The sequence below is a fragment of the Sinohyriopsis cumingii genome, unplaced genomic scaffold, assembly GCF_028554795.1.
Source record: "Sinohyriopsis cumingii isolate HCF-2022 unplaced genomic scaffold, ASM2855479v2 utg000229l, whole genome shotgun sequence".
Lineage (NCBI taxonomy): Eukaryota > Metazoa > Mollusca > Bivalvia > Unionida > Unionidae > Sinohyriopsis > Sinohyriopsis cumingii.
The window spans coordinates 3,079,559-3,310,566 of NW_028315879.1; the positions used below are offsets into that span (position 1 = coordinate 3,079,559).

General features: G+C 37.7%; 2 protein-coding genes across 4 annotated transcripts; one reads left to right on the forward strand and one right to left on the reverse strand.

Annotated features, from left to right (window-relative positions):
- Positions 1-20,251: 20,251 nt before the first annotated feature.
- On the reverse strand, positions 20,252-137,905 carry LOC149774447 (uncharacterized). Its single transcript, XM_089945289.1, is given in 5 exon segments — positions 20,252-20,362; positions 54,389-54,472; positions 55,476-55,672; positions 55,675-55,714; positions 137,831-137,905. Coding segments are annotated over 5 exon segments (507 nt in total).
- LOC149774448 (uncharacterized) lies at positions 73,783-202,414 on the forward strand. 3 transcript variants are annotated; one of them, XM_089945231.1, is made up of 9 exons: positions 73,783-73,994; positions 180,105-180,264; positions 180,809-180,948; positions 181,516-181,701; positions 187,123-187,239; positions 189,001-189,087; positions 193,391-193,547; positions 195,227-195,303; positions 202,003-202,414. In XM_089945231.1, exons 2-8 carry the CDS (start codon positions 180,147-180,149, stop codon positions 195,268-195,270), a joined length of 849 nt encoding a protein of 282 aa, XP_089801357.1. In that variant the 5' UTR covers positions 73,783-73,994; positions 180,105-180,146; the 3' UTR covers positions 195,271-195,303; positions 202,003-202,414. The 3 variants fall into 3 exon arrangements, with proteins under 3 accessions (XP_089801357.1, XP_089801355.1, XP_089801356.1); XM_089945229.1 differs by lacking the exon at positions 73,783-73,994 and adding an exon at positions 169,603-169,712; XM_089945230.1 differs by lacking the exons at positions 73,783-73,994; positions 189,001-189,087 and adding an exon at positions 169,603-169,712.
- The last annotated feature ends 28,594 nt before the right edge of the window (positions 202,415-231,008 follow it).

The window sequence follows — 231,008 nt, forward strand, 5'->3', positions numbered from 1 at the left end:
ATGTTTCTCTCTAGCAAAATGAGCCGCAAACTGAAGGAACGGTAAAAACAATTACTGAGTATTTTTTCAGTATCATCAGTATATTTTAATGCAAAATTTTTCATTTTTGTGTGAAAAGAATCTGTTCGATAAATCTCACCATTAGGTCGTACAAACTGATCAAATTTTCTTTTTTCTTCGATGCAGACCATCTGGTAGAATCAGTTCATCGTCGTTTTCAAAACTCTACCATACTGATACAGGATCGTTTTTACTTATTTCATTAATAAAATCAAATATATCTCCTTGGTAAAATTTAACGGTTCGATTTTGTGGGAATATTGTTACCGTATTAGTCCACGCATGCGAATTATGATCAATAATTTCGATCGAAGCTCCTTTTGATTTATATTTTGATTCGTACATAATCTCTTCGGTTCTCGTTTTTATTATTATTGGAAATTTTAGCTTCTTTATAGCTCAGCGATGTCTTTGATAGACGCTCCGGTGTCTTTAACTATTTCTCCCCACTCGTTTATTATTTTACGTCTTTTATCTGTTAGACCTTTTCCGCGAATCGAAACTGTAAAATGTTCCGTTACTCGTTCGGTTACACAATTCATCGGTTTTACATTATCAACACTGAGTTTTTCATTTATCGGATAAATTCCATAAATAACCGCGGTTACAGGATACGCTCTTTCATAATACAGTTTGTTAGTATCAGTCAACATTCCTGGTTTGGAATTTTTACTCAGTATGGCAAATTTTTCATTATGAGGGACAGGATCATATTAGTCACGGATAATCCAATTGTCTGTTTCTGCTAGTACAATAAATTTTACTTTAAAAAGATATTTTCGATTGTCGAGATAATTAATGATAGTTGCCGCTCGTTTGTCGTTCATCGTAGCATCGACACCATCGGTGATTTTGAATGTTGACCATACGTGAGTTGCGCCATCTTTGCTAAATTCCTTCTTGGCCTCGTGAATTGTAATAATCAATGCTTGAATGCTTACTTAATGTTACGTTATTTTCGGACATAATCCTGCACGGGTGTCCATGTTTTAAGCTGTTTGTTTTAAATTTGATTTTGTACAATGCTTCAAATATTCCAAACGAGCAGGTTGAATAAAATTACCAGATATGTGTTACTAAATAGATAGAATATAACAACGTTTAGATTGATCATTTGGCATACTCAACTAGACTGCAGCGTGACATCCAAGGACATACGTCGACCGAGAGTTTAGTCAGGGTTTGTACAATTGAAGGTTACCAAAGGAATGGCTCATTTCTATTTTTTCTTTCTTTCTTTTTCTTTTCTTCTGTTCGAACTATAAAATGATCTATATTGTAAAGTCCATCGGCAATATTTGTGCATAGGTGACAAATGTAAGCATATTTATTGCGTAAGTAGCAGCAGAGGATGCGAACAGACCACTTGCTGGAAGGTCCATTTTTGAAAACTAAGGCTTCCTACGAAAAATGAGGGAAAAAAAGAGGGGGTGAAGATATCACTGCTGGAAGGTTTATTTTTGAGAACTAAGGCTTCCTACGAAAACGAAAGTCAATAACGTCAAACTATCGTTTTGCCGCCAAGACACTTATTTGAGGTGGCGCCTCCTCTGCTGCTATAATTATCAACCAAAAATTTTATCAAGGCCTATACGATATCGCGATCGAGGATCATGTAAATTTATTGTTATAAATCCGTGAGGGGTAGTTTGTGCTTTTGAAAAGAAGTTTTTAAATCTAATTATGTCCATATCTAAGTTGCACCAAGTCTGATGAATATTTCTTAAGGTATGTGTATCAGCTCCATTAAACACAACTAAAATGTTACAGTCCTCTCTGATCACCTTTGGTATTTGTGTATATCATTGAGTGACATAGATTATATCTGTATTTTTATGTCTGCCTCGAGAAAATATTCTAACTGGATTTCATTACTTGTCCAGCATTACGTCGTCGTATGCAACTAAATTATTAATAAATCCATCTAGTTCATTAACACTCAGCGCTTCATCAATATCGGTTATAAAATTAATAATGTCATCGCCATCTTCATTTAACAATTTTGCATTTTCATTAACATCTTTAAGTACATCATAACATCTCTGATCATCGACTGATGGTGCATCCAAATACAACGTGTCCCACTTAAACCATCTCATTATCAAATTAAGCAGTAATTGTGTCTTTCCACTTCCAGACGGGCCTATTATTATCATTCTGATGGAATTCGGTAATGCTGAAATGTGTTTTACTGGCTCTTGCTTTCGTGTCGCTGAGAAATCAGTTACATCCATATGATAAATTATAAATATACACGAATCTATATTGTTTACGTTGTAGAGTTAAAACTCCAACCACTGATTTAGTCACTGTTAAAAAAAATAGAAAAATAGCATATGGTGGAAGATGTGCAGTATGTAACAGAATTGTTTTTCGTTATTAACCAGAAATCAACTTACGGATGGCGGTGATATACCAGGATATAATTATTGTGGTCCTGGTTACCCGACAAAATCAACCAAAACCTGGTGAATATCCATTAAAATGATATTGATAAAGCATGTCACGCTCATGATGTAGTTTATAAAAGTAAAAACCTCCAAGACAGACATATTGCAGATGTGAAGTTGATTCATTCGTTAAATTCCATAAAAATTAAAAATATCAGAGAATCGGCTAATTGGTTGGTAAGATATGCGATGAAAGGTAAACCAGCATTAGGAACCGGTAATTAATTAACCAATTGTTAAAATAATGGAATAAATGTATTATTACCCAAGGGAATATTGGAGGGTTAGAGCAGCAATTAGTAAACTCGCTGATGCAGCAGGTGTCGAACGTTCTGCCGCCGCAAATTGGTTAGCACGACAGGCAATATGGCAAATTTATTTACCACCACCTAAACGAATTTAGCATGCATGTTTTGATGTCAGTACTCCTAAAGAAGTCCATCAAACAGATATTTTGTTTTAACCACACGATACTAATAAAATTAAATTGGTAGACGTCAAATAACATACAAATACGTGTTGACTGTCATTGATTTTGCAAGTAGGTATAAAGAAGCAGAGTCACTATCATGTTAAACAGCTGCTGAAGTTATATCTGCTTTTGAGCGAATTTATCAACAAGGACAATTGCGATGGCCGCAACTATTTCAAGTTGATCCTGGCAAAGAATTTCTTGGTGCAGTATCACCTCTGATGAAAAAATATAATGTCGAAATTAGACGAGGGCACATTGCAATACATCGTGATCAGGCAATTGTTGAATGATCTAATCGAACACTTGCTGAGTGGGTATTTGGATATCAGTATGCGAAGGAAATAATTCAAGAAACGAGATCTCGCGAATGGGTTGCAAGATTAACAAGTGTGATAGCTGCATTAAATAATGAAATTACTCGAACAACTGCCATGAAACCTATTAATACAATTGCAAAAAAAATATACCAATAAAACGAAATGATTTTTCAAAACAACCAGTATTAGGTAATGCTACTGTGAGGTATTTATATGAACCTGGTGAACTTGAAGGTGGTAAAATAAGAGCGACTGATCCTATTTGGAGCGTAACGACATATAAAATATCAAGCGTGGTAAGATCTACTGGTAGACTTGCCATCTACAGATTAGATTCAACTGCTCCTCAACGTGGATTTGTACGTGAACAATTACAAGTAATTCCTGAAGACACACAAATACCACCGCATTCACTTAACTAGCACCTCGACGTTATTTATATTCAAGACAGGTCAGCATTAAATTTTCGCGTGTATGACCAAATTTACTATTAATTCTATCTACGGTAAATTGTCTTGGATCATTACTCGAGTATCGCCACAACATTACTGTATTACAGCTCGCACAATGATTATTTTGCTGTTGTTTCAGCGTTATTATAAATTCAGCATCAAGATCTGTTCTTATTATATCCTTGTCAATAACATCGCCAGTGGTTTCTATAACGTCTATAATAACCCTCAGCAATCTAGTTATTTTTCTAACTCTAGACACTGCGAGATAAACTAAATTTGACCATCGATACGATCATCGACGATCCAAACTCGCGTATCAGAAATAGTTAACCCCTAAGATGAATGAATCATCATTGCGTATCCAAGCGTCCACGAGATTTGTCAATAGATAACGCGTTCTCAACAACATTGACACCAACTAAAACAATATTATTTAACACAAGATTTTGTTTCTTTGACGATCCTGGTAGATCAACGTCGATATTCTGCCGTCGCATATCAACCGGTCGATAACACAATGGTACAGGTAGATTTGATTTTTTTTTATTTAACACACATAACTGTTGTTGAAGTGTCCACGAAATTCTTTTACCATTCGTGTGGAGACAATCCAACAAAAGGTGGTGGTTGACCATGATCGCCTCACATTATTACAGCGGTATTTTTTTGTTAATAACCAATCAAGAAATGTTTTTAATGTATCTTTAGATACTGTACATATTTCATCCCAAACGATAATCTTTGGAATGTATTTCTCTCCCATTCGATCAGGAGTCCATGCTTCTCCTTTCCATCGAAAAAAGCCGTGATAAGTGCACGATTTAATATTTCTTTCTCTCATTTCTCTTGTGTATAGGGGTTAAAACGATCATATCAAAATTCCGAAATAGTTCAATCACGTGACTTCTTTTACCTGAAACTCCTGGTACATTAAGATAAACTGTTTCATGTCTAGCTACGGGATCATGCACTGACGGTGCAGACGACAACTTTAATGTCTGATATTTTCTGCAATAAATATATCTGATTTTAACATCAGCGGATTCAGAATAATCGAGTATATTTTCCTGTTTTATTCTCCATTAGCCCCATGGTGCACAAGTGCTGTTATTTAATTTTCCAACAATCCTGAATATTTTTTATTGGTATAAAACGAATCTGTAGCGACTCTGACAGCAAACGTAGAAACTCTGTTTATCATCGATAATATATTTATCGAAACGTACGCGAGCATTGAAGATCTTAAATGACTAAATTGTGGTGACTCACCGTCCATATAACACATAATTTAGTTCCATTTGGCAAGAAAACTATTTCTCGACTTATAAACGTATTTTTCTTCGTCTATAATCATTCTTGTACAATGTCGTTTCTGATCGTATGTCTCTCCTTGTGTGAATTTACCGATTATTTTTCTGCCGAGATCATTTGAGATTTTATTTCCATAATCGGTTGTATCAGGATTTTTATCATCAGAATATTTCTTTTGTTGTGGTAACCAAACTTCTTTCTGCGAACGATATGATATAATTGCTTAACTTACTGTCAAAAAATATCAGTATTTTTACGTCGAGCATATATCGTAATAATACTGTTGGTGCCCACATTTTTTCCGAAAAAATGTTTGAAAAAACCAAACATAACAAATAGGATGAAGACCTTTAGCAAACTCGAATGATTCAACACAAGCGAATCCAGTCAGGTCAAAATCTGGTAATGGTCCGTTTATCGATGCTCTGGTCATTTCGTGTGTCGGATGACCGAATCATTTAAAAGATACAGAAAACTCTCCCATTCCAAGAAAAAGTCCCGGATAACATGCAACCATATCAACTGAGATAACATCTCAGTGATCGTATTTGCTATTCCACAATCCACCGTGTCCGTATTCGACACAACTCGATATTATATCATTGATAAAATCAAACCGAATAGGTTTTCACGAATGTTTCTCTCTAGCAAAATGAGCCGCAAACTGAAGGAACGGTAAAAACAATTACTGAGTATTTTTTCAGTATCATCGGTATATTTTAATGCAAAATTTTTCATTTTTGTGTGAAAAGAATCTGTTCGATAAATCTCACCATTAGGTCGTACAAACTGATCAAATTTTCTTTTTTCTTCGATGCAGACCATCTGGTAGAATCAGTTCATCGTCGTTTTCAAAACTCTACCATACTGATACAGGATCGTTTTTACTTATTTCATTAATAAAATCAAATATATCTCCTTGGTAAAATTTAACGGTTCGATTTTGTGGGAATATTGTTACCGTATTAGTCCACGCATGCGAATTATGATCAATAATTTCGATCGAAGCTCCTTTTGATTTATATTTTGATTCGTACATAATCTCTTCGGTTCTCGTTTTTATTATTATTGGAAATTTTAGCTTCTTTATAGCTCAGCGATGTCTTTGATAGACGCTCCGGTGTCTTTAACTATTTCTCCCCACTCGTTTATTATTTTACGTCTTTTATCTGTTAGACCTTTTCCGCGAATCGAAACTGTAAAATGTTCCGTTACTCGTTCGGTTACACAATTCATCGGTTTTACATTATCAACACTGAGTTTTTCATTTATCGGATAAATTCCATAAATAACCGCGGTTACAGGATACGCTCTTTCATAATACAGTTTGTTAGTATCAGTCAACATTCCTGGTTTGGAATTTTTACTCAGTATGGCAAATTTTTCATTATGAGGGACAGGATCATATTAGTCACGGATAATCCAATTGTCTGTTTCTGCTAGTACAATAAATTTTACTTTAAAAAGATATTTTCGATTGTCGAGATAATTAATGATAGTTGCCGCTCGTTTGTCGTTCATCGTAGCATCGACACCATCGGTGATTTTGAATGTTGACCATACGTGAGTTGCGCCATCTTTGCTAAATTCCTTCTTGGCCTCGTGAATTGTAATAATCAATGCTTGAATGCTTACTTAATGTTACGTTATTTTCGGACATAATCCTGCACGGGTGTCCATGTTTTAAGCTGTTTGTTTTAAATTTGATTTTGTACAATGCTTCAAATATTCCAAACGAGCAGGTTGAATAAAATTACCAGATATGTGTTACTAAATAGATAGAATATAACAACGTTTAGATTGATCATTTGGCATACTCAACTAGACTGCAGCGTGACATCCAAGGACATACGTCGACCGAGAGTTTAGTCAGGGTTTGTACAATTGAAGGTTACCAAAGGAATGGCTCATTTCTATTTTTTCTTTCTTTCTTTTTCTTTTCTTCTGTTCGAACTATAAAATGATCTATATTGTAAAGTCCATCGGCAATATTTGTGCATAGGTGACAAATGTAAGCATATTTATTGCGTAAGTAGCAGCAGAGGATGCGAACAGACCACTTGCTGGAAGGTCCATTTTTGAAAACTAAGGCTTCCTACGAAAAATGAGGGAAAAAAAGAGGGGGTGAAGATATCACTGCTGGAAGGTTTATTTTTGAGAACTAAGGCTTCCTACGAAAACGAAAGTCAATAACGTCAAACTATCGTTTTGCCGCCAAGACACTTATTTGAGGTGGCGCCTCCTCTGCTGCTATAATTATCAACCAAAAATTTTATCAAGGCCTATACGATATCGCGATCGAGGATCATGTAAATTTATTGTTATAAATCCGTGAGGGGTAGTTTGTGCTTTTGAAAAGAAGTTTTTAAATCTAATTATGTCCATATCTAAGTTGCACCAAGTCTGATGAATATTTCTTAAGGTATGTGTATCAGCTCCATTAAACACAACTAAAATGTTACAGTCCTCTCTGATCACCTTTGGTATTTGTGTATATCATTGAGTGACATAGATTATATCTGTATTTTTATGTCTGCCTCGAGAAAATATTCTAACTGGATTTCATTACTTGTCCAGCATTACGTCGTCGTATGCAACTAAATTATTAATAAATCCATCTAGTTCATTAACACTCAGCGCTTCATCAATATCGGTTATAAAATTAATAATGTCATCGCCATCTTCATTTAACAATTTTGCATTTTCATTAACATCTTTAAGTACATCATAACATCTCTGATCATCGACTGATGGTGCAACCAAATACAACGTGTCCCACTTAAACCATCTCATTATCAAATTAAGCAGTAATTGTGTCTTTCCACTTCCAGACGGGCCTATTATTATCATTCTGATGGAATTCGGTAATGCTGAAATGTGTTTTACTGGCTCTTGCTTTCGTGTCGCTGAGAAATCAGTTACATCCATATGATAAATTATAAATATACACGAATCTATATTGTTTACGTTGTAGAGTTAAAACTCCAACCACTGATTTAGTCACTGTTAGAAAAAATAGAAAAATAGCATTTGGTGGAAGATGTGCAGTATGTAACAGAATTGTTTTTCGTTATTAACCAGAAATCAACTTACTGATGGCGGTGATATACCAGGATATAATTATTGTGGTCCTGGTTACCCGACAAAATCAAATAAAACCTGGTGAATATCCATTAAAATGATATTGATATTGCATGTCACGCTCATGATGTAGTTTATAAAAGTAAAAACCTCCAAGACAGACATATTGCAGATGTGAAGTTGATTCATTCGTTAAATTCCATAAAAATTAAAAATATCAGAGAATCAGCTAATTGGTTGGTAAGATATGCAATGAAAGGTAAACCAGCATTAGGAACCGGTAATTAATTAACCAATTGTTAAAATAATGGAATAAATTTATTATTACCCAAGGGAATATTGGAGGGTTAGAGCAGCAATTAGTAAACTCGCTGATGCAGCAGGTGTCGAACGTTCTGCCGCCGCAAATTGGTTAGCACGACAGGCAATATGGCAAATTTATTTACCACCACCTAAACGAATTTAGCATGCATGTTTTGATGTCAGTACTCCTAAAGAAGTCCATCAAACAGATATTTTGTTCTAACCACACGATACTAATAAAATTAAATTGGTAGACGTCAAATAACATACAAATACGTGTTGACTGTCATTGATTTTGCAAGTAGGTATAAAGAAGCAGAGCCACTATCATCTTAAACAGCTGCTGAAGTTATATCTGCTTTTGAGCGAATTTATCAACGAGGACAATTGCGATGGCCGCAACTATTTCAAGTTGATCCTGGCAAAGAATTTCTTGGTGCAGTATCACCTCTGATGAAAAAATATAATGTCGAAATTAGACGAGGGCACATTGCAATACATCGTGATCAGGCAATTGTTGAATGATTTAATCGAACACTTGCTGAGTGGGTATTTGGATATCAGTATGCGAAGGAAATAATTCAAGAAACGAGATCTCGCGAATGGGTTGCAAGATTAACAAGTGTGATAGCTGCATTAAACAATGAAATTACTCGAACAACTGCCATGAAACCTATTAATGCAATTGCAAAAAAATATACCAATAAAACGAAATGATTTTTCAAAACAACCAGTATTAGGTAATGCTACTGTGAGGTATTTATATGAACCTGGTGAACTTGAAGGTGGTAAAATAAGAGCGACTGATCCTATTTGGAGCGTAACGACAAATAAAATATCAAGCGTGGTAAGATCTACTGGTAGACTTGCCATCTACAGATTAGATTCAACTGCTCCTCAATGTGGATTTGTACGTGAACAATTACAAGTAATTCCTGAAGACACACAAATACCACCGCATTCACTTAACTAGCACCTCGACGTCGATTACATTCAAGACAGGTCAGCATTACATTTTCGCGTGTATGACCAAATTTACTATCAATTCTATCTACGGTAAATTGTCTTGGATCATTACTCGAGTATCGCCACAACATTACTGTATTACAGCTCGCACAATGATTATTTTGCTGTTGTTTCAGCGTTATTATAAATTCAGCATCAAGATCTGTTCTTATTATATCCTTGTCAATAACATCGCCAGTGGTTTCTATAACGTCTATAATAACCCTCAGCAATCTAGTTATTTTTCTAACTCTAGACACTGCGAGATAAACTAAATTTGACCATCGATACGATCATCGACGATCCAAACTCGCGTATCAGAAATAGTTAACCATTAAGATGAATGAATCATCATTGCGTATCCAAGCGTCCACGAGATTTGTCAATAGATAACGCGTTCTCAACAACATTGACACCAACTAAAACAATATTATTTAACACAAGATTTTGTTTCTTTGACGATCCTGGTAGATCAACGTCGATATTCTGCCGTCGCATATCAACCGGTCGATAACACAATGGTACAGGTAGATTTGATTTTTTTTTTATTTAACACACATAACTGTTGTTGAAGTGTCCACGAAATTCTTTTACCATTCGTGTGGAGACAATCCAGCAAAAGGTGGTGGTTGACCATGATCACCTCACATTATTACAGCGGTATATTTTTGTTAATAACCAATCAAGAAATGTTTTTAATGTATCTTTAGATACTGTACATATTTCATCCCAAACGATAATCTTTGGAATGTATTTCTCTCCCATTCGATCAGGAGACCATGCTTCTCCTTTCCATCGATAAAAGCCGTGATAAGTGCACGATTTAATATTTCTTTTTCTCATTTCTCTTGTGTATAGGGGTTAAAACGATCATATCAAAATTCCGAAATAGTTCAATCACGTGACTTCTTTTACCTGAAACTCCTGGTACATTAAGATAAACTGTTTTATGTCTAGCTACGGGATCATGCACTGACGGTGCAGATGACAGCTTTAATGTCTGATATTTTCTGCAATAAATATATCTGATTTTAACATCAGCGGATTCAGAATAATCGAGTATATTTTCCTGTTTTATTCTCCATTAGCCCCATGGTGCACAAGTGCTGTTATTTAATTTTCCAACAATCCTGAATATTTTGTATTGGTATAAAACGAATCTGTAGCGACTCTGACAGCAAACGTAGAAACTCTGTTTATCATCGATAATATATTTATCGAAACGTACGCGAGCATTGAAGATCTTAAATGACTAAATTGTGGTGACTCACCGTCCATATAACACATAATTTAGTTCCATTTGGCAAGAAAGCTATTTCTCGACTTATAAACGTATTTTTCTTCGTTGTATCAGCGATTATAAAATCTAACTCAGCATCGTCTATAATCATTCTTGTACAATGTCGTTTCTGATCGTATGTCTCTCCTTGTGTGAATTTACCGATTATTTTTCTGCCGAGATCATTTGCGATTTTATTTCCATAATCGGTTGTATCAGGATTTTTATCATCAGAATATTTCTTTTGTTGTGGTAACCAAACTTCTTTCTGCGAACGATATGATATAATTGCTTAACTTACTGTCAAAAATATCAGTATTTTTACGTCGAGCATATATCGTAATAATACTGTTGGTGCCCACATTTTTTCCGAAAAAATGTTTGCCAAACCAAACATAACAAATAGGATGAAGACCTTTAGCAAACTCGAATGATTCAACACAAGCGAATCCAGTCAGGTCAAAATCTGGTAATGGTCCGTTTATCGATACTCTGGTCATTTCGTGTGTCGGATGACCGAATCATTTAAAAGATACAGAAAACTCTCCCATTCCAAGAAAAAGTCCCGGATAACATGCAACCATATCAACTGAGATAACATCTCTGTGATCGTATTTGCTATTCCACAATCCACCGTGTCCGTATTCGACACAACTCAATATTATATCATTGAGAAAATCAAACCGAATTGGTTTTCACGAATGTTTCTCTCTAGCAAAATGAGCCGCAAACTGAAGGAACGGTAAAACAATTACTGAGTATTTTTTCAGTATCATCGGTATATTTTAATGCAAAATTTTTCATTTTTGTGTGAAAAGAATCTGTTCGATAAATCTCACCATTAGGTCGTACAAACTGATCAAATTTTCTTTTTTCTTCGATGCAGACCATCTGGTAGAATCAGTTCATCGTCGTTTTCAAACTCTACCATACTGATACAGGATCGTTTTTACTTATTTCATTAATAAAATCAAATATATCTCCTTGGTAAAATTTAACGGTTCGATTTTGTGGGAATATTGTTACCGTATTAGTCCACGCATGCGCATTATGATCAATAATTTCGATCGAAGCTCCTTTTGATTTATATTTTGATTCGTACATAATCTCTTCGGTTCTCGTTTTTATTATTATTGGAAATTTTAGCTTCTTTATAGCTCAGCGATGTCTTTGATAGACGCTCCGGTGTCTTTAACTATTTCTCCCCACTCGTTTATTATTTTACGTCTTTTATCTGTTAGACCTTTTCCGCGAATCGAAACTGTAAAATGTTCCGTTACTCGTTCGGTTACACAATTCATCGGTTTTACATTATCAACACTGCGTTTTTCATTTATCGGATAAATTCCATAAATAACCGCGGTTACAGGATACGCTCTTTCATAATACAGTTTGTTAGTATCAGTCAACATTCCTGGTTTGGAATTTTTACTCAGTATGGCAATTTTTTCATTATGAGGGACAGGATCATATTAGTCACGGATAATCCAATTGTCTGTTTCTGCTAGTACAATAAATTTTACTTTAGAAAGATATTTTCGATTGTCGAGATAATTAATGATAGTTGCCGCTCGTTTGTCGTTCATCGTAGCATCGACACCATCGGTGATTTTGAATGTTGACCATACGTGAGTTGCGCCATCTTTGCTAAATTCCTTCTTGGCCTCGTGAATTGTAATAATCAAGGTTTTATTCTTCGGATGAACCAGAGCTTTAATCGGCAAGTCAGGGGATATTCTGTCATTATTAAACTTATTTTTTGAAGGCTTGATCTTGGATAATCTCTCGAATTCGTTCGTATTATAATTAAGATAATCATTTCAATTGAAATATTATATATATATATATATATATATATATATATATATATATATATATATATATATATATATATATATATATATATATATATATTATGGCTAATGATAGGTTCCGTGACTCCTTGTAACAAAGCCTGCGTAAACGAATTATGCGGGCATCATTTGCAAACAGTTCGTAACGGAAGGTTAGGACCAAAACCGTGTTTGAAAAACGGTGTTGGAGTTAGAGAAAAAACGCAGTTGTGTATGCAATGTGATGGTAAAAAATACAGTGAACTAAAAAGATACTATGATTAAAAAAATAATGACAGTGACAAGGTTATAAAATGTGCAGAAGATTATCTAATAAGATTAGCAAAGTAATAATTTAGACAAATAATCAATTAAATAAATAATATTATATATAAATAGAACAAAAACAATTTGCTAAACACTCAAGCCAAGACTTTGTAAGACATCCTATCATAACAAATTATGAAGCAAATCGTGATGATGTAATCAGACACTATCGACTAAAAAAAATAGTCGGTTTTGTTAATAATTTGGTTATCGCATGTTTGGTGGGAAGAAAAAGTATCACTGTCATAGGTTAGTATTTGAATGTTTCAACGGAGTACTGGAAGACGGTTTTCTGATCGATCATATTGACTCAAATCCCCACATAATAAAGCCAAAACTATAAATCAGATAATATTGACAAATATTCAAAAATTGCAAGATCAGTTAAATCTACAAATACAGAGACTGGCGAATAAATGATATTTCACTCAATGAACGCAGCTGGCAAGTATTTTGGTATTTGCATGTCTTACGTATATTTTGTCGCAGAAACTATAACCAAATCTGCCTTCTCTAACAAATATAAACAAAAAATCTTTTTCCATTATTGTTAGAGATAACTCTTAAGCTAAGATATCTCCCGGTAGAGTAATTAAGTAGTTACCTCGATATATTTACTAAACTATTTATTTAATTTCTTTTTTGTCATTGTTCAGTAATTAATTAATTATGATACACCTGTCAATTTATAATTTCAAACTGATTTATGTCGATGAAACTAACAAATCATCGTGAGGTTTTGAAGATGGAAAGGTATGGAAATGCGCTCATAGCACTCTTATATCCCACTACTCACAAGAAAGATAACTCCCCCTCCTTGACAGAGAGTAATTTAGCGATTACCTCCCTTTGTTAAGGGCAATGGCATGAAAGGAAGAGAGATAATTTTGTAGTGCATATTTGTCCGTAAAATTAGTAATATAAATATTGACGATCAGGATGTAATGGAGATTCTTCTTTTCAATATTCCGGACATTTTAGAAATATTCTCTTGTCTGTATTAAAATCAGCTCGCGCTGGTTCTGGTAGTCCATGATACTCTGGCGGGATTTCAGGCCATCCTAAAACAAATCGATTGACGATTAATATATATCTACAACGTAATCTGGAGAATTTATCTCTCTCGCAGATGATAATGTTGGTTCATGGACTGTTATAGCTATTTTCGCTTCTCTTCCGGTTAATGATTTGATTCTGCGTTGAAATTCATCATCGATTTGTTCGATCTGATAACTTCCTGTAGGAATAGAAACAACTAGCCAGTCGGGGGTTCCATCATCTTTATTTCTATTTGCAAATGCAAGCGAATTATTCGCCTGTAATCCACCAAATGATTTTGATCTGATATTTGGCCAACTATAATATAAACATAATTGCGCTAGTGCGATTTCGTTCACTGGAATCGCAGTTGGAAAGTTATCACTGAATTCTGGATTAATTGAATTTACTGATATCATCGTTGTTTTTGGTGGAGTTGTATTCGTTACGATTTGTTGTAGTAGCTCGCTTGGGGATGTCATTGTTATTTAAATCTTGATTTTCTAAATCAATCATTATCATTGCTTCTTTGTAGATTTTGATCATCTCCGTGAACCCAAAATCTGATATTGTTCCATCACTAAGGCTCGTTGATAATAACGAGGATAATTTGGAGTATGCTAGCGTTGCTGTATGTAATTTTATTATATAATCATGCAATTTTGCATTTGTGCAAGTACATATTTTTTTGCAATGGTATTGAGAATACCGGCAATCGTTGTTGTAGTTGAAACACAAATTGTTACAACTATTGGTGCCATAATTGTTATTGTTGATAATAACAAGCCGGTTCCAGCAATAACAGCAGAAGCTGAATAAACAATTATATCAACAATAACTATACGTCTGCGATATTTCTTTATTTTTATTGCATGCTGTTCGACGGTATCTTTCAATTTTGTTTGCCATTCACGTGTTTGATTATAGCTAAATTTTTGAACGTCGATTGAAGTGCTCATTATATTTTACTTAGTAATCAACTGAGTTGCTTCAGCCACAAATTCCAGACACCACCAGTAAGACGTTGTAGTTAATTTCTTATCAGCTGCTTTCAAAATAAATATTTCTTCGTTTCCTTTATTTAATATGATCGACACAACTCCAGAAAACTTATCGGTTGAATGCCGCCAGGGATACGAAGTAAATATCTCAAATTTTACAGCGCAGAACACAGACAGCTTGTACACACCAGTGACTTCTGCAGTATGTTTGAGAGTTTTATTTTTCTGTGACCATGTTGAGAATCATGATGATGCTGTGTATACTATGTTAGTAATCTGCCCGTGTGAGATTTCAGATTAATTTTTTTAACGATCTCAGGGATCCCATTTATGACATCTTCTAGTTTTTTCTAATCGTTTAAATTTCTGATATAGCTGTTTTAATATCGCCGAGTTTCACGTCAACAATCCACGTGGTGCCAAAGAAATCATCTGCGATTTTATTGAGTTTTTGAAAATTTCTACGAGTATTTAAAAACATATCTACGTGAACATCATACTCAGCTCATAGCGTGGATAATTTAGTATCTACTGTGTCTACATATTTTTGTCGCGGCATCTTAATCAGATGTTGGATCTCTTAAAACAACTATTTTGTTTTTGTTCATGCTGAGTTCGCCTGTCATTGTATCACCGATGTTCCGCAATCGATTATCAACGCTTCTTGCAATTTCATTTCTAATAGTTGCGAATGATATATTTGAGTCTCTGATTTTTTCGTCATTGGCAAATACTGGAATGTTATCCGTTGTAGCACCGAGAACTCTACGAACTATATCATTCCAATTGATGTTGCTTGCCTTTAAAACACTGTATTCATCCTGAAAAATAACAACTTCATCTCTGTTAAGTCCAGAGAGGTCCATAATATTATTGAGTTCATCTTTAGTCGCGTAATTTGACAAATCAATATCATTTTTTTTTCTTGCCCTTGATAGAAGAAGATCTTCCGTAAATATCAACCATTATACTTTAAGATCTGTTTAAAACGACGCGGTTACATTAATTACTTCACGACCACATATCGGTGGATCAGTTCGTGTTTGTATTGGTAATGTTGAATACCAGACTGGAGTTTTTATTGTGTTTATATATTTTAAATAATCAACTGGTGGAGGAAGCCCATATGAATCGAAATAAACGATTCCACGTGGATAAATTGCGTATGCCACCCAGTGAGTACCAGGCCCTGAAATATCATCAAGATTAATAAAGCCTGTTTCAAAATTGTTTGGCTGTTTTGGTAATTGGTCACGCATAAAAACACTTCTGAAATTTTTTATATTTACTTTTTTAGCAGCATCAAATTAAACAAAATTTGACATTGGACGGATTAACGAAGTGTTCCTGGAAGTCTCAGACCTTTCCCGTATCGATAAGGGGTTCCCGGTAATCTCAGACTCCTTCCCTTTTTTATATCCTTGTCCTGTTGCTTTCTTTAATGCCATTCCAGCGACTGTTCCAACAACACCTAACGCGGCTGATTTCGCTACAGCCTGGGCTTCAGCTGCTATTAATGCTGGTATAGCTGCAAGAAGTGGAAATATACCACCAACTTTAACAATATCTTCAATAGCGTTCGGAGAAAGATGAAGTTAACTCCCGATTTTGATTCTAAGGCCTTATTAAAATGTTTAAGTTGGGTCTTGGTTAATGATAATTTGTTTGGACTGCCATTAGCAATTTCATCCTTTTTAGTGATATTTTTGTTCTGCATTTACTCGCAAGTTTTGATTGTAATTTTTTCACCTGGCCGGAAGTCAGAGTGACTCTAACGTGACTGTACGGCATTTTTATAATAGGATAAATGATTTAAGTACATGTTTTCTACAGCAGCGTCAATAACTCGCATTCTACCACCAGCACCTTCAAGTGACATTGATTTATCTGAAAGAATAACTGCAATTGCTTTATACTCTAGAATAGCTCCTCTATTTACGGGAGCTCGGAAGTATATATCAACGACAGTTTATTGTGCTAAATAAGGATGCTCCAGCGAAAAGTAATAGATTGGATATAATTTTGTAAAATCTAATTGTGATATTTGTAAACCAGTATCTATATTTTCATCACGTTCCATAAATGCCATTAAACGACGATATGCACGTGCAACATGATTTAATTCAAAATTCAATAATATATCTTCGGATGGTTCTTGATGTCCATTTATTCTCAGTGAAACTTCACTAACTCCAAGTTTGTCAAATACCATGTGACTACGTGCTTGTGAATTTACTCGCCTAAAACCTTGAAAAGCAATAAATATATATCGTGGTGCAGAAACACCTTGATGTGATGCTATATGCCATGTAAATAAACCATTAATGTTACTTTGAACACTATATGTGGTCATCGTCAACCACGACAACAACGATTTATCACCTTGGTCCATAAAATAAATTAATTTCGCAGGCATAACTTCAGTGCTAGGTAATTTTACTTACTATGGTTTTCTTCGTACTAATCAAGCTAGTCTATCCTTGACTGTCAAGAACGCTTTACCGGCATTTTTATTTTTACCAATAGCGCCGATGCCTTTATCACGACTAACCTCAATAGCCTTTATCCCTAATTGTTTTGCAGTCAATAGTGCTTTTGGAGCCATCCTTTTGAGAAGAAAAAAAAAACCATAACAGTATGACCAAGTCCATCTCCGTAAATCTCTTTGTACGTTGGCAATTGTGAGTTTACTACCCTACCATTACAGGTCCGCGTTGTGCATTGTGTACAATCATTTTTTTTTTAAATTACATTCTGATTAATTAATTGTTAATCGCTGTGATAATCATCAGCAGTTTTATCGATGAGAGAACGATAAACATTGATATCCACAATACCGCCAGTAAATAATCTTCGACAAATATCAAATATTTCATTAATGATTTCGGGCGAATTATTTCCTGCACTTTTTCCTCCGATCAAAACTTCTAATCTATCTACGTCAGAAAGAACACTGTCAGGATAGATTCCTTGAATAACAAAACCACTTCCAGTTATTTCATATTTCTTACTTGTTGTTTCTTCTGTTTCTCTCTCCCATTTTCCTGAGACTGATTTCCATTTTGCTTCTTTCTTATCTGGCGAAGAACGTAATTCCTTCCTTCGTCTAGTTTCTTCAAATTCCTGATCTTCTTCTCTTTCTTTCCTTTCTCGTTCAACCTCCTTAAATTTCGACCTCATTTCCCTCTCTCTTTCTTTCCTTTCTGGTTTTACTTTCTCAAGTTGCAACTTCATTTCTTCTTCTCTTTGTCTCCTTTCCAGTATTAATTGTCTAATACGCTCATCTATTGTTAACATCTCCCACAGATCTGATCTGTGGAGTATCAGTAGCAATGCGAAATAAATCCCTAACCCAATCGGCAGATCTCATGGTTCTCACATATTCGGGTTTTACATAATTATCTCTATCATGATATCGAAACGCGGCAATATCAGTTATTTGGTTTGTGTCTTTGATATCGCAATACTCTCGGGCGTAAATTTATCTGCAATATTAATTGTACCTCCTGGCAGAGGTGGTGGTTGAGGAGGATGGCGGGTGGTGGTTGTGCTGCTTGAAGATGGCCAGCAATAGCAGCAGGCAATGTTTCAAGAGTTTTATGTGTTGCCTCAGTTGATGTTACAATTTTTTGGGTTGGTTCGACGATTGGTTTCAGTAATTTTGATGTACCTTCTACATATTCAACTTGTGATTCTTGACGTTCTTAAAGTTTTCGTCTAACAGAATCACGAACAGGCAAAAACTTTTTGATTGCTTTTAGTCTTTCTCGAGCTAATCTAGCTGTAAACGATTCAGCAACAGGTGCCATTATTGAAATAAATAATGATCTAAGTATAGCAGCAGAGGAGGCGTGACCTCAAATAAGTGTCCAGACGGGTAAATGACAGTTTGACGTTATTGACTTTCGTTTTCGTAGGAAGCCTTAGTTTTCAAAAAAAAAAACTTCCAGCAGTGACATCTTCACCCCCCCCCCCTTTTCTCTTCTTTATTTTTCATTGGGAGCCTTAGTTTTCAAACATGGACCTTCCAGCAAGTGGTCTGTTTAACTCCTCTGCTGCTTATGTGTGTGCGTGTGTGTGTCTGAGTATTTGTGTGTGTTGGATTTTTGACGTAGCTTTAAGAATGTTTCAATCATATTGCTACAATGTCTGCAGTGTGACTGTTTATAGTTATGTCTATCACTGTGCCATCACGCCGCAGATATGTCGCATGATGAACCACCCAACGATGCAGCTGTTAGTGCTATTTTTACAACTCTTTGGTACGATTCGGCTGGGGATCGAACCCGCGACCTCCTGCATCCTAGGCGGGCGCTCTAACCACTAAGCCACCGGAGCGGTAAGGCAGTAGAATATATTGGTGCCAAATTGGGCAACACAGTTCCCATTGCATTAGTGTCTTAGTGTGATGATTTGCAAGATTTTCGAACTTGTCGGGTTTAACGACACGTCAGTGCAGTATTGTGTATACATGGTGACGATTAGAAGTAAAGTGCCGCAAATGCAAATATAACAAATTTGTAAACGATCTTCAGAAAGATAAAGTAATCCTACTAACCCACCCCTAAACATGAAGCACTGAACGATACAAGTTAAAAGGTAAATATTTTAAAATTCTGTAAAATGTATATAAAATAAAAGGTAAAGATAAAACTACCTGTATTATTCGCACATCTTGTATGTGTTCGGTCAGAAACAAAAACATAAAAATTGTCAATCTGCCGTATTTAGACCAGGGACTAACCTACCAACCCATCAGTGTTATGAATCTTACAATCGTTTGTAAAGACCTTTACCCAACCTATGTATGGAGAAAGCCTCACGGAGCCACGTGAGGGATGTGGTTGAACAAGACGAGTCCTGACCTTTCCATCAATACATCCACCTGGAGCACATGGTTTCCGTTATTAGAATTGGGTATGCAACTATGAAGGTCTGTTCAAAGTGCATTGTGATGTGCATGAGATAATTCATTCAGATAAGGCAAGATGTTTTATGTGCACACCCCAATTTTGTGAGTGGATGAGGCCCTCATCAATATTATATTAAAAATAAAACAGCCGGGACATTCTGGTCTACCTATTTGTTAAAATCATTTAAAATGTATCATTCATTTTTGATGGTTAATAACACAGGTTTAAAAATTAGTCTGGTAGCATTTTTTTTTTTCTTTTTATTCTTTGTTTCTGATGGGGGCGGGGTATAGGTGGGGGTTGGGAGTTGTAGAGAGCGTAGTATTTCAGAACTTTGAAAATCACCCATTTAAACGAACTCGAGAGAGAAGTTATCGCAAAAAGCCGCTAATTTTGTATCTCACCTAAATTTGAAAACTATTTTTGTTATCTCGCTCCCCGCCTCTCTCCCCTCCACCTCGACACCCAGCTCCTTCGCAGTCGGGATCCGAAATAGCTGTTGCAATATACTCCTCCTGGTGAAACATAGTAAATATGACTGACATCTGTAAAATTTGTATAACAGAGCTTAGGCTACCGGGAAAACAGACTGACTTACGACGGACGGATATGATGAACTACTAAAATGTATCCTGTTAAAACATACATAAGTGAGATAACGGCATAAACCACCTCACCCCACCCCACCCAACCCCCGCATTATCGTGAAGTATTTTTGCCAACTTTTTGGACTAAACCTTGACTGAACCTTTTATTTCTAAACACTGCTCTATTACTGAAGTCGAAATGGCACACGCAATCAATGCATGACGCAGAGATAAAATCAAATCGCATGCAGACAATTTACATCATTCACCACTCTTTCCAAGCAAGCACCTGGTGAATGGATGTCCGTTGCCTGCTGTTCAATATTTTGACCACGTTAGGCATTGAGTGCTCGCTCCATTTTGACTCAACCTGTACTAGCTTAAGACTGCGGTATGATATATATTTTAGGGAAGAAATTGATGCTAACTTTACGTCATATAACTGAGATGTTTGTTATTCAAACAATATCCAGTACGATTTGTATATCTAAATATTGTAACCATATAACACATCATCTTTTTAAAATTCTTAATCATAGAGGTCGCTAGTATTGACATTGACTGATATGGTAATCCCTGCAGAGGTTTTACTTGGTTCTGTATAAGGTAATTATAGGGACTTTAGAGTCCCACCATCATCGAATATGCTTTAAAATTAAAAAGAAATATCAAATGAAAGTAGAGTTTTTGCATATTTGGGGGAGGGGGTTGAAATTTTGATCTAAATATAATATATTTTGCTAGTAGTAATTTTAGTACAAAAGTTATTTACCAAATGGAATCATGTGAAAACATTTAATAGTGAAATAGAGTAATGGCTATGAAAGTGGAATAATGTGATTACTGAATGAAGTGTTGACTGAGAAAATAACACTTTTTCTTTCACTCTCTTTCTCATATGTGTATGTGGACAGGTTTTGCACATCTATGCATAGGTATGTGTGTATAGATAAATGTGTATTCATGCGCATATGAATGTTTTTTCTACATGAGTATGCCTGAATAGATCCTCTCCTCTCATATTTATTTTTGTAGAAATAATATTTTCATATATAAAATAATAATTAAATACAGTCAGGAACTTATATATCTAACAAAGCCTCAGGTATATTAAATCCAGATCAGGCAATGCCCGAGTTATTTCTTTTTTCCGACGGACAGGCTGTACACTACATATAAAACATTGTAAGCAGTATTTAAGACAGTAGGACATTTTATTGAGTAATAAAGCTTTGAGGAAGGAGAAAATACGGGTAAAACGGAGAATATTTGAGACAGGATACGCCTCCTACATTTATAGATGGATGACGGTCGCTTTTAAATATCGTTGCTAATACCACACTGATAACAATACATTTATTTGCTACATGAAAATTGTGATTCAACTGATTTTGTAAAATAGTGATTGTGACTTAATGATGAAAGAAGCAATTGTGATCAGTTTTAATTGTAATTTAGTCTTGCAAATTTCATTTTGATAAAAAGTATATTTATTATTTATGCATGCAAAAAAAATGTCAATTCTTATCACATATGTACTGTTCTATGCTTCATTTTTATGCTGTTTTTCATCACAGTCCTAGTTTCTTTTCACCTCTGATATAATATAAACATCCAGGCAACGTTTTCTAATCTCTTCATTTTAATCCTTTACAATATGAATAATCGATAATCTGCTTTTTTCTTCCATAGGACTTCCATCCATGCTAAGCTCAAAATAATGTTATTGCTTTTAGCAACTGTCCCTCACAATTGAAAACGTGATATCGTTCTTTTAAGAGTGGCCACTGTCTGCTGTCTGTTGACAACTATCAACACTATAGTCAGCATATGAGATACTTCAAAGTAGGAATTACCCTGTTTATGGTATACAGTATGTATATTGCCTGTTAACGATTGCATGAATTTTCCTTTCTCGTAAAATGAAATTTGAAACGTGCGTTTTTGCATACGTTTGACTTGTCTATGAGCTAACCCAATCTAAACTTAAATTTGTTATGCTATATTTAATTCATGGTATCGATTTCTTCACTGTTTTTAGTTTAGAAGTAGAACGTATCAGTCCAACAAATGAAGCGTGCACTTATGTATAAAGTTTTGAAGAACCTATCTCGGACTTTTGTGTTCTCTTTTTCACTGACAAGTAATTTGGAATAAACGGCTAAAAATCTCAAGTGGCCCGGAATTGAGTGGAATGTTTGAATTTCGATGCTCACTGCAAATCAACGATGGATGTAGAAAATAACTAAACTTGTCGCCGTATTGCTAATATTCTTTCTTGATTTGGACCAGCGTATGAAACAGAACAACTAAATCGAGATTACAAAGTCTCTGTTGGTGTCTTCTCATTAAGAAAAAAACTTCCTGTGTGTTTAGTAAGCAGCCGGCCATCTTTGAAAACTGGTCTTCCCCGAACAACCGTCATATGTACAACGCCCTTAAGCTCTTTTCCGAGGTAGGGAGTAATCTGATACCATAAATGAAAATGATTTTGCAAAATACTGGTAACCCATGCTTTTCGAGTTTAAGACGTCCAAGTACGCTGGTACTAATTTTCATTTAAAAGCAGTAATTTTCATCGGATTAAAGATTTTTTGCATGTTTGCCTCATTATCGAAGTTATTTCACAAAAGACATATTTAAAGAAAACTAATTATACCATCTGAATTCAAAATTGCATTCATCAGACATAATAAATAAATATCATTGCATGTCATGATTTTGTGACTCTTCCAATAAAAATAATACAAACTAATTTGCATACAGAGTACACTATATTCAAGAAGAAAGAGAAACTCAGACGGAGGTTGGGGGCTAACTTTGTAGACAGTATAACGTGTAAAAACGTTATTTATCGTGTATCGCTATGCAGGGCGACGGGGGGTGGGGGTGCGCAAGGAGACCCGGGCCGAACAACACTTTTAAATTTTATAAAAGAAAAAAATTATTTGAACAAGAACTATGAGAGGCCCGGGTGTTTCTTACCCCAGGGTCAGTGATCGCTCTCTACGACCCTCTCGCTACGTAAACATACAGTTCATATATACAGTTCATATATACCTGGCCGACGATGGACGGTAAAGCAATGTGCAGAGCATGTGCTCTCACCGTCCCAGTATCGCTGCCAGACGACCAGACAATAAAAACCAGAACAATCATCTAAACTCAGTGAATATCTACAATCAGGGGAAAATAAGTCACCTTTTCAAAATCACTTCGCAAGTGTAATGACTAATATTTTAGTACCCGGATGGTCTATCTATCGTATAAGCCGAACCAGACGTTTCGGGCGGATTCTGGGCCGTAGTACTTGAGTTTTCGACATTAGCATACAAGCCAGGCTAGATTATAGGAGCGGATTTTGGACGGTGGCACTTGCGTTTCGTACAAATCATACAAACCGGGTTGGACAATTTGAGTGCATTGTGTTTGGATGGTAGTACCTGCGTGTCGTATAAATCGTGCAAGGTGAGCTAGTCACCGAGCCATATCAGTGAATTTAAATGTCAATATATTCAATTAATAGTGTGTGTGTGTGTGTGTGTGTGTGTGTGAAAGAGGGTGATAAACATCTATTTATTCTTTTAACCATATCTATGGCATTTTTATATTAATATGTCTTAACATTACTAAAGGACCAATAATTTACATAAATGCACGAACAATGTCGAACATTTTCCTTTGAATCTTACAATGTTCGAAAATTTTCAACATAAACATCGAAGTCATATTTAAATAAAGCTGTACATTGATGAAGATTACCTGGTTAGCTTTTTGTCTGATTGGTGGGCAGCATTTAAATTGTGTGGCTTTGTTAGGAATGGATTCTGCTTCCACGCTGAGATAGTGATGGCGCGTCTCCACAGTAAGTGGCGCCCCCATATTCTTGTCATTAATTATGTAAGTGAGAGCACTAGCCGCAAAAAGATGTACACTATGGCAACTCTGTCGAGATAGAGTTAACACATTTTTGGCTATATAAATTAGAGATGGTTTCTAAGGTCGCTTGATTTTTCCTTTGATAAATGAAATTGACTTTAATGCATGCACGTAACTTTAATGTATGTACGAATGATTGCAAAATTTACGACAGAAAACATTTTTTTTTATATAAAAAAAACGCCGAAATTAATATTAAAAAAGACGAGAACTTATGAAATGGTATCTGTAAAATAAATGACCAAGATAAAGTGAAATATGATAACGTTTTATTCACCAATACATGTAGTTTTTACGCAGCACAGCGTAACGCGAGTTACTTCCATTTGTTACTTAAACTTATGATAAGAATTTGAAATTAATATTTTGGAAGACAGCAGTAAGGTGTTATTGTTTGATATTTGACTAAGGAATGTGGAGTGGAGGTTAGAGGTAGGTAAACTTCGATCATCAAAGAGTTAGAACGTCAAAAAATATCAACCTAAAGATGGTATGAAGCAGTTCAATAGGACAGTGCTCTCGAGTTACTTGTGACCACCAGTACAGAGTATTGTCTTCCTCAGACGAGATAACCGAGGAATGATCAAGGCTTCTGATGTTTAGTAAAGCGTGGAAGACGTTCTCTGTTTTGTGCTAGCTATGACGTTAGTTCGTTTTAATGCAAAATTCGACACATCTGAATGCAAGAGGTTGAATCAAGTCAAATTATCATGGGTTTTGCTGTAAACTTTGGAAAACCTCCTGGTGTTCCGAGCGAACGGTATTTGTGTGTGTGTTTGTATGTGTTTTAGATTTTTGACGTAGCTTTAAGAATTTTATATCATATCACTACGATATATGCAGTGAGACAGTTTATAGTGATGTCCAGCACTGTGCATCATGAGGCAGACATGCGGCCAACACTAACTATTAATGCTGAGCGCCGAGCGAGGCAGCTAAGAGTACCATTTTTATACGTCTTTTATATGACTTGGCCGTGGTTCGAACCCGCAACATACCGCATCCGAGGCGGACGACCTACCTAACCACTCGGCCACCGGAGCGGTACAGCCAACATCATCTGAAGACAGACCGACCGGGACTGTCAGCCAACTCCGAAAGCAACATAATATTGGTGCAGACGAAACAAATGTGTTTGAATATATTTGAACAAACCTGTACATCAGGCACAAGTCGAAAACCATTTTGATAGCTTTCATCTCCATTTCTTCTGAGTGTGTTTCCAAAAATGTAGCGTACTTTTCGGGGTCATCTGCAAGTAACCATGGCTTAGTTTAACTTCTTTTATTAACAGGAATTGTTGCCACTAAAATAACCGATAAAGATAACTGCATGATAAAAGGGTTCAATTAACTAGTGAATTTTATGAAGTCGTTTCTATATTCTCTTAAAACGAAATGTTCTGGTCAACTAGTGTCTGATTAAAGCCAATTGACCATAATACGGCGTATTCAGGCATGTGAAAAAGTCATGTATTCAGTAATTATATATATATATATATATATATATATATATATATATATATATATATATATATATATATATATATATATAGTTTAAATGTGAAGAATCAAAGACGGTTCGAACTAGTTCACAGATGTTATAGTGTCTATATATATATATATATATATATATATATATATATATATATATATATATATATATATATATCGACAAACAATGAGATCTCTCACAACATCAACCATAAAGTTTAAAATAGCTATTATTATTATTATTATTATTTATTTATTTATTTATTTATTTATTTGGGTGTACAGGGAACATTCAGATTGGATACTCACGAAGCTTTAAGATCATTATGTTAACTCTATCAAAATATGGTCTATAACTAGAATTGTAACTTCTAGTTCAACTCCCTCAGCTCTATCACGGTCTGGCGTATAGTCAGATTGAAAACATTCACGCTCAGTTCTGACGACTCTGTCAACGAATGGTCTCTAGTCAGAATTAAATCCTCTCTTCAACTTTCAACTCTATCAATGTTGGCCTATAGCCAGATTTAAAACTTCAAGTTAAATTCTGTCAACTCGATCAAAATAGACCAGACTTTAAACTTCAAGTTTAACTCTGTCAATTCCATCAAAGTAGGACAGGCTAAGAACTTCGCATTCAACACTGTCGACTCGATTAATGTAGGCCTGATTTGGAACTTCAAATTTAACTATGTCGACTCTATCAAAATATGGCTAATAGTCAGACTTACTACATCAGTGTCAAATATTTAAGTATTTTACTTTGTCTTAAAAAAAAAAAAAAAATCCACTCTCAACTACATATCATGTAAAGGTCTATCCGTGGAGCAAACAGTGACAAATAAGATGGTGATAAAAAGTTAATAAACTTTACAGAGAGACAGATAAACAACGGCAGATACAGGAAACATTTATACAAACAAAGAAACCTTTGCTCATTCCTTCGGCACAGCCACACTCTACCTCCGCGTCAAACTGAAATAATAAATAAATAACTCATTTGAAAATATTTACAACCATGTTTTGAATTACAAAGATATAGATCAAATTAATTGGAAAATAGTTTCGAATTACATTGTTTTGTTGTTGTTATAGGGTTTAACGCCATTTTTCAGCACAAGATAGGCTGTACATGGCGGCCAGTATTAATGGTGGAGGAAGAACCCGGGAAAACCCCGGAAAGAACCACCGACCCACGAGAAGCTACCGGCAAACTTTCTCACATATCCACATTGGCCGAGCCCAAGACTCGAACCCACGCAGGTAGAGGTGAGATGGCAGTGATCCGTGACGGAGAGAAATTTAGGCCATTCGGCCACTCGCGGACCCCTCGAATTACATTGGAAATATTCAAATAAAGTACAACATTTCCTAAATGGAAAAGTCATGCAAGCACCTCTCTTCATATATACATGTGTGTGAGATGAAAAACCTGATAATAGAGACAGACAGACAGACAGACACAAATTTACAGTGTATTCCCGTATAAAGGGATGAAGTCGACCTTAAATAGTCATCACTCGTTACCAATCAGCTCGAAAGATTATTAAAATTCAACTAGTTAAATTTGACTCCAAAACTTGGAACAATCGATTTGTATCGAATTTTGTGATCATTTTTTAATTGCGCATCCTGCGCGAATGCTAGCTCACGTAAAGTTATGAAGCGCACTGAAGGAATTCCATCTCAAGAAATCCATAGCGAGCAAAAAATACGTAAATAATTCAACGAGTTTCATATATGTCATTTAAAATAGGCATAATGACTGTTCTTTTCATTACACGATGAAACACGGAAATTTAGGCCTATATTTTCAATGAGTCTTTTGAAAACGGTATTGATTTAGCCAGCAATTCATTGGATGCTAACGTTACATATTAACAATTGTGACGTCACATTCTGATACTTGCCCAGTATGATAACGGTCGCAATATTATGCACGTTCGAATATAAAAGAAATCCAACTTTATTGTCACATCGTTAGCACTTCTTACATACGGTGCGTGCAGTTTAATATTTTTATATGACAGCAGGTTAACATATCACTTAATGCGAATCTGATTGGTCCAAATCCAATGAAATTCTTGTACAGTATTTTAATTACTGATTGGCTGCGACCGAGGCAATTTTCCTTGCCCCGCGTTTTGGAAAATATTTCTTAGTATTACTATCAACATTTTTAAGGCCATCTTAACAATCAATTGCCCTCTGGATATAGGGAAAAAAAGTTGCGTTTGTCGAAATAAGGCCAATTTACCCAACAGGAGCTAGTTACAAATAAAATAAATGGTATCGGTCAATGAACAGAGGGCGGGTTAGGGTCCAAACCTCTATAGCTGGTACTAATACCTACGTCAAGCGTGGTTTAAATGGTATATATTTATTTATCGCGCGCAGTTCATGCCCAGCCATTTAATAGCGTCATCGTCAGCAAGGTGCAGAGCCTGCAGTCCACCGGGGAACTTTGTCAGTGGAAAGTTGTTCATAATGTGTGACATGATCGGTATAACTCCAAAGCTACAAGAAGAGTCAGTGGCCTGGCCCCCATCGGACAAGGCTGACAGCAAAACGACCATGTCCTGTCCGGAAACGGTTCAGCGTGGTCAACAAATGTCGTGGAAGGTTGAAGCCAGGATGTGAAACAGATGGCTCAGCTACGATGGAGTGGTTTGCAACATCTGTTAAAGACCACCCATGACTTCATGCCGAAATAGCTGTCATATCTTCCGACAACTGACCTAACCAGACTGGATATCTCGAAGCTAAGCGGACTTCTGAATATGAAGTGATGTCCATGTACAGTGAAAGTTTCTCACTGGCATAAACCTTTAAATGATTAACCTATAGGAGTAAACTAACTAGCCTCTCTTTTAAGACAAATGCCTATCTTCCAGCTAGCATGAAGTTATCAAATCACAGCATTCCTCAAAATCAAATACAGTAATGTAAATAACCGGATACATATACATTAAATCTGGATTACGGTACCCAGCAACATCTTTAGTCTAGATTTAGTACAATGTCTGCATCCTGTAATCTTTCCGTCACATGTATATCCAACAACTGGAACTATACCTTTTCTGCTGCACACAATACTTCGTCCATAGTATTAGCATTAACTCACTTTAGGTGAAAACATTGTAAACATTTTCATATAGATCGATGAACAAAGCAGGTCCACCCTAACCCGAGTCAACAAAGTAACATCACACGAGGGATTTCTATCAGAGATCGTGTGTTGAAAAATGATGTTGTCTGGATCAAATATTATATTGATTTGGATAACAGTTTCTCTTAGAGTTTTAGTTTGCAAATATGTACTTGTGAATGCTACTGGCTGTCGAAATACGCATTATTAATTCAACAAGCATCTGGGACTAACTCTTACCCGCAACAAATAAACAGAATCTAAGTCTTAGATAATATTCTTTGTTTTTGAATCACTGCAGTACCTGGATGCCGACTCCAAATCCTTTCTGCTAACGGCAGGAAAATCGTCCACGCCACTGTGGATCAGGAAACACTTAAAGCCCAAGACACCCGCGCATAGCATTGGTAACAGTTCGTGCTGGAAATTAAACACTGGAGATTAAAACGGTCTACTGAAACATTAATTTGGTTATTAATTAATTAATATCTCATTATTATTTAATCATGCTGTCAACTCCAAAAACTTTTATAGCAACAGCTTGTTGTTTCTTAATCATGTTGTATAGTACTGTTCAATCTTTTGTGAGCCAATCGATTCTGTAAACAAAACAAACATGTAAACGGAATTCGAAGAAAGAGATCAAAACAAATGCTGAGTCTGACCAAGACTCGGAATAATTCAGAGATTAGTAACTAGGTGCTACCCTTTGGATTGAGCTTAGCTGCGACTTCCTTTGCCCAACATGCAAATAAGAATTCCATGCGGTCCCTCGCCGTGCAACTATCGAATGCAGTTGTTTAAGAGAGATCACGATTAATAATGACCACGACTGTTCACAAAAGTGTCACATGTCTTTTGAAAGAAATAAAAGAAACAACAAAATAAACAGAAGGGTCTGCGGATCCACATGACGTTCCTGCTAAACCACCATTACATACAATATTATTCTCTGCTTCATAGAGCGATTTTGATTGAAAATGAGCAGGAAACAAAACTAGTCGACCCAGTGTAAGACACACACACACACACACACACACACACACGCAGACAACCACTCGTCTTGTCATCCTTACCAGCTAAAAATTGGCTGGGACGAGGACGTGGCAAACTTTACGACTTACTCGTCCTTGCAGTATCTATGTGTGTGTGTTTTGCGCTCTTAATAGGTGCCGAAGTTCAACATTGCTTGACATAAGGGAGCACACTTCGTGTTCTGCAAAATTACCCAACACGTGCTTCAAACTAAAATGGTCCAGATAATTAAACTTAAGTTCGGATTGAAGGCAGCATATTAAACAAAAACAAACCCAAAACAAAGAAACCTTCTTAAACACAGCTCCTTTTCTAAATATAAGAAGAGATATGGGCTGTAAATTCAATTGAATTCTTCAAGCAGCAAGGGTTGTCTTGATGGAATCGAATTCCTGTATGATAAAATAAGTTTCAAGAGCACAGTATGGTCATATACTACTACCATTGACAGTATAGTCTTATACTACTGAGAAATACAGTATTGTCTTGTACTACTGACAACGATTATAAAATCTGACAATGCTGACAATGTCAGTATAATCTTGTACTAATGAAAATGACAGTATAGTATTGTACTACTGAAAATGACTGTATAGTATTATACTACTGATAATGACACTATAGTCTTATACTACTGACAATGACAATATAATCTTGTACTACTGAAAATGACAGCATAGTATTGTACTACTGACAATGACAGTATAGTCTTATACTACAATGACAGCATAGACTTATGCTACAATGACAGTATAGTCTTATACTACAGACAATGACAGTATAGTCTTATACTACAGACAATGACAGTATAGTCTTATACTACTGACAATGACAGAATGGTTTTGTACTACTGACAATGACATTATAGTTTAATACTCCTGATAATGACAATATGGTCCTGTACTACTGACAATGACATTATAGCTTAATACTATTGATAATGACAATATAGTCTTGTACTACTGACAATGACAGTATAGTCTTATACTATTGACAACGACAGTATAGTCTGATACAACTAACGAATACAGTGTGCTGGAATGTTTTCTTCAAACATTGAAGAGTTAAAAATAAAATTTCTGAGTTCGGAAACACGAAGAGAGAAAATAGTGGTTTAAGCGATTGTAATTTACTGAATTCCATGTCCGTTGTTCGCTTCTGCCTGTTTACATTCAACAGAGAATATCCTAATACTCTTGTTATATAATACCTAAAATATCATTGTTTTATATTTTTGTTTATATTTGTACAACAACAAATTGAAATCGCGTTTTTTAAATTGACTAAGTGTATAAACAAGAACATCAGTTTTACAAAGTTGTGTTCGTGATTTGGATTTTTAACGAAGCTTAACTTTTTTCAGTCTTTTAGCTACGATATCTGCAGTGTGGCAGTTTATAGTGTTTTTCTAGCGTTGTGGAATAAAGGCCGCAGACATGTAGCATCATGTCCACCCACCAGTCACATTATACCGGTACCAGGTCGACCAGTCCTCACACTAACCTCTTAATGCGTAATTATATATATATATATATATATATATATATATATATATATATATATATATATATATATATATATATATATAAAGGATACAAATCATATGGCGCATAACAATCCTTTCAAATGCACTGGATCCAGCAAGGGATCACGTGTGTCAGGGAATGATTAAGATAAATGCAATAAGCTGACAACGTACGGTGAGAAACTAGTATCTAGCTAGCCTGAGAGCTTTCGACTCTTTTAAAGAGTCTTTTTCAATGGCAAACTAAAAACATAGACAAGACAAGCAAATAAAACAGAAAAACGGTTATGTTTGTGAAACTTTACATGGATATTTCTACAGGAATTCAACCTTTTATCTCTATTCTGATTCAACTAGTTTATTTCAGCTTGTTGCTGATACTGGAAAATATTTGTACTGACCTAGCAATTAATGCGCCATAACGACTTCTGTTATTTTATGTAAATGTATGTAAGCGCAGATTAAATCCCGGATATTTCATTGGTATAGTAGTCATCGGCTATTAAGCAAATTTAGAGAATTATTTAAAAGAAAATATATTGGCCGCAAAAGATAATGTTATTTGTGCATGGTTGTCTTTTTCTAATCTTCTTGGTTTAAACCGCTTAGTTTCAATGTTCTAAGCGACGTATCCAGTAAGATCCCTTTCTTTCCTGGTTTCGGAACTCCAGTTGGGGTTGTGAGCAATTGCAGTAAGTGTTATATAACTGAAAGTGTGGCTAGGGGAGGAGAAGTGTTCTGCGACCGGGCTTCTGTACAGCTTCTTTGTCATCCAGTCAGATTTATGAAGGTTGATCCTTTTGTGCAGCTTTTCAGTTTCTCCGACATACTGAAGGCTACAGATCTTACATGTGATGAGATAACTGACATTCTCTGTTTTGCACGTTTTGTTTGGACCATGTATGTTTAATTTTTCACTAGTCACTGTGTTAGAAAATGTCCTGGTCTCTATCATATGTTGACAGGTTTTGCACCTTTTATGGCCACAGGGGCCAGATTGACTAGGGTGGTCTTGATTAGTGATTGACGTTGACTAGGATGTCCTTGAGGTTTCTTGGTCTCCGGTAGGCGACTTCAGGTTTGTTAGGGAGGATTAACTTTAGTGCGTCCGACAATTGCACGATGGTCAGTGTTTCCCGATGACTTTACCTATTTTTGGGTTGTCTGGATGGTAGGTCAGGATAAATGGTATCCTATCAGCCTTTTCCTTCCTTCCATATTTTAGTAGGACATCGCGGTTTGTTTGTTTAGCCCTTTTGGTTGCCTTCGTTATCAGGTCTTTGTCGTAGCCTCGGTAAATTAAATGTTTAGATAGCTCTTCAGACCAATTTAGGAATGCTTGATCATCAGAGCAAATTCTGCGTGTCTTCAGTGTCTGTTTTTATGGGATGTTCCTAATGCAGTGTTTTGGATAACGGCTGGTTGGGAGTAGATAATGGTGTTTGTCGGTTGGTTTGGAGTAGATGTCTAAATGGAGTTTGTTTTCTAACAGTCTGGTTGTGGTGTCCAGGAAGACGTGGTTTGGAGATTTCTGCCGTGAATTTTATTGAGGGATGGACGTTGTTTGCCTTTAATATGAAATCATCCAGACTTTCTCTTCCATGTTGCCACTTCATTTCTATATCATCGATAAAGCGTACCCACTGGTATGGTGTAAGTTCAACCGATGCTAAAAGTTGACCCTCCAGTTTTCCCATTAAAAATATTAGCATACGAAGGGGCCATTTTTTGTACCCATTGCGGTTGCATGAATTTGGAGGTAGTTTTCTTCATTAAATTCAAAGTTATTAAGTTTTAGGACAAGCTGCAGGAGTTGGACTAGTAAGTGTTTGGGTGGATTGTCTACAGTTCTAGTTTCCCATGCTTCTCTACACGCCTGTATCTCTTCGTTGTACGGTATGTTAGTAAACAAAGATGTGACGTCTAAGGAAACAAGCAATGTATCTGGCAGTAATGGTTCGCTTGCTTTGCGTTTTATGAGGTAACATCTGTCGTGTCCTGAAGATATGATGGTAATTTGTGGACATGTGGTCTCATAAAATGATCCAAATATTCTGATATTCTTTCTGTGGGATGCCCGTTACCGGAGATTATAGGTCTGCCGGGTTTCCTTGTTTGTGGATTTTAGGTAGAAGATAACATCTATCTGCCCTTGCGTTTTCTGGGCTTAAGTAGTTTCTCGTTTGCTCATCTATGTGCCTGATTTGGTACGCCTCGTCAGTAATATTAGTGATGCTTTTTGCATATTCCAGTGTTGGATCATGGTCTAGTTTTTGGTAGAACCTACCGTCACTTAGTTGTGTACTTATTTCACTGATGTAGTCTTCCCTATTCACAACGACCACAGCGGAACCCTTATATGCAGGCTTAATTATGATATCTGTTCTGCTTTTCAGTGAGTGTAGGGTATCTGTTTCTTCCTTTTGTCAAATCAGAGTATCTGTTAATATGGTTGATGTGTCTGGAAGTGTCTTTTTCAACTGAGTTGATAAAGGCTCCTAGATTTGGAATTGAGCTTTTTGGTGGGGTTTAATTACTTTTCTTTCTGAATATGGGTTGGTCGTAGCTTATATTTTCCTCTGATTTATTTATTGGCTGCAAGGCAAAATTGGCATTGACTCTTAATCGGCGGTTAAACTCTTCGGTGTCCTTTTTCAGCTTCTCTCTGTCATATGTCTTTGGACGAGGACAGAAACTCAAGCCCATCGATAAAAGTTTTATTTCTGCCTCCGTAAGTTCGAACTTAGAGTTATTGACCTCTGAGTTTAACAGCTATAGAGTTCTTACTATTCTTCCTTTTACGGCGATTTTGTTTTTCTTATAATTTCTAGGTCAATACAAATATTTTCAAGTATCAGCAACAAGCTGAAATAAACTAGTTGACACATAACAGTTGAAAGGTTGAATTCCTGTAGAAATAGCCATGAAAAGTTTCGCAAACATAACCGTTTTTCTTTTATTTGTTTGTCTTGTCTATGTTTTGTATTTGCCCTTCAAAAAGACTCATTACAAGAGTCGAAAGCGCTCAGGCTAGCTAGATACTAGTTTCGTACTGTTCTTTGTCAGTTTATTGGATATATATATATATATATATATATATATATATATATATATATATATATATATATATATATATATATATATATACTCAAAAGACGTATATATCCTCTGTTCTATTTACAGTAGAAGTGCGCCTTATTTTTGTACAAGTTCACAAATGAGAAAAGAACAAAGCGGTCACTGGACAGTCCACTCCCACACCTCCAAAGACAATGCAGAGCGAGAAGCAGTTAACGGCAAAAATTCACGTGGGGTCATTTGTTTCTTTAAAATTTAAAACTGGTGCTCAGTCAATATTTACTTGCCGATGGAAGAGACATATAATCAGATTATAGAAGATTCTTACAGTGGCATATCAATGATCGTAGTTATTCCTCCAGCTGCTGCAGTCTTGGTAACCGTGACGCATCCTTCCCACTCGGATCTCCCTGGTTCATTCACGTGCACATGACTATCCACAACACGCAGCATTAACACGAGATTGCCAACGTCGATAACCTAGATAAATAATAAATTATTATGTATAGATTTTGTTGGAAAATTCATATTGAAGGGGAATATCGAAATGCACTAATGTTACCAACTGCACTATCAACAATAGCAACTGGGAAGTAATTAATCGAACTCCTGCATATTCTTTTAATTTCTCGAAACTTTTTGTATTGTGTTTGGTATAGTTGTATTATGCTAAGATTTCATTATGTACTTTGCAATAAAACAATATTATAATGAGCATGTTGGACTAAGCCATCAGAATTTGTATCAGTAGATAAAGAAAGATTTTTGTGTATGAGAGTTTAAAATCAATATTGATTGAAAAGCCTGACATTACATTTCAAACATTAAATACACTTTCTAATCAATAAATGTAATTATCACAGATTACTGTGTTATTTGCGTTAATATACCCATATCATAATTTTATTTATCACATAGTCGGCACACTTCTCATATATTGTGTGCAGTTTGATATTTCTGATATGACAGCATATTAACTTATCACTTTATATGATTCGGATTAGTCCAAATAAGCCCATCATATTATTGTGCAGTATTCTCTTTACTGGTTGGCAGCGATCGTGGAAATTTTCCCTATCCCGTCTTCTTGAACTTTTTAGCTATTACTATCAGCATTTTGGCGGCCAATTTTCGAATCGATTGCCCAAAGGTAATTGGGGGAAAAAAGGTCACGTCTGTCTGAATTTAGACAATTTACTCTACAGGGGCTCGTTGCGCTCGCATAGCCTATCATGCGCTGAAAATGGTGTCAAATCGAAGACAAGAACAACAACAACAAATAATACTAAGGGTATTGCACAAGTGAAAGCTATCGTCGGTGGAGAGGTGGGCGGTGTACCTGTTACATGGAATCCATCATATCTACAAACGTGGTTTTAATGTTAACTTATTGAAGAAAATAAACTCTTCACTGTTTACAGAAGAACGTGGACATTTGCCGGTCTCCCAGGAAATAGAAACAAATCCAACCACGTCGTTTTTACGCGGAAATATAGCTCAAATTTTCTAATATTCTTTATTATGTGATGTAATTCCAACTCTACATAAACTTTGCCTATGTTTACTGTAGTCTTCTGTTCCAAATCAAATAGTGCAAATATCCGGTCGCAAATACAGTACAGAAAATCTGGAATTACTGCATCCATTATCATCCCTTGACATAAATATCCAACAACAGGAATGCTTAGTAATTTTACTGACTTTCTTTAGGTGTAAACATTTATCGTGTAATCTAACCCGAATCGAACTATTTGATATCACACGGAATTTCCATTTAACATTATGTTTATGTTGTCTGTGTTAAATGTCCTATTTATTCTGAAGGACATTTGGTCTTTGAATTATGAACTGTAAAAATGTTACAGGTTATAGAAACTCGACTGTCTCCTAGGACTATCACATCAAAAAGGAGTAGAAAAGACGACAACTTGTGTGATCCCCTCGTTCACATCATTAAACCCTTTTCTTCCAAATGCGATGTTTCACAAACTTCAACTATCTAAATGGGAGTTGATAATAGCAGTCAATGACAGAAATCTTTAATGTTTTTTATTGAAAAGGAGCAAAGATCGTTTTGGAATGTAAGAGTGTTATTAAGTATATTACTAGTGGATTGTATATTTCTAATGCTCTGTATATTGCTAGCGTTTTATATATTAGTAGTAAAGTCTATACCATGTAAACTACAAGGACCGGAATGTAAAATCACATGTGCATCTTTAATGTCGCAACCCTTTCCATCGCCGCATGATATTGACGCTTGCTATTATGGTTTTGGGTAGCTACAGGGACGAAATCGATCAGAAAGTCATTGTGTTAGGTGCACGTTCTGGTTTGAGCCACCCCATAATTTCATAATCGACGTCACTCTTTACAAACCGAACAGAAGTCGATATTCGTTCATTTTAAAAGATGATTTTATCTTACGTTATCTTTCAGTCTGAGGGAATTCGAAAATTTCACAACTTAACTGCACTTCTTTTACATATCATCCCATTATAATTTAAAATAGATCGGATAATACCGAAGTTGATATTTTTACATAACTATGGTCAAATTCCCAGTAGAAGGAATGTTTTCACATAAGGAAACAGGGATTTAATATGTATTTGAAACTTCTGGGTATATAGTTGTTGGGTTTTCCTTTTTTTTTTATTTCGGACAATATCACATTGTAAATTGTCATTAGAAAAGAAGATGACCGCTGTGCGAAATTTAAAATAGTAACCTAGATTTTCACTTTTTCTGCATACATTAGGGAGAATTAAAACAAATGACCGATTAAACATATTAATACTGTAGGTAAGTGTGTGTGTGTGTGTGTGTGTGTGTGTGTGTGTGTGTGTCGTTTGGATTTTTTTAACGTAGCTCTAACAACTTTTTAGTCATGTCGCTACGATGTCTGCAGTTTGGCAGTTTATAGCGATGTCTAGCACTGGGGTATCATACCGCAAACATGTAGCATCCCAACCAGTCACATTATCCTGACACCAGGCTGACCAGTCCTAACACTAACCTCTTAATGCTTTGCGCCTAGCGAGGCAACTGTTAGTACCATTTTTATATTTGGTACGACTCGGCCAGGGTTCGAACCCGCGACCTCCCACATCGGAAGCGGAATCTCTAACCAGTAGGCCACCTGAGTGTTCCTGTAGATAAGTAGAAACAGTAATTATACTGTAGATAAGTAGAAACTGGACCAACAGTTTTGATCTTTGAGGAGTAAATAACTTCGAATACTGATTTAAACTCAAATTTATATGAAAATGTTTTATTTAAGCTAATACTGTTCCATCTTTGACTGTTGGATGGATATCGATAACATAAGTACTATAAAGACAACCAAAGCACCAAAGTGCATATCAAAACAGTACATTGGTGTGCATAAATTATCGAAAATGTATATATATGGTTGAGTATATGCGCGACATTTCCATCGAGTTCTTTTGTTATCTGAAAATTTTACCATTAAACACAGGAATTGTCTATATATGTTGGCCTGACCTGGATTTGATAAGGTCATTAAAGTTTTCTATACTAAATCAGGCTTTGGTTATCTTCGAATTTGGAGGACGAAGACAAACAAAAGTAAATAGCACGATGTGAATAAAACGTCCATTCCATCATATTTCTGTGCCTCATTGTCGTAATTCGATGTTACTTCTCTCCCCTCGGATTTACTTCAAGCAAAAGTTGCACCTATTCATGAATTAAAACTATGAACCGCATGATAGCATTGTTCCTATGTAATATTTCTTTACCTCAAAGCGACTTTTAAACGAAAGCGTAATGTGTGATATATAACTGAAGCATCATTTGACCATTGTTGTAAAAATATTTTCGTACTATTTGGTGTAAAGAAAATCATAGCCATAACAAAACAAATGTACGTCCTCTATCTACCAAAACTAAAAGGATTGTGATGAATAATGTGCACTTACATAGCAAGTAACAAAATTGAATATGGATCGTGGAATAATTTCCGAAAGTAAACTTTCTCTGTTGAAACGGCACATATTTAGTATTCCAAGCGAATCATAGTTTCTGATACCATGATCTACAGGTTGTAATATATTACATAATTTTTGAGACACATTAAAAAAAAGGTAGATCAAAGAACTTTATTTTAGAAATGTCAAGTCCACTTGCATGTTAATCTTTTAATCTCATAATGTGCAGTTATCTCGCTGGGATAATTCGGTCAACGTGGAAGGCTTCTCAGTGACACACAACATCACATGCTTTGTCATCAAAAAACGAAAGAAAACGCGCGAAAGTGGAGATATAAATGAAATTCATCAATAAAATGATCTAATGGAATTCAAACGTACATAAAAAAGGAATGTCACTCATAAGAAGATCTGAAGTGCAACCTAACACTATTTGTGTATACCAACTATCAGTTTCATACTTCGTGAAAAATCCAAATTTAGTAAACTTTAAAAGTTATTTATTAGACTTCGAAATTTTTTAACAGTAGTTTTAAGACAGGTGATGTTGGTGTGGTGAAATGTAAATGATTTTTGAATATTAAATCGATGGTTTCCGAATGCATTTGGTCGGTCTTTGCTGCATGTTGCAAAGTGTCCAACAAGTGTATAAATCGATCGCATATTCAACGCTTAATACCTTTAAGAATTATTTCATTATTGCGAATATAACTGATAGACTTTAACTTACTATAAAATATATGATGGTGAAAACAGTGGGTGAACAGACCTGAAATGTTAAAATATTATGAATAAACTCAACATTTTGCATATGAATTGTATTTTTCATTGAATATATATATTTTGAGCTGTGTTTTATGAATTACCTTGTCATTTTTTCGTGGCAAAGGTAAAAGTGTGGCCTCCAATAGTTTCAATTATATGGTCTTAAAATAAATAACAGAAAGAAGCAAAACCAACGGGTCTTGTAAAACTTAACAAATAATTTGATTATCTGTTATAAAATAAATTTTACGAGGAACTTACAATATTTTCAATTAAATTTAAAATAATCCTGACAATTTATTACAAGTCAAAAAGATAGTGTTCCGAATGAATCCCAGGTCTTGAATGTGGTGATGTACCAATAACCTTGACTGAGCTGAAGTGCCAAGTCTTGATGTATTACAATGGCATTGTCTAGAAGGTCATATAATGAATCCACAATAATTCCAAAATAGTGTTTAGAGCCCTTTGTAATTCAAATAAATGATTTCAAGAAATGACTCCTCTCAGAATAAATATTAATACAACAATAAATTACTTCTGTAAACTGAAAATGAAATAAGAACAGCAATAAAAAAAGGAATATGAATAATAGTTACTTCTCTCCTTATTTACGTTTCCACGACTCTATTACGATTCTATGTCGCAATTTATCCCCACATGACATTTCACAATACATTCCCACGTGACATATGTATCAGTACTCAATCTTATCAATGAAAAACTATCCCAAACTGTACACAGGCTCGTTATCAATCCTGCAAACAACGTATTTATAGCAACACTATACCAAAATAGAATTTACGATCATGGGAAAAAATAAGCTATGTAATATGTTGTTTATAGATGATCATTAGAATCTACCATCATTAATGGGTGGGACATGATGCTGCTTGTCTGCGGCATGATGCCCCAGTGCTAGACATCACTATAAACGGCTACAATGCAGACATCGTAGCGATATGACTGAAAGATTGTTAAAACTACGCTAAAAAACCAAAAACACACACACGCACGCACGCACGCACGCACGCATGCAAGCACGCACACGCACACACACACACACACACACTCTTCCCCACTGATTAGTACAAGGAAGTGTGACTGAGACATATTATTGTGTTCTCTCCATTGATTTAAGTAGTATAAAAAAGAGGATAATTGATTCAAATTAAATGTGGCACATCAGACACGTTAAGTTGTGACACCATTCATTTATTATGACTTCTGATCACGAGGAACCTTATTACGCCACCATACTTGTGTACCATCACTGAAAATACTGAATGATGGGAATAGTTCCTTTGGCATGTCATATACAATATTCATATTCTGTATGAAAGATGCATATAATCTAAATTAAGTTTCACAAAGTTATAAAAAAGGTGTGTATGATTTTCACTAGATGCCATTATAGCACCAAATTTACTGCAGAGTGGCAGCGGCAATATCATACTAAGGGGACATAACCCACTGTGAAGAGACAGTAGAGTGGCATACCTCAATGCGTTACTTCCCTTTAATAGGATAATATCATTATCACAGTGCAAAGAACTTGGAGTTAGAATGCTAGTTAGAAAAATCGTACTCCTTGGTAACTATACGACACTTAATTTAAATTGCATTTACCGTGACACTTGTTCTTATGTATCTTTCGCAGAGAACGTGATGATTTTGTAAAACACGTCAGAGGAAAACCTCATACCACTTTTTTCTTTCAGAACTGGAAAACAAAACTGACGTCGTGATAAGTTTTCATGTGGGCAAACGTCATATTATACCGACGACGTTACACTGAAATATGTTTGAGCTGTTACATTTAGTCCACTTCCTTAGCTCACGTTCTTGAGGAGATTACAACAAAATCATAAGGAAAATGTAGAAACCAGTCTAGAGTCTCTAGTACTCATTCTCGGAGTTGATGGACAAATACTCAGATGACCATGGGGTTGAATTGCTAAGGCAGCAATATAGTTTTAACAATTTTACTATATACGGAACTTAATGAAATGAAAATTCAATTTTAAGAAAACATGGCAATGACTGGTAATTGCTAATGAAGCACATTCCATGTTTTACAGGGTACAATATCTGGCGATGACACAAACGCAAGTTAAGTTTTCGTGAAGATATCTCAAGGGATGAAGAATTATTAACAGTGCTTCTCTAATAGGCAAAAACAACAGCTGACCACAATACCATATACTTGTTTCATGCTGAAAAATATAGTAGTACTGGTAACCGACCAGATATATGTCAAAATAACTGTATTTGTCATGGCAGTCTCTCGTGTTTCCACGGCAACAGGTTCACTGTAAATGGGATAATTAATTACATCATTTGAATGGAAAATATTACATTTGAAAATGCAATATAATGATTTTAATTTTTATCAGAATTTTACATTTGTTATTAGTTTTCGAAACATTTTTTAAAATATGTTTTGGGTATTGGAATATCATTTTGTTTGATAGAAAAGACAGTATTGTTTACTTCAAAATGAAGAAAAACATTTGCTTGAAATCCAAGTTTACAAATGACAGGAAGTAATTACGTTTACACCAATCACTGACTTGATTCATTGTGGAAAATTTCAAAATAAATTTCACAATCCAGAGAACATTTACCGTGAATTTGTAAAGGTTTGTGATTTTCCCTTGGTCTGTGTTTATCAAACGGCTTGAGGAAGTAAAATCTCTTGCAGCCCAATACCATTAGATACAGACAGAGGTTGAGCAAGTGCTTAAATCCATAATGTTTTAATCTAACCACAAGGCTATCGATCATCATTTGATTCTGCTAGTCTTCCTTTTTACTTGTTTTCAGCAAGGAGGTAGAATAGTACATACCGTATTACTCGCTTTTAAGTCGAGTCAATCTGCAAACAATAAAGATCCTGATCTCTCGTAGCATGATACGCCTGCAAATCAAGGTCTATGTTGCTTGGTCTACTGATTACTCATAACAAGCTGCACAGACTCAGATCTGCCGGCGCATTATGCGACGGTACATTTTGGTCTGTGCAGTTTGTAATTGGACTCGATTTTTACACATTTATACTTTATCAGTTATAGATTCGGAGTTTCTCAATAACAATTCTACCTGAAAATTTAGTGTTCTTTTAATAGCTGTCTCTAATTTATGAATCCAAACTTAAAATCATGTGTTTTAATACTCCCAGTCCTTAAGTCATCATCGAACGTAAACTAGAGCAACATCAGTGGTTCGCTATGGCAGATTCTTACGCTTTTGAGTACAGGTTTAACCCCCTACAAAATCTTTCATACCCCCTTCCAACCCCAAGGGCTTACCTTGTACGCTGTATAATTGATATACCATAACATGTAAAAAAAAAAAAGGTAATTTAAAGGAAACGAGGCTTGCCGAGTTTCATTGCAATGAAAAATTCATATGAGTGGTATATTAAAGATACAGCGTACTTTCTAGTTATCTATTCTATTTATATCCCATGCAAATACACATACTAGCATTTCCAGCCAAGTTAATATCGACCACAGGCAACAGAGTAATGAGTTAATGAACTCTTCACATCCCTGTTCAGTGCGTTCAAGACAAAGAGTGGTTCTGTACCTTTTCCGCGAATCACTATTCCCTTGCAAATTTCTTTTTTTGAGGCTCTATTTTCAATCTTATCAATTAAATAAATATATGACAAGCTTATGATTTCAACAAGAAAGAAAGTTTAAATGAAGAAAGTAGAACTCTGCAAACACTGCATACTTAACTTCTTAAACACTGAATTCACAGCCATTCACTTTCACGAGTGGTGAATATGACCTAAGAGAAATGACGAACCAACAAGAGGGAGGTAATTCAAACATTTCAATGGATTTACACTTGATCTAAGTGGCTATTTTGCTTTAATTAACACAATTATTGACCATAAGATTGTTTTAAAACCTATCTCTCTTGTTATCATTTCCGTTTACCTGTAAATTTCATCGTCATTCGTAGGTCTGGAGACATCTTTTAAGAGTTTAACGTTGTTTTTTTCTGAGTATATCGTTTTATAAACTGTCAGTTGCCGACTCACACAGCAGAAAAAAACAACAACGTTAAACTCATACAATTGAAATTTCAATTATATATTATGTTGTTTTGTTTGTATCATTAAAAAACAGAAATCTTAATTGAGCGTAATAATACATGTTTGGGGTTTTCTGTTCCGTAGCGATTTATAGTACTTGGGATTGTCCTGCTTGATCATAATAAGGTCATCATAATGCCAGTCATTTAACCAATGGAAGCCAAATGTATTCAATTATGCTTTTCTTTTAAATTGTTAGAATCTTCTTTTCCTTTAATTCTTACTTCGTGTCTGCCTTCACTGGCAGTGTTTATCTTATGCTGTACAGGTGACTCTATTTATAGAAGTGGGTATTCTTAGAAAAGTAGTTCTCCTTACAGTTCATACAGAAATAAACGCAGTTCATTTTGATCACGTGGTAACATTCTGATCAATGGAAATGTTACTTTCCCTTACGAGCTACTGGCATTGCAATTTTTGCATAAGAGAGAGAGATAAAGAGAGAGAGAGACAGACAGACAGAGACAGAGACAGAGAGAGAGGGGAGCGTTGTGGGGGAGGAGCGTGGTGGGGGGTTTGGGGAGAGAGAGAGAGAGAGAGAGACGGAGCGTGGTGGGGTTTGGGGAGACTTACCATAATGTTATTTTATTTACGATCCGTCCCTATGTTTCATTGTTAGCAGATTATACGGCTACTGCCTGGTCAACCAAGCAACATAGTGAGAGAAAGAGATATGGGATGGGGGTGGGCAACCTTCGGACATTTTAATATTTTAGAAGAAGAAAAAACCCCAACCAAACAAACAAACAAACAAGAGCATTAACTATATTACAGTATTTGTGTGCTTCTTAACCAAACAATTTACCATAGAGTTTCGACCCTGTATCATTGGTATTGTCAACAATACGAATAAGTCCTATGGAAAATGTATACATACCGTTATGAAGACGAAGGTTCTTGTAGGTTACTTGGTGCAAGTTCAGTTCCAAGGGTTTCATCAAGCCCACATTGTTGCTCTGTAACACTCCATTGATTTGCACGTATTTTGTCTCGTATGCAGAGAGAGAGAGAGAGAAAGAGAGAGAGAGAGAGAGAGAGAGAGAGAGAGACCAGAAATAATTTCTATGAAATTGTGTACAACGTATATCTCATTTAGAAAACGGAAATTATTAACCTTTTTTCTCATTAATTCCTTATGTCGTTAACAATTAACAATAGTACATTCATCATTGATCAAGAGTACAGAAGCGAGTGCCTACCTTTGAATTATATATATATATATATATATATATATATATATATATATATATATATATATATATATATATATATATATATACTTCGTGGGGCATGAAAGAGAGGTACCGTTTACAAAACTGACACATTTTCGGGCAGAAGGCAATCTCTTGAACATAACGAAAAGAAACGAAAAGAGCATACTGGCAGAGGAATTTTTTTAAGCAAAGAACACAATATTTAGGATGTTGTTTTAAAAACAAGGAGCGAAAAAGCATCCACTGATAGAAACATGATATACAAAATTAATAGAACAGAGCATTTTTAAGGTGGCTATTCAGTGATCTCGAAGATGTGGCGGGGAATGTTAGAAAGGGAGGATGAGGCATTAGAGGCAAAATATGGAAGGAACACACATCCCTTTATTTATATCTAGTTTGAGCACTGAAAGTCAAAGATGTCAAATAGTGAAGGGTTATTAAAAATTATGAAGAAATTTAATTTTACAAAATGCCTTCATAGCCCATGAAATATTTCCCAAAGATTCATGTCACAATCACATTACTGAGATGTAGTGGAAGGAACAAAGAAAGCGTGTGACACTCATCTTTGATTTCACAATGTCATTTTGTGGCTTAAGGAGATAACCGGGACATGTAGTTATGCGATTGATCTGACACCTTACTAATTGGGAGTCTTTAAGCATTTTATTATCAGAAAATTATCAGGATGAATATCGTCATTACCGAAACATGGAACAAACATTATTAAAAAAATCAAGTTGAACATTTAGAGGAAGAATATCTTAATTGGAGACAGTCCTGAAATCAGGATAGCAAAACAAATGTGTGGAACATAATTGTCTGATATAATAATCAAATGAAACGCATTCAGTTCCTAATTGTATCACTATGTTGGTTAATTAATCACATCATAGGAGAGAATGACATAGCCGTGTAATTTGATGCCTTTAAACAAGTATTTAATTAAATCTGAAATAATATACAGAATATACAATTTCTATGGTCAAGATGCTTGCATCAATCAAATGTATTGGAAATTCTATGAAGTGACGTTTGAGTTAATAAGATGTAATAATGATACATGTTTCCTGCATTAATAGCCGATAAGTACTTTATAAATGAAGCCCATTAATGTGTGGATACATTATTTAGCTTGCTGCAAGCTATTTAAATGGTTTCCTTGGTAACATGTGCCCATTAGGATCTGTGACAGATATAACATCGTTTTATTTCCTCTCACAGTAAAATTTAGATTTACTGACCAAATCATGTTTTGCCTGCTACAGAAATTTCTCTCAATGGCACAAAAAGTATAATGTCCTTTTAAACTCTCAAGCGTTCTTAATTAGTTTGCTTAATATCACTTGTATGTAATATATCCTGTGTTATAGATTTTATTATATCATATGTAAATCCAGACACATCTTCTGTTGAAAAATATTAGGAAATTGAAACTTTAATGATAATGTGTCATACCTCACTATATTTTTATATCTAAGTACTATTGTTATTTTTGTTGTTGAGAATCAATATGAAATCAATTTATCCCTTTTCCGTATTCCTTATTAATCAAGAAGATTAAATGCTAGCTTATTTGTAACTGTCTGTGAATTTTCTATGCCGAAAATGGTTGCCAAATTTTAAAAATTGTCAAATCCACCACTGTAACCTCCCATTGTCATTGGAGAAAAGTGTTTAAATTGCTACTGATTAGAAGCAAAGGTTGTGACAGATCTTTGTAAACCGGGGTGGGAGGTTGGATGGGTTGATAATTGAGTATGAAATGAGTATTGATGTGCAATATTTACGGTAAAAACTTAACGATTTTACAGGTTTTCGAAATGTGAAGTGCTCGATTTAGGTCCTAATTCAGATATTTGATATCGTGCATAAAAGTTCTTATCAAATTCAAGAAATTATGATCTATAATGATTAACTAATGAGATTTGACTTTAAATACAGATTAAAAAGTATAGAAAGGCATTTCTTTAAGGGTAAAATCTAAACTTTACTTCGATAAACATAAATTATCGATTATTGGAGTTTAGCAGAATTTGCCGTGGATCGTGACGAATAGTTTTTCCTTGTTTCCTAAAATGGCCTTAACATATGCTGATTTGTATTATATGTGACGAGTAAATGTTTTCTAAACATCAAAATTCAATATTTTTGGGATATTGGTGATTCTTGGTCATATCTTTCTGCTGAAATGACGAATATTAACTTAAAAAGTAAACACCAAGCAGTAAGTTACTTACAGCTTGTATCCTCGTACCAAAGTTTGAAATTTGCTCTATAATCCATCTTTGTAGGTGAAATCTTGATAGCAATAAAGCAGATTAGTTCAAAGAATGGTCTGTTTCTGTGTAGATTATCAAAAAATATGTAAACTGTACTTTCCAAACATTCAAATGACTTCACGTCACAAATGTTTACAATGGCGGATACACTGGGACACACAACGGATGAGTCTAGATTAACTGTGAATACTAAATGAGTTGCTTTATATTTAATTTCTAGATTCATTTGTTTTGGCCCTATAAGTGATATATACGCGTACAAAGACTTAGGTTTTGGTCGCGCAAGGCAGGCCCAATGGGGGTGGCGGTGAGCAGGAGCCACTTAGCGCAGTCGTGAATCTACAGGGGGCTCTGAAAATAATTTTATAAATAAACAATTCTGAAAATAATAAATATACTTCGTTGTGTACTTTTAAATTATATTGGCTTGTTTTGGCATTCAATTTATTTCTAAATATAGTTAGCTTATATCCAGTTTGTTTCAAGACATATAGTTGCCTTGAAGCTTTCCTACACAGATTATTTACATGTGAATCGAATTGTAGTTGATAGTCAATGTTACTTCCAAGCAGCTTAACAATATTTTTTGAATTTATGTCAGCACTGCTAATGTACAGTACAGGCTTCATATTGAATGCCTTTTTACCCACAGCTGGTGCTTGAAACATTTCAAGGTTGGCTTACATTTATTAACAGAGCCAGTTAATCAAAATGTTCGACTCTGCTTCAAATGTTGGTAATCAAAGTGTTAAATTCTTTATGGAAAAGGACAAAGTTTTATCGCATAGTTTTATAAAAGAACCATATCTAATAAAATAGAAACAATACTTGATAAAAACTTTAAATAGTAATCGTCCAATAATGGACCCCTGAGGAACCCCTTTTGGAATGTCAGCCCACCTACTCCAGATATGATGCAACTTAATTTTCTGCCTAAGATTCGACAGATAGCTCAGCAAGAGCCACACTGAGTCATCTGACATACCATAAGCTCTTAAGCTGCAAATAAGAATGTCATAAGTGACACAGTCAGAGGCTCTGGATAAGTCACTCAGGACTGCAGCTACGTATTTGTTTTCATCAAGAGCCTTCCACCAGTTTTCAAGTAAACGTAACAGAGTGGTCGGGCTGGCATCCATGACATTTGCGACAAGCACCCAAATGTTTGTTAAAAATGTTCTCAGAAATGATGCTGACTGGATCTCATCCGATTTCTCACACAGTTTGGATATGATGGGTACGATGCTGACAGGTCTATAATTTTGTACAAGATGGCCGCTATCGCTTAACCGGATTGAAGCAGCTGTTCTGGTTTTGTGCCGTTTTTCATGATACATGTGCTTGTTGCCTGTCTTTGTCTACGTGATTGTGTTCATCATGCATTGGCTGTTCAGTTTGTACGTGTTTCTTCATCTCCTTGTTTTGGAAACGAGAACAGTTAGACTTTTTCTCAGCTGTCTTGCTCCACTGCTACAACTTCATTTGTTGTTCAACAAACCGCCATCACGTGATACTCGCCAGTCAACCCGTTTATGCTATGATGGACCCTCATTAATTGCTTTAAATGACCACTCCTTGGCTCTCCACATTACATTGTGCTCTAGACTAAACGAACTGGGGCTACTTTCATCATTGCTTAATGTAAACAGAAGCGAGAAAAGAAACGTTGTTTCAAAGCTGGCCGGCGTAGAACAGGACGAAGAATTCCAGTTATCTCCCTTATGACCTTTCCGCTCAACAATTTAAAAAATCGACCGTTAATTTAGATAACCTAATTCAAATCCCTATTAAATCGTCAACCTTTGTGTCAACTATCCAAGAGATACCTCTGCGTATTGCATTATTCAATGCCCAATCAGTAGGATCACCGAAAAAACGCACAGAAATAGTTAATTTCATCAACAATCAGAATATCGAAGTCTCTTTCCTGACAGAAACATGGCTGAAACATCAGATGATAAGCCCAAGTGCGCGGATCTAACACCAACCGGTTATTTCATCAAGTCGTTTACCGCCACTCTCGCGCAGGTGTAATTGCTGTTATAACTAAAAAACTCCATGATCAAACGTCTTAACCACACCACTTCTTTCAATTTCTACCACACATCGTTTGAACTAGTCCAAACCACACTTACACTGGAACAAAGGTCAGTCCATTTTTTCTACCTCCTAGTAAAAAAAAAACCAAGCTGACTGAATCTCTCTTTTTGGAGCAGTTTCCGAATCTCCTGGAGTATGGAAATTCGATAGGTGGCAACCTGATTATTCTTTGAGATTTCAACTTTCACTTTGACAGTCCAGGAAACCCAAACACATTAAAACTCCTAGATTCCATTAATGTTTTCAACCTCAAAGCAAAATAGCCACTTAGATCAAGTGTAAATGCATTGAAATGTTTGAATTACCTCCCTCTTGTTGGTTCGTCATTTCTCTTAGGTCATATTCACCACTCGTGAAAGTGAATGGCTGTGAATTCAGTGTTTGATAAGTTAAGTATGCAGTGTTTGCAGAGTTCTACTTTCTTCATTTAAACTTTCTTTCGTGTCTAAATCATAAGCTTGTCATATATTTATTTAATTGATAAGAATGAAAATAGAGCCTCAAAAAAAGAAATTTGCAAGGGAATAGTGATTCGCAGAAAAGGTTCAGAACCACTCTTTGTCTTGAACGCACTGAACAGAGATGTGAAGAGTTCATTAACTCATTACTCTGTTGCCTGTAGTCGATATTAACTTGGCTGGAAATGCTAGTATGTGTATTTGCCTGGGATATAAATAAAATAGATAGCTAGAAAGTACGCTGTATCTTTAATATACCACTCATATGAATTTTTCATTGCAATGAAACTCGGCAAGCCTCGTTTCCTTTAAATTACCGTTTTTTTACATGTTATGGTATATCAATTATACAGCGTACGAGGTGAGCCCCTGGGGTTGGAAGGGGGGATGAAATATTTTGTAGGGGGTTAAACCCGTACTCAAAAGCGTAAGAATCTGCCATAGTGAACCACTGATGTTGCTCTAGTTTACGTTCGATGATAGCTTAAGCACTGGGAGAATTAAAACACATGATTTTAATTTTGGATTCATAAATTAGAGACAACTATTAAAAGAACACTAAATTTTCATGTAGAATTGTTATTGAGAAACTCCGAATCTATAACTGATAATGTATAAATGTGTAAAAATCGAGTCCAATTACAAACTGCACAGACCAAAATCTACCGTCGCATAATGCGCCGGCAGATCTGAGTCTGTGCAGCTTGTTATGAGTAATCAGTAGACCAAGCAACATAGACCTTGATCTGCAGGCGTATCATGCTACGAGAGATCAGGGTCTTTATTGCTTGCAAATTGACTCGACTTAAAAGCGAGTAATACGGTATGTACTATTCTACCTCCTTGCTGAAAACAAGTAAAAAGGGAGACTAGCACAATCAAATGATGATCGATAGCCTTGTGGTTAGATTAAAACATTATAGATTTAAGCACTTGCTCAAACTCTGTCTGTATCTAATGGTATTGGGCTGCAAGAGATTTTACTTCCTCAAGCCGTTTGATAAACACAGACCAAGGGAGAATCACAAACCATTATAAATTCACGGTAAATATTCTCTGGATTTTGAAATTTATTTTAAAATTTTCCACAATGAATCAAGTCAGTGATTGCTGTAAACGTAATTACTTCCTGTCATTTGTAAACTTGGATTTCAAGCAAATGTTTTTCTTCATTTTGAAGTAAACAATACTGTCTTTTCTATCAAACAAAATGATATTCCAATACCCAAAACATATTTTAAAAAATGTTTCGAAAACTAATAACAAATGTAAAATTCTGATAAAAATTAAAATCATTATATTGCATTTTCAAATGTAATATTTTCCATTCAAATGATGTAATTAATTATCCCATTTACAGTGAACCTGTTGCCGTGGAAACACGAGAGACTGCCATGACAAATACAGTTGTTTTGACACATATCTGGTCGGTTACCAGTACTACTGTATTTTTCAGCATGAAACAAGTATATGGTATTGTGGTCAGCTGTTGTTTTTGCCTATTAGAGAAGCACTGTTAATAATTCTTCATCCCTTGAAATATCTTCACGAAAACTTAACTTGCGTTTGTATCATCGCCAGATATTGTACCCTGTAAAACATGGAATGTGCTTCATTAGCAATTAACAGTCATTGCCATGTTTTCTTAAAATTGAATTTTCATTTCATTAAGTTCCGTATATAGTAAAATTGTTAAAACTATATTGCTGCCTTAGCAATTCAACCCCATGGTCATCTGAGTATTTGTCCATCAACTCTGAGAATGAGTACTAGAGACTCTAGACTGGTTTCTACATTTTCCTTATGATTTTGTTGTAATCTCCTCAAGAACGTGAGCTAAGGAAGTGGACTAAATGTAACAGCTCAAACATATTACAGTGTAACGTCGTCGGTATAATATGACGTTTGCCCACACGAAAACTTATCACGACGTCAGTTTTGTTTTCCAGCTCTGAAAGAAAAGAGTGGTATGAGGTTTTCCTCTGACGCGTTTTACAAAATCATCCCGTTCTCTGCGAAAGATACATAAGAACAAGCGTCACGGTAAATGCAATTTAAATTAAGTGTCGTATAGTTACCAAGGAGTACGATTTTTCTAACTGACATTCTAACTCCAAGTTCTTTGCACTGTGATAATGATATTGTCCTATTAAAGGGAAGTAACGCATTGAGGTATGCCACTCTACTGTCTCTTCACAGTGGGTTCTTTCCCCTTAGTATGATATTGCCGCTGCCACTCTGCAGTAAATTTGGTGCTATAATGGCATCTAGTGAAAATCATACACACCTTTTTTATAACTTTGTGAAACTTAATTTAGATTATATGCATCTTTCATACAGAATATGAATATTGTATATGACATGCCAAAGGAACTATTCCCATCATTCAGTATTTTCAGTGATGGTACACAAGTATGGTGGCGTAATAAGGTTCCTCGTGATCAGAAGTCATAATAAATGAATGGTGTCACAACTTAACGTGTCTGATGTGCCACATTTAATTTGAATCAATTATCCTCTTTTTTATACTACTTAAATTAATGGAGAGAACACAAGAATATGACTCAGTCACACTTCCTTGTACTAATCAGTGGGGAAGAGAGAGTGTGTGTGTGTACGTGCATGGGTGCGTGCGTGCGTGCGTGTGTGTGTGTTTGGGTTTTTTAGCGTGGTTTTAACAATTTTTCAGTCATATCGCTACGATGTCCGCATTGTAGCAGTTTATAGAGATGTCTAGCACTGGGGCATCATGCCGCAGACAAGCAGCATCATGTCCCACCCATCAATGACGGTAGATTCTAATGATCCCTTAAAAACAACATATTACATAGCTTATTTTTCTATTCTGAGATAGTGTTGCTATAAATACGTTGTTTGCAGGATTGATAACGAACCTGTGTACAGTTTGGGATAGTTTTTCATTGATAAGATTGATTACTGCTACATATGTCACGTGGGAAAGTACTGTGAAATGTCACGTAGGAATGTGTTGTGAAATGTCATGTGCGGATGAATTGCGACATAGAATCGTAATAGAGTCGTGGAAACGTAAATAAGAAGAGAAGTAACTATTATTCCCATTCCTTTTTTATTGTTGTTCTTTTTTTATTTTCAGTTTACAGAAGTAATTTATTGTTGTATTAATATTTATTCTGAGAGGAATCATTTCTTGAAATCATTTATTTGAATTGCAAAGGGCTCTAAACACTATTTTGAAATTATTGTAAATTCATTATATGACCTTCTAGACAATGCCATTGTAATACATCAAGACTTGATACTTCAGCTCAGTCAAGGTTATTGGTACATCACCACATTCAAGACCTGGGATTCATGTGGAACAATATTTTTTTGACTTGTAATAAAATTTTCAGGATTATTTTAGATTTAATTCAAAATATTTTAAGTTCCTCGTAAAGTTTATTTTATAACAGATAATCAAATTGTTTGTTAAGTTTCACAAAACCCGTTGGTTTTGCTTCTTTCTGTTATTTATTTTAAGACCATATAATTGAAATTATTGGAAGCCACACTTTTACCTTTGCCACGAAAAAATGACAAGGTAATTCATAGAACACAGCACAATATATATATATATATATATATATATATATATATATATATATATATATATATATAGATATAGATATATATATATATTCAATGAAAAATACAAATTCATATGCAAAATGTTGGGTTTATTCATAATATTTTAACATTTCAAGTCTATTCGCCACTGTTTTCACCATCATATATTTTATAGTAAGTTCAAGTCTATCAGTTATATTCGCAATAATGAAATAATTCTTAAAGGTATTACGCGTTGAATATGCGATCGATTTGGACACTTTGCAACATGCAGCAAAGACCGACCAAATGCATTCGGAAACCATCGATTTAATATTCAAAAATCATTTACATTTTCACCACACCAACATCACCTCTCTTAAAACTACTGTTAAAATATTTCGAAGTCTAATAAATAACTTTTAAAGTTTACTAAATTTGGATTTTTCACGAATACTTCGTAATGAAACTGATAGTTGGTATACACAAAATAGTGTTAGGTTGCACTTCAGTTCTTCTTATGAGTGTCATTCCTTTTTGTTATGTACGTTTGAGTTCCATTAGATCATTTTATTGATGAATTTTCATTTATATCCCCCTCTTTCGAGCGTTTTCTTCCGTTTTTTGATGACAAAGCATGTGATGTTGTGTGTCACTGAGAAGCCTTCCACGTTGACCGAATTATCCCAGCGAGATAACTGCACATTATGAGATTAAAAGATTAACATGCAAGTGGACTTGACATTTCTAAAATAAAGTTCTTTGATCTACCTTATTTTTAATGTGTCTCAAAAATTATGTAATATATTATAACCTGTAGATCATGGTATCAGAAACTATGATTCGCTTGGAATACTAAATATGTGCCGTTTCAACAGAGAAAGTTTTCTTTCGGAAATTATTTCACAATCCATATCCAATTTTGTTACTTGCTATGTAAGTGCACATTATTCATCACAATCCTTTTAGTTTTGGTAGATAGAGGACGTACATTTATTTTGCTATGGCTATGATTTTCTTTACACCAAATAGTACGAAAATATTTTTACAACAATGGTCAAATGATGCTTCAGTTATATATCACACATTACGCTTTCGTTTAAAAGTCGCTTTGAGGTAAAGAAATATTACATAGGAACAATGCTATCATGCGGTTCATAGTTTTAATTCATGAATAGGTGCAACTTTTGCTTAAAGTAAATCCGAGGGGAGAGAAGTAACATCGACTTACGAAAATGAGGCACAGAAATATGATGGAATGGACGTTTTATTCACATCGTGCTATTTACTTTTGTTTGTCTTCGTCCTCCAAATTCGAAGATAACCAAAGCCTGATTTAGTATAGAAAACTTTAATGACCTTATCAAATCCAGGTCAAGCCAACATATATAGACAATTCCTGTGTTTAATGGTACAATTTCAGATAACAAAAGAACTCGATGGAAATGTCGCGCATATACTCAACCATAGATATACATTTTCGATAATTTATGCACACGAATGTACTGTTTTGATATGCACTTTGGTGCTTTGGTTGTCTTTATAGTACTTACGACAATGAGGCACAGAATTTCACTCGCAAACTCCGAACCAAGCAGCTAGACTACAATCTACATGTATATAGCTTTCTAGCAGTGATCTTGCACAATAAATATAATATTTAAATTCTACAAAAGACTAGAGTTGATTCTAAAATGAAGGAATGAAACATTGAGCTCTTTTCTGCATGTATATATGTGATTTTGTTTCCTCATAAAACCATTAGTTTTCTTTTCGATTAATATAGTTCCTCACAACCTTCAAAGGAAATATTTATCCTTTAAAATAAGACCTATAAGCTATTGTTCCATATGCGGACTCCTCTAAGTCTAAGCGGTTGCTGATAAAGGTCACGGCCTCCTATCCCTCATGACTTTTGCTAATATTGGTAAAAGGCCAATTGAGTATTCGCACACCCACCGATTGTAATCAGAGACCCGTATGAAACCGTACAAGACGAAAATCATGGAGGATAGAAGGCCGTGACCTATATCCGTAACCACCAATCCTTATTCGGATTCCTGCGGTTCCCATGCCCGACTCTTTCACTGTCCTCCGTCCATCCATCCATCCTTACTCCTCCTTTCGCCTTCAATCTTGTCTGTGATGGCCGTCGTTTTGTAGCCTCTAGTCGATTGTCGTTCTTTGATCGTTTTAACTGAGAACGCAGATTGATCTTGTAGTATTTTATATTGTTCAAGATAAAATTTGTGGGAATGTTTTCTTTTTTCAATCAAGGGATTTCTTAAGGTTTTCTTTGATAAGATTGTGCAATGCCAAAATGAGCAGATTGCATTTACTAGAGTTTTGTGTGCTTTAAAAAGGCCGTTTTATTATGGATGGTAGAATCCGAAATCTTTTGGCGTATTCGGTGTATGTGACAGCATTTGACAATTTGAGAATACCTCTGGCTTCTTTATAGATGATTTAAAAAAATCTTTTCCCACCACCTCTGTGTTCAAGACGAGAGATAGCGGGTTTAGCCATGCCCTAGATGCTGTCACGAAACACATTTCTGTGACGCTTAGCGCCTTTCCAAGCCTTTTCCATCTTTTGTCACGTCCAGATATTGTCAGCTATTGGTATCCGCATTTAATGTTCGACTTTCAACTGCAAACTAAATACCAAGCCCATCCATCGAGCCAAAATTAAGGACATGTACGGCCATTCGGCTTTGTACGACCGTTTGATGTCGGCTTATACTGACTGCTTAATTATTCGTCGAATCGTAAACAGATGCCACCACTCGATGAATTTAAATACCTGATGCGTGCAAGCACTCACTTCGGGGATTATCAGCTGTGTACACTGTACATCTACTAATTGTCCACCCCTGCTGCATCCAAACACGTACTCCGGGGATTAAAGTTGTGTGCATACGAAGCCCACATTCAGTCGCATTATTTACTACTCAAGACGCGGACCTAAATTAAACACTCACAAGTACAATTTTCCCGCAATCAATGCAATGAGTCTAGAAAACATCTCGACATAACGTATCCACTATTGTGCGTTTCAATTGTATTGCTGTTGATACCTATGGGAGACCATATATCAAGAGACTACCGAAAATTCTGGACCCAAACAAGGAAAGAAAAGAAAACAAGACAAAAACAATACGGGATAAGGTGTGCATATGCATGAAGGAAATACAGTAAGATCGGCGCCTTGAGACTGTTACGTAGGAAACATGCTGTGATATCATGAATGAATTGACGATTTATACTTATTTCTTCTATCAAGGAAGTGATATCTCCTTGTTACAACGTGAATGGATGTAACTTTAAATCAAAGATTATCTTATTCCTTTGTTGTTTATAGCAAATGTGAGGGCAGTTATCAAAGTGTATAATTCATGTTTTCCTTATGATTGTAGGCCCATGTTATCTTTCCTGTCCTGATTACTTGTTGTTGTTAGTGATCTTGTTCGTACGCGTGTTGATCACAGCTTAGTAGTTAAGTGGGATACATTAGGGACAATGGGACTTAGCATTAAAAAGACCCCTGGGACACTTTAGGGACAATGGAAATTTAACATGGAGAAAAATCGTGGGTCACTTTAGGGACAATGGGAATTTAACATAGAGTTTGGGTCTGTCTAGGGACAAGGGAAATTAACATGGGAATAGAGTTTGGGTTTGTCTAGGGACAAGGGGAATTGAATATGGGATTTTTTTAAATTTTTTTTTTTAAAAAGTTTTTTTTTAAATTTAAATTTAAATTTAAATTTAGAAAAGGGGTAGGCAATGGAAAGGCTATCTCTTTTCGAGAAATATGGCTGGCCCTGAAAAGGGCCTTTGGGTTTTTTCTTCTTCTTCTTTTAACTTCTTAACTTTTTCCACCATCCTCTTATTTTGTCCATCATTCCTTTCTTCTTTTTCTTTTCTGTTTCTGGTATCCAGTCCGGGTGACCCATGGCTCGGAACTTGGCCTGTATTTTCATCCAGTTGTTATTCAGTTGGTTGAATTCTAATTTCTTCTTCTTATCCTGTTCTTCCTTTCTTTCTTTAGTCCACCTTTCCTTTATGTTTTCTACTTCTTGGGTCATCACTTGTTTCATTATTTCTTCTCCTTTTTACAACCTGTTCAGTCCCCTCTTCATATATGACAACTCCGTCCAATACACTATATGTTCTAGGAAGCACCGGACTTGGATGACATAATCCGGTGCTTCCTTCAAACTCCCCACTCTTACATAAGGTGGGTCAATAAATCCTCTTGATTTGTTGACATCATCTTCTATCATTCCTTCTATTATATGTCTGGCGGCCTTTATACGTTCGACTTGACTGGTTACCAAGTGTTCTTTATCTTCATACTCCCATTCCTTTTGTATCCTTTCTATAGCATATTCTGCATCTATTATCCAGAAATAGATATGCCTCAATTGATTAAATAAATCAGTCACTTGCGTCATCTTGTCTAGATTATTCTTTGTAGAATGGTTTGAACGACGAATACTGTGGATTCTTATACGAAAAGCGCGGACGTGAAGGAAAACATCCCCCTACTTTATCATTTCATATAATAAAACCCAAACTATACTCTCCACACACGCTAAGAAACAATAAACAAATCCATAATCTACTATCCACACAATCGTACGTGAGCGGGTACAAACACAAACACACAAACACAAACACACAAACACATACGCTAAGAAACAATAAACAAATCCATAATCTACTATCCACACAATCGTACGTGAGCGGGTACAAACACAAACACACAAACACACAAACACACAAACACATACGCTAAGAAACAATAAACAAATCCATAATCTACTATCCACACAATCGTACGTGAGCGGGTACAAACACAAACACACAAACACAAACACACAAACACATACCCTCACACTATCTTAAAAAAGAGTTAGTGTTTATATTAACACTACTCTACCTACACATTGGCAAATTGATGGTTATTTCTTTTCTAGAGTATTGGGTAGCCCTGAAAAGGGCTGTTTTTTTGGAACTTCATGGACACCTGGTTAATGGTGGCACCTTCCAGGCCTGGCGCCACATACACATCTTATCCCCCAGTTACTTTTTACTTTTTTGGGGGAGAGAGCAGAGGCAGGATATGTCGCTTCAGAATCCCAATTTTCGCTCTCTGGGATTCTGAAATTTATTCTTCTTCTCTTCTTTTCCTTCTCCTCCTCTTCTTTGTTTCTTCTCTCGTCCTCTTTGTATCTTCTTTCCTCTTCTTCTTCTTCTTTATATCTTCTCTCCTCCTCTTCTTTTTTTTCTTCTTTCCTCCTCCTCTCTTATCCTTCCTTCCTCCACAATGGCTTCCGCGGCCAGTTCATTTAATATGCGCCTGGCATATTCCAGATGCACATGAAGTTCCAACAGTTTAGACAGTCTCGTGTTCATTTTTGGTGTTGATCAATCAACAAGGGTAGCTAGACTGCCCAGCAAGTTTCAATTTATAGTGAAAGCGCGGACGTGAAGGAAAACATCCCCCTAAAAAAACATAAAATTGATGTTACCTACATCATGACCAAAAACAACAACGCGCGGACCTAAAAGAAACACTCACTCACTTTTTTATGCTACCCATCACTATTTTAAAATTTTTTATAAATCACTTCATTAGACTATCCACATACGCAAAGCAATCCAATCTAACTCCAAATATACACCTCAAACACCAAAAAAACATGATTTTAATCTACTATTCATACCAACTTACTTAAGCACTTACTAACACACAAACACATACCCTCACATTTTTTAAAAAAGAGTTAGTGTTTATTTTCACACTACTCTACCTACACACATTGGCAAATCGATCGTTATTTCTTTTCTAGAGTATTGGGGTAGCCCTGAAAAGGGCTGGGTTTTTTTTTGTTTGCTATGGCATTCTTTTTTTAGTTTCTAAGAATGCGATGTCCTCTGAGGATAGACTTTCTGGCGATAGGTCTGCTTCTTCGGAAAGAAAAGAAGAACTCTTTGGTGTCGATACGGCAATCGACAAAGCCTCTGTCAGGTTCAGGTTGCTGCTGCTGCTGCTGCTGTTGTTGTTGTTGTTGTTGCTGCTGTTGCTGCTGTCTCTGAAGTCTGTACTTCTCTGTCCATTCTTCTTTCTCCCTGTTCATTTCTTCTCTGAAGAGCTCTTCTATCAGGTCTTCAGTGACTTTTAACATTCTCACATTCTCTATTTCTTCTGGCTTCGGTATCAGACTGTGTCTGACCCTATGCAAATTCACGTAGGCTTCGTTGAGTTTAGCTAGTTTGGAGCACATCTTCTTAGGAGGATGAGTCGACAATGGATGGTTAAATTGGAAACAACCCGGTTCTTAAAGTCAAAGCGCGGACGTGAAGGAAAACATCCCCCACACGGTTTTTGAGTCGCAACGTTTAGTGAGTGTCATGAGAGGGATAGTAAGAAATGAAAGAGCATCAATCCAACATTCTTATAGCTAAACAAAAGACAAAGGCATTTTTTTCAAAACACAACATTTTTTATTCAAAAATCACTTAACACTAAACAACAACTCTAACATTTTTAACAATAATCCAACATCATAACATCAAACAATTTTTTTCAAAACACAACATTTTTTCCACAGTCTCATCACATTCCATCTTTAAAGTTTCTCCACTAGGTAAAGAGGGATAACAGTCTTCCATGGTTTCTAGTAATCTAGGATGACTTCTCTCAAACTGTTGATTTCTATGGTATTATCCAATTCTGCATACAGGATGACGTTCACCGTTTCATCAGGGTCTCGGTCTTTAAACTGAATTTCCACACGAATCTGGCCGGATTTTATAGGGTGGAAATGTCCCTCGTCGCTGCCTTGGTCTGGAGTGAAATCGAAAGCCCACAAAGCGTAGCCTCCTGCATAATCCTCGTACGTAATGCCGTGACTGGTATTGGTTCCTAACTGTCCGGTGGCTTCGTACAGGGACAAGTACGATCTCAAGTAATTCTTCTTGGTAAAGTCAGGTTCGAAAGGTCGAGTACACAAGGTCTTGCCATCGCGACTGACTTCGATTTTGGACACGCCAAAGTGTTGAAAGTAGAAAGGATTTTTTTCGGCAGCTCCGTTGAAGGCTGTATTCTCGACGATACCAACGATCAAACGTTTGGGTAACTGTCCTTGGAACAGATGATCTTCGATCATGGATCGCTGTCCCTTGGGAATGGTGAAGGTTTTCACTTCCACGCGTCGTATGGGATACTTGGCGGTCGTTCTGCTCAACGTCTGACTGATGTCGTTTCCCACTTTAGGTAACACTTCCACACGGCGTACGTAGAGTCTGGCTTCTAGGATTTTGGTTTTGTAACCGTCACTATCAGCCATCAAATGGAAAGCGGCACTGCTACGATTCAGTCTCAGGCGGACATCCACCCCGTTCAGCAAATACTTTTCTTGCAACCACATGTCCAAATGCAAACGATCCATCAGTTCTAAACTTGTGTCGGCTCCCGTGATTCTCTTTCTTCGTTCTAGAAATCCATCATTGTTGTCTTTCTTTTCATCAGTTTCCAATATTTCAAACTTGGTAGGTTCGTCAGCTTCCCATACCACACAGGCATTGAGATGAGTGTTCTTGGCATCTATTCCATACGTCAAGAGATTTTCCAGGTAGGCACGATAAGGGTAAGTATCCATGCTGCTACTGACCAATTTGTTATTCAAGTACAAGTCCACTCCACTGAACAAGGAATGCATAAAATTGTTGACGGGAGCTACTGCTTCATCGTCTATAGCACCTCCAGTCTTATCTAGAATTTTGACTTTCAGGTACAAGTAACTGCTATTCAGATCGATGTAATCTTCGGGCTGTCCTTTGATTTCAAACTCGATGGGAGCGGAATCGGTCAGTGAGGAGACGGGGTGAAATTCCACCCACTGCGATTCTTGCATGGTCATCATGGTGGGGGGCATGGCAAACAGATCCAGTTCCGTCTTGGAACAAGCGCAAGATTCTCGGTGCATCATTTTTTTGTCTCTTTTCTCAATAATCGAAAACGTCTAAGTCTCGAACGGTTCTTCTTTTCTTGACCTTTCTCGCTTGAAGTCTGGTGAAAGGGTGTTTTCTTCGTCGTCTCTTTCTGCCTTGTCCTTGCTGAATGCCTGACTCGGTAGAGTGCAGGGCATTTATAGGTGTTTCTCGTTGGCCTAAAATGTCTTTGCCCGTTTGCAGCAAGACATTTTTGCCTGCCCTCAGGAAGGCTTCTTTAGGGTTTTGTTTGTCGATGATGACATTTTGGAGAAATTCTTTGCCTTGCGTCAGTGCCGCATCTTTCAAGGCGTGCAATCCGCGTGTCACCATCGGTTTCAACACCGGGGCCACCGAACGAAAGGCCGATTTTAACATATCTCCTAAGCCGCGTCCTCGCTGTCGAGCAACCCCTCGGTACACTGGATACATGACTTAAGAGTCGTGAGAGAACCGTTTTCGAAAATGGAGTTTCACCGTGACTTTTCCTTTGGTGAATGGAATATTTTGTCCCAGATCTCCTTTTATAGCAATGTTGACCGTGTCCAAATACGACTTGCTGACAGGCAAATAGTGAGGATGGACAAATTCGCGGTGGACGTGGTAAGTGTTTCCACCTTCCTCGTCAGCATCTGTGGCAGAATCCACTTTGAAAGGAATGACACGCAGTAACGGTACGGAGGTGTGTCCCACCACGTTGTACTCCACCACATCGGAATACACGAACATCAAATTCAGTCCTTGGTTCAGTTCTACCGGGGCACGAAATAACTTGCTAAAAGACTCGTTGTCGTAAACGATGGGTAATTCGTTTTTCTTGATCATGGTCTTTCTCATGTCCATGTCTCCGCCCAACATGTCATACAATTCAGGACAAAATAAAATGGACAGGATTTTACTCCGTTCAAATTTCATCAAGAAGCGACGAGCTGCTTTGTGGTACTCCATGGTGACATTTTTGTTGACATGCTCCAAAGCTTTCAGAAACACGACATTAAACCTGGAGGTTATGGTGCTGACCAAATGTTGACCACTAAAATAATAGCCTGGGGGAATGAACAAGTGATAGGTGGTGTACTTTTGTGTACGGGTTTTCTTGTCATATTTGACATTGCTATCCATCCACTGTTGCATTTGCTCGTCATGAACTTCCACATCAAAAAAATTTTGATTGGGAAGGACATTGAGGACTTGGGTCGGGTGAATCATTTCTACTAAAGCCACTTCCCAATGGGCTTCGTGATCTAACTCGATGGCCTGAGGTAATTTGGCCGTGTAACAGCACAACGTGTTCTTGGGAAACACCTCCATGGAACTGTCACTGGGTAAAGTTAAGTAAAATTGGTTTTGGTGACTCATAATTCCAGAGTTCTGTGGCTGTCAGAGGGGTTACTGGACGTCAGAGGCGTGTCTCCGTCTAAAATGGGGTTCTGGTTGTGATTGAAGTGGTGACTGGCACTGGCACTGGACACAAGGTTCCCGGGGTTCCCGTTCGAGGTGAATTTCAGGGAGGGATTAGGAAGCAGGTAACCGATGCAACTGCTCAATAAAATGGTCCACAATTGTTTGTCTCCTTGTTGCAAACTCAAATTTGCAATGGCTGCCCCGATGACACAATACACCACGAAGATTTGGCAGAAAAAGACGATTTGCGTTTTAGGCACACGTTCTCCACACCACACCCACAAGGGTTGTTTTTGTAAATCTTGCACAGAAAAACTAGGTGAAGGAGGAGTGGTCGACGTAGCTGCGTCTGCTGTGTGAAAGGGCATGATGGTCACTTCTTTTTATAGTCGATGACTTGCGAAGCGTCGATCCAAGAATCGAAACTGGGGGGATATCCTTTCCAACGTACTTTGACTTCTTTGACACGTCGTTTGCCCACTTTACGGGTTCTGCGTTCGAGAATGCTTTCGATGTCGTACACGTCGTCTTCTTTTTTGGTGACACGTTGTAACTCGGGCAAATAAAACGTTCCTTTGAGCACTTCTCCGTTCATGTCTTCCAATTTATAGACGGTAGGATGACGGCCATGCACTCGTCCAGTGACGCGAAACAATTCGGTCGTCCAGTTAGGTAAGTAACCTTTGTCGAAAGTGCGTTTGGTTTTGCCAATGCGCACCCAATCTCCTACGGCCAACATTCCACTTTTCTCGGGGACAGCCCTCGTCGGGGACGTACCAAACAGGTGCTCAAACACCAACACTTCGTTCTCGGGAGTCACGTCTTGCGGGGCACGTCCGATGCTTCGATGTAAGATTGGTTGTACGCTTGCACCAGGTGCGGTAAGATGTCGATGTACTTCAGAGTGTGGTGATGCGTAAAATACTTCCACATGCGTTCTTTCAAAGTGCGTTGAAAACGTTCCACGATGCTGGCTTTGGTTTCGGGATTCTCGGTGGTAAAAAAATGAATGTCACGTTTCTTTAATTCTTTTTGGAAAGCTTGGTTCAGAAATTCGGTGCCTTTGTCCGTTTGCAATCGAAGAGGGTGACGACCGCTTTGTTTCAACACCCGTTGCAGGGCTCGCACTAACTCGCTGCTCGATTTGGAAGTCAAGGGCACGACCCAGGCAAATTTGGAAAAGACGTCGATGACACAAAACAAATATTTGTAGCCACGATTGTAGCTGGCCAAATGAGAGACATCGGCTAAATCGGCTTGCCATTGATGATCGATGCCTTCCACTCGGGTGCGACTTCTGGCAAACTTGCGTCGAATGGGTTTGTGTAAAGTGTAGGTAGCTTGTTCTTGTAACCATCGTTGCACTTGAGGTAAACGGAGACTTTTCAGTCGCGTTTTGGCAGCACGATACAATTTTTGAACTCCTGCGTAACCTGCAGGATGCGAGGGATCGTAGTAAATGCTGGCTAAGACTTTTTCCATTTTTTGTGTTGGTTGGTGTGTTAATAAGACACCCACTCTTGGAGGATGCTACTCTTTTTCTCTTGGGGTATTTTCTTGGATTGCAATGCTTTGCGTGTGCGGCCAGCAATAGGTGTCGAAGAGGAGAAGGATGTCTGAGCGGGGGATATCGGTTCTTGTTTCACTTCTGTCTTCACTTCTGTCTTCACTTTCTTTTTCTCTTGTGATGAAGAAGGGGTGGCCATCATCTTTTTAATCCATCCAATTCTGGAGGTAGGTGGTGTTGTTAACTTGCGTACTTTTTCTGGTGGAGTTTGAAACCCTTCCTCTTCTTCTCCTTTTTCTATCTTGGTCACGGGTACTGGTGGTACTGGTACTGGTACTGGTACTGGTGATGGTGCTGGACTTTTCATCAAGGTCTTAAAATCTTTCAGAGTGGGAAGAGCTGTTTCGTCTAAAGCTTTCTGGTGAAAGAGTTGCAGTCGTTGCAAGAGTTGACCGTACTTTTGCGATTTTTCTGTTTCGGACAAATCTTGGCGATCCATCAAGGACTGCAATTCGTGTTGTAACTGGGACATCTCGCTCAAATGGGGATTGGGAGGTAAATGCGGGGTGTGTTGTTCTTGCCACCGATGGTAATCCATCCATCGTTTGTAAGGCACTAAAGCTAGTTTTCGTCCTTCCATGGGGTTGTCAGGGGTCGATTCTGAGATCTTGGAACTTCCGAGGCCTTTTTATCTTGCTCCCACCAGTCCTCCCAACATGGTTCCCAAGACTCCTTTCAGTATGGGGCCTAACAAGAGAGGTAAAATACCTCCACGTTGTACTAACATCTTCTTTTTTTGACGAATGGGAATTTTCTTTTGAACCATTTGGCGAAGAACGTGACGATGTTTGCCTAAGCATTGTTTCTGGTGTTTGGACAAAGGGATCGTGCCTTTCAAAACGTTCAAACAACATTCGCACACGGTATCGATGACCTCTTTGGAGGCTGTTTGAATGAGTTTTTTTCGTAGGGGTGGAGAAGCTTTGGACAGGACAGATAACATGTCCCCATGTTTGGCTAAACGTGGTGGCAGTCCTTTCCTTTTCTTTCCTTGGGGTTTTCTGGAGGGTGACATCTTTGAGTCTTCAGGAGCACCAAAAAAACACTGATACCCGACTTGGTCACAGGCCTTTTTTATACTGGAACGCGTCGCCACTGATTGTCTTTACGTCGTATCAGTTTGAGGACAGGCATGACACGTCGTGCAGGGGTACGTAACGCACTAAATCGAGCCAGTTCTTGCTTGGACAAATCCAGTAAACTTTGTAACATGCCCGATCTTTCTTGAACTTTGATTTTGGGAGAAGGTACTTTGTGAGCAGCAGCCACTGCCACTAAATTGGAAGGTCCTGCCAATGGGGAAGTTCTTTTGGGGGTCATCAACGGAGAAGTTCTTGGTGTGATCAATGTCTCCAAGTACTCTTCAGTTCTGGGTGTCATTAACGGAGAAGTGGACAAACGTGAAGCTGCCGGAGACGCAGTCACCGCCGTGGCAGGTCGTGGTTTGCGAGTGTAAGGTTGCGTCCTGGCCGAAGTGCCTCTCTTGCGACTAGTTTTCTGTGGACTTTTCTTTTTCTGGGGGCTTCTTTTCTTTTTCCGGGGTGGTGGTGGTGTCTGGTCAGAGGAGGGTCCTGCCACTGGAGAAGTTCTCCTTGGGGACCTGGTCTTTTTCTTCTTGGGGCTTCGTTGGACTTTTGTCTTGGGGATAACTTTGGGGGCATTAGGATCCCATCTTAAGAGTGAGCGAATGATGACCCCTCCTAGAGTACCGCTCCCTCCAGGTTTCAAAATTATTTGTTTTTTGGTTTGAGTGTCGATGCGGGGATCGGCCAGTTGGACCAAAGCGACTTTGTTTCGATCGAAAAAGCGTTTGGTTTGATGAGGAATCTGAATGATTCCTTGGAGTAATTGACGTGCCGTCACCGTGAACAATCGTAAGACTTCTTTGAGACTAGCTTCTAAGACACGAGCTCGTGTTTGTGGATCTTTTTCTCGACTGATGCCATACAAGGCACGAATCAATTTGACGGGAAGATGCGACTGAAGGGACGTCATGTTCGCACTGAGAGTGAGACAGACGAAAAAGGGTCTGAGGTTTTTATAGATTTTTTTCATGGGAGGAGTGAAATGAAGTCGAGGACGGAGACGTGTACAGGACAGGCCCTCCGTCTTGGCACCAGTGGTGAAACAAGTGGGTACGAAATCGCAAATCCTCGGGGGTCGTAGGTTTCAAATCGACGAGTAAATAGGCGTGTGGCGTTTGAGTGGCATCGTCGTACGCCTGAGTCAGCCAAGGCGTTCCTAACTGTTTGGCTAAGACTTGCACTTGCGATTTATCTCGAGGGCTTTTAAACAAGACCACGTAATGCGCACTGAGACTGATGGTGCGATGGGCTTTACTTTGTTGAAACAAATTTTGGGTGATGTAAACGACACTGGCATTACGGTGATGCCCTTTGCGCGTGAACCACAGTTTAATTTCTTCTTCGTCTTCTCCTAACATGTCGTCGAAAATGACCAAATGGGTTAGACGGGAGTCAGAGACGATGCCATCGTCTTCTTTAGGAATGCCTTCCACAAACACTATGGAATCGCTTTGACTTTCTCGCAAGAGGCTGTACGCCGATTGCCACTCTTTGTAACACCACACGATTCGTTGAGGTTGTCGATCGATCAAATGATGTTTATGTTCGATCAAACGTTTGACGAATTCGGTTTTGCCTGAACCGCTAGGTCCAGCAATGAGCATGTTAAAGGGATGGCGAAGATACAAAGCCTCCCAACTGGCACGATCTAAGTGTTCGTCGATGACTTTGACAGTAGAGGAAGAGGGAGCAGAGACAGCAGAGGTAGCCATGGTGTGAGAAATGTCACTTGTGACACGAAAAACAAACAAGACAAGAGTTTATATACTTTTTCAGAACACGTTTATTGAATGTTTCAAACATGAATACGAAAGACAAAAATGCATAAAAGCCAAAGGCTTAAGTACAAGAATAAAAGGCACATGATAACCATGAACGAGGAATAAACACAAGTGTCTGTACAACATGTTTTGGGTAAAGTTCTAACCAGTTCTATAGTAGGGGTAAGGTCACACAAGTGTCCTCCCGAAAGGGTCTTTCAGGCCTGTCCACGACAGTCCTGTCCTGGGTGACGGGTTCTTCTGGCACCGTCACTAACACAGGTTGAAAAGTAACTTTTTTCCTTGAATAACTCTCGTGCATACTGGGCCACCTCTTGTGTCCAAGCCTCAAAACCCTGGTCTCGGTGATGTCCAACATTTGACTCCTAACCAATCTGGTTTCTTCTTCGTCAACGACATGGTAAGTTACTTCAATGAACAATGAACTATCGATCTTGCCTAGGGTTCCTTTTCATATACAGACCAATACCAACGTGACCGTACGGTAAGGTGAAGTGATTGGGAAGTCGCACTCGCTTCTGGTATACAATTTGATAGGCTTTTTCCAAGGGTCGACTGACGATGTGGTGAGTGGGTAAACGTACAATCTTGTTCGGTTGATAGGTGGTCACTTTAAAGTTTCCATCCTCTCCCGATTGCAAGGCTTCTTTCAATACCCCAAAGTTGACCACTCGACTGGTACGATGATTCAGAGTCAGTCCTTTCACTTTGCACGTCGTGTGCACTTCTCCTTGTTTGTCCCGGTATTCGTAGCCGTAATTTTTGGGACCACCACTGACGAAACTTAGAATCTTGTCGTCGGGATGCTCGTCTGTCCAGGCTCCTAAACGGTCTCCTTCGATGTCAGGGTGCTGTTGAATCGGGTGATGGATGTAAATGCAACTGTTCGTGTCAAAGTACAGGACGCGTTCTTCTAACAGTTCTAAAGCTTCGTACAATTTTAAGCGAGCATGAGCTGTCACGTAAGCCGCAATGATGACGTTTCCAAAAGGGTCGTCTTGTACAAAGTCCAGATCTTCTTCGTAATTGACCAAGATCAAATCCTCTCGAACGACGTCCACGTGTTTCATGTATTTGGTTTTGTCGTGAATCATCTGGAAGTAGCGGGAAGGTTCTGTCAAATATTCCGTCTTGGGTAAACACGGTCGTTGTGCCATTTTACCCCACAAGCAATTTAACATCACTTTGGCAAACGATCGCCTACCTTCGTTTTTTTCGATGTGGTCTAAAGAGATGCCTTCTTGTGCGTAGTATTTCTCTTTGAATTGTATTTGGTCTTCGGGAGTGTGACACCCGGAAGGATAGCCGCTGGCTTCTTGTTTCAGTTTCAAAAAGGCATCCACGTAGTCAGCGAAAATGCCTTTCTGAGTAGGGTCACCCTTGTGGTACTGTTGTGTCTTGGGAAAGTGGCAAATTTCGTACACTTCTAACAGTTGGTATCCCATGTCCAGAGCTTTGAACAATTCCACGCTGACCCAGGTTCCCGTCAAGGCACGTTCTTCCTGGCTGTGATGGCAAGGTTGGTCCTGGTTGCACGTTTCGGCACAAGTACGGCACAAGGGAAACATCAGTTTGCCTTGACAATGGTGAGGTAAGACGGGATGGTATAGGTTCGTGGGAGGCAAAACTTTACACTTGATCAAGCCTTCGTATTGTCGAATGTTTTTCAGGTCGATGTGTTCCGTGAACAATTGCGGGTGCCCTACAGGAAAGCGACAATATTTGCACACGTAGGGATACAGCGAACACACGTCCAAGTATTTGATTTCTTCTCCTTTCTCTTCGTCGGCTTGGTACAGCAAACAGGTGGCATTGGTCCTTCCTCCGTACAAACTATCCCTCGGGTTCAGCGGGTCCATGAACTGGTAACTTTCCACGAGGCGTTTAAACTCGGGATCGGTTTTCAAACGGTGATCGTACTCGTGTTCCCACATTTCCACCACTTGGTATCCTTGCTGTTCTAACTTTAGGCGTCGCTGACAAGTGTCCTGGTACAAGTCTTCCATGGTTCGTTGCAAAAACTGATTTTTAGTGCCACGGTCAGGGTAACAGACGGGACATCCGTGAAATAAGCAACCGTTAAACTCGTACACGATCTTGGGGTTTTCTAAGTCAGAGCCATCTACCGAATACGTTCCGATGGTCTTTTCGCCTCCTCCGTTGCGGGCATGCTGAATCCATTTGTCTTCCTTGTCGCACAAGTAATGTAACCAACGTAGGGCTTTGACCGAGTATTGACGCTTGACATAGTGGGTCGTTTGAGGACTGATGACAGCCACGGTGTTTTCAGGCATGAATCGTTGTCGGTACACTAAGGAACACGCTTTGGCAATGGTGCAAGCTTCTTTCAAAGGATCGACCCCTCCGTGTTCCATGAACAGTTCTCGAAATTTTCCACAGCAACGCCGTAAAATGTCCACGTCGGAACGACAATACTTTAACATTTCTTCCTGAAAGTCGAAAGGGTCCGAGGCGTGAATCTGGTACCAAGCGTAGAAAGCTTCTCGTTGTTCGGTACGCATGTTGTCGGGGTCGGAATAGTGAGCCTCAGGCAAATGGGGTAGAACAGCATGTTGATTGGCTTCCGTATTGAAAAAGTGTGGAAAGTACCCTTTAGCCATTTCTGTCATTCCAAACGTTTTAGGCATTCGGCTCAAAGGCATGGCCAAGTAACTCATCGAATCTTTAAACTGTACTTGTCTCACTTGCATGAAAATGATTTTGGCTCCGTTCAAAATCACTTTAGGACGTTCGGTGCCATGTTCCGTATAGTACCTCAAGAGAAACTGTCCATCGTATCCGGAGAAATTGTGAGCCATCACCGTGGAATGACGATGACAATCTCCGTAACGTTCGATGTCCTCTTGGCTCCACGTCTTGTCGATGGGGTCTGAGACCCATTGGGCAAAATCGGCTAAAGTGTTTGGTCCCCGAAAGATTTTTTCACGCCCTCCAGGAATCTTGCTGCAGTGAGGGCAATGACTGAAGATAGGTTCTTGAATGCACTTCTCGCACGCTCGATGAGCCACGCAGAAATTAGGGATGTGAATGCCAGTCTCTTGCATGCATTCGAAATCGAAAAAGATGAAATTGCCTTTCTTCTTGTGACCGTCCTCTTTCTCTGGTGGGGGTTGATATTTTTGCACGTAGCATTCGTGTTCCAAGTCCACGATGTGGTGACAAATGTGACATTTTTTCTTTCCTCGACATACGTGTGCCTTGGCATTGTTGGTAAGTATGCCTTGTCCACAGATAGGGCACAATCTCAAGAGTTGACAAGCACATTTCTGCTGTGAACCTTGCGTCTTCAGATGTTGCTGGTAACATGCAGGGCTGACAAACGTACGCAGACAAGTTGAACAAGGCACTGGTTCTTCGCTCAGACAGGGTGGAGAGGCCAAACATCCTGGGCATTTCAATCCACAATGCTTGTGTTGCTCTCGATTGTTATAACCATAATCACATTTCTCACAATAATAACCGTATCCCAGGAATCCAGTGATACTGGTAATGGTATCGAAATGGTCATCGTGATGATAGACATGAATGTATTTTCCGTCCTTAAAGTCTTGGCCTCGAAACAACAGAGTCCCGCGCATTTCTTGAGGGTGCACTTTCAAGGTGTAGCGTGGAGCTAGGGCATCTTGCAATTTTTGCATCTCAGGAATGCCACAGGGTGTGTCTTTGGACAGGCCAGCTTGTTGCAACAGGAGTTCTGCTTCGTTTCATTGTTTGGTCCGGTTCGATTTTCGAATGTTCTCCCAGGTTCTTTTCCATTCTACCGTGTCGTTCTTGTTGGCATAGGTTCGTCCCACCACGATGGCACGGGCTAAGCACATCTGGTCTTGAGGGTTGTTAATTCGGACGAGACTCTTTTTGGTGTTGCGTAGGTCGTCCACCAATAACATCTTTTTGCGTCCTGTCCCTTGAGGAAGAGAGACGTGAGCCATTTTCAGTGTGGCTTTACCATCGGTGATGTCAAACTGGTCATTAGATTGTTGTACGTGTTGAATCTTGTCCATGACTTTGGAAGGGGTTAGTTCTGCGGGTCTGCTAAACTCGATCCAAACAGGGGATTTCAAACCGTCGTGATCTATGGATAGTGTCAAGCGATCGTCTTCTTTGGGTTGACATTGTCGCTTGAGTGAGGTGAGCAAAGAATCCCACATCTCGGTGATAAACCCTTCTGCTTTCTCCAATGGTACGTCGGCCTTGAAATCTTTAAACTTCACCGTGTAGGTGTAAGCCGTGGTTCTAAATTTTCTAGAGGAGCGCTTTTCCGTCTCTCGAATGGAATAGTACTTTTCAGGGTTGACTAAGGGTGGTGAACTTGGTTTAGAGGGTTCGGATTCTGGTTCACTCATGTCCTCTTCAAAATCACTGGCATGAATTTGTGCCAAGATTTCAGCCCTGGTACGAGGCGATAGATCACGTTTCTGCCTCTTACTTTCTTCTTCTTCTTTCTTTCGAATGAATGGGATCGTTTCATCTTGAGTGCAAAACGTCAAATGACTCAAGTTTAAACACCACAGACTAATTTATAGTCTTGGCAAACCAGCGTATATAAAAAGGGTGTGTGTCTTGTCCTTTCACTATTCATTTCACTCTCAAGCCGAGCACAACGATGGAAGAGACTACCAAGATGGAACGTTTCGTCAGAGCTTTGCGAGGGGTCATTAGAAAATTCTCTTCAGACCAGCCGACGGACTACTCTCCTTCCTTTCGAGATAAAAGTCAAGATACTTGCTATATCTGTCAGAAGAAAGGGCATTGGTCTTCAGAGTGTCCAGACCGTCAAAAAAGAAAAAAAACAGGGACTAAAAGAGACAAAAGTCAAGATACCTGTTATTATTGTAAAGAAAAAGGACATTGGTCTCCAGATTGCCCAAAAAAGAAACAAGAGGAGTCAGAAGAAAAGAAGGATTCTTCAGAAGAAGAGAGGGATTCTTCGGAAGAAGAGAGGGATTCTTCAGAGGAAGAAGAGGAAGAAAGAAGACAATTCTATTTAAAAGAAGCAAAGAAACAGGAGAAGAAAAGACGAAGGGAAGAAAATGAGGTAAAAACGGTGAAGAAATTCAAAAAACAGAGAGACTAAACAAGGAGAAAGAAGAAGTCAATGAACTTTTAATTAAAGTGTTCTGTGGTGAATTGTGAATTGGATTGTAAAAAAATGGATAAAAGAATACATGAATGATATATGGTAAGTGTCTTTGAGTTTTGATTTTAAAATAAGAAGCTACACTCACGCACTCATACACAGACACGTACTATAAGGGTAAAATGGGTGGGGTTTATTTTTGAGTTATTGGCAAATTGAAATTGTGTTTCTTTTCGAGACATGTGGGTGGCCCTGAAAAGGGCCTTTTTATTTTGGTGTAGGGGTGAGTTTAACCAAACAACTTTAACTGCCTTAAGCCTTTGCCACGGCCAAGGCCTACTTCTGATGATTGGGTTGAAATCACTAAGGGTGGTACGACAGGCTTAGTCACAGGGTTGGCGTGTTTAGCTCGGGAAGGTCGTATTCTCTTCGGTCGTGATAAAGAAGTCTGATACATTTGTTTCAGACTTCTTAACTCCGCTAAAATGTCCAACAGTACCGTAGCCGTTTGATTTTCACCCTCTTGTTTCTTTGCTGCTACTTCTTCTTGCTGTTGTTGCTGTTGTTTTTTTCTTACCTCTTCTTGTTGCTGTTGCTGTTGCTGTAGGAGAAAAGCTTGTTCCGCTTCCTTTTGTCGTTGCATAAATTTCTCCAATTCTTCTTTCTGTCTCTGTCTAAAATTCTCCACTTGCGGTAATGAAGAAGGTAACGAAGGTTCTGGAACAAATTCTTGCGAGGTAAGAAAATCCACAAAATCCCAGTGTACCTCTTCTGAAAGTAAGTCCGGGTTCCCTTGGGCAGTCTCCCCTGCTGGTGCACCCCAATGGATCGTTTTCTGAGTTTCCGTCATGTTGAATCACTGTCGCATAGATTGACTGCACACAAGCGCTAACGAATCTATATAGACCACTTGACGTCACAGACTGCTCTCTTCGGATTGGATGCGAGCTGACTGAATTTTGTAACGCGTGTTCGGATTGGTGAATGAATTCAATCCGTTTCAATCCTTCCTGTACCTATAAATAAGCACAGTTCACTGCATTGATTCACCTATTCTCGTCGCTTCAAGATGTGGACCACAGTTGAGTCATCCACCCTTGTGTCTTCCATGATGTTTAGGACGGACATGCTCATGTATGTCAGGTCAAAGTGGACTGTTGTTGATAGGACAGATACTAGTCAATGGATGAGGAGAGTTTACATAGAAAGACAAGGATGTCTCAAGAGGTTACTTGTGTATGGACCGGTAGTTAGAAGGAGTTTAAGAAGAAGAAGAAGATGTGACAGATGCCATCTATGTTAATATTAATATTAACATAAACCCAAAGGCCCTTTTCAGGGCCAGCCATATTTCTCGAAAAGAGATAGCCTTTCCATTCCCTACCCCTTTTCTAAATTTAAATTTAAATTTAAATTTAAAAAAAACTTTAAAAAAAAAAAAAAAAAAAAATCCCATATTCAATTCCCCTTGTCCCTAGACAAACCCAAACTCTATTCCCATGTTAATTTCCCTTGTCCCTAGACAGACCCAAACTCTATGTTAAATTCCCATTGTCCCTAAAGTGACCCACGATTTTTCTCCATGTTAAATTTCCATTGTCCCTAAAGTGTCCCAGGGGTCTTTTTAATTTCTAAGTCCCATTGTCCCTAATGTATCCCACTTAACTACTCAGCTTCCTTGTTTCTGTGATTATTTCTTTATCTGTGTACCACTGTTTATTTACATGACTATTGGTCGTACACAGGGACCCAAAACCATGCAGAAGAATTTCGAGTAAAATAATGTGTGCATTTAAGCACAACGAAAGAAACTGACTAATCGATTTCTTACAGAGGAACCTTAGGTCCAAGAGAATGTTGGATATTACAGTAGCGGGAGATGTGTAATGGGAGCGAGTGAAAAAAGGATGGGGTCTTAAGGAATGACAAATTGACAGCATATATTTTCTTGGCTAATAGGGTAGCTCAGAAAAGGTAGTTCTGAGTAGTGAATAGGGGCACCCTAGCCTCAATGGGAATTAGCATTACAGACCCCCCTTGGGCAAACCTAGCCTCAATGGAAATTTAACATGGAGAAAAATCGTGGGCAAACCTAGCCTCAAGGGGAATTGAACATGGAGAAAAATCGTGGGCCACTCTAGCCTCAAGGGAATTGAACATGGGGAATAAAGTGTGGGTCTATCTAGGGACAAGGGGGAATTGAACATGGGATTTTTTTTTTTTTTTTAATTTTTTTTTAAAAAAGGGGTAGGCAATGGAAAGTCATTCTCTTTTCGAGAAATATGGGTGGCCCTGAAAAGGGCCTTTGGGTTTATGTTAATATACCCTTAACATAAAGGGCATATGCGGCATCTTCTTGTCCTCAAGCTGCGTCTTACTCGAGGGCCATAAATCAGTGTCCTCTTGAGGCAACCTTGTCTTTCTACATACACTCTTCGTATCCACAGACTGGTGTCTGACTTGTCGACAACGGTCCACTTGGACCGGACATACATGAGTATGTCCGTCCTAAACATCATGGAAGACACAAAGGTGGATGATTCGACTGTGGTCCACATCTTGAAGCGACGAGAACAGGTGAATCAATGCAGTGAACTGCGCTTATTTATAGGTAGAGGTAGGATTGAAACGGACCAATCCAAACACGCGTTACAAAATTCAGTCAGCTCGCATCCAATCCGAAGAGAGCAGTCTGTGACGTCACGTGGTCTATATAGATTTGCTAGCGCTTGTGTGCAGTCAATCTATGCGACAGTGATTCAACATGACGGAAACTCAGAAAACGATCCATTGGGGTGCACTAGCAGGGGAGACCGCCCAAGGGAACCCGGACTTACTTTCAGAAGAGGTAAATTGGGATTTTGTGGATTTTCTTACCTCGCAAGAATTTGTTCCGGAACCTTCGTTACCTTCTTCATTACCGCAAGTGGAGAATTTTAGACAGAGACAGAAAGAAGAATTGGAGAAATTTATACAACGACAAAAGGAAGCGGAACAAGCTTTTCTCCTACAGCAGCAGCAAGAAGAAGAGGTAAGAAAAAAACAACAGCAACAACAGCAAGAAGAAGTAGCAGCAAAGAAACAAGAGGGTGAAAATCAAACGGTCACGGTACTGTTGGACATTTTAGCGGAGTTAAGAAGTCTGAAACAAATGTATCAGACTTCTTTATTACGACCGAAGAGAATACGACCTTCCCGAGCTAAACACGTTAACCCTGTGACTAAGCCTACTGTACCACCCTTAGTGATTTCAACCCAATCATCATCAACATTACGCAGTCCAGAAGTAGGCCTTGGCCGTGGCAAAGGCTTAAGGCAGTTAAAGTTGGTTAAAGTTGATTGCTTAAACTCACCCCTACACCAAAAAAAGACCCTTTTCAGGGCCACCCACATTTCTCGAAAAGAGATAGCCTTTCAATTTGCCAATAACTCAAAAAAAAAAAAAACCAACCCATTTTACCCCCTATAGTACGTGTCTTTGTATGAGTGCGTGAGTGTACGTTCTTATTTTAAAATCAAAACTCAAAGACACTTACCTTATATCATTAATTTATTCTTTTATAAATATTTACAATCCAATTCACAATTCACATCATAACACTTTAAAAAAAGTTCATTAACTTCTTCTTTCTCCTTGTTTAGTCTCTATGTTTTTTTAAATTTCCTCACTGTCACAGGCTTTTCCTCTTCATCCTCCTCACTTTCTTCCCTTCTTCTTTTCTTCTCCTGTTTCTTTTTCTTCACCTGTCTGCTTTCTTCCTCTGAAAAATCCCTCTCTTCTTCCGAAGAATCCCTCTCTTCTTCTGAAGAATTCCTCTTTTCTTCTGACTCCTCTTGTTTTTTTTTTTGGGCAATCTGAAGACCAGTGTCCTTTTTCTTGACGATAATAACAGGTATCTTGACTTCTGTCTTTTTTAGCCCCTTTTTTTCTTTTTTGACGGTCTGGACACTCTGAAGATCAATGCCCTTTCTTCTGACAGATATAGCAAGTATCTTGACTTTTATCTCGAAAGGAAGGAGAGTAGTGCGTCGGTTGGTCTGAAGAGAATTTTCTAATGACCCCTCGCAAAGCTCTGACGAAACGTTCGATTTGACTAGTCTCTTCCATCGTTGTGCTCGGCTTGAGAGTGAAATGAATAGTGAAAGCACGAGACACACACCCTTTTATATACGCTGGTCTGTCATGACTATAAATTAGTCTATGGTGTTTACACTTGAGTCATTTGACGTTTTGCACTCAAGATGAAACGATCCTATTCATTCGAGAAGAAAGAAGAAGAAGAAGAAAGTAAGAGGCAGAAACGTGATCTATCGCCTCGTACCAGGGCTGAAGTCTTGGCACAAATTCATGCCAGTGATTTTGAAGAGGACATGAGTGAACCAGAATCCGAACCCTCTAAACCAAGTTCGTCACCCTTAGTCAACCCTGAAAAATACTATTCCATTCGAGAGACGGAAAAGCGCTCCTCTAGAAAATTTAGAACCACGGCTTACAAATACACGGTGAAGTTTAAAGATTTCAAGGCTGAAGTACCGTTAGAGAAAGCAGAAGTGTTCATCACTGGGGTCTGTGATTCTTTGCTCACCTCACTCAAGCGAGAATGCCAACCCAAAGAAGACGATCGCTTCAGACTTTCCATACAACACGACAGCTTGAAATCCCCTGTTTGGATCGAATTTAGCACCCCTGCAGAATTGACTGCTTCCAAAGTCATGGACAAGTTTCAACATGTGCAACAATCTAATGACCAGTTTGACATCACCGATGGAAAAGCCACACTGGACATGACCCACGTCTCTCCTCCTCAAGGGACTGGACGCAGAAAGATGTTATTGGTGGACGACCTTCGCAACACCAAAACAAGTCTCGTCCGAATTAACAACCCTCATGACCAGATGTGTTTAGCCCGTGCCATCGTGGTGGGACGAACCTATGTCAACAAGAACGATACGGTAGAATGGAAAAGAGCCTGGAAAACTATTCAACAATCGGACCGAGCCAAACAACGAAACGAAGCAGAACTCCTGTTACAACAAGCCGGACTGTCCAAAGACACACCCTGTGCATTCAAGAACCTGTTTTCAGTCATTGCCCTCACTGCAGCAAGATTCCCGGAGGGCGTGAAAAAATCTTTCGGGGACCGAACACGTTAGCCGATTTTGCCCAATGGGTTTTAGACCCCATCGACAAGACGTGGAGCCAAGAGGACATCGAACGTTACGGAGATTGTCATCGTCATTCCACGGTGATGGCTCACAATTTCTCCGGATACGATGGACAGTTTCTTTTGAGGTACTATACGGAACATGGCACCGAACGTCCTAAAGACACTTTGAACGGAGCCAAAATCATTTTCATGCAAGTGGGACAAGTGCAGTTTAAAGATTCGATGAGTTACTTGGCCATGCCTTTGAGCCGAATGCCTAAAACGTTTGGAATGACAGAAATGGCTAAAGGGTACCTTCCACACTTTTTCAATACGGAAGCCAATCAACACGCCGTTCCACCCCATTTACCTGAGGCTCACTATTACGACCCCGACAACATGCGTACCGAACAACGAGAAGCTTTCTACGCTTGGTACCAGATTCACGCCTCGGACCCTGTCGACTTTCAGGAAGAAATGCTAAAGTATTCTCGTTCCGACGTGGACATTTTACGGCGTTGCTGTGGAAAATTTCGAGAACTGTTCATGGAACACAGAGGGGTCGATCCTTTGAAAGAAGCTTGAACCATTGCCAAAGCGCGTTCCTTGGTGTATCGACAACGATTCATGCCTGAAAACACCGTGGCTGTCATCAGCCCTCAAACGACCCACTTTGTCAAACGTCAATACTCGGTCAAAGCCCTACGTTGGTTACATTACTTGTGCGACAAGGAAGACAAATGGATTCAGCATGCTCGCAACGGAGGGGGCGAAAAGACCATCGGAACGTATTCGGTCGATGCCTGGGTCTTAGAAAACCCCAAGATCGTGTACGAGTTTAACGGTTGCTTATTTCGCGGATGTCCTGTCTGTTACCCTGACCGTAGCACTAAAAATCAGTTTTTGCAACGAACCATGGAAGACTTGTACCAGGACACTTGTCAGCGACGCCTAAAGTTAGAACAGCAAGGATACCAAGTGGTGGAAATGTGGGAACACGAGTACAATCACCGTATGAAAACCGATCCCGAGTTTAAACGTCTCGTGGAAAGTTACCAGTTCATGGACCCGCTGAACCCGAGGGATAGTTTGTACGGAGGAAGGACCAATGCCACCTGTTTGCTGTACCAAGCCGACGAAGAGAAAGGAGAAGAAATCAAATACTTGGACGTGTGTTCGCTGTATCCCTACGTGTGCAAATATTGTCGCTTTCCTGTAGGGCACCCACAATTTCTGACGCAACACATCGACCTGAAAAACATTCGACAATACGAAGACTTGATCAAGTGTAAAGTTTTGCCTCCCACGAACCTATACCATCCCGTCTTACCTCACCATTGTCAAGGCAAACTGATGTTTCCATTGTGCCGTACTTGTGCCGAAACGTGCAACCAAGACCAGCCTTGCCATCACAGCCAGGAAGAACGTGCCTTGACGGGAACCTGGGTCAGCGTAGAATTGTTCAAAGCTCTGGACATGGGATACCAACTGTTAGAAGTGTACGAAATTTGCCACTTTCCTAAGACACAACAATACCACAAGGGTGACCCCACTCAGAAAGGCATTTTCGCTGACTACGTGGATGCCTTTTTGAAACTGAAGCAAGAAGCCAGCGGCTATCCTTCCGGGTGTCACACTCCCGAAGACCAAATACAATTCAAAGAGAAATACTATGAACAAGAAGGCATCTCTTTAGACCACATCGAGAAAAACGAAGGCAGGCGATCGTTTGCCAAAGTGATGTTAAATTGCTTGTGGGGTAAAATGGCACAACGACCGTGTTTACCCAAGACGGAATATTTGACAGAACCTTCCCGCTACTTCCAGATGATTCACGACAAAACCAAATACATGAAACACGTGGACGTCGTTCGAGAGGATTTGATCTTGGTCAATTACGAAAAAGATCTGGACTTTGTACAAGACGACCCTTTTGGAAATGTCATCATTGCGGCTAACGTGACAGCTCATGCTCGCTTAAAATTGTACGAAGCTTTAGAACTGTTAGGAGAACGCGTCCTGTACTTTGACACGGACAGTTGCATTTACATCCATCACCCGAGTCAACAGCACCCTGACATCGAAGGAGACCGTTTAGGAGCCTGGACAGACGAGCATCCCGACGACAAGATTCTAAGTTTCGTCAGTGGCGGTCCCAAAAATTACGGCTACGAATACCGGGACAAACAAGGAGAAGTGCACACGACGTGCAAAGTGAAAGGACTGACTCTGAATTATCGTACCAGTCGTGTGGTCAACTTTGGGGTATTGAAAGAAGCCTTGCAATCGGGAGAGGATGGAAACTTAACGAATTACCAACATCTTGAACACAATGTCAACTTAGTGAAAGAGGAAACTTCTGAACGAATTATAATGTGTAGATTAGTGACTAAACGATTTAAATTCGACACTGAAGTAAAACCATGTTTGTGCAAAGAGTACATTTCTTGTGTCAGACAAAGAGGATTTAGTATGACCTATTCATGGATACTTTGCTAGAGAACATTCGTGCCATGCCTGTGGAGTTGAGAGAACGCATTTACCGAGAACTGATCAAAATACAAGTGAAACGCAAACGCAAAGTTATTGAACCGTTTTTAAATTATGCTCTGTTCCAAAGTATAAGAAGACTGATTATGAGTGGATATTACATCAGGCACAAAGGTAAAAGAGGCTATTGGCCACCAACCAAGGATTCCAAAAACAGTGTATATACTTATGGATACTTTACAAGAGAACATTTTGGGCTTGCCTGAGGAGTTGAGAGAAAGGATTTACCGAGAACTGGTCAAAATACAAGTGAAACGTAAAGAACAATTGCATCCGTTACGTCACCAGATCTTTAACCACTGGTACCTGAATGGTATAAGAGGACTGATTCGTCAGAAATTTTGTCAGTGGTCAGACCTTGTTGAACATTTTCAGTTTGTGAATGATGATGAACTAGACGTTCGTAATTTTGGTTACTTCGAGATTCACTTACTGCAACGTATTCAGGAAGACGAGTTAAAGGATTACCAACATTTGTTACATGGAATTTGCTTAGAGAAAGACGAAACATCTAGACAAACTCTGACGTTTCAGTTACAGTATGTTACACTTAAATTCCCTACTGGAGAACGAACATGTCTAGTTAGAAATTACCTTTATTGCTTCCGAAACAAAGACACTATAAAATCAAATTGCCATGCCACGGATTATGTCACATATTATTGAACAGATTCCGTGGAAGGAACTCAATGACCATATTCAAACCGTGGATCATTACCATCGATTATTGCAAGAACTGTATCCATTCAATTTGGGTCGACAAGTGGTGTGTGTCTTAGTGACTTGTTTTCTGGGATTTCGTTTACCAGCCGATTCCTTGTGGACTCTTTACGATCAGTACTTACCACCTCAATGGCCTTAAATGGTCACGAAAAACTCCTTTTGCTCAAAGCCTTGCGGTTTCATCTGGATACTTCTCGACCTCAACGGGAAAAAAAGATTCGTCAACTTTTAGCTACCCAAGACGTGTATGACGATGTGTGTGTAGCTTGTGACTTACATCCCCATTGGACAGATGTCCGTGCCTGGAAAGAATGGGGTTTTGAGGCTTGGACCCAAGAAGTGGCCCAGTATGCACGAGAGTTGTTCAAGGAAAAAAGTTACTTTTCAACCCGTGTTAGTGACGGTGCCAGAAGAACCCGTCACCCAGGACGGGACTGTCGTGGACATGCCTGAAAGACCATTTCGGGAGGACACTTGTGTGACCTTACCCCCTACTATAGAAATGGTTAGAACATTACCCAAAACATGTTGTACAGACATTTGTGTTTATTCCACGTTAATGGTTATCATGTGCCTTTTATCGTTGTACTTAAGCCTTTGGCTTTTATGTATTTTTGTCTTTCGTATTCATGTTTGAAACATTCAATAAACGTGTTCTGAAAAAAAGTATATAAACTCTTGTCTTGTTTGTTTTCGTGTCACAAGTGACATTTCTCACACTATGGCTACCTCTGCTGTCTCTGCTCCCTCTTCCTCTACTGTCAAAGTCATCGACGAACACTTAGATCGTGCCAGTTGGGAGGCTTTGTATCTTCGCCATCCCTTTAACATGCTCATTGCTGGACCTAGCGGTTCAGGCAAAACCGAATTCGTCAAACGTTTGATCGAACATAAACATCATTTGATCGATCGGCCACCTCAGCGGATCGTGTGGTGTTACAAAGAGTGGCAATCGGCGTACAGCCTCTTGCGAGAAAGTCAAAGCGATTCCATTGTGTTTGTGGAAGGCATTCCTAAAGAAGACGATGGCATCGTCTCTGACTCCCGTCAAACCCATTTGGTCATTTTCGACGACATGTTAGGAGAAGACGAAGAAGAAATTAAACTGTGGTTCACGCGCAAAGGGCATCACCGTAATGCCAGTGTCGTTTACATCACCCAAAATTTGTTTCAACAAAGTAAAGCCCATCGCACCATCAGTCTCAGTGCGCATTACGTGGTCTTGTTTAAAAGCCCTCGAGATAAATCGCAAGTGCAAGTCTTAGCCAAACAGTTAGGAACGCCTTGGCTGACTCAGGCGTACGACGATGCCACTCAAACTCCACACGCCTATTTACTCGTCGATTTGAAACCTACGACCCCCGAGGATTTGCGATTTCGTACCCACTTGTTTCACCACTGGTGCCAAGACGGAGGGCCTGTCCTGTACACGTCTCCGTCCTCGACTTAATTTCACTCCACATAAAAAAATCTATAAAAACCTCAGACCCTTTTCGTCTGTCTCACACAGTGTGAACATGACGTCCCTTCAGTCGCATCTTCCCGTCAAATTGATTCGTGCCTTGTATGGCATCAGTCGAGAAAAAAATCCACAAATACGAGCTCGTGTCTTAGAAGCTAGTCTCAAAGAAGTCTTACGATTGTTCACGGTGACGGCACGTCAAATTACTCCAAGGAATCATTCAGATTCCTCATCAAACCAAACGCTTTTTCGATCGAAACAATTGGTCGATCCCCGCATCGACACTCAAACCAAAAAACAAATCATTTTGAAACCTGGAGGGAGCGGTACTCTAGGAGGGATCATCATTCGCTCACTCTTAAGATGGGATCCTAATGCCCCTGAAACCTGGAGGGAGCGGTACTCTAGGAGGGATCATCATTCGCTCACTCTTAAGATGGGATCCTAATGCCCCCAAAGTTATACCCAAGAAAAAAGTCCAACGAAGCCCCAAGAAGAAAAAGAAAAAGACCAGGTCCCCAAGGAGAACTTCTCCAGTGGCAGGACCCTCCTCTGACCAGACACCAGCCCGGAAAAAGAAAAGAAGCCCCCAGAAAAAGAAACAGAGAAAAAGTCCCCAGAAAAAGAAAAGAAAAGTCCACAGAAGAAAACTAGTCGCAAGAGAGGCACTTCGGCCAGGACGCAACTTTACACTCGCAAACCACGATCTGCCACGGCAGTGACTGCGTTTCCGGCATCCTCACGTTCATCCACTTCTCCGTTGATGACACCAAGAACGGAAGAGTACTTGGAGACGTTGATCACACCAAGAACTTCTCCGTTGATGACCCCAAAAAGAACTTCCCCAGTGGCAGGACCCTCCAATTTAGCGGCAGTGGCTGCTGCTCACAAAGTACCTTCTCCCAAAATCAAAGTTCAAGAAAGATCGGGCATGTTACAAAGTTTACTGGATTTGTCCAAGCAAGAACTGGCTCGATTTAGTCCGTTACGTACCCCTGCACGACGTGTCATGCCTGTCCTCAAACTAATACGACGTAAAGACAATCAGTGGCGATGCGTTCCAGTATAAAAAAGGCCTGTGACCAAGTCGGGGTATCAGTGTTTTTTGGTGCTCCTGAAGACTCAAAGATGTCACCCTCCAGAAAACCCCAAGGAAAGAAAAGGAAAGGACTACCACCACGTTTAGTCAAACATGGGGACATGTTATCTATCCTGTCCAAAGCTTCTCCACCTCTACGAAAAAAACTAATTCAATTGGCCTCCAAAGAGGTCATCAATACCGTGTGCGAATGTTGTTTGAACGTCTTGAAAGGCACGATCCCTTTGTCCAAACACCAGAAACAATGATTAAGGAAACATCGTCACGTTCTTCGCCAAATGGTTCAAAAGAAAATTCCCATTCGTCAAAAGAAGAAGATGTTTGTCCAACGTGGAGGCATTTTGCCTCTCTTGTTAGGCCCCATACTGAAAGGAGTCTTGGGAACCATGTTGGGAGGACTGGTGGGAGCAAGATAAAAAGGCCTTCGGAAGTCCCAAGATCTCAGAATCGACCCCTGACAACCCCATGGAAGGACGAAAACTAGCTTTAGTACCTTACAAACGATGGATGGAATACCATCGGTGGCAAGAACAACGTACCCCGCATTTACCTCCCAATCCCAATTTGAGCGAGATGTCCCAGTTACAACACGAATTGCAGTCCTTGATGGATCGCCAAGATTTGTCCGAAACAGAAAAATCGCAAAAGTACGGTCAACTTTTGCAACGACTGCAACTCTTTCACCAGAAAGCTTTAGACGAAACAGCTCCACCCACTCTGAAAGATTTTAAGACCTTGATGAAAAGTCCAGCACCATCACCAGTACCAATACCAGTACCAGTACCACCACTACCAGTGACCAAGACAGAAAAAGGAGAAGAAGAAGAAGAAGGGTTTCAAACTCAACCAGAAAAAGTACGCAAGTTAACAACACCACCTACCTCCAGAATTGGATGGATTAAAAAGATGATGGCCACCCCTTCTTCATCACAAGAGAAAAAGAAAGTGAAGACAGAAGTGAAGACAGAAGTGAAACAAGAACCGATATCCCCCTCTCAGACATCCTCATCTTCAACACCTATTGCCGGTCGCACACGCAAAGCATTGCAATCCAAGAAAATACCCCAAGAGAAAAAGAGTAGCATCCTCCAAGAGTGGGTGTCTTATTAACATACGAACACAAAAAAATGGAAAAAGTCTTAGCTAGCATTTACTACGATCCCTCCCATCCTGCAGGTTACGCAGGAGTTCAAAAATTGTATCGTGCTGCCAAAACTCGACTGAAAAGTCTCCGTTTACCTCAAGTGCAACGATGGTTACAAGAACAAGCTACCTACACTTTACACAAACCCATTCGACGCAAGTTTGCCAGAAGTCGCACCCGAGTGGAAGGCATCGATCATCAATGGCAAGCCGATTTAGCCGATGTCTCTCATTTGGCCAGCTACAATCGTGGCTACAAATATTTGTTTTGTGTCGTCGACGTCTTTTCCAAATTTGCCTGGGTCGTGCCCTTGACTTCCAAATCGAGCAGCGAGTTAGTGCGAGCCCTGCAACGGGTGTTGAAACAAAGCGGTCGTCACCCTCTTCGATGGCAAACGGACAAAGGCACCGAATTTCTGAACCAAGCTTTCCGAAAAGAATTAAAGAAACGTGACATTCATTTTTTTACCACCGAGAATCCCGAAACCAAAGCCAGCATCGTGGAACGTTTTCAACGTACTTTGAAAGAACGCATGTGGAGATATTTTACGCATCACCACACTCTGAAGTACATCGACATCTTACCGCACCTGGTGCAAGCGTACAACCAATCTTACCATCGAAGCATCGGACGTGCCCCGCAAGAAGTGACTCCCGACAACGAAGTGTTGGTGTTTGAGCACCTGTATGGTACGTCCCCGACGAGGGCTGTCCCCAAGAAAAGTGGAGAGTTGACCGTAGGAGATTGGGTGCGCATTGGCAAAACCAAACGCACTTTCGACAAAGGTTACTTACCTAACTGGACGACCGAATTGTTTCGCGTCACTGGACGAGTGCATGGCCGTCATCCTACCGTCTATAAATTGGAAGACATGAACGGAGAAGTGCTCAAAGGAACGTTTTATTTGCCCGAGTTACAACGTGTCACCAAAAAAGAAGACGACGTGTACGACATCGAAAGCATTCTCGAACGCAGAACCCGTAAAGTGGGCAAACGACGTGTCAAAGAAGTCAAAGTACGTTGGAAAGGATATCCACCCAGTTTTGATTCTTGGATCGACGCTTCGCAAGTCATCGACTATAAAAAGAAGTGACCATCATGCCCTTTCACACAGACGCAGCTACGTCGACCACTCCTTCACCTAGTTCTTCTGTGGAAGATTTACAAAAAAAAACTTTGTGGGTGTCGTGCGGAGAACGTGTTCCTAAAACGCAAATCGTCTTTTTCTGCCAAATCTTCGTGGTGTATTGTGTCATCGGGGCAGCCATTGCAAATTTGAGTTTGCAACAAGGAGACAAACAATTGTGGACCATTTTATTGAACAGTTGCATCGGTTACCTGCTTCCCAATCCCTCCCTGAAATTCACCTCAAACGGGAACCACGGGAACCTTGTGTCCAGTGCCAGTGCCAGTGCCAGTCACCACTCCAAGCACAATCACAACCAGAACCCCATTTTGGGCGGAGACACGCCTCTGACGTCCAGTAACCCCTCGGACAGCCACAGAACTCTGGAATTATGAGTTACCAAAACCAATTTTACTTAATCTTACCCAGTGACAGTTCCATGGAGGTGTTTCCCCACAACACGTTGTGCTGTTACACGGCCAAATTACCTCAGGGCATCCCCTTAGATCACGAAGCCCATTGGGAAGTGGCTTTAGTGGAAATCATTCACCCGACCCAAGTCCTCAGTGTCCTTCCCAATCAAAATTTTTTTGATGTGGAAGTTCATGACGAGCAAATGCAACAGTGGTTGGATGGCAATATCAAATATGACAAGAAAACCCGTTCACAAAATCAAAAGTACACCACCTATCACTTGTTCATTCCCCCAGGCTATTATTTTAGTGGTCAACATTTGGTCAGCACCATAGCCACCAGGTTTAATGGCGTGTTTCTTAGAGCTTTGGAGCATGTCAACAAAAGTGTCACCATGGAGTACCACAAAGCAGCTCGTCGCTTCTCGATGAAATTTGAACGGAGTAAAATCATGTCCATTTTATTTTGTCCTGAATTGTTTGACATGTTGGGCGGAGACATGAACATGAGAATGGCCATGATGAAGAAAAAAAAATTACCCATCGTTTACGACAACGAGTCTTTTAGCAAGTTATTTCGTACCCCAGTAGAACTGAATCAAGGACTGAATTTGATGTTCGTGTATTCCGATGTGGTGGAGTACAACGTGGTGGGACACACCTCCGTGCCGTTACTGCGTGTCATTCCTTTCAAAGTGAATTCTGCCACGAACGCTGACGAGGAAGGTGGAAACACTTACCACGTCCACCGCGAATTTGTCCATCCTCACTATTTGCCCGTCACCAAGTCGTATTTGGACACGGTCAACATTACTATAAAAGGAGATTTGGGACAAAATATACCATTCACCAAAGGAAAAGTCACGGTGAAACTCCATTTTCGAAAACGGTTCTCTCACGACTCTTAAGTCATGTATCCAGTGTACCGAGGGGTTGCTCGACAGCGAGGACACGGCTTAGGAGATATGTTAAAATCGGCCTTTCGTTCGGTGGCCCCGGTGTTGAAACCGATGGTGACACGCGGATTGCACGCCTTGAAAGATGCGGCACTGACGCAAGGCAAAGAATTTCTCCAAAATGTCATCATCGACAAACAAAACCCTAAAAAAGCCTTCATGAGGGCAGGCAAAAATGTCTTGCTGCAAACGGGCAAAGACCTTTTGGGCCGACGAGACACACCTATAAATGCCCTGCACGCTACCGAGTCAGGCATTCAGCAAGGACAAGGCAGAAAGAGACGACGAAGAAAACACCCTTTCACCAGACTTCAAGCTATAAAGGCCAAGAAAAGAAGAACCGTTCGAGACTTAGACGTTTTCGATTATTGAGACACAGAAAAAAAATGATGCACCGAGAGTCTTGCGCCTGTTCCAAGACGGAACTGGATCTGTTTGCAATGCCACCCACCATGATGACCATGCAAGAATCCCAATGGGTGGAATTTCATCCCGTCTCCTCATTGACCGATTCCGCTCCCATCGAGTTTGAAATCAAAGGACAGCCCGAATATTACATCGATCTGAATAGCAGTTACTTGTACTTGAAAGTCAAAGTTCCTGATAAGGATGGAAATACTATAGACACTGAGCTAGTAGCTCCCGTCAACAATTTCATGCATTCCTTGTTTAGCGAAGTGGACTTGTACTTGAATAACAAACTAGTCAGTAGCAGCATGGATACTTACCCTTACCGAGCGTACCTGGAAAATCTCTTGACGTACGGAATAGACGCCAAGAACACTCATCTGAATGCCTGTGTGGTATGGGAAGCTGACGATGCAGGCCAGTTTGAAACATTCAAAAGTGCTGCAGACAAAGACAACAATGCGGGATTTGTAGAACGAAGAGACAGAATCAAAGATGGAAAGAGTTAAGAACTGATGGATCGTTTGCATTTGGATATGTGGTTGCAAGAGAAATATTTGCTAAACGGGGTGGATGTCCGCCTGAGACTGAATCGGAGCAGTACCGCTTTCCATTTATTGGCTGATCGTGATGATAATTACAAAACCAAAATCCAAGAAGCCAGACTCTACGTACGCCGCGTGGAAGTGTTACCTAAAGTGGGAAACGACATCAGTCAGACGTTGAGCAGAACGACCGCCATGTATCCGATCCGACGTGTAGAAGTGAAAACCTTCACCATTCCTAGGAGACAGCGATCCATGATCGAAGATCATCTGTTCCAAGGACAGTTACCCAAACGTTTAATCGTTGGTATGGTCGAGAATACAGCCTTCAACGGAGCTATCGCTAAAAATCCTTTCTACTTTCAACACTTTGACGTGTCCAAGATCGAAGTCAGTCGCGATGGCAAGACCTTGTGTACCCGACCTTTCGAACCTAAATTTGGTGACGGAAATTATTTGAGGTCGTACTTGTCCCCGTACGACGCCACTGGACAGTTAGGAACCAACACCAGTCACGGCATTACGTACGAGGATTACGCAGGAGGTTATGCTTTGTGGGCTTTCGATTTCACTCCAGACCAAGGCAGCGACGAGGGACATTTCCACCCTATAAAATCTGGCCAGATTCGTGTGGAACTTCAGTTTGCAAAGCCACTGGACGAGACAGTGAACGTCATCCTGTATGCAGAATTCGATAATACCATAGAAATCAACAGTTTGAGAGAAGTCATTCTAGACTATTAGAAGCCATGGAAGACTGTTATCCCTCTTTACCTAGTGGAGAAACTTTAAAGATGAAATGTGAGGAGACCGTGGAAGAAGAATCTCAAGACAAAGACGAAGACGTTGTCATAATGAAGTCAAGATGGCCAGAACAAGAAGCCCATTTAGTCTGCTGTTTTGCCAAACACTTGGCCGAAAAAATGACGGAATTGATCAAGAAAGAGTGTTATGGATGTCAAAACGATCATCCCAGTCAAATTCAACACGATAAATGCCTGATGTTGAGTCAAGAAGAAAAATTGGACGAGTATCTGGACGAGGTTTGGAGTCTCATCTCGGACGAAGACGTGTTGCACCAGTGGTATAAAGACTTGCGTGAACATTCTTGTCCACCATTAACCACTCAAGAGATCCATCGTATCGAAGCTCTCCTGAATCAGAGTGAGGAGACGAAACGAAGAAACGGTTATTTGTCAGACATTTTCAAGCAAAAAGTCAGGATCGAATTGATGACTTATTATTACCTGTGAAGAAGAAGAAAAAAACACACAAAACATGGATACCTGGGAACTTTATTACCTTTTGAACCACAGTTCGTATACGGCTTCTTGGAATCCTGTCGTCTGTGCTAAAGATGAACTCCCTCATCGCAAACCTCAAGACCATCAAGCTTACGTGATCAACACGGACGACAGTCATCTCCCAGGAACCCACTGGGTAGCCGTTTACTTTCCTCAAGAAGGATGTGTGGAATATTTCGATTCGTACGGATTGCCTCCTTTGGAAGACGATATCATTGACTTTATGAGAAGAAATGCTCAGACCACTCGATTCAATAATGTGAAATTACAAGGCACAGATTCCTTGGTGTGTGGACAGTACTGTGTGTATTTTCTGCATCATCGCAGCCTGGGCTATTCCTTAGAACATTTAGTGACTCATTTTGATCCTCGTCATTCAGAAACGATGTGAAAGTAGATCGATGGTTTTGTGACCATTATGCTTATCTTTTGTCTCAAGCTAGGAAACGTAGTGTCCATCAATGGCCTAATGACTTCCAACAGTGGAAATCACAATTTCATTCACAACGTTGTCAGCCCTGTTTAAAGTAGAGTGTGAATTGAGTAAAAAAATGTTTGCAATTTGAAAAATATGTTTGATGTTATAGGGTTGGATTATTGTTTAAAAAATGTTAGAGTTGTTGTTGTTTAGTGTTAAGTGATTTTTGAATAAAAAATGTTGTGTTTTGAAAAAAATGCCTTTGTCTTTTGTTTAGGTATAAGAATGTTTGATTGATGCTCTTTAACTTCTTACTATCCCTCTCATGACACTCATTGAATGTTGCGTCTCGAAAACCGTGTGGGGGATGTTTTCCTTCACGTCCGCGCTTTGACTTTAAGAACCGGGTTGTTTCAAGTCTAACCATCCATTGTCGACTCATCCTCCTACGAAGATGTGCTCCAAATTAGCTAATCTAAACGAAGCCGACGTGAATTTGCATAGGGTCAGACACAGTCTGATACCGAAGCCAGAAGAGATAGAGAATGTGAGAATGCTAAAAGTCGCTGAAGACCTGATAGAAGAGCTCTTCAGAGAAGAAGTGAACAGGGAGATAGAAGAATGGACATAGAAGTACAGACTTCAGAGACAGCAGCAGCAGCAGCAACAGCAACAACAATAACAACAGCAGCAGCAGCAACCTGAACCTGACAGAGGCTTTGTCGATTGTCGTATCGACACCAAAGAGTTCTTCTTCTCTTTCCGAAGAAGCAGACCTATCGCCAGAAAGTCTATCCTCAGAGGACATTGCATTCTTAGAAACTAAAAAACGATTGCCATAGCAAACAAAAAAACACAAAAAACAGCCCTTTTCAGGGCTACCCCAATACTCTAGAAAAGAAATAACCATCAATTTGCCAATGTGTGTAGGTAGAGTAGTGTGAATATAAACACTAACTCTTTTTTAAAAAAATGTGAGGGTATGTGTTTGTGTATAAGATTGTGTGTTTGTAAGTGCTCACGTAGGTTGGTGAGGATAGTATATTAAAATGATGTCTTTTTTTGGTGTTTGAGGTGTAGATTTGGGGTTAGATTGGATTGCTTTGCGTATCTGGATAGTCTATTGAAGTGATTAATGAAAAAAAATTTTTACAATAGTAATGGGTAGCATAAAAAGTGAGTGAGTGTTTCTTTTAGGTCCGCGTGTTGTTGTTTTTTTGGTCATGATCTAGGTAAGATCAATTTTATGTTTTTAGGGGGATGTTTTCCATCACGTCCGCGCTTTCAGTATAAATTGAAACTCGCTCGGCAGTCTAGCTACCCTTGTTGATTGATCAACACCACCAGAAGAATGAACACCAGAATTGTGAAATTGCCAGAACTCCAGATGCACCTGGAATATGCCAGGCGCATAGTAAATGAACTATCCGCGGAAGCCATAGTAGAAGAGGCAAGAATAAAGAAGGAAGAGGAGGAGAGAAGAGAGAGGGAAGAGGAGGAAAAGAAAATAGGAGAGAGGATGACTTACAAGATACCAGAGACAGAGGATTGGGGTGCTGAAGCCAATCATCCCGCCTCTGCACTCCCAAGAAGAAAGGTGAAAGGAGACTGGGGAAGAAGATGCGTGTGTGGCGCCAGGCCAGGAAGGTGCCATCATTAGATAGGTGCATCTGGAGTTCAAAAAAAAAACCAACAGCCCTTTTCAGGGCTACCCAATACTCTAGAAAAGAAATAACCATCAATTTGCCAATGTATGTAGGTAGAGTAGTGTGAATATAAAAATTAACTCTTTTTTCATAGTGCGAGTGTATGTGTTAGTGTGTTTGTGTTTGTAACTGCTCACGTAAGTTTGTGTGAATAGTAGATTATGGGTTTCTTTATTGTTTCTTAGCGTATGTGGAGAGTATAGTTTGGGTTTTATTATATGAAATGAGAAAAGTAGGTGGATGTTTTCCTTCACGTCCGCGCGTTGTTTGGTCATGATCTAGGTAAGATCAATTTTATGTTTTTAGGGGGATGTTTTCCTTCACGTCCGCGCTTTTCGTATAAGAACCCACAGTATTCGTCGTTCAAACCATTCTACAAAGAATAATCTAGACAAGATGACGCAAGTGACTGATTTATTTAATCAATTGAGGCATATCTATTTCTGGATAATAGAAGCAGAATATGCTATAGAAAGGATACAAAAGGAATGGGAGTATGAAGATAAAGAACACTTGGTAACCAGTCAAGTCGAACGTATAAAGACCGCCAGACATATAATAGAAGGAATGATAGAAGATGAAGTCAACAAATCAAGAGGATTTATTGACCCACCTTATGTAAGAGTGGGGAGTTTGAAGGAAGCACTGGATTATGTCATCCAAGTCCGGTGCTTCCTAGAACATATAGTGTATTGGACGGAGTTGTCATATATGAAGAGAGGACTGAACAGGTTGAAAAAAGGAGAAGAAATAATGAAACAAGTGATGACTGAAGAGGTGAAAAAGATAAAAGAAAAATGGAGTCCAGAAAAAAAGGATAAGGAAACAATAAAGAAGAAAGAGGCCTTTGACAAAGTGAATCAAAATTGGATCAAGATACAAGAGAAGTTCAGGGCTATGGGTCACCCAGACTGGTTACCTGAAAAAGAAAAGAGGAAGAACAAAGGAATTTGGGGAAAGATTAGGGGCTGGATGAGAAAATGGAGGAAATAGAAGAAGAAGCAGAAGAAAGCCAAAGACCCTTTTCAGGGCCACCCATATTTCTCGAATGACTTTCCATTGCCTACCCCTTTTTTTTAAAAAAAAAATTTAAAAAAAAAAAAAATCCCATGTTCAATTCTCCCTTGTCCCTAGATAGACCCACACTTTATTCCCCATGTTCAATTCCCTTGAGGCTAGAGTGGCCCACGATTTTTTCCCATGTTCAATTCCCTTGAGGCTAGGTTTGCCCACGATTTTTCTCCATGTTCAATTCCCCTTGAGGCTAGGTTTGCCCACGATTTTTCTCCATGTTAATTTTCCATTGAGGCTAGGTTTGCCCAAGGGGGGTCTGTAATGCTAATTCCCATTGAGGCTAGGGTGCCCCTATTCACTACTGTTCTGTTTGCACTTTCTTAAGCCGAATGTGTGTTATTTTACTGCGTCTTTGTTACCTTAGCCTTCTTCTTTGGTGTCTTGGTTTTCTTGGAATTAGGTGTCTTATGCTAGTTTGGACATTTGGCCTTCTTGCGTTTTGATGCCTTTTTCTCTCGAACTGTTTTTTTTAGCTGCCTTCTTCTTGGGAATCTTGGACCATGGGGATTTTACCAGCTCACCTTGTTTTCTTGGATGTCATTTTAGGCGGTTTGGCACCTAGTCGGAAGGACCTACAGGCGCCATTTCTCTTGGACTGATTAAGAACACCTGTCTTGATGTCACCCTTAAGATCATCTTTAAGATGGGTGTTGACATTATAGTCAGTGGCGATATGCTTTAATATTGCTTGCCTTGAAGAACCGCGTCTCTTCTTTAGGTTGCTGATAGCGGCTTGCACCATATCGCTGTACTTTGGGTGGCTAGGCGGCGCCTTTTACTTGAAAGGCTTTCTCTTTGGTGACTTGGTAATACGCGAGAAGCAGCAGCAGGAGCAGGAGCTGTGGCAGTATCAGTTATTTTCACGAGCCATTTCAGCCTAATCGAAAGAACGTGCACTAAAAGAAAAACAAGTTCGCAGCAAATCGCATGAAATGTGTGTATATATATATATATATATATATATATATATATATATATATATATATATATATATATATATATATATATATATATATATGCGCACGGAAGTGATTGAAAACATCCGTAATTGACCAATTATGGTTTTGTTCAAAATGGGCTGAAAATGTGTGTTCCTTTAGTTAAATAATACTCTAAATAGATTGCATATAAGACATGAAACCAACTTTAAAATGGACGCATAGTTTAATGATGCATTTTTCCTGGAAATACTAATGTAATTTTAATAATGCTCTTAATAAGAATATGAAAAAAAACAAGTTTAATTAACATTCGTTCAGTTAGCAGAATGCGAAGGTTTTATGGTCCACTTTAATTTTCTCTATTCGTTTCTAAAATGTTAGGTGCAGATGTCATACGAATATCTTCATTAGTTTTAATATGAATCAGTCTACGTGACTAGGGCATGTTTAAGGAATAATAAGAGCGTAAGATAACACAGGATCTATAAATAAATGCTTACGTATGTGTTGACAATTACAAATAATAAGACTTGTTGTCGACTTTGGGTTAATTTCTCATTGGCTGGTGGGGTTTGACAGTTCTAGAATAATTAAGTAATTTCCTATCGTTTGGGCTAGGTTACCTGAATAGGTATTTCGGAATAGATTGAGTAGTATGATCTGTCACGTGGGGTATGTTGTGAAGTATAATCATAAAGGATGGTGTATATAAGGAGAAAACTGAGAAATTAGATTATTTCATTTTTTAGAGTCTTATTTATTTTGATCCTGTTGTAAAGTCTGCAGACCTGCTTTATGTTGTACTTAGATATTGTTCGAGAGGAAAAACATTTATTTGGACAGTTCAGTGGAATTAGAACGTTCTTAGTTTTTAACTATAGTTTTACTCGCTGAACTATTGTGAATTATTCAAAGGAGTTCTGGACAACGCCATTGCAACAACGTCACGATTCTTGGCTGACCAATACATTTCCGGTCTTCAAATTTTTATTGAGCTTTTCAATTTTTGGGACTTTCATAGAACTTTATCAGGATTATTGTGGAATCACGTCATAATACTGTAAGTTCCTCTCGATATTCATGTATAACTTTCAGTATTAAATTGTTTTTCAAGCTTTGCAAAACTTATTGGTTTTGCTTCTTTCTGTTACTTAGTTTGTGAACACAGAATAGTAATAATCTGACAAGCAAGCTCATAAAGGCTTCTAGTATTTTTATACCCAGGTCAGAACATTCCGATTTCCAGTATACATTCAGCCGTAAAAGAGAAAAAATATATTATAAATAGGAAAATATGTAAATAATAGTATGATGAGAACAGTTTCATTTTATCTTAAGATATGAAGGTTTTAAGATTCACCATTCATAATGCAGAGTTACAATATGTCGAAAGATTCTCCATTCATATTACACTCCTACAATTTATCGAAAGTATCACCATTCATATTCAAGCCTTACAATATATCGCAAAATTCACCATTTTTATTGCAGTCTTACAATATGACCCAAGATTCAATATTTTTAATGCAGTCTTACAATATGTCGAAAGATTCACCATTTATACGTTAATGATAGATCCATTAGAATGTTTCTTATACAGATACACTTACAGAGCGTGTAAAAATTATGTAAATGAGATTTAATCGTTTTCACTTTATCAACCTATTATTACAGATAGTAATATTTTGACAGCGAGTGTAGTACACTTTTGCAAAAGAACAATTTCTCTGTCACCATATTTTAATGCAAATAGCACTCCAAAGCAAGGAAAGCTTCGTTGGTGATATTATTGCACATTCTAATAAATGCGTGAGACAATGTCGGTGCTTCGATTGATAAAATACAATCAAACGTATGTAAATTTCCTTGTTGATAAATAAAATCGTTAAAAAAATTAGCGTTTATCACTCATAGATGATAAGGACAACTGAGTTGCATTTTCCAAAATCCTCAAGGGTCTTAAATTGTACGGTAAATAGCTGTGGTAAGCTGATGCTACCTCTTTGCGCCAATCATTATTCCACTTCATAACTATATCATTTACATCTACTGTCGCGACTTTATATAGAATATATGTCCTTAGACGAGGATGAAACAACTTCCTCCTTGAACAATTCAATAAGACTGAATTATTTAACGAAGATCCATGCGCATTTGTGCCAGAAAGGTCAGTTTTGAAATTGACCACTTAAATTGCGAAAATCTTTAATCTTTATCATAGGGACGTATTAGTTGTTTTAAATTAATTTCACATGCAGCATTCTAATATGTACGCTACATTTGTTCGTATGTATGTGTAGGGTTTTACGGCACATCAGCAAAACCATGGCAACATGGCGCTAACTTTAGAGCAAAGATCAAAGAAATGTAGATTGCACACACATGTAGGAAAGCAACCCTCCAAATAAACGTAAACATGGCGAACAACATAAAATGCAAATGATTTAACCATAAGCTAGATAGACATACAGGATTATTTTTATATTGTTCTTGTGCCGTAAAAATGTAAGGATGTTAACGTTCTGTAAAATGTATTATCAGAAGTGAAGGAGAATTTGAATTCCGTCTTTTAATATTTTCTTAAATCAGCATGATAGAGCTGATGCAGATCTTAACGATATGGCTTCAATAACATGAGATAGCAACAAACAGAAGAACGTGACACTGATCAAACTATCCCTACAAACTCAAAATCTGATGTATCTCAGATTCAATGGCTGAGACTGCACAAGGGGCTCATATCCTTCGCTCATAAAGGCATCAAACAACAAACAACATTGATCAGTCCTTTCATGTTGAATTTAAGACTGAAAATTCTCTTTCTAAATCAGATGCCTCATCGTCATATTGAATTTACATTGGGCTATGGATAAACAGTTTGACAAATTTCATCGCCTAATTAACTTTATCAGGTTAGTTTTAAACGTTCTCCTTACATTGTATTAGCAAAATTAATTACAGAAAATACGAGGGTTGAGAGCCGAGGTGGCGCAGTAATTAGCATGCCAGGCTCACAATCGAAAGGGTGTGTGGTCAAGTCCTACCGTCGGTTCAGCCGGGGTCAGATACCGTGGTGTGTCTTTGGACAAGGCACTTTACTCCAACTGTCTCGGAACTAAATAACCTACCTGTAGGGTTTGAAGCTTATAGAGTTTGCTTTATAAATAGGGTCTTCAAGACTTAAATGATCGGAGCACCTTCATTTCAATTGATATTCCTCTTTAAAACATATTGGGAAAATTACTGTCGATACAACAATGTCGGGAAGAAATTAAGCATTTCTTTCTGCCCTAATTTGTTTGAAACAAACGTAACTGTCGTACCTGTAAAATAGGTCTCTCTGTCTGCATTTGTGAAAGTTTGAAGATGGTGGATGTTAATGAATTTATCATATGAAAATAACCTGATTGCATAATGAATTTGTCTAAAGCTTACTTTTAAAATGGTACTAAAGTTATATAAATGATGTCGTAGAGACCCCCATTGCATGATGGTGTGTATAAATGTTTATCAGATTTAGGTGCATTTCGTTATTGTGCTGTCTTTCAAAACTATGTGCTGAGCAGCAGAGGAGGCGAACAGACCGACTTTGGAAGCGTCCAAAAACCGAAATAAGGCTTTTGCCTAAAATATTTCGAGCTGAATATTTGCTTCAAATAAATGATTGTCTAAACAAATTGAGGATTCTCCGGTTAGTTAGACCATTTATTTTCGTAAATTGCTTTCCTGATCTGAAAACTCGTGAAATTAAAATTACTATTACCAAAAACGAACCAACTTGAGGTCATCGCCTCCTCTGCTGCTATAATTAAATCATTATGTTATAATAAAATGGCACATCCAGAATTCATACTGCAAGGATAGCTCTAGAACGATTAGAAGCAATCAAAAACTTTCTTCCTGTTAGAGATTCATTCAGAAAAAAACTACAAGCGCAGCAGGAAGCACAAGTTGAGTACGAAGAAGACACTGAAAAACTATTTAAACCCGTCACTGCAGCTACTAAGAAAGCTGCAGCGGCTGTTGAAAAAACTATATGGGGAGATATTGCGGAGGAAGATGAGAAGAGGGAAAAGGGTATTTTTCCAGTATTAGAACAGACTGCAGCGCAGACTGAAAAAATAGCAAGAAGAACCAAACAAACAAAAAAGATTTTACGAGATCTTCCAACTGATATAGCTGCAGCTCAACCTCCACCCGTTGGTGAAGATATTGAAGAACTTCGTACTGAAGTCGCCGACGTGAGAAAAGAACTTGCATCTGAACCCGAACCAGTAGAAGTAAACGCAGAATTGATTGCAAGATTTAACGAAGAGTTTGTTGAAGATATTAGAAATACTAAAAGAGAAAAAAATACCGAAATAATGTTATTTGGTATGTTTAATAAATCTAATATTTTAAAACCCAGTCGTAAAAAAGTGAGTAATGATGATCTTATTAGATGGATATATCGCGTATATAGAAACAAAAAACAAGCCAGAGGTCCAGAATTCAAAAGTATTTATGAAGAAGTAAAAAGACTTTATAGAGAGAGACTGGAACAACTAGAACAAGAACAATTCTCCCAGCAGGAACCTTCATATCAACTTCCTCCACCGCAGCAAGAAGAACCTTCACCGCAGCAAAGGTTGATGTCGGAACTTGAGAGGTCTGAGAAGATACTTGAAAAAGCAAAAGAAAAAAATCACCCTTAAGACTATTTAAGAAAACAATAAAAGAAAGAGAACGGATGTTGGAAGGGGAGGATGATGATGATCCTCCGAGCGCTGTAGGAAGTGGTTTTCTGACTTCATCAGGAGAAAATAATTTTGTTTGTCCTAATAATATCCTTAATGACGTGTCACGGTTAGAAGTTCTCATAGGGGGAAAACGTGCCGGAAATAATTCACCAGAAATAACCAATAAAGCAGCTGATATTTGTCGGCGATTATTTCAAGGTGGCATCATGGATATTGGCGTTTACCGAGAACTTATTGATGAGCTCGTTGATGATTAGTCACCGCGATTAGATAAATGGTAAATAAAATAAGATGACCCTACACAATAATCATCGTAAATCCGTATCGGTCAAAGCGGTAAACTCACGATTATCAATCTATAGAGTCATTTACGGAGATGGTTTTGGTGATGTTATTTAGGGATTATTTACAAGGTTAGCCCAAAAGCAGCGCCTATTGCAAAACAATTATAGATGAAAGCTATTGATATTGTTCGTGAAAAAGCTCCTGGTGCAATTGTCAATGTTGCTGGTAAGGCGTTCTTGGCGATCAAAGATAGACTAGCACGATTAATAAGACGAAAACAACAACTAGTAAAATTGCCAAGTACTGAAATTGTGCCCGCAGATGTCAGTAAAATAATAAATCAAGCTGCAAATCAAAAACTAGCAGCGTTGGCAGATCGGGGACTCAGTGAATCGGGAAATAATATCTCAAGTTTAATATCAGGAAGTGGAACTTCCCGAAGTGGAATTTTCCGAACGCGGTAATCAACGTGTTAGACGAAAATAATTACAATAAAATGTTCAAGCGCGTATCCGACACAGCATTTGACATGGAAGCACCTGTCCTTAAAGATGAATCGGTACGTGATTATCAGTTTTATTCTTATGACGCACGAACACCAGATCAACGTGGACAAAGAATTGAACTACAAGTTCATGACACAAGTAGATATTTTCTACCCGCTGAGGCTTTTATTGAGGTAGAACGTACAATTGTAAAAACGGATGATACTAATTAGAGAAATGAAGTAAAAGTTGGTTTTGTCAATAACGGAATCATGGCATTATTTGGTAGTGCCACGTATATGATTGATGGAAAAAATATTGAATCGATTCAGAATGATGTCGACGTTGCTACAACAATAATAGGGTTGGCAAGATATTCTGATGATTATACAAGATCAGCAGGTCCCACAATGATGTTTGCGAAAGATAATTCTAATAACCCTGAAAGCGATCTGTATAATATAAGACGACCAAGAAACAATGCCAATAACGCTGATGCTGATGTGGCGCCAGTAGTTCATGGTTCTAATGAACATCTCAACTTGGGACTTGCAGCGCGTAGAAATATGTTGCTAGGAGACAATAGAAGATTTTCATTACAATTCCACTATCGCATATTTTGGGATTTTGTAGGAATGTTAAAAAGGTTATTTTTGGAACTAGGCACACGGTTGTTCTTGTAAGAAAGGGTGATGATAACGATGCTCTGTGGAGACCTGCTGGTGATGCTGGTAAGGTAATATTATCAAAACTTTCACTGTGGATGCCGGTAATGACTCCAACGATCGCAGAAGAACAAAAATTGATTTCTTTCATGGACACAGGTGGTAAATCCTTGTTGTCATGGTTAACAACAAACACAGATAGTATGCAAACTAACGTTAACAATCAGTTTACATCGCATATAGCATCACAACAAGGTGTTTCTGCACCACGGCATATTTTTATTGCGTTTCAGAACCACGGTCGTTTAGGTAATCAAGAACGTACTCATATGATATTTGACCAACTAGGTCTCACAAATATTTCCTTACGGATAAACGGACAACAAGAACCAACAGAGAATATACAACTAAATTATGGTCAAAATCATATAGGACGTGCATATCATCGTTTGATGTCATTCATGGGACGTGATCAAAATGTAGATACTGGGTTGCAAATATCACAAAATGATTTCAGAACTTTGTATCCGATTTATTATTTTTCACTGGAGCATCTTGATCTATCAAAACAATCTGTCGTTGATATACATCTTAAAGCAACATTAAATACACGTGGTGTTAATTACAGAGTAATCGCGGTTATACTCAGCGATAAAGCCATGTTACTTGAAGGTGGTAGTGGTCGAATAAAAGTCATTGATGCACCAGTGGAAAATCTTTAATCATTATTTGGAGCGTGGCAAGTATTTATCATAAAATGCCATATCATCACGTTAGTGTAAGTCTGACTACTGGACAGATTAAAAACCCTCAATCAAATTCAGCAAAAAACTGCGGAATGAAAATATCACTAAAGCGAGATCAGATCACGGGTGGTCAAAATAAACTATTATTATCAGAACGCCAGCTTAAACATTTCAAAGGGCTAAACAATCAAAAACAGGCGTCAAACTTAATCTCTCTGCGGGTGCGATTAAGGACATAGTTAAAACAGGTGGTATTTTTCCACTTCTCGCGGCTATTCCAGCATTAATAGCTGCTGCTGCTCCAGCCGTAGCAAAAGCATCCGCGTTAGGTGCTGTTGGAACAGCTGCTGGAATGGCTCTAAAGAAAGCAACTGGAAATGGCTATAAGAAAGGGATGCGGCCGAAGATTACCGGGATCTCGTTGGGGAAGAGGTCTGAGGCTTCCAGGATCACTTCGTTAGATGCTCCAGCATCAAATTTTGATTTACTTGATGATGCTAAGCGATTAAAAATAAAAAATTTCAGAGATGTATTTATGCGAGATCAATTACCGAAACAACCGAACAAACTCGAAACAGGTATTATTAATCTTGACTCGAATTCAGGACCTGGTACTCATTGGGTATCATACGCGGTTGATCCACGTGAAATCGTTTATTTTGATTCATACGGGTTAGCTCCACCCACTGAGTTTATCAAGTATGTTGCACCACTTCACGCGCAAGTTTGGTATTCAACGCTACCCACACAAACAATGACAGATCCGCCAATATGCGGCCGTGAAGTAATTAATGTACTTAACGCTATATCAAAATCATCCAAACCGCCACATAAAGTCGTGAATGATTATACAAGCAACCGCTTCGTTGCGCGTAAAGCGTTTTAAACAGATCTTAGATTATAATGATTGATATTTACGGAAGATCTTCTTTACGCGTTAAGAAAAAAGCCGATGACATTGATCTGTCGAAGTACGTGACTACAGATGAACTCGCTGATATTATGAATCTTGCTGGAGTTGACCCAGATGAGGTTGTTATTTTTCAGGACCGATACGGAAAACGAAAAACGAGCAATATCAAATGGAATGATATAATTCGACGAGTACTCGGTGCGGTCACGGATAATATACCTCTGTTTACTGACAGCGGCAGAATTAGGGATTCAAATATATCGTTTATAACCATCAGAGATCAAATTACAGCAAGTGTTGCTAATCGCGTGAAAAATACCGGTGACACAATGACAGGTGAACCCAGCATGAACGGGAATAAGATAGTAGTTTTGAGAGATCCAACATCCGACGAAGACGCAGCAACAAAAAATACGTTGATGTCAACTACAACACCGTAGATGGTAAATTATCCACGTTGCGGGCCGAGTATGACGTTCACACAAATGCGTTTACAAATCTTCGCAGAAACTTTAGAAAAATTAATGAAACCGCAGAGGAATTTTTTGGTACTCCGCCCACCGTTGACGTAAAACTCGTTGATATCAAAACTAACCTAGACACAACTAAAAAAACACTCGAAGATGTCGTAGCGGGGATTCCTGAGATCGTTAATAAAACCAGTTTGATTAAAATTCCCGGCATGGTTACTCCCGGGCATATTACCAACATCGTGTACACAGTATCATCTGGATTCGCAACATGGTCGCAGCAAAATAAAACTATCAAATATACTGCAACAGTTACTGGCGTGTACAGGCTGTCTGTGTTTAGTGCTGCAAAATTTGAAATATTTACATCGTATCCATGTCGTCATTCAACTGATAAGTTTTCCAGGGTTGTATCTGTTATATTAAATAGCGGAAACGAGGAAATATTTATTCTGGAAGCAGCTGATAAGAAATTAACCGCAACATCTTTCTGGTGGTGTTTGGAATTTGTAGCTGACACACCTCAATTGGTTACTGCATAAAATATAATGAGTATCTCAATCGACGTTCAAAAATTTAGGTACAATCAAGCGCGTGAATGGCAGGCAGCGTTGAAAGATCGAGTCGAACAATATACAGTAAAAATAAAAAAGTATCAACGACGATTAATTATCATCGACGTTGTTGTTTATTCAGTATCCGCTGTTGTTCCTGGAGCTGGAATAATATTATCCGCGGTAACAATGATGGTACCAGTAGCTGTGACTATTTGTATTTCAGCTGCAACAACAATTGCAGGTGTGCTTAATATCATTGCAAAAAAATATGTACTTGCACGAATGAAAAATTATCCGATTACATGATAAAATTACACATAGCAACTGTCGCATACTCGAAGTTATCCTCGTTGTTATCAGCGAGTCTCAGTGATGGAATTATATCTGATTTTGAGTTTTCAGAGATGATTAAAATATACAACTGCGCTGGTGTTAAAGGTACGAGTATTAATAATGACGGAATTACTACAGCAGATCGTAACGAACACAACCCCGCACAAGACCACGATGATCTCGGTAAGCTCGATTAATCCTGAATTTGACACCAATTTTCCAACTGCAATTCGCGCAAATGAAATTGCACTAGCGCAATTACGAGTATACCATAGTTGGCCAAATATCAGATCGAGATCATTTAATGGTACACCAGCAAATAATTCCCCTGCATTTGCTAATAAGAATAAACCCGATGGAACACCTGACTGGGTCGTTGTTGGAATAACAACTGACAGTTATGAAATCGAACAAATCAATGATAAATTTGCGCGTAGAATAAAATCAATAACAGGAAAAGAATCAAAAATATCAATTAATGTTCATGAGCCGACGCTATCTTCTGCAATCGTAATAAACTCTCCTGATCATGTCGTTGATATTTATCAGTCCACGATAAGATCCGTGCTAGGTTGGCCTGAAATATCAGCACCAATACCTACACAGATACCAGAACCAACTCGGGCTGATTTTACATCGACGAAAAGTTTTCATCATAATATTAAAATGAATTATGCGAGTTTTTGGTGGAACATAGAAAAATGGTATGGGATAAACGGGATCAATTTCGGGTCGATAAAACTGGTGAATACTATTGGCTTTTACACAACGCTGATAACGGTAATAACCTGTATAATTCATTTTACGATATAAATATCAATAATGTCATTGATATCATAAATTCAGGTCACGAAGAGCAACTCGTTAATTTGCGTGTTCTTTTTTATGAATATTTATCTGATTTGACATCTGCGCGTGAAGAAATTATTAAACGAATAGAAATTTTAAATCATATAGCTGATACCATTGAATATTTTCATAATAGGATCATAAACTTGGTTTTTGAATCATCGGGGGATTATAGAAGGTTTATCGCAACCAAATACAAAATCCCGAAGCTGACATTGCAACGTTTAAGTTCCCTGATTATAATCCAGATAGATTAAGAAAATCTGTCAATGATGTCATTAATGAACATTTTCCTAAAATAATCGATGCGTGGAGAAAAATAGCCCCACCAGCAACTGTTCTTAGATATAATAATCATCCACACGGTGGCGGCAGACATGTATCTCCGGGAATCGTTAATGTAACATCGACAATCGCGGTTAATCTAGTTTGTGACGTAATCGAAGGCAGTTATCAAATAGATCTTGGAAAATCAAATCAGGCTCAACAAGGATATATCCTATACACGTTCACACCACAAGTTCCCCATGGGGATTTGATCGTGCAAGTACCAACCAATCCTATTTATCTACCCACACGTAATCAGTATTTGTCACGAATAAATTTCAAACTCACAGACCACATAGGACGATTAATTGGCCTGCGTGGGGAGGAATTGATTGTCAATCAACATGTAAAGTCTTAAAGACTTTTATCGTAATGACTTTTGATCATAGATTTTTTATCAGAAATATTTTATTTTATTTTATCAGAAATATTCTGTTTTATTTTATTTTATCAGAAATATTCCAACATTTTTAGTCAAATATGTTATTTTTAGTCGATTTGTCAAATTACAGTTTTTCGTCAGGTCAAACCTCAAGCGGTTCTCTAATTGATTTATCGATAAATCGTTAAAAATCTGTAAAATTACCAGAAAAATTAACAAAAATCGCATGAAAACTCTAATTTTTTGAGCTAATTTTACTGATTTTTTAACGATTTATCGATAAATCAATTAGAGAACCGCTTGAGGTTTGACCCGAATGAAATTGGAAAATTTATCAATTTTCCTTGACAAATCGACTAAAATTAACAAATTTGACTAAAAATGTTGAAATATTTTATTTTTTCTGAAAATTTGATCATTTTACATAGTTCTGAGTACCAACTAGCCCATCAAAACTACGAAATTGATTGGTTTGCATGATTCTGAGTACCAACTAGCCCATCAAAATTACGAAATTGATTGGTTTGCATGATTCTGAGTACCAACTAACCCATCAATTTCAGAATAAATAAAATATTTCAGAATAAATATAAAATATTTCAGAATAAATAAAATATTTCAGAATAAATAAAATATTTCAGAATAAATATAATTTCAGAATAAATATAATTTCAGAATAAATAAAATATTTCAGAAAAAATAAAATATTTCAGAATAAATATAATTTCAGACAAAATAAAATATTTCAGAATAAATATAATTTCTGAATAAATAAAATATTAAGATCAAAGATCTATGATAAAATAAAATATTAAGATCAAAGATCTATGATAAAATTAAATATTAAGATCAAAGATCTACACGTGGTCAGCGTTGACAGGGACCCCAGTTACCGAAAGTTTCATTTTCATTTTCACCAGAATTATTTAGTACTACTTCACCAACAAGGTTACTTTGAATCGTTTCACCAACGAGGTTACTCGCTAGCATAATTTGTCTTAATTGTCTTATGCGAGTACTAATTAGTTTTTTTGCTTCGTATTCGTGAGATAACTCTAATCTAATTTTTTCTACTGCGGCAGAGAGAGAGGAACGAATTCCTTCACTTGATTATCTTCTACAGTAACTAGCGACTGAAACATCGCCGCCTGAATCCGTTTCATGAACTTGTATCCAGATGATAGTGTGTATATTCCTTGGTTTTTACGTTCTTGTAAAATTTCAAAATCAGAAATTATTTTCTCAGGATTTAGTTCATCGGTTATATTAATTCTAACTTTTTCTAATTCTTTATAGCAACAATTACATCATTAATATTTTCGTAGTTCATTATTTAGTATATATATATATATATATATATATATATATATATATATATATATATATATATATATATATATATATATATATATATATATATATATATATAAAATAAAAAAATATATTCCCCCTATGAACATCTATTTGAGTCTTTTAGCAAGTTCAGGAAGGGGCACAGCACAACATATACAATGAATGATTGTAAGTATGCGATGAGTGAATGAAATGAAATATATAAAATGAATGAAATCTTAATTAAGAACGGCACAACCAGAACTCGTAGCTTGCCACCGCATTCTACCAAGTTCAACGGGCACACGAAATACTACCCCCTATGAGAGCCCCTAACCGGTCAAACAATGGTCTAGAGGCCCAAGAAGGAGGACAGCAAAAACATATATAAATGAATGATTGAACCTCTATTCGAGTGTATTGTCAGGTTCAGTAAGTATGCAATGAATGAATGAAATGGAATATATGCAATAAATGAAATCTTAATTAAGGACGGCACAAACATAAATGAGGCCATTTTGTACGCTCAACAGAACACCACCACCCCCAATAATCAGCCCGTGGGTGATACAAAACATGTATCAACCACCAGTGACGTGTGGTTGGAGGGTTCTGTTGAGCGTCGAGGGGCTGGCGGTGCCCCAATTAATTATAAAAATCTCTAATATGCGTAACCACCGAAGGTTGTCAGTCATGGGATTCGATCCTGGGACCGTGAGCATCACGGCCAGATGCGTTACCAACTGAGCTATCGAAACAACTAACAATATACGTTTCAAAGGTTATTATATAGCTACAAAATCGGTTTAAATATTTCTGAATCAAAACAGCGGTTTCTGAATAGATTGTAAATTTCTGTATTAAAACAGCGGTTTCTGAATAGATTGTAAATTTATATATTAAAAACAGCGTGTTCTGCCAAGATTTCTCGTAGCAGATTGTAAATATCTTGCACCAACAGCGTATTCTGTCTATTTACATACTACCACTGCACCATCAAACGTTTTACCACCTACAGATCGGTTTAAATATTTCTGTATTTCTGAACAGATTGTAAATATCTGCATTAAAAACAGCGTGCTGTGCCTCGATTTCTCATAACAGATCTAAAAATAGCTCGCTATATTGTACGATGTGAAATACGTTTATTTTTCTATTTTGTAAGTTTGAAACCATAAATATCTTTCTTTGGTATAATTATTGATATTAATTACGACGTAGATGATCAATTAACCAATTACGTTCGTAAAAATCGGAAATCTACGAAGAAAACTATATATTACAGAAGTAATCTCCCTTTCGCATAATCGAAAAATCAGTAGTATAAGGGGGAAATGCTGCGACCCAAAATAATAAATGGTTTATAAATATAATTCGAGGTAATTACTTGATAATGATGATAGTTTATCTCATTAACAATATTGGAAGGTGATTTTCTGTTAATATTTCTTGGAAAATGTAGTTTTGGTTACATTTTCTGCTACCAATTGTACCGAACGCCGGCTGATATCAAAATATTTCGCAGCCGCGTTCATTAATTGAAACATAATTTCTTCGCCAGTTTTTATGTTTATGGATTTTACCGCCTCTTTCCGGTTGTTTTACATCTCCCAGTATTACCACGTGTATTATTCTCGCACTGTGTAACAGCTCGAAGATTGGATAAATTATTGTCAATTTTCACCCCGTTGATATGATCGATTACAAGACCGTCTTTGATCAACCCATTGTGACATTCGTACGCAAATCGATGACAGAGATAAGTTTTCTTTCGAACAGTAAGCAATAGGTAACCAGTATTATTAACAGAACCAATTGGTTTTTTCAATCGACAATTTCTGATCATACCATCAATATTTGATTCGTAGTTTGTTGTTATAGGATGCTTTATAAACTTATTTTTGCTCCATTATACAATAATATTATTTGTTTAAATCATAATTTGTCTGAAAACTTAGTTTGATAATCCTCCACGGATTTTATAGCTTTGTTATTGACGTTATTTTTTTTTTTTGTCATAATATATTTTAAGCTCTCTGTATCGTTTACCACCACAACACGCACACCACTGTGTTTTTTCTCGCACTCCAGCACCACATTGCAGACATGGTATTGGTCCTAAGCTTCCACGGTGAACGTTTTGCATGTGTTGTCCGCAGAATTCCTTTTTACAGGATTTATTACAACGAGTCAATGAACCCACCATGAGCCATTTGCATTGAGACATTGTATACATAATATTTTAATTTAAATATTTGCTTGAAATATAATATGAACGAATTCGATAGATTATCCCGAATAAAGCCCTTGAGCGGAGATAAATTTAATCTCGACAGAATATCTCCTAACCTACCGATACAAGATCTGGTTGATCCGAAAAGCAAAGGTTTGAGTAATAAAATTCACGACGCCAAGAAAGAATTTCACACAGATATTGCATCTCATGTCTGGTCAACGTTCAAGATTATACGCAACAAAGATATCATCGACGCTGTGATGAACGACAAACAAGCAGCAATTATCATCAACTATCTTGATAATCGCAAATATCTTTTCAGAATAAAATTTGTCTTGTTGACAGAAACAGATGATTGGTTTATCCGTGACAAATTTGATCCTGTCCACGGTAATAAAAAAACAGTCATACTAAGTAGAGATTCCATACCAGGTCTATTGACAGGTATTGACAAACCGTATTATGAACGAGCATATCCTGTGACAGCGGTTATTTATGGAATCTATGTGATAAATGAAAAAACCAGCGTTGATAAACTATCGGCGATGAAATTTTCAAAAATAAATTGTGTGGCTGAACGAGTAACAGAACATTTTACCGTTTCGACTCGTGGAAACGGTCTAACAGATAAAAGACGTAAAATAATAAACACGTGGAGAGAAATGGTTAAAGATACCGGTGCGTCTACCAAAGATGTCGCTGAGTTAGGAAAAAGATTAAAATTTCCAATAACCGTAGCGACGATAACAGGAGAGATTTTGTATGTATCAAAATATAGATCAAAAGGAGTTTCGATGGAAATTATTGATCATAACGCACACGCGTGGACTAACGCAGTAATAATATTTCCACGAGATCGAACTGTTAAATGTTATCCCATAGATAATTCTGATGGAGGTATGTTTGATTTTATTAACGAAATAAGTAAAAACGATCCTGTGTCAGTATGGTTATTTCAGTCTTGCGTGGAAGAAAAAAATAAATTTGATCAGTTTGTGAGACCAAATGGCGTTATTTATCAAACAAATCTTCTTCACGAGAAAATGAAAAATCTTGCACTGCAATATACTGATGACACTGACGAACTATTGAGCAACTGTTTTACTGTTTCGTCAGTTGCGGCTCATTTTGCTAGAAAGAAAAATTCGTGGAAACCAACTAGGTTTGATTTTCTTGATGACATAATACTGAGTTGTGTCGAATAATGGACACGGCGGACTATGGAATACTAAATACAATCACAGAGATGTTATTTCAGTTGATATGGTCGCGTGTTATCCCGGGAGTTTTCTTGGATACGGAAATTGTTTTGTGTACTTTAAAAGATTCGGTCATCCGACGCACGAAATGACTCGAGTATCGATAAATGGACCATTACGGATTTTGACCTGACTGGATTCGCTCGTATCGAGTCATTCGAAATGTCTAAAGGACTTCACCCAATTTGTTATGTTTGGTTTGGAAAACATTTTTCAGAAAAAAATGTGGACACCAATAGTACTATTACGGTATATGTATGATTGTGCGATGTTAACACGGTTGATTGTAAGTGAAGCAATTATATCATATCGAAAACAAACCGATGTCTGGTTACCACAACAAAAGGAGTATTCGGAAGAAACCGATTACGAGAACAAGATTACAAAAGATCTTGGTAGAAAAATAATCGGCAAGTTTACCCAAGGAGGAGCATATGATCAAATACGACATTGTACAATATTGATTATGGATGATTCTGAGTTAGATTTTATAATCGCTGATACACGGAACAGAAATATGTTTATAAGCCGAGAAATAGCTTTCTTGTCAAATGGAACTAAACTAGGTACAATTGTGAGCTATATGGACGGTGAGTCACCTCAGTATACTCATTTAAGATCATCGATGCTCGCGTACGTTTCAATAAACCTATTGTCGATGATAAATAAGGTTTCTACACTCGCTGTCAGAGTCGCTACTGATTCGTTTTATATAAGTAAAAAATATTCAAATCTGTTAGAAAAATTAAGCATAGGCACTTCTGCATCGTGGGGTTCGTTGAGAATAAAAAAGGAATATATGCTCGATTATTCCGAATCGGCTGATGTTGCGGTTAAAGATATTTACCTGATAAAATCAGGCACAAATAATCAGATATCTTCTGCACCATCGGTATACGATGCAATAACTAGACACAAAACAGTTTATCTAAACGGACCAGGCAGTTCTGGTAAAACCACTCGAGCTATCGAACTATTTCAGAATTCAGATATGATTGTGCTAATACCTACACACAGACTCGCACTAGAAATGAAACAACGAGGAGTACAGTCATGTACTTATCACAGCTTCTTCCGATGGAAGGGTGATACATGGACATCTTTAAGGATGGGCGAAAAATATATTCCAAGGATCATAATATGGGATGAAATATGAACTGTACCGCTAGAAACATTAAAAATATTTCTTGATTGGTTATTAACAAGAAATACTGCTGTGATAATGTGCGGCGATCACGGTCAACCACCACCCGTAGCTGGACCATCTCCACATGGATGGCTGAAAAATTTCGTTGACCACTTCGAAGAAGCATCTGATAATCATAGAGGACTTGATGCAACGTTGAAGGAATTTAAAAAATTAATCAGACTACAACCGAATAAAATTCAGTGTGAAGTAATGCGCGAAATAATTTCAGAAACACCCATGAAAGACTTTTTGTGTGCGTGGAGACCAAACGATTTAATAGTTGCAAGTAGAAAGATAGTTCGTGATACACTTCAGCGGGAGTTGTTTCAGTTACAACGAGTAAAGTTTCCAACGTTGCCAGTTCCGTTATGTTATCGACCAGCAGATACGCGACGGCAAAATATTGACGTTGATATACCAGGACAGACTGAGTCACGGAAACAAAATCTTGTGTTGAATGATATTGTTGCAGTTGATGTTGATGTTGTTGAAGATGTTCTACGTGCTGATAAATCCCCGTGGACGCTTGGATACGCGATGACGATTCATTCATCTCAGGGATTAACTATTACTGATACAGTTGTTTGGATCGTTGATGATCGTATCGAATGGTCGAACCTAGTTTATCTTACAGTGTCTCGAGTTAGAAAATATCTCAATTGAGACGAATCGTCATGGACTCGTCAGTGACTTGTGATGATATTGACAAATGTCAAAGCGATATAATAAGAAAAACATTATCTGGTTATAAACAAGGTGACAAAAAAAACAAACGCGATTTTGATCTTGATGTTGATTTTATTAATGCGCTGAAATAACAACAGAATAATCATTGTGCAAGTTGTAATTGTATAATGTTATGGCGGTATCTGAAAAATGATCCAAGACAATTTACCGTAGATAGAAAAAATAACAATCTTGGTCATACACGAGAAAATATCATGTTGACCTGTCTTGAATGTAACCGACGTCAGAGTGCTGGCACCAGTGCTAGTTAAGTGATTTGGGTGGTAATCGTGTATCATCGGGAATTATCTGTAATTGTTCACGTACAAATCCACGCTGAGGAGCAGTTGAATCCAGTCTGTAGATTGCGGGTCTACCTGAGGATCTTGTCACGGTGGATATCTTATGTGTGGTAACACTCCAAATAGGATCAGTCACTCTTTTTTACCGCCTTCAAGTTCACCGGGCTCGTATAAATACCTGACAGTGATATTACCTAATACTGGCTGTGCTGAAAGATCACGTTGTTGTGTAGGTATGTGCGCGCTTGTAATTGCATGAATAGGTTTCATGTTGGTTGTTCGAGTAATCTCATTATTTAACGTTGCTATCACACTCGGTAATCTTGCCAACAATTCACGGGATCTTTTATCCTGAATCAATTCCTTCGCGTATTGATATCCAAATAACCGCTCAGCAAGTGTTCGATTAAATCGTTCAGCAATTTCCTGATCACGATGAATTGCAGTATGTCCTCCTTATATTTTGACATTATGTTGCTTCATTAACGATGATACTGGACCAAGAAATTCCTTGCCAAGATCAACCTGTAGCAGCTGTGGCCATCGTAGACCACCTCGTTGATAAATTCGTTTAAAAGCATCGGCTACCTCAGATGCTGTTTTCGTTGATAGCGGTTCTGCATTTTTATATCTACTTGCAACATCAACAACAGTTAGCGCGTATTTGTACATTTTTCTACGTACAGTATCATGTGGTTAAAACAGAATATCAGCTTGATGAACTTCATTAGGAACACTGACACTGAAATGTGCAAATCGAATTTACTTAGGTGGCGGTAGATAAATTTGCCATATTGCCTGTTTGGATAACCACACTTTAGCAGTAGAATGTTTAACCACTGCTGCATCAGCAAGTTTACTGATTGCTGCTTTACCCTTCCAGTATCCAATTGGTGAATAATAAATCGATTCCATTTATATATTACCAGCCCCTAGCGCTAATTTACCTTTCATCGCGGATCTTACTAACTAATTAGCTAATTCTTCTTTGATATTTTTATTTTTTATAGAATCTAGCGCATGAATTAATTTCACATCTGCAATAAGCCTATGTTGCAGGCCATTGCTTTTATACGCAACATCATGAGCATGGCATTCTTTATCAATAGCGTTTATTGGTTCCTCGCCTGGTTTTGGTTGATCCTGATTATCAAGCCTGATATCGAGTCGAGTACCAGGACCGCAATAATTATATCCTGGTAGATGTTTTTCTCCTGGGTATTTAGCCCACGGAGTCCCGGGTAATTTTGTTAATTTTGCTGCAATATCACCCCCGTGTTGCTTTTTTTTTAACGCTGACTTTGTCCCTGAGTTATCACCGGGAATAAATTTAAACTTCTTTGTACCACACCGCGTACACTTTACCCGTAACCGCTGATCTGTTATTTTTTGTGGAAATAGTTGTAGTGTATCCGTCGGGGTACGCGTCCTGCACTTCACACAATATAAATCCATGGATATTTTATACAGCATGGATATAATTGATTTCTCAGCGACAAGAAAAAGAGAACCTGTCAAGCACCATCCTGCGTTACCAAATTCAATTAGAATGATAATAATAGGACCATCTGGAAGTGGAAAGACACAGTTGTTACTCAATCTTATAATGAGATGGTTAAGGTGGGATAAATTGTATTTGGTAGCCCCGTCAGTTGATGATCAACGATGTTATAATGTACTTAAGGATTTTAATGAAAACGCGCAAATAGATAAAGATAACGATGTTATCGAGTTTATAACCGATATTGATGAAGCACCATCAGTTGATTCCATAGACGGATTTATTAATAATTTAGTTGTATACGATGATGTAATGCTGGACAAACAATCAAATCCAGCTAGGATTTTTTCCCGTGGTAGACATAAAAACACCGATGTCATTTATGTTACTCAACGATACACACAAATACCAAAAGTGATCAGAGATAACTGTAATATTTTAGTTGTGTTTAATGGAGTTGATACACATACGTTGCGAAATATTCATCAAACCTGGTGCAGCGGTGAAATGGATATAATTAAATTCAGAAACTTCTTTTCACGAGCGCAAGCTACTCCACATGGATTTATAACAATAAATTTGCACGATCCTAGAACAAGATATCGTATTGGACTTGATAAAATATTTGGATAAATTAATAGCAGCAGAGGAGGCGATAACCTCAAGTTGGTTCGTTTTTTTGTAATAGTAATTTTAATTTCACGAGTTTTCAGATCAGGAAAGCAATTTACGAAAATAAATCGTCTAACTAACCGGAGAATCCTCAATTTGTATAGACAATCATTTATTTCAAGCAAATATTCAGCTCGAAATATTTTTAGTTAGAAGCCTTATTTCGGCTTTTGGACGCTTCCAAAGTCGGTCTGTTCGCCTCCTCTGCTGCTTGCTGTGTTAAGGTTTGAATCTATGTACCAACATATGTCATGCAACCCTCCAAGGCAACGATCTTGATACGATCCCCATTTAAAGTTTTTGCGTCACTGAGGAGATATGAATCGGAAACAACTGCAATGTTTGCACAGCTGAATCCTGGAGCATTTCAAGCATTAAACCCCAAATCAGGTTCTCCTCCTCTGTCCCATAATAAAACAGTCACTGGGAGAGAAGATTTATGAGAATTTACAGTGACTAAAAGCTAGAAGCTTCCTTCATTCTAATATTATTTCATAAGAAATTACAGTTAAACCCATTTTCTGTGGCTCCAGCCATTGCGAGAGCTCGAGATGGCCATCGTTTTGGCAGCCATGTGCGTGCCAACCCGAAAGTGCGTTCACATTCTAAATTAAGCTCAATGCTCTGATTGACAACAGTGTATCCCACAGGGATGTAAAACTGAGGGTAAAAAAAAACCTTGGTGTCAGAACCGGGGTCAAATAAAAAATGTGGGGGGTCAATATTATACTGACAAATTTTCATCCAACTCGTACTTTTTCAACTTGAGAAAGAATATTGCAACGTGCACAACATACTCTCTCTCTCTCTCTCTCTCTCTCTAAACATACAACTAAACCAACACACACAATTAACAAACAAATGCATTGTCCATTCAAAGAATAATTTTATTAGTTCATTTTTCTTTTAAAATCGTATTTTTAACAGTCTCCTTATAATCTTTTTGAAGCAATATTATAGACCAACATATTACATACAAGCCAATACAAAAAGCCTAATAAATATTTTTAACCGAATGGCAGTCAATTTACTACCTGTCATAAAATGTGTACTCTCATCGGTCTCATTGTACTTCGTCATAGAACAAATTTATCCAAAAATCAAGGAGGCTAATGATTCATCTTGTTTCTAATAAGTTACACTTGAACTTTAAGGTCTTTCTTTTATTGCAGCAAAGTTAAAAACCAACAAAATATGCAATGACCCCCTGACTGTGTAATCCAAATAAACGCATTTGTCTCAGCAAGTTTACTGATTTCTTTGTCGTGAAAGAATGTTTTGGCTTATAATGTGTTCTCCAGATATCTCGTGGCGAACGAGGGCAGATTTGTTAAAATTCTTAAACCCTGTCACGAAAGGATTACTCACTTCTGCTGTCTTCGCAATCACGCTATCAGAAGTCACACCGGTAATCCTAATGAATGTGCCGTATTCCAGTCAATGGAATTACTTTCAACATTTTTCATTAAAGTTAGATCCACAGTTACTCTTTTGTGTTCTGCTTCTTTCACTTTCTTCGCTAATGATTTTTAGTGCACGACGTTTTAATCTGGAGATCACTTTCTAGTGCAACAAGCATTGAGGTTAAACATCAAGATGACATCTTGCTGAGCTCAATGGAAATCGCGTGAGAGCTCGCCAGATTAGGGGAAACTACTCCGTCATAACATTGCCTATGCTAGTCTGGTTCCTTATTTGTTATGTTCCCTGCGTTCTACTCCGCTATACGAATAGAGGAGCCCAACACAGGGAGTAAACAAAGCGGGGAACCAGTCAAAGCTCGAAGTATACACGATGCCACCCTTCGTCCAATGCATTGGATATTAAATAAATCCTGATTGCATTATGCGAATCCCTTGCGTCAAATAAACGCACGGCAACAAAATGTGTGCGTCAATTTTCTTCAGCGTGCGTCCCTGACGCACAAATGTGCGTAAAGGGAAACACTGTTGATAGAATACGTTCATTTGATTGGAATGTCCCTCCCTATCTAACATCAAACGTATCGACTAAACCCTAACCTTGAGATGAACGTTAATAATCTTACTAAACAAATATACCAGTTACGGTCCTTAAATATCATTTAAAATATTTGGAGACGTAACGATAGCTTATCGCACTGTAATTACTGGCATGTGACTTGCAAAGTGAACTTGATTAGTGATGTTAATTGAGTTATCTTGTTTAAATATAAAATCCAAGTATTGCCATCATCAGCTTGACGATTGATTACGTAGGGACATACTGCCAAAAGTGTAAGCGTAGTAAAGGAGAGGACATGAGAGTTGATAAATAGGGTGGATTCACTGGAATTCGAAAACCACCAATTGCGAGAAAACTTACAAAAAAAAAGAGGGAAAATGATAAAATGAGGAGTGACATGAAAGATTCTGACAGGAGATCGAAGCAAGCAAGTGCGGTTTCTAACCAAATCGAACAATATTCAAGGAAGCTGAACGTTAAAGTTTTAGGGCTGGAGGAGGAGGAAATGAAAGTCTGAGAGAGAGAGAATTCCGAAATTAGTGAAGAAAGTCACAAAGATTAATTTGGACAACAGGGACATAGTGGATGTGCATAGGATCCCAGGCCGACAGGGACAACCAATGCCAGTGATTGTCAAATTTTGGAGTCTGGATTGTAAACGTCCAATTATCAAGAAGCAGAAGGATTTTAAACAGTACAAAGGAATTAGACTGGTAGAGGATGTGACCAGGATGAATACTGAACTTATCAATAAATTATCCAGGCATCAGGAAATTGACAGTGCGTGATACTTTAATGGATCTGTGTATGGTTAAACCAAATCAGAAAAAATGATACAATTAGACGTCTATGATGAAATTGATGAGAAAATTAGAATATAAGTGTAATATGCAGCTCTATGAACTTATGAATTTGACAAAATAGGTATTTGAACTTTCGTTTTGATGCTCCTTTTTCTACTAATTTGTTTTAATATTTTTATAAAGACACTTCTTTCTCTCACCAGTTTTGTCATTAATTAATAGATTTATTTATTCGCTCTTCCGTTGTGCCTTATCTTACCCTAATCAATTACTCACTAGTTCCTAAATTATCTTTCACTCATATGTATTCATATACACATTCATTTACTCAGTCGTTTACTCACCTTTATTCAACACTACTCTTCCACGTTCAATTTGTCAGTCTCCCATTCTTGTTCATTCATTCAATCACCCACCATTTCCATGTATGCTCTCATTCATACTTTTTTCTTCCCTTTTACCCCTTCTTACATTTATTGATTTGTAATTTATACTCGTATTAATCTTGCCTATTGGTTTACAAAACTGACTTACCACCAGAACGGTCTGTCAGAGGTGCATAAGCAATTGGAGTTGCTTCACTTGTTGTCTATAGTATACTGTATCAATGTTAACTGCAGCCTAATCTACAGCGTGTACTGTAACACCATGGATGATTTTATTATAGTTTTTTGTGTTATGTTGGAGTGTGAGTGTGAAAGCCATGCATATTATAAACTCAAGGTGATACTTACTTCATACATTCCTGTACAAGAACAGGAAAAAATTTTGCTGTTTTCATGGATAATAACATAAAAATTATATCTATAAATATTAGAGGCCTGCAAGGTTCAGTCTTTAAACGAAGAGACATTTTCCACTGGGTAACACAAAAGAATGTATCTGTAGTATGCTTGCTAGAAACTCATAGTACAAAGAACGATGAAATATATTGGGCAGCTGAACGGGGATACAAATGTATATTTAGCCACTGCTCTAGTAATAGTGATGGGGTTGCAATGTTTTTAGACATACTTTTGAATTTATAATTCATTAAGAAAGATGTGACAGTCAAGGGAGATTTATTATTTTAGATATTACAATTAATGGCAACAGAATAACCCTCTTGAATTTGTATTGTTATAATGATGGTAATCCTAGCTTTTCTAGAAAGTTCCATCAATAACCAGTGATAATCAAAAAGGATATATGAAGTTAGATTCATTGAAGAAAATACCAGGCTACTATACGATATCATGGACCAACTTGAGAATGAAAACAGATATGGTTTATTATTCTTACTAGACTCTGAAAAAGCCTTTGACTCAATTAACTGGATATTTGTGGAAGAAGCTTTACAATATTTTAACTTTGGTGATTCCGTTTGTAAGTGGTTTAAACTGTTTTGTAATGACTCTAAAAGTTGTGTTATAAATAATGAGCATATGTCATCTTTTTTAGAATTGAAAGAGGATGTCGTCAAGGAGATCCCCTTGCACCTTATTTGTTTATCATTGGGGTTGAGATTTTAACTATAATTTTAAAGCAAAATGTGGATGTTCGGGGACTAATCTTTGACGCCAGTGAATATAAATTGGGTCAGTATGCCGGTGAAGCTTTTATTCGTTTTGATGGATCTTTAGTCTCTCTTTAAGCAACTATGAACATCTTGCAAGGTTTGTTTTCTATTATCTGAACTTAAATGTAACATACCAAAAAACAAAAGCTATTTGGATGGAAACAGGAAATCTTCTAATGAAAGAATATGTTCCGAAATGGGCCAATTTGGTCCTCTTCTAACTTTACACTCCTTGGCAAGATTTTTCTCCAGATTTATTACAAATGGTGGAAATTAGTTATATAGGAAGAAACTAACAAAGGCAAAACGAATACAGACAATCTGGGGTCAAAGACATCTGTTAATAGTTAGTAAAGCAATTGTTGTAAAAACTCTTGTTCTGCCCATATTCATACATCTTTTCAGCACTTCCAAATCCACCAGCAAAAGTTGAAGCAGAACTAAAACACATTATATAAATTTGTATGGGGTGGTAAAGTAAAGAGAATAAAACGTGATATACTAGTTTCCCCAGAAAACGAGGGAGGACTAAATATGACACACATATTTTCATTCATTAGGTATATTAAGATAAGATGGGTAAAAAGATTGCTAGAAAATGAAAACGAAACGTGGCAGAACTTAGTCAATACAACTATACTCAGAAATAAAAAGGATATTTGGAATTGAGGGAGAAGGAAATTAGAAGAATTTAGTAAGCTCATTAAAAACAGTTTTTGGAGATATGTAATTTTGGCAGTATCTAATTGAAAAGAGGAACCGCAAAGTCCTAACTAGTATCTATCCATGAGTATTTAAATTTTGTCCCCACTAAAATGTTCTCTCAACAAAAATCCTGGACAGATGCCGGTTTTGAAATTCTGAATGATCTAGTAGATGTTCACGGTAATTTAATACCTTTTGAAATAATAAAACAAAAAACTAGAAGCGATGGTTTCTTGAAATACTTCTCCTTAATATCCAAAATTCCAAAGCATGGAAAGACTCCATTAAAAAAAAAACATTTAGTACATAATAATTTTGATAAGCAGGAGGATAAAATAATGAACGTGCAAAAACAAAATTCACTCAAGTTTGTTTACAAAGATCTTTTTTTTTAAAAACAAAAAGCTAAAAGGCAACAAACTGCTAAGCAAGAACCTTGGATGCAAGCATTTAATAAAATAATAAGTAGTGAGGAGTGGTCTGAGATTTATAGCCGGGCGGAATGCTGTACTAAGGATACCAAGTTGATCTCTTTTAACTTTAAATTAATCCATAGAATAATCGCCACTAATGATTTTCTTAAAAGAATTAACATATTTGATGACAACAAATGTACTTTCTGTAAGAGTGAAAATGAAAATATTGAGCATCTCTTTTATGATTTCAAAATTACTTCACAGTTTTGGTACCGTTTTATTGAAGTTTTTGCACTTTTTTGCCCAAATATTGTACATTTGTCCAAAAATGAACATTCTTAGGAAGTGAACAACTGGACAGTTTGTGTATTTTCCTGCTTTTTTTGGCAAAATATTACAATTATACTTGCTGATTCAATATGAAAAATCCTTCTATCTTTGCCTTTAAGCAAATTGTTGCAATGCTTAAGAACATTGAAAAATACACTGCTAAGGTAAATAAAAAAGAGGACCAATTTCTTCAAAAATGGACCTCAATAATGAACATGTAACTTGTGTCTTATTTGATGGTAAACAGGAACAAAATACTGTAATATCACAAAGTCCATATCACCTAGATTGTGTGCCATATGCATGTGTGTATGCGCGTGTGTGTGTGTGTGTGTTTTCTTTCTCTATAGATTATATTTATTATCCCTAGATTATCTGACATCCAGAAATGTTTTATTGTAAGGGGACCATGTGATGGTTCCCCGACCCAGTGGTCAACCTATTACGGTTAATAATAAAAGGGACATCCTGCCTGAAATTCTTAACAAAGGTACTGTATTGGAATTATAAATAAATGTCATTTTAATGAAAATCAGGAACTATAAGAGAGCACAATTTCCATTTTATTCTACTTTTCTAATATAAAATGTATCCCGATAATTAACGTCGTTCAATGTGTCTATTATTTGTCCATTTAGACCCAGTTTTATCAAAACTATCACACTATACGATTCAATGCCTGCATGATGTAACTCTTGATTCGCAGGTGACACAAACGGTCCTTCATAACAGTTGTTGGTCTGTGTTTGTAGATGCATATAAGGTGTTTATCCATTCTTTTTTAAATAAAATAAATACATCGATACAATTCGCCATTGATGTGAGAAACAGTATACTTTAAATAACTGTACGCAACAAAAACCTTGTAATTTAAAAAAAAAAACGAAACTTAACAAAGACTGCCTCCTCATATCCCGTGTTTGTAAATAGTTTGTAAAACTCACAAGAATGTTCAAATAACTGTACTTTCATTCTTATGTAGACTTTATAAATTAATATTGTATTCTTCGAGTGTTATGAGACCTCTACGTGATTTTTTTTCACCCCTAGTTTATTTTCGTAGATTAACGGGACGAAATCGTGGTTTTGTTGGATATCCTGGTCTATTGTGGCATAGTAGTATTTGAACACCCCTTCAGGCATCTTGCTTTCTGTGTAAGAATAACTTTTTCAATTCGCTCATCATATGTTGTTCTCTACTTCCTCCGTTATATTATCTAGTTTTCGTTAAGTTATTGTCATCAGCTAACTTGAATATTCATCTTTCTCATTCCATTTCAGTTTTCTTTTCCATTCCTAGTTTTCTGTTCCATGCAAATTTAATAGCTTTGTTCTGGATAATGCATTTAATCTATTTCCTTTTTACATCTTAATTGTTATTACATTATCTCATATTGTGTGCTTGTATTCTTCAGTCAATAGAAAAACATTATTTTATTCAAAGCATCATTGACCACGTTTAGCATTAAAATGCTCAAAGTTAAATGTAGCTTGACCTCAGCAAATTGATGGTATAATTTTGCTTTCATAGACACCTTTTCTTAGTCTGTTTGAAACAAGAAAATAATAAAGTGTACATAAAATGGGAGACAATTGGTTGGAATGTCACATAATTATCTTCTCTTCGGAGATGTGCATTAGGCTATATGTCGATAGCAGTATATTTTTTTCTGGAACTTTACTTGTATTTGGGCTCACTTTACCCGCAGATGTATCCAATACTTTGTTAAGAGGTATGGTTCTTATTGTGATTTCTTTGGTTTTATTTATGATCCTGATAAAATAGATCCCGTACATATATTGACAAGTTTTGAATTGAAAATCTGAACAGCACGCCAGGAATGGCACCAATCGTCCAGTTTGTAATTCACTTAGTATGGATTTAACCGCTATTGTCTATTTAAAACAAGGATATACGTTAAATTTCAAATAAGATGAGTTATAATTCAACTTGATTTTGACAGAAAATGTCTTTATGTATTTTTAAGCGAGACAAGTATCTTTAAATGTGAATATTACTTTCTCAGATTTGAGGATAATACAAAACATGTTTTTCATCTCTCGTCATTAACATCTAACGTCAAGCCAAATTGTTTATTAAGTTTATACATGTGTTGAATGCGAACATTATATTTTTAGTAAAATTTCTTGTAATCGATTCTCGAAATTTACATCTGTTTGAACTAGTTGCAAATATTTGTAACCAATGTTACACCTGGATCGGAGCAGAGAAGTCACTGTAGCGTTAACACTATAAGGATACACATAATAAACGGGTGTTACTAAGTCATTTAATTATCTGGACTTACCCTATCAGGGTCAGTGTTGGCATGGCAGAAGACATAAAAATATGACTGTGTTTTTTAAATGTGTTTGTGGAACATCTTACTTCGAAAAGTAATCGGACTAGCATTGGCGTTATTGAATCGTTTAGAGAAAAGGGAAATTTCTCTAAATTTGATTACTGTGCGTCTATTTATGTTAGCTACGAATGTATGCAGTTTCATTGACCCGGACATTATGAAAGATTAGACATAATAAGGGACACATGAATTTAGAGTCCATTCCTTTCGTGGTTCCACGATGATTTGGAGATGTTCCATGGCAAATTATTTTTTTTTTAAAATCTACACGATGATCATGACAGGTTGTGACTGATTATTTTTTATTTTTTTAATTTATTTAATTTTCTGACCCTTATGCCTATTCTGATGCTTTGAAACAGAAAATTCGATTCAATTTTATATTCGTTTAACTTTAATTAGCAACTTATTACATAAATGCTGAATGCCAATTAAGTTTTTGTCGAATTGATTTGGTGTCTTACTCAATATTATTCCATCTTTTCTATCTTTAAAGTCAGTGTTTATGCACATTTTGCGATATAAGTTAAACAATCATTACATTTCATTAGAGTTTTTTTTTCACAGAATGAGATTAACACTCATGAAACATTTCTTTTGGTACTTGTTATTATTAATAATAATCTCGAATGTTGAGGAGGCAAATACAACATTAATGTTCGATTTCAGAAACATTCTCTGGTACAGATTGTCCTCATTGCTGCAGGAGTCAAGTAAAGATCACAGACACATCAGTATTACAATGTTATAGCTCAGATGGTTGTGCTGAACTGAAACACATTTTAGTAGTCACACATTCTGAGCAAAGAGGATATTTACGATATGATTTCAGCATTTCCAAGGATATTACGTTCCCGCCATGGCTTTATACAAGCCGACTCTGCCTTAGGAAACCATGCAAGTGTCAAGTTTGCAACAGGATGTCTTTACTTATGTTACAAATGGGTTAATAATTAAAATAATATAGGGCAGCTTTAACACATTTGGTGTTGGCATATTTTTCGGATTTCAAGACGTGTTCAAAGTAGGAGAGATGGGTTAGTTCAGCAAACCTCAGGCCCAAAACATATCTGACTGCTAATACTAACATACAAATATTTTGCAACTGATTATGATTGTTTATAATACTATCAATTCAGACTGAGCGTAGCAGCAACGGCTACCTCTAATGCATACAAACATCTGCTGTAGACCTCGGGTTTTCAAAGCAGAATGTATTCTTAATAATCTCACTATCTGCATCTTATTGTCAGAACGTTTTGCTATAATTTTTTATCTGAGGCATGAATCTGATTACCGTATTAGAATCCGAAATACATGAAGAAAAAGCATCACCAAGACATAAAAAAATATGTCCTATTCTACCGTAGATGCACTATAACTTACGTTGCGCACTTTATTTGCTATACGAAATTAGCTTTTGGTATCATTGTAATAGAGATGAGCGCTACGGACAATCTGAATTGGTAACAGCATCTTTTAGGAGTGTCCAGCAGAAAATGGAAAGGAACGCACTTTTGAGAAAGGATATTTCCCAAACTAGACGATAGAATTGTTTCGTGTCACAAGATAGGTGCATTGATGTGACTCGTTTGTTTGTGGATTGGAAGAACTGAACGGAGAAGTGTAAAAAGTAACCTAGTTACAAGAGTGACCAACAAGGTCGACGACGTGTATAGTATATACAAAGTCATCTCGGCCAGAGAACACGCGAAAAAACTGGGTAAACCTTAAAATAAATAAGTCAAAGCCCGATGGAAAGGATATCTACTAAGTTTCAATCTTTTGGATTGCAGTATCGCTGCTCATTGACTATAAAAAGAAACTGAATTCATGAACTGGTATTTAAATAGGCAACTTCATCCACATCACCACTCCAGGAGTTATAATACTACGACAACAGTAAGTGTCGTGTGAAGGAAATGTCTCTACAATCAAATTGAAATTTTTATATTAGATTTTCCTGGTGTGTTGTGTGATTGTAACAGCTATGGCAACTTGAGTTTACAATGACAGACAAGCAATGTGGACTAGGAGTTTTATGCTTTTCACAGCCCTCCTTGATGTATACCTGTAGTAACAACAGCAATGACAAAATGGCAGTATCAGGATAGGCAAAGTCACTTGAGATTCGGAAGCCATAGTTTCGCCTCGTTGAGTCAAGTAATAATGAAATATCAATACACAAGTTTATTTGACCTTACCCAGTGACAGTTCTCTGCATGTACTTTTTCAACAACACGTTGTGTTCTTACATGGCACAATTTTCTAAATCAATAAAAATGTATCACGAAATCATTTGGTATGTGGCTTTGGCAGACATTACTCACCTCACTCAAGTTGCATTCTGTGCCGGGGATCAAACCACCTCTGTCTTGGAAACTCTTGCTCAAATACGATCCTCGCTTTTTTAATAAAAAAAACGTTGGCAGTCGATTCCCAATTGTATGTGTATTACATTAAAATTCCTGCATGATATTATTTTAATGCACAGCATCTCGTCGATAGGATTTTGACGATCTTTAAAACTTGATTTGGCATGCACTTGAAGACATCAACATATGTATACTGATCGAAAACACTCTCATCGTCCTTAAATTGATTTTTCAAACAGCAAAGTTCGAAAGCGTGTTTGCTGTTCTGGGTGAAAACACAGACCTTACACATACCAAAGATATCTACAACAACAACATCTACAACAACAAGAAATTCTTAAAGTATTGTCAATATCCCAAGGACTTGAACGAATAATTTAAATCGGCTCAATTGCTGGGAGTCATTTATATTCACGTTAAAGTGGATTCTGCAGTAATTGCTTACGATAAATGAGGATGGAAACGGGATAATTCTCGACGGAATATCATATAGACAAAGAAACATAACGAAATATTGATATTCGGAACAAAAATAACACAATGCATCAATGAAAAGTGAAGATACTTTTATAAAAACAGTGAAGCAAACAAATTCCATTCCAAGGTGTATCATCTCAATGTTGCTGTCATGGTAACGGGTTAGTTCGTTGCCAGGGTATTGCGGTTCATTGATTTTGGATAATACCTCAAAGAAAGGATATTTACATATCATTTTGTAATTGTTTGCGTTTCATTAAACGCATAGTACATGATAAAGCAATGTTATTCAGAGTGAATACAAGAGCAAGTGCTCCATTCATATGAATTCATATTGGTACATTCCATCAAAGGTCAGTTTAACTCCCTCTCCCTCCCTCCCTCTCTCTCTCTCTCTCTCTCGGTCTGTCAGTCTGTCTGCCTGTCTCTCTCTCTCTCTCTCTCTTGTACTAACAGCAGCAGTTAGAAATCACTAGTTTAACGTTTTCAATCATATTAGTAGGGTCGAAAAATTAGCATATATAGTACAGATGTTTATAAACAGCTGTCATAAAATGAGAAGTCTCATTCTAACATTTATATGGCCGTTGATAAAGTAATAATAAAATTACAAAACTGTCACGGACTTCAGCGACTGACATCAAGTTGGTTACTTATTCCTTAGTCCTTATTCCCGATTGAATAAGGAATAAGTAACCATCTACTTATTCCCGATTCAGCTATTTTTACATACATATTTGGTTACAGATTCCTTATTCACATTTAGTTGGGTATACATTCTTTATTCACAGTTCCATAAGAAATAGGTTATAACTAACTTATTGAAGATTAGAAGCCCTTCAGGGCATGCATTGGTGTTATTCGAATCCAGCTAGAGTGTTTTTTAGTGCCAGCTATAAGAAGCTGACTAGAGACAAATCACATACTATGTGGAGGAAGGAGTTAGGATATTGGTAATTAGTAATTTGAAATAGGATTAATTATTTGTCTAAGATGTTGGGGTCGCGTCCTGTTTTGCATGGCGCTAAATATTAGTATTTTAAATGTTTTCGAAAAGCTTACTAATGACTCAAGCAAACGTGAAACCACAAAACAAACCTACAAGTTTGAAATTGGAGATTTCTCTTATGTGGTCATAATGTGCTTAGAGAAGAATTATTTCAAGTATCTACGGATTTAGGAAGCCCTCAGTTGACATCGAATGTTGTCTTGAAGTCATTGGAACTGGGTAAACAAGCATACAGGTAGGTGTATGAAACACGCTCAGTGTGAGTCAAATCTAATAATACTTAGTGCGAATTAAACCCGTACCTAAACGATTTTGATTATAACTTCTGATGGACAGTTTCTATTCAGGAATCTGTTCCAACATAAGCCAAAGTCATTGTAAGAATTTGTTTAACCGATTTCCAGAAACTGGGGCTACATAAGGGGGGGGGGCAGCAAATACGGCAATAAGATAAAATCTTACTTATACAGGTGGGCCGATACGTTTCCTTTTTATAGAGTTTTGGCATGGGCTTTTCAATGACATTTTACTCTAGCGGATAGTGTCGAGCCAGATGAATCTCATCGCGCGGAATCAGTGAAAAGAGGGGCAACCTTTGGGCACCGGGTATGAAAACGACGCACAATTTGGATCGATTTAATAAATTGTTATTATTGAACCCCTAACTAGAATATATCGATTTTAACGCCTCTCTGATAATATCTAGTTAGGGATCTCTTCCAACTGTATGAAAAGTTTAAAGAAAATTCGTCCACCCGATTTCTTGGAATCCCGAGATTAATCTATGATAGTTGTAACAAAGTCCATTAGCAGATTACCTCTTCAGTCCATATCTGGTTCCTACAGCTCACCACTAAAACAATCTTGGCATTTATTATTGTATGATATCTTCTAAACAGATATATATATATATATATATATATATATATATATATATATATATATATATATATATATATATATATATATATATATATATATATATATTTGACTCCCAAAAGCATATTTGACGGTGTTTGTCTAATGCAAGCGGAAAACGTAAGAAGGTCTGTAGGGATACCAGCAGTAGTTAAAACCGTTATCATTTATGAACAGATTATAGCCAAACTTTGCGATGCTTGAACCCTAACTCGGAGAAGTTTTGATTTCAACCCATGTTTGACAGTCGGTAAAGAATAACCAATTCCAACAGTAGGAAACCTTCGAAGAAAATTAGTCGAGACGATTTCGACGAATTCGCGGTTAAATGAAAGAGGTCAAATACAACATATGAGATCAGAATAGTATACCTTACGGATATAGTTAAGCCTCTACGTCTTCTCTTTAAAGAGTTCTGACAATGGACCTTCCTTGATATTTTATCTCTGTGCGACAGAGTCCACCCACGAAGAAGCAATGACGAATATCGCCGATAGGAAACAATGTCGTGTACCGGGTATGAAAAACACTAAAATGTTCATAGATTGTTTCAAATTTCTGCACTAATTAAACCGCTACGAAGAGGATTTTGATTACGACGTCTCTTGGATATTATGTAAATAACAGAGAGAAAAAGTGGAAGAAAATACCTATAGCCAATATCGAGAAATTCTAGGCTAGATAAATTTAGTCGAGCACAACACATGAAGGTAGGACTTTACAATATGTTTAAATTTGAGCCAATCCTTTCCCTCTTTATACAGTTTTTACACAGATTCATCTTTGATATTGCAATAAATTTGGAGTTTCAGACATTTGCATATAGCTCTCCATTTTAAGGATTTCTTAGATTTAAGTGATCATTTGGTTGATATTGGGAAGTCGGTGTCCTCTACCTGACTAACTAGCCAATTGCTAGAGGAAAACGTCACATATTGCAGTGGTGCTGAGATTCCAGGATGACATGGTTTAATTTTTTATTGAGTTCAGGTCAGAGTACCATAAGTGTCCATGGAGATGAGTAGTCCTATTAAACCCTAATTATATGCAATGATTATGTGAGTGCATGTGCAGTCTTCGTCATAGGTGACTGGTAAATTGTGCAATAGAGTAATTCAAAAGGGACTGTTCCGTTGTCTTGGAGACGTCTTGTGTTGTTGTTTTAAATGTAGATATGGTGGAAGGTTATAGATGAAATGAGGCTTAAAAGCATGATTTGACTGGCCTGAGGTAGCAAAGGTAAAATAGTTCCCTGTATAGGGTGTTTGAGTTGTATATTTTCCAGGCGTGAAATACTACCGATACATTACGGATATGGAAAAAGGAGAAACAGTGCAGATGCGAAGTCGTGGCGAAAAAAGCAAAATAAAGGGCGCCTCAGGGGTTACCGGCTATGAAAAACACGTAAATGTTAATAAACTGTATCAATAGCTTGCACTCATGGAGACCTTACTTAGAGGATTTTGATGTCAACGCCTCTTATACTGTTTCGAAATAAGACCCGTTTCTAATAGCAGAACAAGTTTAGATAAAAAGAGGTGTGTTTTTATTTCTTATAATGATACTGAAGTTTGTGTTTTTCTAAACATGACCATGTCAAGTGGTGTGGAATAAAAAATTGTTTTTTGCATGATGTGATGTGTTATGGCAGATATGTAAATGTCGTATTGATATCTACATATCTAGCAGCTTTGCACTTACGTTATCTATATGTGACTAACCTATGAGATTAAAAATACCGATGTTGCCTCTTTTCAGGTCTGATTGGTATGTGGAACAAGACAGAAGAGTTGAATTAGCTCGGATGCTGTCCAGCGATTAGGTGGTGATACAAAAGAATCATAATACATGTTAAATTCACCTGGATTTGTTCATTCTACCACATTGATATATTACCTCAAAACATATCATAAATCTTCCACGAAAGACATCAACAACACTGGTTAGTATTGTAAAGCCTCCCTGAAGCTATATTTTCCTATTTGCCTTTCATTATTATTGATTTTGAAATGCTTTTTCTTTGTATCATCAATCATGGTCCTGGTCCTATCACTATTAGAAATTTATATTATTATATATACTAACAATTGGCTGAGGAATAGAATAACACTTGTAATTCTTTTTTCATTATTTACACCTGTATGCATTTAAATCTGAAACATAGCACTTGTCATTGTTTTTAATGTGTGTAGACCTGTATGCATTTAAATGTGGAACCTAGCAAATGTAATTTTTTTTTGTAGTGTGTAGACCTATATGCATTTAAACAAGCATATTACAATTTGCCCCAAAATTCATTGTGAGCTATCATGCTTCACTACCCCTAGACAAAACATTATAAGTTGTATAGACCAAAGCCACCACTCCCAAATATCATTCATAGGTCAACTGTGCCTTTAAAAGTTATCAGTTTCTTTCCATTTGGTAATATAAAAATGCACCTTACTGGACACCGGCACAACACAGTCTTACTGTTGTTACACTTTCTTAATGTCATAAATTATTACAGCTGTAACTTTCTTACAGTCATCAAGCTTAATTACATTTGTCACACTTTCTTACAGTTGTCACACTTTCTTACAGTTGTCACACTTCTTACAGTTGTTGCACTTTCTTATGGCTGACACACTTTCTTACAGTTGTCGCACGTTAAATACAGTTGTAACTTTCTTACAGTTTGCACACTTAATTACAGTTGTCACACTAGCATACAGTTTCCACATGTCTTACTGTTGTGACATTTTCTTACAGTTGTTGCATTCCTTGCTTGCCATAAAAGTCAATACGATTTCATGAGTAAAGTTGAAATATGTGTGACTTGCTAATACAAGGGTTTGACTAATATTGGCTATTAACAATTTGGCCTAATAAGACCTGGTTACAATTAATATTTAATGATTAGTTCCCATGAATGTAGTCTCAGTGTATTGTCACAGTATTTTTCCTGTCTTCTTTTGGTGATAATCCTTCGCTTCAATTGAGTTATATTTAGTATTCATATAAATGAAATTGTTTGTTCTTTAGAGCACTATGTTTTGCTTGCATGTGAGTATTTTGGCAACAGTGCAAGGTAATCTGGCATTGAAGAATGCTCAAAAGTAAAATGTACCCCATAATGTTTTACTTTCAGTTTAATCTCTCCAAAAAGTGTATGTTAATCTGTGACAAGTACTTAACACATTTACATAAACATATGATTTATTAGGATTTGAGCAAACTGAAAAGTTTACAACAGACACACTAATGTACCGACTATATAGGGAAAATATTTATTGCCCGAGTCCAGCTGGGCATTGTATATCAACTGTAAATAATCGGTCAATTCTGAGTTAAGATAGTTTGATATTAAAAGTAGTGCTAAAATAGAAATATAAATCAAGAAATAATTGTATGCTCCTGACGTGTGTTATATTTTTGCATGAATATGTTTCAGTATTCAGCTGAAATACAATATATTGATGAAATTGAAAATTACTGGGTAGTCTAAAATCAAATCAGAGGTGTTGCAATGCAGATATAGTTATCCAGTTTATTTTAGGTTTAGGAAAGAACCTGTATTTCAATAAAGTAGGTTGAATGTTCATTAGAGAAAGCTATTGTAAAATACACACATCTTATACCCTCTGTCTCATGGTTTGCATAACTCATCAGTTTATCAGGTGAACCAACATGAGCACTCTATTCCCCTGTAATAACACTTTGTTGATAGCACAATGGTTAAATAAAAGGATCAATGGCTCCAGAAGAGTACTTGTTCCGATTACAGACCCAGATGTGGCTTGTCGAAAACCTGATAGTGTAAACATTGATCAACTCAAACTTGTTGACTTAGTAGCTTGTGGGGTACTTGTCAAAATCAAGCATTTCTCATTTTCATATAAAGGTAGCTTATAAATATATATATATATATATATATATATATATATATATATATATATATATATATATATATATATATATATATATATATATATATGGAATAGTGATACATGGGTTTATCTTCAAACGTTATTGCTTCTGAGGTGATATTATCTAATAGTTAAGTGTTGAGAAAAGCCTAAAATTCAGATCAAATCACCAAATCAAGTTTGGACATGTATTCAACTGTTAGAGATATTCATCAATTTACACTAGCCCTGTACAAGGAAGTTTTGAAAATCTATCAGCCAACCTTATAACCAGCTTTTTCTGTGCTCCTCTGTGCTCTCAGTAGAATACATTGTAAAGTGTCATAAACGTCAGTTAGAATAGATAGTAAAATTGATTTATAAATAATAAATAGATAAATAAAACCAGATCAGGTCAGGGGAACACATTGGTCTTATTTATTCATTTGAAATGCTGTTTTTCTGTATTTTTAAATGTTCTCACCTTCTATGATCAAACTACTCACCGATGTTTCCATCTTTCTAATTTTTCATCATTTGCTTTTCAAACCAAAATTCCAAAAATGTTTTATCACGTTTGCTGCATTTAAAGATGCCCTAGTCTGACACCCTGTCGAGCGGGTAATGATAACAAGGAAGATAACTGCAATAAACTGTGTCCAACATGCATTGTCCTGTTGCTCAATATTTCCCAGTCATTAAGGGGTGGTATCGGTGTTAATACATCCTATACATTAACCAATAATACTTTAATTCTGCATTTTTCATTTGAATTGATCATATTATATTTAAACTGATCATATCTTTATAATATACGTCACTTTTCGAAACTTCAAAACGAAATAGCATTCTTACTTTTATGGAAATTAGATTGTATCGGTAGTCAGCCCATTTCTCTTATCTTTGTAGGCCACTATCAAGATGATAGGTTCTGTTACTAACTGAAACTTCTTGACTGTGTAATTTAATCTAAATAAAATAATTAGAAAATATATGTGAGGTTAAAAATAGGACAGGTCATCATGAAATATGCCAGCAGCTGACTGTTTCAGAAGATATAAACCGTAGAGAAGAGCGAAGTGAAGGAAGATCAAATATATATCTTGTATCACTTGTATAAATATATTTTTAAATGTTGTAAACTGATACAGGTGAACAAGAGACAATTATACTTTCAAATTTATACACATATGTTTAGTTTATGTATTTGGAATGACGAAACCTACTGGTGCCTTTTATGACCACAAATCATTGAAGTACTTTATCTCCCATTGAAAACTATTTGCGGACAGCACAAAGGTTAGATAAGATTGTGCGATTCATTCCAAGGATGCCTATGTTTGCATTTTAACCTCCCAGGTATTGCTGATTTGAACCAGATAGTGCAAACATGAAATAGAGAGGACTTGTTGATTGCTAGGCAGATTTGGGCGTAGTTGTCAAACTCCGGAATTTGGCATCCTCAGATGTATTAATCCAAACCGCAACTTATTCCTAAAAATCCAGAATAGCCCATATTTATGTAATTAAAAGTGAGATAAATTCAAAGGTATTTCTTCAAAGAGGATAATATAGAATAATTATATTTTTATAAAGCCGTAGGTTCAGGTACACTTACAAATCACCATCTCGAGTGCAGCAGTTGGTCGCATAGCCACTCATGTATTCTTTCTTACTAGTCATATCAAAAGACGTCTTGAGTTGGATGTTGCAAGTTTAGATTTTTACCCCTTCCCTATACAAGAGAGTGTTAATCCAAATATCAAAAATGTGTCAGGCTAAAATTATAAATGGTGTAATTTATAATAAAATTTAAAGATCACATTTCATCTATTAAACATATTAACTTACTTTAACTTCTGTTATTGGAATTTGAACCTGTCATAAAGTACTGGATGGTAGGTAATTTTAAGTATATTATAACAAGAGGTATGATTAGGTTGAGATATCGGTTGGCTAATCATTTGTCTGGCCGTCCCATACCAATATATATCTTGACCCTGTCTGTTTGCATACATTAATGCCTGTAAGGGAAAGCTAACTTATTACTGAACAAACTTGGTATCTTTTAACTAACTTTACATCCTTTATGTTTTTCTTAGAAGTCAAATATCAGTAGCCATGATATGCAAATTTTTCTGCGCTCATGTATTATCAGGAGAACACATTATGAAATGTTATAAAACCTGGTTTGCAAATGTAGTAAAAATAAACAAATTAATGAATAAATAAATGAAGATAGAGCAGGTCCTTAGAATAATAAAATCAGAGCAGGTCACAATAATACATGATTAAAATAAATTTATTTCAAGTACCAGAGTTCACTTTCTGCATTTAAATCTGTTTTACCATTTATAATTGGCGAAGTGATTAGAGCAACCGCCTCGGATGCGGGAGGTCGCGGGTTCAAACACCGGTCAAGTCTTACCAAAAATGGTAATAGCAACTGCCTCGCTTGGCCCTCAGCATTAAAAGGTTAGTGCTTGGACTGGTCGGCCTGGTGTCAGGATAATGTGACTGGGTGGGGCATGATACTACGTATCTGCGGCGGCATGATAAGTAACACGTTAGTTCTAGCAGCAGAGAGGGCGAACAACCTCTAATTGGTTCACCCTCAGATTCGCAAAATAAGCTTTCCAGGAGAATCGCGAAAAATCGCGATATTTCTCATTATCCGACATGAGACGGCCCTGTTCACCGAACTTAATAGACTCCATCCCCACTTACTGGTTATCACGACCGGCGAAAAAATCTCAGGAAAATCAGCGATTGTGTCGGTACCAAGTTGAGAGCCCGCCCTCTCTGCTGCTATAAATTTATCCAAAAATTGTATCAAGTCCGATAAGATACCTTGTTCAGGAATCGTGTAAATTTATTGTTATAAATCCGTGTGGGGTTAACTGAGCCTGACTAAGTAATAAAAAAAAATTATTTAATTATATCCATGTCACCGCTACACCAGGTCTGATGAATATTTCTTAGGGTATGTGTATCAACTCCGTTAACCACAGCAAGAATATTACAGTTATCTCTGATCACTTTTGGTATTTGAGTGCATCGTTGAGTAACATAAATCACAACTGTCTTTTTGTGTCTGCCTCTTGAAAATATCCATGCTGGATTTGATTGTTTATCAAGACTTACATCATCGTAAACAACTAAATTATTAATAAATCCATCAATATCGTCAATACTTGGTGCTTCATCAATATCAGTTATAAATTCAACAACATCGTCTCCGCGCTCATCCAACGATTTTGCGCTTTCATTAAAATCATTTAGTACATCATAACATCGCTGATCATCAACTGAAGGTGCTACCAAATACAACTTATCCCACTTCATTATTAAATTAAGTAACCACTGCGTCTTACCACTTCCAGATGGACCTGGGATAATCATACGAACAGAATTTGGTAGCGCGGCATGATGCTTAACTGGTTTTCAATTTCTTGTTGCAAACAAATCAATGATTTCCATTAGATATAATATAAAATAATATGGATTTATATTGTGAGAAATGCAGGAAGCGTACCCCAACAAGTGATCTAACAATATCACAACAAAAAATAACAGATCAGCGCTTACAGGAAAGTGTGAACGATGTGGCACAAAAAATTTAAATTTATTCCCACGCAGTCAGGTGAAAAACCAAAGTCAATTTTTTTTAAAAAGCAACACGGAGGTGATATTGCAGCAAAATTAGGAAAATTACCCGGAACACCGTGTGCTAAATATCAAGGAGAAAAACATCTTCTAGGATATAATTAATGCGGCCCTGGACCCGACTTGATATCAGACTTAACAACTAAGATCAACCAAGACCATGAGAGTATCCGATAAACGCTATTGATAAAGGGTGTGATGCTCATGATGAAGCTTATAAAAGTAAAAATCTACAAGATAGGCATATCGCAGATGTGAAATTAATTCACGCGCTAAATTCCATCACGAATAAATCTTTCAAGGAATCATTGGCTAATTGGTTAGTTAGATCTGCAATGAAAGGTAAATTAGCGCTTGTTACTGGCAATTATTTATAATGGAATCGATTTATTATTCCGCAGGAGGATACTGGAAGGGTAACGCAGAGATTAGTAAACTCGCTGAAGCAGCAAAGGTCACACGTGTTACTGCTAAAACAAATGGTTATCCCGACAGGCAATGTGGCAAATTTATATACCACCACCTAAATAAATTTACTTTGCACATTTTGATGTTAGTGTTCCTAATGAAGTTCAATAGACTGATATATTATTTCTACCACATGATACCATTAAAATACAAAGACGTCAAATAACATACAAGTACGCGCTCACTGTAGTTGATGTTGCAAGTAGATACAAAGAGACAGAACCGTTGTCAACAAAGACGGCAACTGAAGTAGTTTCTGCGTTTGAACGAATTTATCAACGAGGTGGTCTACGATGGCCAAGCTGTTATAGATTGATCCTGGCGAAGAATTTCAGGGTGTAGTATCATCGCTGATGAAGCAACATAACGTCACCATCAGACGAGGACATACTGCAATTCACCGCGATCAGGCAATTGTTAAGCGATTTAATCGAACACTTGCTGAGCGGTTATTTGGATAACAATACGCGAAGGAATTGATTCAGGACAAGAGATCACGCGAACGGGTTGCTAGATTACCAGGTGTTATAACCGCATTAAATAATGAAATAACTCGAACAACCAACATAAAACCTATTAACGATATCATAAAAAACATACCACAACGACGTGATTTTTCAGCTTAGCCAGTATTAGGTAATGTGACTGTAAGATATTTATGTGAACCACGTGAACTTGAAGGTGGTAAAAAAAGAGCGACTGATCCTATCTGGAGCATCACTACACACAAGATATCTAGTATAACTAGATCTACTGGTAGGCCAACAATCTGCAGACTGGATTCAACTGCTCCTCAGCGTAGATTTACACGTGAGCAATTACAAGTAATTCCCGAAGACACACAATTACCGCCCAAATCACTTAACTAGCACCCCAACGTCGATTACATTCAAGACAGGTCAGCATCACATTTTCTCGTATATGACCGTAACTATTATCTGTAATGTCTACGGTAAATTATCTTGGATTATTACTCGAGTACTGCAACAACATTACACAATTACAGCTCGCACAGTGATTATTCAGCTGTTGTTTCAGCGCATTAACAAATTCAACATCAAGATCAAAATCGCGATTATTCTTTTTATCACTTTGTTTATAACCAGCCAATTTTTTTCTTATTATATCAACTTGACCATTATCGTTGTCATCATTAATCACTGACTCGTCCGAGACAATCCTTCGAAGCTGAGACATTCTTCTAACTCTGGACACTGCGATATAAACTAAGTTTGACCATTCTATGCGATCATCAACAATCAAAACGACTGTATCATTAATAGTCAGCCCTTGAGATGAATGAATCATCATCGCGTATCCTAGCGTCCACGGTGAATTATTTGTTTTTAGTGAATCCTCAACAACATTTACTTCAACAGCGACAATATCATTCAACACAAGATTCTGTTTCTTTGACTCTGTCAGGGGTCCTGGTATATCAACGTCAATATTCTGCCGTCGCGTATCAGCTGGTCTATAACATAACGGCACTGGCAATGTTGGAAAAAAAATTATTGTGTAACTGAAATGACTGCCGTTGAAGTGTGTCTCTGACTTTCTTTCTACTTGCCACTATCGTTTGGTTTCCACGTTTCCCAAACGTCAATCAAGGAAGTTTCTGAAATCACCTCGCGCATTATTGCACACTGAATTTTATTCGGTTGTAGTCTGATTAATTTTTTTAATCCCTTTAATTCTGCGTCGAGAGATCTGTGATTATCAGTTATCTCTGTATAATAATCAACAAAATTCTTCAACCAATCGTGTGGAGATGGCCCAACAAACGGAGGTGGTTCACCGTGATCGCCGCACATAACCAATGCCTTATTTTTTGTTAATAGCCAATCAAGAAATATCATTAATGTTTCTAACGGCACTGTGCATACCTTATCCCAAATAATAACTTTTGGAAAATATTTCTCTCCCATTCGGTCAGGAGTCCATGCGTCACCCTTGTAACTGAAATAACTGTGATAAGTGCAAGAATTAACACCTCTTTGTTTCATCTCCCTGGCGAGTCTGTGTGTTGGTGTTAGCACAATCATGTCATCTGAATTCTGTCGAAATAATTCGATCACTCGAGTCGTCTAACCAGAAACCCTCGGCCTGTTCAAATAAACCGTCTTGTGTCTGGATACTGGATCATACACAGATGCCGCACTCCACATTTCCGATATCTGATTATTTTTTTAATAAATATCTTCAATCGTAACATCTGCGGATTCGGAATAATTACATAACAATTCTTCTTTTATTCTCCGCGAACCCCATGATGCATCAGTGTTTGTAAAACCAGTTACCAACGGTGCATATTTCTTATCGATATAAAACGAATCCGTTGCAACTCTGACTGCAGTGTCAGGTAATCTGTTTATCATCGATAATAAATATATCGAAACATAAGCGATCATTGAAGATCTTAAATGAGCAAACTGAGGTGACTCTCCATCAATGTAACTAACAATTGTACCCAATCTTTGTTCCGTTGGATAAATAGGCATTTTCTCGGCTTACAAATCTATTTGATAGTATTATTTTGTTTTTAATCCAGATGATACCGTGTATACGACATTGGTAATATGCCAGGGAGTTACTCCGGGTGGAATTTTAATCAGACTAATTTTGTTAACGATCTCAGAAATTCCACTTTCGACATCTTCTAGTGTTTTTTTGGTTGTGTCAATGTTACTTCTGATATCTTCGAGTGTTTTTTTTTTTTTTGGTTGTGTCAATGTTAATTTTGATATCAGAAAGTTTCATATCAGCGGTGGGCGGAGTACCAAGAATTCCTCTGCGGTTCCATTATTTTTTCTAACGTTTCTACTGAGATCTTCAAACGCGTTTACGTAAACGTCATACTCGGCCCTCAACGTGAAAAATTTAGTGTCTACGGTGTTGTAGTTAATGTCAACATACTTTTTCGTCGCGGCATCTTCGTCGGATGTTAGATCTATTAACACTACTATTTTATTTGTTTTGAGTTCACCTGTCATTGTGTCACCGGTATTTTTTAAGCGATCCATTACAATTGTTTTCATCTTGTCTCTGATGGTTGTAAACGATATACTTGAGTCTGATCTTTCCGCTGTCAGTGAACACAGGGATGTTATCCGAGGTAGTTCCAAGAACCCTGCGAACTATGTCATTCCATTTGATATTGCTGGTTTTAAGCTTGCCATGCCGGTCCTGAAAAATAACAACCTCATCTGGGTCTATCCCGGGGAGAGTTAAAAGATTGTCGATCTCATCTTTGGTCTCATACTTTGATAAATCTACGTCGTCGCGTTCTTCGCTTCTACGCATACTAAGAAATTTTCCGTAAATATCAACCGTTATTCTTTAGAGATTGTTTAATAAAATGTTAAATTTTGCAGCGGTATACTCGTGCTCGACTTTGTGAGGTGGTTTGGTTGATTTTGATGACGCGTCAAGTACATTAATTACTTCACGGCCGCATATTGGCGGATCGGCGTGTTTGTGTTGGTAGAGTTGAATACCAGATTGGAATGGGAGTGCTTTGCGCGGAAGTGCTTCGTACTCGTTGTACGTATTTCAGAAATTCAACTGGCGGTGGTAACCCATACGAATCGAAATAAACAATTCCACGTGGATGTATCGCGTAAGCAACCCAGTGAGTTCCAGGGCGTTCGTTGGTATCGAGATTAATAATTCCGGATTCTGGATTATTTGGTTGTTGTGGTAATTGATCTCGCATAAAAACACCTTTTTATATTTAATTGTTTAGCAGTATCGAGTAAATCAAAATTTGACATCGGCGTGAGACGTGCTGTATTTAACGACGTTTGGGGAACCATGAGGGCGAAGTTCCTGCAAGTCTTAGACCGTATCCGTACCATGAGGGCGGAGTTCCTGGAAGTCTTAGCCCGCTCCCTTTTTTGCCCCTTCCGAGTTGCTTTCTTTAATGCCATTCTACCAGCGGTTCCAACAGCACCTAACGCAGCTGCTTTTGCGACACCTGGGGCAGCAGCAGCTATCAGCACCGGAGTTGATGCGAGAAGTGGAAATATACCACCGCTTTTAATCATGTCGCTGATAGCTCTTGGAGGGAAATCAAGCTGAACTCCAGTTTTTGCTTGCAGCGCGCTGTTCAAATGTTTTAGTTGAGTTTTACTAAACGATGACTTGTTTGGGCCACCATTAGCAATGTAATTTTGCTTTAGTGTTATCGTTGCCCCACATGCACTCGCGTATTTTTATTGTGATTTTTTCACCTGACCGGGAGTAAGAGTGACATTAACGTGTCTATATGACATTTTTATCATTAACGCGATTGGTCTAATTGTCTACATGTTTTTGAAAACATTACATGTTTTCTACTGGCGCATCAATGAATCTTATTCTGCTACCAACACCTTCAAGTAACATTGCTTTGTCACTGAGTATGACCGCGAATGCTTTGTAATTAGCTTTAGCTCCTCTTACCACATGAGATCGAAAGTGTACATCAACGACAGATTGTCAAGCTAAATCAAGATGCTCGGGTGAAAAGTAATAGATTGGATAATGTGTCGTAAAATCCAATTGTGATATTTGCAAGCCACTATCGATATTTGTATCACGTCCTAGATATTTCATCAAGTGTTGATATACACGCGCAACATGATTATTATCAAAATCTAACTTTATACTCTCTGATGGTTCTTGATGCCGGTTTATTTTTAAGGAAACTTCAGAACTGCCGAGTTTGTCAAATATCATATGACTCCGTGTTTGTGACTTTGTTCACGTAACATCTTGAAGAGCAATGAAAATATGTCGCGGTGCAGAAACTCCCTGCTGTGATGCTATATGCTACGTAAATAAACCATTAACATTACTTTGATTACTATCTGTGGTTACTGTAAGCCATGATAACAACGGTTTACCACCTTGATCCATAAAAGAAAGTAGTCGCTGTTCTTCAGCAATTGCTTGAATTAATGGCATTTCTTCTGTAAATACGTAGAAAATGTAGACAGGCTTAGAATAGGTTAAGTCATCAAAGTGCACACCTGCACATGACTGTTTCGGAAGATAAATACTGGAGGAAAGAAAGTAGTGAAAGAAGACCAAAAATATATATTCACTCAAATGTATTTCTACATTCCTAAAATGTTAGAAACTGTTACAGGTTAACACAAGACAATTCTAATTTAACATTTATATACTTTTTTAATTTTATTTTGAATGACAAAACCTGATATTGCCTTTAATGAATTTTAAATGCTGAGGTATCGTATCTCCTTCATCAAACAGTATAGTGAGATAAGAGGGGGCAAGTAATCGAACGGACGTCTGTGTCAGTTCTAACCAACCAGTTAATCCTGAATTTAATCTTTTAGCACATAGTCAGTCATATATTCGTTTTTGCTTGTCATAACAACAATCGTGCTCGTTTGGACGATATAATGTTGGATATTACCCCTTCCCTTTACAAAAATATTTTGAACCAAATATAAAAAACCTGTCAGCCCAAGTTCATAACTAGAATAATTTATGATGAAAACGAAAATCAAAACTCAGCTATTTGCAAAATTGTTGTTACTCCAAATTCTGCTATATTGCAATATTAACAAAGCATTAGCAAAGAATTCCATGTATGTTATAGCATGAGATTGGATTAGATAGATAAATAGAATAGTTAATAATATATCTTACCTTATAAAACCATTTCCATAGCACACCCACCGACTGGACTCCAGTTTATATCATGTAGTACAGACTTTCATGAAAAGAATAGTTAGTAATTAATAAACTAAATGTCTTTAACCAACTTCTATTTTATAAACTGGATTTTAAATATAAAAAAATTAATGAGTAAATAAATCAATGAAACTGGTGAAGTTCAAGATAACTCATGGGTAAAATAAATTCATTCAAAATGAATGTTCATTTTCAGCATTTCTATCTCTCTTCTTTATCTTCCATTGCACAACCCCACTTATTATTTCCAACAATCTTGCACTTGTTCTTCAGAATTTAAACTCTTCACACATTTTGTCATCTCTCTCCCATTTAAAGGTTATCTGACCTGACCCTCGTTAGTTAGCATGGGGCTTGACAATAAGTAAGATATCTGCATTAAATTAGACACAGCATGCAAATGAACAAGGCATACTAATCATAGTCATCTACGTTGATGCTTAGGCTTGGCACAGCATTCATAGTCATCTAGCTTGATGGGTAAAGTAGGTGTAGTAATGATAGTCGTGTAGCTTGATTGTTAGACTGGGCACAGCATGCATAGACATGTAGCTTGATTGTTAAATTTGGCACAGCATGCATAGACATGTAGCTTGATTGTTAAATTTGTCACAGCATGCACAGACATGTAGCTTGATTGTTAAATTTGGCACAGCATGCATAGACATGTAGCTTGATTGTTAAATTTGTCACAGCAAGCATAGTCATGTAGCTCGATTACGTAAAAATATCATGTAGTGGCCCTCTTCTATGTTTTACATTTTTGTTGGTCAAATCTTTTAATAAAATCCTGCCCCAAAATAGAAACATTTAAAATGTGTGATTACAAGTTTCATACTGTTAAAAAGGGCCCCAAACTTAATACTGTCCAATAATAATAATAATAATAATGAGGACATTGTATAGCGCCTAATCTTTAGAAGTTCTAAGCGCTTTACAACATTAGACAACACACATAACATAAAAAATATATATATTGATAATATTACACCATGAAACTTCAAAATATATAAAACATGGTGAGAATATTTAAGGTTAGAAATATTATTTGGTCTTTAACTTTGCTCTTGCAGTCAAAATAACTGAGTTTTGAGAGCCCTCTTGAATGAGATCACTGTATCTTTGTGTCAGAGTTCAGTGAGCAATTCATTCCACGTTGCTGGGCCCTGGTATGCAAAAGAACGCTGCCCATTTGACTTTATTTTCATAGTGTAAATAATGAGTATACAATTGTCCGAAGAGGAGCGTAAGTATCTTGCTGGTGTATACACATGGGTGAGGTTGGATAGGTATGTTGGATTGGAGTCCGACAGTGAAACGTAGGACAGAAAACAAAATTTGTGTTTGATTCTGGATCGAATGGATAGCCAGTGTAGGGTACAGAGCAGTGGGGAGGTGTGCTCTGATCGTGGTACTCTAAGTATGATCCGAGAAGCTGTGTTTTTAACGTTTTGAAGCTTTTGAAGTAGAAATTAAAAACCAGACAGAATGGAGTTACAATAGTCCAGTTTTGAAAGTACTAATGAACACACAAATGTTTAATGGCATCAACTGAAAGATATTTCTGAATGGAGATGGTTTTCTCAGCTAAATATATACAGCCTTGCATATGTTCATGACATATGCTGGTGCAACGTGACAGTACTGTCCAGAATGACACCAAGGTTTCGTACTGACTGTGTGAATTTAATGTTGGTGTTGCTGATATTTATTGCTTGAGCTAAAGGATGTGACTGAGAACGTCTTGGTGTTGTGATTAGAATGGCCTCAGTTTTATCATCATTCATCTGCAGCTTGTTATATGTCATATATGATTTCACATCAGAAATGCACCTCTCTGCACCTTGGATGGTAGCGTCAACTTCAGTTGGGTGGCTAGTTGTGTATATCTGGGTGTCGTCAGCGTACAATTGGCGAGACACTGGATGACGATATATGATACTTGAGAGCGGCTGAGTGTATAGAATGAAAAGAACATGTCCAGGAACATGCCCTGTGGAACACCACAACATAGATTAACAGGGCTGGAGTGTATTCCATTTGGTGTCCTGTTGACCAGATAGGACTTGAACCGCAGTAAGGCTACATCATGAATGCCAAATACATGCTGGAGACGGTAAAGTAATATATCATGGTCTATTGTGTCAAATGCTGCAGACAAATCAAGGCGGGTGAGAACTGTAATCTTTCCGCTATCCAAAGCAGAGAGAATGTCATTAACTACTTTTAGAAGAGTAGTTTCAGTACCATGGCGAGGATGATATGCAGATTGTACATTGCTAAAAAGACTTTTTGAATTCAGATGAGATACAAGCTGGGATAGAACAAACTTTTCTAAGATTTTTGACATGAATGGGAGATTTGAAACTGGAAGGTAGTTCTTTAAATCGTTATGGTAACGTGTTGGTTTCTTCAGGAGAGGCTTTACAATGGCAGTTTTGAAAAATGATGGGAATTCCCCAACTGAGAGAGAGATATTAATAACATCAGTCAGTAAAGACAATACTGGATCTAAGCACTCAAGCAGCAGTGATGGTGGAATTTGATCAAGTTCATATGACTTTGGTGCACTCTTCATCACGATTGTGCGTACGAAATCTATAGATACAAGTTCAAATGCTGATAGTGGTTGCCGATCAAATTCTGTATCCCAACTGTATGGTGACGACGAGTCAATGGAAATTGTCTTGTCAAGCTAAATCTCTAATGGTTTGTACTTTGTCACGGAAGAAATTTGCAAATAGGTCTGTAAGGTCGACTAGAGAGAAAGTAGTTGGAAGTGGTGTACATTTGTTCCTTGACATTAGCTTGTTAACAATCTCGAAGAGCTCGTTGCAGCTGGAACTCTCTATGATCTTAGTACTGTAGTGGACTGATTTCGCTGCATGGACTATGTTTGTGACGTTCTTCTAAGTGGCTTCATACATTCGCTTATGAATAGTGAGTCTGCTGGAAAGCCAAAGCCACTCAGCTTTACGGCGGTCTCTTTTAGCAGTGCGAAGCTGGTCCCTCATACTGCTATACCATGGAGAACACTTTTGAATTGATGCTCTGCACTTGGTGGCTGAGGCATGTTTGTCGAGCAATGAACGCAGGCAGTTATCGAGTTGATCTTCTGTAGGAGGTAAGCAAGTTGTTAGGTTTTCTTGGATGTCATGCATTAGTTTCGTTCTATTTATCATACGGAGGTTTCTCTTAGTAGCAGATAAAGGTGAAGGGTTAGGGACTGATACGTCAATATGGCATGTAATGCAGAGGTGATCTGATGCAAGGTCATGGGATACCAGGGAGGACCGTAGAATGTTATCATCAGCTCTGTGAAGAATCTAGTCTAAAATGTGGCCATGTTTATGGGTGGGTTGGTTCACTGACTGTTTGAGGTTGAAAACATTAATGGAATCTAGGAGTTTTTATGTGTTTGGGTTTCCGGGATAGTCAAAGTGAAAGTTGAAATCTCCAAGAAGAATAAGGTTGCCACCTATCTAATTTCCATACTATAGGAGATTCGGAAACTGCTTCAAAAAGAGAGATTCAGTCAGCTTGTTTGTTTGTTTTTTTTTTTCTACTAGGAGGTGGGCGGTATAGGCAGAACAAATGGACTGCCCTTTATTCCAGTGTGAGTGTGATTTGGATTAGTTCAAACGGTGTGTGGTATACATTGAAAGTTGTGGTGTGGTTAAGACGTTTGATCATGGAGTTCTTTGTGATGACAGCCATTCCGCCTCCGCGAGAGTGGCGGGGGAACGATTTGATGAAGTAACCGAGACGCCGAAATCAAAATCATCTAAGTAGTGGTACAGTTAGTACAAACTATTGAGATAATCTATACTCAAGGTGTGTTTTTCATATCTGTTAACGAACATAAGCCACTAATTTCGCTGATGCCTCTCGAAGAAATTCGTCAGGACATCTTTCGTGAGTATACTCATTTCCATGTATATAAAATATCAAAGAGGGACCATGTCAAAGATGCTCAAAGAGGGGACGTAAGAGCCCAACTGTATCCATAAAATATAATATTATCACGGCATGTGCTGTAACAGGAGACATTTATATAGCCATGAGTTTCTCGAAAGCGGCTCGACGAATATTTTGTTATGTTTTTCTACTGTTGCAACAGATCCCGAACTAGATACTGTCCAAGAGGCGTTGAAATCAAAATCCTGTAAGTAGAGGTCACAATTCTATAAGTTATTGATATATTAGATGTACACTGAGCGTGTTTTTCAAACCATGTACTCATAGGGTGTCCCTTAATTCTCTGATTCCTCTCGAAGAAATTCGTTGTGGGTCGATTCAATAAATATTCCTCAGACTTTTCCTACATAGCTAGACATTCCCGAAGAGGCGATAAAATAAAAATTCTCCAAGTCGGAGTTCAGTTAGCAAACATATATTGATAAAACTAACGCACATTATGCGTGTTTCTCATACCTGCACCCTCAGGTTTATCATTATTTCGCTGCTTCCTCTTCAGGAAATTAAGTAGGACTTCATACGTTGGTAGACTCTATCCCTTAGAGATAAATATTAAATAAGAATCCATCTCAAAACTCAGTAAAGAGGGGACATAATGTCCCAATTGTATACATAAGATATAAGCTTCCAACGGCATGTGTTGTGCTAAACTCCTTTATATGACAGACTATTCAACATTTTCCTACTGTTGGAACTGATCCCAAACTAGATAGTTTTCAAGAGGCGATGGAATTTAAGTCCCTGTCAAATTAGTTCAAGTTATTGCTTAATTTGTGGGGTTTCTTTATAGCAGGTACTTTTAGGATGCCCTTTACATGGACGATTCCTCTCCAAGAAATTCACCAGGACGTAACTAGAAGGTCACCTCCATCCCCAGGAGATGAAATGTCATTGAAGGGTTCATGTATAAAGAGTGGGACCTAATGGCCCAAATATAAACGTGCGATATAATCTTACGGCATGCGTCCTGCTAGACTTTCTATTTTAGTCGCCAAATTCTCGAAATCGGCTCGATGAATTTTCTTTAAACTTTTTCTGCTGTTAGAAAGAGCCATTTTTTATACTGTATAAGACGCGTTGACATCAAAATCCTCTAAGTAAGGGTTCCATGAGTACAAACTATTGATACAGTTTATTAACATTTGCATGTTTTGGATAGCCGGTATCCCCTAACGCGCCACTTACTTTGATGTTTACTCCAGAACTTCAGAAGCACATTCTTTCTCCTTTTAAATTTCCGTTACGTAACGATAGAATTTCACGCCTTGAAAATATTCAACACAAACACCAGGTAGTGGGAACTATTTTACATGCGCTACCTCAGGCCTTTCAGATTATGCTTTTAAGCCTCATTTCGCTTGTAACCTTGAATCATGTCTATTATCAACACAAGCCGTCTCCACACAACAGAATCATCCTTTCTCAATTACTATTGTACAATTTACAATTACCCTTCACGAATACTGCACATGGAGTCACATAATCGTTGTATACATTTAGGTTTTAATAGGGACTACTCAGCTCGAGGGACACTTATACTTATCTGACCTGAACTCACTATAAATTAAACCATGTCATCCATGAATCTCAGCAACACTGCAATCTGTGACGTTTGGGGCAATTATCAATTGGGGAAATAGTCGCGCTGTGAACACCGACTTCACAAAAACAACCAAGAGATAACTAAAATTTATGAAATCCTTAAAATGGAAAGCTTTATGCAAATGGCGGATACTCCAAAATTTATTACAATATCAAAGATGGGTCTATGTAAACACTGTACAAAGAAAGGACTTATTAGCCCAAATGTAAACATAACATACTCTTACGTCATGTGTTGTGCTCTACTAACTTTATCTAACCGACAATTTCTCAAAATTAGTTCAACATTATTTCTTCTACTTTTTCCTTACAGTTATTTAGACAATATATCCAAGAGGCATTGCAATTAAAATCCTCTTAGTACAAGTTCAATTAGTACACAGTTTTGATGGAATCTATCAACATTTTACTGTTGTTTCTACCCGGAAGCCATCGTTACTAATTATCGGTAATATTCGTCAGGACTTCATTCGTGGGTGGATACAATTGCACAGAAATAAAATATCAGAGAAGGTCCCTTGCCAGAACTCTTTAAAAAGGAAACATAGAGGCTTATCTATATACGTAAGGTATAATTTTTTGATCGCATGTGTTGTGCCCGACCTCTTTCATCAAAGCGCAAATTCGTCGAAATCGTCTAGACGAATTTTCTTTCAAGTATCTTACTGTTGGGATCGGTCACTCTTTACGGACTTTCAAACAGGGGTTAAAATAATTTTCAGAGTTAGGGTTAAAACTTCGCAAAATGTGGCTGCAATCATTTTTCCGCTTGCATTAGACAAACACTGTCAGAAATGCATTTGGGAGACATATATATCTCTGTCTACAAAATATCGAACACTAATACATGTCAAATTCATTTTAGTAGTGAAGAGTAAGGAACCAGATATGGGCCAAAGAGGTAATCTGCTAAAAGACTTTGTTACAACTATCATTTATTAATCTCTGGATTCCAAGAAATCGGGTCTACGAATTTTCTTTACAAGTTTCCTACAGTTGGAAGAGATCCTTAACTAGATATTGTCCAAGAGGTATTGAAAGCAATATCTTCTAGTTAGGGGTTCACTAATTACATTTTTTTCAATCGATCCAAATTGTGCGTCTTTTACATACCCGGTGCTCGTAGGTTGTCCCTTTTTTTCGCTGATTCCTCTCGATGAGATTCGTCACGACTTCTTTCGTGGCTTGACACTAGTCCCAAAGATCAAAGTCAGAGAAAGGTTCATGTCAAAACTCGTTAAAGAGGAGACGCAGTGGCCCACCTGCATAAGAAAGGCATTATCTTCTTGCGGTAGGTGTTGTAATCTTGCCCCCTCCCTTTATGTAGCCCAATTTCTGGAAATCGGTTAAATGAATCTTTTTAATGACTTTGGCTTCTGTTGGAACAGATTCTTTAATAGAAACTGCCCATCAAACGTTGTAATCAGCATTGTTTAGGTATGGGTTTAATTCGTACTAAGGTGTATGAAACATGCTCAGTGTTCATCAAATCTATCAAAACTTCCTGAATAGAAACTGTCCATCAGAAGTCGTAATCAAAATCATTTAGGTACGTTTTTAGTTCGCAATAAGTAATATTAGATTTGACTCACACTGAGCGTGTTTCATACGCCTACCAGTATGCTCGTTTACCCAGTTTCAAGGGCTTCAAGACAAAAGTCGATGTCAGCTGAAGGCTTCCTAAACCCGTGGATACTTGAAATAATTCTTCTCTTAGCACACTATGACCACAAAACAGAAATCTCCAATTTCATACTTGCATGTTTTTTATAATTTCACGTTTACCTGAGTCATTATTAACCTTTTCGAATCCGAATATTACTAGCACGCGCCATGCACAGCAGCACACGAACCAAACACCTAACACAACTAATTAATCCTATCTCAAATTACTAATTATGTATATCAATATCCTAACCCCTTCCTACACTTAGTCTGGGATTTGTCTCTAGTCAGCTTTATATAGCTGGCACCAAAGAACGCTCATTTTTCTAACTGGGTTAGAACAACACCAATGCATGCCGTGCAAGGCTTTGAATCTTTGATAAGTGAGATATAACCAATTACTTATTGAACTATGAATAAAAAAATGAATACCCAACTGGATGTGAATAAGGAATAAGTATATTAATGTATGTAGAAATAGTTGAATCGGGAACAAGTAAATGGCTACTTATTCCTTATTCAATTGGTAACTAGTTACTTATTCCTTATTCAACCGGGAATAAGGAATAAGTAACCAACTTGATGTCGCTACTTTTTCGAAGGCCACAATAACCCGTAGCACTGGATCTAAACGGCTGAGACAAAACGTAATACTACAGTTCTGGAACTAATACGGGAAAATTTCAAATTATCACTGAGACCAAACATAATGATAAAGTTTGAAACTGGTACGGAGTTAAAAATATTTGTAGAATGGGGTCTCCCCGGATTCAAAATCTTTCGCACGTCTGGATTCTAGAAAGAAACAACAAAGACCCCCATCACTAGTACTAATCTAATTTACTTGTCAAAACCTTCGGCGACTAAATATAGAATATTTGTCATGGACTTCTTGAATGAAACGGTTTTCTGATTAATGTTGGGCTACCTGCGTGTTCATTCGTAGGTGCCTTATATTCATATACGAAACAAAACATGTATGCTCTCACTATTGCTGTGCTTCCTAACATTACATCAAATTGTCTTTCATGACTAATCTGCAAGTGTCTTTAATTAATAATAATAATAATAATAATAATAATAATAATAATAATATATTATTATTATTATTATTATTATTATTATTTAATTGCATAACACAGCGGTACAAACACTAATATGTCATGTAAAATAAAGTAAAACAAAAGCAAAATTAACAAGAAGCATTATCCTGACAAAACTACGAACAAAACCATTAATAACAGCGAAGAAATTCCTTTCTTACAACTTCTGCACACTTCACGTTACTATACTATACTAACCCCCTCCCCCAAACCACGCGCCACCTCCTACCCCACACCTTCCTGCAGCGGTATTGGGGATATCTAATAAGCTCGACAGTCCCCTCTTTACGCATCGTTAATTCGACAAATGGATGCAATAGCCACGGTAGTTCAGTCGTTAACATGTTCGACTCGCCATGGAAAGGGTGTATGTCCGAGACCTAATATTGGATCAGTCGGGTAAAGCTGTGTCAATCGTATAGAAAACCAAATGTTAGGTTGAAGACCAAGGCCGGAAACCATGCCTTGCAATAAAAAGTCTGTGAGGACCGGAATAAGGGGAAAATTTGATGATGCAGTCTTAGAGAGTTACTGAAAAGGAGATAAATAGTACTAATAATAGCAGCAACAATTTAATGCAATTAAATGGGCAAGAACTATCGCAAAGATTTGCGGACAAGTCAGATACTAATGATGACTGAAATATTAACCTGACTGGGATGATTAAATGTCTTTTATTTAGAGGAACTTTTCGATCCATCGTTGATAATTAAGTGACACGTGCATCTTATTTGGCCCCGCCTCGTCCCATATGAACAGTATCGAAAATAGCATTGCCTTCAAAATCATCTCATGTTCTCAGTTCGCATCATTTATGAATGCATAGTACAGCGTCATTTCCAACAAGTGTGTGACCTGCAGTATATATGGTACAGCTAAATTTACCGCAGTAGATAGGCAGTAGTAAAGTGGGCCACCCTAGCGACAATGGAAATTAGCATTACAGAGACCCCTGGGCCACTCTAGCGACAATGGAAATTTAACATGGAGAAAAATCGTGGGCCACTCTAGCGACAAGGGGAATTAACATGGGGAATAGAGTTTGGGCTTGTCTAGCGACAAGGGAAATTGAACATGGGATTTTGTTTTTTTTTTTTTTTTTTAAAATTTTTAAAAAAATTTGAATTTTAAAAAAGGGTAGGCAATGGAAAGGCTATCTCTTTTCGAGAAATATGGCTGGCCCTGAAAAGGGCCTTTGAGTTTTCTTCTTCTTCTAATTTCTTCTTTTTCTCCACCAAGTTCTTATTTTATCTCCTACACTCTTCTTCCCTTTCTTTTTTTTCTTCTCCTCCTCTTCTTTCTTCTCTTCCTCCTCTTCTTTCTTCCTCTTTTCATTTTCTTCTTCTTTTTCAATTTTTTCGTTCCATTTGCATATTCTTATTCTTTCCTCTTCATCCTCTTTCTCCTCCTTTATCTCTTTCATGACACCACTAATCTTGTCCTTTGCTTTTCTTAAGTTATTAATTTCCATCTTTACACGATGGGGACTATAGGAATAATGGTCTTCAACGAGTCTTATTAGCATCTGTTCCATTATTCCTAAGTTGTCTAAAACGTCTTGCAAGGTTTGTATTTTGTCCATTTGGTTTGACGCCATCTTCTTTTTATTCTTTGCAGAATGGTTTGAACAACGAACACTGTGGGTTCTTATAGTGAAAGCGCGGACGTGAAGGAAAACATCCCCTACTTTCTCATTTCATATAATATAACCACAACTATACTCTCTACATACGCTAAGAATCAATAAATAAACCCATAATCTACTATTCACACAAACTTACTTCAGCATTTACAAACACAAACACACAAACACATACACTTCCACTATTAATAAAGAGTTAGTGTTTATATTCACACTACTCTACCTACATACATTGGCAAATCGATCGTTATTTCTTTTCTAGAGTATTGGGTAGCCCTGAAAAGGGCTGTTTTGTTTGGAACTTCATGGACACCTGGTTAATGGTGGCACCTTCCAGGCCTGGCGCCACATACACATCTTATCCCCCAGTTACTTTTTACCTTTTGGGGGGAGAGAGCAGAGGCAGGATATGTCGCTTCAGAATCCCAATTTTCGCTCTCTGGGATTCTGAAATTTTTTCTTCTCTCCTTTTCCTCCTCTTCTTTGTATCTTCTCTCCTCCTCTTTGTATCTTCTTTCCTCTTCTTCTTCTTTATATCTTCTCTCCTCCTCTTCTTTGTTTCTTCTTTCCTCCTCTCTTATCCTTCCCTCCTCGACAATGGCTTCCGCGGCCAGTTCATTTAATATGCGCCTGGCATATTCCAGATGCACATGAAGTTCCAACAGTTTCTCCAGTCTCGTGTTCATTTTTGGTGTTGATCAATCAACAAGGGTAGCTGGACTGCCGAACGAGTTTCAATTTATACTGAAAGCGCGTACGTGAAGGAAAACATCCCCTAAAAACATAAAATTCATCTTACCTAGATCATGACCAAAAAACAACAACAACGCGCGGACCTAAAAGAAACACTCACTCACTTTTTTTATGCTACCCATCACTATTGTAAAATTTTTTATAAATCACTTCAATAGACTATCCACATAAGCAAAGCAATCCAATCTAACCCCAAATATACACCTCAAACACCAAAAAAGACATCATTTTAATTTACTATCCACACCAACTTACGTTAGCTCTAACAAACACAAACACACAAACACATACCCTCACATTTTTTATAAAAGAGTTAGTGTTTATTTTCACACTACTCTACCTACTCACATTGGCAAATTAATAGTTATTTCTTTTCTAGAGTATTGGGTAGCCCTGAAAAGGGCTGTTTTTTTGTTTGCTATTGCATTCTTTTTTAGTTTCTAAGAATGCGATGTCCTCTGAGGATAGGTCTGCTTCTTCGGAAAGAGAAGAAGAACTCTTTGGTGTCGATACGGCAATCGACAAAGCCTCTGTCAGCTTCAGGTTGCTGCTGTTGTTGCTGTTGCTGCTGTTGCTGCTGTTGCTGCTCTCTCTGAAGTCTGTACTTCTCTGTCCATTCTTCTTTTTCCCTGTTCATTTCTTCTCTGAAGAGCTCTTCTATCAGGTCTTCAGTGATTTTTAACATTCTCACATTCTCTATTTCTTCTGGCTTCGGTATCAGACTGTGTCTGACCCTATGCAAATTCACGTAGGCTTCGTTGAGCTTAGCTAGTCTGGAGCACATCTTCGTAGGAGGATGAGTCGACAATGGATGGTTAGACTGGAAACAACCCCGGTTCTTAAAGTCAAAGCGCGGACGTGAAGGAAAACATCCCACACGGTTTTCGAGCCGCAACGTTCATGAGAGGGATAGTAAGAAATGAAAGAGCATCAATCCAACATTCTTATAGCTAAACAAAAGACAAAGGCATTTTTTTCAAAACACAACATTTTTTATTCAAAAATCACTTAACACTAAACAACAACATTTCTAACATTTTTTTAACAATAATCCAACACTATAACATCAAACAATTTTTTTCAAATCACAAACATTTTTCTCAATGGACAATCTACTTTAAACAAGGCTGACAACGTTGTGAATGAAATTGTGATTTCCACTGTTGGAAATCATTAGGCCATTGATGGACACTACGTTTCCTAGCTTGAGACAAAAGATAAGCATAATGGTCACAAAACCATCGATCTACTTTCACATCATTTCTAGCAGAAGAACGAGGATCGAAATGAGTCACTAAATGTTCTAAGGAATAGCCCAGGCTGCGATGATGCAGAAAATACACACAGTACTGTCCACACACCAAAGAATTTGTGCCTTGTAATTTCACGTTCTTGAATCGGGTGGTTTGAGCATTTCTTCTCATAAAGTCAATGATATCGTCTTCCAAAGAGGGCAATCCGTACGAATCGAAATATTCCACACATCCTTCTTGAGGAAAGTAGACGGCTACCCAGTGGGTTCCTGGGAGATGACTGTCGTCCGTGTTGATCACGTAAGCTTGATGGTCTTTAGGTTTGCGATGAGGGAGTTCATCTTTAGCACAGACGACAGGATTCCAAGAAGCCGTATACGAACTGTGGTTCAAAAGGTAATAAAGTTCCCAGGTATCCATTTGTGTGGTTTTTTTCTTCACAGGTAATAATAAGTCGTCAATTCGATCCTGACTTTTTGCTTGAAAATGTCTGACGAATAAACGGTTATTCGTTCTGTTTCCTCACTCTGATTCAGGAGAGCTTCGATACGATGGATCTCTTGAGTGGTTAATGGTGGACAAGAATGTTCACGCAAGTCTTTATACCACTGATGCAACACGTCTTTGTTCGAGATGAGACTCCAAGCTTCGTCCAGATACTCGTCCAATTTTTCTTCTTGGCTCAACATCAGGCATTTATCGTGTTGAATTTGACTGGGATGATCGTTTTGACATCCATAGCAATTTTTCTTGATCAATTCCGTCATTTTGTCGACCAAGTGTTTGGCAAAACAGCAGACTAAATGGGCTTCTTGTTCTGGCCATCTCGACTTCATCATGATCACTTCTTCTTTTTCTACGGTCTCCTCACATTTCATGTCCAAAGTTTCTCCACTAGGTAAAGAGGGATATCAGTCTTCCATGGTTTCTAATAATCTAGGATGACTTCTCTCAAACTGTTGATTTCTATGGTATTATCGAATTCGGCATACAGGATGACGTTCACCGTGTCTGGTAGAGCAGTCGAAAACTGAAGTTCCACACGAATCTGGCCGGATTTTATAGGGTGGAAATGTCCCGCGTCGCTGCCTTGGTCAGGAGTGAAATCGAAAGCCCACAAAGCATAGCCTCCTGTATAATCGTCGTACTTAATACCGTGACTGGTGTTGGTTCCTAACTGTCCGGTAGCTTCGTACAGGGACAAGTACGATCTCAAGTAATTGTTCTGGGTAAAGTTAGGCTCGAAAGGCCGGGTACACAAGGTCTTGCCATCACGACTGACTTCGATCTTGGACACATTGTAATGATGAAAGTTGAAAGGATTTTCATGGTAGGCTCCGTTGAAGGCTGAATTCCTGACGATACCAACAATCAAACGTTTGGGTACCTGTCCTTGGAACAGATGATCTTGGATCATGGATCGCTGTCCAGTAGGAATGGTGAACGTTTTCACTTCCATACGTCGGATCTGATACTTGGCGGTTGTTCTGCTCAATGTCTGACTGATGTCGTTTCCCACTTTAGGTAACACTTCCACACGACGCACGTAGAGTCTGGCTTCTTGGATGACGGTTTTGTAAGTGGCATCACGATCAGCCATCAAATTGAAAGTGACATTGCTACGATTTAGTCTCAGGCGGACATCCACCCCGTTCAGCAAATACTTTTCTTGCAACCACATGTCCAAATGCAAGCGATCCATCAGTTCTAAACTACGACTTAGTGCAATTTTCGCTCGTCGGTCTACAAATCCCTTTGAATGTGAAGCATCCGCAGCAAGTACAATAGTGTTGAACTTAGTCGCTGGGTCAGGTTTCCATACCACGCAAGCATCCAGATGACTGTCCTTGGCATTTATTCCGTACGTCAAGAGATTTTCCAGGTAGGCACGGTAAGGGTATGTATCCATGCTGCTGCTGACTAGTTTGTTATTCAAGTACAAGTCCACCTCGCTAAACAAGGAATGCATGAAATTGTTGACGGGAGCTACTGCATCATCATTGCCTATGGGATCGTTGTTCGCTTCGGTTACTTTGACTTTCAAGTATAGGTAACTGCTATTCAGATCGATGTAATCTTCGGGCTGTCCTTTGATTTCAAACTCGATGGGAGCAGAATCGGTCAATGAGGAGACGGGATGAAATTCCACCCACTGGGATTCTTGCATGGTCATCATGGTGGGGGGCATGGCAAACAGATCCAGTTCCGTCTTGGAACAAGTTGAAGACTCTCGGTGCATCATTTTTTTTTTCTCTTTCTCAATAATCGAAAACGTCTAAGTCTCGAACGGTTCTTCTTTTCTTGGCCTTTCTAGCTTGAAGTCTGGTGAAAGGGTGTTTTCTTCTTCGTCGTCTCTTTCTACCTTGTCCTTGCTGAATGCCAGACTCGGTAGCGTGCAGGGCATTTATAGGTGTGTCTCGTCGGCCTAAAATGTCTTTGCCCGTTTGCAGCAAGACATTTTTGCCTGCCCTCATGAAGGCTTCTTTAGGGTTTTGGTTGTCGATGATGACATTTTGGAGAAATTCTTTGCCTTGCGTCAGTGCCGCATCTTTCAAGGCGTGCAATCCGCGTGTCACCATCGGTTTCAACACCGGGGCCACCGAACGAAAGGCCGATTTTAACATGTCTCCTAAACCGTGTCCTCGCTGTCGAGCCACCCCTCGGTACACTGGATACATGACTTACTTATGAATCGTGAGAGAACCGTTTTCGAAAATGGAGTTTCACCGTGACTTTTCCTTTGGTGAATGGAATATTTTGTCCCAGATCTCCTTTTATAGCAATGTTGACCGTGTCCAAATACGACTTGCTGACAGGCAAATAGTGAGGATGGACAAATTCGCGGTGGACGTGGTAAGTGTTTCCACCTTCCTCGTCAGCATCTGTGGCAGAATCCACTTTGAAAGGAATGACACGCAGTAACGGTACGGAGGTGTGTCCCACCACGTTGTATTCCACCACATCGGAGTACACGAACATCAAATTCAGTCCTTGGTTCAGTTCTACTGGGGTATGAAAATACTGGCCAAAAGACTCGTTGTTGTAAATGACTGATAATTCCTTTTTTTCTTGTTCTATTTTCTTCCTCATCTTCATGTTACCGCCCAACATGTCAAACAATTCATCACAGAAATAGAAACCCATGATTTTATCCCCCTCAGGAAATTTCATCAGGAAGCGACGAGCTGTTTTGTGGTATTCTAGGGTGACACTTTTGTTCTTGACAATGTCAAAAGCTTTCCCAAACACACCATTAAACCTGGTGGATATGGTGTTGACCAAATGTTGGCCACTAAAATAATAACCTGGGGGAATGAACAAGTGATAGTCGGTCCACTTTGGATTTTTTGTGTTAGGGATTTTATGCTTATATTTGCTATTGGTATCATCTATTGTTGCAATGGCTCGTCATAAACTTCCACCGTAAAAGTATTTTGATTGGGAAGGACATTGAGGACTTGGGTCGGGTGAATCATTTCTACTAAAGCCACTTCCCAATGGGCTTCGTGATCTAAGGGGATGGCTTGAGGTAATTTGGCCGTGTAACAGCACAACGTGTTGTCGGGAAACACCTCCATGGAACTGTCACTGGGTAAGGTTAAGTAAAATTGGTTTTGGTGACTCATAATTCCAGAGTTCTGTGGCTGTCCGAGGGGTTAGTGGATGTCAGAGGCGTGTCTCCACCTAAAATGGGGTTCTGGTTGTGGTTGTTGTTGTTGGAGTGGTGACTGGCACTGGCACTGGACACAACGTTCCCGTTCGAGGAGAATTTCAGGGAGGGATTGGGAAGCAGGTAACCGATGCAACTGCTCAATAAAATGGTCCACAATTGTTTGTCTCCTTGTTGCAAACTCAAATTGGCGATGGCTGCCCCGATGACACAATACACCACGAAGATTTGGCAGAAAAAGACGATTTGCGTTTTAGGCACACGTTCTCCACACCACACCCACAAGGGTTGTTTTTGTAAATCTTGCACAGAAGAACTAGGTGAAGAAGGACTGGTCGACGTAGCTGCGTCTGTTGTGTGAAAGGGCATGATGGTCACTTCTTCTTTTTATAGTCGATGACTTGCGAAGCGTCGATCCAAGAATCGAAACTGGGTGGATATCCTTTCCAACGTACTTTGACTTCTTTGACACGTCGTTTGCCCACTTTACGGGTTCTGCGTTCGAGAATGCTTTCGATGTCGTACACGTCGTCTTCCTTTTTGGTGACACGTTGTAACTCGGGCAAATAAAACGTTCCTTTGAGTACTTCTCCGTTCATGTCTTCCAATTTATAGACGGCACGATGACGGCCATGCACTCGTCCAGTGACGCGAAACAATTCGGTCATCCAGTTAGGTAAGTAACCTTTGTCGAAAGTGCGTTTGGTTTTGCCAATGCGCACCCAATCTCCTACGGCCAACTCTCCACTTTTCTTGGGGACAGCCCTCGTCGGGACGTACGAAACAGGCGCTCAAACACCAACACTTCGTTGTCGGGAGTCACGTCTTGCGGGGCACGTCCGATGCTTCGATGGTAAGATTGGTTGTACGCTTGCACCAGGTGCGGTAAGATGTCGATGTACTTCAGAGTGTGGTGATGCGTAAAATATTTCCACATGCGTTCTTTCAAAGTGCGTTGAAAACGTTCCACGATGCTGGCTTTGGTTTCGGGATTCTCGGTGGTAAAAAAATGAATGTCACGTTTCTTTAATTCTTTTTGGAAAGCTTGGTTCAGAAATTCGGTGCCTTTGTCCGTTTGCCATCGAAGAGGGTGACGACCGCATTGTTTCAACACCCGTTGCAGGGCTCGCACTAACTCGCTGCTGGATTTGGAAGTCAAGGGCACGACCCAGGCAAATTTGGAAAAGACGTCGATGACACAAAACAAATATTTGTAACCACGATTGTAGCTGGCCAAATGAGAGACATCGGCTAAATCGGCTTGCCATTGATGATCGATGCCTTCCACTCGGGTGCGACTTCTGGAAAACTTGCGTCGAATGGGTTTGTGTAAAGTGTAGGTAGCTTGTTCTTGTAACCATCGTTGCACTTGAGGTAAACGGAGACTTTTCAGTCGCGTTTTGGCAGCACGATACAATTTTTGAACTCCTGCGTAACCTGCAGGATGCGAGAGATCGTAGTAAATGCTGGCTAAGACTTTTTCCATTTTGTTGGTTTGTTAATAAGTCACCCACTCTTCGGTGATGCTACTTTGGGTGGGACGAAAGGGAAGTTTGGAAACGGATTTACGTGTCCGATGGGCTACGGGAGTAGAAGTCGAAGGTAGTGGTGGTGGTGGAGGTGGCAATTGAATGGCTTTGGTTTTCTTTTCTTTTTTCGCTTCTGGTTTCCCTTCTTTCTTTTTCACTTCTGTCGAAGGAGGCGTGGACATCATCTTTTTAACCCAAGCTTTCATTTCTTCTCGTTGGGGTGTGGGGGACGGGGTCAACAAGGATGCTGCAATCTTACTCGAAATGGGAGCTGCTGACGGTGTTTGAAACACTTCGCGCATCTCTTCTTCCTCAGGTCTTTGTGGGGTAGCATCTCTGGTGACCCTTGGGGATGGTAGTGGTGGTGGTGGTGGTAATGATGATGATGGTACTCGACTTTTCATCAAGGTCTTAAAATCTTTTAGAGTGGGTAAAGCTGTTTCGTCTAAAGCTTTCTGGTGAAAGAGTTGCAGTCTTTGCAGAGTTGACCGTACTTTTGCGATTTTTCTGTTTCGGACAAATCTTGGCGATCCATCAAGGATTGCAATTCGTGTTGTAACTGGGACATCTCGCTCAAATTGGGATTGGGAGGTAAATGCGGGGTGCGTTGTTCTTGCCACCGATGGTATTCCATCCATCGTTTGTAAGGCACTAAAGCTAGTTTTCGTCCTTCCATGGGGTTGTCAGGGGTGAATTCTGAGATCTTGGGTCTTCCGAGGGCCTTTTTATCTCGCTCCCACCAGTCCTCCCAACATGGTTCCCAAGACTCCTTTCAGTATGGGGCCTAACAAGAGAGGTAAAATGCCTCCACGCTGGACCAACATCTTCTTTTTTGACGAATGAGAATTTTCTTTTGAACCATTTTCCGAAGAACGTGACGATGTTTGCCTAAGCATTGTTTCTGGTGTTTGGACAAAGGGATCGTGCCTTTCAAAACGTTCAAACAACATTAGCACACGGTATCGATGACCTCTTTGGAGGCCGTTTGAATGAGTTTTTTTCGTAGGGGTGGAGAAGCTTTGGACAGGACGGATAACATGTCCCCATGTTTGGCTAAACGTGGTGGCAGTCCTTTCCTTTTCTTTCCTTGGGGTTTTCTGGAGGGTGACATCTTTGAGTCTTCAGGAGCACCAAAAAAACACTGATACCCTACTCGGTCACAGGCCTTTTTTATACTGGAACGCGTCGCCACTGATTGTCTTGACGTCGTATCAATTTGAGGACAGGCATGACACGTCGTGCAGGGGTACGTAACGGACTAAATCGAGCCAGTTCTTGCTTGGACAAATCCAGTAAACTTTGTAACATGCCCGATCTTTCTTGGAATTTGATTTTGGGAGAAGGTACTTTGTGAGCAGCAGCCACTGCCACTAAATTGGAGGGTCCTGCCACTGGGGAAGTTCTTTTGGGGGTCATCAACGGAGAAGTTCTTGGTGTGATCAACGTCTACAAGTACTCTTCAGTTCTGGGTGTCATCAACGGAGAAGTGGACAAACGTGAGGATGCCGGAGACGCAGTCACTGCCGTGGCAGATCGTGGTTTGCGAGTGTAAGGTTGCGTCCTGGCCGAAGTGCCTCTCTTGCGACTAGTTTTCTTCTGTGGACTTTTCTTTTTCTGGGGACTTTTCCTCTGTTTCTTTTTCTGGGGGCTTCTTTTCTTTTTCCGGGGTGGTGTCTGGTCAGAGGAGGGTCCTGCCACTGGAGAAGTTCTCCTTGGGGACCTGGTCTTTTTCTTCTTTGGGCTTCGTTGGACTTTTGTCTTGGGGATAACTTTGGGGGCATTAGGATCCCATCTTAAGAGAGAGCGAATGATGACCCCTCCTAGAGTACCGCTCCCTCCAGGTTTCAAAATGATTTGTTTTTTGGTTTGAGTGTCGATGCGGAGATCGGCCAGTTGGACCAAAGCGACTTTGTTTCGATCGAAAAAGCGTTTGGTTTGATGAGGAATCTGAATGATTCCTTGGAGTAATTGACGTGCCGTCACCGTGAACCATCGTAAGACTTCTTTGAGACTAGCTTCTAAGACACGAGCTCGTGTTTGTGGATCTTTTTCTCGACTGATGCCATACAAGGCACGAATCAATTTGACGGGAAGATGCGACTGAAGGGCGTCATGTTCACACTGTGTGAGACAGACGAAAAAGGGTCTGAGGTTTTTATAGATTTTTTCATGGGGAGTGAAATGAAGTCGAGGACGGAGACGTGTACAGGACAGGCCCTCCGTCTTGGCACCAGTGGTGAAACAAGTGGGTACGAAATCGCAAATCCTCGGGAGTCGTAGGTTTCAAATCGACGAGTAAATAGGCGTGTGGCATTTGAGTGGCATCGTCGTACGCCTGAGTCAGCCAAGGCGTTCCTAACTGTTTGGCTAAGACTTGCACTTGCGATTTATCTCGAGGGCTTTTAAACAAGACCACGTAATGCGCATTGAGACTGATGGTGCGATGGGCTTTACTTTGTTGAAACAAATTTTGGGTGATGTAAACGACACTGGCATTACGGTGATGCCCTTTGCGCGTGAACCACAGTTTAATTTCTTCTTCGTCTTCTCCTAACATGTCGTCGAAAATGACCAAATGGGTTTGACGGGAGTCAGAGACGATGCCGTCGTCTTCTTTAGGAATGCCTTCCACAAACACGATGGAATCGCCTTGACTTTCTCGCAAGAGGCTGTACGCCGATTGCCACTCTTTGTAACACCACACGATCCGTTGAGGGGGCCGATCGATCAAATGATGTTTATGTTCGATCAAACGTTTGACGAATTCGGTTTTGCCAGAACCGCTAGGTCCAGCAATGAGCATGTTAAAGGGATGGCGAAGATACAAAGCCTCCCAACTGGCACGATCTAAGTGTTCGTCGATGACTTTGACAGTAGAGGAAGAGGGAGCAGAGACAGTAGAGGTAGCCATGGTGTGAGAAATGTCACTTGTGACACGAAAACAAACAAGACAAGAGTTTATATACTTTTTCAGAACACGTTTATTGAATGTTTCTTTTTTTCAAACATGAATACGAAAGACAAAAATACATAAAAAAGCCAAAGGCTTAAGTACAAGGATAAAAGGCACATGATAACGATGAACGTGGAATAAACACAAGTGTCTGTACAACATGTTTTGGGTAATGTTCTAACCAGTTCTATAGTAGGGGGTAACGTCACACAAGTGTCCTCCCGAAAGGGTCTTTCAGGTCTGTCCACGACAGTCCTGTCCTGGGTGACGGGTTCTTCTGGCACCGTCACTAACACGGGTTGAAAAGTAACTTTTTTCCTTGAACAACTCTCGTGCATACTGGGCCACTTCTTGGGTCCAAGCCTCAAAACCCCATTCTTTCCAGGCACGGACATCTGTCCAATGGGGATGTAAGTCACAAGCTACACACACATCGTCATACACGTCTTGGGTAGCTAAAAGTTGACGAATCTTTTCTTCCTGTTGAGGTCGAGAAGTATCCAGATGAAAACGCAAGGCTTTGAGCAAAAGGAGTTTTTCGTGACCATTTAAGGCCATTGAGGTGGTAAGTACTGATCGTAAAGAGTCCACAAAGAATCGGCTGGTAAACGAAATCCCAGAAAACAAGTCACTAAGACACACACCACTTGTCGTCCCAAATTGAATGGATACAGTTCTTGTAATAATTGATGGTAATGATCCACGGTTTGAATATGGTCATTGAGTTCCTTCCACGGAATCTGTTGGAAGACATGTGACATAAACCGTGGCATGGCAGCCTGTTTTGATATTCTCTTTTTTTTGGATGCAATACACGTACTTTCTAGCCAGAGATCTTCGTTCTCCAGTAGGGAATCTAAATCTTGCATACTGTAACCGAAACGTCAGAGTTCGTTTAGAAGTTTCCTCTTCCGCTAAGTAGATTCCACGTAGCAAATGTTGGTAATCCTTTACCTTGTCTTCCTCAATGTATTGCTGTAGGTGAATCTCGAAGTAACCATAATTATGAACATGTCGATAATTAGCGTTCTCAAAGTTTTGAACAATGTCTGACCATTGAAAGAATTTCTGACGAATCAGTTCTCTTATACCATTCAGGTACCAGTGGTTAAAGATCTGGTGACGTAACGGATGCAATTGTTCTTTACGTTTCACTTGTATTTTGACCAGCTCTCGGTAAATCCTTTCTCTCAACTCCACAGGCAAAGCACGAATGTTCTCTTGTAAAGTATCCATAAGTATATACACTGTTTTTGGAATCGTTGAGTGGTGTCCAATAGCCTCGTTTACCTTTGTGCCTAATGTAATATCCACTCATAATCAGTCTTCTTGTACTTTGGAACAGAGCATAATTTAAAAACGGACGAATCACTTTGAGTTTGCGTTTCACTTGTATTTTCATCAGTTCTCGGTAAATGCGTTCTCTCAACTCCACAGGCAAAGCACGAATGTTCTCTAGCAAAGTATCCATGAATAGGTCATACTAAATCCTCTTTGGTCTGACACAAGAAATGTACTGTTTGCACAAACATGGTTTTTCTTCAGTGTCGAATTTAAATCGTTGAGTCACTAATCTACACATTACAATTCGTTCAGAAGTTTCCTCTTTCACCAAGTTGACATTGTGTTCAAGATGTTGGTAATTCGTTAACTCTTCCTCTGGAATTCGATGCAGTACGTTTACAATGATGTAGGTAGAATAGTCCATACCAAACCAATCCTTTTTAAAACTAGAGGATCGTTCATCAATGTCTGTCCGATGGAACACTTTCAATTGAATCAATCCTTGTATAGCCTTCAGGTACCAGTGGTTCAAACACTTGTGACGTAACGGATGCAATTGTTCTTTACGTTTCACTTGTATTTTGACCAGCTCTCGATAAATGCGTTCTCTCAACTCCACAGGCAAAGCACGAATGTTCTCTTGTAAAACATCCATGAACAGATTATTATGGTAAGAAGTTACTTCAATGTCTCGGTCCCACTAAGGGTAAGTAATGACAATTCGGTGACCATCGAGCATGTTCTACGTAGGCCGAATCTTGCGGTTCCCAGTGGTGAAGTGACACACCGCAACTGAAGCACTTGACTTTATCTCCTTCGCCCAAGTAGAAAAATCCGGCTCTGGCTAATTCTTCAGGGGTCGGTCCTCCCAGATACTTTGGCCATTTTCCTTTGAACGATTGAAGACGATTTTCAAAGTCGCAGTATTCCGACAAACGCACAGGAAACGAATATTCGTTTTTCACAGGTTCGTTTCGATGAGGGTTGGGTGACAGGAACAGGAGTTTGCTCAGGGCTGGATGACATCCGTAAGGGGGTAGACGTGAAGGTGAACATTCCCCTTTAAAACGAAACCGAGTAAAATGTCCAAGAGGACGAGCAGCATCGCTTTCGCATCCCACAGGTTTGACACGCACAGCATCACTTTCCATGATAGGGGTAGGGGCACTAAAGTTCCCATGATGCTTTACGGCATCGTTCAGGTCACAAGGTACAGCATCGTATCCATCGCAAGGCTCACAATCGCACTCGTCTGCAAACTCCGTTACGCAATTACAATGGTAACCACATGGACAATCGCAGTTTCCTTCCGGACATTTTCCGTCGCAATGTCTGGGTCTTATCCATCCAATATTAGTCACACTAGAGGAAGATACAACTTTTTTACTATCCCCAAACTGGAACGATGTCTCTTTCAAAGTATTCATCTTGTTCGCTCGGTCTTGGTAGTCACAATGAACTATCGATCTTGCCTAGGGTTCCTTTTTTATATACAGACCAATACCGACGTGACCGTACGGTAAGGTGAAATGATTGGGAAGTCGCACTCGCTTCTGGTATACAATTTGATAGACTTTTTCCAAGGGTCGACTGACGATGTGGTGAGTGGGTAAACGTACAATCTTGTTGGGCTGATAGGTGGTCACTTTAAAGTGTTCATCCTCTCCAGATTGCAAGGCTTCTTTCAATACCCCAAAGTTGACCACTCGATTGGTACGATGATTCAGAGTCAGTCCTTTCACTTTGCACGTCGTGTGCACTTCTCCTTGTTTGTCCCGGTATTCGTAGCCGTAATTTTTGGGACCACCACTGACGAAACTTAGAATCTTGTCGTCGGGATGCTCGTCTGTCCAGGCTCCTAAACGGTCTCCTTCGATGTCAGGGTGCTGTTGAATCGGGTGATGGATGTAAATGCAACTGTCCGTGTCAAAGTACAGGACGCGTTCTTCTAACAGTTCTAAAGCTTCGTACAATTTTAAGCGAGCATGGGCTGTCACGTAAGCCGCAATGATGACATTTCCAAAAGGGTCGTCTTGTACAAAGTCCAGATCTTCTTCGTAATTGACCAAGATCAAATCCTCTCGAACGACGTCCACGTGTTTCATGTATTTGGTTTTGTCGTGAATCATTTGGAAGTAGCGGGAAGGTTCTGTCAAATATTCCGTCTTGGGTAAACACGGTCGTTGTGCCATTTTACCCCACAAGCAATTTAACATCACTTTGGCAAACGATCGCCTGACTTCGTTTTTCTCGATGTGGTCTAAAGAGATGCCTTCTTGTTCATAGTATTTCTCTTTGAATTGTATTTGGTCTTCGGGAGTGTGACACCAGGAAGGATAGCCGCTGGCTTCTTGCTTCAGTTTCAAAAAGGCATCCACGTAGTCAGCGAAAATGCCTTTCTGACTGGGATCACCCTTGTGGTATTGTTGTGTCTTGGGAAAGTGGCAAATTTCGTACACTTCTAACAGTTGGTATCCCATGTCCAGAGCTTTGAACAATTCTACGCTGACCCAGGTTCCCGTCAAGACCCGTTCTTCCTGGCTGTGCTGACAAGGTTGGTCTTGGTTGCACGTTTCGGCACAAGTACGGCACAAGGGAAACATCAGTTTGCCTTGACAATGGTGAGGTAAGACGGGATGGTATAGGTTCGTGGGAGGCAAAACTTTACACTTGATCAAGCCTTCGTATTGTCGAATGTTCTTCAGGTCGATGTGTTCCGTCAGCAATTGCGGGTGCCCTACAGGAAAGCGACAATATTTGCACACGTAGGGATACAGCGAACACACGTCCAAGTATTTGATTTCTTCTCCTTTCTCTTCGTCGGCTTGGTACAACAAACAGGTGGCATTGGTCCTTCCTCCGTACAAACTATCCCTCGGGTTCAGCGGGTCCATGAACTGGTAACTTTCCACGAGACGTTTAAACTCGGAATCGGTTTTCATACGGTGATCGTACTCGTGCTCCCACATTTCCACCACTTGGTATCCTTGCTGTTCTAACTTCAAGCGTCGCTGACAAGTGTCCTGGTACAGATCTTCCATGGTCCGTTGCAAAAACTGATTTTTAGTGTCACGGTCAGGGTAGCAAACGGGACATCCGTGAAATAAGCAGCCGTTAAACTCGTACACGATCTTGGGGTTTTCCAAGTCCCAGCCATCGACCGAATACGTTCCGATGGTCTTTTCGCCTCCTCCTTGCGGGCATGCTGAATCCATTTATCTTCCTTGTCGCACAAGTAATGTAACCAACGTAGGGCTTTGACCGAGTATTGACGCTTGACATAGTGGTTCGTTTGAGGACTGATGACAGCCGCGGTGTTTTCAGGCATGAATCGTTGTCGGTACACTAAGGAACACGCTTTGGCAATGGTGCAAGCTTCTTTCAAAGGATCGACCCCTCCGTGTTCCATGAACAGTTCTCGAAATTTTCCACAGCAACGTCGTAAAATGTCCACGTCGGAACGACAATACTTTAACATTTCTTCCTGAAAGTCGAAAGGGTCCGAGGCGTGAGCCTGGTACCAAGCGTAGAAAGCTTCTCGTTGTTCGGTACGCATGTTGTCGGGGTCGTAATAGTGAGCCTCAGGCAAATGGGGTAGAACGGCGTGTTGATTGGCTTCCGTATTGAAAAAGTGTGGAAAGTACCCTTTAGCCATTTCTGTCATTCCAAACGTTTTAGGCATTCGACTCAAAGGCATGGCCAAATAGCTCATCGAATCTTTAAACTGTACTTGTCCCACTTGCATGAAAATGATTTTGGCTCCGTTCAAAGTCACTTTAGGACGTTCGGTGCCTTGTTCCGTATAGTATCTCAAAAGAAACTGTCCATCGTATCCGGAGAAATTGTGAGCCATCACTGTGGCATGACGATGACAATCTCCGTAACGTTCGATGTCCTCTTGGCTCCACGTCTTGTCGATGGGGTCTGAGACCCATTGGGCAAAATCGGCTAACGTGTTTGGTCCTCGAAAGATTTTTTCACGCCCTCCGGGAATCTTGCTGCAGTGAGGGCAATGACTGAAGATAGGTTCTTGAATGCACTTCTCGCACGCTCGATGAGCCACGCAGAAATTAGGAATGTGAATGCCGGTCTCTTGCATGCATTCGAAATCGAAAAAGATGAAATTGCCTTTCTTCTTGTGACCGTCCTCTTTCTCTGGTGGGGGTTGGTATTTTTGCACGTAGCATTGGTGTTCCAAGTCCACGATGTGGTGACAAATGTGACATTTTTTCTTTCCTCGACATACGTGTGCCTTGGCATTATTGGTAAGTATGCCTTGTCCACAGGTAGGGCACAATCTCAGGAGTTGACAAGCACATTTCTTCTGTGAACCTTGTGTCTTCAGATGTTATTGGTAACAGGTAGGGCTGACAAACGTGCGCAGACAAGTCGAACAAGGCACTGGTTCTTCGCTCAGACAGGGTGGAGAGGCCAAACATCCTGGGCATTTCCATCCACAATGTTTGTGTTGCTCTCGATTGTTATAACCATAATCACATTTCTCACAATAATATCTGTATCCCAGGAATGCAGTGATACTGGTAATGGTATCGAAATGGTCATCGTGATAATAAACATGAATGTATTTTCCGTCCTTAAAATGTTGGCCTCGAAACAACAGAGGCCCGCGCATTTCTTGAGGGTGCACTTTCAAGGTGTAGCGTGGAGCTAGGACATCTTGCAATTTTTGCATCTCAGGAATGCCACAGGGTGTGTCTTTGGACAGGCCGGCTTGTTGCAACAGGAGTTCTGCTTCGTTTCGTTGTTTGGCTCGATCGGATCGTTGAATAGTTTTCCAGGTTCTTTTCCATTCTACCGTGTCGTTCTTGTTGGCATAGGTTCGTCCCACCACGATGGCACGGGCTAAACACATCTGGTCTTGAGGGTTGTTAATTCGGACGAGACTTGTTTTGGTGTTGCGAAGGTCGTCCACCAATAACATCTTTTTGCGTCCTGTCCCTTGAGGAAGAGAGACGTGGGCCATTTTCAGTATGGCTTTACCATCGGTGATGTCAAACTGGTCATTAGATTGTTGTACGTGTTGAATCTTGTCCATGATTTTGGAAGGGGTTAGTTCTGCGGGTCTGCTAAACTCGATCCAAACAGGGGATTTCAAACCGTCGTGATCTATGGATAGTGTCAAGCGATCGTCTTCTTTGGGTTGACATTGTTGCTTGAGTGCGGTGAGCAAAGAATCCCACATCTCGGTGATGAACCCTTCTGCTTTCTCCAAGGGTACGTCGGCCTTGAAATCTTTAAACTTCACCGTGTAGGTGTAAGCCGTGGTTCTAAATTTTCTAGAGGAGCGCTTTTCCGTCTCTCGAATGGAATAGTATTTTTCTGGGTTGACTAAGGGTGGTGAACTTGGTTTAGAGGTTTCAAATTCTGGTTCACTCATGTCCTCTTCAAAATCACTGGCATGAATTTGTGCCAAGATTTCAGCTCTGGTACGAGGTGATAGATCACGTTTCTGCCTCTTGCTTTCTTCTTCTTCTTTCTTCTCGAATGAATTAGATCGTTTCATCTTGAAAGCAAAAAGTCAAATGACTCAAGTTCAAACACCATGAGCTACTTTATAGTCATAGCAGACCAGCGTATATAAAAAGGGTGTGAGTCTTGTCCTTTCACTATTCATTTCACTCTCAAGCCGAGCACAACGATGGAAGAGACTAACCAGATGAAACGTTTCGTCAGAGCTTTGCGAGGGGTCATTAGAAAATTCTCTTCAGACCAGCCTACGGACTACTCTCCTTCCTTTCGAGATAAAAGTCAAGATACTTGCTATATCTGTCAGAAGAAAGGGCATTGGTCTTCAGAGTGTCCAGACCGTCAAAAAAGAACAAAAACAGGGACTAAAAAAGACAAAAGTCAAGATACCTGTTATTATTGTAAAGAAAAAGGATATTGGTCTCCAGATTGCCCAAAAAAGAAACAAGAGGAGTCAGAAGAAAAGAGGGATTCTTCGAAGAAGGGAGGGATTCTTCGGAAGAAGAGAGGGATTCTTCAGAGGAAGAAGAGGAAGAAAGAAGACAATTCTATTTACAAGAGGCAAAGAAACAGGAGAAGAAGAAAAGAAGAAGGGAAGATAATGAGGAAAAGACGGTGAAGAAATTTAAAAAACAGAGAGACTAAACAAGGAGAAAGAAGAAGTCAATGAACTTTTTATTAAAGTGTTGTGTTGTGAATTGTGAATTGGATTGTAAAAAATGGATAAAAGAATAAATTAATGATATAAGGTAAGTGTCTTTGAGTTATGATTTTAAAATAAGAACGTACACTCACGCACTCATACACAGACACGTATTATAGGGGTAAAATGGACTGTTTGTTTTTTTGGTTTTTTTTGAGTTATTGGCAAATTGAAATTGTATTTCTTTTCGAGAGATGTGGGTGGCCCTGAAAAGGGCCTTTTTCTTCATGGTGAAGGGGTGAGTTTAAGCAATCAACTTTAACTGCCTTAAGCCTTTGCCACGGCCAAGGCCTACTTCTGGACTGCGTAATGTTGATGATGATGATAATGATTGGGTTGAAATCACTAAGGGTGGTACGGTAGGCTTAGTCACAGGGTTGACGTGTTTAGCTCGGGAAGGTCGTATTCTCTTCGGTCGTAATAAAGAAGTCTGATACATTTGTTTCAGACTTCTTAACTCCGCTAAAATGTCCAACAGTACCGTGACCGTTTGATTTTCACCCTCTTGTTTCTTTGCTGCTACTTCTTCTTGCTGTTGCTGCTGTTGTTTTTTTCTTACCTCTTCTTCTTGCTGCTGTTGCTGTAGGAGAAAAGCTTGTTCCGCTTCCTTTTGTCGTTGTATAAATTTTTCCAATTCTTCTTTCTGTCTCTGTCTAAAATTCTCCACTTGCGGTAATGAAGAAGGTAACGAAGGTTCCGGAACAAATTCTTGCGAGGAGAGAAAATCCACAAAATCCCAATTCACCTCTTCTGAAAGTAAGTCCGGGTTCCCTTGGGCGGTCTCCCCTGTTGTTGCACCCCAATGGATCGTTTTCTGAGTTTCCGTCATGTTGAATCACTGTCGCATAGATTGACTGCACACAAGCGCTAGCGAATCTATATAGACCAACAGACGTCACAGACTGCTCTCTTCGGATTGGATGCGGGCTGACTGAATTTTGTAACTCGTGTTCGGATTGGTGAATGAACTCAATCCGTTTCAATCCTTTCTGTCCCTATAAATAAGCGCAGTTCACTGCATTGATTCACCTGTTCTCGGAGCCTCAAGATGTGGACCGACGTTCAATCTTGAACCCTTGTGTCAACAATGATGTTCAGGACGGACATGCTCATGTATGTCCGGTCCAAGTGGACTGTTGTTGATATGACAGATACTAGTCTATGGATGAGGAGAGTTTATATAGAAAGACAAGGATGTCTCAAAAGGGTACTTGTGTATGGACCGGCAGTTAGAAGGAGTTTAAGAAGAAGAAGAAGATGTGACAGATGCCATCTATGTTAATATTAATATTAACATAAACCCAAAGGCCCTTTTCAGGGCCAGCCATATTTCTCGAAAAGAGATAGCCTTTCCATTGCCTACCCTTTTTTAAAATTTAAATTTTTTTTTAAATTTTTAAAAAAAAAAAAAAAAAAATCCCATGTTCAATTTCCCTTGTCGCTAGACAAGCCCAAACTCTATTCCCCATGTTAATTCCCCTTGTCGCTAGAGTGGCCCACGATTTTTCTCCATGTTAAATTTCCATTGTCGCTAGAGTGGCCCAGGGGTCTCTGTAATGCTAATTTCCATTGTCGCTAGGGTGGCCCACTTTACTACTATAGGCTTAGTTTCTTCTTTATTCTCGCGGCGACAAACTGGCTAAATTTGTCTCAGACAAGAAAGTTGCCCAGCCAAACACATGGCCAATAATTTGGGAATAGCCCTTCCCTATAATCTCCGCCACACATTGCGACGGGGGCCCCTAGTGGCCGAGTGGTCTAAAGCGCTCTTCGTTACGGATCACTGCCATCTCACCTCTGTCTGCGGCGGTTCGAGTCTAAGATTCAGCCAATGTGGGCATGTGAGAAAGCTTGCCAGTAGCTTCTCGTGGGTCGGTGGTTCTTTCCGGGGTTTTCCGGGTTCTTCCTCCACCATTAATACTGGCCGCCATGTATAGCCTATCGTGCTGAAAAATGGCGTTAAACCCCACAACAACAACATTGCGACGACAAGCATTTCTCGTCGCAACAAATTTAACCTGCCTGAGCCAAATCCGCACAACTGCCAATCTTCCTTCATACAAGCCCCACCCCACCTCCACCCCACCGCAGCCCGCCTCTGCCCCATCAATATTCGTCATTAAAAGTTCTCCAGGATGCCGTGAGCCAATTAGTTTTAAGACATTCCCACCTAATGCTCAGCCCTATCAGCCCCAGTCGCCAATCGCTTGATTCTCATATCATATCGCCTTCATTTTACCTGTCCTAAGGTAAATGAAAGAAATTACTTCCTTCATTATGGTGTACGTGAGATACATTTGGTTAGCAAGGTAGATGACGAAATGACTGTCGTTATGGAGGAGACTTGTGTAAACACTGCATTTACAGGAATCAATTCATACGCATCTATTCAATATACTGTACTTGGAATGGTAGGTCGAGATTTGCCAGAACAATGAACTTACGCATGTTACTAGTTGGACTCGAAATTATTGAGTTAGTAGGTTTGTCTTTTTTTAATAGCTGACTTAGAAGATGTTCATTTTGTGCTCATTTGCATTGTATTGCCTGGGATAACCCTGTCATTTCCTAAATCAAGTTACCATTCATTCACCTAATCCATAATGCGTAATTTAGCCATTAATATGTCCTTACAAAAAGAAGAACACTCGTATGCACACACAAACACACACACACACACACACATACACACACACACACACACACACACACACACACAGAGGGTAACTATAGAGATCATTAGCGCTTCAAATTTATCGAGTTTAGCTTATTTAGTCAGAGGTTTTAACTAAAGCATCGGGTATGTGGGACAGATTTGGGTGGATGACACACAATAAAGCTAGGGTTAAATGTACGGGTTAAGGACAATACATCCAAAGCAACTCAGATGCTGTTTTATTATTATTTTAATTGTTTGTTTTCTTAATTTTGGTTTCAATTTATGATATTGTTGTTTTCTGTTTGTTTGCTTGCTTTTTAAGCGCTCTAGCATAAATTTCGTAAATGTGTCAGTCACACGAACTTGGTATATATCTTTCAATTCAAACTTTATTTGATGGAACTTTCATATTAACGAGATGATAAAAATACTTCTCATTATAAACTTAGGGAATAGTTTCTGGATAAGCAGTATGAATGATGAATTCTTGGAAAAGATGAAAAATTTGTATATCTTTTTTGAGATTTTCTTAACACGCGGTTTCCATGCAACCAGCACGTGAATACAAAACTTACATAGCAAATTAAATCAAACCACCATTATTTGAAATAGTCAACATGCGAAGAAAATTGGAAGGGTGGGATGGGGTAGAAAACGGCCCTCGTTCACTATACTCCTTTGGTCCTCTCACCTTTCTATTGTGACCCACTGACCCGACTGTCATGACTCTGTGGTCTTAAACCTTGTAACAGGAAAAGGCGACACCAGAAAGATTAGAAAATGCAATTAATAATTTAATTATCTACGTTATCAAATAAAAATTAAAGAGGAACTAACAGTATTGTGAATTAAGTCCCAAATAATCCTGAAGGTTCTGTCACAAGTTCAACAGTATATTATGCTAAATGAATGCCAGGTCTTAATTATGTTGATGTACCATTAGCCTTGAATGTGTCGATATGCCAGGACTCTTGCTGTATCGCTGTAGTGTCAGCGAGAATATATTTGATTGAATCCCAAAGTAGTGTTTTAGTCAAAACAGTTTATAAGTACTTTGTAATTCAATAAATAATTTAAATGAACGAATTCCTGAAGTAAACTTAAATCTAAATGGAGCAGTAATTACTTTTGCAAACTGAAAATAAAAAAGGACATGACAGGAATAACAATGAATAATGGTTCACTTACTCCTTCTTGCATATATATATATATAATGAGGACTTTGTATAGCGCCTAATCTTTAGAAGCTCTAAGCGCTTTACAATATTATACAACACGCATAACATATAAAACATATATAATAATATGATTACAAAAACAAACACCATGAAATTAGAAAACATAAAAAACACGCTGAAAATATTTAAGGTAGGACAGATTATTAGGTCTTTAAGTGTGTTCTTGCAGTTGTAATAAGAGAGTTTTAAGAGATCTCTTCAATGGGATCACTGTGTCTTTGTGTCTAAGTTTAGTGGGCAATTCATTCCACGTTGCTGGTCCCTGATATGCTAAAGAACGCTGTCCATATGACTTTGTTTTCATAGTGGGAATAATGAATATACTATTGTCAGAAGAGGAGCGTAAGTATCTTGCTGGTGTGTATACACGGGTGAGGTCGGATAGGTATGATGGACTGGAGTCCGTCAGTGAAACGTACCACAGAGAACAAATTTTGTATTTGATTCTGGATCGAATGGATAGCCAGTGTAGGGTACAAAGCAGCGGGGAGGTGTGCTCTGATCGTCTTACTCTAAGTACCTATATATATATATATATATATATATATATATATATATATATATATATATATATATATATATATATATATATATATATATATATATATATATATTGATCAAGTAGAGATGTATGGCGACATGTATTTGATCTATGTCGCAATACAACACCACCCGATGTATGTCACAATTCAACCAAATCCTGACCTACGTCAAAAAACTCAATAGTCTCAACGGGTAATTACCTAAAAATTGTAAACTGGTTTATTTTCAAGGACGTTCTGAGTTGATAATCAAGGGTGGGTTAGAATTCAGATCCAAGTAAACAACCTATTTATAACTTACAAATGATCATTTTCTTAAAATATAGAATATAAGCATGAACAAAAAGGTAGCTATGTAATATGTTGTTACTAATGTTCATTTCAATCTACAATCCGGGACAAAGGTTAAACACAATATAGATAAACATAGCACAACAAACTAAAACAGTTCAAAGAAAGTTTTAGAAATTCATGTGTTTTAAATTAGGATTGGATTTTACTGATAATGATTTTGAGCAAATTTGCAAACGTCTTTATTTATCGTTCTTAGAAAGTAGGGGAGACTATTGACTTTGTATTTTTTTTAAATGTGCACAGTTATTTTGACGATCCTTATTTAGTAAAGGCAGCCTATAATGTTCATAAAAGAAATCCTTGACATAATTATATTTTTGTAGCAAAACAAATTGTTTGAACATCAGAAACCACTGTCTTATAATAAGAACGTAAATTAATTTTTAAATCACTCTTTAGAAACACACAACATGAATGAACAATCCTGCACAGATCGAGATAAAGACGTCATATAGACGTCTCTCAAAAGATCGAAAAAATGTATGTATTGAAGTTAGATAGGAATCATATTCATTTATGACCAGCTAACATTATATAAAGCATTTAGGTGAAAACCATATGCTAATATGATTAGCCATCCATTCAGGATATGTAGCAATAACAAGATTGTTCGAAATCACCAATGTGGTGGTCATATTGAATGTCTGAACGCAACCATTTAAGTCTAACTTGACAGCACAATAAATTGTTTAGTAAAAGCACCATGTTGATGCAACCTTCCGTTTAGGAGGACTATTTACAACAAAATTTTCAGTCACTATTTTCATTTAAGGTCCATGTGATTGATCTAGACAGGAGCCTGTTTTGTTGTGATGCTGTTGAATCATTCAAGCAACTGCAGTATATTGTCATCATAATTGTTCACTTTGTATTTTATAATTTAGGCATTTGTTGCGGTTAATCTAGAACTTGAAATTTCTACCAAGATGCTATCTTTGGCAGGCAAATACGCGAGTTTAAGTATCCAAGAAAATGTATCTTTCTGACACACCTCAAAAATTGAGACCGACAAGAAACGAAACCATAATATATTGACATTGACACTATGACAATAACAATTATCCTCTGTGAACACTTAACACGCAGAAGATCCTAGCGACTTTGCAGCCTAAGTCCCCAACGACCCCTTGCCTACTTGTTAACGTCTGTCGACCATTAAACCGCTATATTATTTTATCAGGATCATCCCGTGCCAAGTGACCTGACGAGAATTTAGGCCCGCAAGTTATTGTCTCACCGTACTCTAAATTAGCTGCATATCGAGTTTGGAATATAAACAACAAAGTTCCGATCACCAATACTGATCAAACTTGAGCGACGAAATGTTGTATGTTTATTATGAACGTTTTGAAAGACACAAGTTAATGATTATTACCGCGCTGCCCCTGTGAGGTCCATTCGTAGCTGCACCACTCTTAACAACGTTTTCTCCAGATCTGTATATAGTTTAATAACTTTGTGTGCAAGATAATTATGCGACATGTGAATAAGAAACATTGCTGTTTATGTTCTTTCTAGTTTAATGCTTAGATATATTTCATGACTACACTGCTTGTTTCTTTAAAGATAATAATAATAATAATAATAATAATAATAATAATGTGTGTGTGATTAGGATATTTTACGTAGCTTTAACAATTTTTCAGTCATATCGCTACGATGTCTCCAGTGTGGCAGTTTATAGTGATGTCTAGCACTGGGACATCATGCCACAGACATGTAACATGATGCCCCACCCAGTCACATTTTCCTGAAACCAGGCCAACCATTCCTAACACTAACCTCTTAATGCTGAGCGCCAAACGAGGCAGCTGTTAGTACCATTTTTTTAAAGTATTTGGTATGACTCGGCCGGGGGTCGAACCCATAACCGCTATGCCACCAGAACAATCAAACATAATAATAATAATAATATGAAAGAAAACCCTTAATCGTGGACCTCATGTACACTTCACTTTAGGCTCCGCCAATACATTTACCCCTCACCCTCCAACCCACCCACCCACCCACTCCACGCCCTCCTGCGATCCTGGCGATTTCTGATAGATCCAATATACCCTCCTGCATGTCGTAAAAGCCGAATAAAGGATACAGGTGCTACGGAGGTCAGTGGCTAACATTATGGAATCGCTGTCGAAATGGTGCATCTTCAAATCATACAGTTATCAAATCAGCGACCTAAATTGGTATTATTTGTATGGAGAACCAAATTCAAGGTTAAAAACCAAGGAAGGAGGAAATATTTGTTCGTGATAGTGTCGCTCTGGGTTGTTTTGCTGTTGTTTGTCCTTTGAGTTCTTTGCTTACACTTTATTATGCCTTACATTTTCTGTTTTCTGTAATAAATTACGTCATCACAGGTTTGATTTTTAAATAACCATTTGATTAAATGCTGAATTGTTCATTTTGTAGAGCTTGCTTTCCACAGAATTTGTGTCACTCATACCAACATCACAAACGCCGTAGCGTATTTTAGTGGTTTTCGACAGTGGAATGCTAGCATGTGATAAACAAGGTAGTAACTGACTCTTTCAATCCGCACATCTGTTGTTTTGGAGAAAAACCAACTGAATATATAGTCGTTATATTATAAAAAGAACATAGTCTGTGTTGCTTGTTTCTAGCTTGTTTGAGGTCACAGTGAGTTTCTGGGTTATCTCTGATGTATCATAGAATTACGTTTATAATATTATGCCGACCAAACAACAATTAACACTATATATTAATAGGACTGTGCACATGAAACAAGATGCCTTCCACCTCTTCAGCGTGTATATTATTGCAAGAACAAATTTGTTTAAAACTGCAGATTCGATGCTTAGATGGCTGGTAACATATTTAGTGTTGTGTTATGTGACTGATTTGGATTTATGAAAGAACTTTAACAAGTTTTCAGTGATATCGCTACGATGTCTGCAGTGTGGCAGTTCATAGTAATGTCAAGCACTGGGGCAACATGCCGCTGACATGTAGCATGATGGCGCACCCGGTCACATTATCCTGACACCAGGCCGACCAGTCCTAACACTAACCTCATAATGCTGAGCGCCACGCAAGGCAGCTGAGCATATTTTGTATTGGACATTTAATCATACATAGGCCAATTTTAATAACACCTATGATATGAACTGCAACGCGATCAGAATCACTAAAATTAAATAAACTGTAAAGATGTGTTGCTCTCACAAGTAGAACACATACAAATAAATAATGCACAAATCAGGGAAAATGCAGAAACAGAATAAAGATCGTGGCGAAACTTCCTGGTGGCAAGTTGTAGATTATTTTTTTTAAACGGTGGCAAACTTTGAACATTATTAAGAGCTCATGAGACCTATACAAATAAAGACAAACTATTTGCTTGGCAAGATAGCTGTATTGCAATCCATGGCCTTCCTGGCAACGAAATCTATTATTACCTTTTAATTGATGACAGCAATGGAAAACTATTTATTTCATAACAGAAAATGTCCTTTATTGTTGGGTATAAACTAATTTAGACGATCCTCAAACTAAACATGTAACCTACAACAAAGACAAAGATGACACAAGGACTATGTTAAACTCGTGATGGTTATTAGTCTTGATATGTAAAGACAAAAAGGTAAAATGGCAAAGACCGCAATTGATCAGAACAAAGAACAATTGATATTCAATGCTTGAAACACAACTCAAAATTACGATTCACCCTGAGTTATAAATTACTCTACAAATTATACGCTATAACAAAAAATCATCAGGATTCCGGAGCAACCGACCTAGCTGGTTTTTTAACATTTATATACTTATCTCCATCATATAAATTACACCAAAAGTTACACTAATGGCTACTTTCCCAGATAACAATAATATTTATAAGTTGTAACTATTCTTCTCAATGTTTTTGCATCAATTAAAAATGTTTATCTCGGAAAATTTTTTTCATATAGTGTTAATGGTTTTTACAAGCAATTATAGAGGGGTACAAATATCGAATAAATATCAGCGTAAGCGATGAAGATGGACAAGTAATAAATCTTCGTGGGATTCAAATTTTCGCGGAGTTGAAAGATGCGGAGCTGTTTTCCATGTAATATAGATCATATATAAATGATCACAGAAATATTTCTTAGAAGTCACGTGAGTTCATATCCTTCGAATATTTTATTTTACAGAAATAAATTAAACAGATGCTAGATAAAACAAGTATCAGTGATTTAAAGAACAACAATAACAGCCTTACAAATCTAACAGATCCGGTAAAGTCATTTGATGCAACTAATATAAACTATGTATAAAAATAATAAATTACTAAACTAATACAGAAGGCTTTGGATTATAGCAAGTTGAAACATATCACGACATAGGGAAACATGTCTTCAGTAAATGAAAAGTCATTGAACAAATTGCAAATGAAGGAACTAACACAATCTCTGTGCTACATCTCAGAATCATGAAACAGAACAAGAATTCAGCTGCACATGGACTATTTTGACAGAGATTTGCTAATTTATCAACTGTTATACAAGGCTTGCAAACAGAGATAGGTCAGATGATCTTCCTAACGCAAAACAAAATACACAACCTATCGAGGATAGTATGAATACTGAAATACATACTTTGGATGTTGACATGGAGACAACTACAGTACTTTGCAATCTCAATTAAAACCCTTAATGAAGAACTGATTAATGAAGAACTGAATCCAACAGAGAACAATTGGGGGGAAAAAGTGATACAGGATTTAAAAATAGAATGAGTATGAATGGAAGCAGGACTATATATATATATATATATATATATATATATATATATATATATATATATATATATATATATATATATATATATATATAACACTTACGATTCATCTCTTACGTGAGTTACACGCTTCAAGATTCTTAACTATATGCTTGAAAGTCATAGAATTCAAGGTTTGTTGTCTTGGAAACGTAAAACACTTTTAACTATGCTTTTTCTCTATATTTGTATCCTGCTGATGGGACATACTTTAATAATTAAAAAGCACTTCTGATGTTATGTAAATTCAAAGCTTTACAATTCAAGGCAACATAAACTTGTATAACCAAGTCAAATATGAATGCATATTCAATACACTTCTGATGAGTGTTGTGTGGATTTTGCTTACCGTTGTTTATTTTAAAAGTACATAAACCGACCTTTATTGCATAATAGAGAAGTCTACGGAGAAGACAAGGTACAGTAAATACGCAACCCCTCATAAACAGAGAAAGATCATGCGTGAATTTAAATATCTCAGTCAAACACATTACTCTGTCATATATACCCCACCTACCATTAAACGCAAACACAACGTGAAGCTAGCAATGGCAAGGCGAACTCACAATATACAGATTGGACAAGACAGTCTTTTCGTGTCCTTTCATATGAAAGTGAAAGGAGATATCTAAAATGCAGTGATAAATATTTTTATTAGAATGGTTGTGAAATAAATCAGTATATCCGAAAACAATGATCGTTTCACGTTCTATGAGCACAATCTTTTCATGGTAAAACAATGTACAGTGTTGCCTATTTCTGCAACAATAAACAGGATTGAACAAAGCACAATGATATAAACAGAAAGAAAGTTAATAAGCGGTCTATATAGGTGATACTGATAATTAGAAAAATTCGATAAATTTTGACCGGTTTAATATAGTTCTGTCTCCAATTTCCAATTACTTCATTCAAATTTTCAAAAATAACAATTTAATTGTTTAGATATCGTTAATTTAAACTTGACATTTATTGAGCCAAAAATTCTATCTATTTTAATTGTATTTATATAGCCTATGAGGATTTTGGGGGTTGTTAAGTTGATTCAATGGCATGAAGGAAACATTTTTCATCTACATTTCGATTTATTTAAGTTAGAACTTTTTAATATAGTTTTCAAAAAACATATTTATTTTAATTTGACATATTCTGTACCTATTGCGCTACAAAGTTCCAAGATATGCACAAAAGTTGACTATATACGTTTCTCTTAAATGTTTTCTAAAATGTCCAATTCAGTATTTAAAGCATTTGTCTCTGGGCTAGCATTGTTGGTGACGAACATAATGATTTTGCTCTTCGCACACTAATTTACTGAATCATAATTTATGTATATGAGCCACACTAGTAAGTTTACGTTCCTGTTTAGGATACACCAGATGTTCTGTCATGTTTCTTATATTCGCTTATGTTTTATTGTTATGCACAGCAAATTTTGTGTCTCGTCTCTAGTGTATTAGGTTATGATTCATTTTTATGCGCGATACAAGTTGTGCCATGTTTCGAGTATATTTCCTTACGATTCATTTGTATGCGCAATAGATTTCGTATCATGTCACTAGTATATTAGCTGCACGATTCGTTTTTATGCACACTAGATTTTGTGTCATGTTTCTAGTATACATAACAATGCGAGTAATTTTTGCATTTTGTTTTATTTACATGCTTCTTTAGCATGCATTAGAATCTGTCACATTTCTGCTGTACGATATTTTATGCATAATATTTTTGTGCCACGTTTCTAGTATATTAGGTGTACGATTCATTGTTTGCTCACATTATTTATTGTCATGTTTCTAGTATATATAACCATGCGTGTAATTTTGGCATTTTGTTTTCCTTGCATGCCTGTGTAGGGTACACCAGATCCTCCATCATGTTCTAGTATATTTCCTGTACCAGTCATATTAATACAAAATTGATTTTGTTTCATGTCTCTAGTGTATTTGCTGTACCAGTCATATTAATACAAAGTTGATTTTGTTTCATGTCTCTACTGTATTTGCTGTACCAGTCATATTAATACAAAGTTGATTTTGTTTCATGTCTCTAGTGTATTTGCTATACCAGTCATATTAATACAAAGTTGATTTTGTTTCATGTCTCTAGTGTATTTGCTGTACCAGTCATATTAATACAAAGTTGATTTTGTTTCATGTCTCTAGAATATTTGCTGTACCAGTCATATTAATACAAAGTTGATTTTCTTTTCATGTCTCTAGTGTATTTGCTGTACCAGTCATATTAATAGAAAGTAGATTTTGTTTCATGTCTCTAGTGTATTTGCTATACCAGTCATATTAATACAAAGTAGATTTTGTTTCATGTCTCTAGTGTATTTGCTGTACCAGTCATATTAATACAAAGTAGATTTTGTTTCATGTCTCTAGTGTATTTGCTGTACCAGTCATATTAATACAAAGTAGATTTTGTTTCATGTCTCTAGTGTATTTGCTGTACCAGTCATATTAATACAAAGTAGATTTTGTTTCATGTCTCTAGTGTATTTGCTGTACCAGTCATATTAATACAAAGTTGATTTTATTTCATGTCTCTAGTGTATTAGCTATACCAGTCATATTAATACAAAGTTGATTTTGTTTCATGTCTCGAGTGTATTTGCTGTACCAGATATATTAATACAAAGTAGATTTTGTTTCATGTCTCTAGTGTATTTGCTGTACCAGTCATGTTAATACAAAGTAGATTTTATTTCATGCCTCTATAGTATTTGCATCTAAACCTAAGTTCCTCGTCTTCTCATATTGGTACATTGAATAAATTGACCGAATCATACCTAACGTCTTATGTTACAGTCTAACATAGAATCTAAAGTGAAAGAAGCATAACCAGACTAGATAACACGGTCCAGATCCCCTTCATTGTTATCTCATTAGTACTGAGACGTCTATAGAGTGCCACCCCTGTACGACCTCAATACAAGTAAATAACTTTCGACTTTTTCCTGATACCGTATACGCCGATGCCATGAAATGATCGCAGCATATGCAACCTACAAATGAGCGTGAGGCAGTTATCAAAGCGTATGGTTTTCTCCAGGTGGTTTGTAGCGATCAATTGACATTGATGTGGCAGTGACACTGTCTTGTCAATAGATGGTTGGCCACCATGAGAAGTATGTCTATGATGATCATGCGAAAGTACTTGAAGGAATATCAATCAAGTATGAATCTATTATTTCCCGTTAAATTATACTTATTTTCTCTACAGGGTCGTAAGTTCAGTGACTGGAACAAGAAAGAGAAAGCTTTTATGCTAGTATCAGTCATGTCCATCCTGGGCTGTCTGGGCCTGACTATAGAGCGGATAGTAGCTGTAGACAAAACCTCGCCAGACTTCACATTCACATTGGTCCTTGTGGTGAACATACGTATGTTAATATTCTACGAACCATGATTGTATTTCAAAACAGTTCTCTTTAATATATTGCTTTCTTTTCTTAGTATTGTACTTGCATACTTCAACTTTTAAGTGACCAAACACATTAAAGATATTAATAATACAGCAAATATAATATTAAATATTTACACATCTTAAAAACCACTGATCTTAAGGTATTGAACTCAGATGAAAGAAAAAGTATTTGCTTTGTTTTTGTTGGAGTTTTTGTCCAACACAGCATACAAGTACATTCCTATTTATCACAACGTATGTTTATTAACCTACTAGGTACCATTTGTGCTTCTTTTCTATATGTCAGTTAATTATTCATTTTAGTAATGAAGTAACATTTTATCAAACATATAAATTAATGTTCAATACTGAGTACAGTATCTCAGTATCGAAAACATACTAAGATGATGATGTCAGTAAATATACATTTGACCAATATAAACGGTGCATCGTGATTACAATGCAATAGATGTTGGTTTCAACTGCTACCATATCCTTACTGATGACTTTTACTTTTATAGTGTTCTCTTCATATTATATCGCCACCGGAATTGTTTATGAGAAACCTTATGAATTGATGATATTCATAATTGGAGTCATTACTGTCTGCTTGTACTTAATTGTCAACTACATCGTCAGCACAAAAGGACCTTACAAACTGGTAAATGAATAGGGTATTCATATTTATTGTTAAACATACAACTTAATCGAGATAAATGTTATAATAAGTAAATATATTTAATTTGATGTGTTTTGAATGCTAAGAAATAAAATGTAAATATAATTTGAATGTTAATTTCATTTATTAATTGTTCAATTTAAATATGTTATTAGCAGCAATAAAAATAGCACAGACAATTAAAAAATATTAAGGAAAAGATGATACATTTACGGCAGTTATTACGCAGTGAACTAAACACAAGGTTTGCTGTTTCACAAATGATACTGAAAATAACAAGTTTTAATTCAGAAAGGAATCCTTTCTTGTACTGAAATCGGACAAAGATTCATCATATTAATATAATAGATTTCAATCAACAAAATAGTTTTATTGATCTGTACATAACAGATACAAAAATAGTTCGTTCGCGTACTAGAGTATTTGATCCTCCATCAGTAAATATTGCTTACCTGTAAGGTAGTCAGAATGCAATGAATTTTTCTCCCCTATTATTACTTGGGTATGAGTTGAACTTTCTTCACCTTGATTTCTACCTTTGATGACCAGGCCCGTCTGATCTCAGGGTGCGTTCTTTGTCCAATCATTGTCGTTTTGGGTGTACAAATCGCCTGGAATTACTATCTTTCCTGCAAGCTCATATTCAAAACAGTGGGTACGTTAGAGCATCTGCAGAGTATGTGCAAAACAATGTTCATGTTCTTCGGATTGCTGCAGATGGATTTACAGATAGGGGTACGTTATACTTTTCTACATTTATTTTCCCCTCATACAGTCATACGCGATTGAAAGTGTATTGCAATTTCCTGTCTACATGATAAGAGAATGTATGAAGCAGTATGTTAATTAATGAAACACACATTGCTAAAAGTATGATTCATAGCCTAATACTTGATAGTATGTCTGGAATGGAGACTTACGAAGAATTAAATATTACTTAAATGCAGTTGCATGCCTTTGAATAAGAACATAATACTTTCTCTGTTTTGGATTTGGAGAAATTAGGTATTCATCTCGTACAATGTTGTTGGTTTCAAATGCATGTCCTAAGTCACGAGTATTCTATTTAGGATTAGTCCGTCCGTACATTTGTTAATAGTTGCTCTATCCTGTCGTAACTTTACAACGGCTGGTATGTTATACAAGAACTTTTCCTCATATATATATATATATATATATATATATATATATATATATATATATATATATATATATATAGCGAAAATGATTCCGAAATAAATGTAGTCAACTTTTATTATTTCTGGGTCAATAAGAATAAAAATGATGCTTAAAATTGTTGATTTCTCTAGTTTTAATTTTTTTTAAAGTTTTATGGGTCAGTATATACTACTCATGACTTAGGAATGACGGAGGATAAGTGAGTTATAGAGTGAAGGGATCTAAATTTAAACCATAAATGACTAAACTCCTTCTTTGACTGGGGATGTGAATAAACCTATGACTGGGTTTGGACAGTATTTGCTTTTTAGGCAAAACAATAAATGATGCAATCTGCAGCTGGTATTGCTTCATACATGATATGAATTGCATCACGTTAGTTATAGAAATCATGGATGACGCAATCATAACTAAACTTACATCACTCTGTTGAACAAAATGCCCTATATCAGCTCCAGAAATCATACAGTGTCGTGCTCTCGTATTTGTCAGTGTTTGAGTTTTCAAACAATGCCAAAGTGAGCAGAGATGCCTCGTTCTTGTGTGAGCAATGCAGATAACTTTTGCTATGTTAGAGGTGAAATGACTTTTGCATCACAAAAGCACATTATAACCACTATGGTTAAGAAAGCGTGTCACCTTTATTGTTGCTGCAAACAAGCGATCAGACAAAAGGTGAACCCCACATGTATGCTGCAACATTTGTGCAACAATCTTCGCCAGAGGTTGAACAGGGAAAGGAAATCTAAGCCTTTTGCATTGTCAATGATTTGGAGAGAGCCAACAGATCATATCAGCAACTGTTACTTCTGCATGGTGCCTCGAGTTGGGAAATGTATGTCAAAGACAAAAACGTGGAGTGTGCATTATCCAAGCATTCCATCAGCTATACGCCCTGTATCCGACGAGAAGGAATGTATGTTCCTGATGTACCAGAATCATTCTCACTTTAGTCAATCGAGGAAGAGGAGAAGAATGAAACGTCTAGTCCTGAACCATCATTATCACATGAATCATATTGTCTCTCATCCTCCTCCTCTGAACCACACCTCATAACACAATGTGAACTGAATGTCCTTGTCAGGGATTTGGAATTATCCACAAGTAAGGCAAAGCCGTTGGGCTCCAGACTACAGCAGTGGAATCTCTTGGCAGAGGATGTTAGGGTTTCCATGATACGTGACCGTCAAAAGGATCTTGTCTCATTCTTCTTCATGGAAGGTGATCTTGTAGCCTGCAACAACATGGATGGTGTGACGGCACCCCACAACATCGTTCATAATCCAGATAAGTGGAGACGTTCCTTGATTCATCGAAGACGAATCTTAAATCTGTTTTTATGCATAATGGAAATTTTGTGCCATCAATTCCAGTTGGCCACGCAGTCCATATGAAGGAAACATAAAAACATGAAAAAAACTTTTGTCGTACATAAACTATGACCAACATCAGTGGTAGCTTTGTGGCGATTTGAAGGTTCTTGTCTGACACTCTTGCTTGATCTGCAGACAGGATTAAAAAATTACTGCTGTCTTCTCTTTGAATGGGATAGTCGTGCGAGAGATTCCCATTACATCTAGAGGTATTGGCCACTCCGGCACTCATTGAAACCTGAGTGGAAAAGTGTTCAGCATCCACCACTTCTTCAATCAAGGGAGATTTTGTTACCACCCTTGCACATCAAGCTGGGTCAGAAAAAGAATTTTATCAAAACCATGAACAAAACACAAGCAGCTTTCAAGTACGTCCGTGCAAACTTTCCAAGGATAAGTGAAGCTAAGATAACGAAAGGTGTCTTTGTTGGTCCTCAGATTCGTGAACCTCTTCTAGATGACGCATTTGACCGTGCACTGCGTGGCAAGGAAAATACAGCATAGAGCCTTCCAGTTAGTGGCAACAATGTTTCTCAAAAGCAACAAGGCAGTCAGCGACAGGGAGTTAGTGGAAAACATCCTCAAGGCTTTTGTATGAAACATGCCACTAACGATACATGCTTTTGCAATATCATCTTGATTTTTTCCACCGAACTGCGGAGCAGTGTGCGACGAGGACGGCGAGCGATTTGATCAGGTCATTGCAACAATGGGTAAAGGCTATCAGGGCAAATGGAGCCCATCAATGCTTGCAGACTATTGCTGGACAGTGACAAGAGATGTTAAATTTAATGAGTACAAGAAACAAGACAAGAAGAGCAGAGTAGACACTGAATAAGGACTATACTATCTAATTATATATACATAATTGCTTTTTGTCTTTTGTTTCATAATACATTTTATTTATATAACCCTCTTGCTGTTTCTTAAAAGTGTTACATAAACGGGACTGGTGAATATTTATCCTGTAAAGAAACCATAAAGACATGAAAAGACCTTGGTTTACAATTTATGATTACAACTCTACTATCTACACAATATACCGACACCTAACATATAAAAACTTAAATATCTTGCAAACAGTTGCGAATCAGTTATTTTATTTGTCATATTTGAATTCAGCACATCACAATCCATAATAAACAACACATTATATCTCTGAAGCAGACTACCTCTAAATATTGTAGACCAGTGTTATATTCAGATGGTGTTTTGCGTACCATGGTCATCTTCAATGTCAAGGAAAAATATAATTATGTGATATTTGAATCACTGAAAATACTGTAATGAACATTTAGCCATATAGTCATATAACACTTAAACTTTTTAACATATTTTAAAAGCTCTTTTGCTAGTTATATTACGTACAGACGGTATGTGATACACCACAGCAATGCCTCCCGCCTCAAGACGAGGTCACTGCAAGAGGAAATGTTGCTCTAATTTGTACCATTGCTTTCGGCGTAACTGTAGCCATTTATATATCTCGTACAGACAGTGTGTGACACACCATACCCATACCTCTCGCCTCAAAGTGACGTCACAAAAGGAAATATAACGCTCTGTTAAACCTGAAGAGACTTTTGAACCAGTGAAGATATTTTAATAAAACTGAAGCCAGCTTTATTTCACGAAGTTGACTGGTAAAAACGAGTTATCGTAAGTTAACTATAGAAAGCAAACAAATGTAAGCAATGTGATCGTGACAGTAGCGTAATCCTTCTCACCAGGCGAGAACCTCGTTCACTTCATGATACTTGCAAAAGGGTCTGCATAAGGCAACCATATGCAAGGTAAAACTTGGGCAGTCACATGTACGATTACAAAGGAAAGGAGCTACAACCTGGACATATAGCGAGGCCAGATTAAGGCATGAGATATGAAAGTAATTGTACACGTAACATAAAGGGTGTGTGTGTGTGATTAGGATTTTTAACGTAGCTTTTCTAAAAATTTCAGTCATATCGCTACGATGTCTGCAATGTGGCAGTTTATAGTGATGTCTAGCACTGGGGCATCATGCTGCAGACACGTAGCATGATGTCCCACCCAGTCACAGTATCCGGACACCAGGCCGACCAGTCCTAACACTAACCTCTTAACACTGAGCACCAAGCAAGGTAGCTGTTAGTACCATTTTTGTAAGTCTTTGGTATGACTTGACTGGGGTTCGAACCCACGTCCTCCGGCTTCCGAGGCGGACGCTCTAACCAATAGGCCACCGGAACGGTTAACATAAAGAGAGCATTTGTATAAAATAGCACGAAGGCACTGTGCGTAAGTCACTCAGTGTAATACACAGATTAACCTTATAATATGACTCCAGGTGAGTTTGTTTTTGTAGCGGCTGGAGAGGTAAGGTCGGGTTAAGACATCTAAAGGAATATTGTGCTAGCAGCCAGGAATTCCTGCCACGAGGGGAAGTCCTAAGAACATCTGAAAACGGAGCCCCAGTCACATGAACCACTTCAACCCCGAAGAGTCTCGGCCGAGTTGAGAGACTGCTAAAGGGAGTTTGTACTAGCCATATAATCCTTTCACACGGGCGGACAAACCCGGACTGTCCAGAGATTGTCGGGACATGGCAGCCCCAGTCAAAAGTACCCTATAATTCAATATATGGTGTAGACGCCATTGGAGGGCGCACTTACAGTGAAGAAGCCGTGGATGGCGTATATACTCAGTGAATGATAACTCGGTGCAAGAAGTATCAGTGAACATAAACTTACCTTAAGAACTTTAAGAACAATGCCATTTAAGAACAGTTTAACTGGAATTTTTGTTTTTATAATATTGTGCAATAATAGTAAATTCATCATATTCATCTAATTAAATGCTCATAATTTTTGTGCGTGTTGTATTATTTCAACCTTTCCATACAAATAAGGATTAAACTATCCGTCGAAGTCCGTTTTACCCCATGCCTCGATGTCAAGTCACAGCAAAGGATAAAGTCAGTGCCTATTTCATTGTCCAGGGCGTCGCTGTGTAATCTCGACATATTTTATGAAGATTTACCGAGGTCCACATCTTGTAATACAATAATGAAGTTTCTATATCAATGGTCAAAATCATTAGTAAAGAAACGTTTGAAACTTCGTATCACGTGCCGCCGAGGGTCGTCTTGTTCAGTGTTTTATTATATATTATATTACGTATGGTAATACATTACTCCCAAATGAATGTTTGGAATACATAGACGTAAAACGGCGATGTTTACAGTGAAAGATACCGTAGCTAATACAATACATGGCCTTTAAAATCTTCCGCTGTGCTTTCTTTTCATCCTGTATAAATGACGTTCTATTATTATGTAATGGTACAAACTGAGATCCGCTTGTATACTTGTACCATTACGTATAAAATGTTATTGTAAGTGTGAAGGGATATTTCACCTATAAAATCTTATTGTAAGTGTGAAGGGATATTTCACCTATAAAATCTTATTGTAAGTGTGAAGGGATATTTCACCTATAAAATGTTCTTGTAAGTGTGAAGGGATATTTCACTGAGTAAATGTTTGTTTGGTTTTTTCAATCTCGATAAATAACAGCAGACACAACCTGAATTTTTTGTAATGCTGAATGTATTGTTACTTTTACAGGCTTCGTTGACAGTTCTTGTGCTGACAAAGGGAGACGTCGTCGTCACACATGAAATAATATTACTGGTTGTAGCTGGGGCTCTAACCTTGTCTTCATCACTGCTTGGATATTGTGGGGTAAATGTCATTTAATGCTTGATTGGCATGTGGGAATGGTCATTTGTTTTTGTTAGAGTCGTTCACCGTAGCATTTCTATTGAAAAGTTATGCTTTTTGGCAAATGAAATTCACTTTGCGATTCAGAAATACTGGAAGAAACTTCGTCAGTTGTCTTTTAAAACGCATTTGGCTTTATAAATGTTTTGTCGGATCTGTTACGAATTTATCGTCATAGACTAGCAGAAATAAGTAAAACCAGTACCTTTTGTAAAACTTAACCAAATAATTTAATTAGGAAATTTCCAAAATGAAAACTTAAGAGGAACTTACAGTATTAATAAAAAAATAATCCTAAACCGTTCTACTCAGCACAAAAGAATTGAATGTTTCGAATGTATCACAATGACATCGTCCAGAACTCCTTTGAATAATTTAAAATAGTCCCCAAGTTTAATGAGCAGTTTGTGGTTTCAGTGAATAATCTAAAGAAATGTTTCCTCAAAGGTAATATCTAAACACAAAATGAAATACATATGCAGACTGATATTAACACAAGAAAATATCATTTAAGAATCCGAATAGTGATATTAATTGGTCAGTTCTCACCTTGTAGACAAACATAGGCCTAAAACGATTTTGTCTTGTACTCGATACGTGATATTTCACAATTGCCCTATATCGTAAAAGAATACACCAAGGGGCCTGAATGGCCGAGTAGTCTAAAGCGCTCTCCGTAACGGATCACGGCCATCTCACCTCTGTCTGCGTCGGTTCGAGTCTAGAATTCGGCCAATGTGGGTACGGGAGAAAACTTGCAAGTAGCTTCTCGTGAGTCGTGGTTCTTTCCGGGGTTTTCCCGGGTTCTTCCTCCACCATTAATACTGGCCGCCATGCATAGCCTATCGTGTGCTGAAAAACGGTGTTAAACCCAACAACAACAACAACAAACAATACACCTGACCAATCTCCCCAATGGGAAATAACCCCGAACTCATATACAAGTTTACTATAGATATTATTATTAAAGATTGTGAACGCCTATTTATAGATCCTATGCAATATCTTTAAAACAGAATTTATACCCATGGACAAAACAATTAGCTATAAGATATATTGTTTATAGATGATCACTACAGTTTAGTTGCAAACAAAAATTAACCACAGAAAGACATATTAATGCATTGCGTTTGTTCATGTAAGTTAGCATCGTGCAGATGTTCATTTATATTATATTCTGGTCGAGGTTTATAACGAGTCATTTACATTAAATGTTTCCATTTAAAAAGTTCCTCGCAGAAAAAAGATGCGCATGACAAGCAGATTCTCTGATGATTTATAGACATGTACTGTCTTCAACAAGAATAAAATTATATATTCAGCATTTAAAAACGTTTATGACCACCGCCTGAATTTGCCTCAAAGTATCCCCTGCATATATAAAATTTACTCATAAAATTCGATGTTAATCTAGATATTGCTTTGATTAAAAGCATGTAAAATAATGTTAATGATTATATAATAATATTGCTTTAGGCAAGGCATCTCCTGTGTATATATTTACCGATTAATAAAATTCTACTTTAATTTTGTCATTAAAATTATGTGAAATAATGTTAATGATTATTAAATATTGTACGACTTATTCTATAGACGACCATATATGTAATAGGCATAATACTACAAAGTATATGCTCGAAACAACAATGCACCTACTCCTCCTTGCTTTTTGTCTCTTTATTCTGATTATATTTTAATCTGACAGTATATTTATTTTTGTAGGTTCGGCTAGAAAACAGGAAGTTGATGTATATTTATGCAGTACTGTGGATAGGTTTGCCCGCTTATGCAATATACAGTATTGTTCAGGTACTTCAAACAATTTAATAATGAAACGCAATTTCGGTGTTATCATTTTGTCAAGTTTATTTTATGCTCCCGCAAGACCGTCTGTAAAAATATGCATTTACTAAACAACGTATGTTGAATTTGTCAAAGTTTAATACAGAAAGTGTGCATCTGGTCACAAAACTGAAACCTACCCTAGTTTACCATTATCTGATTGGTTGAATCGAGCACAAATTTCATCCAATACAATGACTGGATTCATGGCTTCAGTTTAAATGTACATTTGTTGTTGAAATCTAGGCAGAATCTATTTTCTATGCATGGTATTGTCGTAATGTATCCATTTTATTTTAACGATCTTCTAAAGAAACTTTAACTCGTTTAGCGGCTTCAGTTTATGTATCAGATAGTTCAGTAAGTTGAACAAGGATCAGTATAATTTATCAATCAATATCTCTTGCAGATATATAACATTAAAAGTAAGAGACTGCATTTTAAAGTGTGCATATGTGAGCATGACCACATATCCTTAATATTCAGTTTTCACAAGTCTACTTTATTTTCTATTACATCTAACTACACTAAAAGCATAGCTATGTGCATTTGTTATGATGATCCACGAAAATATCCACCTATGCGTACAGGGCAATACCTTATTTATATTTAATCAATATTCATATGCAAAATCCAACGATCAATACTCGGATCGGAAAGAAGTTTAAAGTTGTTGTTGAGTTTAAATTTTTCAGCACACGAAAACTTCGGAAAGAACCACCGACCCACGAGAAGCTACTGGCAAGCTTTCTCACATACCGACATTGGCTGAATCTGAGACTCGAACCCACGCAGACAGAGGTGAGATGGCAGTGATCCGTAACGGAGAGCGCGTTAGACCACTCGGCCACTCGGGGCCTCTGCAGTTTAAAGTAAACTGTAGACTGATAGACTGAGAAGACGGAAGGGTGGAATGCACGACTATGAAAACTCTGCAAATGGCTTGAAAACTGCAGTAAACCACTGTCCGTACTTTTGTTCCAGAATTGCAGTTTCTCAGAGCACCGCAACATATTGGACTTCCAAGACAAGACAAAAAGTCTCCTTGGAATATAGCCGACAAATAGCAAACTAAAAGGTTAACGAGTAAGGGCATCGTCACGGAAAGTAAGCCTCTAAGCGGATCTGACGGGGAATAATAATGAGGATTAATAATGGGATATATTAGAGCGGGGCTGAAACTTAGGAAACCTTCATATTCATGCAAAAGATGATGCATACATCAAAACAGTCAACCTGATGGTTTCACACGAAAGTATTTATTGTACCTTCAACTGGACAGTAAATACATTTCTAATAGTACCTTACACCTACCCCTATCTTTGTTAAAATGGATTTTTAACTGGGGGGATAACGTTTACGCTATATAAAAGATTAACTGAAGAAAGTGACTTTGCCAAACAAATATTTCTCGTCTACTGCGAACAACAGGTAAGACTAGGATTAACATGTGCGTACTTACAATGGTATACCACGTGTAAATAGCACATCTAAAAAGAAATCAACCGTTCAGGAACCATTTTCATAGGACATCTTCAACAGGCATGCTACAGTAAATAAAGGATTTGTATACTGACATATGCATCCTAACTCCCCAGTAAAAGATAAATACTTCAAAATTAATGGCGGTCCCAAAATATATGCGATCAAACAGAGAAAGTAGTAAATGTATAAAATGTTAGACTTGTTTACACACTGATCGGGGAAAATGTAAGTTCCCTGAGGATCGTTCCATCAAAATCAGCTAATTTAGGGGAATAAGGTTTGAGATTTAAATACATGTTTTTAGATTAAATATAAGCATACAAGGGTTAAATAGCATGCAATCAACGCTTTATATATGGATCAGACACATGGATGCAAAATGTATTTTGGTGAAGCTTAATGCTAGGGAACGATATCTACAATATCTACAGTAGTCAACCACTATAGGACTCATGGCATCAATTCAGTTCCCATAGAAAACCTAAACATATTAAAACTTAATTAACTTGACATTTATAAGTGAGTATGATCAAACCTATATTTATTAGTATAGATGCATCCTAAATGACAGCTTCCTTGTAGAGAGAACCATATGAGCTGTGGCATTTTCTGGATCTACGTGTTAGCAACATTGCTTTCAATTTAGAACCAAAGAGTCAAGTATTAATATCCGTAATGAGCCTTCCAAACTTGGGTCTGTAAAAGAACTGACATTACAGCAATAAAACACTGTCTCTATTTTTTAAGTTACAACTAGTACTCAAAAGATTCTTTTTACTAAAATCTAACTTTCATTATCAACCAATCCTGGCTAGCCAAACCCATATAAACTCTACTAGATCTTCATCCATTTCTAGACTGATTTTCCATTCTTCCATAAATCCAATAACATTGGCCTGTTATCTACTCTGAGACAACACTTCTTCCATGTATCGTACATCACTATAGGAGTCCATCACCATTATTGTATTGCTATCCAATATGAGACAAAACGTGAGCCATATTGCACTACAACATCACAACTTCAGCACTGTAACATTATCTTGCTATCCTGGATGCGAGAAATCACTGGAGCCCTGTGTCATACAACACTACAGAAGTCCAGCACTAATGTTCTCTTTCTATCCAAAATACTAGAAAACACTGGAGCCCTATGTTATACAACACTACAGAAGTCCAGCACTAATGTTCTCTTTCTATCCAAAATACTAGAAAACACTGGAGCCCTATGTGATACAACACTACAGAAGTCCAGCACTAATGTTCTCTTTGTATCCAAAATACTAGAAAACACTGGAGCCCTATGTTATACAACACTACAGAAGTCCAGCACTAATGTTCTCTTTCTATCCAAAATACTAGAAAACACTGGAGCCCTATGTTATACAACACTGCATCAACCCATCACCATAAAAGTATCATGTTGTTCAACATATGTCTTGTAACACTACGGGAGCCCAGCACCATATCATTGTTTTGTTATCCTTGACATGAGGCGACACATGAGCACAATATCGTGCAACACCACAGGAGCTCGGAACTTGATTCCTGTATTGTACAACACAACAGGTGTCGCACACCTGTGCCATATATAGCATAACACTACAGGAGCACTGCGCCGGAGCTCTATATGATATCACTCATGGAGCCAAGCTTTATACTACTCTTTCAGATATATATAGTACCACACAAGATGTACGAAATCATTTCAACTCTGTGCAGCACATCACTAGAATGAGAAAACAATTTAGTTCTGTGCAGTAGAAAACCAAAATGAGAAACTATTTGATTTATGTGAGTACAACAGAAAATGAGAAACCATGTGAGCTCTGTGCAATACAAAACCAGAAATGAGAAGCCATTTTAACTCTGTGCGGTACAAAACCATATGAGAAACTAGCTCAGCTCTATGTAGTATAACACAGGACACGATGAACACCGCGAGTCCTATGTCGCTTAGCACTTAAATAACACAGTAGTATGAAATTATATTATTATCCAAGATATGTGAAGACACTTAAGACCTATGTCGTATAAAACATAACACGAGAAATCATTCGAGACCTATGTCGTTCAAAGCATCATAAGATGAACATTTTAGCTGTCATATAACACAATACATGAGAAAACACTTCATCTCTATGTCGTACAACACAAAATACGAGAAAACATTTTAGCCCTACATCATAAAAGACAATAATGTTATAATAACTCGTTATTAATTGAAAACATTTTTGAACCTTAACGCTAGCATTCAGATTTTAACCAAGTTTTAGTATATCACTACACGGAAGAGTTTTACATTGGGCGTGCGGAATCAGGTGCTGCATATGCATTTATTATTGGACAAATGTTGTTTTAAATAGAAATATAATAGCTATAAATTCTAAATTCCAAAACATTTTTTAATAAATTATCAGAAATGGTTACAATTGTTGCAACTACATTATCTTATAGGTCTGGTAATGCCAAAGACTTATGAAAATGGTACTAATAGCTGCCTTGCTTGGTGCTTAGCATTAAGAGGTTAGTGTTAAGACTGGTCGTAGTGGTGTCACGATAATGTGACTGGGTGGACATGTAGAACTTGACTTAAAGAGTATTTTCCTTTACATGGTATAGCATTACGATTGGTGGGAGGTTGCATTGTATATCTTTGAGAAGTCTCCCTTGCTGCAGCAAATAAAATCATATTAAAGGTAGAATAAAGTGGTAGCATGACGTACATATACGTATATGAGTGTGTGCGTGCGTGCGTATGTCACATAAGTTTCCATCATTCCAGACATCACTGAATCAGCATGGAGAAGCACAGGTCGGACAGGATACTCTAGGAATCGTCACATACATTTGCTGTGGCCTTAGCATTTGCACCAGAGCTGTGACACCCTACTTTGCGTATAAGGTCTACCGCAGTTTCGGAAATGGATTAAAAGAAAAAGGTAAGGAGATGAAGGGTAACAACTTATTGTCTTAAGATTGAAACAGCCTTCCATTTTGACATATGAATGAATGCTCTGACAATGGGATAACCCAACACCTGGGAATCCTCTAATTTGAACCCCTCCGATAGTTTAACTCAGTTGTCCATGGGATCTTGTTCACCCATCCAAGCAACCTTATTATAAAAGGAAAAACAAAGACAAACAAAATATTAAGCCTATTTGCCTATTATAGTATAGAGGCACAAAATGTGGCATGATTGTTATTGACTTGCTGAAAGTTAGTTGTAAATGAGTAATATTCATAGGTCCTTGCAGAGGGACATTCGTAGGTCAATCACCATTCGTAGGTCCGTCACCTTTGCTTGGGTCCAGTCGTAGGTCCTTGCAGAGGGACATTCGTAGGTCAATCACCCTTTCTGGGGTCCTGTCGTAGGTCCTCGCAAAAAGACACCATTGCTGGGGTCCAGTCACCACTGATGGGGTCCAGTCGTAGGTCCTTTCAGAGGGAGGTTGGTAAATCACCCTTTCTGGGGTCCAGTCGCAGTTCCTTAGCAGTTCATGTGACACATAAATATGTAACATTATTATTCCTATTTTCATTGTGTATCTATAATTAAAAAAATTACTTGTATCTCATAACATGAGGTACTTGTGTGTTTGATGTCCCTCGCTCACTCTTGGAGACCGACCGTGTACTTTTCATGACGGTGAGAGAAGGAAGATTGGGACTGCGATTTTCTTTCAAAACCATGATATTTATATTTTTTTACCTCACGATAATTTTTGTCAACTTACCTAATAGTTTTAATTTGTTTCCTTTTCTAAAAATCAGAGCAGGAATATTTTTCAAGCTAATTGGGAGACGTATCCACTCTTTTACAACATGTGCAGGCGGCCTTCACTCACCACCCTCTTCTCTGGTAACTGGTCAGTCTCTAAAAATGTGATCCAGGTGATTTCACTACACAATTCTCTGGTTTGATAAAACAATGAAAATCAGTAGTTTTCGTCACGCTATAAATATAATTTTATATTTGTGTTCCTGTAATTGAAATTAATGAAACCCGTCGATTTACTGCAAGATATAATTATTCCAATCATTTCATAATGTAATGTCATTGAAATAAACACTCATCCTAGCTTCTCTGTTAATGGCATGACATCCGGGGATTTGAGATAAATTACCATGTTGGTTGGTTGGTTGGTTAGATGGATGCACTCAGTTAAAGTGACATTTTCACGATCTTCATAAAAGTTAAATTTCACTTTTTCACACTAAATCGTGTAATAAAATGATCACAAAGTGTTACTGTGATAAAGGTAAGGTGTTATGAACCAGTAAGACAAGACCATTATTGGTTGATATGAGGTTTTATGAATCAGTAAGACCTTTAGTGGCTAATGACATTTCATGAACCAGTATGACCATCATTGGTTAATATGAGATTTTATGAAATAGTAAGACCATCATAGTTAACAGGATTTTATGAACCAGTAAGGTCATCATTGGTTCAAATGATGTTTACTTGTTCGTAAAACATATCCTCCTCAAGAATTGTCAATAATGATCTAATACTTTTAACATGTGTAAATAGTATGATATGATCATATTAACATAAATAGCAGAGTAGTCACGTGATAATTGAAATGCTAACGTTTATTGCTTTGTGTTACAGTATACCATCACAACCGTGATCATCAGTATTCATCTCTTCCCTGAAAGCATAAAGCGCTAAATCTTTGTTTCTGACAGGTAGGTTTATTAAGGACATGGAGTGTTTTTGGACAAGACACTACAATTAAATTTTACAGACAATATTCAGCATTAAAAGTGCAAAATATATCTTAAAAAAAAGCATAATAAATTTGTTTATTATGGTCCGATTAGAACGCTTTTAACTTTGTCTTAAATTATATAGGTTTTTAGTTGCCATTTCAGCATTACAGTGTGAGGAAAGATTCATCATTGTCACATTTTGAATGATGAGTGTATATATATATATATATATATATATATATATATATATATATATATATATATATATATATATATATATATATATATATATATATATAATAAACACATTTACAGAGTATGTAAACATGTGTTCGTGAGATTAATTCATGTTTACTTAATCAACCTATACTTTCAGATAGTTCAATTTTGACAGTGCTGTACACTTTTGCAAAATAACAATGTCTCTATCACACCATATTTTAATGAAAGGAATACCACAATAGCAAGATAAGTTTCCTCGACGATAGAAGCGTTAAATTTATATTTTTGCGCTGATTTAGAGAGTGAGAGTCAGTTCATTGGTGCGAACACTCCTTTGATTGACAAAAAACATGAACAAAAGAACAGATTTCCTTGTTGATATATAAAACGGTTAAAAAAAATACGAAGATTATCATTTATGGCTGATAAGAAACATTGAGTTGTCTTTTTCAAAAATCATCCAGTGCTTTAAAATGTACTGTAAATTGACATTGTTGGTAAGCTGACCCTAACAGTTAAGAGGCATACTCGTTGCACCAGATATCACCACTGTACATATTATCTGCGTCCCCAAACGAGGCTGGAACAACTTCTTCTTTAAACAATCCAAACCGCTTGAACTGTTTAAACGGAAGTCCTATCACATTTGTGCGAGAAATGTCCATTTTGTAACTGAATACTAATTACTGAATAAAACCTTTAATCTTTTTCAGTGAAGTGTGTTAGTAGTCCTAAATTAATTTCACATCTACGCTTCGTATGTACGTATGTTGAAGCATTTTTGGCACATCGGCACAACAGTAGCTAAAAGGAACCAACTTATATATGGTAATTTTCCAATAATGTGCCAACCTGCTAATACATTCTTTAACAGAATCTCGTCCCATATTCATATAAACTCAAAATTTTTATATTCTTTCTAGACATAATTTCAACTGATCTCGCATACATATACAGTCTGCACTTGACCTAGTTTCATGAACAAAGACCCAGCAGTAGCGGGTTAATAAGCGTCTTGTATTTTGGGTATTGATCTCTGTCACGGACCTCGATCCCCCATGATTTTTGGCTCATATTGCTACAAGTCACATGTTATGTACACACCACAGATTATAATTTGGGAAACGTGAAAGTGACCAAGGAAGAGAACAGAGTCAAGGAAGATGGAGGCAGTGACCTAGATCAGTAACCAACATAACACCCAAGACACTACTAAAATTAGACACAATTGTTTATTTGACAATGGTGTGCATAGTAATGTCTTCAGTCACAATATTAAATCACGGTTTCGTTTGATTTATCAAAGATGCCCAAAAAATGTCATATGAAATGTCAATAGATAAAGTTCCTCTCTCTGCCAGTGATTTCACAGAAGAGTGTGAACAGTTACGTCGTATAACCGCTCGTGAACACCAGGAACTGATTCATAACGTTATAGATGGCCGCCAAAGTGCCAAATATATGTTACAGTCAAGACAAGCGTCACGAAAAGATCTCAGGGTTGTCTTTGAGAAAACATTTGCACCTCTGATTAAACCAACAAAGAAAAAAGAACGTTCCGAAGATATTAAAAAGTCAGCAAGAGCGACAGTACAGCAGGTGTCAGCAGTTCCAATGGGACCAGAAGAAGAACCAGGTCAACTTCGTAAAATAACTAAACGCAACGACGATATTATAAACGCCACAAGAGCAGCTGCAGAGACTTAAACGCTTGCCAACTGCAACTGCTGAAGTCAAAGAAGAAGTTGAAGAAATTGGAGAACCCGCTGGTGTGATAGTAAAAGACACCCGTGTACTTGTTGAAGAAACTGAAGAAGCACTTGACATCATGCCAAACGCGCCAACCGAGTTAAGGTCCTAGATGCAAGCATCTCAATTTCGTGAATCCTATGTATATTGATCTTAACAGGCCAGATAAATGGAAAGAGTACCCGTTTAAATTACCACCCAAAAAGATCTAACAATATGGACACTGAATGCCCTAAAATGGTACTTAAGGAGTTTATTTGAAAGAATTATTGCATCGGGGAGCGGTGGAATAATTTTCTACAAACGCTAAAGACATTTATACGCGGACAAAGTGAAGAAGGTAAACTTTTGTGAAGAATATATATATATATATATATATATATATATATATATATATATATATATATATATATATATATATATATATATATATATATATACTGTACATAAGTCAACCAGAAATACCGTTACAACCACAACAAGAATTGCCAAAACATCATGCATATGAGGAACAACAACGTGCAGATGAGGATCAACGACAACGACAACAACGTGCATATGATATACTACAGTCATATGAGGAAGAACAACAACGTGCATATGTGGAATAACAGCTACGACAACAATGAACCATTAAGCGAGGAGCACAAAATGCACCTAAAACGCAACCTAAAGTAGGAAACTGCCTTGGTGGATTGTGTGACGGTAACTTCCCTGCCGAGAGATTGGAAGCATTTATGGGATCAATTCGTGCAGGCTTCAACGAACCAGAAGCCATTAATGAGGCCCTATCGATTTAACAGCAATTGCTCACCAGTCACATCATTAACAGAAGAAATGTGCCGCTTTTATGCATAAATTTGTTGAAAACAGCAATGACGTATATTACGACACCAATGACATGTTCTTAGGCAAACTGTATGCTGCGATGTAACATGTTGGTAATACAACCCAAAGCGTTACCTCGATGATCACAATCTCATCAACAAAACCACAATTTAATGTGCCATTTTCTGCACCTGTTACAGTTGAAGGATTGAGCATACCTGAAACTGCCTTAACGTCATTGAGAGTTTATTAGTTTGCCTAATATTTGATCGCAACCGTTTATTGGTCTTGTTGCTAATAACTAACTTGTGTTTTCAGCAGACAGTGGCGCAACCTGTATTATTCGTGAAGCTTCTTTGGCCCATAATACATAGAATCGTTCAGTGAAGGGATTTTCATTTTCTGGCTGGCCTGACGACATTTCAAATGGCAAACGATTTGTACGTATGGGATATCATATCGAACCAGACAAGGTCAGGATTGACCTAAAGAAGCATATAAATTTAGCCTGTGACCCCATTAATGGCAGTTATACTGTTTGAGGTTGCATCAACCGTGGAGCTGAGTGTTTTTATATCAATTACTCCCGCTTCGCCTGTATATCTCTCATTTGCTAATAAACGATTGACATTTAATCCTTTTCCCCCTGTTGATAAACACTAGCATATATTATACCGGCTTGCGAAGACTTGAAAATACAACTGTACATTAGAGACTGGCTTGATATTTAATATAATGACAGTCGTTCGTAAGCGTGTGACACCAGTGCAAATGCGAGAAAACCCGTTTATAAGACACATTACAGAACAGACCTTGGTAATATAATTCGTGGCTTACTTGCTGGGCACCAAAGGTGCTCATGGTAATCTTTTCACGCGCTGTGCCAATCACTAAAGTAGTTGCAACGCGACTAGTTGATGCATCAAAAACGTTGCATCGGATCGGTTGAAAAATCTATGATTGCGTACAATTCAATCGATTCGAGATCGATTCAACGAATAGTTACTGGACAATCACTAAATCCAGTTACATTACCATCGGTAGTAACATATAACATTGCTAGCTACTGTTGGTAACATATTAATGAAGCCGCTCAAAAGCGACTATCAGATTCGGTGATTTCAAATCTGGTAGAGGGAGGGTTTGGACGGCAAGCCGTCTAGGTATTAGACAAAATCAATAATGTTTCAAAAAAGGCCCAATCCGAAGATATATCAGATTCCACATATGATATGGGTGTGCCTGTGTTGGTTGATCCAAGCAAAAGAGATTTTCAGTTTTATTCATACTGCCGATGCTGCAATCAAATAATACGTGGATGAACAAATCGCAGACGTGCGCGCACCACCACACGTTATAACTTCATCTGAATATATTGAAGGAATATTAACCAGCGATGGAGAAGAAAAAAGGTGATGTAATAACATGTGGCCCATTTACTTTAAGTTTTATAGGCGGTGATTACTTTAAAAGAGTTTAATCTCATATCTTAAAGGTGCACGGTTTGTTTTTCTTGTGCAGATCAAAGAGGCGAGTGGGGTACAAAAACAATATTGGTAAATGATCTACAGTTTCAAGAATTTGTCACATATGCAGTACCAATATCATTAGTCGCTGGAGATTAAATTCAGTACGAAGGACTCAACATTTTGACGTTTGTGTTTAAGACTAAATTTCTTATATACATAATGGATTATGATCGAGGTGATGAGGTTGCGGAATTTACTGACTGGGGTTAGATAGGCTGAGAGCGGATGCTAACATTGATAGTAATCATGTTCCATTTGCCAATGTATGGCTGCATCAAAATGGTGTTACCAGAGCCTTGTATATACTCAAATATAATTCACGCCAAGGCAAGATTGAAATAGGCAGTTGGAACGACTCTATTGTACCAAAAATAACATTAGCATCAGCACATGAAATTACTCGATCGTTGACTGCACCACCAAACGCAAAGACACTCAGGGATTGTTTACACCACGAGTACGTGGAATTCACCTCTGATACCAACCCGGTTACGTTCATCAACGCATATGTTAAACCATCATTGACTCAACTGAGACAAAATATCTCAACAGTATTCATCAAGGACGCACTTGTCCGTGTAACACCAGGCACGGGTGCAACAAGTATATTTCTAAATGACCATAATGATAGGCCCCAAGGACGTAGAATTGTTGAAAACTTAAATATTCTTCAAGTAGAGAATTTTACGATTTTTTTCGATTGTTTGACTATTGTTGCAGACAAACATGATATTTGGTTAGAAGTGCTTGTGCGTGTTGTACCTTGACATGATTAGGTCTGCTTGTCGTGCAATTATACTACACGATTATATTATGAATAGAATTAATGTGATTGACCATTAATGTTATCACGCTGAAATATGTATTCAAAGCAGAACTGCAAAGAAAAAAAGACATGCATATCGTTTCGCCAGTGCAATTTCTGGAATGACCCCGCAACAACTGCTGACATTGGTCTGGCAGGATTCAGAACCACAGCATCTGTTATTGGCACTCCAGTCGGATTTATTGTTTGGGCAATATCGATAGTAACCTGTAGTGAGGGTGAGCTGGTAAAATAATTTCGATAGAGTTACATTCATGAATACTTGTCTATTCATAACTGCTTGCAGTGACACAAGATAGTCTCGGCACGATTAGCAAACTATATCCTGTGGCTGCGTAGGATAAAATAAATAGTATGACTGAGCTCGAAAATGTATTGGAGGAGTTGGAAGATCTCCGACAACACCGATCACAAATAAGGAAACGTATGGTAGAGGATTTACATACACTTAATAGTCTACTGAGAAAGTCTAATGGACCATTCTTTTGTCCTTCTATATATGTCAGTATACTATTAATACTTGCATATTCCATTTGTCACGAGTATATAGTCTTAAGCTAAGTAACAGAAAAGAGTGAAAACCATCCAGTTTAATAAATTTAACAAATATTTTATCCCCTAAAGAACAAAGTTAAAGTTTATGAAGAACTTAGTATTGTGATTCATATCCGAAAAGGTCCTAAACGTTATGTCACAAATCCAAAGTATCGAGTATTCCGAATGAATTCCAGTGTTCTGAATGCATTCCAACCTTGAATGTGCTGATATACGAAAAGCCTGGAATAGTGTTGATGTGCAACAATCCTTATGTATCAAATGACATAATCCAGAACATCTCTAAATGAATTCGTTGTAATACCAAAATAGTTATTTAGTCCGAAAATTGTAATAGCACTTCATAATTCCAATGAATAATTCAAACGCAACTTAAAGATTGATTCGACTACAGAGTCTAAGATAGGAAGAAATATGATATAATTAACCTTAATATATAAAAACCTAAGACACAATAAGAGGACCAGGATGATGGTCGCAAGTTCATTTCCAGAGAATTCAAAGTTGTAAACAAGGTCAGATCATTTGCTTAAATTTTTGTTAAGAACATGGAAAACTCAGATCCCAGTAAACATGTTTACCATTAAGCAATAATTATCTTAAAATATTATCTACAATCATAGACCAAAAGTTAGCTATGTATACATTCTTTACAAAACGAACATTTACAATCTACAAATATAAAAAATAAACACAATATAGATACACTATATATACACATAATATATGTTTGAGGAAGACAATGACATTAGTTCATGGCTGCAACAATATCAACACAGGCAATCTTCCCCTACCTATGCAGACTAGCATACTTCAGGATGCAATCCCAACCATATAGAAAGATAGAGAAAGAGTGTGTGTGTGTGTGTGCTGGATAAACGTTTAGAGACATTTGTGATATTACATTCTATAATATTGTTGATTTCCTTTCTGTATCGGAATGCAGTCGTGATTTTATTCTTTCAACTACTGTCGTTTTTTACATTGATGGGTACAGCATTGAACGGTGGGACCGCGCTGCCAATAGCGGTGGAATAATGTCATTTATTTGTTCAGATATACCAGCGCGCAAGATGAAAAAATTTAAAATTGGAGTTCCTGAAGCAGATTACTTATGTATCTAAATAAGACTAAATGGCCGCCATCCATAAATGAAAAGATTGTTTCCTACACTTTTGTAATTCTGCTCAACAAAAGTCTGGTGAAATGTATAAACCTTATTTTAACTGGTGACCTAAATTATTATGTGCAGAACCTTTCCAAATGTCGATGCATATGTGTTATATTTGATATGTTTAATCTTTCATGCTTAAATAGAAAACGTTTATGTTTTAAGAATAGGTATAATCTGTCTTTTGTTGATTAAACGAAGTAACTGTATGAATACCTTTCACGTGTCTACTGGAATAAGTGATTCCAATAATTATAGGTTACTGCATTTGTATGGGAAAATATGAACTCGATTTGGCAAGGAATACTGCACGAACATGTGAGTGCAGTATATCCTTCCGACAAAACGAGTTCATATTTTCCCATACAAATTCAGTAACCTTTTCTATTATATGCTCATTTTTTTATTCTACCTAAGGTTTAATTATATAAACAAAATGCACTACAAGAAACAACGTAAATGAGTGAATGCCGTATTCCAAACTAAATACACAAGCGCAGATTTGACATTACAAAATGACATCATTATTAATGCGCACATAGCTCCGCCCAGATAAATTTGAACTTAGTCGCGCTGTCGACATAACTTTCGAAAGAAAATGGCGTGTCTAGTTAAAATTGAAATTTGCTGTCATATTGTGAATGAATGCGCATTGCTACGACTTTTCCATTTGATCTGGAGTGAATATATTTTGGTATTTTGTTTCGATTCTACGAAAGTTTGTGATTCGGATTGGATTCATCTCTGCAAATTATACATGAAATACATCGGATTGAAGTGGCGCTGGAGAAGCGTGTTTACGTATGCAAATATGTTTCTGTTTCTGTCATTGAATGTTTGAAATCATAACGAGGGAAAAATATGAAGTCTTTCAATTGCAATTTTCAAAAAGACGCTATGGAATTTAATGTGTATTTCATTTTGAGTGCAGTAAGGAGGATGCAATTGTACTTATTATCGAAATTACAGCACACTTTCGAAATGTGTAATCCAGATTGAAAACCTATGACATGGCTCATGTAATTCGGATTTGCAGAATTAAGAAAAAACATTTTGAGGAAATTCAGGATGTAAAACTGTAAGTATATTTTATTTTGCCATTCTTATCACCAGATAAATAAGACAGTATATACCTTGTCACTTGTATGTTATTTGTAAGGACATAATCGTCCGTCTTTTATATAATGTAGCTAGCCTAAATCTGTAACATGGTATCAACGCGGAATGTGCCAAAACAGCTGGGGATTTTTTCTGCAGTCCACGAAACATGTTTTAGTTCATTCAGAAACAAATTGAAAAAACCACAACGTAAAGAACCTCTTACGCGAGTGTATATGATTTGTTTACAAATCAAAAGTGCTGGTGTCTGCGTCATTGTTTGTTTACAATAGAAAGTAGTTCCTTCATTCACGTGAATGCTATATGTGTATTGTCGTGCGCGTTCAGTATCGGGGAATATTGAACGATTCGGACAATGTAAAGTTAACGGGGGGGAAAATGAGCATATAATAATATTGTTTTTACTCAGCTGTGAGATACTTTTTATTATGTAACTAGAATAAAAACATGTAGACATTTCAATGATTTGTATGTGAAATGCTTTGGTATTATATGCATGCCTGAATAAAAACATACTATAGACATTTCGAAGATTTTGATGTGAATTGCTTTGGTAATGATGTACACAACGCTCCATTTACTGTCATGACTTCCAACATTGACTTTGAATCTGTCAACTCTGGCCATGGTAACTTTGAATTAGTTCTGTTAAATTTTGTAGTCAAGGATACTCAAACAAAACATACAAACCCACCTAAAAAACCATTACTTGATATGAACATAAAACAAAGGAAGTCTATATCATACAAAGTCTGACTAGATTATGAAAATCAGTTAAAGTTGGTATGCAAAACAAATAATAAGTCTCTGATTATTACTTTTTTTGTACGAGGTATTGGAGGAGTTAAACCCAAACACTTCTGGGTAAATATTAAGCCATATTTTCATAATAAATGTTTAGATGGTCAGGGTGAGATCATTAGAATTGAAGGTACAAAATTTTTAAACAATATCAACGAAATATACGAAACCTTCACAATGTAACATTGCACACTGGTAAAGATGATCCTTATGACCTTTTATTCCATCACAGCATCAGGATTCAATGCGTTTAAGGAACGTAGCAACACAGTAGTAAACTGTACTTCCGTGGCAGAGAAGACAAACATGAGCAAGGAGTTGGGCTCCTTGTACACAAGGACAGCTTCAGTACTGCCATGGGATGTCGGCCAGTCTCCAGCCGGCTCATCACCATCCGCCTCAAGGCAATTCCATTCAACATCACCATAATACAGGCATAAGCCCAAACATCAGACTATGATGACACGAATTTGGAAGACTTCTACGACCAGCTACAAGAAGGTATCGATAAAACACCGAAGAAAGACATTCTGTTTGGGCTAGGCGACTGTAATTCCAAGATAGGCGAGGATGCTTGCATGAAATGAAAAGGAACATGTGGGAGCTGAAGCAATGCACAAACGTATGAGAGAGGACCGAGGCTCATAGAATTCGCTAGTTACAACGACCTTATGCTGGCAAACACCTTCGGCCAACACAAAGTATCCAGAAGATGAACATGGCACAGTCCAAGCGGATGCCATCACAGTCATATCGACTACATCATAGTAAAGAGGCGCGTAAGTCGAGTGTAAACATCGTCAAGACTTGAAGCTTTCCTGGAGCGGACATAGGAAATAACCATGATCTGGTGATGATGACTTTCAGGCTACATCTAAGGAAGGTCAAGAAAGAGAGCCACACAAGCATAAAATTTAATCTCGAGAAACTGAAGAATCCCGAAATAGCAAAAGCTTTCCGGGCAATGATTGGTGGGAAATTTCTACCGCTCACCATCCTCAACGCTGATAATACCGACATGGACACGTTGATCACCACCTTCAATACAACAACGACCGAAACAGCCAGCGAGATCATTGGTAGACATCTCCCAGTCAAGAAGCTTGGGTTATAGCTAAGGTCCTGAATCTGTGTGACAAGAGGAGGGAAATGAAGAAAAAAAGAACGATACAGAAAGGGCAGAGCAGTACAAGGCAGTCAACCGGGTAGTCAAGAAAAGCACGAAAGAGGCAAAAGAGAACTAGAGAGAAGAACAGTCCAAATACATTTAGGGAAATTTGAAAAGGAACAATAGCAGGAAAGCATACCAACTGGTCCAAGTTCTAACAAGCATAAAACAACAGCGGGTTACCTCCTTACAGAAAAAAAGCCGGAAACTGCCTCACAGAAGACAAAGATATTATGAAAAGATGGACAGAGTACTACGCAGAAAATTACAACCCCCGAGCCACAATAGAGCCAGACGTATTACACGTCCCTCAAGCAACTAACAACGACAACCACTCTATCATATGTGAAGAAGTAGATTGATTGATTGATTGATTTTATTTTTAACGGCGCATCAGCACTGTTAGGCTATTTAGCGCCAAACAGAGTGTTATTTGTATAATCTTTTAAAAATTATGAAAGGTCCTATATCGACCAGCGATATAAAAGAACAAAAGGTTGAAATTAAAACGGTAAGATGGTAACGGTGCAAAATAAAACTTCCCGATCAACGTGGGATGTAAATGTTAATGAAAAAAGATGAAAAGGTATTAAAATGGGACAGTATATATATTGCATAAAACTGCACAAGGTGATAGCATAAAAGTTAGAGTTTAGAGTAAATATTTACGGCTTTCAGGAACTCTATAATACGAGTGATGTTTATAGTATCAAAAAGTTCTTTCATGTCATGCACAATGTAATAACGATCGCGCGTAGGATGCAGGTCAAAACACTCTATCATAAAGTGCTTGACAGTGAATGGTTCATTGCAAGAAACGCACTCTGGTGGTCTTCACCTTTTAGTATGTGGAAGTGGGTGATATAAGTATGACCAATTCGGATTCTTGCAATGACTATCTCCTCCCTACGAATGGTTCTGTAGGAAGTAGTCCATTCTCCTAGAGTTGGCTTGATTGCATGAAGTTTGTTATTTATAGCATCATTCCATGATGCCTGCCACTTCTGCCGTAAGGACTTTCTGACACTGGGTTTAAAATCAGTATACGATATTTTAAAATCAGATGGTTCTAGAGTAAGGGCCATTTTAGCAGCGCGATCAGCTTTTTCGTTACCTTTAATACCAATATGGCTATGTAACCAACAGTATATTATATCGTGGGAGACACTCATCTGGGTATTTTTGACGAGTATGTTTTTCAATAATGGATTCTCCAGTTTTCTATTGTGTAGTGACTGAAGTACTGATAGTGAGTCGGACAAGATGATACTGTTTAAAATACGTTTGCTTGCTATATGTTGCAGAGCAAGGTCTATTGCTCTGATTTCGGCTGAAAAAAATTGATGTTCCTTTTGGTAAGCGAACTTGCGTTGTGTGATTTCCACAAACGAAGGCTGCAGCAGCCTTTTCCCCATCCTTTGAGCCGTCGGTATAAATTCTTGTGTAGTTTTTATATTCGATGAGAAGTTCTTGATAACAGTTGCGGAACACGGAAGGGTTTGTCTCCGATTTTTTTCCATCGTGTAGCGTAAAAAGTACTTTTGGTTGTTTAAGTAGCCAGAGTGGTGTTTCGGAGATGGACGTTTTCTGAATTGTAGAAAGATCAATTTTTGAACTGTCAAGGCTGGATGATATTCTAATGCCAAAGGGAGGTATGGCGTTTGGTTTGTTTTCGTATAAGGTTTTGTATTTGGGTTGAAAAACAGCCGAAAAAGCAGGATTCAGAGGATTTCATTTTAATTTGAGATCATACTGTGCGGAAAGCATTTGTCTACGATGCGATAACGGTGGTTCATTCGCTTCAGCTAGTAGGCTTTCACAAGGGGATGTTTTAAATGCTCCCAGAGCCAGTCTTACTCCCTGATGATGAATTGGGTCAAGCATTTTCAAATATGATTTTCTAGCTGAACCATACACAACGCAACCATAGTCCAGTCTGGACCGTATAAACGTTCTATATAAGCTGAGTATGACGTTTCTATCAGCACCCCAGTCAGTGTGCGCTACTACTTTAAGTAGGTCAAGTGCTTTTATGCATTTAGCTTTCAAGTTCTTTAGGTGTGGAATAAATGTCAGTTTTCTGTCAAAGATAATACCTAAAAATTTTGTTTCCTCAACAACTGGAATAGGTGTTCCATCCAGCGTGAGGTGAGGTTCTTCGTGGTGTCGTCGTAACTGACTGAAATGCATGCATACCGTTTTTGATTTTGAGAATTTGAAGCCGTTCGTACTAGCCCAATTTTGACTCTTGTTTATATTTTGCTGTAGTTGTCTTTCAATTGTATGCATGTGCTTTGATCGATAACATATGAGAAAATCATCAACATATAGTGAGCAATCAACACCAGAAGTCAAACACTTGGTGATTTATTAATTTTGATATTGAAAAGTGTCACAGACAAAATACTGCCCTGGGGCACATCCATCTCTTGCTCGTGCAAATCTGAGAGAGTAGAGCCCACTCGTACCTTGAATTCTCTGTCTGAGAGGAAGTTGGAAAGAGGGCAGATGGCCTTTTAGACCTAGATCGTGCAGGTCTTTTAGTATCCCGTACTTCCATGTTGTGTCATGGGCCTTTTCTAAATCAAAGAAAACCGCTACTAAATGTTCTTTCCTGATAAATGCATCGCGAATGAATGTGTCTAGTCTAACCAGATGATCGTTGGTGCTCCGTCCATAACGAAAGCCACTTTGGAAAGGAGATATTAAATTGTTAGTTTCCAGGTACCATACAAGCCGAGAATTGATCATTCGTTCCATTGTTTTGCACATGCAGCTTGTGAGTGCAATGGGTCGATAGTTGGTAGGATCTTCGCTATCTTTACCGGGTTTGGGAACTGGTATTACTGTTGCTTCTTTCCATATCTTAGGTAGATTACCAGTAATACATAAATCATTGAAGAGTTTCAAAAGAGATGTTAAAGATGATTCTGGAAGATGTTTTAAAAACTGGTAATGTATTTCGTCAGGCCCAGCGGAAGTATCATGGGCCTTGTCTAAAGCCTCCATAAGTTCTGATAGTGAAAACAGTTGGTTGTAACTTTCCGAGCTGTTGGATGTGAATTTTAAACGTGACTTTTCTTTTTGAATTTTCAATTTTTGGAAGGCTTCGGAATAATTAGATGATGAGGAATTTTTTGAGAATGTATCAGCAAGAACACTTGCTATGTCACGTTTTGAGCTAAAATTGTTATTGTTCAGTTTCAGATGTCGGAAAGAATTGTGTTTTCTCTTTCCATTTATTTTGCGGATCGTGTCCCAAACTGTCTTAATTGAGGAACGAGAGTTTAAAGAGGAAACATATTTCTTCCATGATGCTCGTTTACTTTCTTTGATTGTGCGGCGAGCTTTGGCCTGGAAAATCCGATATTTACTTAAATTCTCGGGCGTCGGATGATTGTTAAATTTTTTCAATGCTTCTCGGCGTTGTCGTATGGTTTCCTTACATTCCTTAGTGAGCCAAGGTTTTAGGGTTCTTTTACAGTTTGTTGAGGACTTGGGGATAGATTCTTCTGCAATGTCGGTTAAAACAGATGTAAAATGATGAATGGGGTCGTTAACATTGAAAACTGTATCCTCATTCAGCCTAGTTTTACAGAGTGTTTCAAACTTTACCCAGTCGGCTTTCTTTAAATTCCATTGTGGAATTACTTCATCAATTGTAGAGTTAAGATTTACAAGGGAGATTGGGAAGTGATCGCTGCTGTGAAGGTCATCAGCGACCTTCCATTCATAGTTCAAAAGCAGCGAAGGAGAACAAATTGTCAAATCGATGCATGTGTATGTTCCCGTGCCTGGGTGTAAATATGTCGGTGTTTTGGTGTTATATAGACACAGATCGTGTCTAGAAATAAAGTCTTCAACTTTGTGACCTCTGTCACTTATATGATTTGATCCCCATAATATGTTATGGGCATTAAAATCCCCGAGTAAAACAAAGGGTGTGGGAAGCTGTTGAACAAGATTGTCGAGTTCGTTTGGTACTAGGTTAGTGTTTGGTGGTAAGTAAATAGAGCAAAATGTAATCACTCGATGTAAAGTGACGCTTACAGCAATGGCTTGTAAATTGGTGTTTAAATGGATGAAGCTATGAGGGGCTCTGTTGTTCACAATAACAGAGACTCCTCCTGAGGCCCTGTCAACATTCTGTGAGTAGGTGTTAAACAGGGAGTAGTTTTTAAGTGTGATGTTCTCCGTATCTTTCAAAAATGTTTCCTGAAGACATAGTACTGCAGGATCATGTTCGTTTATAAGCAGAAGAATATCATGATAATTGGCTTTAATTCCTCTACAGTTCCATTGTATGATGGTGTTCTTCATTATAATTTTATATTGAGTATTCTGGACCTAGGTTAGACCTTTCGCGGAGGCACTCTGGTTATTTCTCTGGAGGAAGTACGGGGGTGAATTTTATGTTGTTAGGTCTGGAGCTACCTTGAGGACATGGAGCAGATTCTTCTGCATCCATGTCCTCTAAGTCTCCAAACCTATTGTGCAGCTTTATGGGGTCATCAGACCCCTTTTGCTGCCTATTGTTTGTGACTTTTTCTTGCTGTTTGGTGATCCTGGTGGTGGAGTATTGTCGAGTGTTGTTTGCGTCGATGTTGAGTTTTTCTGGGGTTTGTAGTGCGGGATGTTCGAGTCGGAATGGGATTCAGGTGGGTTTGTTTGAGTTTGGGCGTCTTTCGTTGCTTTTTGGCTGCTTTTCACTACAGTTGAGAAGGATGGGCCGGGGAGTGATCTAGTTTGAACAAGCTTCCTGACCTCTGGATAGGGGATGTTGGACGTGTATTTAACTCTCTGGATTTCCTTCTCTTGTTTCCATGCGTCGCATTCCTTTGAACTAGCATGGTGTCCCTTGGCGCAGTTGACGCAATGCGGAGTGGCTTTGCACTCTGATTCCCGATGGGAGGGGTCGCCGCATCGGCCGCATATTTGACTTCTAGAGCATCTGTCTTCATGATGACCGTATTTTTGACATTTGTAACATCGGAGGGGATTTGGTATGTATATCTCAACCTTAACTTGTAGGAATCCAACTTTGACCACTTTAGGTACTTTTGGCTTATTGAAGGTGAGTATAATAGTGTTGGTGTCCTGCAGATTGTTGTTTCGTTTGATACGAATTCTGCGGACTGCAGTGACACCTTCATGCCCTCGACGATTTCTTTGTCGCTGACTCCTGCTAGGTCACGGCAACGAATGACGCCTTTTGATGTGTTAAGTGTAGAGTGTGTGAAACAGCTTACTGGAATATCGTGAAAGGTCTTAATTTTTTGTATATTTTCAGCATGTGCTTTGCGCTCACACTCTACAAGTAGTCCGCCTGATTTTAGTTTTTTTACACTTTTCGGCTTGCCGACTAATCCAAGTATGGTCTTTTCGACTATAAATGGCGATAGTGCAGCAAGTGGTTTAGACTCGTCTTTCGATTGGATGACCATGAAGCGAGGAACGTATTCCACACTGCATGGCTCATCATCCGACTATGATCCAGTTTTGGTACGTTTGTTTGGGTTTTTTTTGGAATTATCCATGATGGTTTGAATAAAAATTCAGCACCCGTGCTCCCCACCCACCAAGGAGCCCAACAAGGGGACACTTTTCAAGTGCCAGGGATACACAGATGCCATACTCAGTTGATACAATTACCTTTGATTGACCCTGAAGTCGCCAATTTCTAAGGTCGGTAAAATTACCCCCCGATTGACCCGTTAAGCCACCGCCTTCTAGGAAGTCTTCTAAGACTTAGGAAAGGGAAAGATAAAGGAAAAGACTATAGGGGCAACGGTGGTATCAAGAGAGATACAAGGAGAGAGATAAAGAACGTGAGAGAGTAAATAAAGACTTCCTAGGGCTCGGCGTGACCAGCCGATTTGTCGGAACCGGGCCCATCCCTACCACACGTCTAAGAGAAGTAGAGGCCAAAGTAGTGTATTGCATCGGAAAGCCTCTGTTCAACTACCAGGATCCTATCCTCCCCCGACACGGGACGCAACCCACGGCAAACAGGTTGCCTCTACTTAGTCGCCTTTTACGACACGTAGAAAAAGAGGAAGTCTGCAGGAGTGGACTACATCCCAGAAGAACTAATCCATGCTGAGGGAAAAGCAATGATTAGATCCCTCACAAACATCTGTAACAGAATCTGGCAAACAGGAGTATGGTCATCGTCGTGGACCCAATCACTGATCATCACCTCCCCAAGAAAGGCAACTTGCAACAGTGTCAAAACCACCGTACAATCAGCCTTAAAAGCCATCCAAGTCGAGTTGAGGATACTGCTGATCAGACAGATGCCACAGGTTGCGATGATCACTGCCGAGGAGCAGGCAGGTTTAAGAGCAGGGCGCAGCACGAAAGAGCAGGTCTTCAACCTCATTATATTGTGTGAGAAGTACGTCCATGTTCAGCAAGATCTGCACCACGTCTTCGTGGATTGCAAGAAGGCATTTGTCTGGGTATGGCATGCAGCCTTGTGGGCGACCATAAGACTGTATAACATCAATGCCAAACTCATCACAGTAATAGAAAACCTCTATGACAAGGCCACCAGTGCAGTGTACTTCAGTGGCAGCATCGAGGACTAGTTCAACACGACAGTTGGAGTCAGACAAGTCTGTCTGCTCTCTCCCAACTCTATTCAATATCTTTCTGGAGAGAAACATTGCTGACGCGCTTGAAAAGCATGAAAGGGCAGTCAGCATCGGAGGCAGAACAGTCACCAACTTACATTTTGCCGGCGACATAGATGGACTAGCAGGAAATGAGCACGAATTAGCTAGCTTAGTAGAGAGTCTCGACAGCCTATGGCATGGAAATCAGCGCAGAGAAGACCAAAATGATGACCAACAACACCAAGGGCATCGGTACTGATATCATGGTACAAGGTACGAAGCTAGAAACAGTCCACAGCTTCAAGTATTTAGGGGCAACTGTAACAGATAAAGGATCGAAGCCTGAATTACTCTCCGGGATTGCACAGATAACAGCAGCGCTGACAAAACTATTGTCGATCTGGAACGGCAAGACCATCGCACACAGTTCAAAGGTCACACAGGTGGTGATCTCCATATTTCTCTACGTCTACAAATCATGGACCAGGATACAGGCCACAGAGATGAAATGTTTCCGAAAGATCCTTGGCGTCTCGTACAAAGACCGTGTCACGAATGAAGAAATACAGTAAAGGATCAGACCAGCCATTAGGCCTCACGATGACCTCCTGATCACAGGGAACAAAACGTAAACTACAGTGGTATGGGCAAGTCTCACGATCATCAGGACTTGCCAAAACAATCATGCAAGGTACTGTACAAGGAAAACGAAAGAGAGGCAGGCAAAGAAACAGGTGGGAAGATAACATTCCAGAGTGGACAGGCTTGACATTGAGCGACTCACTGAGAAAGACGGAAAATCGAGAGGAATGGTGGATGAAGCTGTTTGTTCGGTCTTGTGCGGTGACCCAACGGTCTACCAGACTATGGGGCTGATGATGATGAGTAGCATAGATACAATTTTTTAATGTAAGCAGGTAAACCACGAAGAAGCGTATACAATGATAGAAAGTTAAAACTTGAAGAAATGATAACGGAGGGTATAAACGTCCTATTAAACTGCTTAAAGCTGGGTACCAATCCTTGCCGACTATGTTAAAGATCTAATTAATAAAATTTTACAGACAAATATTTTCCTGATCATCTGAAGGAATCTCAAGTAGTCCTGATTTTCAAAAAGAACAATCCTCTTGATAAAGTAAATATAGACCTGACAGCATTATACCCATCTGGTTGAGAAATGAAAAGAGACCCAGTTAGCATCATGTTTATGAACATGTTTAACAAACATTTGGGTGCTATTCGTCAATGTCGTGTATGCCAGACCATGCTGTATTTACTTGAATATTGGAAGAAAGCTCTTGACGAAAACAAGCGTGCAGCTGCACATCTGATGGATTTATCTAAGTCTTTTAATTGTCTCCCTAGTGATATTATTTGCAGACTAAAGGCTTAAGGTATGTGTGATAGCTCAGAATGACTCTTAATGAGCTAACTGTCAAGTCGAAACCAACGAACTGCAATGCAGGGTGTCTTGTGTAGTTCGATTGACACTAAAAAAGGGGTTTTTCTCGAGTCAATCCTCGGGCCATTACCCTTTAATATTTCGTCAATGACATTAGTTATCTCATTAACTATGGCTCTTTGTATAACTATGTCGATATTAACACTATGTCATTTCCATCCCCAGATTTTGACAATCGGATTATCACACTTGAAACAGAGGAAGCCAATCCTGAAAAATGACAGCAGTAGCTGTGGGTAAAGAGACATTTAGTGTGCAACATAAGCAGTCATGTCATAAACTGTAAAGAAATTGCTAAACGGCTAGGAATTGGCATCAACTACAATTCGATTCATAGATATAAAAATCTTTGTCAGAAAGCTTCATGGTACCTCTTGAAACGTATTGGCCAGAAGTTAACTAGACTCCACAAACTGACAATCTTGCATGAATTCCTCTTCTCTAATTTCTACTTCTGCCTTGTAGCTTTGCATTTCCGCAGATAAATGAACATTGCTAAACTGGAAAAAGATACAAGATCATGCTATGAGATTTGTGTGATGATTACACATGCAGTTGTCATGAACTCTTACTTGAGACTAAAGCTCTAGAGACTTAGAAATGCTGGATAAACGTACTCCCAAATGTTTGGATGATTTGATGTGCTTTATTGAAATATTTTAAAGATGCAAAGAATTAAAACTTAACATATATCGAAATAATCTTTAAGATATGCAGCTGCATTCAATGGACTTCGCCCAATCATCACTTTATTGAACTATTTAATTTTAATTCAATTAAATCAATTTTTCATCGTGCAATGGTAAACTCGTTAATGCAATATCCCCATCTCTTCTGTCATGATGACGAAAGCTAATATCTGTTACCGTTTTGCATTACATCCTCTTGTCGTCTGTACTCTAAGGTTCTCTACTGTCAGTTCCTTTCTTTTTAAAACACGTATAATCTACGTCTCAGCATGTTTTTAGCCTTAAATTTATAATTTTGTATTTGTATTAAATTTCGATTTTTATCCAAACGTCAATTTAACTTGGGGTTTTCATTCTGTCAATTATACTAACTTGTGGCTTATAATTTACCGAAATTCACTTTTAATTACTGTCTTTGAACATGCTTTGCTTGCTTTTGCAACTTATGCGCTGTGTGTTTTGTTCAATTGTATCTATGCAGTATCATGTGTGTGTGTGTCTTGGAAATCATCTTTGTTTTAATGTTCTTATTGTCTGTATGCCATGTCGCTTAAAATCTCACTAGAGCTTTGTTGGAATCTATTTTAAATCAAGCCGATATTAAATAAATCTTATCATAACATTATCTGACATAATTTATTCTTGCTAAATTAATTTTACTGCCCAACTGGAATGACCAAACTTCAGGGACGGGGTCTTGAACACTTGATGCTGTACAAAGATTTATCCTGACAGTATTTACTCACTTGTGCAGTTTTAGGGTTAGGGTTAGCCAGCAGACACTCCTATTTGGACGGGGTTTTCACTGCCAGACGTATCTTATCGCGTATTTCCTATCGGCTGTGTTTGTAAAATATATCACCTAGCCACCTGTGCTGTCCCCAGTCCATACTCTAAAGACGTGCCCTCAGTAAGTCCACCGGGATATGGGTAAATCCATAGACCAATGTCCATTGCATTTCTAAACTTGGCTTTTTATTCCCATAAGTAAATGTACTAAAATATATGGGTGGGTATCGGAATAATTTACAAGTTATGACCAATGGGTTCCATGTGCATGTTCACTGGCCATGATCCAGGGAGTCGTAGTCAAAACCCATCTTTGATATTTTGGACACTTTTGATCACAAAAATCAGTTTTTTAGATATGAAACAGTAACAAATTTTGTAAATAGCCCCACCCTGAGCCATATCATGGAAGGATGGATCATGAGTTCAAAACCGTTGTGTTCATCTGTAAACCACTCCTAATTGCATCTACAGGACTGAAGTCTCGACAGGAGCACTTTTGCTATATTATGACATGCATGCCAGGATAGAGTGATGTACTTTTCACATTTTCTAGGAACGAATGGAGATAAATATTACATACGTGCAGGATTACACACATGCATGCATAAGGAATTAGAGATTCACGACTAAACACAGTCATAATACAAAAGCTAATATGGACAAAAGGAAATCATGCCCGAGCATCCTGTCACAGAATTAAACTCTTTTATTTATTGAATACATGTACGCGGGTTTCGTTTCTTGTGTACAACGATACCCGAGGGTGATTTATGTATATTGTGTCGTATTTCGAAATAGTGAGTTCCGTTCATTCCATGCCGCACGTGCGAAGTGCTCTCGATGGGACGAACCGAATGCCCCATTGCACAGGCTATGTGTATAAAATACCTCACCGTACGTAAATTTCTTTACAGTGCGGAATAGTCTTGTCAGCCGGCATTCTGCTTCAAGGACTTGCACATCTTCAGCTGTAGAGCTGTCTGTGACCGGAGTGTCTGTGTCTGGAGTGACCAGACTGTCTCATGTCCGGAGTGTCCGGAATGTCTCGTGTCCTGTATCCGGAGTATCTAATGTCAGGGTGTTCGGAGTGTCTAATGTCCGGAGTGTCCGGAGGGTCTAATGTTCGGAGTGTTCCGAGTGTTTCGAAGTGTTCCGAGTGTCCGGAGTCTGTAGCAGCTGTGAAACTGAACTGTAGCAGCCGTGGAGCTGAAACAGTGTACTGATGACGCAGTGTATCTCCGTACATGTAATTTGTTAGCCGTGGGCTAATTTTGGGTTTCGTAAAACCCAGTGTATCTTTCGGGACTGTAAAGATAAGTTGTATATCTGTCCCTCTTTTATCACCATATTTTCGCTACCTGAGTGAACGCATTTTACTACACGAGTAAAATTTTACATCGTTTACTACCCGAGTAAACTTTATCCATCGTTTCATTGTCAAATCGTTGTGAACCATTCACCCCTTGTCTTATTATTTTCTAAATTAATTTATTTGTATTTTTCATCATTAAATCTGTGGTTCTTAATGTTAATTAAATCCAATATTTGGATTATATATACACGCACATCTTCATAATTAGTTGCTCATTCAAGTCATCCATTATTAAACATTGTATTTATATCATCGTCAAAAGTGTTCTGTTGTGAATCCGAAAATCCCACCCGGTTATCTTGTTACGCATCCTAAAGTTTGAAAGAAGCATTATTTTCATCCTGAAATTGAAGTATTATATGAACAATTTCAAATATTTTTGCACTCGTGTGATGTAAACATTATAAAAAATTTTACACTACATCCAGGCAGGCGTTGCACTCTATGAAAATGTTCACAAATTGACAAACAGTTCACATAATAATTTTCTATTTTTATTTTATATAAAATATTTAAATACGTATGCAAGTTTCCACGTTTTATGTAATAGCCAATCATTTCAACGACATTTATTTTCCCAATAATGACTGAAAATCACAGTAATTTATTTCTATTCGTTTGTTCTAAGCCTTCCAAAAGCAAAAAGTAAGAGTTTCTTCTCCTCATAAAGAATTATCGTTTTAACAGTTTATCGTTTTCAAGGACCACTCATAAACCACTGAAAGCATGAATGGTCCGCCTTGAAAATCGACTGATAGATTGAAATGCTCAGACGATTAACTGACAGGCAAAGAAGAAATTTACATTTTCTGTAGCTCAGATAATACCGTTTGAAGACCTGTTAATCATGAAATGTAACTGTAACGTGCTTACTAATATTCAGGCTGGTTGTATCTGGTTTTTTATTAAAGTTCATTGAGTATATGACAAAAAATGAGAGGGCAAGTGAGACGTTTAGGGGAAAGAAAGTCTGCCAAATGTGTGTGTGTGTGTGAGCCAATGTATTTACGGTCATGTATTATTTTCATGGATTTTTGCGTGACACATGTCGTTAGTCAGTGTAATGTGTTTGCCTTGATGTGTGCATTAATAACTGTTTTTCTCAAGTTATCAAGTTATCATATATAAAATGTCGCTTTGGATTTACACAGACTATGTACATGTGATGCACACATGTCTATATATATATATATATATACACACACACACACATATATACACACACATATATATATACACACATATATACACATATATATATACACACACATATATATATACACAAACATATATATACACATATATACACACACACACACATATACACACACACACACACACATATATATATATATATATATATATATATATATATATATATATATATATATATATATATATATATATATATATATATATATATATATACATATACACACACATATACATACACACACACACACACATATATATATATAATTATCAAAGACGAGCTAAAGCTTAATTCCCTCGCAAACTGAGATAAAGTCATGCCATGGTTTTGAGGAAAGAACAAAGAAAAATAATTCTGCAGAAATGTACATCAGAGTCACGACAAAAATCTAGGGGTCGGACAGGCAACATAGTCCAAAAGTACGCAAGAGATTTACAGTGAGTTGTTAGTCATGATCGCTCAAAGGTCACCGTGGCACGCGCAGATGTATACAGGGAGAAATATCTTTGTGACTTATATGGAACTTAGTTGTATGCTTTGTCTGGTAATTGAACTGCTAGAAATATTAAAACAGCATCCATCTAAGTATTAAGACTATAAGGACTCTCGCACGTACGGTCAGGTCCCAAGGTCAAAGAACAAGGTCACTACATGTGCAATGGTTTGAAACCCATAGCGTCGGAGCCAGTGTTCAACATGTAGAAGAATAGACGTAAGCACGGCATAACTGAATTTCAACCATTCTTTCTTCCTATGTCCGTTTAGTTTCCTTGGGTTTTGTAGCACATACTGTCTAGGAAGTGGCTCAGGCGGATTCACGCATGTACGTTAGTGCTACATTCTTAATTAAGATCAGACAAGTACTTTTACTGCGACCAATATGTAACATTTTCACCCTTCTCTGACTTTGAACCTGTTTTATGTTGTGTATTTATTTCTCAAGCTCTTTTCATGAAATGTTACCGCACTCTCACAAAAAAAAAAGAATTTCAACCTGACTAAATTTTACAGTTTCTTCGCTTCTATTTTGCTTTTGCGTTTAACTCCTAACCACACAATATTAGTTTTCCCTCCGACATAGTAATGTTATACCTGGAATCAATAAACTTGATGCAACGTCATGAGTATTTAACCACCATCTTAAAATGTGGTCCCTGTGACTCAGATAGCTTTTTATTTTACTGGTCTGGCTTAAAATTTTGAACTGTATGATTGTATATACAATACCACAACTATACTGAAATGGTTGTTGTGACCTGAATTTCACATTTTACTGGCATATCATAAATAGTCGCATTTAACTTACGACCTCGTAATGTTATATATATAGAATACTGAAACTATGTGATCTATTTGGATGAGTACACTTATTTTAAAGGTGGGCCATTATCGCCTATGTTTCACGTTTCGCTGATTTGGATTGCATTTTTCCAAAGCAGTGTGCATGCTAGAATGACGATATTGATCATAATATACTTATCTGCCTTTAGAACCCCATTACAATAAAAGAAAGATCACTGCAACCTCTATTTCACTGGTTACTGGCTTTAGTTAAGTTACTGTGTTTATCTCATTGCCATCTAATTTCTTGGCATGTTATCGGCATGATGTCATACACAGAACCATGCAAACTTGTTGAATGCATGCAGTTTTATAGATTCTACGTTGTTGTTGTCAAGCACAGTCACACGCAGTTGGAAGTTTGAATGAATACATTTATTCAATAGTAAACCTCCCATATTAATGACTAAGCTCCGTATATTGCAATGGGTTACCGTCATCAGGTTAATAGTGTATTGTGCATGTAAATATAAGTGTAGGTATTAGATTAGATTTTGTCTGCAGCAACCCTTTCATGCGAGGCCTCGTCTGTAGTGGCTAATCAAGGTAATTATTGATACAAGAACAATGTTATACTGATTGTTACTTAAAGATTGTGACTGACAACCAGTAAACTCTGCCTTATGTGGGTGAACGTTGATAATAGCTTTTTAAGCAAGAAGTTTTGAAAAACAGTATTAATCTTATTTCAACTCTTTATTCTATTTCTATTTGATATAATAGCAAAGAGTGTTCATTTATTGGTTCATGTTATGTTCTGTTACAGTAAATGTGTAGGCTGATAGGTTGGTTGGTTGGTTGATTGTGTGGTTAGTTTAATGGTTACGTTATGTCAGAACTTCTACTTGTTTTAATTTTGAATTTGATTACAAAATTGTGAACTATACCGAGTTAGACATGTTAGCCTTGTGAACATATCGTGAAGTATTTGCATATTTGTATTTAAATATTGTGTGTACCAGGTCTCACTAAACACCCCAATACACCACCACAGGACACCCCAAGACTCTCCAAGAACACATTAAGACTTTACAAAATACCTACTTTTAAATTTCAACAACAACAAAAATCAAACAAACAAAAAGTGTGAATATTTAGCGATTGTTTGTGTAACATGAAAAGTAGCGAGGTCAAAAGGTGCCAAGGGAAATAACTCTCGTTTTGACGCATAGAGTTCGGGTACAGTAACGTGAATATTTATGCTCATTTGTCAATAAGTAGCAAATAACAGAGTGGAGGGAGACATTTCGACCCCAAGGCATTTCAACTCCAGCCATGGGACAATTCGACCCCAATTCATGCATATTTAAAACAATTATTAGCATATTGCTAATGGTGATCTCCACTAAACACACGATTATTCACTGATGTCTGCAGTTCAAGAAAATACCAACACATCGCTGAGTCGCCTAAAAAGATGTCAACAGTTAATTATACTTGAAGTCACTTTTTTAAGTTACTGAATGCACGCTGATTTGAATGAAAAGAAATCAAATTTACCACACACTGTAAATGTGTATAACAAATTTGATTTTTTTAAAACAATAATTAGCACACTGCTGATGGTCTTTTCCACTAATCACACGGTTATTCAGTGATGTCTGCAATTAAAGAATCACAACAAACCGCTAAATCGTCGAAAAAAGATGTCAACGTTTAATTATATTTAAAGTCACTTTTATTATTGTATTAAGGTAATCAATGCATGCTAGTTTGAATGAAAAAAGGTATAAAAATTAAACGTACCAAACGCTGTTAATTTGTATTTTAAAAAAAAGCAGAAAATTTTCATTACATGCCAATCTTTATTATAAGCTTAAATAAATGTGCTTGGTACACTTTTGTGTAAACTTTGGTTTAATTTTTAGTAAATACAGTTTATATTGTGACATTTCGATCGGCTATATTTTAGTATAATACGAACTGAACTGTGTTAATTGTGACAATGGTGTTTTATCCTTGTGTAAAACGCCATATGCATGTCCGGCCTCGCAAACTTGCTTCATCTTCTAATAGATGCGGGAAATGGCAGCATCGCAACTGCGATACAGTTAGTGTAATGATTCGTTATCTTATTTTATTCTGTCTGTCAGTCTTCCTCTTTTAATTATTTATTTATTTATTTATTTATTTATTTATTTATTTATTTATTTATTTATGAATATCTGAGTTGAACTTACTGAATACTAAGATGTGGCTTGTATATTCATACATTTTAGATATAAAAATACATATAAAATGAGTGTGTTCCTTCAAGCTCACTAACTTCATACAGTTCTAGAATTTCTTTATTTTTAGAACATGATGTAAATAATTAAATATCGAAAGAATGAACGATTAGCAAAAACCTCTTACTAATTTCGATATTTCAGACTGACTCCAAAATTATTTGTAGTAATTGCAAAGTATTAAAAGTTTGACTTTAAATACTGATATGTAATGGTCTGTAGCTTCTAAGGTATTTTATTTCTAAATTAATTATTACTGAGCATGAAGTTAGCAACTAAATCTTCTTTAAAATAAATCAATACTACGATTACAGATACATACAAATTCTTAATAATATTTAACTTTCCAAAACACAATATGTATTTTATGATTAGTAGTATATAATAAAAAGAACAAAAAATGTTTCAAATGCTTCGACGTTGAATTAGACGTATTGCTATATTTAAGGAACAATCACAATCTTTATAAAAGTGATACAAATTAAAGTTACAACAATAACAAATGCAATCTATAAAACTTCATTAAAAATTCAATCTCTTCACACGTATATTAAGTATATAAATTTTTGTAAATCCTTTATCGGTGGTGCTTAATTTATTGATTACCTATACAAATGCAAGTGTATGACTTTTCTTTTACATGTTAATCTTTTCTTTCTTTGAAGTTGGATTAATATATAGTATTCGATCGCATAGGTCCTTAACGAGATATGAATGACACAAGCCATTAAATACCTTTCTGTTCCTTACACCTTACTTGTATATTATAGCTAGTATATCTTGATAACAGAGTTACATTGATTTGTTACAAAGAGTGATAATCCCTATGCTACTAGAACTGCAACGTATACTTCCTCTTTTAATTATATATCATAATTATTTATATTTTCCTTTATTTTTGTCAATTATTAGCATATCTCATAAACAATTTAATTATTCATTTTTTGTAAGTGTTGAGCGTTTATTGGCCCTCTCAATGACATGCCTTTTTCGCTGACCAGGTTTTCGTGTAGTTCATTTAGCCTTATTAATTACTGTGTATTTTTCATCTTGTGATTTTATGTATTTTGATTTCTGTGTTCGTTTAATGCCCTTGAGGAAGTATGCGAAAGTCTCTGTCTTTTGCTCTTCGAAGTTTTACCTCCAGACACTGTCATGTATGCAGTAAATATTTTCTTTTTCTTTTGTCAATTGATAATTCCCGCTGTCGTGAAGAACGCTTCTATAATCCATGAGATGGAGCTCTGTCACGCTGAAAAGTGTATGCCTTAGGTCTCGCGCACTCTGTGGTTTCCACTCAACGGAGAGTTTTATAATATTATTGATGGAGTCTGCATTGTCATTAGTCAAATTCAGGCATTCAGTATTTTTGCGGCTAGATTCGAAAAAATATTTATATAGTCTTGATTTCAAGTTGTTTGTAAAGAATGGTGCAAATGTCGGATGCTCTCCAGTGATGATCGTTTGACCAGGGATGGTCCTGGCTTTTAAAATATTGTCGCCAAAGAATCGCCAACCTCAATATTTTGTCGCCAGTTTAAACAAAAACCTTGTGTTAGATCCTCACAGCTACTGACCTGAAAGAAAAAAATCGACGCGGAACAGCAGCTGTAATATGAAATAGCCAAGAAAACCGTTTTCCTCGCGAAATTTAAGCTATTTGTAGACTCTATGCTCCTTATAGAAATAAATACGCTCCTTCTAACGTATGAAAGTAATATATAAGTGGCATCTGTGTTATAGAAGAAAATTTCAAATAGATTTTTCTTCTAAGGTTTGGCTGGTACTATGTACACTATCTGTAGTGGATTTAGTTCCAATTGAATATTGCACAAAATTTAATTTTGACTCACTGTTTCGATAGAGAGACTAATTTACAATTCCCATTTATTATGACTTGATAGTGAGATTAATAAACTATTCCCACACCTTATTATGATTTGATAGTGAAATTAATAAACTATTCCCACTGATTATTATAATTTGATAGTGAAATTAATAAACTATTCCCACTGATTATTATAATTTGATAGTGAGATTAATAAACTATTCCCACTGATTATTATAATTTGACAGTGAGATTAATAAACTATTCCCACTGATTATTATAATTTGATAGTGATATTAACAAACTATTCCCACTTATTATTTTAATTTGGTTGTGAGATTAATGAAACAAATTCCCACTGATTATTATGATTTGATAGTGATATTAACAAACTATTCCCACTTGTTTATATTGCTGTTACCATTGAAATCGCATATTACTCAGCGCTACATATACTGTGATTATGAAACATTACCACATCTATGTAACCCCGAGCAAACTATTATTGCAGCAAATTATAATATGACTATGTATACATCATGTAAACTTTGACATTAGGATGCACAGTACATGGTACAAAAACTTGACCATAAGATGCATAGTGCATGGTAAAAAATTTGACCAAAGGATACATATTGAATGGTATCAAATTTGACCATATGATGCACAGTATATAGTTAATAATTAATCATAGGATGCACAGTGCATAGTACAAAAATTTGACCCTAGGGTGCACAGTGCATTGCACCAAATTTGACCATAAGAAGCATACTGCATGATACAAAACTTTGAAATATTTCAAACCTAACATTGAAATTACCGTGTCTAAATTTACGCAGATGACTGTTCACTCAAGTACACAGAAATCTGGTAATACTTATCATCAAACATTGAGGCAGTCACTTAAATAACGACTGCAATTTTCAGCCAATTAAAAAATAAGAGGATAAAATATTTCCGTGATATTTATAGCTTAAATTACATTTTCCCCGTGCTTCTATTGTCAGTTTGTAGCCGCCTGCAGCAGTTTTGTTCTTCTCGTTTTCCTAAAAAAAAAAAAAAAAACACACATTAGCACTTCATTAACATATTTACTGAAACGATTTGAATGTTTCAGTACAAGTCTCTTTTATAATTCGATTGTATTTGCTTTCAATCAGGGCTTCGTGACATCTTAAAACAGTAATTCTTGACTCGACTCTTTTTTTATTTAATACTCCTTATGATGCGGTTTGATCTTGACATGCATTTTGTTCCTCAAGTGCAATGGTTTATGCCAATGAGCCCACACCAAGTTCTGTCATCGCAATAGAATCTCCAACGTATGCGATTGACATTGCACGGTCGTCAATAAGATCAGTTTTATGTTGGCCTGAGGACATTACAAATGATAAACAATTACGTACGGAGTATCATATTGCACCATTGTGAAAATTATCTCAACAACGCAGATGAATTTAACTTGTGACGCCATCAGTGGTAGTTATGTAAGCAGGTTTGAAACGACAGGTGTAGTTGTTCAGGGCTATATACTGTTTAATTTTGAAATCAGGTGATTTAATGTCAGTTATGCCAGCAGCTCGTGTGCATCTTCCTTGTCATAATAATCGGTTGGCACGTATTCCTTTTACCTTTTTGGATCAAGACGGGCACGTTATAGATCTTCAAGATAAAACATTGACAATACAACTGTACATTAAAGACCGACCTGGTATTTAATATGACGACAGTCGTACGTGGATGTGTGAAACTTGTGTGTATTGTAAACGTGAGAAAACCAGTTTACGCGACATCTTACGGAACTGGTGTCGGTGACGTTCGTGGATTGTTTTACAGATGCTCAATAGGTGCACGGGGCATTGTCATCACGCGCTGCACCAATCACTAAATAAGTTGCAATGCGAGTTGTAGACATTATCAAAATTGCTACTGTGGATCGGATGAAAAAAACTCAGATTACTAGCGGCTCAATTGCTTCGAGATTGACTACGGCGATTAGTGATTCGACCACCCCGAAAAGCGGTAACGCTATCACCAACAGAAAGAATGTAATCTGCAGTTGGTAAAATTAATAATAAAGACGCTCAACAATGACTGTCAAATTCGGTGACTGTAAATCTAGTAATTGGAAGTGGATTACATTTGAGGATGTGAGTGGAGTCTCATAGGTGATTTTGCCAGTTACCGCCCTGCGTCACTGTATGACTCTCGCTGCTTGTTTAGGCCACATCACTTTCGTGGATTATTAGTGCTAATACTCCACGGGTTGCATAATGTATATGGGTTGTTGGCAAAAGTCATGAAGAATAGACAGCGTGACTAAAAAGAAAATAATAATATGAGCAATAAAAAACGAACAGGCATAATGACTGTTTGTAAAATAATGTTAGCAAAGATAAATAAAAGAAAGATGAAGAAATAGAAAAATTGCATCTGTATAACATTCAAACGAACAGATTTCTACATTGTTCTGTATTTTTAATTTATAATATGTGTTTGACCTTTATCCTCGATTGATGATAGAATTTCGCCTACCTGACTAATGCCATATTTTGCTTTCCTGATTTTTGTCAAGCTTAAAATGGTAAACAAGATATTTCTTCAAGGCCTAAACATATTTACGAACTTGATGAAATTTTTAATTTCAAATAACTCACATACTGTGCATTCTATTGTGTCTTATGTCGAGTGACATTTGTACATATTGGTTTTGTAAAAAAAAGTCTCATTTCCTGTTTCATATCAGTCTTTGTATTCTATGAGCAGAGTTTTTAGTTGTGTTCAGCTATAATATGAGAAGAATGATCTATTTAAATTATTCATTTAAATTACAAAGTGATCATTGACTTGTTTGGACTAAAACACGGATTATTGTGAATTAATTCAAGATATTCCATATTATATCATTGTGATTCATCAAAAACTCTTGTTTCATCAACATATTCAAAATTATTGGCACATTAGCACATTCAAAACTACTGGTACATCAAGACATTTTAGGACTGCTGAGTTTCTTTTGGATCATTCTATACCTTTGCGCTTGTGATAGAACATCTCTGTATTGGGATTTATAACACAAATACTTTAAGTGTCTTTTAAATTCTCCCTTTGCATTCTAGACCAAAAAAATGTTTTGAATTGTACTACATTTGCTGGCTTTGCTTCTTTCTGTTACTTAATTTAAGATTCTATAATCGTAACAGCAGTTAGGGACTGATCAGGGATCTGAATTTCTTTAAACCATCTCAGAGATCTTAAAAATATTCTTAAAAATTTAGATTGGTTTTGTTTCCTAACACTCATTGTCCCTGGTTAAGATTTTAAAATTACACATTTCAGAAATTGTTAGTGAAACAAGCAAGCATTAACAATATCATCTAGGGAGGCTTAGAATCTTTCAAAAAGACGTGTTGTTTCAGCTTGCCAGACATTATGATCTCTCTGAAGCGAAATAATCTTTAACAAAACAGGAGACAAAAAATATTTTGGCTCAGTATTTGGTTCTAAAGGAAATTTTGGATAATTAGTAAGCTTTGAGTTTGAATAGCACTTATGCCGCTGGTTTTGATAGGAAATTTTAAACAACAGTAAGGTTATTAAAAAAACAGATGGAATTAGAACTGACAAAGCTTCAGCTTCAAAAAAAAATGATAGAAATGCAAATGCAGAAAGAAAAATAGATGAAAAGAGAGAGGGAGGAGAGAGCTGGGGGGGGGGCGATGAGAAAGGAAGAAAACGCAATGCAAATGCAGAGTGAAGAAAGCAAATTGCAATATAGCATAAAAGAATTAGAACCGACAGGCGCAGCGCGCACACCCCTTTAGAAACAAGTTTAGATTTTGAAGTTATCAGAATTATTAAAGTTAGCATATCCATTTTTAAAGAAAAAGAAGTATATAAATATGTTCTTCACTTTGAGAAAATTGTTGAAAACTTGAAATGGCCAACAGAGTATTTGACTTTATTATTACAAAATGTACATATTGGCAGAGCTCGTGATATTTACATTTCACTGTCAAGGGAACAGAAAACTGATTATGATATCCTTTAGAAATATATCTTGAAATGTTAAGAGTTAGTATTTGAGGCATGTTGACAAGGATTTATTAATTGTAGAAAAGAAACTGAACAAACCCATGTCGAATTTGCAACCGAAAACGAAAAACTATTTGAAAGGTAAAAAAATGTTGATCAAGATTACAATTACCTCAGACAACTCATAAAAGTTGAAAAGTTCTAAAATTGCATCCATGGTGATTTCAAGACCTATCTTGATGAGCAAAAGGTGAAAACTTTGGAAAAAATTGCTCGAACAACTGATGATTATTCTTTCACTCACAAAGTTTCATTTCTCAATAAGTCTTCCTCTTAGCAGCTTTTTGGTATGAAAAGCATCACGAAAGTAGTAGTTATAAATCTCAAACTCGCACAACTTTTAGAATTAAAACTTTTGTTAAGACTGATCTGATAACTTATCTTCTCCACCTACACGCACAAAATTGTAAGTAGAAAGGGCGCGTCATTTCGGATTGTTGAAGGTTGAAAAATAAGCAACAGAATAACTTTATATTTATTCCAAATGCTCATATTTCAAAGAGGCTAAGGTCACGTTTTGGTATTGAAAGCAATATATTTGTTGGATCAAATAAACCCGTCCGATTCTATTAAAGAGACTTATGAACCACTTCTGGCGAAAGGTTCTATATCACTTATTGTTGATTCTGAAATATTTTAGAGAAATTCGTATCCCGGACTAGCGCCCAATTTTTTGTTACGAGTCTATGATCTTAAAATAAATAACAAAAAAGAGTGAAAAGCAACAAACTTTGTAGAATTCAAACAAATAAATTATTTCCTCAGAATACAATGTGAAAATGTATTTTTTAAAAAGGAACTTACGGTATTGTGAATTTTAAAAAATCCCAAATAATCCTAGAATTAAAGTCACGAGTCCTAATAATATATGTTCTAAATAAACTTCAGTGGAAATCCAAATTAAGTCCAACGCTGATGACACGTAAAGGTTTGATGTGCCAACTGTCTTTTTATGGATCAAAATAATAAAATCTAAGAATAAATTCTTATTTGAAATTTCAGTATGTATTCAAGTCTCTCCTTCCAAGAATGTTATCAAAGCCATTTTGTATTTCCAGAGTAGGAATAATTTGAATAATTCCAAATCAAATATTGTATACAACAATGTCTTAATGCACGAATGATGGAGTAGCGAGAAGCAATATTCACTCTACTCAGCCAAATATGAAATTAAGGTAATGACAGAAATACAAAATAAAGGAGTTTTCAGCCTGGTGATAGAGTTTTGGGCTGTCTTGCCCACACCTCAAAATCCTCCTCGGGCTAAATTGTATGGCCCATATACAATTACAAAGAAAGTAAATCACTTAGAATACATCATTAACACTCATGGGAGGTAGAAACAGAAAAAAATATTTGTCATTTAAATATATTGGATATTTATTTTGGTAGAGATAGACCAGTTGATTCTTCGGTAAATTTAGTTGCATCTATCACACAAATCATTTGGTTAAATTAGTTGCATCTATCCTACAAAATGAGGGTGTAAAGGATGGAAGCAAGATAATACATTTTGCATGTGTACTGACTATACAGAGGTCAACAGTGTCACCACAAGGGTGTACATCTAAGGATGTAAATTGAAGGTGAAAATGATGGAATGCGATCTGACTTTGGTCTTACCATTCTTCCGAATTCAGAAATATTAAACAATCTGGCCTAGAAGATTTTAGATCTACCACAAGAAAAGAGTGAACTAAAACAACTATTATGTGGATAAGAGGACTTTTGTTTCCAGATGTTCCAATACGAACAATTAAACTCTTGCTTGATGTTGAAAGTGTAGATTCTACAAAATAAGCATCCTTACGAGATGAATCCTCGCAAGCGGGAACGTTTGAAAAAAATAAATTCATTTATTGCTCGAGATCGATATCATAGAACCAAGTAAACCTAAATAGAGTTCACCGTGTATTCTTGTGTCTAAACAAGATAATACATGATACATGTGTACTGACTATACAATGTTCAACAGTGTCACCAAAACGGATTGTTTTCCAACGCCAATAATAGATGACTTCATTGACAAAATTGGGAATGTAAATTGTGTCACTAAGTTTGACCTTTTGAAAGGATTCTGACAAATTCCACTCACGGAAAGAGCAAAAGAAATTTCGCCATTTGCAACTCCAGATGGACCTTATCAATATAAAGTGATGCCATTTGGTGTGAACAATATTTTGAACATTCCAACGTTTTAGTGAACATGATAACAACTGGTCCTGATAACTGTGATGCGTACATCGATGATGTCATCATCTACATCAATACCTGGAAAGGTCACTTGGAAACCATTCAGAAATTCTCTGATCGACTAAATGATGCAAATTTGACAAGGAATTTAGGTAAACGTTAGTTTTTCCGTGCTTATGTCACATTTTTAGAACATGTTATGGAATAGGGTCAAGTTAAACCTGTAGAAGCTAATTATTTAAAATTCTTGTTAGGGGTTGGTGGAGTATTGAAAAAAGGACTTAAAAATGGTATGGATCATCCAGTGTGTTATTTGTATCAAATACTAAACAAACACCAGATAAATTATTCCACAATCGAGGAGAAATGTTTGGTTTTCATTTTGGTTTTGTAACATTTTGAAGCGTATATTAAGTTCAGCTCCTTCTCCTATTATTGTATTCATTGATCACTGCTCCTTTACATTCATTAACAATTAACAATATGAAAAACAATACTCGGAGATTTCTGAGCTGGAGTTTTTATATTTCAGAATATTATTCGGAGAAATTATGATTTTCATTTTCAATTGTTTAATACGAAGCATCATGTCACTAAATTTTTACACGTTTTGATACTGTAGAACAGGTTTTCTTCTGTTAGTCAGCACGGTGGAAGTAAGAGCAAATTTCTGAAACTCAAAGTCAACCGTCATATTCTCTCTGATATGAGTGAATGGTCACCGTAGACATGTACGTGAACCAACAAGCCCCGTTGATGTTTTGCTGACTTAGACGCAATTTCATTAATTCTTTATTTTGGGCTATTGCAAAAGTAAGTATCAGACAACGACTTTGTCTCTATTCTGTGGGATTTTTTAAAGTTTCATATTGACATGAAACATGTCAGAATTGTACACATGCGTGGTTTAAGAAGAAATATAAGATTATTAGTATTGTGTGATCCGTGTATTTAATTTTAAACGCATAGATAAAAATAGGCAATATTTTAAGAGATTTGAATTTTTGTGGGAGAGGGAGTGTTTAAAAAAAAAAATTAAAGTTGAATCTATCTCCCGAATGAAAATTTAGGTTATGTGGGTAATCACATAGTCATGTGTATGCATAGCACAATCAATTGACTTGCGTGACTTATCTGAGCAAAACATAAATCTGTATATAATTTCAAGGCTCGAAGAGACACGTCATTACCAACGACATAATTATAGTTTTGAGTCACAATACAACTCCATTAACCAGAGGAAATAAAGCAACACCAAAAACTATATTCGCATTATAAAATATGCATGAACCTTTCTGATAAGAGAGAAAGAGAGATTGATTGCACTGGTTAACTATTGTTTTTGTGAACAGGTTAAATAAACTTTTATATATATATATATATATATATATATATATATATATATATATATATATATATATATATATATATATATATATATATATATATATATATATATAAACAGCAAAATTCAAATTCCTTCATTAACGTGTAGTCAGTAACTTCCACTGATCAATGTGCATTGCTGCTTTCGGCTAATTGGTCGTATGGAGTTCTTTCTTCCGCATTCGGAATGCTCTCATCTCTTTTCGGTGAGTGCTCAGGTTGCAGAGACTAGTTTCGTAAATTGTCCCCTGACAAATTTCTTAACTTAAGGCTATTGTGTGACCTTTTCAGCTATTATTTTTAACTAATTAAAGATATGGATATATTTGTGAACTAGGTGTTTCGGGCTTGTGTTGTTCTTGAAATTGATGTCAGGAATATACGCCTTCCATAATTCCTCTGCAGTATGTTGATAGTGAAATACCAATAGTCGGCTAGGAAGAAGAGGTAGCCTCCCATAGCAGTAAACACATGGGTTTGGGGCAAGTAGAATA

Bases quoted from the DNA above. Each gene is read 5' to 3' on its own strand.
- LOC149774448 (XM_089945229.1), top strand. From the start codon at position 169,623: ATGACTGTCGTTATGGAGGAGACTTGTGTAAACACTGCATTTACAGGA. The intron at 169,713-180,104 runs GTAGGTCGAGAT...TTTTCTCTACAG, and splicing joins AATATACTGTACTTGGAATG to GGTCGTAAGTTCAGTGACTG. The intron at 189,088-193,390 runs GTACTTCAAACA...CCATCATTCCAG, and splicing joins CAATATACAGTATTGTTCAG to ACATCACTGAATCAGCATGG.